The following is a 288,358-nucleotide window of genomic DNA, read 5'->3' on the forward strand; positions in this document are numbered from 1 at the left end:
ATCACAACACACTAAACAAACTACACAATCAGAAATCGTTACGTATTTCTGAAGGAGGGACTTTATAAAACAAGAAAGACATCAGCCCGTTTTGAGGACTGTGAAAACAGCACTATACAGATACTATAAATACTGTGGTTTTTTTTACAAGAAACATGCACACATGTTATATCGCGCACCATAAACACAATCAAAGCATCAAAACACTGGAAGAACAGGACCTTTAATGCAGACTGAATGTGTGATAAATGTTTAATAGATTTAAAACTACAACCATTGATAAAGAAACAATGTCTTTGTCAATCATAAAAAAAAAATATTTGCAAAAAATGTGGTACTTGTTTAAATCATTACTTATAGTAGATATGTTCAGTAAGTCAAAGTGAAAGTTGTGGTTTCATCAGTTGTGTGGTCTGATCTGTCAAATGGACAAACAGGTTGTCTATTATTTTGTGTTTGTGGTTGACTTGTGTGTGGAGTTTTCTTGTGAAATGTTCATTCTGTTCCACTCATCATCGCACAAACCCATCAGAACAGTGAGTTAAAGTAAAGTTGGATTATATTCTTGAAGTGAAACTATACCCCTAAACTGCACTGAAGTTTAGAAAAGACATGAATGTTCATCTTTGTGTCCTTTATAGAGAATTTCTCTTTGTTGATCTTTTTTAGACATCTACATTTTAAAAGTCAGAGATCTTAATATTTACTTTAACATTTATTTACTTGTTACCATTGAACTCTTTTGGTAACAACCATAGTTGCTTTTGGGAAACGCACCCCTGGCCTTTACACACTTTCAGATTTATGTACAGCTCCAAACAACACCATAAAGGCTTGGGGAGAGTGATGCGCTTAGCTGAGACTTCTTAACAATGACATGTCTGGCTCAATTCCCCATCAGTGACATTCAGCACACAGCACTGCTACTACCATAAAACAAAGCATGCATATTTGCAAAGAAAGCTGACCAGATCTATGGGTACATTTCAGTTGTATCCTGTGTATAACTGTGACAAATAAACAAATTGAATTGAATTATGAGGCGAGAGTGACCTCTGGTGGCAAGACAACATGGTTTTAAAGGGAAACTCCACTTTTTTTGAAAATATGCTAATTTTCCAGCTCCCCTGGAGTTAAATATTAGATTTTTACCGTTTTTGAATCCATTCAGCTGTTATCCAGGTCTGGCGCTACCACTTTTAGCATAGCTTAGCATAATCCATAGAATCTGATTAGACCATTAGCATTGCACTCAAAAATGGAAAAATATAAAAACTCTTTGGTCATTTTTTGTGTGCGATTGTCGATGTAAGCATCAATGGTCCCTATGTTCCCTTACCAGAAATCATGTGACCTTTTCTGAAGCTGTCCAACTGAAAATCGTGTAAACCAGCTCAATAAACTTGAAATGCAACAGAACTTTATAAAGAGAAAAGTTTTAATATTGCTAGAGGGGAAGGGACTATCTACTCAGTATTTAAATGTAATATTTTTTCAAAATGTATGCATGGATATGTAAGAGAATATTGAAAGCGTATTTGACAATTTACTTGAAATCATGAAGTTATTGATGAATAACAGCCGTGAATGATCACAACGTGGATAAGCAGCCACTTCAGAGGAAAATAAGTGAACAGTGTCCCATTGTGAAGTGCGCTAGTCCTTACCAGTGTCTAAATCTGTACATTATATAGTGATTTACAACCTTGAGAGCTTGGGAACGAATTTCGACACAGCAGCATAGTTAACGTTATAGTTATCTTTAAAGTCCTTTAGGCCTCTACTGAATACATGAAAGGAGTAATACCAGTTTTAATTTGTATGTGCCACAATTTTAACTTAGATGGGTCATTGGTTTCTAGTGTATTTGGAGAATACCTTAAGTTAAATGGAAAATACCTCATGTAGGTTTGATGAAAATGCTGTTGAACCCAGCTGGATTCAGTATTACCTTAGTACCTCCATATTTAGGTCTTTTGACGAAGCATTTTGTGTAAAATAATGTAAATTATAGTAACTATTTTCAGGTTATGAGTAAAATAATGACCACGATCAGATTAAATTTTTTATTATATGATATGGACTAAGAAACGGAGCCAATTCTGTCAGAAGTGCCAAGGAAAGGCTGAGCACATGAGATATGTTCACCAACACCATTGGATTCCTTCATCATGCCGATGGATGGCTCCTTACATGCTCAAAAGGTGTCACACCGCACTTACACCATACTTTTCTTCACCCATTTGTTCCAATTCCATCTTTTTCCTCATCAGAGGTTCCCCAGATAGCATGCAAACCATTGAAACAATGTTAAAAACAGTTGATTTGTCAATGTTAACTTCATTGAATCAATATCAGGTTTGCACCCTCCATTAATATTGAAAAAATATTGAGATTTCAACAAATCACCATTATTGTGATCAGTGTTTGCTTTAGTTGGGTCCTTGACTCTTGTTATTCACGAAGTTAAATCTTTCTTTTCTTTTTTTGTGTGTTTGTTTGTGTTTATGTAGAAACACATCTGCATCGGAAAAGAAAGATGGGTTTCAAAGTTAAGTTGAAACTGATTGCTTTTTGTGAAGAAGTCAAGATTATATAAAATTAAGCTGCTTTACATGATTATGTTGATCCATTTTTGACATTTATAATTGTTTTGGTTTGTAAATACACTGTGACAAGACATACAGAGAAATTGCTAACACATTCAGACATCATTCCTCATCCTACAAATCTCAATAATGGTGACAATCATCAAACAAATTCATATAAAACAATCAACTGCAATGCATGCTGGGAGTTATAAATTAGTTTAGTACTACGATGATACCCAGCATGCATTGCGGCATGAAGCTTTCTTTTGTTAATCGTCACCATTGATGAGATTCATAGACCTATTCATGATATCAGAGATAGATTCAGTAGTTTAACTTTTTAAATGTGTTTTTGTAATCCTCAAAATAACAGACCTGACACTGTTTCCAACTAGAACTGTAAAATAATTTTTTTGCATAACTTTAACAGTATTTCATTAATATTATTTAGGTATATCTACAAGAATTTAAAACTACTTGATAACATTAGATCTTTGTTTTCTTTGCAATAGCAGATGTATTTTAAAACACTGCTTCAGCAGCCAAAGAAAACTTACCATTAAAACACAAGAGTAAAGGGCCCAACTAAAGCAAACACTGATCACGATAATGGTGATTTGTTGAAATTTCAATATTTTTTCAATATTAATGGAGGGTGCAAACGTGATATTGATTCAATGGTATTAATATTGACAAATCAATGATTTTTAACATTGTTTCAATGGTTGCATGCTATCTGGGTCTTGTGTTGGTGTCATGGGACTTTCTGAAAAATATAATGACATCATAATATGCTTTCTTTCTCAATAGCAGCAATGTCAAAACTGTAGATTGTGTTATTGTTAGCTATTTACTGTAAGCTTGAGGTAAAAGGTACCTTTACTCTTATCTCTTTTGTGTTTGTAGAGAGCAGCGATGATCACACCAGCAAATACAACTTGAATCATAATGAACGTCCCAAAAGTAGAATCTAAAAAATAAACTGAAACAGAATAATCAGATATCAATATTCCTTAATTATTCATTCATAACAGGATCAACTTTTATGCAGGAATTCAGAGCTTGGTTGATTCTTTATAAGTGCACGCATCTTTATAAGATGTTTCTTGCTACAGAGATTTGTTTTTAATGATTTTCCTTACAATGCTAATAATCAAAACTAATAACAGAGGTCACTTCACACGCACTCCCAAAACTGTATTACACCACAGATCAATAAATCAAGGAATAATCACAGCACTCGTACCTAAACACGTCTGACAGACTGCATTGATGTTGAGGTGTTGAGTTTGGTTTGTGTTGGTATTGTTGAGTACACAGCTGTATGTGTTGTTATCTTGATAATCCACCTCCAGATGAAGAGATGCGCTTGTTTTAAGGCCAGGGACACTGATGATGGACAATAAACTGTTTCCTTTATACCAGGACAGACTCACATCTCTCACATTCAACACTGAACACAATAATGAACAGTTTGATGATGATGATGAAAATAAAGAAGAACATTGTGTTGAATATCTGGAGATGTCAGGAATAGGCAGACGAGCTGGAAAAAGTAAAGGACAATATTTCTGGATTATATATCATACTTTAATTAAAGACACAGATGTTTAAAGAACCAATTCACCACAAACTAAAGTTTTTGAATCATTCTGTTCTTTTCAATAAATACTTAACAGGAAATTATAGATCTCACTTCTAATAATTAGTTAAACAAAATACAATTAATGTATAAACAAATGTGATCTTGTGTTACCAAACCTGGTACACTGACTCTAAATCTTGTGCACAAGAGACAGTGTTTTAATCTGAAAAACTCACCATAGACAGTAACACTGAATTTCTTATTTGAGAATTCATTGTTTCTGGTAATCTTTAGTTTATAATCTCCAGAGTGTTGAGTTGTGATGTTTGTGATGATGAGATCTCCAGTCTTATTATCCAGCCTTACTCTGCCTCTAAACCTTTCATCATCAGATAACATGCTGTGATTGGTCTTTCCAGTAAATCTGGCAATAAAAGTGTTGTCAGGTCCATAATTCCACGCAATCTTCTCATCTCTCTGTTTGACAATATAAGTGCGTAGAGTAACAGATTCACCCTCCATCACTGACTTCACTTCATCTGTATTATCATACACAGCTGTAATCACAGATTCACAAAACAAACTTCATAAACGCACATAAATAAAACTAAAGTCGTGGTCACACTACAGGATTCTTATACAGGACTACTGAGAATCCTGAGACAGAAAATTGGAAAACGACTTTGATGGGTTCCAATTATCAGCTCTGATAATAGTGTGAGACATTTACAGATTGAATCTTAAGCCTCCCGATGGCCCATATTTAAATAAATATATGTCCACACTTTCACAAAAGTCAGTGAGAGATGGAGGTTAATGACAAACTTTATGTTGTACAGGTCTGCTAGACAGCAGAGAGTGAGTGTACAAACAACATGACTGCATGTTACGTGTCCGTATCACAACTTTTCAATCAGCTCAGTTTTAAATGAACTGGCCCTAGTAAGTGCAGGAATTGACTAGCGCACAAGCTAAAAATGTTAATATTACAGTAATATTATAATGTAGTTAATGTCACAACATATATTTGTTTACATTTACATTCCAGACTAGATCAAAATGTTATAACATCATTTTAAATTCAGTTTGGACAGCAATTTCTTACAGCGGAGATTGTGTAAAAATAGGAAGTTAATCTCAGACTGAAATTGGTTTAATGTAATCAATATATTTGATTCTCATTGTACATCAAATCAACGCTTTTTATTAATGTTTCTGACGTCAGTATTTGATGTAAATTGGGTTTCTTTTAATATGAGTTTAAGCAAGTCTGTCAAGATTCTCCTTATGCGTAACCTGACTTAATGCGATTTTAAAAAGTCCTCTAGGGCGAGCCCGGCTTAACAGGCTTAATGAACTACTGTAAAATCATTGTTGTCTGTAAATTATTTTGTGATGTGCTGTTTTGTGTTTCTGTTGCGTAATTAGTAGAGCATTGTGTTGATTTCAATGAAAAGATAATAGATTCCAGAAAAACATCTGGACTGATAAATTGCTTTGGATAAAGATGTTTGCCAAATGCGTAAATGTAAATGTACAAAGCTAAGCTAAAGCTTATCTCTACTACTTTGATTTTAACATTTTAAAGTACTACTTTAATAATGACTGCTCTCAAGACTATAACATCTCACACGTGAATTCGAAGTTAGCAAAACATTTAGCATTCAAACTGGACTTTATTCTAACTATATCTTTTTGTCAATTAAAAGAAAATGAACAACCTTTATAGTGTAGAAGTGTGTGTGCAAGACCATTTGTCAAATATAAAACACGACAAACTTCATAGCAAACACGTGAGTCCGGAAAGAACCGAATAAACCTGCTTGACTGGCTCTGTACATAATCTATTTAAAGACTTCAGCTTATCATGTTGTACGCATTAGTTTGTTTAAAAACATAAATTATTTATGCAAACAGATTATAAATGATTGTATCAAATAAACATTTGTGGGCCATCAAAGAAAGTAATGAGCCATAAAAAAGGAAACTCACCATTTACCATCAGCGAAGACAGAAAGAGTAACATTAAGCATTTGTTCATGATGCTGCTTCAGTCGAGTTCATTAAAACCGTAAAAAGGGGAGCTGTTTAATGAGGTTAATGTGCTGAGGATGAAGATCTCACCACAGCTCAATAATACTGACGTACAGACGGCTGCTAATAACCAGACTGGGTTGGGTTAAACCAAAGTGAAAGTACAAAGGTATTTTCTATACGCAGGTATGGGCAATGTTGTTGTGTTCATTTCCTTTCCTTCCCACAAAACAATTCACTACAGCCTTTTATTGGAGAGAAAGATCACATGACAACAAGTAGTACACAACACACATGACATAACACATGGCACACTTTAAAGTGCACACTATGTGTTCTGCCCTATACGTCTCAATGAAAGTGTACAGAAGCATCAAAGACCAAAACTGATCCTTATTAAAAACTGATATGACAAATTTTCTCACGATTTACAAGTAGTTGAAACATTACAGATATTGATAGTAATCAGCTGAACAAAATATATAACACTGGCCTAGTGGTTTTTTTTTTTTACTGCAAATATCTTACAAATCGAATCTTTAAAGGAAACGTCAAGAGATTTATATTTGTCAGTCAAGCCATGATTTTTTTGTTTGTTTTGTTGATTTGTTTACGAATCTTACATTTTAAAGTGAGTGGGAAAACAAATTGATAAACTTTATCTATTGGTAAGTTATCTTTGTTTCTATATGCGTTTCTTAAATAATTAATAATAAAACTCAATATGTCATTACTGTTAAATCACACAGCAAAATCCCCAGTGTTAAATTAACACTGCTCGGTGTTTATATAATCCACACCAAGATTGGTGTTAAAAAAAAACCTAAATCAGTGTTAAAGTTAATAAGATAATGAAGTGAATGAGTCATTAATAGTGAACACCTGCTGGTCATTCCGTGTCAAATCAACTCAATTTTGGAATTGTTCCTGTCTAAAAATTTTTATTTTGTTGACTCTTTTTCTGGAGAAAGTAATACTAAAATGAGGAAGAAATCCAAAATATTAAATGCAATAGATGAAATCACCATAGTTAAATGAACACTATCATCATCTCTGTTTGAAAACTAAAATTACAACTTGCTTGCAGAGTTACATGGATGATAGGTTTAACTTCTAAAGAACTGCTGTAAATCTGGTTAATAAAGTTAGTCACCATTGTGCCGATTAGTGTTTCCTTTAGTTGGGTACTTGGGTCTTGAAGTTTAGTGTTAGTTTACTTCTGCTCATTGTGGCAGTGTGTTTATAAAACACATCTGTTAAAGCAGAGGAAGATGAGAGAAATGAAGTCTGTAACTGTTACTATGTTAATTATTATGAAAGTATAAGTCTTGGGATTCAATGATATCATAAAAAAGTAATAACTGAATATAAGTGTTTAATTTATGTTCCGCCAACCCTGTGAAGCTCCCATGAAATCCAACAGTGCTGTAAAAGTCCACATACCCTGAAGAGTTAAATATTGTAAACCCAAATCTAATCTGTGGTTTCAGTCAGACACACTGAGACATCAACAATCAGCCTATAAAACACAATCATGGTGACAATCAACAACAAAACGTCATGCCGCAACGCATGCTGGGTACCAGGATTGTAGAAAACTCATTCATAAATCCCAGCATGCATTGCAACATGACAAAAATTTTGCAACTTTCTTACCATTAACTGTTACCATCGTTGAGATTTGTATCAGAAATCATGAAGTCTCTCTTAAGCAAAAAAACAACAACAACAAAATACACTGAAGCATGACGGAGTCTTATTCAATACAATGTCATTTGCATAGAGCTTTTTTATATGCCTGTTTCTTCATAATTAATTTGTGATCAAATGTTTCAATGATTTGTAGAGTAGAATATAATAAAAATATACAATCTGAGAAGGTCTGGAAGGGTTTCCTTCTACATGAAGCAATGAACAAGTGGTCTTACTAAAACATTTTTGCTATTGCTAAACAAGGAGAGTTAGATCAGTTAAAGTCAAGGGACAAATGCCTTACTAAAGGAAACACTAATCACAATAATGGTGACTTCAAATGAACTCATAACAAACACAAACTTAAAATTTAATGTGATACATTTTGTGATTTGACTTGTGAGACATCACGTCAGAAAGAGGATTTGTCTACTAAATCACGCGTGTGGATGCTGGAATAGTTGAGCACTTGTATTTTGTTCTGACAGCTGTTTAGAAGTTAAACTTATCCATTTAGAAAATAACTCTGCAAGTTATCATTTTATTTTTCAAACAGAGATGCTGATAGAGAGGCAAACGTGAAAGATTGCAGCTTTTGGAGGCATACACCCAACAGTATTCATCTATTGCATTTAATCATTGGTCTTTCTTTATTATTTTAGTATTTTCTCCAGAAAACAAGTCATCAAAATAAAAATTTAGAGCCAGGAAAATGTCCAAAATGTAATTGATTTGAATGACCAGCAGGTGTTCACCATTAATGTCTTAATCATCACATCATTATCTCATTAACTTTAACACTGATTCAGAGTTATATTTTTAACACCAGTCTTTTTTAACACCGATCTTGGTGTGGATTATATAAACACCAAATAGTGTTGATTTAACACTGGTAGAGTTAATTTAACACTGGGGATTTTCCTGTGCAGATTGTGAAGATTAAGCACGTTTATTTTATGTTTCAATATAATGTGTCATTTTATTGATGTGTAAGTTTTACTTTAAGAACATTACAGTTTAAACTTACAGTTTCACAATGTAGATGCACAACAGTATTGTTTTTTGTAAGGTTTGTTTGGATTAATCTAAACCCTGTCTGTCTTAGGACATTTGACTGATCTAGGTGAAAATGTCTTGTTTATTTACAGATGCTCCTGGCATTAAATTCTGCAAACAACTTTGTTTCATAAAATTGTCAACTTATGGTTGTCACTTGTGGGCATTTGAATACCAGAGACACAGAGGGCCCTATCTTGCACCCAGCGCAATTGACTTTGTCAGTGATGCATGTATCATTCGTATTTTGCAACGGCGCACAGCGGGTTTTTCCCTCCACAGACGCACGTCGACAAACTAGGGAATGAACTTGCGCTCCCTGGGCGGTTCAGCGCAAAAAAAAGAGGCGTGTTCCAGCGCAAACCATCCCTGATGCTATTTTGCAGTTTAAAAAAACAATTGCGCCACTGACCAGAAAAAAAAAGTTTAAAGTCAGTGGCGCGTTGCGCGTTGTTCATTATGCTATTTTAAGGGCGCATGCTTGACCATAATGTATAACGTGCACAACGCGCATACACTTTGCTTATCTAATCTACACAGATGCAACAGTTATTTTTGCAAATCATAAATTGTTACACTAAAAAAATATTAATACACGAGATAAGGGGAATCATAGTGGTGAGCATTGTGGTGATAGTTTTTATTTATTGTGTGGCTGCGTTAAAAAATTCTCATGCAAATAACGATTAAAATATTTTCATAAGTTTGTTGTGTGGCTGTATTACGTTTATTTTATGTAAATAATAATTTAAATGTTTTCATAAGAAACCTTAATGTATATGAACTTGATTTGTTAGTCTACTTTGGGGTTGGACCTTGCTTTTCTTGGGTCCGATTTCAAAGCCCCCAAACCCTTTCAGCGGTGAGGGTGGACGCAGCGATGTCCTCTGCTGGCGTCAGGTCCTGAGGCAGATCCACCTCCCGTTACACGGCGTGCCCGATTTATGCTGGCAAGCTTGGGATTCCCCCGTACAAGGACGTCTGTCTCCTCGGCTGTGAACCGCTCCTGGCGTGCGCCTGGTAAATCCGTCATAATAATAGCAACCCTCCACGGAACTTGCGCCCTTGCGTTTAAAGGGAATGTTGGATAGCGTTCTGATTGGTTTATTTGACGTTACCCCCAAACCACACCTATGAATAATGAACCTACTTCAGACCAACCCCTTATTGATTTGCGCCCGGCGCAAGAGTTATTTCTCACGCCGGGAAAATAGCAACAGCGCCCAAGATCCGCCCACAAACTCACTTGCGCGTTGCGCTTCGCATTTGCGTTTCAGATCGTTAAAATAGGGCCCAGAGTGTGTTGGGCCGTTTTGGATAAACTATTAATGAACTGTTTTAGCTTTAAGTTACTTACTGTAACCATAAAAATATTAAAATATCAATTCTCATATTTCTAGTTCATTAATAGCATAATTCACTACCCCTATGAAGATCCCTGCAACAAAACATGAAAGTAAACTGTGGATGTTTACCATATGATCTCACTGCTTTACTTTTTAATAAAATCTATGGTAATCAAGCTGGCAAAAACATGGGTACTACACTTTTACTATAGTAAAACCATATGTTAATTTTCTTGAGGGTGATGATAATGTCCACAATACATATTGTATACAATATGAGTTGTTAAAGCACTTGTGTGATAATCTGCTTAGTGCAAATAAAGCAAATTGTAGTATTTTTGTAGGCCAACCTGGTAGTTAGTGGGACACTGGTTTCCTTCCCAGATAGCATGCAACCATTGAAACAATGTAAAAAAATCGTTGATTTGTCAATGTTAATACCATTGAATCAATATCACGTTTGCACCCTCCATTAAAGGGGACATATTATGAGATTTTTTTAAAGATGAAAACTAAGTCTAAAATAGGTCTGAGCAAAAGTGTGCCGTTTTGGGTGTGTCATTTAAAATGCAAATGAGCGGATGAAGTGCAACCACTGATCACAATGATGGTGGTTTGTTGCAATTGAAACTCAATTGTGCTGTGAATTATTTTATCTCTCTCTTTCTCTCCATACTAAATGGTTGTGCTGTGGTTGGATAGTGCAGATAAAGGGGGCGGTATTACCTTATTCTGACATCACAATAAGGGCCAAATTACAATGACCTATTTTTCACATGCTTGCAGAAAATGGTTTACCAAAACTAAGTTATTGGGTTGATCTTTTTAACATTTTCTAGGTTGATAGAAGCACTGGGGACACAATTATAGCACTTAAACATGGAAAAAGTCAGATTTTCATAATATGTCCCCTTTAATTTTGAAAAAATATTGAAATTTCAACAAATCACCATTATCGTGATCAGTGTTTGCTTTAGTTGGGCCCTTTACTCTTGTGTTTTAAAGGTAAGTTTTCTTTGGCTGCTAAAGCAGTGTTTTAAATGTATCTGCTATTGCAAAGAAAACACAACAAAGATCTGATGTTATCTAGTAGTTTAATTCTTGTAGATATATCTAAATAATATTAATGAAATACTGTTAAAGTTATGCAAAACATGGATTTTATAGTACTAGTTGGAAACAGTGTCATGTCTGTAATTTTGAGAATTATAGAAACACATTTAAAAAGTTGAACTACTGAATCTATCTCTGACATCATGAATCGGTCTACAAATCTCATCAATGGTGACGATCAACAAATGAAAGCTTCATGTTGCAATGCATGCTGGGTATCATTGTAGTACTAAACTAATTTATAACTCCCAGCATGCATTGCAGTTGATTGTTTTATATGAATTTGTTTGATGATTGTCACCATTATTGAGATTTGTAAGATGAGTAATGATGTCTGAATGTGTTAGCAATTTTCCTGTTTGTCTTGTCACAGTGTATTTACAAACCAAAACATTTATAATTGTCAAAAATGGATCAACATAATCATGTGAAGCAGCTTAATTTTATATAATCTTGACATCTTCACAAAAAGCAATCACTTTCAACTTAACTTTGAAACACATCGTTCTTTACCAATGCAGATGTGTTTCTACATAAACACGTACAAACACAAAAAAAAAAGAAAAGAAAGATTTAACTTAGTGATAACAAGAGTCAAGGACCCAACTAAAGCAAACACTGATCACAATAATGGTGGTTTGTTTAAATCTCAATATTTTTTCAATATTAATGGAGGGTGCAAAGCTGATATTGATTCAATGCAGGTAACATTGACAAATCAACTGTTTTTAACATTGTTCAATGGTTTGCATCCTATCTGGGCTTACCCTAAAAGCAATTAATTTTTTTCATAAACCTCTGGATAAATAAAAAATATGCTGTGTTTAACAAAAGTTTATGATACTTACATGTTTTCTCCAAACAACTTTAAAGAAATTTGAAGTCTGATTGTGTTTATTAAAAATAAAAAAGCCAACCAGTCTCTTAACATCAATGTTATTGCCACCGAGCCTCTGACAACTTTATTAAACACATTTAAAAACCCTGATTCCCTGTTTTGAATTTATATTTAGTCATTTAGCAGATGCTTTTGTACAAAGTGACTTACAAATGTGGTAACAATAGAAGCAATTAGAACAACATAAAACAGCGATACATAAGTGCACTACAATAAGTCTCATCAAGTCCAAGGGTAGAAGGGCAGAAGAGCTGACCCAGTCATGGTTTTAAAGGCCAGGGGCAGAGCTTTAAATTTAATGCTGGCTACTTTAGGAAGCCGGTATAACTTGACAAAAAGAGTACTGACATATGTTAACCCAATATCTTATATGTACAATCATGGCCAAAAATATCAGAACCCTTGCTAAATATGAGAAGAGAAAGCTGTGAAAATAAATCAATGCTTTTCTTTTTGAGCTTTAATTTAAATAGAATTAAATGTTTTATTGAAGTTAAACAATTGAAAGTGTGGGTGTGTGTGGGGGGGGGTTGCATTATCAAATACATTTTTTTAATCTACTACACACCAGACACAGTTACTGGCACCCCTAGAAATGTTTATAAGTAAAATTTCTCTATCTATTATCTATATATAGCACTCTGGGGACACTAAAGATTTATTTTACATCTTTTAAAAAGTCTTGTGAAATGTTCCCTTTTAATTAAAGCTGAAAAGGAGAAACGTAGATTTATTTTCACAGCTTTCTTTGTTTATATTTACCAAGGGTGCAAAGATTTTTAGCAAAACCTCCACCTTATTTAAAGCTAGAAAAATCCTGTAACATCTTATGCAGCAGGCTAAACCAGTGCTATCACCAACATGATCAATACTAAAAATAATCCTGGACCAATCTTCACCTGGTGTGACCACGGACTGAATTCTGTAATGATAAAAGAAAGACATGAATTAGTCTAACTGACTCTTCTGATCTAAATAAAAACCTGATATGAATGTTAGTCTGTGTAAACATCATACAGATTTTAATTTAATGTTTTCAGAATTTACTTTGAAATACATCAGAAATAACTCAGAACATCTCTAATACATACATCAATGTTACATTACCTCACAATATCTGCAATTTTTATTATAAAAAGTTAGAAACACAAAAATGGCATGTTTTTAATTGGGCACATCTTTATATGCTATTAAAAATGAGTTCATGATTAAATAACCACATTTAAACAAATTATCTTGTTTAAAAGTTTACACAGTCTTTGTTCTTTTGTGTTGTCTCCTCAAGCATCAGTGAGTGTCTGGTTTGTTCTGAGCTGTAAAACTGCTTTCTGTTATAAATAAAAATCTTCCAGTGAATCGCACCGAAATAATCAGACACCACAAAATCGAAGGTCAGATGTCCCAGGACTATTGTGTCTTCCAGTTGGGCTACCAAAATGTATCATCTACCTGCCTGACAGGTTATCTTAAATAGTAGTGGTGTGACAATATACGTACTCCACAAGAGAAGACATGAGACTGGGTTTACAAGAACAATATGAGAATTAAAAAAAAATTAAGAAATCCTCAATGATGACATATATCACAAAATTTTGAAATGTTTTATGTAATCTTGGGCTGTCAACAATTATTTTTTTTAATGCTGATTATCACAGAATCTAATATTGTTGGTAATAAAATAGACCCATGCAAGCAACTGCCTTTAATATAAAAATAATTATTGGTTCAAATAAACCATCAAATCCAAGCAAACACATGGTTGAATACCAAATTTTTTTATTCTTTTATTTATAATGTAATATAAACCCACATTATGTATTTTAACTTATGCCTGCATAGGCCGCAATTGTACAGCTTTTTATCCAGATGAGAAATCTTGTTATAGGACCTGTGTTCCTGGTCCTATTCTATGTCTGTAGCTTTGCCTTTGTTTAGTTTGTCTGCCTAGATTATTTTGGATTTATAGATGTGAATTACATTTACATAAAAAATGCATTTGGATCCTCAATCAGTCTCTCTTTGCAGTTTTGTAACACAATGTTACAGCTTTATAAATAATATTCAAGGGGCCATATCTTGAAAATCAGACTTTTTCCATGTTTTTTTCCAAAAACTTTGGTTAACCATTCTCTGCAAGCATGTGAAAAATAGCTCATTGAAATTTGGCTCCCCTTGTGATATCAGAAGAGGATCTTATTATAATAATACCATTTCTTAATCTGCACTAGAGAGAGAGAGAGAGAGAAGAGAGAGAGAGAGAGAGAGAGAGAGAGAGAGAGAGAGATTGAATAATTGAAAAATAACACAATTGAGATTCAATTTTAACAAACCACCATTATGGTGATCAATGGTTGCAATGACTAATTTGCATTTTAAAGGATGCACCTAAAAACAGCACATTTTTGCTTACACCTACAAATTGTCAATTTGAACATGTTATAATAAATTATCTGAGGGGTATTTTTGAACTAAAACACTGCACATATGTTCTCTGGGGACACCAAATATTTATTTTACATCTTAAAAGTCTTGTAAATCGTCTCCTTCAAATATTACATAAAAAATTTAAAGTACCTCATATTTTGTCCTGAATATGTCTCAAATTATTTGTGAGTGACTTCAGTGATCAAGTTCAGTTTTTGTACAAGTAGAAATGTGATGTTCTGCAGTATAAATATCAGTTCTACAATTGTTTCTACTTTAGTTATTCAGATCTTTACTGGATAATATCTCAGCAATCACTGAATTCAATCATATCTGTGTTAATTTCTTATCATATAGTTCATATAGACCACTAGAGACACTGATATGACAAACAAGATACTCACCAGTAACAGTAACATCGAATCTCTTTTGAATTATGTGTTTGCTGTTAGTGATGTATACATCATAATGTCCAGAGTCCTCAATTTTGATGTGTTTAATGATGAGAGAACCAAACAAATCCACATGCAGTCTGCCTCTGAATCTCTTATCAAGAGCATCATCTGGGTGGGGATGTCCTTTTCTGTCCATTTTAGCTATGGGAGTGTTTTTAAACTTCCACTCGATCACATCATCTGCCTGTATTTGGGCTTCAGTGTTCAGAATGACAGATCCTCCCTCCATCCATGATTCTGACTTCACTTCATCTGTTACAGAGGAAAACACACAGAAAACAAAACAAAATCCACAGAGATTAAACTTTGGTATAGGGTTATTGCAGGTTTCAAGCTTAATGTAAGACCTTTTTTAAAGATCACCAATATTCCGATTCAAGATTTTAAATTTTCTTTTGTGTGTAAGTGTGTATTAGTACATGTTACGATATGCAAAATGTACAAATCACATTGTTTTATACCAAAAACACAAAATAACGTTGTTTTAGCAATGAAATAGGTGCCCTTTAAGACAATTTTGATTGAAATTTAAGACAAAGATGACATATTACTAAGCTAAGGGTGGAACGCTACATGTATTCGTATCGAACCGAATTGGTATGGGAGTCATGGTTTGGTGCACGAATTTAAACGCAGAATACACTGTATGAAAAAAAACTTGCATGCAAAATAATTAACGTGGAATTACTGTTAGATACTCAGGTTCTTTAGGGACAGCTACTCTTTTGTCAGGTCGGCAGTCATGTGAGTGAGCAGCGACAGCGTTAGAGCGGCCTCTTTAAGATTGCAAGTTTGGGAAAACTTCGGTTTTCCAGTCAGTTACAGTAGTCCAGGTGAGTGGTGGTAAAGCCGAGGACTGTGTGTCAGCGTTGTTCAGCAGTTGTTGGGTAACTTATCTGAGTGAAAATACATCAAATCAGGGCTCTCAAGTCTCACGCATTCACCGTGAGACACACGCATCAGTTCACACGCTCACACGCCACACCTTGTATTTCTCATGCTGAGAAGTAAGAGATAAATTGTCCTGCCATATACAATTAATGACGAGGTGCAGGCATGACTCCATGACAAAAAATATTTGCCTTCTGCAGTTTTGTTTAGCTTTTCCCTCCATTGTACCGAAATTGTACTGAACCGTGACGTCTGAATCGAGGTACGCACCGTACCGTGACTTCTGTGTACCATCCCACCCCTACTAGAAGCATTCAAATAATCCCCAAAAAATATTATTTTTATTGAATCAGTTAAATAAAAATATCAAATAAAATCAGTATTAAAACATTTATCCTAACCCTAGGTTGTACCCTGAGTTCAATCTTAATTTTAAGGTAGTTCAGCAGATTTTTCTTTGTGCTGCACGTTTATCAAGTGCTTATTTTCTTCTCAATGCACAACCTGCTTGTTTAAAAGTTAGACAGCCTTGCCAGGTCCTCTACCTTTTGGCTGAGTTCTTAATCGGGCTTCTTGCAGCAACTGTTTCTGCAGATTTCCCCCCTTCCGACAAGCCAAGCTATATCCTTTTCATATATTTTGTGAGATTTCCTGTGGTCACAGTCGAGACTCTGGTTAAAAATCTGTTTGTATGTGGTGTGCTGTCTTTGACACATCATGGCACACCACACACTATAGGTGCAAAACTGTTAAATCTAGGATTTTTATCCTCATGTTTGTGGTCTATCACATTTTGAAATCTTTTGTGTGTGTAACCAGCATAAGCATCTGTTTATGAATTTGCCTATTCTGAGCCTTATGTTTTTCATCTGTGTTGTAAAGTAAAAAGTAAAAAAGGATATACAAATTTGGCTCCCCTTGTGATGTCATAAGGGGATCTTATTATAATAATACCATTCCTTAATCTGCACTATCCAACCACCACAGTGAGAGAGAGAGAGAGAGAGAGAGAGAGAGAGAGAGAGAGAGAGAGAGAGAGAGAGAGAGAGAGAGAGAGAGAGAGAGAGAGAGAGAATAATTGACAGCACAATGAGATTCAATTTCAACAAACTGCCATTATGGTGATCAGTGTTTGCATTTCATCAGCTCATTTGCATTTAAACAACACACCCAAAAACTACACATTTTTGCTCACACCTACAAAGTGTCAGTTTGAACATGTTATAATAAATTATCTGAGGGGTATTTTTGAACTAAAACACTTCACATATGTGCTCTAGGGACACCAAATATTTATTTTAAGTCTTGTGAAATGTCCCTTTCAAATATTATATTGAAATTTTAAAGTACCTCATATTTTGTCCTGAATATGTTTAAAATTATTTGCGAGTGTCTTCAGTGATCAAGTTCAGTTTTTGTACAAGCAGAAATGTGATGTTCTGCAGTATAAATATCAGTTCTACAATAGTTTCTACTTTAGTTATTCAGATCTTTACTGGATAATATCTCAGCAATCACTGAATTCAATCATATCTGTGTTGATTTCTTATCATATAGTTCATATAGACCACTAGAGACACTGATATGACAAACAAGATACTCACCAATAACAGTAACTCTGAATCTCTTCTGAATGATGCGTTTGCTGTTATTGATGTATACATCATAATGTCCAGAGTCTTCAATTTTGATATGTGTAATAGTGAGAGAACCAAACAAATCCACATGCAGTCTGCCTCTGAATCTCTTATCAAGAGCATCATCTGGGTGGGGATGTCCTTTTCTGTCCATTTTAGCTATTGGAGTGTTTCTAAACTTCCACTCGATCACATCATCTGCCTGTATTTGGGCTTTAGCGTTCAGAGTGAGAGTTTCTCCCTTCATCACTAATTCTGACTCCACTTCTGTTACAGAGACAAACACACACAAATACACACAAATTAAACTAAATTTAAGACTTTTAAAGACCATTATGAGCGAAATTTAAGACCAACACGATACATTACAAGCAGCATTCGAATGATCCCAGAATTTCTCAAAAAAAAAAATACTTTGATTTATTTTTTATTAATTCAGTCATAGAAAAATATAAAATAAACTCCGTATTAAAACAGATAATCGGAAAACTCATGGATGATAGATGACAGGACTTCTGACATTCATATTCCCAACACAACACTACGTACAACCTAACCCTACATATGTCTGAGTACATCCCCTTTAGCACCAATCTGGCTTTCAGTTCATCAAGTTTTTCTTTGTGCTGACCGTTATCGGGTGCTTCTTCTCAACGCGCAACTAGCTTGGTTAAAAACTAGGCCGTGTTGCCAGGTCCTCTGCCTTTGGTGGAGTTTTGAACTGGGCTTCTTTTAAACTGTTTATGCAGGTTAATGTTTTTCTGCAGGTTAGAGATTGAAGGATATGGTTCATTAGTTGTTGGTATTTGGGCTGTGAATAGTCATTGGGATGCTTTTGGACTAATTTTGAATGGCCATTGGGCTGATTTTGTTATGCAGATCTGGCAACCCTGACACTGACTGAAGCAAAAGTGCCAACGAATGCTGATTAATAATGGGGAGTTTGTATTTGTATTTGTCAATGAACCACAGACTAATCATCGGTTTTAAAGTAATTGTGGAAATCCAGGTTTTTATTACTGTAACAAAACATGTATATCACTTTCATATCAAATGGCATATTTTCCAACTGTAAATATATCAAAACATTCTTTTTGTGAGTTGATGCAGCAAAATCATGAGAAATTTGGCCAGAAACTCACGTACAAACTGTCACTCTTTCCTTACCGCTCTTTGTAGATTTCCCATTCAAGTTTGGTTTTTATGTGAAAGCTTTCGGTCTACAAAGGCATGACAGTGTTAAGCCAGTAGAGAGCACTAAAACAAACCTTTTCCAAACCTTTTCATTAGTAAGATGCGTTGCTATGGACTTCATTTGAACTTTAAAATTGTGACTTTTTACAGGTTCAAGTTCCAGATTTTGAAATCTTTGTATCTTTGCCAAATATTGTCCTATACTAACATACAATACATTCAATGAAAATTATTTATTGTTTGGTTGTCCAGGGTCACATGTCTGTTATAAAATGTGTATAATGAATTGAGTTCAATTTTAAACATTTTTGAAGTCTAAATTTAAAATCATTCAACAAACCTCAAAAATTATGAATCATAAAGATCCTGTGATTATTTCAGACTATATAAATTGTTCACAAACATTGAATCCAGAAAATGATGAAATTAAAATACTTGAATAACTTACCATTGACAGTAACACTGAATGTCTTTAAGGGCTTGTAGTCTGGTGCACTGCTGGTCTTGATCTCCAGCTGATATTCTCCAGTGTCTTCAATTTCGATGTCGTTGATGGTGAGATCTCCAGTGTTAGGGTTCAGATAAAGTCTGTTTGTGAATCTCTCATCAGGGTATTCTGCTTGGCTAGGTTTCACTTTTAAATCAATAGTTGCAATGATCTTGTCTTCAAACTTCCACAGTAGATTTTCAGCTCCCCTTGTTTTATTGGGATTAATAAGTAGAGTAACAGAATCTTCCTTCATCATTGACACTGTAACATGAGCACCAAACACACCTGCAGACACAAACTCTTTATTTAATAAAAGATCAACTTACACACACACAACACTTTATTGTTAAATGCGTGATGTCTGCAGTCTGTTAGTTGAACAGACGTGCATTCGAGAGATTATTTCTACACACGTTCATTCTTACTTTATAGTATTCCCTTATTTAAAACAGGCAGTGTTTTGGCCTTGTGACTGTTTTTACTTATACACAGTTTGTACTTATAGTGGAGCGGCTACATGCTTATGTTTGGCAGAATCTTTCAGTTTATGATACAAGCATAAAAATTGGCATGAGCAATCTCCATGGATCACTTGACAAGAAAATTGTCCAGGCCACTTGAAATTTCAAGATGGCGGCAATTTTTCAAGATGGACAACACTTTGGTGGAGCAGTTAAGTGATATAGTGGTTTATTTGGTCATACGAGCATGAAAATTGGCATGAGCAGTCTTTGTGGGTCACTTTACAAGCCACCTACAGCTACTTGACATTTCAAGATGGCGGCCATTTTTCAAGATTACCACCACCTAAATGGAGTAGTTAAGCAATATCCCACCAAACATGAGACGTCCGCTCGACGTGCAGATCATGTCTATATTAGGTTGGTTGGTCCAGGCCCTTATCTGTACGTCTATACAACGTGCAGATCTGGTACAGTATCTGGACGTCTGACTATGACCCCTCTTGGACGTCAGGTAGACGTCCAAAAGGGGTTCGGGAAATCAATTCAAAAACATTTTATACAAATGTGGTCTATGAGTTCTGAGTCAAAAAACATAAACATCACGTGTATTTTTGTAGAAATTTTTTGTTAAACTGATAAAATAATGTAATCTTTATTCAAAGATTAGTGTTCAAAACATAGCACTGCTTATAGATAAAGTTCCACCTTAAATGCTCTCACTCTCTCTCTCTCTCTCTCTCTCTCTCTCTCTCTCTCTCTCTCTCTCTCTCTTTTTAATTAACAGAGATGTATATGCTGACGTTTTATTGAAAATGTTTCGTCACCATAATGACGATCAGTGATTCCTTTAGTTGGGTAGTTTGACTCTTCATATGAATGTTTGCTAAAGCATGTGTTATTTGTTGCAAAGAAAATTTGTTATAAACAAAACTCACATGTGGATCTTACAACTTCATTGAAAGTATACCAAGAGTAATACCACATATGTAAAGTCTGTAAATTAATTTTGTAAACCTTGTAGTATTGTCTCAATTTCTCTGTTGATTTGAGGTTTCACATCCAACTTATTATTTAGGTTCATACCACCACTGGGAAGCGCTTATATACAATTAAAAGTCCAGATTTCATTGTCACATATGCAGACATCAAGAATCAGCCCATGAATCACAACAGTGGTGACACTCTCTGGACTCATGAGTTTTATAATACGTTGGTGCAATGCATTGCAACGTGTAGAAAACTCACCATTGTTGTGATTCATGAGCTGATTCTTGATATCTGCATCTGTGTCAAAAAAATTCTAGACTTTACATTTTTGATTACAGCCATGAGGTTTCATTTTCAGTTACAGTAGGCAGCAGTATGCCCCGAAGTATGATTATTGCAGCTCCAAACAAAAATTAGACCGTAGTTTACTTTTAAACGAAATTTATGACGTTTTATCTGTGTTGTTAGTTCAGTTATATTATATCATCACTTCTGACCATCAATGTAATTAATGTGGAGCCACAAGTAAGTTGCATTGGTAACACACACTTGGTGCAATAATAATGTGTTTTAAAAACACCATCATGAAGCACACACATTACAATATAAAAACAAAGAGTCAAACTACCCAACTAAAGGAAACACTGATCACCATGATGGTGACAAAACATGTTCAATAAAACATCAGAATCTTGTAAATTCTCAAAAACGAGCAGGTAGAAATGACAAAAAATAGAGTGAATTTGGTTAGTCTAGCCAGTATGGTCCTACTTCAAAACAATGCTTTGTTAAAACAACTTTTTGTAATGGCGATGACATTGCTTTAGAGAATGTACATGTAACAATTATCCAGCGAGAGCAAGTGTGGGAGGGAGAGTGAAGTTCACGTCACTTCACTTCAATTATTGAATGATAGAGAGAGAGAGAGAGAGAGAGAGAGAGAGAGAGAGAAGAGAGAGAGAGAGAGAGAGAGAGAGAGAGAGAGAGAGAGAGAGAGAGAGAGAGAGAGAGAGAGAGAGAGAGAGAGAGAGAGAGAGAGAGAGCAAGATTGCAGACGCAGACAGTTAAGGTGGAACTTGTATATTTGGGAATTATCTATAAGCAATATTTTTTAACATTTATTCATATATAAAGATTATATATACACATATAATGTCTAAAATGGCCACATTTTAAATAGTTTACTTTGCGTGGAGGTCCCCTTGACATCAATCTTGGATGTTCAGAACAGGTCATAAAAAGACGTCATAAAAACTTTCATTCTGGCTCCTCATGGGACGTCGAAATGACGTCTTTTTAAGACGCTTTGCTCAGTGGGATATTTGTTTGTTAGTGACATAAGCATGCAAATTGGTATGAGCAGTCTCTAAGGATTGCTTGACAAGAAAACACTCTCAGCCACTTGAAATGTCTATTTTAAGATGGCCAACCCCTGGATTCTCAAAAGATTAATTTTCAGATAGAAATGTATTGTTTTTTTTCATTAAGGGCGATTTGGTGTCATTTTATTTTATATGTTTTAGATTATTCTAAAGAACAACTGTTAACGCATCAAAATACAGTTGTGTTTATTTGTTGATTATAGATAGATTAGACAAGGGTGAATATCTGCACTACCAGGGCACACTGGTGATATATCACTGCTATTAATCTCAGAGTGTTTCATCATATTTTTCGTGTCGTATAGTAAATGTAGGTTCAGTGTCAGCTATTTGTAAAGTTAGTTTCCCAAATGCTGTCTAATTTACCCCGAAACAATTAAGTAGTCGCACCTGAATTGAAAATTTTGTGCCAAATACACCCAGTGAGATTTTTTATAGAAATATTAAAAATACAGGAGAAATAGGGGGAATTATTTAAACGGGATGATAGCGGGATAGAATAGTAAAATACAGGAAAATCAAGAGGAAACGGGAAGGTTGACAGGTATGAGTTTTGCACAAGTTTTTTGGGTTTACTTTAGTCATTCATGTTTGTGAGTAGAGTTAAGATGTTTTTTTCATGTTATGAAAACTTGATTCAAATGCAAGGAAGCTAAATAGATATATTTTTGTGTGGTGAAGCCTGACTGTCCTACTTTATGACAGAATGCACATTTATCTATCTACACAGACCTATGTGAGATCAAATTTAATTCATTTTTTTTTACATTTTTAAACACAAATAACTTACCACAAACATTTTTAGATGTGATTAATTTGAACTGAAGTGTTGCATAAACAGCTCTGATCTATTAACTGAAAGAGAAAATTATAAAAAAAGCTTACCTTTCACAAACAAAAAGCAAAGACAGTAGAAAATAAAGATGCCCATGTTGCTGACTGAAGAAGAGTAGATGTTTAGATGGAGTTGTGAAGTAGATGAGAATCTGCTGGGATACAGACTGATGTACAGATTGCTTTCATCAGTAGTAAATTAAGTAGTAAAATGAAAGTATTTTGTGTGAGGACAACACTTTTGTTAAGTTGGTACTGTACCACTCCTGGTGACAACACTCCACCTCAATTCATAAATCAATCATGAATGAGGTTTACAAAAACAGCTTTTTATTGTTGTACCCTAAACTCCTTCACAGATCTTAGCAGGTCTCAGTCTGTTCAAAGTAGGCCTAGTCTGTAAGCAGTTTTTAAAGTGGTTTTGGTCACTCTACAATTAATTTGACTTATGTGTGAAACTCTTATTTATTTAAATCATGTACATGGCAAATTGAAAAAAAAAATTCCAACAAATCTCGCGGTTTGGCCATGTTTCATTGTTTAGTTGTGGGTGTGCTTCTTAAAAATTCAAGTCAGTTTAATGTGCGTGTGCTGGAGTTCTGGTTTGTGTTCATTCCTTGAATGGGTACTTGCGGCAGGTGTCCTGCATGAACTACTACACAATCATGAGATTCAAGTTCACCTTTCATTTTGTGGCTACTGGTGAAGATTGTTGGCGTTGGAATGTTTTCTCTTTCATTTTGCTAAAGGTTTTTCCTTGGAACTGTATTGTAGAAAAAAATGTGCTACATAGTTTTTCTGTGCTCACCTTTTTTGTTGCAGTTAAAAGCCGAACTGTAACACAAGTGAAATAAAATGTTATATATCAAGGGGTAAATCAGTTTGCATACAGTTGCAGTTAAGATCTTTTGGATTTTTTAGGTTCCTATGGTTGATCTGATGTACAGAGGCTATATCAGAAAGAAAATGGTTTTATTTACAAAAAGAAACATTTGTTAGGAACAATCCAAAAAGTGTTTGCATTAGTTTTGTTGTAGTTACTGTAAATCAGCTGACAGTTGTCCTTTCTAAAAAACTAAATGCTGCCCTATATTTATATAACATCATGTCTGTCAAACAGGGAGATTTATTTCAGTAAAGCAGATTCAAAGACACAAAAATTCTTGAAAGCACAGTATGGCCTGACTTAGCTAGGCATCGAGTCGCAAAGCAAAGCTAGCAACGCGGTCTGGCACAAGACGGAAAACAAAAGGGCAATTTAGGGTATGCATGTTATGTCACCTTTGGCGAAAGTGACTGTGGTTACGCCCCCTGCCAGTGGCAAAAAATCTGAGCAAAATAATCTTATTCTGTGTAATTGCAAAATTTTGTCAGTGATTCTCATTAAAAAACATTCATTATAATGAGGCTTGTGTTTTAGAGAATTGGAATGGTTTAATAGTGTATAAACTATGTCAGGAAAAGCAATGTCTGGCCATATGCCAATGTTCACAGACCACTGGTTGTTTGGGAAGTTGTTAAGGTCAACTAAACTCAATTTAAGCTGATAATAGTCAGTATTACTGGCTTTATCGAAAACCAGCCATTTTGTTGAATGTTTGCCACTTAATAGGGCAAGCTCTGGAGTGTCACATGGAAAAGTGACGTTGTTGCATATCCTCTATATAAAGGGGAAGGAATGAGGAGATAACGAGGGAGGACAGCTGAGAGGCATAAACTAATAATGAGACAATGAACAAGGAAACAAGGGGGAAGAGACACCATAATGACATCAGAGCAGGGCTGAAAAGCAATCATGCAGTTCTGAAAAACAAAAAGAAAACAAAAAAGAAGTCACAAGTAACAATTACACATTTATGCACAAGTTACATTTCTGCACTGTACATTTGCACACTTTATAATGTTAAATAATTGCTGATTTTAGAAAAAGAGTAGCATTTAGTGACTATCAAACATGATTTTTTTATATTGACAAAACACAGGATTTTAAGGCTGACATGACAGGGTGAATTGATTTCATTACATTAGTTTCTACAATACTACATTATTTTTGGTAATCCACACTGCAAAATCCCGGGAGTTAAATTAACACTGCTCAGTGTTTATATAGGTCCATCTCTAGAGTGTTAAAAAAAGTAACACCGGAGAGAGTTAAAATCTGCAATCTGTGACTTTCTCCTCTCTATCACCATCTCTGTTTGAAACCTAAAATTGCATTTTAGATCTTACTTGTAGAGTTACTTTCTTATCCTAGGATTAGATGTTGGCTGTTTCATTTAAAGTCACCATTATTGTGATCAGTGGTTGTTTTAGTTGGACTCTTGACTGTTAGCTTGTTAGTTTTTTCTAACTGTGTTTAAAACACATTGTTATAGCAAAGAAAAAACAATTGTGTAAATGAATATTGATAGTTAATGTACACTGTCAAATATAAACAATTAAATGAACAGATTTAATAATACAGTTTTTCCTCACTCATCAAAAGCATCATTTTCTGTTAAAAATGAAATACTACAGTTTAAGGTCCAGAACTCTCATAGCAGTTTGTTATTCTGAAGGATTTTGATAGTGTGCACATAAAGCATTAACCCCTGCACAATGTAGATGCACAGACATCAAGAATCAGAGTATGAATCTCAACAATGGTGACAAAGAAAATGGTAAAAAAGTTCATTATTTATTCATGCCCCAGTGCATTCTGGGAGTCCTGGATGAGATTTGTAATTTGTTAATACCCAGCATGCATTGCAGCATGAAGCTTTTCATTTTATTGTCACCATCATTGTGATTCATACTCTGATTCTTGATGTTTAAGTGTCTACATTAGACTGCAGTTAAGCTGTAAGTGTCAGTGTTTAAAAATGATTCAGAATGAAAAACTGTTATGAGGGAGCTGGATATCATACTACAGTATCATATTAACATAAATAATTACTTCTAGTAAGAAATCATTTTTAATTAAAGTGTTATTTGAAAGTATATCCTAACAACCATAGAAATGCACTAGTGTCTCCTCTTAAACCACAACAAACATGCATTAAACACATGTAATTATAATAGCCAAAAAAAGCTGAAAAGCTAAGACTAAGACTCAAGAGTCCAATTAAAACAACCACTGATCACAATAATGGTGACAGCCAACATCTAATCCTAGGATAAGAAAATAACTCTACAAGTAAGATCTAAAATGCAATTTTAGGTTTCAAACAGAGATGGTGATAGATGGGAGAAAGTCACAGATTGTAGATTTTAACTCTCTTCGGTGTTACTTTTTTTAACACTCTAGAGATGGACCTATATAAACCATGAGTAGTGTTAATTTAACTCCGGGGATTTTGCAGTGCAGGTCTTCCAGCAACACATTTTCTTGCTTGGCATTGTGGTAAATGATGCAACATGACGTCACCTCCCCGTGATGATGAGATCTTCAGTCTTTCATTGAATCTCTTATCAACAGATAACACAATGTCCCTTTGGATAAAAGCGTCTAATGTCTAAATGTAAAATGTAAAGTCCATAATTCCCTTATTTGGGTGGGAGCAAAAATGCAGTGTTTTGTGTGTGTGTGTACCTTTAAATGCAAATGATCTGTTGCTCTCATCGCTCTTACTAAAATAGATGCTTTGGTTAAAATAGATCTGATTTCACAAAGAAGGACATAAAAAATAGCAGACAAGGTCCAAGTCACTAAAGGCAGGAACTATGGTAATACAAGACTGTCAGTCAGCAGCCGTGGGCGGGGCTTTAGCAGTGTGACATCACATTGACAAGAGAAAATTAAAACAGCATGTCTAATGATACTGCCTTGGTTTTGGGATTAAAAATGAAGGACTGAATAGATTTTTTATATTGTAGGGTGGTTGTGTTCACACATTGCCAACACATATCTCCAAACACCTTGGATTTAAATGTGGATTTTGTAGAATAGGTGCCCTTTAATAACCTTTGATGGAAATATTTAAATCTCAATTCTTAATAACTGCACCCTTGATAAAAATGAAGTACAACAAAACAAGTGGCTCCAGAAGATTTTCCTCAATGACTCATTATGAACAAAAGCTCTGCAATGCTAGTAATCCAAACTAACAACATTGATAATTACTAATGAATTACTAAGAAATATGAGTTGTGAATGAATAAATGTAAATGTAAATCTCTCATCATCGGATAACATGATGCTCCCAGGCTTTCCATTGATACCTCCAACAAAAGTGTTTTCAGATCCATAATACCATCTGAACAGATCATCTTTCTGTTTGACAATATCAATGTGTATCACAGATTCATCCCTGACACTGACTCTACTTCAACTGTAAACATCTGCAGACACAAACAGATTCACAAAACAAAAAAGTTTATGAATGCACATATGTGGGGAAAGCTATAAATATAAAAAGGTATAAATATAATTGTGAGTTAAAAGTTAAACCCCATAATAGTTTTGTCATTTAATTTTTAAGTACATACATGTATATTTGTAGTATACAGCTATGCGATGGGTGTCGAAAAACCAAAAGCCTCCGGAGAAAACCCTAGAAGAAAAAACTAGTTAGTTCACACGAGGTTTTAACAGTATTATGTTGTGTTGTACTCATGGGCGTAGATTTAGGGTGGGACGCTAGGGACATGTCCCTAGCAATATTCAGGGAAGACTGAATTGTCCCTAGCAATAATTTCGACCAAACAATGAATCTGTATTTATATATAACCACTAATGTCCTTCTTATTCTTGTGTTTTCTATTTTTTACTTATTATATATTTTTTCAGGAATCATTTAAATGAGATTAGAAATCTTTTGCAATCCCGTTCTGTAAAAATGACGCTCTATGTGGTACACAAACGGTTAACAGCTTTCGTTCTCTGCAATGCCCGCCTCCGTAACTCACATCGCTAATATGATTGGCCTTGCATTTCTTTAGTCCCCCCTCTCTGATCACATTGCTAATATGATTGGATTAGCATTTCTTGAGTCCCGCCTCTCTAAATCACATCACTTTATGGGCTTGTCTTTACTCGCTACGTGTGATATAGGATGGTTTCACTTTGTACAACGCGCCAAAGTTCACTCAAAAAGACGCGCGTGATTATTCGGGCTACAGGTGAGTGAGGAAGAAAGTATTATTATACCCGCTGTAACTGTTTCATTCACAAAATACGGAACAAGTTGTGTCACATAATGATTCAAGAAAAGTGTTTTCACCAATACACGACAATCCCATGTTAACCTTGCAAACTTTTGTCAACCTTTTATAAATGGGGTAGCAAGGTTATTTAGGGGGTCCCTAATCCATGAAAGAAAATAACCCCAACATGGTAAAAACATGAATTCATGTCATGATTGCTGAATACTTTACATTACTGCACTGTGGTCATTACTTGCACAGATGTAGACATAATGTAAGGTTGCATTTTAAACTTAAAATTATTTTTTTTCACACTGATTTACTGTCTGTTAATGAAAAGAAGATTTAATGTGAACTACAGAAACGTTAATAAACGTTCAGGAAACAGCATGATATACCATCTTCAACACTGGGATTTTTTTGGCAAAATTAAATTAAGAATTAAATATTAATTGCATATTCTTCATTGTTATAAAGTAAATATGGTTATATCTTACAATGTGATTTTCTTTTTTTTGACAAAGACTTAAACAGTTACTGTTTATTAGGCTCTAGGACATAACGAATTGTTTATTATAAATTTGGGATGGCCGGGGGTGGCGAGTCAGATGTTACTGAGTAAAGTGCATACTGAGTTGTCTGTTGTTTGTGTCAAGTAAACGGTGATAAACAGTTTTTGCAATGCAACCATTTTATTTATGTCCCCACCAATGCCAGAATCAAACCTACGCCCTTGGTTGTACTGTTTGGTACGGAGTTGGAGAAAATGACGCTGGCTGAATAAAAGAACCCAACCAAATCACATGCTTGTTATTTCCTTCAAGTGTGCTATTCAATTCAAATTTATTATTTCAATTCAATATATGTTGCCAGTAGTAAATAAATAAATAAAGTTGCTTGCTTGCTAGTGCTGTGTATTGAGTTCATTGCTGCAAACATGAATGAAAGATCACTGCGAGTTTAACCACTATGATTTTTAGTAAATCTATGGTAATAGAATCAAGTTGCCAAAAACATGGTTAGTCCACTTTTACTATAATAATAATAACAACCATTTAAAATTAATTTAAGGTTATTCCTGAGAGTGATAATAATTTCTTACAGTATTGTATAAAATATGAGTTGTTTCTTACTATGACAAATGTTTCACTTATATATAATGTTTAGTATCCAGAACCACACATTAAACATCTGTTTTATAATCATAATTTTTATTAAAAATGATCAAATTTATCCCGATAATCATCAGTTTAAAATCATCTGGGATAAAATCATCAGTCAGATGCTCTTTATGTTAAATGTAATGATTGATACTACAGGTGTTAAAGCTCTTATGTGATAAACTGCTTGTATTTATCTTCATTTTTAAATCTCTTTAAATCTATATATAGCATTATCATAAATGTTATAACAAAAATTAAACTCAGTAAATCAAACAACATTAAACATTAAACTCATGATGGCACAAAGTGTTTGTGGTAATAAAATCACAGTTTAACCAAGAAAACATACTGGACCTAAACATTAAGTGTGAAACAGGACACCAGACAAGCTGTGAAAACAAAACTGACCTCAAACCTGTAGACTAAAATAAAGATGAGAAGTTGATTCATCTCAGTTCTTCATTTGATCTTTAACTCACAGCTGTTTGTCTACTGAAGCTCATGAGATTCCTGCCTTCAGATATTCTTAAGTTAATCCTTATTAAGTTAATCAAGTTAATCAAATCCAAATTTGATTAAAGTTTATTTTGTGTGTGTACTTTTACAGGCATTTATTTTATTTAATAAAAATATGTATTATATTTCAGATTAAGTTACTGCCTAATGCATTCATTTAATCTGTCCATTTTTAAAAAGTAAAAAAATATTTTTTGTTGAATCAACCACAATTAAAAAGTCATTTAACTCACTATTATTTATCTTGACTATATGAGTTGTTATAAGATGAGTTGTTATAACTTATAAATTAAGTTGACTTTTTTTAACAATATTTTATAAGTTGTAGCAACTAATCTCTTGTCAAGATAAATAATAACTAATATTATTATTAATTAATATATATATATACACATTTTTAACCGATGCATTATGTTAGAAACGATGCATCGCGATGCAAATGCTAATTTATATCCGAAGCACAGTTTTGAAACCGATGCATCACATTGTTAACCTTTTATGCAAATGCACCGAGAGAATTGGGGAATCTTCACATTTTTACAACCTATCATATAGATAATTTATTATAACATGTTAAAATTGCCACTTTATAGGTGTGAGCTTTTGTGTGTGTCCTGTTAAATGCAAATAAGTTGATCACTAAATGTCAGTGCTGTGGTTGGATGGTACAGATTAAGGGGCAGTATTATTATAATAAGATCCCCCTCTGACATCACAAGGGGAGCCAAATTTCATTGAGCTATTTTTTTCACATGTTGCTAAGAGAATGGTTTGAAAAACTAAGTTACTTGGTTGATCTTTATCACATTTTTATCACATTTTCTAGGTCTCTCCATAGCATATCATAATTGTTCACAACATCAAAGAAAACAGTAAATACACTTTATTATCTTTCTTCTGATTCCAGGCGTGTCTTAACATATCATAGCATTATGAACAACTGATCACTTCAACCATTATTAGCACAAATTCATTGTTATTCACCGTTAGCACATCTTGCTTTGTCACATTCTGTTCACATCTTTCAATATGTTTATCTCTATTTTCTTTATTTCTTGCTTTATTAACATATTTTTCCCTTGATTTCTTCACTGTTATGGTATACAGAGGGGAATGACACAGGAGTAAAAGCAGATATGGTTGTTTATTTAAAACATTGTCTGATAGGTTCATATGGCAGTGTAGGTGATTGCAGATGGTAATGTAGACAGATGATGATGATGACAAGCAAATCACGTATTGACAGAAACAGATAACAAATAAGACATTCCTTATATTCAAACAGTTGAAGACAATGGCGAAGATGAAGATGACATTACATGTGACCATGTGTTTAAAAAAGAATCTAAAGACAATCTACAAACAATAGATTTACTATTTACTATTGGTATATAGACATAATTTTAAAATAATTTAAATTCAAGTGCAAAATCTTCATCTTAAATACCTTAAAAATGTTATTATAATTCTGGATGGCTTGGACCACTGCAACAAATTTTTATGAGTTTTAATTAATGGTAAGCCAAATGAAGAAGCGAAAAAAAGTACACCCACACAGCATCACAAACAGAAGTGTGAAGTTTAGTATGCGTGACTCTGTACTATGTATGAAGGGCATCTGTTCCTGTTAACATCAATCTCACTGTCTGACTTTATCTCTGCACAAAACAATCAAATAAAAATTCTGTTGTCTGTTGTGAATTATAGTTAATAACAATATGTCAAGAAGAAATGTGAAAATACAGGAATATATTTGGGGACTGGAGACTCATTTTAATGTATTGAGTTACAGAAAACATGTTTGTGTTTTTCCTGTCTAGATATGTGACTCGACTAAATTCATTTCCACTGAATGTGATTTTATTTCATGTGTGATGTGGGTTTATGAAAGCCTGGCTCCGCCCTCCTACGTGCTTCCGCTTATTTTTCATTTCGCTTCAGCAGTACGTCTGGGACTGCTCTATAGAGTTTCGTTTTCTCCTGCAAAAATCTGCAGGACCAATCAGCGAACAGATGGGGGTGGCTAAGAACGATGACGTTGAGGTCGTGCGTCAGTTTGAGTTGTAGTTCAGTAATGGCAGTGGAGAAAGACGTGAGAAAATCTATTCGGTCCGTTTTTGCAAAACTGCCGAATATACAGAAGTTAAAGCCGGAGCAAGAACCAGGTTTGCTAACTTTTGTTTGTCTGATTATTCTGACTTGTTGTTTCCGGACGGTTTCGGTGCATGATATACGTCACGACCACACGTTAGCGATTGGCTTTGGCAGATCCTGAGTGACTCTGGGCAGATCCAATAGTTTTAAACTTCAACAATGGACCCTCCTTAACGGAAGTAACGCTTTGCAATGGAGCGTGGCCAGACTCTCTGTACAAATGAAATGAATGTACGAGAGTCTGGTTATACCAGGCTAGGTTTATGAAGGTTTTAGAAATTAACTGTTCTTAAAACCTATCTGTTTGATTTGTGTAAAACCTCCTGTGGTTGATATTGGTAAAAAATGTCTCAATATATTGGCTAAAAGGTTGCAGTTATGTAACTCTCTATATTATATCGCAGCTATATGGCTTCTGTATTATTTTAAAAGTTCAAATTGTGCGGAACACGTGACTTATCAAATCGCACGTTGGGTTAAGCAGAGTAAAGCGCATTCCCGGTCATATTTTTGCAATACAACAACAATACAATGAGAAACATGCAATTAAACAAAACTATACAATTTTTACACAGTCAACAAGCCAGAGTTGATAATAAATAAGCTTTCCGCCAACTGACATTCCCAAAAAATAGAAGTCCAAAAAAAACGAGCTGCAGAATAAACAATTCTATTAAAATTGTTTCTAATATAGCTATTTGTGACTCTGTTTTGCAATATTTTTCAATTGAATTTTAATTGAATAATTACATTTTAGCAAAAATGCAAGAAAAACACCCATTTGTATAAACAAATGATTTGGAAAACGAATGCCATATACTATCTTTATTCTTTAGATATAGAATAATCCAACTTATTTTAAATACCTTGTTTAATGTGTCATAACTCAGTACTTCTAAGCCACCGTGATCTTTGAAATTACACTGTAAAAAATTGCTGTTAAAAAACAGCCAAATTTAACAGTATGATTCTGTTTTTTAACAAAAACAGAAGTATACTGTTAAATTCTGCATTCTGTAAAAAAACAGTTTTCAGAATAATGTGAATTTACAGCCCTGAGAGTCCACCGTTAAAGACTGCGTCCCAAATCACACCCTACACCCTCATTCACTATTCCCTACATTAGTTTCCTAATGATCCACCTGAAATCAACCGTGTGTCTCAATTCGTTCCCTAGCTCCCGAGGTCGTGAATCAGTATATCGTGTACACAGGTTCGGCCACTGGTAAGGACCCTAGCTCACTTCACATTGGGACAATGTTCACTTATTTTTCTGTCACGTGGCTGCTTAGCGCGTTGTGATTATTCACAGCTGTTACTCATCAACAACCGGCAAAACCAACATCTCTCTGACTTAATTTTAAAAAACAGTACATTGTGGAAAATGCTGTCATTATTCTCTTACATATCGGTGCATAAAATTGGAGGCATATAATTACATTTTAAATGTAATAAATATATTTACAATTTTAAATAAATATTATTATTTTAAATATTGAGTAGATTGTGGTCCCTTACTGTGTAGCAATGTGTGTTTATATTTACAACTAAAACAAACGTTTGTCTTTATAAAAGTTCTGTAACATTTCATAAAGTTTATTGAGTTGGATCACATGATGTTCGGGTGGCGAGCGTCAGAAAAGGTCACGTGATTTCCGGTTAGGGAACATAGGGAACATCGATGCTCACTGGTTTTTGCGTTGCATTGTGGGAATTTTTAGGGAACGAACGTTCCAGTGCACTGAACGGATTTTGCGATTGAGACAGCCCTTAAAATGGCCGACTCCCTGATCAGTGCCCTGACTACTGAACAAGGGAGCTGATTGAGACACACGGCAAGTCAATGAGTTCAAGTACTGAAGCATTAATGATGGACACCTGCTGCTAATAAACAGAATCACTAAAGAAAAGAGAAATAAAAAGAGAAGATATGAGCATAAATACTTACAGACACAAAGACTTAAATGAACATCAACTGAAAATAACAGAACACATTAAATCTCTCCATATATCACCAGAGGAGAATTAAACATTTACACAAACACCATTACCATCTTCACTTATAAACCACTTTGACTTTATTTCTGTTATACATTTACAAAAGTTCTTACTGAGAACAAACAGGTGTTTACTAGACTTTACAAGCATTTTCTTTAAAGTCACCATTATTGTGATCACTGTTTTCATTAGTTGGGCTCTTGACCTGGTTTTCAGTTTGGTTGCTGTAACTGTGTCTTTATGATGCATGTTTGTTATGGCAAAGAAAACTAAGAGATGATAGAGTCTTGTAAGTGAAGATGTTAATATTGTTTGTGGAGTTGTTTGATGATCTTCTTGTGAGATCTTAGAAAATCTGAGTAAGTTTGAGTCTCATCTAAGTCTGTAAATTGAGTTTCTGCTTGTTTTCTCTTTAATTCGGTTCTTGTTCATCTTTCATTCAGTGATTGTGTTTGTTAACAGCAGCTGTTCATCATTAACTCAATCATCACTTCATTATCTCATTAACTTCAACATTGGCTCTGTTTCTTTTACTCTTTGTAGTGTGGACACATTAAGCAGTGTTCTTTTGACACCAAGGATTTTGCGATGGGGTTTAAAGGGTTAAATGTGTAAGATATAAAAACACAGAATGCTAATGTTTTTTAACAGTCCGAAGGAGACCGTAAAAAAACATTATCTTACTGGCAACCAAGCTGCCAGTTGATTACCGTTATTTAACAGAATGTGCTGTTAAAAAACAGAAAACTTAACAGTCAAATTTGCATACAGAAATATGTTAATTTCACACAGACATTGGAGAAAAGTCCTTGTATTTTCTTTTTTTTATTATGTTAACTTAAAAACTGATCAGGGGATTTACACAAGATGATAATGTGAGAGATTTCTTAGTGTTTAATGTTTTGTTTTGTCAGGATTTGGCTCAGTTTTTGGGTTACCATTGTGCTGAAGAGTAGTGTGGTTGTTTAGGTCAAGGATGGGCAGTAGATCATTGATGTTATGCTGCCTGTTGTTTTATTTTAAAGCAGTAACTTTGTAGTTTGCTCGTGATGAACTACATGAGATTTGTGTGAAAGTTTAAATGTTTGGAGTTTAATTTTAGGAGTAATATTTGTGTTCAATGGACTCAAATGAATTAAGTTCACAATACTAACACCACCATTTAAATATATATAAACTTGAATGGATCCTGCAATTGGTTTCCTAAATGAAATGAGTTTCTTTCAGGGCATTATAACATTAACATACTGTTAAAATAGGGGAGCTGTAAATTAACGGAAGCAGAACAGCTGTAATTTAGAATACGGTAATTAAACCGTAAAATTACGGTTCACTGCTGGAACCCCAGCTGCCAGTACTTTATCGTAAAATTACGGCGAAATTTTTTACAGTGTACATAAGATTTCTTTTTTTAGATATTGTGGTTTATTTCTCCAAATAAACTGAAAAAGCATTTGATCTAATTTTGTTACTGATCTAGAAATCCCTTCAGCTTTTGACAATAATACCCATCCCTTTGCATCCAAATATTAAACCTCTAACTAATTTTAATTGGGTTAAAATTTTAATTATTCCATAAATGTTCATCTTTACAAATCAATTCACTGCCTTAAAGATTTCATTTCTGTCTTTTAAAAAACAAAGTGGTGTCGTCTGCAAACTGGCACAATTGCTTTAAATAAAAAAACTGTGCTCTATAGTTTCTAATGCCTTGTGAAAATCGATAAATAAAATAAAACTATTATCTAAAATATATTCATTATAGTCTACCATATCTAGAACCAGTCTAATGTTTTTACTAATGTATTTAAATCCTTTTTCCATTCTTTTGGCAAATATAAACGCAAACATTTTTGCATCATTGTTTAATAAACTGATGGGTCTCCAATTCTCCAAATGAAAATAATTTTTGTTTAGCTTTGGAATTAGGGTAATGACACTTTTTTTTAAAGAAGTGGGCAATTCAGCAAAGCCTCTATGTACTGACTTTTTCCTTTTCTCAGTCGAAACCTCAGTTGACACCCTTGGACACCCAGATAATGAAACACGATTGAAGACTTCATTACATTTGTGTCTTTGATATAAATAACTGTTGAATATGATCCATGCATTTATTCTGATGTGTTTTTGTCTTCTAGTGGGTAAGTGTATAATAAATGCATTTTATTATCTATAAATAAGCATATATGATATATAATAATAAATAATGTCAATTACTGATAGCACACGTAGACATATTGAAAATGATCGACATATTAAATATGTCTGCAAGATGTCTTTGATTAAGAATGTATGTAAAACAGCTCTTTCTAAGACGTTTCTCAGACGTTTTTACACACCATATGTTTTTCGGATCTCAACATCTTACAGACGTAGCTGTGCTAATCTGTGTTCTATATCAAGTTGTATGTTCAACAAAAATGTTGTTATTGTAAGTCTATTATTGAAACTATCATGAAACTATAGCCCTATTCGCACTGGATTAGTATTACTGGTGACCTCTAGTGATTTGTAATAATTGCGGAGGTTGTCTGTGATTGTAATCCTGTGCGAATCTGCCATGTAACTGTGGGTTCACACCAGATGCAAATTCACTGATTTTTCAAACGCGTCCTCGCGTGGGGCGATGCGAATGATGCGATATGGTTGGCGCATTTGCCACAAAAACACGCACTATTCGCCTCAAATGCATCTTCACCCAAATTGAATATTTTTATATTAATATATTGACATATATTTAAAAATGTATTTCAATGGCAAACAAATGCATTTCTAATTTGACATCTCAAAAATGTATTCTTTGCCAAAACAGTCTAGTCAGTCTCTCCTCATCCATGTTTGATGATTAGCCTAATATTCAGAATGTGCAGTCCATATGGCAAGTATATTTTTAAATATATTTAAAAATATAAAAAAATAAAAAGGCTAAAACAAATATATTTTGTAATGTTAACAAAAATATACTTTTCACCTATATTTTTGAAAAAAAGTATATAGGTGAAAAAGTATATTAAAAGTAAAAACATTTTAAAGCATTAAAGAATATAATATAAGGAAATATATTCACGTTGCATTGGAAGAAAAACTTTGTTTATGTTACGAACTCTTAAAAACCCTTTATTTTTAAAAGGTTCATTAAATGTATTTTTAACTCTAAAAATATACTTCATAAAGTTATCTTGTATTTAGCATGCATTTAAATATATTAAGACTTTCCATATGGGATGTAAAATTTGAAATTTTCTTTGCCTGAAATACATTTTGACATATATTTTTTAATACATGAAGGTTAAAACTAAATATATTTCCAAATATTAAATTAAATTGAGCATTACTTTTTACAAAATGTATGCATTATTTAGCAATATATTTTTGGACAAAAAATACAAATGTACAAATGTCGTCACTGGGACAGTACCCTTTCAAAAAGATAGGCTACACCTTTGAACCCATAAAATGCATATTAGTCCTTCAAATGTACATATTGGTAGTTCAAAGATACATATTTGTACCTAAATGGTACATATTTGGAACTTTTTTGAAGGGTTCTGCCCCAGTGACAGCTTTTGTATACCTTTATTTTTGACAGTGTATGGGTGTCATTATTTGAGATCTTTGAGTTTAGGCGGAGCTCCCAGGAACCGTTACTCAAATAGAATCTACTGACACTCGACGTGGCATCGCTTCACGGCTGATTAAGACAAAACTCCTAATTAAAATGTTAAAGGTAGCTTTTACCACGTGTCCTACCGTTGCGTGTAGGACAAGGTGTTACGCAAATCTTCAATATCCAGGAGAGAAGTCCGTAAATAAAATCACATGCTTTGCTTTCCCTGTGCGAACGGGTCACATGAAACTTAAATCTGGGGGAATTTCTAAATCAGACGAGGTCCCCAGATAATACTAATCCTGTGCGAATAGTACACTAATTTGTATCATGTTGGTTATGTAATCTTGTTCTTCAGGTGTGTTTGGTGATGAAGTGAAGTCAGTCCCAGTGTTTGATGGAGGTTCTGTTACTCTAAACACTGATATTAATGACATAAAGAGAGTTGATTTGATCGAGTGGAGATTCGAAACGATCCGCATCGCCAGAATCAAGAGATCTGATGATATCAATCCAAAATATGATGATAATAATGAGACTCAAAGATTTTGGCGCAAACTGAAGCTGAACAGTCAGACAGGAGATCTCATCATCACAAACATCACATCTGAACACACTGGACTTTATCAACTACGGGTTGTAATTCTTAGCGTAGAGACAATCAAGAGATTCAATCTTACATCTTATGGTGAGGTTATTACTGAAATACTTTTCATGTCGCAAATACATAATCATTTCAAGATGCACATTATTTTTGTATTTATTTGTATATTTCTTCTGATTTCATATATTGCAGCTCCTCTCTCCGTTCCTGTCATTACCAGCGTCATGTCACAGTGTTCACGTTTACATTGTGCCTTATTGTGTTCAGTGATGAATGTGAGAGATGTGAGTCTGTCCTGGTACGAAGGAAACAGTTTATTGTCCAGAATCAGTGTATCTAATCTCAACATCAGACTCTCTCTACCTCTGGAGGTGGATTATCAGGATAACAACACATACAGCTGTGTGGTGAACAATCACATCAGCAACCAGACAAAACATTTCTGCCTTGCTGATCTCTGTCAGCCGTGTTCAGGTCAGCAGTATGATGTTTGTTTTACCTGATCAACTACACCATTCAATTTTAGTCATCGTGTTTAAAGTACAGTTGCAGTTACATTTACATTTAGTTATAAATTGTTTTAAATATATGCATTCACTAAGAATTAAACACACAATACTGTTGCTAGCTCACTGCTTTACGACTTGAGAAATTATGGGTTTAAAGGTGCAGTGTGTAATTTGTAAAAAGACCTCTTGACAGAAATGCAAAATAATATAAAAAACTACATTATCAGGGGTGTATAAAGACCTTCCATGATGAACCGTTATGTGCTTATTACCTTAGAATGAAAATTTTTTATCTAAATACACCGAGGGTCCCCTTACATGAAAGTCGCCATTTTGTGCCGCCATTTTTCTACCGAAGCCCTTAACAGACAAACTGTGGGACAAAGTTGTATCCGACGATGACGTGATTGTCCAGTGGCGGTTACCGTAGCTTCTCTATGTGTTTCGCGAGGGGTGAGCAGTGGACTGAGTTGTTGGTTGCAATTCGCAAACTCACCACTAGATGTGGCTAAAATTTACACACTGCACCTTTAAACAGAGACAGTACAGCTTTTCAAAGTACATTAAAATAGAAAACCGTTTTAAAGGATTACTCCACCTTTCATAAAAAATCCTAATAATTTACTCACCCCCATGTCATCAAAGATATTTATGTCTTTCTTTGTTCAGTCGGGAATTATTTTTTTTTCTCAATTTAATAGATTTATTAAATTATTAATATTAATTTATTGGACTTCAACAGTTCAACAGTTACAAATTGTAGTTTTAACACAGCTTCAGGGGGCTCTTAACAATCCCAATCGATTCATAAGTGTCTTACCAGCGAAACAAACGTCTTTTTCGGCAAGATCAATAAAAAATGCATTTACGTATTACGTAATCATGTAGAAAGGTCTAAAGTAGTATCATTCCACATACAACAACATCTGAACGGTCCTCTTTCTCCACACTCGTAAACACTGGAGCGGTATTTTCACATACGTCATGCGTAATCTTTTCACGTGATTACATACAGTAATAATAGTGCGAGAAGTTGTGGTTAAAAAATGCACATTTTAAATTTTCCTTGGCGAAAATACACTGTAAAAAATTAGCTGTAATTATGCAGCTGGTTGCCAGTAACTTATTGTAGAAGATAAAGACAGAAAATGTTTCATGTTCATTTAATTTTGAACAAACTCTTGCCAGTACACTGCAAAAAATATTTTCAAGAAAAACATTTCTTATTATTTGTGTCTTGTTTTCAGTAAAAATATCAAAAAATTCTTAAATTCTTAGATATTTTTACTGAAAACAAGACAAAAATACTAAAAAAATTTTTCCTTGAAAATATATTTTTTTTTTGCAGTGTAAGTAACATAAATGTAAAATCTACAGTAAGTTGCTGGCAACCAGCTACAAGTATACTATAATTTCTAAATAATTTTTTTACAGTGTGGTTTTTCTAGATAAGACCCTTATGTATTGTTTGGGATTGTTTAGAGACCTTTATGGTCCACTAAAGTCCACAATATGGAGAAAAATCCTGGAATGATTTTCTTAAATAAATATATTTCTTCTCTACTGAAGAAAGAAAGACACAAACATCTGGGATAACATGGGGGTAAATAAATTATCAGGATTTTTTATGACGTGAAATATTCCTTTATGTAAGCCTACTAATTTTGTGTCTTTCCTCAGATGTCGTCCGCGCTAGTGATAGTGCTGAAGCTGTTCTGATACTGCTGATGGTCCAGTTGGCTGTCAGTGTTTTGATGGTTGTTGGTGCTGTTGTGGTTCTGGGTTATGACATTAAATCCAGAAGAGATGAACAGAAGAGAAAATCACAAACATCACCAGCAACATCTGATGAATGAGATTCTAAAACAACAATCAACTCAACAATATCACTATTCTTACCATCAGCTAGTTTATGGATTTATAAACAGTGTCTGTTTCTTATCATCACATCATCGACTACATTTACATGTACACCAATAATGTGATTATTTCCAATACTTAATCAGATGTTTACATGACTGAAGCTCCTGTTTACATGCAGTATTTATTTTCTGGTTGTTCGCTAATGATTGTGATTATTATTTACACACAGCCCAATGCAGAGCACAAAATATGAACTCACATATACTGTACACTGTTTAAATACTACTGTTAGACCTTTCTTTATTTGTAATGTTGTTCTTTTCAATTTTATATGCTTATAAATTCTTAATTTGTTATTTTATTTCACCCTCCACAGTTTTGCTAATCCGAAAATTATTCATTCCATGATGACTCCAAAAATGTAATGTAATCCGTTTAACCACTACTATTCTGTTAAATTATGTAATTTAAGAGTTGGCATTGAGGTCCACAGTACTTCACCAAGGTCCACTTAAGTTAAAATTTCTGGCCTCGCAAATGGTAAGGGTTTGAGTTAAGGGTAATTCGGAGTCTTTTAATTAAAACCAGGATCAGATGATTGTTGATCCGGGATCACATCTTACTTTGTTAAATCACAGCGACCCTAAAATGACAAGGGTGGGACTTAGCTAGGGAACCCCCCTTAAGGTTTGACATAATTCAAGGACAGCATGATTGCAATAAATACACAACTATTAGATGACTGCAGAACACAGTGATAATAATAAAATATTGCATATTTTTGCCATCAAATGTCAAAGTGTGGAAATACAGCGGCTCTCCTGATTTTGCCAAGTGGTTGATGTCCTCAGGGAAACAATTATGTTGACCCTGGAACAACATTTCAATCAGCCAATCAGATTTCAGAAATAAGATTATAGTTTGTTTTAAGTTTAAGCTTACAACCAAGATTAGCTGTTTCTAGAACATTGTTTTTCACTTATCATGTCTCTCTGATTTTAGGGTTTGGTTATGGTTAGGGTTGGGGTTTGGGGTAGGTTTAGGTTTTATTTAGAAAAAATTTGTTCTTGGGTCGACACAATATGTTGCCCTGAGGACATCAACCACTTGGCAAAATCAGTTCGAGCGAAATACAGCCTTGAAACTCCCGGACAATCGCTAGGCTACGCTCTATGTCCTCATTATAATAGTGTTAACTATGGTGTTCATAACAAAATTCCTTCACCTATTACACTAAAAATATATTTACTCACACAACTCAAAGAAATCTTAATTAGTTTTCCTACCTTAAGAATGATGCCTTTAGGACCTTCCCTGCCGTTTAGCACCTGAAGATTTGTTTTCCTAAAAATAATGCATACAACAATAATTTTAGAGATAACACAAAAGAACACAAAAGAACAAGAAAAAATCAAAAAATTAGTTTTCACCATGACAGAGGCATTCCTCTGAGCATGCAGTACGAGTAATATCAGATTAAAAAACTATTGTGAATGCCTAAATTAAAATTATTATTTTGGGTGTCAATGTGGAGAGAAAACCATAAAGGCATAAATGGACCTTCAAACAAAAAAAAACATGATTGTAGTTACATTTCATTACAGATGATTATACAGCTCTGTGGCTATCACTATTTTTAACAACCACTGTGAATTCACAATTAGCATGAATTTTCAATACAAGTCACATCATTAACAAGTGAAATACACAATGCATGTTTTATCAGGCGTCACATATAGGCATGCAAACAGCTTGTGTCGCTCTTGGTAAAATGTTGGACAGATCACAAGTAAAAGCAATTATGTTTTGAAGTGTCAAGCTGTTACCCCTCCATGCTTACAGCAAGCTGAAGGTGTGATTGTGCTCGCAGGAGCCCTATTGTACACCATAAGTTATTAAGAAAGAAAATAAGGAGATTGCTAAAGTAATACGTCTGTTAGTAAAAGAAAATGAGCCTTTATATTTTTAAAATTAAAATGATTCATTTTCATATTTCTGGTTTTGGTTAGAATCTTTTATATGTTTTTTTAATTTTATTTGTATATTTTAATATTTAATTTATTATTTGTGAAGTTAGTTTGTGTTTGACTCACCTCATTACATCACTCCATTACCTAATACACGCACACACGCACGCACAGATGCATAGACACACACACCTCTCAACACAGCTACACTAAACATTGCTATTAATGTTTTCCAGAACTCAAAAGTAATAAAGTTATTTAATATGTTACTTACTGTTTATCATGATTATGCCCAGCTCAATCACTCCTACTACTATTAATATTATACCAGCCGTCTTCCAGTGATTCTGTTCTGTAATGGTAAAAGACATTAATTAATTTAACTGCTTGTTATTCTGATCTAAATTAGAACATGATATGAATGTTATTCTGAGCATGTATTCCAGTTTTTTTTCCACTCAATAACAAGCATTTGTCCAACCAGATGTCACATTTTTAAAACTCTAATCACAATTAGGATGAGTAAGAGTAAGGGGCCCATGGAGAAGAGCAGGCCCAGTGAGAGATGCAGTGAGATGGGCAGAAGCTGTGAGAGATGCAGTAAGATGTGCAGGAGCAGTGAGATATACAGTGGGAGGTGCGGAAGCAGAAAGAGTGGAAGTGCGAGGTGCAAGGGCAGTGAGAGAATCAGTGAGAGGTGCAGTGAGAGGTGCAGGAGCAGTGAGTGATGCAGTGAGAGGAACAGGAACAGTAAGAGGTGCAGGAGCAGTGAGAGATGCAGTGAAAGGTGCAGTGAGAAGTGCAGGAGCAGTGAGTGATGCAGTGAGAGGTACAGGAACAGTAAGAGGTGCAGGAGCAGTGAGAGATGCAGTGAAAGGTGCAGTGAGAAGTGCAGGAGCAGTGAGTGATGCAGTGAGAGGTACAAGAACAGTAAGAGGTGCAGGAGCAGTGAGAGATGCAGTGAAAGGTGCAGTGAGAAGTGCAGGAACAGTGAGTGATGCAGTGAGAGGTACAGGAACAGTAAGAGGTGCAGGAGCAGTGAGAGATGCAGTGAAAGGTGCAGTGAGAAGTGCAGGAGCAGTGAGTGATGCAGTGAGAGGTACAAGAACAGTAAGAGGTGCAGGAGCAGTGAGAGATGCAGTGAAAGGTGCAGTGAGAAGTGCAGGAACAGTGAGTGATGCAGTGAGAGGTACAGGAACAGTAAGAGGTGCAGGAGCAGTGAGAGATGCAGTGAAAGGTGCAGTGAGAAGTGCAGGAGCAGTGATTGATGCAGTGAGAGGTACAGGAGCAGTGAGAGGTGCAGTGAAAGGTGCAGTGAGAGGTGAAGGAGCAGTGAGAGTCGCAGTGAGAGGTACAGGAACAGTAAGAGGTGCAGGAGCAGTGAGATGTAGTGAGAGGCTCCGTAATGCATGTTGCACACAGCAGCCAGACATTCTTTACGGTGAACAGCACTGATGATTAATAATTTTTTTCACTGAGCAGAAAAGATTAATCCCGAGGTCCGACCTGACTCGTTTGCTTATATTTTTGAACGGAACTCAGATTGATAGGGAACTTCCAGTGTCCAAGAGTGCTTTCATTGCTAGTCCATTGACATCATGTACATACTCCCCTACGGAGTCAAAATCACAACCCCCTTCTCTAGGAACATAACAAAACTGTGTACGTTTTGCTTTCCGAGTGGGACACACCGCGGTTTTGTGGTCCGGCTGCCAGTAGTAAAAACAAATCAAGTCTTAGTCTTTGACTGGACCCTGGGTGTTGTTAGACCGTTTAGCAGAACCCATTTCAGATCTAAAATTATGAAAACCACCCCGTACAGTACCTTTAAGTGATTGATTACTAGGACCTCCCTGGTGTGCATTCTGGTACTGCTGTGCCAACCTTGCCGCTGTCACACCAGTCTTTGGCTTGTGCTCTTTCACCCAGGTACGTGCTTTGTACGGTAGTAACAGAAGAAGCTGTTCCAGGATGATGACCTCCCCAATCTTCTCTTTGGATTGTTCCAGATCGCACCCATTGTCTATACAGATTCTTCAGCTGATTGTAAGGTGATTCTCCAGCTGGAACTGTAGAGGATCGAAATCACTACCGGTAGGTCTCTGAAGAGATGTTGAACTTCTCAAGCAGTGCGTTTTTCACAAAAGCATAGACCTCAGCCTCCTCCTCATCCATTGCTAGGTATGCCTCCAATGCTTGCCCTGTCAGCAACGGAACCAGGTGGAAACTCCATTCTTCCTCAGCCCACTTCCTGGTCTTGGCCAGACATTTGAATCGGCGAAGATTACACTCAATATCTTCCCCCTACTGGAAGCTCGGCATCTTTGGGTCAGCCCTCTGCATTGGCCCTCTCGACGCTGGACTGGTTGGAGGGTCTGGGTCGTCGATTGGTATGTGCCCCTTGGATCCCTTCCCCGGCCGGTGTCGGTAGCTTCATTCGTAAGCTATCAGTCTCAGCTAATCAAATCGCCTGCAGAATGGACTCCCCAAGGCCTCTGAGCTTCCACAGATAGCGCTCCTCTTTCTGTTCTTATGTGCCAAGGATTCTGCAGATTAGGGAGACCATTCCATCCCTCACTGTAGTGGAAGGTGTACTGGGCTTGAATGATGGTGGACTGGGCCTGGTGGAGCCTCTGGGAAGACTTGTTGCTCCTTCCACATCCTCCATAGTCTCAGCTGAATTCCAGGCCTCCTATATCAGCGTTGGATTATTTTTCTACATGTATTTTTTTGTTATTTCGTTGGTACTTTGTGATAGAGTCGAGAAAGGCGCATTATACATTTTTTTATTATTATTATTATTACATGCTGAAAATATTATTATTATTACATGTGTTTTCTGCATGTTGTGGAGTATGACTGGGAAAAGAGTTCCTGAATTTTTTAAAGTGTGGTCCCTGAATGCATTTTGTCCGAAAGCAGTGAAAAATGGTTCACAGTTTGGTCTACACGGACTTCTGTTTCGCTGATTTGAAAAATGTGCTTTTAGTATTGAACAATGCTTGTTAGCAACTGAAAAAATCTCATGTAATGTTTCTTCTTTATGAATATTATTTCTACAACAGTTTCTACTTAAGTTGTTTAGATCTTTATTGGTTTAGATGATGTTTTTCTGCTGAGATCTGTGTTGATTTAATGTAATATAAATAGATTAAAAACACACACTTTAAGACACTGATGCTGTATAAAAACCACTCACCATCAGTGACAGTAAGACTGAATCTCTTGTGAATGAAGCGATTGCTGTTGCTGATGTTTACATCATAGAGTCCAGTGTCTTCAATTTTGAGGTCATTGATAATGAGAGAGCCAAATAAATCAATATTGACTCTGTCACTGAATCTCTCATCAGGCTTGTGTAATGAGAGGGGACTGATTCTTCTGTACACTTTAGCTATGAGAGTGTTTTTAAACTTCCACTCGATTACATCATCTGCCTGTGTTTCATTATCAATGTTCAGAGTGATGGATTTTTCCTCCATCCCTGATTTTGACATCACTTTATCTGTTACAGAGACAAACACACAGAAAACAAAAGCATAAGCATTGCTCCGTCGAGTAGAAGTCACCGGTATCACTGCTCAGCACACGACAGTTTGTTTTATCAAGATGGTTTGACAAAAGAAGTGTGTTTTTGGATGTAAGGAGAAGAAAACCTTATTTAGCTTTTTAAGACAACAGTGGATGCAGATCATTTTTCATAGACAGCAACGTAATTGCAAATGGGTTTATGTTGTTCCCTCTCTGCATTTCAGACAGTTTTGCTTTACAAACAAGGCTCAGTTTGATGCCAGATTCCCACCTGTTTACAACGGATGAACTTTAAAAGACACTGTCCAGGAGTCGCAACCACAGGCGTAAGTAAATTAAAATCTTGCATTTTGTTTGCAATTGGCAAGTACGAGTATATGCAGCGCATGTGTTGTCAAACTAAAGTAGATGTTTTCTTAATTTGCTGGTGTTTTTTTCTATTTGCATGTCTTTTCTTTCTTTGCAGTACAATGACTCCTGTTTGCCACTGTACATTTCTGCTGCAACAAAGTTGATGTGTTTGGTGTATATTGACTGAATATTTCCAGAATAAACACATAGTTAGTGATTGCTTATCTATGATGTTAATCTTATTGTTAGTAAATCTGCCTGTGGAAAGCACAAATAATGATAATAATGGCTGAGGTGCTGCGCAAGTGGCAATTCTCCGCTACAGGTGTCAGCGTGCGTGTATGCTTTCCTTGTATGCTTGCTTGTATGCTTGTTTGATTATGCAGATTATGCAGACATTTGCCCTATAACATTACAGAAAAATAATTTAATTGCTTTACTGACCCTGATCCAGTTTGTGTAAAACATTTTAGGATTCAGCAAGAATTCAATACTCCTGGGAGTTCTAAAATTGTGAAATGTGTTATGTGTTTGTTTTTTGTGACGAACGCGCCGTGCTGACACTCCCACCCTAAATGCTGCCCATGTCTCCCACGCTGGGTACATCCCAATTCGAAGTCTGCATCCTCCGAAGGCCTTATTTAAAAAGCAATGACGTATCTTTCATTTCCCATATTATTGCTGTAATACTGTGCATGTTGCATGATGTAATTGCAGGCTACTGTTGCGTGTTCTTTACTTTACTTTACATATTCTACTTTAAATGTTTTTTCTTCTCATAATTACACCAATGTGTTTTTTTCCATTGGCAGCAATGACATTCCTCGTTCATCTACAGGGGTATCACCAGGTGTACGTTTAGTGACTTTAGTGACGCAAAAGCATGTCACAATGCAATTTTATTGTTATTCTGCGTTAATATGATCATGTTTAGAAAGGTGGTCCTCAGAATGTTTTAAACAGTCATTGGTGGGCCGTAAGTTGCAAAAGGTTGAGAACCTAGCACTATAATTGACCGCCTATAATTATGAGCTTTTAGTGCTATTTAGCACAATTTTTGGTGTTTAGATATTCACTGTTAGCAATTGATGTAATTTTTACAATAAATTGTACAACAAAATATTGTATTCATGTTTTTATTGTAAATGCGAATGCATGATGGGAAATGTATAGACAGTCATGTAATTTTATTGTAACTACACTGTAGAAGCATTATTTTACAGCCACGGCATAGTATTGTGGGATCGCTGCTGTTTGAATTGTGAAATTGCGCGGCGAACGGTACCATCGGCCATCAATCAACATTTTTGTAAGAAGGAACACCTCAGGTAAGAACCATGACTTATTTTCTATATTTATATGTATTCATTAATACCAGTTTCACAGCAAAATCCCCGGTGTTAAATAAACACTGTGGGTGTACATATAATCCACTCCCAGATGGGTGTGTAAAAAGAGTGGTGTTAAAAATATAACACTGATGCAGTGTTGAAGTTAATGAGATAATGAAGTGATGATTAAGACATTAATGGTGAACACCTGCTGGTCATTCTGTGTCAAATCAACTAAATTTTAGAACGTTCCCTGTCTTTAATTTTTTTATTTTGATGACTCTTTTTCTGGATAAAGTAATACTAAAATAATGCAGAAAGACAAAATATTCAAATGTAATAGATGAAATCCCCACAGTTAAATAAAAACTATCATCATCTCTGTTTGAAAACTAAAATTACAACTTGCTTGCAGAGTTACATGGATGATAGGTTTAACTTCTAAAGAACTGCTGTAAATCAGGTTAATAAAGTTAGTCACCATTGCTCCGATTAGTGTTTCCTTTAGTTGGGTACTTGGGTCTTGAAGTTTAGTGTTAGTTTTCTTCTGCTCATTGTGGCAGTGTGTTTATCAAACACATCTGTTAAAGCAGAGGAAGATGAGAGAAATGAAGTCTATAACTGTTACTATGTTAATTAGTATGAAAGTATAAGTCTTGGGATTCAATGATATCATAAAAAACTAATCACTGAATATAAGTGTTTCATTTATGTTCTGCCAACCCTGTGAAGCTCCCATGAAATCCAACAGTGCTGTAAAAGTCCACATACCCTGAAGAGTTAAATATTGTTTACCCAAATCTAATCTGTGGTGTAAATCAGACACACTGAGACATCAACAATCAGCCTATAAAACACAATCATGGTGACAATCAACAACAAAACATCATGCCACAATGCATGCTGGGTACCAGGATTGTAGAAAATTCATTCATAAATCCCATCATGCATTGCAACATGACAAAAATGTTGCAACTTTCTTACCATTAACTGTCACCATTGTTGAGCTTTGTATCAGAAATCATGAAGTCTCTCTTAAGCAAAAAACAACAACAAAAACACACTAAAGCATTACGGCAGTCTTATTCAATACAATGTCATTTGCATAGAGCTTTTTTATATGCATGTTTCTTCATAATTAATTTGTGATCAAATGTTTCAATGATTTGTAGAGTAGAATATAATAAAAATAAACTAAGAAGGTCTACATTCCTCTACATGAAGCAATGAACAAGTGGTCTAACTAAAACATTGTTGCTATTGCTAAAAGAGGAGAGTTAAATCAGTGGAGGTCAATGGACAAATGCCTAACTAAAGGAAACACTAATCACAGTAATGGTAACTTCAAATGAACTCAAAACAAGCACAAACTTAAGATTTAATGTGATACATTTTGTGATAAATGTCTATTTGACTTGTGAGACATCACGTCAGAAAGAAGATTTGTCTACTAAATCACGCGTGTGGATGCTGGAATAGTTGAGCACTTGTATTTTGTTCTGACAGCTGTTTAGAAGTTAAACTTATCCATTTAGAAAATAACTCTGCAAGTTATCATTTTATTTTCAAACAGAGATGCTGATAGAGAGGCAAACGTGAAAGATTGCAGCTTTTGGAGACATACACCCAACAGTATTCATCTATTGCATTTATTAATTTGTCTTTCTTTATTATTTTAGTATTTTCTCCAGAAAACGAGTCATCAAAATAAAAATTTAGAAACAGGAAAATGTCCAAAATGTAATTGATTTGAATGACCAGCAGGTGTTCACCATTAATGTTTTAATCATCACTTCATTATCTCATTAACTTTAACACTGATTCAGAGTTATATTTTTAACACCAGTCTTTCTTAACACCGATCTTGGTGTGGATTATATAAACACCAAATAGTGTTGATTTAACACTGGTAGAGTTAATTTAACACTGGGGATTTTTCAGGGACTCTTGAATTTATACAAAGGTATGTTTACACTGTTTACACACTAATAAAGAAAATAGATCCATCATTCTCATGACCTTTTTGTCCAGTATTGTTAGGCGCTATGATATATTTTATGCATTGATGTCAATAGACAGGTTTCCATCTATTTAAAAAAATTATGGTTAAGGGATTTAGCGAATAGTTTTGTACAAAGTGAAATTCAAGATACAGCACATACATGCATAAAATTACATTGGCTTTTACATTATATTTTTAAGAAAAACAATGTAATTCTAAAAGTTATGAATATTAAAAACATAGGCGTCATTTTCTTTTATGAGCAAGTAGGAACATTTTTATTTGTCATTATTTAAAACATGAAAACTTAAAAATAATCCTCTTTTCTCAGAGCTTTTTGTGGAATCAACTCCCAGACGGGCAGCAAAGCAGAGAAGAGGCATGGGCTTAACGCACCTGTTTCCACCTTGCTTAGAAAACTCCTGGACTTTGAGTTGATGGGCTAGTACCATGAACAACTTTCCCAGTTCAAGTCTGACTGGGCACCTTTGTTTCATATCACCATGTTCCCCCTGATGATAGGCTGTCTGGACGTGTAAAAGTGAGCTTCACTGAAACGTTTGTTTTGTGTTTGAAAAAACAAATTGTATAATTTTGTAATATGTGGTGATGCCCAGTTTGTTAATAAAAACAGAAAAGATACCTGTGTTGTGTGTTTGTAATTTGCTAATATGGGAAATTACTAAAGTATTTTAATATTCACAAATAACAGGATTTTACAGGAAATTACAGGAAATTCCTGGCAACTGAGTTGCATTAAATATAGATTAAATTGTAATAAACTACAGCATTTTGCTGTAATAATGCGACTACAATCACAGTACAAATGTTGTGTAAATACATTCCTTTATTGTCAAAGTAAACAGTACAAATCCTGTATATTATTGGCTGTAAATTTACTGCAATTAGTTGCCAGGAATTTCCTGTAAAATTACAATAAATTTTTAACAGTGTTGTTATTATTATGCTATACTAAAATCTTTTATTATTTTATGTAAGCTAAAAAAATAACTTGATTACTATATTCTGAATTCTGAAAACAATGTTCATAATGTGCAGCCGCAGCAATTGTTTAATTTTTCAGTAACAACATTGTTTACATTTATTTATTCATAAATAACTCACCGTTGATGTAAACATTGAATGTCCTGTGTAAAATCAAACTTCTGCCATCGATTTTAACTTCATATTCTCCAGACTTATCAGCTCTGATGTTTGTGATGTTTAGCTCTCCGGTCTGATGATTCACATTCATGTTTGAGAATATCCCGTTAGTTAAGTCTGTGCCATTAAACGTCCACACTTTCACATCATCTGGCTGTATTTGAACATCAGTGGGTAGAGAAAAAGAATCTCCTCCCTTCATCACAGACACTTTGTACACTTGATCTGTATCAACAACAAACACACAGAGAACAAACAAAAACTATTTTAAAACAGAACACTGTAAGAGACATTGGGTTTTTTGTTTTACCCCAAACTGGGTTATATTAGTTTAACCATGACCATAGATGTTGTGGAAACAATGTTTTTTTTTTGGGGGGGGGGGGTTAAAGTGCAGTAAAACATCTTGGGTACCTCTGTAACCCCAACTTAAAAATGTATACTACTCACCATTGACAGTAACAATGAAGTTCTTCTTTTCCTCTCTGCTGCCCATAAAATGCCATGTATAAACTCCAGTGTCTTTAATGCTGATGTTTCTGATGGTGAGAGATCCAGTCTGACGGTTCAACTCCAGTCTGCCATTTAATCTTTCATCGGTGTGTTTTGAATGGCTAGATCCTGCTATAATTTTGCCTTCAAACCACCACATTTGATCATTATCATTATTAATTACATATTGACTAGGCAGAGTGACATCATCTCCCATCATCATTGACACTGTAACATCATTAGCACCAAGAACATCTGCAGACACAAACATAAACAGTTTATTTTATCAAAGATATTCATTTTCTTTGCTTCCCTTTAAAATAACAAGACAGACTTATAAATTGTGTTAATGCTTTGATTTGAAATTGAATGTGTAATGTTTTCAATATATCAGAAATAAGGAAATGTTGTGGCTTTCAGTTATTTACTTTTTATTTTATTTTCTTTTTTGAGTGTGAAAACTGTGGCAGATGGTTCCATCAGGACTGTGTTGGAAATGTGCATGCGTTCCTTTGCCCAGAATGCATTTAAACTTGCGTTAACTTTTACCTCTACCCTTTTAATCTATCATCATCATTGTAGTCCTGCAAATTTTTTATATGGTGATATAGTATACAATTTAATGTTGTGCTCAAGTCTGAATTAGTATTATATACAGTTATTTAGTGATGCTTTGTACAGGTGTAAATATATTAAATTGTCTGTAAATCTTCTTGTGATATTAAAATGAAATGTGAATTTGGGTAACATTATTGCAATTCGGAATGAAACAGAGAGAGGTCACAGATTTCGGTAAGCTACTGTCTACCAGATTGTGTGTGTGACATTAAATAGCAACAGCCCTAAGTAAAAAAAAAAAACTAAACATTTGTGATGTTCTGGTATTTTAGAAACGCGTCATTTTAATCGGCGCGTTCGTTTTTCAGGACTGCTTCATTCATACGCAAGAATAGAGCGAGCAAGGGTCAAATGACGTCATCGCTTAGTGGGCGGTCACATAAATTGTTAGAAACTCCCTTGCCGCGCTCACGATATGTGCACGGGCGCCAGGCGCGGTCTCGCGTGAGCAATTGCTAAACAGCGACCTCTAGTCACAGATTTCGGCACAACACCTGTTCAAAACGAAACCGAAAGTGTCTAATACGCTTACGTAACCGATATGATTAACGGGTAAAAGAACAACCCCCTTTTAAATGTATATTTACGGAGCTGTTGAATGCTTTATTCTGATTGGTTGAGAAATGGTGCACGGGTGTTGATTATTTTTGTAAAACACACAAATGTCTTAAAATAACCACCAAAGCAATGTTTGTGGTGGAATAAGCGGAATATTTTTCTCCTGTCTTTTGAATAGTATACTCAGCTTCGTGTCCTGCCGCATTATCACATTGGGTATTATTTTAGAATAATTCAACGGCCCGTCGTCAATGATTCCTTACATATATGAAAGTGTTTTACAATTTTGAAGTAGAGTATTAATGTATTGATCATCTCATTAGAGATGTCTTATTTGTTATGGACTCGTCTGACGAGCCACACCACACCCACACGCTGGGAATACATTCATAAACCTCTTTACACCACCACCATAGATACAGAATTACATTTTGTAGTTATTTTTTTTATTATTATTTCCTAAATTAATTTTTAAGTATTATTTTAACACACCACCAGGATAAACAAGCTGATGTCTAACAGTATCTATCATTACTGTAGGCAACAAATGAGAAATGTGCATTTGTTAAATCAAAAAAGCAATAAATAAATCTCACTTACCAGCCAGTAGCAATGAAACACAGCAGAGGAGTAAAAGACATAACATGTTTATCTGCACTCAGTTGTCTGATGATTAGAGATGCTGGACTAGCGGTCTGATCCAGTCACGTGATCTTTAGAAGAAAGGATGCTGGGAATTTTATCACACTATTTAAAGGTGTCCAAATATAAACCGATACCAAAAGTGTCGCAAATATATATGTGTCTTGTAGGCACAACAAGATACTATAGATATAGATTAACAGGATAATTCTGTTTTACAAAAGATTATTTGTTAATGGAAATTATTATCTGTATTATATAAAGGTAAGAAAGAAATGTTTTTAATACCCTGAATGGATCATATATATGAAATTGTGATTTATTAATGTACAGGCTGTGGTTTGATGTTAGTGCTGTTCTCCTGTTGCAGATGACATCACTGGAGTGCTGTTTCCAGTGGTTAAAAGCATAGTTTATTGTTATCATGACAAGTAGACTTTCATTGTTCATGCTTTTAAACAGAACAAGCAAGAAACATGCAGTGCATATCCACTATTTTACATATATACAAAGTCCAATTTACGTCTTTTAGTTTGTAAACAGAATTAAAGCGCTGTATTTGAAAACTGTGCATGTGCCCAGATCTACAAGCTTTAAGACCCTGGGAAATCCCTGGGAGAAGTGACGTAAGAGGGAAGTTGTGCATTATTTAAATATCTTGAATATAAACAACAGATAACTAAATCGCGATAACTAAATCAGTTTTCCAATGCAATATATGTTATTTACAGCAATAATCTGGCATTAAATTGATTTGAACAGATTAATTAGTATTCCACCTCCCACGTGACATCATCAACTATGTTGTTAACATTGCCGTGTTTACCATTTTGGGGGCCCTAAGCAAAGCCCAAGAACCGGGCCCCCCCATGCCCCAGCATTGCCCAAGGTTTTTCATTTGAATTGCACAACAAAATTCAGTATATAGAATTAAGTGAGATATAAACTGGGTTTATTTTGTTTTACACTGCTTAACATAACACTAAATTGTTACAGTTTGGTATGACAAAAATTCTTGGTTTAAAAAAAAAGTTTCACGCCCCTCTCAGATATATCTTTTGCTTGCAAATGTCTTATAGGATGTATTTAAAACAATGTAACTCACTGTGAGATACAACAAGGATATAGACTAGACATACACTAAAGATGAGATTTTAATGACAATGATGAGATACAGAATATGATTTATGTATTTTCGACGTGATTTAAACCCCTGTGTGGTGTCTTTTGATAAGTGTCCAAAAACTCCATCAAAAATAAACAAATAAAGTTCTTATTTAGTTACACTTCAAACCAAGTCCAGTTGTTAGCAGCTAAAGATGTTTCAACTCTGTTGTGTTTATTCATTTACATCAAAAAGCATCAATCAAAACCACCTAGTAAGATAACTAAATATTCAAAATTTTTGCTTCCTTACAGAAACGCCACAAGAAATACACAGTTTTAAACCATCTTTCTGTTAATTTTTCTTTAGTCATTTTGACATTTCTACATCTTGAACCACTGTAGTGAATCCATCCTTTCATTTATTAATTCATAACTATACTTTGTTTTTATCTCTGTGTTTTAAATGCCCATAATTCTCATAATTGAGTTTTTCTCTTTTGACTTTTCTTACATAAATCAGAAATAACAGAAGTGGTTGATTAAAATTTTCACAATTAAAACAGATCAAACTCCTCTCTTACCTTACCAATAATGTATTTTATGTGTTTTCATTTCTGTATTGTGTTGATTTTGTTGTGATCCTGTATGTTAATGTATGTTATCAATTTTGACCTTTCACCACACCAACACAACGCTTGTTGTATATTTAATATCAAATCTCTAGACATGAATCGTTCACTTTGCTGTGATTAATTGTGTGTTGTGTGATTGTGACCTCTAGTGGTGAGATGAGGAAATGAATTGCAGTAATTGTGAGACATCAGATGATATTTATTATATTGAGGCCAATATTATAGTTTTTGACTAAATTCCGCCCACATGAATATGTCAGTCGCCAGATAAGATTATGAAAAACACCTTGTTTTTTTACACGTGAAACATGAACACATGTTATATTGCACACTGTAAACAGAATCAAAGCTTCCAAAACACAGAAATAACGGGAGCTTTAAATGTAATGATTGTCAGTTTAATACTGCAGGTGTTAAAGATTTTAATGATGATCTTTATTTGTAAATCACTTTGAATAAAGGGTCAAATGAATAAAGTTGATTTAACTCTTTTACATAATAATATTTGAAAATCTGTTATATTTGATTGAACACAGATATTAGTTTAATAACAGATAAAGATTATCTAAAGTCTTCAGGATCCCAAAGTTAAAATATCATTTATATTCATGAAGTTAAACAACATTAAAGTGTTTGTGGTGATAAAGTTACAGTTCAACAGTTAAAACACGCTAGACGTCAAACATTGAGTGTGAAACAAGACGCCAGACGAGCTGTGAAGACTAAACTGACCACAACCACAAACCTAAAGACCAAAAATTAAAATGAGAAGTTCAGTCATCTCAGTTCTTCAGTTAATGTTCATCTCAGATCTTCATTTGATCTTTATATCACATCTCTTCATTCTCTTCATGAGATTCTGTTCTTCAAAAATTGTACTTTATTGACAAATCGCAAAAGTGAGCAAAAACAATAATGTGTATTTATTTCACAACACTGGAGGACACATGCAATGGATTATTTTTAACCCAGCATTGGGTGATAAAGGGATGAGCAAAGCCTGTTGGGTTATAGTTAGCAGTCAAATCTAGAATGAGTGAAGACCTTTATTGAAATTATTAGTTTTCTTCTCATTTCTTGTTTTTCTGTTTCTTCTTATATGGTCATAGTTTTAATCTGCTCATGAACTAACATGAGTCAGAAATACACCAACCAGGATAAATTCAGGTCTCTACAAGATCACTAAACATAAATGTGACACCTTAATGCTTGAATGTCAATGAAAATGCAACAATAATAACGTATAATAAAGAGATGAGGTTTGATCTGACCGTCTTTAAATGAAATGAATAAACACGAAGAAGTAGTAGAAAAAGAAAGAGGAACTATTATTATTCATGGTGTTTTCTGCTGAAATAAACATTGAGAAATCATCTTGTGAAAAACTACAGAAACCTGAAGTTAATGTGTAGAGAGAAAGCAACAGTCCATCTGAAAATTAACAAATTAATGATTTTTGCTGTTATTTATTTCATGTAAAGCTGCTTTTTAACAATGCACAATAGCACAAAATAAACAAATGTGAATTGAAATAAATGTTTTCTACTTAGTTTAGTTTAGTCATGTATAGCCTGATCACCCTTTAATAGCAGACCTTAGAGACCTATAGGGGCCTTATAGACCTAATGGAGCTCATGAGGGAATAAACCACACAGTAAAATCCCCAGTGTTAAATTAACACTGCTCGGTGTTTATATAATCCACACCAAGATTGGTGTTAAAAAAACACTAAATCAGTGTTAAAGTTAATAAGATAATGAAGTGATTGAGTCATTAATAGTGAACACCTGCTGGTCATTCCGTGTCAAATCAACAAAATTTTGGAATTGTTCCCGTCTTAAAATGTTTATTTTGTTGACTCTTTTTCTGGAGAAAGTAATACTAAAATGAGGAAGAAAGCCAAAATATTAAATGCAATAGCTAAAATCCCCATAGTTAACTAAACACTATCATCATCTCTGTTTGAAAACTAAAATTACAACTTGCTTCCAGAGTTACATGGATGATAGGTTGAACTTCTAAAGAACTGCTGAAAATCTGGTTCATAAAGTAAGTCACCATTGCTCCGATTAGTGTTTCCTTTAGTTGGGTAGTTGGGTCTTGAAGTTTGGTGTTAGTTTTCTTCTGCTCATTGTGGCAGTGTGTTTATAAAACACATCTGTTAAAGCAGAGGAAGATGAGAGAAATTCAGTCTATAACTCATACTTTGTTCATTAGTATGAAAGTATACGTCTTGGGATTCAATGATATCATAAAAGAGTAATCAATGAATATAAGTGTTTAATTTATGTTCTGCCAACCCTGTGAGGCTCCCATGAAATCCAACAGTGCTGTGAAAGTCCACATACCCTGCAGAGTTAAATATTTTTTACCCAAATCTAATCTGTGGTGTAAGTCAGACACACTGAGACATCAACAATCAGCCTATAAAACACAATCATGGTGACAATCAACAACAAAACGTCATGCCGCAATGCATGCTGGGTACCAGGATTGTAGAAAACTTATTCATAAATCCCATCATGCATTGCAACATGACAAAAAATTAGCAACTTTCTTACCATTAACTGTCACCATTGTTGAGATTTGTATCAGAAATCATGAAGTCTCTCTTAAGCAAAAAACAACAACAACAACAAAAAACACTAAAGCATTACGGCAGTCTCATTCAATACAATGTCATTTGCATAGAGCTTTTCTATATGCCTGTTTCTTCATAATTAATTTGTGATCAAATGTTTCAATGATTTGTAGAGTAGAATATAATAAAATTAAACTGAGAAGGTCTGGAAGGTTTTCCCCTTACATGAAGCAATGAACAAGTGGTTTTACTAAAACATTGTTACTATTGCAAAAAGAGGAGAGTTAGATCAGAGGAGATCAAGGGACAAATGCCTAACTAAAGGAAACACTAATCACAGTAATGGTAACTTCAAATTAACTCAAAACAAGCACAAACTTAAGATTTAATGTGATACATTTTGTGATAAATGTCTATTTGACTTGTGAGACATTGCGTCAGAAAGAAGATTTGTCTACTAAATCACGCGTGTGGATGCTGGAATAGTTGAGCACTTGTATTTTGTTCTGACAGCTGTTTAGAAGTTAAACTTATCCAATTAGAAAATAACTCAGCAAGTTATCTTTTTATTTTCAAACAGAGATGCTGATAGAGGGGCAAACGTGAAAGCTTTTGGAGGCATACACCCAACAGTATTCATTTATTGCATTTAATAATTTGTCTTTCTTTATTATTTTAGTATTTTCTCCAGAAAACGAGTCATCAAAATAAAAATGTAGAGACAGGAAAATGTCCAAAATGTAATTGATTTGAATGACCAGCAGGTGTTCACCATTAATGTCTTAATCATCACTTCATTATCTCATTAACTTTAACACTGATTCAGAGTTATATTTTTAACACCAGTCTTTTTTAACACCGATCTTGGTGTGGATTATATAAACACCAAATAGTGTTGATTTAACACTGATAGAGTTCATTTAACACTGGGGATTTTCCTGTGCATGATAAACCAAACTTAGATTTTTATAATTTTCAATTTTCACTGCACCCAAAGAGTCCAGAAAGAGAGAAAATGATCATAAAAAGTCTATCCTTTACAGATGATTTAAAGAAGTTTGGGAAACAGCAACACATAGCATACAGGTATTTATTATATTATATTATATTATATTATATTATATTTAAAACAATGGGTTTTATGTATTATATTTCTATCACATTCATTTAATCTTTTCATTTTAAAAAGTAGAATATAGTTGTCAACACAAGTGTATAAACTTACATTTATTGTGTTTACTTTCATTTATAGAATTACAGTAAGAATTTTTTGTGATGCTTTGTTGTGTCTTTGCTCAGAGCTTCTCTAATCTTTGCTTCTTGTTTTGTGCATCACGTGACAACCCATTGAAACCACCCGTCTTCAACTCAACTTTAGTCTTTAACTTTAGTCAAGATATTAACAACATTAAGTTTAAGTGATTTTGAAAATGCTTTACACATCTCTTGTATTGTGTTTGTCCTTCTGGACTCTTGGTAAGTTAATCTTCTTTTTGTTTTTGTTTTGTTTTAAATCAACAGCTTTATTTCACATTAAATGTTCAGCTCAAAACATAAAATCTTAATATTGTGAAATCAGAAATCTTTTACTATAGAGAGCACAAAACTATGAAGTTTTAATCTTAACTGTGACTAACTGAGTCAGTGACCACAAAAGCTAAACAGCCACCTTTAGTTGATATTTTGTTAGTTATAGTTTAGGTTTATATTAGTATATTAGGCAGTATATTAGTCTCTGATTGTGTTAAATGTTAGTTGTATATAATTATTTCATGTACACTCCATTGTAAATCTGTCTGTGTCATTCAAGGTCTCATAACATCAATGTTGTTTAGAGGAATTCAGCATGAAAAGTAAAAATACATGAAACATGATTATTTTTCATAAAGAAGATTAATCTTTTATCTGATAAACTCTGTGTTTGTGTTCTTCATGTGTGTTTGGTGATGGTACATGTAAAGTGAAGTCAGTGTCAGTGATGGATGGAGATTCTGTTACTCTACCCACTACTCATACTGAAATACTGAGAGGTGAATGGATCGAGTGGTGGTTTAATAAGACGCGCATCGCCAGAATCAAGAGATCAGTCAACAACACTTATAAATATGAAGTTAGTGGGACTCAGATATTTAAAGACAGACTGAAGATGAACAATCAGACTGGAGATCTCACCATCACAAACATCAGATCTGAACACACTGGACTTTATCATCTAAATATTAATATAGGAAACGAAGACAAGAAATGTTTTAATTTTACAATAACTGTTAATGGTGAGTGTAATATTACTAAGAGAGCTCACATGAAGTATTTATAGTTTTACAATAAACTTATAAACTATAACAGCACTTATTCAGAGTTGATTTATTCACATTTATTTGATTCTCTATTTTTCAGCTTCTCGTAATGTCAGTATCGGTGAGTTTCTGATGTTTGTAATGTGTGCTAGAATCAAAATTCAAGTGTCAGTATTTGTTACTCTTTTATTATTTGGGCTCTTTAGCACTGATCATTGTAAGTTGCTTTGAATAAAAGTGTCTGCTGATAAATACCTAAATGTAAATGAAGTCAAGTGCAGATGTGTTGTTGTTTTATTCATTCTCCAGCAGTAAAATCACATTCAGATATTAAACTTCTGGTTTATCGTGCTGCTGCTGTTGGATGTCTGATGATTGTAGCTTCAGTTTTGATCTTTTGGATCAACAGGAAACACAAAAACAAACATCAACGGGGTAAATATCAACTACAACTGATCAAGTAGTGATGGTCCTATGGTTAAAACATCAGTCTATCTCTTGCTTGTACAGTCTTTTAATGATATATGAGAGTTGTGTTGTTTAATGTGTAATTTGTCATTATTGTTACAGATCAGAGCGGTGAAGATGAAGACACTTACGCTAATACAACAACTCACAGCCAAATAAAAAATAATGATGATCTGTTTGTATCAATTCAGTGAATCAGATGTACATCTGTGAATAATAATCAATCACAGCAGGTCTTTATAAAATGATGTTTTTATTAGAGGAGTAAGGGTTAAAACTGTTCATGGTTCCGTTTGTACAGTATCTTCATTATTTGCTTCCTGTTGTGTTCAGATAAACATTATAATGTATATCTATCTGTTTGGTAAGTTTGTCAGTTTCATGCCATGCTTTTGTTTTGATTCACGTTTATGTCAAGTTAAGTTTTTGTTCACGTTTATGTTTTCTTCTTAATAAACTGCACTTGGGTTCAACAACGTTCACCTCTCAGTGGATTAATCATTACAAAATGTTTACTAAACCGAGGGTGAGAATCAAATCGTTTGTTAACCAACAACTGTAACACCTCAAAATGTTTAAGTGTCTCAATACTTTAGTTTGTTCTATAATGAACTCAATTTATGTCTTAATTATTCTGAAACAGGTTTTAATATTGTATAAAATGAAAACATGATAGGTTTTTTTAAACCCTAGATAGCTGACTCACTTTCTAACCAGCTTTCTTCATAGTCATCGTAAGATGAAACCTTATAAGTTCATTTTTAAAAGATCAGATATAAAAACATTGCAACTTTTACAACATTTAAACAGATCAAACTCCTCTCTTATCTTAATGTATTTTATGTGTTTTCACTTCATTTCTCTTTTATATTGTTTAGTGGTTTTGTTGAATTTGTTGTGATCCTGAATGTTAATGTATTTCATCAGTTTTGACCTTTCACCAAACCAACACAATGATTGTTATTTACAGTTTTTTACGATTGCTATGACAGATTTTTCAATACTTTTAACAAGTTTCCAAAACTCTTAACACAGTTGGCACAACATCCACCTGTGTAAGCTATACTATTTACACATTTATTGTTGCTTTAACACAAAATGCATACAATTAACACAAATTTTAAATGCTTTAACTTCTTTTACAGACAAGCTCTAACAAGACCAAAACAATAGATTTTTAATGTCAAATTTACAAATGCTTTCACACAGCATGTCAAAACAGATAACATCATGTGCTAAACCTCACTTATAGTCAAAGTAAACAGCTGTTTATATGATGAATTGAAACATAAATATATCCTCTGTATTTTATTCCATTGGGATTGAAAAACAATTTATTGTACAAATGCAAATATATAAATCACAGCTGATTTCCACCTAGGAAACACACTCAGGTTCTTTCAATTGCATGACTATATAGTATACAATAGTGTAAAGGACGGCCTCTTTAGGTCCATCTTGTGTGGAAAAGGAACAATATGAGCAACACACAAAAAAAAGATATATGTCTGCACAAGTCAATGGAAGACCACCAGGACAGTTTTCTTCAAGTCCCACCTGGATGCAATAGGTGCATTCCCAGACATTATACCTGAACACTGTCAGGGGTGGATAAGACATGGCAAAAGATAATTTCCAAGATGCCTTGACAGAGAAGATATCAGGTGTGATGTGAATGAGAACATGTGGCCAAATAGAAACGCAATTTTCAGTGGCTTTTTCTGTTTGTATTTTTTTTTTACTTTTTTACTGTAAAAGGAAGCAATATTGAATATGTTTGTTATCTTGCAGTAATGTCCTGTTGTAAATACTGTAAGTTCTTTACTGCAGCAATTATGTCTACTTTCTTTATAAAAAGTACTCTAAGATGGATGATTCATTTTTGTCTTGAATTTCTGTAGCAAAACAAACATAATACATGCATTTACCAAATCCAACTAAACAAAAATATAAACAAGTTTTCAAAAGAAACTGTAGTGCAAAACTCAGTCTATAATCAATTCAATCTACTGTCTATTGTATAAGGACAGACTTACACATAAACTGCAGTTTTTGTTTTTCCATCTTATGTTTGTGTTTTTCATGACATTGTGTTATGATTGACTAAATGTTTCTGTTGGAAGAGAGCATGTGTTGGTGATCTGGTATAACTAGTTGAGTCTGAAACATGTTTACAGTGTTTTTGTAAACAGTGTGAGAGTTTAGTTTACAATGTGTGATTTTGAAGATAAAATTAATTGTTTTGCCAGTTGTGTGTTTTAGGTGTGTTGGTGCGTTAAGAGTTTAGAAAATTTGTTAAAAGTATTGAAAAAAGTGTCATAGCAATTGTAAAAAACTGTAATATCAAACCTCTGGACATGAATAGGTTAATAGATTCACACTTTGCTGTAATTGTGTGTTGTGTTGTGTGATTGTGACCTCTAGTGGTGAGATGGTGAAACTGCAGTAAATATGAGACATCAAAGTATGATATTATTACGTATTATGTTATTTTAAATAAAAGTATAATTAAATTAATTATTGATTGTTTTATGCCATTGTGATTTTATTTAACATGGGGAAGTTGCTTTGTAAGAAAAGTTCCCTTCAGATGTCTATAGTTTCTACAAATGTAGTAATCTATAGTACAATTCCTATACTGTAGTGTTTTTAAACCTTACTATAGTAAATATTACAGTAGACTACAATACAGTTAATCAATTTACAATTAATACCACAGAAAACTATAACGCAGTACAGTATAATGCACTTTAGTACAGTTTATAGTAAAAAAATTTATTCTTCTATTCAGGTCTCTACTAGATCACAAAACATAAATGTGACACCTTAATTCTTGAATGTCAAAGAAAATGCAACAATATAAACGTATAATAAACAGATGAGGTTTGATATTTAGATGAAATGAATAAACACGAAGAAGTAGTAGAAAAGAAAGAGGAACTGTTATTATGTGTGGTGTTTTCTGCTGAAATAAACATTGAGAAATTATCGTGTGAAAAACTACAGAAACCCAAAGTGAGAAAAATGTTGATGGATCTTTTCTACTGATATAAACCTGTTCATGTGTAGAGAAAAAAATAAATTAAATTAAATTAACAATATGTAAGATGGCAGCAGCAGTGCTTTAATTTTTTTTGCTGTTTTCATTATTTCATGTAAAGCTGCTTTGTAACAATGCACAATAGCACAAAATTAACAAATGTGAATTGAAATAAATGTTTATTAGTTTAGTTTATTAAAGCCCAAACCCTAGCAAACCTTAGGGATTTATAAAGCTCTTATAGACCTGAAGGAACTCAGATAGATATGAAGGAGATAAACTATTCAGGCTCAAAGTTATCCTAATGTCTATCGCATTCATTTAATCTCTTCATTTTTAAAAAGAAGAACATAGTTCCTGGTGTTTACTGTCAGTATATTTACACAATACAGTTAATATATGTTTGCCATTTGTTGTGACGCATTGCTGTGTCTTTGCTCACTGTTTCATGTTTTTTTAAGTCTTTACTGTATTGTGAATCTCTCATCTTCTTGTTTTGTGGATCACTTGACAACAACACATTAAAACCACAACTCTTCAGCTCAACTTTAGTCTTCAACTTAAGTCAAGATATTAACAACATTAAGTTTAAGTGATTTCAATTAAATTTCAATTTAGATTACAAGGAAGTTTAATGTGAAGAAGCAGTTTATGAAACTCATGAGTATATTGAGAAGATCATGCACAGGAAGATGAGTTATTGATCTGATAAAGGGTCTGTGTTCTTGTTTAAAGATTGAACTAAAGTGTGAATGAATTGCAGACAGATGCAGGTGATGAGAAGTCAGGTGATGCTGATGAGAGAGCCTCCACATGAGCTGTCCTGCTCCAGAGGGCTGATGATTTTGTGATGGATGATCTCTTCTGTGCAGTGTAGGACACTGAGGATGCCCTTAATTTAATTCTGTCTGGATCTAGATTTTAAGTCGTTCTTCTTGTATAAGTGGTCAGGAGATATTGTTAGATAGAGGAAGTTGTCTCATATTAACTGTGATTATGTATGATTATGTATCATGTCTATATCTACAGTGAACCTGATTCCACCAACAACACCATTGCTGGTCCTGATTCAACATTTTCATTAACCAATCAGATTGCAGGATTAGGATTAGTGAGTATGTTAGATTTAGGTTTAGGATTGGGTTAGGGGCTTTTAAAAAATACCACTGAAAATATTGTTTGACACTGATTTGAGGGTTTAAAAATGGTTAGGGTTTGAGTTAAGGGTAAGTTGGTGAAATCTAAGTGAAATCACAGCAACTTAATTTTTATTGTAGGTACACCTCAACTTTGGAGTCTGCTTGCTTGAGTGTGTGGACAGGTGTCTTTTATACAGGTTTTAAACAGGTTTTACAGGTTATTAAATACTTATGTCATGCAATTAAATGCAAATTAATTATTTACAAATCATACAATAATTTTCTGGATTTTTTTTTATTCTGTCTCTCACAGTTGAAGTGTAGCTATGATCAAAATGACAGACCTCTGCTTGCTTTGTAAATAGGAAAACCTGCAAAATCGTCAGTGTATCAAATACTTTGTTCTCACTGTATCTGTGTGTTTCATTGTGTGTTTATTGTTTAGATGTGCGTGCTGTTTCTTTTATACTTCTGTTGCATCTTTTCTTTTAGCTTTATGTTTTGTATTCATTAGGCTTCTCCTGCAACTTCACTTCTTGTTTTGTGTTGTACGTGTCAACATGTTTGAATAAGCTCCACCCCCTGTTAACTTTACTCAAGATACAACATGTAGTTTTATTAGTTGATCTTAATCTAGCGTGTGGACAGTTTTAGTGTTGAATATTGAGAAAATGTTTTACACATCTCTTGTATTGTGTTGGTGGACTCTGGTTGGTAAGTTAACTTTGTTTCTTAATTTATTTAAATCAACATTTGCTACTTTTTTCCTGATTAAAGATAAATTTAAATTCATAAAATCCTAATATTAAAAAGTCAGATGTGTGATGTATTGTCTCATTGTGCATAATAGACAGATTCAGATGATCTGTTTAAACAACTTTACTATAGTTAATCACAAACTAACGGTGAAAAATTATTGAACTAATAAAGTGTTAACCTTAACTGGGACTGGAGTCAGTGACTAACAATGAGTTACTGCTGTCTTTAATGAATACTTTGTATAGTTACAGTGAAGGTTAGCAGTTTATTAGTTCATTTTAACTATTAGTTCAAGCACTAGGACACAAATAAGTGTTAAGCTTTATATTTCAATAAGATCTCATTTTAACACCCTGACTTTCTGACATTTAGTGCTGGTTACCCAGACAGGGTTTAGATTAATCCAGGACTAGGTCTTAGTTATATTAGGATATTTAAGTAAAAAACATACTTTACAAATAAACTATACTGGTGTGCATCATGACAGTAATATGTTAAGATATTTTAGTGCAAGGTGTTTTTAAATTAAGGCTCAAACATGCAGTTTATTCTGTGACTATAAACCCTGTTCAGAAAACTACCCCTTCATGCAAAGTTGGTGTCAAATAATTCAATATGTAAAGATTAAAAACCTTTTATAAATAATAAAGCTGTTAAAGAGTTATTTGATGAATCTGTTTGTGTTCTTCAGGTGTGTTTGGTGCTGAAGTAACTTTAGTGTCAGTGATGGAGGGAGATAACGTTACCCTACACACACATTTTACTGAAATACAGAGAGAAAATGAGATCAAGTGGTGGTTTTTTAAAGACATTATCATCAGAATCAAGAAAGCAGCCAACATCAATCCTGAATATGATAAAGTGCCTCCGAGATTCAGAGGCCGAGTGAAGATGAACGCTCAGAATGGAGATCTCACCATCACAGACATCACACCTCAAGACTCTGGATGTTATAAAGTAGAAAATATAACTAAAACAAATTCAGCATTCAAGACATTTAACATTACTGTTTATGGTGAGTGCAGTTTACTGAAAACTGAATTGTGCTATTGGTATGTTTATATATATATGGGCCTTTTGATACCTTATTTGCATAGCATAGCAAAAACGTTATGTGGAGAATCAAAGACGAGAATCAATGTCAGGTCAGCGTAAGCGCACTGATGTTATACTGTACTGTATTTTTACACATCCACACGGGCTACCAGCGCTGATGTATTGAGTTTATTCATTAAATACTAAACTCTTTGTCATCAACACAACTAATAATATTTCACCATGACTACATTTACTGTTCTTCACACTTTTATTAATGTTGATTAATTCACATTTCTGTTCTCTATATTTGTCAGCTGCTTCTACTGTCAGCATCGGTGAGTCTACACAAACAGCATCTCACATTAACAAATAAAACAACACTTTTATTAACTGTTGATTTGTTCATCCTTTTGTGATTTTCTTTGTTTTTTTTTTTCAGTTTCTTCTACTGTCCGTATCACTGTGCCTCCAAAAAATCCATCAGGTGCATTGTAAAAAAACATGAAGTTAACATGGTTTTGCAAGTCAATTCAACCCATTTTAAGTTTTGATTTGTGATAAGTTAACATAACTTGATGAAATTGTTTAACTTAATTTGTTAAGTTAAAATAACAAAAATATATATGTTGATTTGACAAAAGTGCTCATATTTTAAAGTGTATGTTTATGTTTTTTAACAATTAACAATCTTTTAGCATTTATAGATGTTTCAACCTTGTTGTGTTTCGTCATTTAAGCATTTTCTGCCCTAAAAATGTACTCAATAGGCTAAATGCACGTGTCAGTATTTGTGTCTTTAATGAATTAAAGGAACAGTATGTAAAAATTGTATATCAATGAATCATAAAATGGCCCTGATATGTCACTAGACATTAAGAAATCATTTTCATTTCAAATACTTTTATCACTGACAACAGCGGTCTGGCCAGGATATTGTCATTTAAAAAGTGGAGTTGCAGCCCTCAAATGATGTTTATGTTGTCATGTTGTGTATTGACCACCAGTTGTGTGATTGCAGTACCAGTTTTAGCCACAAGTTTTGTGATTGCAGTACCAGTTTTGGCCACAATCCTACATACTGTTCCTTTAAGGCTTGTTTGATTTTTTTAGTTTGAACAAACATGACATCCATCAGCATGAGTTTTCTTTTGTTCATCTTTAAACTGAATGAGCTGAACTCTTACACATGTGTTGTTGTTGTTGTTTATTCTCCATCAGGAAGACAACAGCCAGATCCTATGATTCTGATCTATTGTGTTGCTGCTGCTGTTGGATGTCTGATGATTTTAGCTTCAGTTTTGATCTTCTGGATCTACAGGAAACACAAAAACAAACATCAACAGGGTAAATGATCAAGACGGTTTAGTGATGGTCCTACAGTTAAACATCAGTCAAACTCTTGTTTGCTTAGTCTTTTAATGATGAATGAGAGTTGTGTTGTTTTATTTGTAATCTTTCATTATTGTTACAGATCAGAGTGGTGAAGATGAAGACACTTATGCTAATACAACATTTCACAAACTAAACACACAGATGAAGGTAAAATAATAATGATGATCTGTTTGTATCATCTCAGTGAATCAGATGTACATGTGTGTATAATAATCGATCACAGCAGGTCTTTATGAAAGCATTAGATGTTTTTATTAGAGGTGTAAGGGTTAAAACTGATCATGGTTCAGTTTGTATCTTGACTTTATAGTCACAGTTTCAGTATAGTTTGGTTTCGGTTGTGTTCAGATAAACATTATAATGTCAAATCAAAAGAGATTTCTCTTATTTTCTCAATAAATAAACACTTAAACATGACCGGAGCTGTGTCGGTTTATCATTTATTATAGATGCGCTGCTGAACTGTTGAACAAATGTTTATTTGTTTATTTTAAATAGTTTGTTTGTTAACCAACAACTGTTAAACCTTCAAATGATAAAGTGTGTCACTACTTTAGTTTTAATATTCAGCCGTTACTCATTCACGATAAAGCACAGCATCTCAAACCTTATTGCTTACTTACAGTATATCCCATAAGAGTTTTTTTCTTTTGTGTGTTTTCTTACAGCAATCTGAAATAACAGAGGTGGTTTACACATTTTATACCATTAACACAGATCAAAATCCTCTCTTATCTTAATAATAATGTATTTTATGTGTTTTATTTCATTTATCTTTTATATCGTTTAGTGGTTTTGTTGAATTTGTTGTGATTCTGAATGTTGATGTATTTCATCAGTTTTGACCTTTCACCACACCAACACAATGATTGTTATTTAATATCAAATCTCTGGACATGAATAGGTTAATAGATTCACACTTTGCTGTGATTAATTGTGTGTTGTGTGATTGTGACCTCTAGTGGTGAGATGATGAAACTGATATAAATATGAGACATCAGAAGATGATATTATTATGTATTATGTTATTTTAAATAAAAGTATAATTAAATTGATCATTGATTTGTTTATGCCATTGTGATTTTATTTAATAAGATGTAGCTCATTTGTAAGAAAAGTTTCACCTCAGATATCTATAGTTGCTACAAATGCAGTAAACTGTAGTTAATTTATTATACTGTAGTGTTTTTGAACTTTAATATAGTAAATATTACAGTACACTACAGTACAGTTTATTAATTTATGATTAATACCACAGAAAACTATAATGCAGAACAGTAGCCTATAATGCACTTTAGTACAGTTAATTATAGACTACAAGCTAAACCAGCACCAAACTGGCATGGACCATCATGGGAATTATGCTGATCTATGCTGTTTTTTCATCAGGTCAGTACTTGATTTTTTTCATAAGAGATCACATTGACATGCTTTTGTTGTGTTTAAACATTAATTCATGTACTGGATTGACTAAATTAAGTCAATGTTCACCACATTATAGTTTTATTTAACAAATAGGCTAACAGTTAGCATCTGAAGCTAACATGTAATTACGATGTCATGAATATATAATAAATATGACTTTAATGATCTTAAAGACTACAGTTTTGCATCTTCTTTCGCAACTTTGGCTATAAAATTAAATCTGGCTATAAAAAAATACTCACAATTTAATTGTTGAATCTTCTTGAATTAATATTGAAATGCAGTTCATTGTCAGTCATTTTAATACTGTAGATGGCGCTGTCACTATAACTGTGGCACGCAATTAATTTGATGTAATACAAACAAAATCCAATAGATGTCGCAGTAGTGCTGTGTATTGAGTTCACTGCTGCAAACATGAATGAATGATCCCTGAGAGTTTAACATTTATGATTCTTAGTTAATCTATAATAACACAAATCATAATCAAGCTGCCAAAAACATGGTTACTACACTTTAACTACAATAAAACCAGTTATTAAATCTGATATATCCCGGCGTTTGAATGTACAGATACAGGAAAGTTTGCTTTTTCTTCAAAATACAATTGTGTGAGTTAATAAACAGTGTAAAGATGGTAATGAACTGCATGTCCATGTATATCTACAGTGAGAACTGAGTGTTGAGTGTTATACCTTATAATGTTTGAGAATGTGTTAAATATGTGACTGAAGACCGTTATTAGTTTAATAGCAGATAAAGATTATCTAAAGTCTTCAGGATCCCAAAGTAAAAATAATATTTCGGTCATTTATATTTATGAAGTTTAACAACGTTAAAGTGTTTGTGGTGATAAAGTTACAGTTAAACAGTTAACACACTCTAGACCTCAAACATTGAGTGTGAAACAAGACGCCAGACGAGCTGTGAAGACTAAACTGACAATAACCACAAACCTAAAGACTCAAAATAAAACGAGAAGTTTAGTCATCTCAGTTCTTCAGTTAATGTTCATCTCAGATCTTCATTTGATCTTTATATCACATCTCTTCATTCTCTTCATGAGATTCTGCTCTTCAGATATTTTTAGTTTATTCACAAATCACAAAAGTGAGCAAAAACAATAATGTGTAATATGATCTTAAAGTCTTTAGATGAAGTGAATAAACACAGAGAAGTAGCAGAAAAGAAAGAGGAACTATCATTTTTGTGGTGTTTTCTGCTGAAATAAACATTGATAAATTATCTTGTGAAAAACTACAGAAATCCAAAGTGAGAAAAATGTTGATGGAGAGAAAATTAAATGAAATTAAATTAAATTAACAATATGTAAGATGGAAGCAGCAGTGCTTTTATTTTTATGCTTTTTTCTTTATTTCATGTAAAGCTGCTTTGTAACAATGCATAATAGCACAAAATTAACAAATGTGAATTGAAATAAATGTTTATTTACTAAGTTTAGTTCATTACTAAAGCCCAAACCCTAATAGCAAACCTTAGGTATTTATGAAGCTCTTATAGACCTGAAGGAGCTCAGATAGACATGAGGAAGATAAACTATTCAGTGCTCTTATAAACAAAACTCAATTTTACTGAACCCAAAGAGTCTAGAATGAGAGAAAATGATCATATTTGCAAAAGTCTGTACAGCATTCTGTATCATTTACAGATGATTTAAAGAAGTTTGGGAAACAGTTATATGTTGATATAGTGATTCTTTCACAGGTATTTATTATATTTAATAAAAAACATGTATTATATTTTAAATCAAAGTTATTAATTTCTATCACATTCATTTAATCTCTTCATTTTTAAAGAGTAGAACATAGTTCCTGGTGTTTACTGTCAGTATATTTATAGAATTACAGTAAGAAGTTTTTGTGACGCATTGTTGTGTCTTTGCTCAGAGCTTCTTGTTTTTTAAGTCTTTACTGTATTTTAGATCTGTCATGTTTGCTTCTTGTTTTGTGCATCACTTGACAACAACACATTAAAACCACAACTCTTCAGCTCAACTTTAGTTTGTAACTTTAGTCAAGATATTAACAACATTAAGTTTAAGTGATTTTGAAAATGCTTTACACATCTCTTGTATTCTGTTTGTGCCTCTGGACTTTTGGAAAGTTAATCTTGTTTTTGTTTTGTTTTAAATCAACAGCTTTATTTCACATGAACTGTCAAAACAAAAAATCCTAATATTGTGAAATCAGTAATCTTTTGAGAGCACAAAACTAATCTTTAAGTTTAATCTGAACTGTGACTAACTGAGTCAGTGACTACAAAAACTAAACAGACATCTTTAATTGATACTGTGTTCAGTTGCATTGACTTCACTTTCCCACATGAACATGCCGGAGCTCGCTCGGTTGAATGGCAACTAGTGGCGGCTCATGACTGCTCATCCCAGGCTCAGTCAGAGGAAGATTGACCGTCATCTTGAACTTCTTTCATTTTCTAATAACTGCATCAACAGTTGTTGCCTTCTGATCAAGCTATTTGCCTATTGTCCTGTAGATCATCCCAACCTTGTGCAGGTCTACAATTTTCTCCCTGGTGTGCTTATACAGCTCTTTGGTCTTGCCCATAGTGGAGAGGTTGGAGTCTGTTTGTTTGAGTGTGTGGAAATGTGTCTTTTATACAGGTAACACGTTTAAACAGGTCCAGTTAATACAGGGAATGAGTGAAGAACAGGAGTGCTTCTTAAAGACAAAGAGAGCCAGAATTCTTCTGTGATCAAATACTTATGTCATGCAATAAAATGCTAATTAATTATTAACAAATCATACAATAATTTTCTGGATTTTGTTTATTCCGTCTCTCACAGTTGAAGTGTAGCTATGATCAAAATGACAGACCTCTCCCAGATAGCATGCAACCATTGAAACAATGTTAAAAATCGTTGATTTGTCAATGTTAATACCATTGAATCAATAACACGTTTGCACCCTCCATTAATATTGAAAAAATATTGAAATTTCAACAAATCACCATTATCGTGATCAGTGTTTGCTTTAGTTGGGCCCTTTACTCTTGTGTTTTAATGGTAAGTTTTCTTTGGCTGCTGAAGCAGTGTTTTAAAATACATCTGCTATTGCAAAGAAAACAAAGATCTACTGTTATCAAGTAGTTTTAAATTCTTGTAGATATACCTAAATAATTTTAATGAAATACTGTTAAAGTTATGCAAAAAAATTATTTTACAGTACTAGTTGGAAACAGTGTCAGGTCTGTGGTATTGTGAGGATTACAAAAACACATTTAAAAAGTTAAACTACTGAATCTATCTCTGATATCATGAATCGGTCTATGAATCTCATCAATGGTGACGATTAACAAAAGAAAGCTTCATGCTGCAATGCATGCTGGGTATCATTGTAGTACTAAACTAATTTATAACTCCCAGCATGCATTGCAGTTGATTGTTTTATATGAATTTGTTTGATGATTGTCACCATTATCGAGATTTGTAGGATGAGTAATGATGTCTGAATGTGTTCGCAATTTCTCTGTTTGTCTTGTCACAGTGTATTTACAAACCAAAACAATTATAAATGTCAAAAATGGATCAACATAATCATGTAAAGCAGCTTAATTTTATATAATCTTGAATTCTTCACAAAAAGCAATCAGTTTCAAGTTCAACTTAAAGGGTCATGAAACCCCCCTCTTTTAGCTCAAGTCTAGCTCACAATCTTTTTGAAAAATGCAACTGAAATGGGCGTGGTGGCTGTGAGAAGGGGGAGGGGAGTGTGTGTTGTACGGCAAGGGAGAGGAGAGGGGAGGGGGGAAACTCTCATCGCCAGTAGCCCATGCATATGGACTGTCACTAAAAATAAGTGATAAAACGTGAGGAAATACTAATTAAAAAAAAAAAACCTGGAAAAGTTAAAATCTAATTAAATGACACTTTATTTTTGTCTTTTCAAGAGTTACTGAATGCCCTGCTACATATATCCTACAGTAATCATAATTCTATTTAAAACATATTAATGTACATGAGTAATTACAGTCATTATAAAATATAAAGTTGTTTATATACACACTATGAATGCATATATTTGGAAAAAAAAGAACGCTTAAAAAAACATTGCGTACATAGCAAAAAAAAAAAAATGCGTACATAGCATAGATCTACGCGCCCGCTGAACCCCAAATAAAGATGGACAGTGACATAGAAATTTGCAGTGGCAGCAGTACGCAGGGCTCTGTGGAGGTGGAGGACTTCTCTCCTCCTGATTCCCCAGGGCTAAATGGAGACATACTAGATGGCAGTGCAGGTCCTCTGCCCTATCAATTTGAGCCAATAGCCCCTGCCGTGACTGTGGACGAAAACATGGACGAACCGGAGGCTGCGCGGATGGGAGAAGTGTCAGAATGGTAGCTGGATGTGTCCGTGGTTGATGGCCAACCAACCGCCCGAAGCCAGAGTCTAGCCCTGGCAGCATCGCGGGGAAACATATGCAACCCATTTGAACTTTTGCACCACGAAAACAAACACTTGCGTCCCATGATCGCCTCACTCATCTACTGCGCGATATCACAGCTTGCTTGACAAGTCTGTCGTTGGGAAGATCCGCGTGGTGTCATGAATAATTAAGAGATTGTCTTCTCATTGGATAAAAAACTCAGTCTCGTTAATAATTATGAGACAACGATGAGTCGTCAAGTTACTATCTGTGCTCTGCCCCGTCACAGCCTGTGACGTGAACTGGATGAAGATTTTAAACCCGGAAGACGAAAATAGCGTATAAAACTAAAATTTAACCATTTCCCCCCTACTATTAAATCTAACAGCTGCTAACATTGTCTTCAGTGGTGTTCAACACACATACCTCTGTTAAAATCTCAGAAATTTTGGTTCAGGGGTTTCATGACTCTTTAACTTTGAAACACATCTTTCTTTTCCAATGCAGATGTGTTTCTACATAAACACAAACAAACACTAAAAAATAGAAAAGAAAGATTTAACTTCGTGAATAACAAGAGTCAAGGACCCAACTAAATCAAACACTGATCACAATAATGGTGATTTGTTGAAATCTCAATATTTTTTCAATATTAATGGAGGGTGCAAACCTGATATTGATTCAATGAAGTTAACATTGACAAATCAACTGTTTTTAACATTGTTTCAATGGTTTGCATGCTATCTGGGCTGCTTGCTTTGTAAGTAGGAAAACTAAAACAAAATCATCAGTGTATCAAATGTTCTCCCCACTGTATCTGTGTGTTTATTGTTTAGATGTGTGTGCTGTTTGTTCTCTTTGCTTTATGTTTTGTATTCATTAGGCTTTTTTTAGAGATCCTGCAACTTCACTTCTTGTTTTATGTTAGACGTGACATCATGTTTGAAAACGCTCCACGCCCTGTTAACTTTAGTCAAGTTTTATTAGTTGATCTTAAACTGGAGTAATACAACATCATCACTGTGTTTAGTTCAGGTCACTTTTAGTCTTAGTGTGTGGACGGTTTTTGTGTTAAATATTAAGAAAATGTTTTACACATCTCTTGTGTTGTGTTTGTGGACCCTGGTTGGTAAGTTAACTTTGTTTCTTAATTTATTTAAATCAACATTTGCTACTTTTTTCCTGATTAAAGATCAATCTCAATTCATAAAATCCTGATGTTGTAATGGTGAAAAATTATTGTTAACCTTAACTGGGACTGGAGTCAGTGACTAACAATGAGTTTCTGCTGTCTTTAATGAATACTTTGTATAGTTACAGTGAAAGTTAGCAGTTTATTAGTTCATGTTAACTATTAGTTCAAGCACTAGGACACATATAAGTGTTAAGCTTTATATTTCAATAAGATCTCATTTTAACACCCTGACTTTCTGACATTTAGGGCTGGTTTCCCAGACAGGGTTTAGATTAATTCAGGACTAGGTCTTAGTTATATTAGGATTTTTAAAGGGGACATATTATGAGATTTTTTTTAAGATGTAAACTAAGTCTAAAATAGGTCTGAGCAAAAGTGTGCCTTTTTGGGTGTGTCATTTAAAATGCAAATGAGCGGATGAAGTGCAACCACTGATCACAATGATGGTGGTTTGTTGCAATTGAAACTCAATTGTGCTGTGAAATATTTTATCTCTCTCTTTCTCTCCATACTAAATGGTTGTGCTGTGGTTGGATAGTGCAGATAAAGGGGGCGGTATTACCTTATTCTGACATCACAATAAGGGCCAAATTACAATGACCTATTTTTCACATGCTTGCAGAAAATGGTTTACCAAAACTAAGTTATTGGTTTGATCTTTTTAATATTTTCTAGGTTGATAGAAGCACTGGGGACACAATTATAGCACTTAAACATGGAAAAAGTCAGATTTTCATAATATGTCCCCTTTAAGTAAAAAGCATACTTTACAAATAAACAATACTGGTGTTCATATTGACACAAAACAATGACAGTAATATGTTAAGATATGTCAGTGCAAGGTGTTTTTAAATTAAAGCTCAAACATGCAGTTTATTCTGCGACTAAAAACCCTGTTCAGAAAACCACACCATCATATTAGTGCAAAGTTGGTGTCAAATAATTCAGTATGAAAAGATTAGGTAACACTTTATTTCGATAGTCCACTTTAGACATTTTACTAATTATAAGTAACTTTGCAACTACTTATCAACTACCAATCTTTAGAGAATTAGTAGACTGTCTGCTTAATATCTACTAACACTTTATTGTGATGATATCTCAACAGACTTTCAACTGACTATAAGTATCTTTGCAGGTGCATGTCAACTTATTCCACTAACCCAAACCTCTTCCCTAACCCCAACCCTTACAGTCTACTAATACACTAATGACAGTTAGTTGACGTATAGTTGCAAATTATTGAAAGTTAGTTGACATGTAGTTGCAAAGTTGTTTATAGTTAGTAGAATGTTTAAAGTGGACTATCAAAATAAAGTGTAACCAAAGATTAAAACCTTTTATAAATAATACAAGCGTTAAAGAGTTATTTGATTAATCTGTTTGTGTCTTCAGGTGTGTTTGGTGATGAGGTGACTTTAATGTCAGTGATGGAGGGAGGTTCTGTTACTCTATACACAAATTTTACTGAACTACAGAGAGATGATGAGATCAAATGGAAGTTTGAAAACATCTTCATCGGCAGAATAAAGAAATCAGTCAACGATAAACCTGAATATAGTAATAATGAGACTCAGATGTTTAAAGACAGACTGAAGATAAACAGTCAGACTGGAGATCTCACCATCACAAACATCACACCTCAAGACTCTGGATGTTATAGAATAACAAATGTATCTGGAAAGAATCAATTCAAGACATTTAATGTTACTGTTCATGGTGAGTGCAGTATTACTGAAAAGAACTGAATTGTGCTATTGGTATTTTTATTTTATATATATTTAATATTTTAGGGCCTTTTACCTTTATTTGCATAGCATAGCAAAAATGTTTTGTGGAGAATCAAAGACGGGAATCAATCCCAGGTCAGCGTAAGCGCACTGATGTTATACTGTACACTCTAAAAAAATAATCCGTTAAAAAACGGATAATGTCCTGGCAGAAAATTACCGGTACGTTTTTCCGTTATTTCACAGACATTTCCGTTTATTCAAAAACAGATCATTCTGTAGATTTATAGAACACTTTCCGTAGATTTACAGAACATTGTCCGTAGGCTTTACGGACACTTCAATCTGCCTATGAAACACAACAATGGTGACAATCAACAACAAAGCTTTATGCCGCAATGCATGCTGGGTACCAGGATTGTAGAAAACTCTTTCTTACCATTTACTCTCACCATTGTTGAGATTTGTATCCAAAATGTTGATGTCTCTGTAAAGCAAAATACACAAATGATACCTTACTTCAATCTTACTCAATAAAGTGTCTTATTAGATCGGCATAGCGTGTCACTCTTATACACTTCAGTTTTTTAATTCTTATTTTATCACTTCATATTTAAATGCTAAGCAGCATAACATAAAAACAATCAAGCTCAGATGACATCATAGACACTTCCCCTTACTCAAGCAACAAACAAGTTGTAATTGCTACAAGCAATAACATCGTTGCAATGTTAAAAGAGCAGAGTCAGTCCTGGAAGGTCAAGGGACAAAAGCCTAACTAAAGGGAACACTAATCACCATAGTGGTGACTTCAAATGAATCTAAAACAAACACAAACTGTATAGATTTAATGTGATAAATGTTGTGGTAAATATATATTTGACTTACACATCACGTCAGAAAGAAGATTTGTCTACTAAATCACATGTGTGGATGCTGGAATAGTTGAACACTTGTATCTTGTTCTGACAGCATTTGTTTAGAAGTTAAACATCATCCATGTTAGAAAAGAACTCTGCAAGCAAGTTGTAAATTTAGGTTTCAAACAGAGATGGTGATAGAGAGGCAAAAGTGAAAGATTGCAGCAGGAGTTGTTGCACCCATAATGCAACATGTTTTTTTTAACAAACGGATAAACGCCTGTAAAACATAAATACGGAAAATTCCTTCAGATTTACACAGTGCTTTGTCCGTTTTTTTACGAATTTTTTTTTAGAGTGTATGTTTACACATTAACCACAGGGGCTATCAGTGCTGATGTATTGAGTTTATTCATTAAATACTAAACTCTTTGTCATCACTACAACTAATAATATTTCACCATGACTACATTTATTGTTCTTCACATTCACAATGAACTCACACATTGACAAATAAAACAACACTTTTATTAATGTTGATTTATTCACATTTCTGTTCTCTGTATTTGTCAGCTGCTTCTACTGTCAGCATCGGTGAGTCTACACAAAATCCATCATCTCACCCTAACAAATAAAACAACACTTTTATTAACTGTTGATTTGTTTATCCTTTTGTGATTTTCTTTGTTTTTTTTCAGTCTCTTCTACTGTCCGTATCACTACGACTCCAAAAAATCCACCAGGTGCACTGTAAAAAAGCATGAAGTTAACATGGTTTTGCAAGTCAATTAAACCTACTTTAAGTTTTGACTTGTGATAAGTTGACATAACTTGATGAAATTGTTTAACTTAATTTGTTAAATTAAAATAACAAAAAGATATATGTTGATTTGGCAAAAGTGCTCATATTTTAAAGTGTATGTTTATGTTTTTAACAATTAATAATGCATGTGTCAGTATTTGTGTCTTTAATGAATTAAAGGAACAGTATGTAAAAAATGTATATCAATGAATCATAAAATGGCCCTGATATGTCACTAGACATTAAGAAATCATTTTCATTTCAAATACTTATATCACTGACAACAGTGGTCTGGTCAGGATATTCTCATTTAAAAAGTGGAGTTGCAGCCCTCAAATGATGTTTATGTTGTCATTTTGTGTATTGACCACCAGTTTTGTGATTGCAGTACCGGTTTTGGCCACAATCCTACATACTGTTCCTTTAAGGCTTGTTTGATTTTTTTAGTTTGAACAAACATGACATCCATCAGCATGAGTTTTCTTTTGTTCATCTTTAAACTGAATGAGCTGAACTCTTACACATGTGTTGTTGTTGTTGTTTATTCTCCATCAGGAAGACAACAGCCAGATCATATGATTCTGATCTATTGTGCTGCTGCTGATGGATGTCTGATGATTTTAGCTTCAGTTTTGATCTTCTGGATCTACAGGAAACACAAAAACAAACATCAACAAGGTAAATGATCAAGACGGTTTAGTGATGGTCCTACAGTTAAACATCAGTCAAACTCTTGTTTGCTTAGTCTTTTAATGATGAATGAGAGTTGTGTTGTTTTATTTGTAATCTTTCATTATTGTTACAGATCAGAGTGGTGAAGATGAAGACACTTACGCTAACACAACATTTCACAAACTAAACACACAGATGAAGGTAAAATAATGATGATCTGTTTGTTTCAATTCAGTAAATCAGATTTGCGTGTGTATACCGGTAATAATCGATCACAGCAGGTCTTTATAAAATTATGTTTTGATTAGAGGTGTAAGGGTTAAAACTGTTCATGGTTCAGTTTGTATCTTGACTTTATAGTCACAGTTTCAGTCTAGTTTGGTTTCTGTTGTGTTCAGATAAACATTATAATGTCACATCAAAAGAGCTTTCTCTTATTTTATCAATAAACACTTAAATATTACTGGAGCTGTGTCGGTTTATCTTTTATTATAGATATGCTGCTGAACTGTTGTACAAATGTTTATTTGTTTATTTTAAATAGTTTGTTTGTTAACCAACAACTGTTAAACCTTCAAATGTTAAAGTGTGTCACTACATTATTTTTAATATTCAGCCGTTACTTATTCACGATACAGCACAGCCTCTCAAACCTTATTGCTTACTTATATCACATAAGAGTTTTTCCTTTTGTGTGTTTCTTACAGAAATCTGAAATAACAGAGGTGGTTTACACATTTTATACCATTAAAACAGATCAAAATCCTCTCTTATCTTAATAATAATGTATTTTATGTGTTTTATTTCATTTCTCTTTTATATCATTTAATGGAGTTTGTTGAATTTGTTGTGATTCTGAATGTTGATGTATTTCATCAGTTTTGACCTTTCATCACACCAATACAACACTCTAAAAAAAATCAGTAAAAAAACGGACAAAGTACTGTGTAAATATGAAGGAATTTTCCGTATTTATGTTTTACAGGCGTTTATCCGTTTAAAAAAAAAACATGTTGCATTATGGGTGCAACAACTCCTGCTGCAATCTTTCACTTTTGCCTCTCTATCGCCATCTCTGTTTGAAACCTAAATTTACAACTTGCTTGCAGAGTTCTTTACTAACATGGATGATGTTTAACTTCTAAACAAATGCTGTCAGAACAAGATACAAGTGTTCAACTATTCCAGCATCCACACATGTGATTTAGTAGACAAATCTTCTTTCTGACGTGACGTGTAAGTCAAATATATATTTACCACAACATTTATCACATTAAATCTATACAGTTTGTGTTTGTTTTAGATTCTTTTGAAGTCACCACTATGGTGATTAGTGTTCCCTTTAGTTAGGCTTTTGTCCCTTGACCTTCCAGATCTGACTCTGCTCTTTAACATTGCAACAATGTTATTGCTTGTAGCAATTACAACTTGTTTGATGCTTGAGTGAGGGAATTTGTCTATGATGTCATCGAAGCTTAGTTTTTTTTATGTTATGCTGCCTAGCATTTAAATATGAAATGATGAAATAAGAATGAAGATCTGAAATGTATAAAAGTGACCCTCTATGCTGATCTAAAAATACACTGTATTGAGTAAGATTGCTGCAAATGTGTCAGCTGTGGTTTTTGCTTAAAGGGGACATATTATGAGATTTTTTTAAAGATGAAAACTAAGTCTAAAATAGGTCTGAGCAAAAGTGTGCCGTTTTGGGTGTGTCATTTAAAATGCAAATGAGCGGATGAAGTGCAACCACTGATCACAATGATGGTGGTTTGTTGCAATTGAAACTCAATTGTGCTGTGAAATATTTTATCTCTCTCTTTCTCTCCATACTAAATGGTTGTGCTGTGGTTGGATAGTGCAGATAAAGAGGGTGGTATTACCTTATTCTGACATCACAATAAGGGCCAAATTACAATGACCTATTTTTCACATGCTTGCAGAAAATGGTTTACCAAAACTAAGTTATTGGGTTGATCTTTTTAACATTTTCTAGGTTGATAGAAGCACTGGGGACACAATTATAGCACTTAAACATGGAAAAAGTCAGATTTTCATAATATGTCCCCTTTAAAAAAGAGTTTTCTACAATCCTGGTACCCTGCATGCATTGCGGCATGAAGCTTTGTTGTTGATTGTCACCATTGTTGCGTTTCATAGGCAGATTGAAGTGTCCCTAAAGCCTACGGACAATGTCCTGTAAATCTACGGACAGTGTTTTATAAGTCTACAGAATGTTCAGTTTTTGAATAAATGGAAATCTCTGTGAAATAACGGAAAACGTAATTTTCTGCCAGGACATTATCCGTTTTTTTTATGGATTATTTTTTTAGAGTGAATGATTGTTATTTAATATCAAATCTCTGGACATGAATAGGTTAATAGATTCACACTTTGCTGTGATTAATTGTGTACTGTGTTGTGTTGTGTGATTGTGACCTCTAGTGGTGAGATGATGAAACTGATATAAATATGAGACATCAGAAGATGAAATTATTATGTATTATGTTATTTTGTATTATGTTTCACCTCGGATATCTATAGTTGCTATAAATGTAGTAAACTGTAGTTAAATTATTATACTGTAGTGTTTTTGAACTTTAATATAGTAAATATTACAGTAGACTACAGTACAGTTTATTAATTTATGATTAATACCACTTTAAACTATAATGCAGAACAGTAGCCTATAATGCACTTTAGTAGAGTTAATTACAGTAAATACCCTGATGAAAAAAACAGCATACCAGCAAGACCAGCATATGTTGTGTTTTAATTTGCTGGTGACTATACCAGCTAAACCAGCACCAAACTGGCATGGACCATCATGGGAATTATGCTGATCTATGCTGTTTTTTCATCAGGTCAGTACTTGATATTTTCATAAGTGATCACATTGACATGCTTTTGTTGTGTTTTAAAGATTAATTCATGTGGTGGATTGACCAGATTAAGTCAATATTCACCACATTATAGTTTTATTTAACAAATAGGCTAACAGTTAGCATCTGAAGCTAACATGTAATTACGATGTCATGAATATATAATAAATATGACTTTAATTATCTTAAAGACTACAGTTTTGCATCTTCATTCGCATCTTTGGCTATAAAATTAAATCTGGCTATAAAAAATACTCACAATTTAATTGTTGAAACTTCTTGAATTAATATTGAAATGCAGTTTATTGTCAGTCATTTTAATACTGTAGATGGCGCTGTCACTATAACTGTAGCACGCAATTAATTTAATGTAATACAAACAAAATCCAATAGATGTCGCAGTAGTGCTTGAGTTCACTGCTGCAAACATGAATGAAAGATTCCTGAGAGTTTAACATTTATGATTCTTAGTTAATCTATAATAACACAAATCATAATCAAGCTGCCAAAAGCATGGTTACTACACTTTAACTATAATATAACCAGTTATTAAATCTGATATATCCAGGCGTTTGAATGTACAGATACAGAAAAGTTTGCTTTTTCTTCAAAATAGAATCGTGTGTGTTAATAAACAGTGTAAATATGGCAATGAACTGCATGTCCATGTATATCTACAGTGATAACTGAGTGTTGAGTGTTATACCTAATAATATTTGAGAATCTTTTAAATATTTGATTGAAGACATATTAGTTTAATAGCAGATAAAGATCATCTAAAGTCTTCAGGATCCTAAAGTAAAAATATTATTTCTGTCATGTATATTCATGAAGTTAAAGAACATTAAAGTGTTTATGGTGATAAAGTTACAGTTGAACAGTTAACACACTCTAGACCTCAAACATTGAGTGTGAAACAAGACGCCAGACGAGCTGTGAAGACTAAACTGACAATAACCACAAACCTAAAGACTCAAAATAAAACGAGAAGTTTAGTCATCTCAGTTCTTCAGTAAATGTTCATCTCAGATCTTCATTTGATCTTTATATCACATCTCTTCATTCTCTTCATGAGATTCTGCTCTTCAGATATTTTTAGTTTATTCACAAATCACAAAAGTGAGCAAAAACAATAATGTGTATTATGATCTTAAAGTCTTTAGATGAAGTGAATTAACATGGAGAAGTAGCAGAAAAGAAAGAGGAACTATCATTTGTGTGGTGTTTTCTGCTGAAATAAACATTGAGAAATTATCTTGTGAAAAACTACAGAAACCCAAAGTGAGAAAAATGTTGATGGATCTTTTCTACTGATATAAACCTGTTCATGTGTAGAGAGAAAATTAAATGAAATTAAATTAAATTAACAATATGTAAGATGGAAGCAGCAGTGCTTTTATTTTGATGCTTTTTTCTTTATTTCATGTAAAGCTGCTTTGTAACAATGCATAATAGCACAAAATTAACAAATGTGAATTGAAATAAATGTTTATTTACTAAGTTTAGTTCATTACTAAAGCCCAAACCCTAGCAAACCTTAGGGATTTATGAAGCTCTTATAGACCTGAAGGAGCTCAGATAGACATGAGGAAGATAAACTATTCAGTGCTCTTATAAACAAAACTCAATTTTACTGAACCCAATAAGTCCAGAATGAGAGAAAATCATCATATTTGCAAAAGTCTGTATACAGCATTCTGTATTATTAACAGATGATTTAAAAAACATGTATTATATTTTAAATCAAAGTTATTAATGTCTATCACATTCATTTAATCTCTTCATTTTTAAAGAGTAGGACATAGTTCCTGGTGTTTAGTGTCAGTATATTTATAGAATTACAGTAAGAAGTTTTTGTGACGCATTGTTGTGTCTTTGCTCAGAGCTTCTTGTTTTTTAAGTCTTTACTGTATTTTAGATCTGTCATGTTTGCTTCTTGTTTTGTGCATCACGTAACAACAACACATTCAAACCACAACTCTTCAGCTCAAATTTAGTTTTTAACTTTAGTCAAGATATTAACAACATTAAGTTTAAGTGATTTTGAAAATGCTTTACACATCTCTTGTATTCTGTTTGTGCTTCTGGACTTTTGAAAAGTTAATCTTGTTTTTGTTTTGTTTTAAATCATCATAATATGTGAAATAAATCATATTATTTCACATAAACTGTCAAAACAAAACATCCTAATATTGTGAAATCAGTAATCTTTTGAGAGCACAAAACTAATCTTTAAAGGGGCGGTGAATTTGTCGATTTTATTGTTTTATACACAGCAAAATCCCCAGTGTTAAATTAACACTGCTCGGTGTTTATATAATCCACACCAAGATTGGTGTTAAAAAAACACTAAATCGGTGTTAAAGTTAATAAGATAATGAAGTGATTGAGTCATTAATAGTGAACACCTGCTGGTCATTCCGTGTCAAATCAACAAAATTTTGGAATTGTTCCTGTCTTAAAATTTTTATTTTGTTGACTCTTTTTCTGGAGAGAGTAATGCTAAAATGAGGAAGAATCCCAAAATATTAAATGCAATAGATAAAATGCCTAGAGTTTAATGAACACTATCATCATCTCTGTTTGAAAACTAAAATTACAACTTGCTTGCAGAGTTACATGGATGATAGGTTTAACTTCTAAAGAACTGCTGTAAATCTGGTTAATAAAGTAAGTCACCATTGTGCCGATTAGTGTTTCCTTTAGTTGGGTACTTGGGTCTTGAAGTTTAGTATTAATTTTCTTCTGCTCATTGTGGCAGTGTGTTTATAAAACACATCTGTTAAAGCAGAGGAAGATGAGAGAAATGAAGTCTATAACTGCTGCTATGTTAATTATTATGAAAGTATAAATTTTGGGATTCAATGATATCATAAAAAAGTAATCACTGAATTTAAGTGTTTAATTTATGTTCCGCAAACCCTGTGAAGCTCCCATGAAATCCAACAGTGCTGTAAAAGTCCACATACCCTAAAGAGTTAAATATTGTTTACTCAAATCTAATCTGTGGTGTAAATCAGACACACTGAGACATCAACAATCAGCCTATAAAACACAATCATGGTGACAATCAACAACAAAACGTCATGCCGCAATGCATGCTGGGTACCAGGATTGTAGAAAACTCATTCATAAATCCCATCATGCATTGCAAAATTTTGCAACTTTCTTACCATTAACTGTCACCATCGTTGAGCTTTGTATCAGAAATCATGAAGTCTCTCTTAAGCAAAACACAACAACAACAAATAAACACTAAAGCATGACGGCAGTCTTATTCAATACAATGTCATTTGCATAGATCTGTTTTATATGCCTGTTTCTTCATAATTAATTTGTGATCGAACGTTTCAATGATTTGTAGAGTAGAATATAATAAAAATAAACTAAGAAGGTCTACATTCCTCTACATGAAGCAATGAACAAGTGGTCTTACTAAAACATTGTTGCTATTGCTAAAAGAGGAGAGTTAGATCAGTGAAGGTCAAGGGATAAATGCCTAACTAAATGAAACACTAATCACAGTAATGGTGACTTCAAATGAACTCATAACAAACACAAACTTAAGATTTAATGTGATACATTTTGTGATAAATGTCTATTTGACTTGTGAGACATCACGTCAAAAAGAAGATTTGTCTACTAAATCACGCGTGTGGATGCTGGAATAGTTGAGCACTTGTATTTTGTTCTGACAGCTGTTTAGAAGTTAAACTTATCCATTTAGAAAATAACTCTGCAATTTATCATTTTATCTTTCAAACAGAGATGCTGATAGAGAGGCAAACGTGAAAGATTGCAGCTTTTGGAGGCATACACCCAACAGTATTCATCTATTGCATTTAATAATTTGTCTTTCTTTATTATTTTAGTATTTTTTCCAGATAACGAGTCATCAAAATAAAAATTTAGAAACAGGAAAATGTCCAAAATGTAATTGATTTGAATGACCAGCAGGTGTTCACCATTAATGTCTTAATCATCACATCATTATCTCATCAACTTTAACACTGATTCAGAGTTATATTTTTAACACCAGTCTTTTTTAACACCGATCTTGGTGTGGATTATATAAACACCAAATAGTGTTGATTTAACACTGGTAGAGTTAATTTAACACTGGGGATTTTCCTGTGTACTGTTGCCTGATGTCTACTTCTGATGTCCGCGTGGTTTTTACATTCAAAAACATCAAAAACAATAAGTAATAGGCTATTTTGTAACATAGATTAGTGGCTGTCTGGAGAAATGGTTCGTTTGAAGGGGCGGGCCGCATTGAAGACCTGGACGTAAACACCCACTGCTATGATTGGACGTCTTCGTTCCCCGTCATTACATGTGGGGAAATGTTATAAAAACATTAATGTGATAAAAATAGCAGCCGAACACAAATATGTTTGAGCCACAAAAGATTCTGGGTGCTAAATATGATACGCATAAATGACAATACGTATATTAAAGTAGAAACAAAACTCGACGTGACTAAATTACCGTATACAACACAGTAAGCGCGCATCAGAATCTAAACTGCGGCTAATAAATCCTTATCAATAACTTTGTATAATTCGATTGTGCTTGTGAGGTTGCTTTTACATTCACGTAATGTTAAATACCACAGTTATATGATAAAAAATAAGCTTTGTTGAGTGTTTGACCTTTCAAACGTAACTCGCCTAAATTACCGTATACAACACAGTAAACGGGCATCAGAATCTAAACTGCGGCTGATAAATCCTTCTTTATAAATAACACTGTATATTTCTACCGTTAAATTACAGTCGTGTTGTTAAGTGGTGTATCTTTATTAATCGTTTAATGTTTTTAGTACATTAAAACAGTCAAACATACGTGTTTAGACACGGATGTTACAACAGACATATCAAGCGATCTCTTCTAACAAAGCAATAGTGAAACGCAGTAACTTAAATAAAGTAAAATGTCTTACTGTGTATAATGCTGTGTCATTGTTGTCAGATCCAATATAAGTGGTGCTTTTAATCACAGTCTCTCTTCAAATCCAGCATCGACTTCTTTCCAAATAAATCCGTGTACACAAAGTTAACAAACACACCCCACACGAGCTGGAACTTCTTAAAAAGCAAACTTTTTCCAGGCATTTAATGTTATGTTCCAAGCCTTCGAATTAAAGTATTTAGCTTCTGTGTTGTTCCCACGCGGTTCTTCCACAACCGAAAATGCGTTTCCAGTCTATCATAACAGATCACCGCGTCAAAATAAAAGTCTCTCAGAAAAAATGTATTTAAAAGTCATTTTGGTTACATTTGTCAATCTTTAAAGACATATTTACTTGTTGAGACACACGTGTGTCACGCGAAGCTGTGGGCGGGACTTCAAAAGTGGTCCTTGTATTTGGCTATGGGGCGGTACTTCAATTCTACTTTGACGTCATAGATTTCCGAATTCCACACTGGCTTGTTTTACTGGCTTGGTGCCAAAAACGGTTATATTTCAGTAGCACGGACGTTTTCAGTTCTGAAACTTGCAGGATGTTCATTTAAGTATGATGACCTCTTATATAACAAATTATCAAGTTAAAATTGAGTATTTGATTCACCGCTCCTTTAAGTTTAATCTGAACTGTGACTAACTGAGTCAGTGACTACAAAAACTAAACAGCCATCTTTAATTGATACTGTGTTCAGTTGCATTGACTTTCATGTCACTTTCCCACATGAACATGCCAGAGCAGTTAATACAGGTAATGAGTGGAGAACAGGAGCTCTTCTTAAAGACAAACTAACAGCTCTGTGAGAGACAGAATTCTTGCTTGTTGGTAGGCGATCAAATACTTAAGTCGTGAAATAAAGTGCAAATTAATTATTTACAAATCATACAATAATTTTTCTGGATTTTGTTTATTCTGTCTGTCACAGTTGAAGTGTAGCTATGATCAAAATGACAGACCTCTGCTTGCTTTGTAAAACCTGCAAAATCATCAGTGTATGAAATCCTTGTTCTCCCCACTGTATCTGTGTGTTTCATTGTGTGTTTATTGTTTAGATGTGTGTGCTGTTTGTTTTATATTTCTGCTGCATCTTTTCTCTTTGCTGTATGTTTTGTATTCATTAGGCTTTTTTTAGAGATCCTGCAACTTCACTTCTTGTTTTGTGTTGGACGTGACATCATGTTTGAAAACGCTCCACGCCCTGTTAACTTAAGTCAAGTTTTATTAGTTGATCTTAAACTGGAGTAATACAACATCATCATTGTGTTTAGTTCAGGTCACTTTTAGTCTTAGCGTGTGGACGGTTTTAGTGTTAAATATTAAGAAAATGTTTTACACATCTCTTGTATTGTGTTTGTGGACTCTGGTTGGTAAGTTAACGTTTCTTAATTTATTTAAATCAACATTTACTACTTTTTTCCTGATTAAATTAGTTCATAAAATCCTAATATTATAAAGTCAGATGTCTGATGTATTGTGTTGTGTGCATGATAGACAGATTCAGATGATCTGTTTAAACAACTTTACTATAGTTAATCACAAACTAAAAAATGATTAAACTAATAAAGTGTTAACCTTAACAGGAACTGGAGTCAGTGACTAACATTGAGTTACTGCTGTCTTTAATGAATACTTTGTATAGTTACAATGAAAGTTAGCAGTTTATTAGTTCATGTTAACTATTAGTTCAAGCACTAGGACACAAATAAGTGTTAAGCTTTATATTTCAATAAGATCTCATTTTTCTGACATTTAGTGCTGGTTTCCCAGATAGGGTTTAGATTAATCCAGGACTAGGTCTTAGTTATATTAGGATTTTAAGTAAAAACATACTTTACAAATAAACAATACTGGTGGGCATAATGACAGTAATATGTTAAGATATTTTAGTGCAAGGTGTTTTTAAATTAAGGCTCAAACATGCAGTTTATTCTGCAACTATAAACCTTGTTCATAAAACTACCCCTTCATGCAAAGTTGGTGTCAAATAATTAAATATGAAAAGATTAAAAACCTTTTATAAATAATAAAATGGTTAAAGAGTTATTTGATTAATCTGTTTGTGTTGTTCAGGTGTGTTTGGTGATGAAGTGACTTTAATGTCAGTGAAGGTGGGAGAATCTGTGACTCTACAGACACATTTTACTGAAATACAGTTTAAAGATGATATCAGGTGGTTTTTTAAAGACACCCTTATCATCAGAATCAAGAAAGCAGCCGACATCAATCCTGAATATGATAAAGTGCCTCCGAGATTCAGAGGCCGAGTGAAGATGAACACTCAGAATGGAGATCTCACCATCACAGACATCACACCTCAAGACTCTGGATGTTATAAAGTAGACAATGTAACTAAAACAAATTCAGCATTCAAGACATTTAACGTTACTGTTAATGGTGAGTGCAGTATTACTGAAAAAGTGAATTGTGCTATTGGTATTTTTATTTGGTATATATTTAATATTTTAGGGCCTTTTTTACCTTTACTGGTATAGTGAAGCAAAAAATGTTATGTGGAGAATCAAAGACGAGAATCAATGTCAGGTCAGCGTAAGCGCACTGATGTTATACTGTATGTTTACACATCCACAGGGGCTATCAGCGCTGATGTATTGAGTTTATTCATTAAATACTGAACTCTTTGTCATCACTACAACTAATAATATTTCACCATGACTACATTTACTGTTCTTCACAATCACAATGAACTCACATTGACAAATAAAATAAAACTTTTATTAATGTTGATTTATTCACATTTCTGTTCTGTGTATTTGTCAGCTGCTTCTACTGTCAGCATTGGTGAGTCTACACAAAATCCATCAGCATCTCTCACTAACAAATAAAACAACACTTTTATTCACTGTTGATTTATTCATCCTTTTGTGATTCTCTTTATATTTCTCAGTTTCTTCTACTGTCCGTATCACTACGACTGCAAAAAATCCACCAGGTGCACTGTAAAAAAGCATGAAGTTAACATGGTTTTGCAAGTCAATTCAACCTATTTTAAGTTTTGACTTGTGATAAATTGACATAACCTGTTGAAATTGTTTAACTTAATTTGTTAAATTAAAATAACAAAAACATATATGTTGATTTAACAAAAGTGCTTGTATTTTAAAGTGTGTTTATGTTGTTTAACACTTATACACACACACACGCACGCACGCACGCACGCACGCACGCACGCACACACACACACACACACACACACACACACACGCGCACACACACACACACACACACACACATATATATATATATATATATATAAAATATTTTATATTTTATATATATATAAAATAACTCAATACACTGAAAAAACAACTTGTAAAATTTACTTAAAAAATCCTCATAACAATTTGCACGAACTTTTTTTAAGTAAAATTTACTGCTTTTTTATAAGTAAAACTTACCTACTAAAATCAAATAAAATTTACTTAAAATTGCATGATAAAACATATGTTAAATAATTAATTAAATGTTACTTAATTATTTTATTTAGAAGTTAGATTTATTTTAATCGTTTAGGTAAAGTCTATTATGTTTTTTTTTAAATTGAAGCATTGCTGTCCTAATAATATTAAATAAATCGTATTTTCTGTTTGTTATTTTCTTTACATATTTCTATGGACCTAGTTATTTGGAGTGTTATAAATGGCATTATAACACAAAATTCATGACTGACAACAAGTCAGTCATTGAATAAACTTGATTCTGAACAGAAACGCACACAAACTGTGTTTCTGACATGTATTATCAGCACTATGGAGAGACTTACAATACAATGTTCTGAACAGGGTTCATGTAAAGAAACACTGATCACCTGAACGGTGACTTCACAAAATTATTATTTACAACAAAACAATATCAATAATATAAGAGCTTAAACCTTTATGACATTTTGCTAACAAATATTTAAGTAGTTAAAGTTCTTATCAGTTCTTATTATGTGATAAAGCTTAAAAAATAAAAATATTCAGGCACAAAGAATTGTGGGTATTCCTTACAACATGTGCAAATAAATGTAAGTAAATTTTACTTAGATTTTTTAGTTAAATGGATTTAAAATTTACTTAATTATTTTATGACTATGTGCAGTGACTATAAAACAGTTAAATAATACAAGAAAATATCTAATAAGACTTACTATTCCCACACAGTTCATTTTTTACATGAATTAATTGTGTATTTATCATCATTTTACTTAGGAAAATCTAGTTCTCAATAAATGTTAATATTATTATGTAGAAATTATGAGAGTTAATCTAATAAATATTACTACACCAAAAAGTTCGTTTTTTCAGTGTATGCTAAATGCACGTTTTCTCTTGTTCATCTTTAAACTGAATGAACTGAACTCTTACAGATGTGTTGTTGTTGTTGTTGTTGTTTATACTCTATCAGGAGGACATCAGCCAGATCCTATGATTATGATCTATTGTGCTGTTGCTGCTGGATCTCTGCTGATTGTAGTTGTAGTTCTGATTATCTGGATCTACAGGAAACACAAAAACAAACATCAACAGGGTAAATATCAACTACAACTAATCAGTGTTACTATCTCATAGAATTGTTTTCTGCTCAGTGATTTCAAATAACAGCCTTGAAGTTAAAACTTTATTCAGAATCTTTTGACATCAGTGAAAAGTTTGCAAAGCCTTCGAATGGAGAATAAGAGCTTTATTGTTTTGTGTCATTATTGTTACAGATCAGACTGGTGAAGATGAGATCACTTACGCTGATACAACATTCTACAAACGAAAAACACACTCTAAGGTAAAATAAGGATGATCGGTTCATTTCATTTTCAGCATTAAATCAGATTTACATTTGTGTGTATTCAAATTGTTCAGCGGACATTTGTTATAATCTTATTTTAAAAATTTTATTACCTTATTTCATTTTTATTTTGCCAACATTACACATTCAATTCCAAATCAAAGCATTACCAACATTTATCAAGTCTGTATTGTTTTTTTAAAGGGAAGCAAAAAACATTTTTCTCTGTAGATACTAAAAACTAAAGAAATTTCTTATTGTATTTAGTTCCTGGGGGTCGCCTGAGGTCATGTTAATAACCACTAGACCTCAAAATATTCTAGATATAATAAAAGTCTGAATCTTTGCATTCGTTACTATTCTTCCATCTGTTTTAACAGTAGCTCTTCTGTGTGTTTTGGGTTTTTATGCCATTTGAAAGCATTTCAGATCATTTTAGCTGAGCATCCTAAACTTTGCTGCATTTCTTTATACGTGTTCCCTTGTCAAATCAACTTTTTAATCAAATTGAGTTGTTCCTCAGAGCAATGTTTGGAACGGCCCATTTTACTTAGAAATTCAGCAGCAGATTTGGTTGAGCTGTTTTTACTCATTTTCTAATTAAACTTCACACTGATCACTCCACTTTCAAAAAAAGAGTCTATGGGTCCTATTTTAATGATCTGAGCGCATTGTCTAATTTTTATAGGTTTATTTGCACAGAATTTATGATAAAATAATTTATTTGATAAAATGTCATAAAACTGGGGCCCCCTGGCAACATCTCGCGGCCCCCAGTTTGAGAACCACTGGTCTAAAGCGCACAGCCTAAAAGGGTTATTCCTATTTTCCTAATGAGAAATGGGTGTGTCTTGGCATAACGTCCAATACACCAATGAGAGTCTCAGCTCTCTTCCCCTTTAAAAGCCAGTTGCGCTGGCGCCATGCAGAATCCCTATTTAGAAAGCGGAATTTGTAAAATGAAAAATAAGCGGAGGAATAAGATACACAGTTTAAGAATAATGTTAAAAAAATGTGTTTTCATTTTTATTGAAATTGTTATTTTTTTGATCAAAACCTTTAAAACCCGTTTTCTTTTAGTCATGGAAGTAAAAAAGCAGGCTTTTAATTGCTTTAAAGGTTCTCTAAGCGAATTCACGCGTTTTAGATCATAAAACATTTTTTGTTACAAACAGCACACATCTCCTCACTATCTGCTTGCTACACAGCAAAATCCCCAGTGTTGAATTAACACTGCTCGGTGTTTATATAATCCACACCAAGATTGGTGTTAAAAAAACACTAAATCAGTGTTAAAGTTAATAAGATAATGAACTGATTGAGTCATTAAAAGTGAACACCTGCTGGTCATTCCGTGTCAAATCAACACAATTTTGGAATTGTTCCTGTCTTAAATGTTTTATTTTGTTGACTCTTTTTCTGGAGAAAGTAATACTAAAATGAGGAAGAAAGCTAAATTATGAAATGCAATAGATGAAATCACCATATATAGTTAAATGAACACTAACATCATCTCTGTTAACATTACAACTTGCTTGCAGAGTTACATGGATGATAGGTTTAACTTCTAAAGAACTGCTGTAAATCTGGTTAATAAAGTAAGTCACAATTGCTCCAATTAGTGTTTCCTTTAGTTGGGTACTTGGGTCTTGAAGTTTAGTGTTAGTTTTCTTCTGCTCATTGTGGCAGTGTGTTTATAAAACACATCCGTTAAAGCAGAGGAAGATGAGAGAAATGAAGTCTATAACTAACACTATGTAAATTTGTATAAAACTTGTGAGTCAATGATATCGTAAAAAAAATTATCACTAAATATAAGTGTTTGCTTTATGTTCCGCCAAACCTGTGAAGCTGTCATGAAATCCAACAGTGCTGTAAAAGTCCACCTACCTTGAAGAGTTAAATATTGTTTACCCAAATCTAATCTGTGGTTTCAGTAAGACACACTGAGACATCAACAATCAGCCTATAAAACACAATCATGGTGACAATCAACAACAAAACGTCATGCCACAATGCATGCTGGGTACCAGGATTGTAGAAAACTCATTCATAACTCCCATCATGCATTGCAACATGACAAAAATTTAGCAACTTTCTTGCCATTAACTGTCACCATCGTTGAGATTTGTATCAGAAATCATGAAGTCTCTCTTAAGCAAAAAAACAACAACAACAAAAAACACTAAAGCATTACGGCAGTCTTATTAAATACAATGACATTTGCATAGAGCTTTTTTATATGTCTGTTTCTTCATAATTAATTTGTGATCAAATGGTTCAATGATTAGTAGAGTGGAATATAATAAAAATAAACAATCTGAGATGGTCTGGAAGGGCTTTCCTCTACATCAGTGGTTCTCAACTCCAGTCCAACTCAACTCAAGACCCACTGCTCTGCATATTGTGCATGCCTCCCTTTTTTAACACACCTGATTCAGATCATCAGCTCGTTAGGATAGATTCCATAAACTGAACTGAGTGTGTCAGATATGAGAGACATCCAAAATGTGCAGAGCAGTGGGTCCCAAGGACTGGAGTTGAGAACCACTGCTCTACATGAAGCAATGATCAAGTGGTCTTACTAAAACATTGTTGCTTTTGCTAAAAGAGGAGAGTTAGATCAATGAAAGTCAACGGACAAATGCCTAACTAAAGGAAACACTTATCACAATAATGGTGACTTCAAATGAACCCAAAACAAACACAAACTTAAGATTTAATGTGATACATTTTGTGATAAATGTCTATTTGACTTGTGAGACATCACGTCAGAAAGAAGATTTGTCTACTTAATCACACGTGTGGATGCTGGAATAGTTGAGCACTTGTATTTTGTTCTGACAGCTGTTTAGAAGTTAAACTTATCCATTTAGAAAATAACTCTGCAAGTTATCATTTTATTTTTCAAACAGAGATGCTGATAGAGAGGCAAATGTGAAAGATTGCAGCTTTTGGAGGCGAGTCATCAAAATAAAAATGTAGAGACAGGAACATTTCCAAAATGTAATTGATTTGACACGGAATGACCAGCAGGTGTTTACCATTAAGTCTTAATCATCACTTCATTATCTCATTAACTTTAACACTGATTCAGAGTTATATTTTTAACACCAGTCTTTTTTAACACCGATCTTGGTGTGGATTATATAAACACCAAATAGTGTTGATTTAACACTGGTAGAGTTCATTTAACACTGGGGATTTCCTGTGTACCTGACCGCTGATCAAACTGTAAAAAAACGTGATCTCTGTAGACAGCCCAGGCTCTACAAACTTCAATATACACACAGTGGCCAAACCTGCACCACGAAACAAAACAAAGTTTTACAGCCAATAAATGCCAAGAAGGATTTGGGGGTGGGGGTTGGTCGCGTTCACGAAAGCACAGAAGGGAGGGGGAGGGAGAGGGGGAGGAGTTAGCTACGCTCCGTTTGTTTGAAAACAGTTCAAATATCAACAACAAGTGACGTCGAACATATTCGCTTAGAGAGCCTTTAAATGTATGACTATCCAATATCATCAAAAAATAATTTACAAGTATGTAAGAAAAGGTTTGTACTCTAAAAATACTTTATTTGTAACAAACAGGAGATAATGAATTTACAAATGTGCAGAGAGCCGTTTCAGCACTCGGACAGTGTCATGTTTTTTAAAAGGTACAGAGTCATCATATACAATAAATCCGTGAGGTAGCATTTAAAAAACATTTAAAAATATATGCAATATTTGCATTTGTTTAAAGCAAAACATTACTTAGGCTGCAGGTGAAGCAGCTCTTTACAACTTCTAATGTCTCATAATCGGTCCTCATTTATGCCCAAGAGATTCAATAATAATCTTTTACATTTTAATCATTTAATTTTTCATATTATAAAAATGGTTGTGTTCTGCTCCGCATCATGTGTGCGTGATAAGCAAAGGTGCATTGTCGTCTTGTATTAAGAACGGGCTCATTAAATAACAAAACCAATATTGCGCCATAGACTTTAGACTTTAGAGCAGGTTTTTGTTGGTCAATGGCGTAGTCTATTTTAGCTGCCTCAGCAACATGCCAACAATGCGCCTGAATAAACCTCGTTTTTAGATCAGAACTGCCATGTGCGCAAAATTGGGTGCAAATGCATTTGGTATTTTAATAACGTGGCGCTAAATGTGAAAATTATCATTGCGCCAGGTTGCAACTAGCAAAAGACACTTGCATCACGCATTGCGTTGCATTGTGCCGGGTGTATGATAGAGCCCTTTAACCCAGAACAAGTAGTGAGGATATCATTACCAATGGCTTTATTGTTTTTTTTTTTACTACAACTACTGTACATCTGTAAATAATTTCCAATGCAGAAATATTACTACTAATAACAGTGGTTCATTAGGGGTAATGATGTTGTACGGCTATTTTTTTAACACCACTGTAGTTCCAGTGAGATAAATGTTATATCAATCCACATCAGGAAAGTGCATATACTATACACAGTCTGTACACAATCTCTGTGTATAGTACAAGCCGATAAGAGTACATTATACAGTACAGTAAATCAAAAGAGATGTAGGAGTGTTATCCAAACATTATTGGCAAAGATAGTCTCTTATACTTGGCAGCAGACACGAATTGAGGTGTTCTGGGAGGTTGTACTTCATACTGCATCATCTTTAAATAATAATTATGTGACTTACGTCAATTGACCTGAAAATGTCAAGTTTCCAATGCAGTTTTGCGAAATTCACCTTTTCCAAATTGCCTGATAAACCACCTTATGTGAGCATAATTCTTGTTGCGATATTTGAGAGTTTTTGCTAAATTTACGTGTTGTAAAGTAAAGTGCAATTAATTTTTTATGCAAAGTGCTTAATAATGTAAAATAAACTAAAAAGGAAAATAAAATTTAAATGCTAAGGTGAAAAAATATATTTTGGCCTTTTTTGAAAATGGTAATGGTGCAAAGTGGCTGTCTAAAGGCAACTGATTCCACAAACAGTGAAAAAGCTGTCTCACCCTTAGTTTTCAAATGGGAATGAGTAACAGATAAAGAGCTGTTACATGACAAAGGTGTGATATGATCTATAAGATGAGATGGAGATTGATTATTAAGAGCTTTAAAAACAAACAATATAATCTTAAACTGAACTCTAAAATTGACCAGATGCTTGTGAACCGACGCTAAAGCTGTATTTTGTACTAACTGAAGGCGTGAAGCAGAGGTGGGACTTTCAAGTCAAAATCAAGTCTCTCAAGTCATAAATCCCAAGTCATCAAAGAGTTAAATTTCATGAGATAATTGATTAATTATATGGTGATTGTGCATTAATGATGAACACCTGTTATTAACAATCAACATCGCTGAAGAAAAGAGAAACACAAGAACTACAACTAACTTCAGCCACAGCTGTAGAAGGAATTAACAGAAAAAAACAACAACACAATACCACCATAAGTATGGTCAAGGTTTGCTTTAGTTGGTCTCTTGACCCTTTTATTAATTTAAAGTAATTTGTTTTTAAGCAACTGCAGTATTATTTTACAGCAAACATTTGTGCATTGCTGAAGCAAACTGCACAAAGTCACCATGATTGTGATCATTGTTTTTTTCTGTTTGCATTACTTTGTGTGTATAAAACACATTTGTTGTAGTAATGTAAAATTAGTTCAATTTTGTGGTGGTTAGAACATAATAAAAAAGATCATCATCTAATTAATTGATTAACTCATAAAAAATTATTTTCTTTCAATAATGTGTTTGAGATACAGTGCTTTCGCAGCAGTTTGTCATCAAGGATTTTTAGAAACCATGGGCAAAAACTAACCGCTGTATACTTGGGACGTACAAACATCAAGAATCAGAGTACGAATCTCAACCATGGTGACAATTAAATGAAAAACTGCAATGCATGCTGGGTATTTATGAATTACACATCTCATTCAGGACTCCCAACATGCACTGCAGCATGGACAAATAATGAACTTTTTGCAATTTTCTTTGTCACCATTGTTGAGATTTGTACTCTGATTCTTGATGTTTGTGTGTACCAAATACACAGCGGTTAATTTTTGCCCATGGTTTCTAAAAATCCTTTATGACAAACTGCTGCGAAAACAATCAATAAAGTAAATCAATAAATTAGACAATGTTTTTTTATTATGTACCAACCACCACAAAATTGAACTAATTTTACATTACTATAACAAATCTGTTCTTTACACACAAAGTAATGTAACCAGGGAAAACCTTGGCAAGCAAAAACTCAAGGGTGAACAGTCCTACTAAAACAACCAATGATCACCATCATGGTGACTTTGTGCAGTTTGCTTCAGCAATGCACAAATGTTTGCTGTAAAATAATACTGCAGTTGCTTAAAAACAAATTACTTTAAATTAGTAAAAGGGTCAAGAGACCAACTAAAGCAAACCTTGACCATACTTATGGTGGTATTGTGTTGTTGTTTTTTTCTGTTAATTCCTTCTACAGCTGTGGCTGAAGTTAGTTGTAGTTCTTGTGTTTCTCTTTTCTTCAGTGATGTTGATTGTTAACAACAGGTGTTCATCATTAATGCACAATCACCATATAATTAATCAATTATCTCATGAAATTTAACTCTTTGATGACTTGGGATTTATGACTTGAGAGACTTGATTTTGACTTGAAGGTCCCACCTCTGGCGTGAAGACCAGAGTACAGTGAGTTACAGTAATACAAACGTAAGATAATAAATACATGAATAACTTTCACCAGATCTTGAAAAGACAAAAAGAATTTAAGTTTGGAGATGACACGTAGTTGATAAAACTTTTCCTTATGACAGAATTAATTTGTTTGGATAAACATAACTCAGAGTCTATAATAATGTCCAGGTTTCTACACTGCAATATCCCGGGAGTTAAATTAAAGGGGTCATATGATGAAAATGTTAGCATTGCCACTTTGTAGGTGTGAGCAAAAATAGGTCATTGAAATTTGGCTTTCATTATGATGTCATAAGGATATCTTATTAGAATAATACCGCCTCCTTAATCTGAACTCTCCAACCACTGCACTGCCGTTTAGTGCAGAGAGAAAGAAAGAGAAAGGAAGGACTTGACAGCACAATAGAGTTTGAATTACAACAAACCACCATCATTGTGATTAGTATCTGCACTTCAGCCGCTCATTTGCATTTTAAAAGTCACACCCAAAACGACACATTTTTGGACTTGACAGCACAATAGAGTTTCAATTACAACAAACCACCATCATTGTGATCAGTGTTTACACTTCATCCGCTCATTTGCATTTTAAAAAACACACCCAAAACGACACATTTTTGCTCAAACCTACAAAGTGGCAATGCTAACATTTTCATCATATGACCCCTTTAACACTGCTCAGTGTTTATATAGGTCCACTCTCCAGAGTGTTAAAAAATTAACACCGGAGAGAGTTAAAATCTGCAATCTGTGACTTTCTCCTCTCTATCACCATCTCTGTTTGAAACCTAAAATTGCATTTTACATCTTACTTGTAGAGTCATTTTCTTAACTTAGGTTTAGATGTTGGCTGTTTCATTTAAAGTCACCATTATTGTGATCAGTGGTTGTTTTAGTTGGACTTGACTCTTGACTATTAGCTTGTTAGATTTTTCTAACTGCTATATCTTAGTGTTGTTAAAACACATTGTTGTAGCAAAGAAAAGTTATTGTGTGATTGAATATTGATGGTTGAAACAAAATGTTAAACATAACCATTTAATGAACAGATTTATTAATACAGTTTTTCCTCCTCATCAGAAGCATCATTTTCTATTATTAATAAATTGTAACAGTTCAAGGTCCAGAACTCTCATAGCAGTTTGACATTCTAAAGGATTTTGATAGTGTGCACAAAAACAATAATCGTTGAACAATGTAGATACAAAGACATCAAGAATCGGAGTATGAATCTCAACAATGGTGACAAAGAATATGGTAAAAAAGTTCATTATTTATTCATGCCGCAGTGCATTCTGGGAGTTCTGGATGAGATTTGTTATTTGTTAATACCCAGCATGCATTGCAGCATGAAGCTTTTCATTTTATTGTCACCATCATTGTGATTCATACTCTGACTCTTGATGTTTAAGTGTCTACATTAGATTGCAGTTATTCTGTATTGTCAGTGTTTAAAAATGGGTCAGAATAAAGAACTGTTATGAGAGAGCTGGATATCATACTACAGTATCATATTAACATACAGAATTAATTCCAGTAAGAAATCACTAAATAAATTATTTTTAACTCTTTCACCGCCAGCGTTTTTAAAAAAAGTTGCCAGCCAGCGCCAGCGTTTTTCATAATTTTCACCAAAGTTTAATGCCTTCCAGAAAATGTTCTTCTTTAAATAAATAAACAGACAATATACCAAATGAAAGAACAGACCCTCTGCTTTCAAACAAAAAAAAACCGTTTCATCCTACCTTTAGTGGTTCTTTTGCAATCAGCTTTTGAATATGGGTAGGTTTTTGCAAAAACACCATATTTTGAGCAAAAAGCAAAAATAATTCCATATTTGTGACGGACTTTTCATAGAGATCCCATTCAGAGCGATCTTTAAAACAGACACGGACATGCAGCAGCTTGCCATAGGGCAATACTTCCGGTTTTAAAAAGTTGCGGAAGGGCGCCACCTGGTGGATAATAGCGGTATTGCGGAAAGACGGAAAATCTCGTCATTGGCGGGGAAGCGTTTTCTCTTAAAGGGGACATATTATGAAAATCTGACTTTTTCCATGTTTAAGTGCTATAATTGTGTCCCCAGTGCTTCTATCAACCTAGAAAATGTTAAAAAGATCAAACCAATAACTTAGTTTTGGTAAACCATTTTCTGCAAGCATGTGAAAAATAGGTCATTGTAATTTGGCCCTTATTGTGATGTCAGAATAAGGTAATACCGCCCCCTTTATCTGCACTATCCAACCACAGCACAACCATTTAGTATGGAGAGAAAGAGAGAGATAAAATATTTCACAGCACAATTGAGTTTCAATTGCAACAAACCACCATCATTGTGATCAGTGGTTGCACTTCATCCGCTCATTTGCATTTTAAATGACACACCCAAAACGGCACACTTTTGCTCAGACCTATTTTAGACTTAGTTTGCATCTTAAAAAAAATCTCATAATATGTCCCCTTTAATTGACGAGATATCTCGTCAATGGCGGGGAAAGAGTTAAGAGTGTTATTTGATAGTATATCCTAACAACAATTATAATCATAAAAATGCACTAGTGTCTCATCTTTGGCCACAAAAAAAGCATGTTCTTAACACATGCAATTATAACAGGCAAAAAAAGCTGAAAAGCTAAGACTAAGACTCAAGAGTCCAATTAAAACAACCACTGATCACAATAATGGTGACTTTAAATGAAACAGACAACATCTAATCCTAGGATAAGAAATTAACTCTACAAGTAAGATCTAAAATGCAATTTCAGTTTTCAAACAGAGATGGTGATAGAGAGGAGAAAGTCACAGATTATAGCTTTTAACTCTCTCCGGTGTTAATTTTTTAACTCTCTGGGGAGTGGACCTATATAAACACTGAGCAGTGTTAATTTAACTCCCGGGATTTTGCAGTGTAACCTGTAAAGAGATTGGGGGGACTGTTTTTTGAAGACTGAAAACAATAATTTCTGTTTTCTTCTCATCGAGTTGCAGAAAATTATTTGATAACCATTTTTTAATATCTAAGAAACATTCCAGCAATGGTTAAATGGAAAAAGACCTTTCTTTGAGATATGAGCTGAAACTTCGTAAGACTGTGCCCCTGACATTGATCAAATGTTTTAAACGGCAAATAAGAACATTATAGGATAAGGTTAGGACTTCTGCCCACAGTTTTTTTGCATGCCTTCGGTCATTATTTTTATTTATCTAATGCATTTATAATGGTATTAGTTAAACGTAGATTAGTCATATAGCAACTATACGACACAGAATCTGCATGACCTAAATTTATAGTCAGGAGTCACTACTGGTTAAACCGTGAATCAAACTGTAACAGACAGGTTATACTGTTAGGTTTTCTGCTAGTGAATGGTTATAATAAGCTTTTTAGTTCAACACATAAACTAGCCATCTCACACTGAAAGTGACATGCTTGTCAATTATGCAGTGCATACTCAAAATGTGAACTTTTTTAACCCATCCCAGAGAGTGGTGAACACACACACTGCAAGTCGTGAACACACACACATAAACACACCAGGAGCAGTGGGCAGCAATCATAGCACCTCGGGAGCAAATAGGGTAAGGTGCCTTGCTCAAGGGCACCACAGTCACAACCTGCCTGCCATGAGACTTAAACTGGCAACTCTCAGGTTACAAGCCCAACTCTATAACCACTAGACTAACTTCCCCTGAATCTATTTCATAAATGGTCTGTTATTATTTCTTGTCTTGTCATATATTGTGTTTTTGTGTTTCTCACAGAGAGTTAAAGATGAAGATGATGTGGTGTATGCAGGTGTTGTGACCAGACGTTGATCAACTGTGGCACTGTCTTATATACTATAAATGTTTTCATTACAGATACTATTGTTCTATTTGACTAAATATTAGCGAATTATCAATATTAATGTGTGATATTTTTGTTGTTTGTTTTTCTCTCTGAATAAGTGATTCTTCATTTATTTTTTTCCTTTCATCTACATTGTCATTTGTTGAGGCCAATGTGTTAATGTCTCTTTCCTGGCAGCATTACTTCTGTAAAAGTAGCATCATTTATTTAGAAATCATTTTGAAAATTACAAAACCAAACTTCTGGCTAAACTGTAGAGTTGTGAGATTTAAAATTGAAGTATAAATGGCATAACAGAAAAGCATCAATCAATCAATCAATCAATCAATCAATCAATCAATCAATCAAACTTTATTTATAAAGCACATTTTAAAACCACCTGAGTAAACCAAGTGCTGTACAATACCATGAAGAAATAGATAAGGTAAATAAAGCACAGCTAATAAAATAAAAAAACTACAGAATAATAAAAGATCAAATATAAGAAAGAAAAATAAGAACATATGAGACATTTAAAAAACATTAAAAGAGGAAAAAATGCTTTTGAGTTTAATTTTAAAAGTTGAAAGGGATGGCGCAGATTTTACGCAAAGTGAAAGACTGTTCCAGTTTCGGTCCAATAGTGGAAAGTAAAAACTCTTTTTAACCCGAGACTTCTAAACTATAAGTAGCCCATGATTACAATAGTTCAGACAGATACTGGGGGCTGAACTGTTGAGCACTTTGAACAGAGAAAACAAGCGTTGAGAGAATTGCAATAGCCTAGACAGGCATAAATAGCATAACAGTGATATTTAATTTACTAAACAGTAAACCATACAGTATTGTTCAGGGCCGTAATTTCCCCCGACTTTTCAAAATCCTGATCATGCCCCCCCCAGTTTCAAAATAGTTTTGTAACACAATATACACAATTTTTATGTATCCAAGAATCGAGTTAATTGTGATGAGACAGACATTTCTGTGTGCCTATTGCCAGATATGACTTTTTAACTTTTGCAACCTGTTAATAATTTTAAATAGTTCTGTATCATATTTTTTTTTTTTGCATTTTTTTATTGATGTTTGAAGCTTAAACCTGCCTGGTAAAATAAATTACTAATTTTGACATATTGTGAGCTTGTGAAAAATTATTATTACAAGTACCTTATACATTACAACACTACAAATATGCATTCAGCAGGGTTCCCACACCGTAGTTAATTTCAAATTCAAGGACCTTAAAGGACTTTCCAGGTCCAATACCCTCAAATTCAAGGACTAAATTGGGTACACATTTCAAGTGAGAGCAAGGTTACATTGTGTTACCTTGTAAGATACATTTTTACAGCTCCCTTTCGAGGGAAATCGCGCTGCGTCACTGCGGTGACACTTTGGGGATGCCTCCAGGGGTAAGTGCGTCTGAATGTGTTAACAAATTCAACCAATGGTGAGGCAGGAGCCAGGAAGTATATCGCTATCTGAAGTATTGCGTTACAGGGACGCAGCGTCTCGTTCCCTTCTCAGGTATTTTCATTTGTCAAACACAACTATGCAAAAAATAATTTTGGTATGAATCAACATTCACATACAGAAGATATAAGCATTAAAAGCAAACAGTTTAGCACGTGTGAATTTTTATGATATTATCCTACACTACACAGGGAATAATATGGATTTTTTTTTCCAGAAAACTTCTTGCATAAAATAGATTCAAGCACTTTCAATGATCCGTATCTATGTATGTATATTTTCAATAACTTCCCAGGGCCTTAAATTTTTCCCCCAGATTCACAAACTTTCAAGGATTTCAAGGAACCGTAAGAACCCTGATTCAGGATAAGACTGAAATGCTTGCACACTAAAGTTGGAATAAAGAATACATGAGTTAAAGTTAGAATGGAGAAACCTCAATTTAAGGATGAATAGTATTAACTTAAATTGTCGCCTCGGATTAAGATTAGAAATGCCTCAGTATTTCTAGATTTTGGTTATCACCTGAAAAAGCATTGTATAAACCTGAGTTTATGGTCTAAAAATGATCCACTTGTAGAGGCAAAACACTAACAAAGACAAACATGTAACTGAAATCTGGAAACAACCAGAACCTTAAGCTACTTAATGAAAAGATAAACCCCAAAAAAAAAAAAAAAAAAAAATACGCAACATGTAATAATGGCACCACAATAGGTTTGGGCGATATATCAGAGGGGATCCCTGCAAGTAAGCCTACAATGGCCCTTTATGGGCCCACTTAGGGCTAGTCTAAGGGCCCCGCGCAGGTTTGCTCATTGGCAAAACGTTGGCCCTTTAGCGCTGGCCCTGCATGGGCAGCCCTCACTTAGCCCCCAGGAAGCCCTCATACAGAAAAATCCCCAGAGTTAAATGAACACTGCTGGATGTTTATATTGTCCCATCTTACAGAGTGTTAAAAAGTAACAATGAAGCAGAATTAAAAGCTCTGTTATCCTCTTTCTCACCATCTCTGTCTGAAACCTAAAATTGCATTTCACATCTTACTTGTAGAGTCATTTTCTTAAAGGGGTCATATGATGAAAATGTTAGCATTGCCACTTTGTAGGTTTGAGCAAAAATGTGTCGTTTTGGGTATGTTTTTTAAAATGCAAATGAGCAGATGAAGTGCAAACACTGATCACAATGATGGTGGTTTGTTGTAATTGAAACTCTATTGTGCTGTCAAGTCCAAAAATTTGTCGTTTTGGGTGTGTTTTTTAAAATGCAAATGAGCGGATGAAGTGCAACCACTGATCACAATGATGGTGGTTTGTTGTAATTCAAACTCAATTGTGCTGTCAAGTCCTTCCTTTCTCTTTGCACTAAACGGCAGTGCAGTGGTTGGAGAGTTCAGATTAAGGAGGCGGTATTATTCTAATAAGATATCCTTATGACATCATAATGAAAGCCAAATTTCAATGACCTATTTTTGCTCACACCTACAAAGTGGCAATGCTAACATTTTCATCATATGACCCCTTTAACTTATGTTAAGATGTTGGCTGTTTCATTTAAAGTCACCATTATTGTGATCAGTGGTTGTTTTAATTGGACTTTGACTCTTGACCGTTGGCTTGTTAGTGTTTTCTGGCTGCTATATCTAAATGTGTTTAAAACGCATGTTATAGCAAAGAAAAGGCAATAGTAATTGAATATTGATGGTTGATACATAAACAACATTAACATAATCATTTAATGAACAGATTAATTAATATAGTTTTCCCCCCTTATCAGAAGTATCATTTTCTGTTAATAATGAAATACTACAGTTTAAGGTCCAGAACTCTCATAGCAGTTTATTATTCTGAAGGATTTTGATAGTTTGCACATAAACATTAACCGCTGAACAATGTAGATGCACAGACATCAAGAATCAGAGTATGAATCTCAACAATGGTGACAAAGAAAATGGTAAATAAAGGTCATTATTTATTCATGCCGCAGTGCATTCTGGGAGTTCTGGATGAGATTTGTAATTTGTTGATACCCAGCATGCATTGCAGCATGAAGCTTTTCATTTTATTGTCACCATCATTGTGATTCATACTCTGATTCTTGATATTTGTGTGTCTACGTTAAAGCAGTTAATTTTGAGTGTCAGTGTTTCAAAATTCTTCAGAACGACAAATGGCTATGAGAGAGCTGGATCTCATACTATAGTATCACATTTTTAGAGAAAGATCCTTCTGATAAGTGTGCAAACAATAATGTGATGATGTTTAGACCTTATTTACTGAATTGACCAACACCAAAGGATCACACGCTGCCATAACAAACATGTTTTAAACACACAAAGTTATAGCAATCAAAAGACTGAACAAGGCAAGAGTCAAGAGTCAAGTTTAACTAAATCAAACACTGATCACAATAGTGGTGACTTTAAATGAAACAAAATCTCAACCTAAAGTAAGAAAATGACTCTACAAGTAAGATGTAAAAATGCAATTTTAGGTTTCAGACAGAGATGGTGAGAGAGGATAACAGCGCTTTTAATTCTGCTTCATTGTTACTTTTTAACACTCTGTAAGATTGGGACAATATATACATCCAGCAGTGTTCATTAAACTCTGGGGATTTCTCTATGTGATGGCTTCCTGGGGGCTAAGTGAGGGCTGCCCATGCAGGGCCAGCGCTAAGGGGCCAACGTTTCGCCAGTGAGCAAACCTGTGCGGGGCCCTTAGGCTATGCCCATACAGGCCATGCCCATACAGGCCCATTGTAAGCTTACTTGCAGGGGATTATATCATGTGTATCTCGTCAGTAAAGCCGATTCCTTGATTAGTAGTAAATCATCATCATCTGCTTTTAGATGGAGCAGCATTTACTACACAGAGCCATAGTTCACTAAACAGCAAGGCAATATTACATTCATAATGGTGGACAAATCGCCTGCGATAATGAATGCAATATTATAGTAAAAGCAGGTGATGGTGATTTACTACTAATCACAGAACCGGCTTTACTGATAAGATGCGCATGAGAATTGCATCCGATTAATCATGCAGTCCTGGTATATGCCATATTCAGTTATGGCGGGCTGCTTCATAGGCCATTCATTTCATTTTTCCATGCTCCTGTAAAAAACAGAGAGAATAACAGTTGTTAGGTCATGTGATCAGGTCAACGTGAACTCAATTTCCTAAAACTAACATGTATATGCAATGGTACAGAAAACACACTCTTTTGTAATAAGACTCAAAATATCAAGCATAGCATTAGTTGTGACCTGGCAGGTCACATTAGCCAAGCTACCATGAGGTGCAGCTGATTAATGTTAACCAATAGAGATTTAACACAGACCAGACAGCATTTTATTGGGGCCCGAGCACAGAGGGGCAGGCCAGAATGGGTACCGTGGGTGCAAAGCCCTTTTGTTTTTGCTCAGTTTCTTTTTCTTCTTCTTCTCCAAAATGAATCGCATTTTTGAGGGCCTAAACATGCTCAAAAACTCATGAAACTTTGCACACATGTCAGAAGTGACGAAAATATACATGTGGTATAGGCATCAGAAGTGGCCGTGTAGAAATGACTCTATAGCGCCACCTACAAAATTTCAAGAGAAGAGCTCTCCCGCTATGAAAAACGTACAGATACGAAATTTGGTAGGGACATCTTTCACCTCAAGATCTACAAAAAAGTCCCTTAGAACCAAGATATAAACTCTACAGGAAGTCGGCCATTTTGAATTTTCTTGTGTTTTTATTGAAAACACCCATTAAACATTCACATTGCTGGAGAAAAATGTAAGTGAACCCTTGGATTTAATAGCTTGTTGAACCTTCTTTGGCAGCAATAACTTCAAGCTAGCACTTTCAGTACACTGCAAAATCCCAGGAGTTAAATTAACACTGCTCAGTGTTTATATAGGTCCACTCCCCAGAGAGTTAAAAAATTAACACCGGAGAGAGTTAAAATCTGCAATCTGTGACTTTCTCCTCTCTATCACCATCTCTGTTTGAAAACTGAAATTGCATTTTAGATCTTACTTGTAGAGCAGGGGTGGGCATCGAGGGCCACAGTCCTGCAGAGTTTAGCTTTAACCTTAATCGAACACACCTGAATGTCATTTCCAAACAGTCCTGAAGGCTTGATTTTTTGTCCCAAACCAGTTCAGATAGGAGTTTTACTTAAACATGAGCTCAGGGGCAGAAAGAAATTTGATTGGTTCACAAAAATGACCAATGAAAGTCCTCAACCGGAGCCTTCAAGGAAGCTTCTGCAGTGAAGCAGTTCGAGCTCACCGTTGGTCAGGTGAGTAGCGCAGATGGTTAGATAGGAATGTGACTGGTTTTGTAATTCATCTCAAAATGTTTCGAGCGTTTAAGTTACGTGTTACCACGTTTTCACGTGTCCATGGCACGACTTTCATTTTAGTGCCAGTTTCACGAAATGGTTACTCAATTTTTTTCAAACCATTGTCGATTGGGGTTAGATTTGTGGGTTTTTTTCATTTTTTAAACTGTTTTCGCACGAGGATGAAGTTGGGTTTGGGTTAGAATGGCAGTGGTTTATACATTTATTTGTCAGAAATTTAAACTGCTTTCACTTGATGTTGAGGTTAGAGTTGGGTTAGGATGTCATTTTACATAACAGAAAGTTGTTCTAACCCCAATCATAAACGACAATGGTAAGAAAATAGGAAAAACAATTGAGTAAACATTACGTGAAACTGGCACAAAAAATAAAGTCGTGCCACGGACACGTGAAAACATGGTAACACGTAACGTAAACGCTCGAAACATTTCAAGCTGAATTCAAAACAGTCACATTCCTATCTAACCATCTGCGCTACTCACCTGACCAACGGTGAGCTCGAACTGCTTCACTGCAGAAGCTGCCTTGAAGGCTCCGGTTGAGCACTTTCATTGGTCATTTTTGTGAACCAATCAAATTTCTTTCTGCCCCTGAGCTCATGTTTAAGTAAAACTCCTATCTGAACTGGTTTGGGAAAAAAATCACGCGTCCTGAAGACTTCAATTAGATTTTTCAGCTGTGTTTGATTAGGGTTGGAGCTAAACTCTGCAGGGCTGTGGCCCTCAGGACCAGGAATTGCCCACCCCTGCTCTGGAGAGTGGACCTATATAAACACTGAGCAGTGTTAATTTAACTCCCGGCATTTTGCAGTGTAGTTCTGAATCAAACCTGTACATCATTCAGAAGGAATTTTTGCCCATTCGCCTTTACAAAACTGAACTCACACACATTTGAAGGATGTCTGGTAGAGGTCGACCGATTCATCAGATTTACCGATAAATCGACGCCGAAAACGATAAAAATAACTATCGGCAAAAATTCTGACCAATAGTTTAGGAAGACCGCAGGGAAGCTCTGCTACTGATGAGCATTACAAAGTAGTAGAGCCCAGTCTACTGGTGAAAACTAACACCATTAACACCTCATGCTGGTTTTTTGACACATGATGTGATCCTACGCAGTGGAGCTTTAGGGGATACATCGCATGAGATTCATGTGGCAGAGAAAAAAGAACAAACAGTTAAGGTCGGTTTCAGCGGATATGTATCATCACTGAAATACATCATTTTCGATTAGATTAATGAGATCATGAGGCACTATGAGAAATCACAGGACTCTAGAGTGTGATAGTTTTTTGTCATAGGCTTGCGCGGCATCTATTTTATACATTCATAAAGTCAGACGTGTTTGCACGAACTGTGTGTCCTCCCTTTCCACAGCGCAAGCTCCTGTAAGTCAGGCCAGTCTGATCTGTAAACTGCGAGGTTTTATGATTGCTGTACAAAGCGCAGTATAGTCAGACCTAACATGCTGTAGTTTTATGAAAGTTTTATAAACTTCTATTATAACTTAGTTATAATAAACAAACATACAACAATTGTATACTGACATTGTTTAATTTGTAATTTTTTTCAACAGTTAATGATATACTGTTTATATATTTTGAATCTGTTTTTATTGTTCTTTGGTGTGTTACACAGCAAAATCCCCAGTGTTAATTTAACACTGCTCTGTGTTTATATAATCCACACCAAGATTGGTGTTAAAAAAACACTAAATCAGTGTTAAAGTTAATAAGATAATGAAGTGATTGAGTCATTAATAGTGAACACCTGCTGGTCATTCCGTGTCAAATCAACTCAATTTTGGAATTGTTCCTGTCTTAAAATTTTTTATTTTGTTGACTCTTTTCTGAAGAAAGTAATACTAAAATGAGGAAGAAAGCCAAAATATTAAATGCAATAGATAAAATGCCTAGAGTTTAATGAACACTATCATCATCTCTGTTTGAAAACTAAAATTACAACTTGCTTGCAGAGTTACATGGATGATAGGTTTAACTTCTAAAAAACTGCTGTAAATCTGGTTAATAAAGTAAGTCACCATTGTGCCGATTAGTGTTTCCTTTAGTTGGGTACTTGGGTCTTGAAGTTTAGTGTTAGTTTTCTTCTGCTCATTGTGGCAGTGTGTTTATAAAACACATCAGTTAAAGCAGAGGAAGACGAGAGAAATGAAGTCTATAACTGTTACTATGTTAATTTGTATGAAAGTATAAGTCTTGGGATTCAATGATATCATAAAAAAGTCATCACTGAATGTAAGTGTTTAATTTATGTTGCGCCAACCCTGTGAAGCTCCCATGAAATCCAACAGTGCTGTAAAAGTCCACATACACTGAAGAGTTAAATATTGTTTACCCAAATCTAAACTGTGGTTTCAGTCAGACACACTGAGACATCAACAATCAGCCTATAAAACACAATCATGGTGACAATCAACAACAAAACCGTCATGCCGCAATGCATGCTGGGTACCAGGATTGTAGAAAACTCATTCATAAATCCCATCATGCATTGCAACATGACAAAAATTTTGCAACTTTCAAAATTGTTGAGATTTGTATCAGAAATCATAAAGTCTCTCTTAAGGAAAAAACAACAACAAAAAACACTGAAGCATGACGGCAGTCTTATTCAATACAATGTCATTTGCATAGAGCTTTTTTATATGCCTGTTTCTTCATAATTAATTTGTGATCAAATGTTTCAATGATTTGTAGAGTAGAATATAATAAAAATAAACAATCTGAGAAGGACTGGAAGGGCTTCCCTCTACATGAAGCAATGAACAAGCAATCTTACTAAAACATTGTTACTATTGCTAATCGAGGAGAGTTAACACAGTGAAGGTCAAGGGACAAATGCCTTACTAAAGGAAACACTAATCACAATAATGGTGACTTCAAATGAAATAACAAACACAAACTTAAGATTTAATGTGATACATTTTGTGATAAATGTCTATTTGACTTGTGAGACATCACGTCAGAAAGAAGATTTGTCTACTAAATCACGCGTGTGGATGCTGGAATAGTTGAGCACTTGTATTTTGTTCTCACAGCTGTTTAGAAGTTAAACTTATCCATTTAGACAATAACTCTGCAAGTTATCATTTTATTTTTCAAACAGAGATGATGATAGAGAGGCAAACGTGAAAGATTGCAGCTTTTGGAGGCATACACCCAACAGTATTCATCTATTGCATTTAATAATTTGTCTTTATTCATTATTTTAGTATTATTTTCTCCAGAAAACGAGTCATTAAAATAAAAATTTAGAGACAGGAAAATGTCTAAAATGTAATTGATTTGAATGACCACCAGGTGTTCACCATTAATGTCTTAATCATCACTTCATTATCTCATTAACTTTAACACTGATTCAGAGTTATAATTTTAACACCAGTCTTTTTTAACACCGATCTTGGTGTGGATTATATAAACACCAAATAGTGTTGATTTAACACTGGTAGAGTTAATTTAACACTGGGGATTTTCCTGTGTACTTTGGTTTAGTATTATTTTAGTTTGTGTTGATAATTAATATATATTTACTATTTACTTAAAAGTACAAACTATTTTGTCAGTTCTGTATTCTAATTTGGTAATAAAGTTGAACACTACTTTATTGTGTTACGTTTGAGCTCAGTGAATGAGTAATGAGTGTTGCGTTTGAATTTAGAAAATACTAAAATAGTAAAAACTATCAGTTATCGGCAGTTAGTGCCCACCTTGGTTAACGTTATCGCCAAAATCCAATATCGGTCGACCTCTAAAGTCTGGTGTGTGAACCGATGTCATTTCATAGGTTAAAGGATAATTCCGGTATTTAACACTTTGAGTCTCATTTCTGGTTTGTTTTGGATGAACTACAGTGATGGACACTGAAATTTTGACAATGGGTCGTGTCTTGAGTTTTTGACTCGTTTAGAAGCGTCTCTTGACTGCTTCAGAATGGAAGTCAATGACCATGCACAAACATGTCATTAAAACAACACTTAACTTTCATTTTCAAAACTGTGCTACTCACCGAGTGGTGCGTGGTGTTTGTTGATGATTAAAAACAAGTTGTGTAGCGAAATACAGTTTCTGTCGTGTTTTATTTGGCATTTTGTAAAATTCCATTGACTTCTCTTGGAAGACTCATTGCTTGCTGATATATCACTCCGCAACTGGGAAACAGAAAAGGGTCTGTTTACATGTGGTTGTAGTTTTTTCGCTCGGTTTCTCTCAGAAGAAATTTTTCCCATATTTATAGGGCTGGACTAGAATATTCGAGTATTCGTTCCGTGGGTTGACATTCGATTTTCAGTTTTGAGATTCGAATATATAAATAAATATTTTACAGCATTAACCCTCTGGGGTCTAAGGGGTTTTTAGGGCCCTGGGGAAGTTTTGACATGCACTGACATTTGTGCTTTTTTCAGTTGCTTAAAAACATATTAATGGCAAAAGTCTCATAACACTGTGTTCATCACAAACTGGGCTACAATATCATATAATCAACATGTATGTACATGTTTGTATTTTTGAGAGAAAAATGTTTATGCGTGGTTTTGAAAAAGCAACATTTTTAAGTCACTGATATAACTCCACAAAACTCATTCTAAACATGTTTTCCCAAGACTTTTCAAAACAGGATCTAGTAGTCTAGAGTTTTTTCTTCAAAATGATGTGAAAATCATATGGCCTACTTATTCACATAAAGCAAGATATTGATTTACAATTTCTAAGACACTTTTGCTTGGGAAAGGCTGTATGCGTGGAGGCGGGAAAGCTCCTGAATAATCAGTGATTGACAGCTGAGAGACAAAAGAGTTGAATAATGAGCCACATAATGAGCCTTGTGGGGATGTTCAACAGGAATGTAACTTTCTCTGTAGTTAAACCATGATAAGGTTTACTTTTCAATATAATGTAAATACACACACACACACACACATTATATATATTTATATATATTTCTATTGAAATATTTTCTATTAATTTCACAAGTATAAGTTACCTTTTAAAAACCATACACAGGAAAATCCCCAGTGTTAAATTAACTCTATCAGTGTTAAATCAACACTATTTGGTGTTTATATAATCCACACCAAGATCGGTGTTAAAAAAGACTGGTGTTAAAAATATAACTCTGAATCAGTGTTAAAGTTAATGAGATAATGAAGTGATGATTAAGACATTAATGGTGAACACCTGCTGGTCATTCAAATCAATTACATTTTGGACATTTTCCTGTCTCTACATTTTTATTTTGATGACTCGTTTTCTGGAGAAAATACTAAAATAATAAAGAAAGACAAATTATTAAATGCAATAAATGAATACTGTTGGGTGTATCCCTCCAAAAGCTTTCACGTTTGCCCCTCTATCAGCATCTCTGTTTGAAAATAAAAAGATAACTTGCTGAGTTATTTTCTAATTGGATAAGTTTAACTTCTAAACAGCTGTCAGAACAAAATACAAGTGCTCAAGTATTCCAGCATCCACACGCGTGATTTAGTAGACAAATCTTCTTTCTGACGTGATGTCTCACAAGTCAAATAGACATTTATCACAAAATGTGTCACATTAAATCTTAAGTTTGTGTTTGTTATGAGTTCATTTGAAGTCACCATTACTGTGATTAGTGTTTCCTTTAGTTAGGCATTTGTCCCTTGATCTCCTCTGATCTAACTCTCCTCTTTAACAATAGCAACAATGTTTTAGTAAAACCACTTGTTCATTGCTTCATGTAAGGGGAAAACCTTCCAGACCTTCTCAGATTGTTTATTTTTATTATATTCTACTCTACAAATCATTGAAACATTTGATCACAAATTAATTATTAAGAAACAGGCATATAGAAAAGCTCTATGCAAATGACATTGTATTGAATGAGACTGCCGTAATGCTTTAGTGTTTTTTGTTGTTGTTGTTGTTTTTTGCTTAAGAGAGACTTCATGATTTCTGATACAAATCTCAACAATGGTGACAGTTAATGGTAAGAAAGTTGCTAATTTTTTGTCATGTTGCAATGCATGATGGGATTTATGAATGAGTTTTCTACAATCCTGGTACCCAGCATGCATTGCGGCATGACGTTTTGTTGTTGATTGTCACCATGATTGTGTTTTATAGGCTGATTGTTGATGTCTCAGTGTGTCTGACTTACACCACAGATTAGATTTGGGTAAACAATATTTAACTCTTCAGGGTATGTGGACTTTCACAGCACTGTTGGATTTCATGGGAGCCTCACAGGATTGGCAGAACATAAATTAAACACTTATATTCATTGATTACTCTTTTATGATATCATTGAATCCCAAGACTTATACTTTCATACTAATGAACAAAGTATGAGTTATAGACTTCATTTCTCTCATCTTCCTCTGCTTTAACAGATGTGTTTTATAAACACACTGCCACAATGAGCAGAAGAAAATGAACACCAAACTTCAAGACCCAACTACCCAACTAAAGGAAACACTAATCGGAGCAATGGTGACTTACTTTATGAACCAGATTTTCAGCAGTTCTTTAGAAGTTCAACCTATCATCCATGTAACTCTGGAAGCAAGTTGTAATTTTAGTTTTCAAACAGAGATGATGATAGTGTTCATTTAACTATGGTGATTTCATCTATTGCATTTAATAATTTGGCTTTCTTCCTCATTTTAGTATTACTTTCTCCAGAAAAAGAGTCAACAAAATAAACATTTTAAGACGGGAACATTCCAAAATTTAGTTGATTTGACACAGAATGACCAGCAGGTGTTCACTATTAATGACTCAATCACTTCATTATCTTATTAACTTTAACACTGATTTAGTGTTTTTTTAACACCAATCTTGGTGTGGATTATATAAACACCGAGCAGTGTTAATTTAACACTGGGGATTTTACTGTGTAGTAGCCTAATCATGGTAAACATACTGTTTGGCCATCGTAAAATGAACACACTTCAACACAGGGTTAGTGTTTGGTTGGCCAGCGAGAGGTTTACTTTTGTGCAGTAAAAAGCTCAAAAGAACAACTGCCTATCGTTGTCTGGACTCTTATTTGTGTTTTGTAATCATTATAGTAGAAACACAACAAGGGACACGCGTGGTAAACTTATCAATGTTTGTTTACAGCCGCCGCCATTACCTCACGTGTTGATCATGAAAGCAGTGAATGTGTGCACATGCGAGTGATACTGTGTTTAATAAACTTGCTGTGCGGAGATATGTGCTTAGACGCAACTAAATAAGGATTGTACTGTTTGCAATCGCGTATTTTATAAGAATACCAAAAAGTGCGTCGAGTTTCCTGACTCGCGTGTTTGTGTATGTGCGTTCCAATCGCGTGAACTGTTTGACGGAAGAACAAAGAAAACACTCGCGTCTGGAGATACTGACACACATACGCAAGTAAATAAGGATTTAGATGTCATGTTTGGTACAATCGGATGGAACAACAAGGAATGGAGAGACTGGATTGTGGATTGCATATCCATTGACTGCAGGAGGCACGAGTTATGCATATGGATGTTTCTGCTCGTTCACTTCAATGGCGCGGGGGTGTGGCGATCCAATCTCATTACAGATAATGAGGTAACTGGAGAAATACGGTACTTCTCCTCCTTCTCATACAGTTTACACCGAATGACAATATCTGTTTTCAATATCACTTACATCATTTAAAAGGAGACATTCCAAGCATTATGTAGACATTTATCTTTTGTTTCTACGACAAGTATTCGTTAAGTTACAGTTTATTTTTCTGACGCGTTTCTGAAAGGACTTCACTGAAGGAGAGAGAACAGAACGTGCATCATGTTTATTTTCTTAATTTTGCGAAAAGCACAACATTCTGTTTTTATTGGGAGTGGACAGAAAAAAAACATGACACTTTAACGTTTTAAATGATGTATAAATCATATCTGTATGCCAAAAATCAGCAGAGTAATTTAAGTCTCTTTGCGGAGTGATTGAAAAATAAAGAGTTTGCGGCGCCCACGCCACCGTCGACCCCAGAGTGTTAATGCAAAGCTTTTGCCAAGCAGTAGTGTTGTAAATAACGTTCAGTTTCTTGCAAAAACTGATTGATTTGCTTCACAAGACGTCAATATGTCACACGGAGTTATGGGGGATTACTGTTGTATTGGATATATATGCTTTAACTCTTAAAGTGTGCGGATCGGTTGACTTGAATGACGGAGCACTGGGGTTTCTGCAAAATATCTTCTTTATTGTTCTGCTGATGAAACAAACATATTGGATGGTGTAAGTGTTACAAATAAACTTGATTTTGAAAGTATGCTATCGTTTTATTACAGTTTGTTGAACTTCTTTAATTTATTTTCGTTGTTTTATTTAAATAGCATACCCTTTACGTTGTCAGTAATTACTGTGCTGCTTATTTCTGATACGGGAATGTTTGTTTGTTAGAAAAATGTTAGGCTACCTTATTAAAAGTATTGCTCTTGTGTTTTGTTTCACTAATGCTGTTCTCGCAGGACGTGTGACAGGCACGCCGCTTCCCGCTTGCGCTGTTCTGTAGTATTTTTAAAGTTTATTAATTCTAAATGTGTCGCATGTCCATATTGCACAAAATAAGGCACTACACTCCCTTGGGTCCGCAGCAACACATCCGCCACATAATAAAACTGTAGACAGACAGACACACACAGAGAATCCTGCTTTTATTAAAGAGAAAAATATGTTCAGCCCCTCCTTCCAAACTTCGAATATTCAATTAGATTTTTTACTACAGCTTCGAAGCTCAAAAAATGTTATTCGGAACAGCCCTACATATTTGATTGCTCAGTGACCAGCTTTAGGTTTGAAGTTGAGCTTGATTGTGTCTATACCAGTGTTCTTCACTCCCAATCCTGGAGAGCCAGTGCCCTGCAGAGTTTAGCTCCAACCTTAATCAAACACACCTACCTGTGATTTTCTAGTGATCATGAAGACATTGATTAGCTTGCAGGTGTGTTTGATTAAGGTTTTAGCTAAACTCTGCAGGGCACCGCTCTCCAGGATTGGGAGTGAAGAACACTGGTCTATACGCTAGACACCGAGTGTACTTGTATGGCAAAGTGGTTGTCGCCATCAAGTGGTCGGGAGTGTGCTAACGCTTCAGACTCAAATATAGAGCGGAAGTATATACGCGGTTGTGAGGTATCTGAAAAAATAGTTCCACTATAGCAAATAACACGGATTGAAATCATACATTGCGCCGATATATTTGTTTTTAATCATCAACAAACACCACAAACCACTCGGTGAGTAGCACAGTTTTGAAAATGAACGTTAAGTGAGTGTTGTTTTAATGACATGTTTGTGCATGGTCTTTGACTTCCATTCTGAAGGAGTCAAGAGACGCTTCTAAACAAGTCAAAAACTCAAGACACGACCCATTGTCAAAATTTCAGTGTCCATCACTGTAGTTCATCCAAAACAAACCAGAAATGAGACTCAAAGTGTTAAATACCGGAATTATCCTTTAAGTTCTGGGCTTTGACAAGGCCACTTCAAATGATGCATTTAGTTTTTCTTAAGCCAGTCTGTGGTGGATGCTTAAGGTCATTGTCCTGCTGCATCAACCAACTTCTACTGAACTGGTAGACAGCCACACTGACATTATCACGTAGGAAATTTTGTTAAACTTGGGAATTCATTTTACCCTCGATGATGGCAAGTCCCCCTGTTAGTTATGGTCTGGCGCCGGCTCTGTAACGTGCTCTTTTGCAAGCTCTGGCTCACAGCAATGTTTTTCAGGGGAGCAGCAGCTTACTCCATAGTGTTCTGCCATAGACACCATGCCTGTTCAAAGACTTACATATGGTGGAGAAGTGACTGTCTCCACTTATAGACAATTTATCTAACTGTCAATTGATGGATGTCTAAACATTTTGGGATTGTTTTGTATCCTTTTTAGCCTTATGGAGTGCAACAACCCTTGATAGGATATCTTTAGAGAGCTGCTTCTTGCAAGGCATGGTTCACACTGTTATTTTTTTCAGAACTCTGTAATAAAGTAATTTAATATGTTACTTACGTTTCTTGATGTATATTATATATGACAACAGGCCTATCACAGTTATCACCAGCAAGCTCACTAGTACTGGACCAGCTGTCTCCCAACGTGACCTCGAAGTGGATTCAATGGCTAAAAGAGAGACATGGATTAGTTTAACTCCTCTTGTTAATTTCATCTAAATCAGAACATGAAATGAATTTTGTTCTGTGTCAAACTCAATGTAATATAGACCTTAATTTACAAAATTTGTTTGCAAAAATTTACAAAATATATTGTTAATAACTAATCTCTTTCTAATACACACATTACTCTCACAGAATCTGCAAGGTTTATGATAAAAAAAGAGAGATCATAAAACTTGCAAGCTGCCCATGTAGGCTATTTTCTACCTTTTTCTATTTAGTATTTTTGCATATATTTCACCTGACAAAATAACCAAAATTACACAAATGAGCTTGTTTAAATGTTTCTAGACTCTTTAATTGCCTCAAGCATCACTTGAATGTTTGTTGGTTTTGTGAATCTCTGGTTTGTTCTGAGAAGCTGTTTACAGTTATCAATGAAAATCTTCCAGGTTTAAAGGACAAGTTCGGTATTTTACACTTAAAGCCCTGTTATAAGATTGTTTTTTGTGAAATAGAACGGTTTTGACTGAAATTTCGACACATGCGGCTGCCCTGAGAATTTTCGGATGTTTGTGTTTCACCTCACACCTCTACAATGAGTGTATAGGTGCACTCACAGCAAAATCCACGGTGTTAAATTAACACCGGCTCGGTGTTTATATGGGAACCACCAGCAGGGTGTTAAAAGTAACACCGAAGCAGTGTTAGAGTTAATTAGATACTTTAGCAATCATTTGAGTAATTATTTGATTATTGAAGACACCTGGTGATAATGAGCCGAACTACAACTACAACTTCCAGTCACTGCCTTGGATAAAATCAACTGAAAAGACATCTCTCTTATCACAAACCAGACTGACTTTTGTCTACTTTGAAATTGTTTGGTCACCATTATGGTGATCTGTGGTTCCTTTAGTTGGGCAGTTTGACTCTTATTTTCCTTTTGAGGTCTTGGCAACAGTGTTTATTAAACATGTTATTCATTTCAAACGTTGTTAAAACAAAGTTTATATAGATTTATAACAGAGATTATAGATTTAAGAAAATAGTTTACACAGTCAAAAAAAATCAGTATTTATTGAAAATTAGATGTTGACAGACACATATTATTCTGCATTGGATATCAGTAAGACAGCTTTCCTCAGATCAAGCTTTTTAAATTTTATTGTTAAATACTTGCTGGAAATTCTTTTTTGCCTCACGTGCAGATATCATGAATCACCCCATTAATCGGAATCATGGTGACAAACATCATGTTGCAAAGCATACTGGGATCCACAATAGTATAAAACTCATGACTCCCATCATGCATTGCAACATAAACTATGTCACCATTGTTAAAGGGGTCATATGATGAAAATGTTAGCATTGCCACTTTGTAGGTTTGAGCAAAAATGTGTCGTTTTGGGTGTGTTTTTTAAAATGCAAATGAGCGGATGAAGTGCAAACACTGATCACAATGATGGTGGTTTGTTGTAATTGAAACTCTATTGTGCTGTCAAGTCCAAAAATGTGTCGTTTTGGGTGTGTTTTTTAAAATGCAAATGAGCAGATAAAGTGCAAACACTGATCACAATGATGGTGGTTTGTTGTAATCCAAACTCAATTGTGCTGTCAAGTCCTTCCTTTCTCTTTCTTTCTCTCTGCACTAAACGGCAGTGCAGTGGTTGGAGAGTTCAGATTAAGGAGGCGGTATTATTCTAATAAGATATCCTTATGACATCATAATGAAAGCCAAATTTCAATGACCTATTTTTGCTCACACCTACAAAGTGGCAATGCTAACATTTTCATCATATGACCCCTTTAAAAAATTAAATTTCCAGCAAGTATTTAACAATAACATTTGAAAAGCTTGACCTGAGGAAAGTTCTGTAAGTTAAAACCAATAGAGAATCTATATTTGATTAACAATTTATTTTCTATGAACACTGAATTTTTTGACTGTGTAAACAATTTACTTAAATCTACGATCGCTGTTATAAAAACTACATAAACTTTGCTTTAACAACCTTTGCAACAAATAATGTGTTCAGTAAACACTGTTGCAAAGACCTCAAAAGGAAAATAAGAGTCAAACTGCCCAACTAAAGGAACCACAGATCACCATAATGGTGACCAAACAATTTCAAAGTAGCCAAAAGTCAGTCTGGTTTGTAATAAGAGAGATGTCTTTTCAGGTGATTTTATCTAAGGCAGTGACTGGAAGTTGTAGTTGTAGTTCGGCTCATTATCACCAGGTGTCTTCAATAATCAAATAATCACTCAAATGATTGCTTAATTATCTTATTAACTCTAACACTGCTTCGGTGTTACTTTTAACACCCTGCTGGTGGTACCCATATAAACACCGAGCCGGTGTTAATTTAACACTGGGGATTTTGCTGTGCTGGAACAATCCTTCCTAATATGCATTAAACTTTCGTTTACAAAGACGTGAAACTCACAGAGTGGTCAGGGGTGTTCACTGATTTGCTCACACAAAAATCGCTGCAAAAGATGCTTTCCAACAGGTGTTTTAGCATTCGTTGTTAACTTGTGGACCTATTTTTCCAAACGCCTCACACCCGTACATTCTTCTGTTGAGAGCTTGAATAATAGACACTCCAGCCCAGGAGGTGGGGCTAATCCGCCTTTGCCTATTGCAAGAATAGAAACAAAGTTCCCGGCGCGGAGTAATACCGTACCTCACAGCACATCTAATACAAGTCAATGGAGTTGGTAAAAACTACGATAAAACCTGTTGGAATGCGTCTTTTGGAGCGATTTTTGTGTGAGCATACCAGTTAACACCCCTGACCACTCAGTGAGTTTCACGTCTTTGTAAACGCAAGTTTAATGCATTTTAGGAAGGATTATTCCAGTGCACCATTAAACCCATTGTAAAGGTAGGAGCTGAAACACAAACACCCAAAAATTCTCGGGGCAGCCACATATGTCGAAATTTCAGTCAAAACCGTTCTATTTCATCATAAACAATCTGAAAACAGGGCTTTAAGTGTAAAATACCGAACTTGTCCTTTGAACCCAACAGCTCAACAATATTAAGATCTTCTTCAGCTTTATCTCTCACAATAATTGAGAAGGTCACACAGAGATAATCAGACATTGATCTGATTCAGATGTACAGATACTAGGGGTGTAACGGTACGCAAAAAAAAAAAAATCACGCTGCGGTACATAGCTCGGTTTTAAACCCACAGTTTGGTTCATTTTCGGTACAGGTTGTTTATTACTATAAACTTTTTTTAACAATTTGTTTACACTTTTTAAACACTTTTTAATAAAATATAATAAATAAAAGATATATAAAATAAAAAAGAATAAGAAATAAAATACTTCTGCAAAGTTCTGGCTTGTCCATACTGTCTATGTGCTTGTCTGCATTGGCCATGACGCTAGCTAGCAAGCATGCTGTGTATGTTGTTGTACAGCGCGTGGTGTGTGGGCGTTTCTCAATGTCAAGGATACTTTCTTGGCAGGACTAGTCTTTCCAAGTCACTTCCTTCAGAGGCTAGGCGAGGCTCCTCTTAAGCATTCGGAGAACACGTTAAATGGAACAGGCTAGCAAGTGCACGTCATTGCGTCATTAAGTCAATGAAAAGGTGTGCTTTCAGTGCTGAGCGTATAGGATTGTGGGTGATTTCAGCGCGTGAAGAGCGGGAAGGATACACATATGCATCCTTTCCTGTATATGGGATATTTTTCGAACGAAGGACTCAGTCCTTGGTTAAAATTCCGAGGATCCTCAACAGTGGAACCGTCCTTCGAGGGATGTCAATGACATATCGTCCTCGAAATCCTGGCTTCCCAAAGATCCTTCCTTGACATTGAGAAACACCCTGTGATTATTTTCCCCCAAACCACTTCAGCGGAAATCCCGTCCTGCAGTCGATTTCATTGGTTTAGGTAACAGTGACGGCGGGTAGGTTTAGAGATCAGTGTTTGGTGTAGGCAATCTGTACAGTGATTGACATATAGACTAGGGCTGGGCGGTATGACTGTATATTCCGTTACCGCAGAATAAAATGTCGGATGTAACAGATTTTTCTATTCCGTCTATTCCGCGGAATGCAAATAAGTGGGCGTGGCTAAATCTGCCCTCCAGCATGTTAGACTGAGTGTGATGGAGAAACATGTAAAATAGTTCACTTATAAAAAATGAACTAGTTATTTGTGTAATTTTTATAAGTGCCAGTGAATCCACCACGGGTCACGCAGCGAGACTCTTGTCTTGCTCGCTCTCGCGCTCTCTCTCGCGCGCGCGCTCTCTCTCGCGCGCGCTCTCTCTCCTCATGCAGCAGCCGGCCGGTCTCTCGCGTGAGGTCTCTCTAGGCAAGCGCAAGGATCTGCGCCTGCGATGCCTAAAAAAAAAAGAGTTCTTCTCGCACATAATGCTAATAGTTGTAAAGTTTTCTGAACTTTAAGCAAGCTAAGACAAAACTCGCGTTTATATCAGTGATACGCGTGCTGCTGAAGCGACGTAGTTTGACGCGCCATTTGCTTATACAAACATATTTGATCGGAAAGACAAGAAAGAGACGAAATGTTAAGGTCTAATATAAAGTAAAGGGCGTCAAGACCTATCTAGAGCTTCGTCTCTCATATAAGCTATACTGTAGGTATTTATCCTGTCTGTAGGTTTTTGCATATATTTATACCTGTTCATTTTACATATTGCATATGTTTAATGTAATGTATGCATAAATACAAAATACAATGAAGCCATACTATAGCTTCAATAGTCTATAAAATTAATAACTCAATTAAAAACAAGATTCTGTCTAATCAAGACTTAGCTGTTGTTATCTTCTGGGCATTTTCACTGTAACGTTATTAACTTTAAATTGCTCATATTTTAAAACTGGTGAGTATTTAGTTAAAAGCTATAGTGAGTGGTGTATTTCTGTACATTTTTATTATCAAAAAACAATATAAACTGAAAAACATGTATACCGTCAAATATTCCGTTCCGTGAAATAAAATGACTCATTCCGTGAAATAGATTTTTAGTCATTCCGCCCACCCCTAATATAGACCATTTGCGTGTTTGCAAACAAAGATGAGATTTTTGTGGGCAGAGGCCAACTGGTGGCAGAAGTGACAGCTCAGCAGTAGCGGTATGAAGTGTTTTAGCGTTTAACTGTGGATCCAGTGGTCTGTCAAAGTATGTTTCCCCTGTTTCTCTTTATTGTAATGTTTCTTATAGCATTTTCATCCTGTTACGTTTATTTTTTAGATAAATTAAAATTTGAAATGGCTTGCCAACTGATATATGTGCATGTATGTAATGTATATCTATTGTTCTTTAATGGTAAATAAAAAAAATATTTTTACAGTAATTAAAGGCGTTCTAAGCGAATCTGCGAGACGTTAGTTTTTGTTGACGTTTGAACTGTTTTCAAGAAGACGGAGCATAGTTAACTCCTCCCCCTCCCCCTCCCTTCCGTGCTTCCATGAACGCGCCCAACCCCCAGCCCCAAATCCTTCTTGTCGTTTATTGGCAGGAACACTTTGTTATTTTGTTTCGGTTTTCTTTGTTTTTATTGCAGTTTGTGAAGCCTGGGCTGTCTACAGAGATCGCGTTTTTTTACAGTTTGATCAGCGGACAGGCAGCAAGCAGATAGTGAGGAGATGTTTGCTGTATGTAACAAAAAATGTTTTATGGTCTAAAACGCTTCAATTCGCTTAGAGCACCTTTAATATGCATTGGCTTCTTTATATATTAATAACATTTTACATCATGTGTGTTATATTTATATATTTATTAAGTATGTAAACATAATAATTTTAGAACAAACAGGAAGAAGAAATAGGATATAATTTAAATAATATATAAGGTAAAAAGAAATAATAGAAAACTGAAAAATGATGAAATATTTAATAAATGGTGATATTATGAACTCATTCAAATCTTTCTAAATAAATTATAAACGTAACGTGATGAAAACGCTATAAGAGACACATAGAGGGATCAGACTTCAACAGAACACCGGATATCTTCTCTAATTATTTTCTATTTTATTTATTAATAGATTTCCAGATGATTTCATTACTCCAGTCTTTCCATTTAAGGGCTTATTGTAAACATAAACACCTACATTTATCTTCCGTATAGGTTCGGGTCTATATTTTAAATTCAATTCAATTTTATTTATATAGCGCTTTTCACAATTAGTAATTGTATCAAAGCAGCTTTACATTAATAGAAGCAGTGAAAACACTGAAAAATCGATAGACAATATAAGTAGCAAAATACAGCAGCTAAGATTAAGCAATCATAGTAATATATAACATATAGAACGGGGTGCTACATTAAACCAAAGTCAGCTGACTCCCAAGGGTGGAAAAACTGCCTAGGAGAAAAACCCAATGGGAAAAGTCCTAGGAGGAAAAATAAGGAGATTAAACAGGTTCCGCCAGCGGTCATGGTCAGGCATCGGCTGGGCATCATGTTTGAAAGACGGCCAGTAGATTAGTGGCCTGTGGACCTTTACGGCTGGAATGATTGGCTGGGCCCGGGTCGGGTCCCAATTTATTACTTCAGGTCCCGGTCTGTTTAACATTGTGGGAAATACCCGAGTCGATGGGATTTAGAGCAGTGGTTCTCAAACTTTTTCACCGTGCGGCCCCCCTTATGTATGGTGCATTCCTTCGCTGCCCCCCCAAAGCTGTGCTGTTGGTTAGTAGCCTTATTTTTTTCGTGATAATGAAAATAAATTAAGATACATTTTAGATGAGAATTCATGATAAATTAATGTATTTTATAAAATGTCATAAAACTGGGGCCCCCCTGGCACCATCTCGTGGCCCCCCAGGGGGCCCTGGCCCCCAGTTTGAGAACCACTGACTTAGAGAACATGCCCCCCCATTTAAATAAAATATTTCAAAAACAGCAACAAAATCTTAGATGAACTGTCGCATACATTTTGACACTCAAATAATTTCTAATTTTAAAGAAATTTGTCTTTTTACATCATTCTCCCCAAAACACTCAAGATGTGTTTAGTGCCAAGAGAGGTCACACTAAACACTGTCTGATGCCTGAAGAAGACATTTAGTTTTCAAAATAGTTTTTTTTGTATTTTGTGTTCATATTTTCTGTATTTTTTGTTTGCATCTTAATAAAATAGATTTCTAAAAAAACTTTTAAAACAACAAGTCTGATGGTGGTGGCCTGAAGATTTTTGCACATTACTGTAGTTCAGATGTACAGCACAGATTTAGAGAAAATTATATGAAAAATAAACTACTCACCAGTGACAGTAAGAGTGAATCTCTTGTGAATGATACGATTGCTGTTAGTGATGTGTACATCATAAGTTCCAGAGTCTTCAGTTGTGATCTGTGTAATGATGAGAGAACCAAACAAATCCACATGCAGCCTGCCTTTGAATCCCTCATCAAGGACAGGATCTGGGATGGGACTGATTCTTCTGTCCAATTTAGCTATGAGTGTGTTTTTAAACTTCACTTCTATCACATCATATGCCTGTGTTTTGGTTTTGGTGTCCAGATAGACAGATCCGCCCTCCATCACTGATACTGACTCCACTTCTGTTACAGAGACAAACACATACAGAACACAACAGATCCATAGAAATTAACATCATGCAAGTCATTTTACTAAACTGAACTAAAGAATTCTACTAAAACAGAGCATTACAGTGTTTCCCATTGAATTTTTTGATACTATGGCGATGATGACGTCACACACTAATTAACATATTTGTGACTTCATCACGACATGTTTGCGGTTGGTCTAGTGTTGATACTTAAAAATTAGTTTTTCTTCTCTTACTGATCTGACTTTCATTGTTTATTATAATGTATTTTAACACAACTGAATGCTATTTTCACATGTTATCTGTTCTGTTGTCAGACATAAAGAAAGAGTATAAAATAGTGACTAAACACGACCCAATAACACCTCGTGTTTAATACAACCGGCTGTTATGGGGCGGCAGTGGCCTAGTGGTTCATGTAGATTGTCTACAAACCGGAAGGTTGGTGGTTCAATCCCCCGCTCCACCGGACCAAGTGTCGAGGTGTCCTTGAGCAAGACACCTAACCCCAGCTGCTCATGACGAGCTGGCTGGTGCCTTGCATGGCTGACACCGCCATTATTGTATGAATGGGTGAATGTGAGGCTAATTGTAATGCGCTTTGGATGGCCATAGGTCTGTTAAAAGCGCTATATAAATGCAGTCCATTTTAAGTGAATGCTTGTTAAAGAGTGGGTTAGGGTTTAGACTTAAACTGATCGAGTGTGCCTAATTTGTGCATAGTTGTCTAGCCACTGCTTTTTATGGTATTTAAAGTGCCCATCTTATGACTGCTTTTCCACAAGTTATATAGGTGTATGAGTTCCATCAAGCATGTTTCAAAAGTTGTTTGCTCGAAATAGCTTGTAGGAAAAGATTGTTACCCATCTCTAGTAGCCTCTGTTTCAGGGCAGTTCAGATTGTGCCGTTTTGAGCTAGTCTTACATATTTATGAGCTACTGCTCCTTTGATCACGCCCCACTACTAACGTCATGTGCCCGTGCGCATGCTCAGTGGTCTCGTGAGCAGTACAGACCATACTGTGTTATTATTTTATATATTATTATTATTAACGGTTTATGTTGCCAACAGACAAATCATGCAGAAAAGTATCACTAATAAGTACACTACAGGAAAAGAAACTCATGACACACAATGATTCCAGAGTAAATTGTGATGTTACGTTAGCAGTCACAACAATAAACTCGTTTTCCCTGGACAATGCTAACATATTCCCATTATAAAACATTTTCAAACGCATTATTTTCGCAAATTAAAGAAATTAAGACCCGGCGGGGGATGTATACTGCTTGTGGACCGCGTGCTAATTGCTAGAAGCTAGCGGGAGGTCCGGACCGTTCGGGGGTTAGCCTCGTCAGAAAAGCCGGGGCGGTAAGGCCCGGTCTCGGTGTGTCAAACTCATCATGACACACAAAGATTTCAGCGTAAATTGTGATGTAGCAGTCTGAACAATACACTCGTTTTCCCTGGACAATACTAACATATTCCCGTTATAAACATTTTCAAACGCATTATTTTCGCAAATTACAGAAATTAAGACCCGGCGGGGGATGTATACTGCTTGTGGACCGCGTGCTAATTGCTAGAAGCTAGCGGGAGGTCCGGACCGTGTATATATCTATGCGGACCGTAAAGTTAGAGGCTCGCCTCGTCAGAAAAGCCGGGGCGTACGGTCTCGGTTAGTTTGGCAAAAAGCTTTTAGCTCTAGCATCATAAATGTAACGTTAGTATTTTGTGACAGAAGATGACAACATACAAAATATAACGTGACTTAACGTACCTTTTGTGATGATACAACGCGATCGCGAATCGAATCCAGTCTGTTTCAGATGTGTGAATGATCCATGAAAGTCCAATAAAATACATCCAATTACCATTTTTTTCCACAAATGCGTATAATCCGTGAAATATAGATACATAGTCTGTTGTTTACATCAGATTTCGCATGAAGGTCTTATCGCCTACAATCTGAGGACTCTTTGCGTCGTAACACACTGTATATAAGATACTCCGGGTTCCAATAATCACGCGTTAAAACTTTGTTTTTAAAAGTAGGCAGGAGTATAATCCATAATATCCAAATAGCGCTGTTATTTCCGTGAGACATGATAACAGCACAGAGGGTCTCATTCAAGTGACTGCTCTATGCTCTCTAGCTACCTGGTGGGTGGAGACCTGCGAGTGGGGTGGTGGGCGGGAAAATTCAAACTGAATGTGACGAAACTTTTTGTTACGTCACAACGGAGCTGAGTTTTAACTGGCGCAATCTGAGACTCAAGGCAGAGGACATTCAGAAACCTGTATCTCACTCAAAACAGCATGGATGGATTTTTTTCCAAGTTTGTATGCGTGTGGGAGCATCAGAGACACAAAATAACACCCCAAAACCCAGAAAAAGTGAGTTTTTCATAATACGGGCACTTTAAGAGAGAAATGGAAATTGGTCTAACAAAACTCTAAACTGCGACCAAAATGGTTGCAAATGTGATTCTTTTTTGAAAAACGTGTAAGGTAAAATTTCACACAGTCTCATTGGTGTGAGTGTGTAATGTTTAGGTTGTTTTGGCATCTGGCTGGCAAATGTGCCCTGTTAAAGGAACACTTCACCGATTTGCATTGAGCTTTGTATCGTTAGAACCCCACACAGGAAAATCCCCAGTGTTAAATTAACTCTACCAGTGTTAAATCAACACTATTTGGTGTTTATATAATCCACACCAAGATCGGTGTTAAAAAAGACTGGTGTTAAAAATATAACTCTGAATCAGTGTTAAAGTTAATGAGATAATGAAGTGATGATTAAGACATTAATGGTGAGCACCTGCTGGTCATTCAAATCAATTACATTTTGGACATTTTCCTGTCTCTAAATTTTTATTTTGATGACTCGTTTTCTGGAGAAAATACTAAAATAATAAAGATAGACAAATTATTAAATGCAATAGATGAATACGGTTGGGTGTATGCCTCCAAAAGCTGCAATCTTTCACGTTTGCCTCTCTATCAGCATCTCTGTTTGAAAAATAAAATGATAACTTGCAGAATTATTTTCTAAATGGATAAGTTTAACTTCTAAACAGCTGTCAGAACAAAATACAAAAAAAAGTGCTCAACTATTCCAGCATCCACACGCGTGATTTAGTAGACAAATCTTCTTTCTGACGTGATGTCTCACAAGTCAAATAGACATTTATCACAAAATGTATCACATTAAATCTTAAGTTTGTTTTTGTTATGAGTTCATTTGAAGTCACCATTATTGTGATTAGTGTTTCCTTTAGTTAGGCATTTGTCCCTTGACCTTCATTAATCTAACTCTCCTCTTTTAGCAATAGCAACAATGTTTTAGTCAGACCACTTGTTCATTGCTTCATGTAGAGGGAAGCCCTTCCAGACCTTCTGAGATTGTTTATTTTTATTATTTTCTACTCTACAAATTATTGAAATATTTGGTCACAAATTTATTATGAAGAAACAGACATATAAAAAGCTCTATGCAAATGACAGTGTATTGAATGAGACTGCTGTAACGCTTTAGTGTGTTTTTTGTTGTTGTTGTCTTTTGCTTAAGAGAGACTTCATGATTTCTGATACAAATCTCAACGATGGTGACAGTTAATGGTAAGAAAGTTGCTAAATTTTTGTCATGTTGCAATGCATGATGGGATTTATGAATGAGTTTTCTACAATCCTGGTACCCAGCATGCATTGCGGCATGAAGCTTTGTTGTTAATTGTCACCATGATTGTGTTTTATAGGCTGATTGTTGATGTCTCAGTGTGTCTGTCTTACACCACAGATTAGATTTGGGTAAACAATATTTAACTCTTCAGGGTATGTGGACTTTTACAGCACTGTTGGATTTCATGGGAGCTTCACAGGTTTGGCAGAACATAAATTAGACACTTACATTCAGTGATAATTTTTTTTTACGATATCATTGACTCCCAAGTTTTATACTAATTAACATAGTGTTAGTTATAGACTTCACTTCTCTCATCTTCCTCTGCTTTAACAGATGTGTTTTATAAACACACTGCCACAATTAGCAGAAGAAATCTAACACTAAATTTCAAGACCCAAGTACCCAACTAAAGGAAACACTAATCGGAGCAATGGTGACTTACTTTATTAACCAGATTAACAGCAGTTCTTTAGAAGTTAAACCTATCATCCATGTAACTCTGCAAGCAAGTTTTCAAACAGAGATGATGTTAGTGTTCATTTAACTATGGTGATTTCATCTATTGCATTTAATAATTTGGCTTTCTTCCTCATTTTAGTATTACTTTCTCCAGAAAAAGAGTCAACAAAATAAAATTTTTAAGACAGGAACAATTCCAAAATTGAGTTGATTTGACACAAAATGACCAGCAGGTGTTCACTATTAATGACTCAATCACTTCATTATCTTATTAACTTTAACACTGATTTAGTGTTTTTTTAACACCAATCTTGGTGTGGATTATATAAACACCGAGCAGTGTTAATTTAACACTGGGGATTTTACTGTGCAGTCATGTTTTTGAATGGTCGTTCATCATTCCCTCAGTTTCCTCTGAGACAGGAAAAATACTGATTTCAGTGAGGCAACAAAATAATTTCTTCTATTTGACCAGATGTGCTTCAACTGATATGTTTCTTAGTCATTGATAAATTGAAGGTTTATCTTCTTTAACTCTGTGGACCCTGTACCGGGTCCAGAATTATTTTATTTTGACTTAATATAAAATATTCATGTAATTTGTAATGGTCTGTCATGGACCCAGTACCACATATCAGATACTGTTTGAAAGCTTAGACTCTCTACTTTCTGCAGATATGCATCACTTTGACATATCTTTTACTGTAAGAAAGTTATTTACAATTAATTTACACCATCACCCCCCCGATATTTTTTTATATCTTTTAATATTCATATATTTCATGTTTTTCAAGTATGACAAACATGGGCAAGTCTTATATCAAATGAAAGCTCTCAGTCTCAGGAATAAGTCTGCAGCGTTATTTTTGTCCTATTATCATCACCTATCTAACAATCATCGAATGAATAATAAGGTAAAAAATTGTCTTTTGTAAACATATGGGAAACTTGAGTGTGGACTGCCTCAGATAGCACAGATAGCCACAAATGATACACCATCTTTTATTTTAGGTCCTACTCTAAACAATGAGTCCATTCACAGCATTTTCTTTGGTTGTGTGCATAATTAATCCCTTGCTATTTATTATATGTGCAAAACAAAAAATTAATATTTTTATGAAAAATGTATTTTCGCACACTTCAGTAAAATGAGAATAACTTTTGAATGCAACATGCTAAAGAGTTCATTCTTTTTTTGGGTGTTTACTGTCTGCTGCTAGTAACAACCAGAACTGTCAGCAGTCTGCTAGAGCACCCAGAACCAGAGTTATACACTATCAAAGACAGTGTTTACAACATAAAAAAAGAAAATTTGGTGTTTTAGCATATGAAAAACCACATAAATAACACTATTTGTCACAAACAACAGCTTTTTATGTAACTTCAAAGGGATTTTTGCAAAATGATATAAAGATATTGCATTTATTCCACTGTATGTGGTTATGGGAGCACTTCAAATGTTTTTAGGCAGAAATTGTATACCAAAAGCGTATTAGTCCTCCCATCAGTTGGAGTAAAATAACTTTTGCATTTATTATGATAGAGAAAAAATTCCTTTTTCCTCTGTAAGCTGGCAATTGCTGGAATCAAACAAAACTGTCTGGAGGTTTCGTTACCACTCAGGGCCAGAGTTATACACTTTTAAATACAGACTTTGGAAAAAAAACATCAAAAAGCGCCTATTTATTTTTGTGCTTATTAGAGAACTGACAACACATACAACCATGTTTAGCACTTTTAACAGTGTTTTATGTAATTTCAAAGGGTTTCCTGTAAAATGATACCAAACTTTTGTATGTGCACCTCTGCATGTGGGTATGGGAAGCTTTTGAAATTGGGTAGGCCAAATCCAGGCAAAAATCCCCAAAATAGCCTCAGAGTGTAAGAAGTTATTTTCTAAGTGACGCTGGAACTAAGATGAGATCTTTGGATCATGGGCGGAGATGGGATGACTGTGTTTTTCAGTATCTTACTATAAATATGTGCTCAACCTTGTAAACGGGGCTCTCATTTTTAACTTCTGACACCAGGGAGTGGGAGCCTTTTCTGCAGAATATATTAAATTCAGACAAAGAAAATTCTGTTTACAGTGTGTCTGTGTGATCCTTGACTTTCACTCTCAGACCTGCCAACCTTGGAAATTGTTTTTGAGTACAGTAGCATCGGCCGAAAGGACAGAACACAGGTTTTAACATATAATTTAACACATGCACGCGCACATGCACGCACACACACCTCTTGGTAACTTTCAAGGTAACATGCTGCACATTGCACTCACTTTTTTCCCCATCCTGCCATAATCTGCTTTAAAAATAATTATAAATGTGAATAAAATCATGTTTAACTAAATTTGCCTTACATGGTGATTAATAACATTATTAATGTTAAATACTGTATTCTCCAAAGTTAAGCATGTCTGCACAAACACTGTTAAAAGTGATATTACTGTTAAATAGTGGGAGATGGTTTACCCACAAATGACAATCTGTTATCATTTACTCAACCTCATATTGTGTCTAATGAATGTACATGATTTCTTTCTTGAGTGAAACACACACAAAAAAAATTGAGGAAAAAAATTGTTGTTTTTCCCTGACTAGCAAAAAATACAATGGAGTCGGGACCAGACACTGAATTTATCAACACTCTTTAAAATAACTTGTGTTCCACACAATAAAGAAACTCATAAATGTTTGGATGGTCTGTTCTGTTATGTAAACTATGACTGAATTACATGTTTTAAGTTAACTATACCTTTAAAACAGTATTTTAGAGTTAACACTGCTTTAAATTCAACCATAACTGTGACAGTAGTGCTGTTATTATTATTATTATTTTTATATTATAGTGCTGTTAACTGTATGTCTGTCTGTAATTTATTGTAGCTTTGTTTACAGTGCAGTACAGTACGGCATAGGCACCTATCACGTGGGCGCTCGAGACACGAGATTTTCTCCATTTATAAAACTTTATTTGATGTGGTTAGTATATGACGTTTTATTTTATTGACAATTATCAAGAGCGCGTTATTTCAGAACGCATTTAATCCGCTTCACTCGGATGTCAGGTGGATTCCCTTCACTGAGAGTGAACTTTCCGTTTTTATTTGACTATAACCAGTGTTGGGGAAGTTACTTTAAAAAAGTAGTGTTTGCTCGTTACTCGTTACTTTTAAAAAAAGTAATCCATTACTTTACTTAGCTACCGCCTTTGGAAAGTAACTTTTTACGTTACTCGTTACTTTTAAGTTACTTTTATGTTGCCTGTATTTTGAAAATATTTTGGAAACACACACAAACACACGAACACATACACACAATACCCTGTTACTCAGGCATTTGATCTTGATATTGTTAAAATCTTGTCTTTTTTACATGTTTTAACACTGTACATTTAACTTAAAATATTTAATTGTGTACAAGAAAACAGCTCTTATTAATGAATTATTAGTAGCATGTTGTAGTGTCTCGGGAGATTGTGCTCATTGTTAAATAGCTTTGTGGCTATACTGCACTAGAGCGGCAGTTTAAAATATAAACCCAGAATTCAGCGAACGTCAAGAACAAGAAAAAAACAATAAGGCCAAGACGCGGGATTTAAATTACGTTACACGGACCATGTATAAATTTCAATGTTTCTGGACAGAAATAACAACTTTGTCTGGTATTAAAAAGCAGCACATTGGAGTGCTGGCTGCTCCCCGCGGTGCTGAAGACGCGTGATGGCACATATACACAGATATCTACGTGCAATCTATTGGAAAGCGGAGGAGTCATTAGCTGGGTTAGTAAAATAACGAAATTACAGCTTTTAAATAGAAGAAAAAAAGTTTTTTTTTGTAAAGAGATATATTTTTTTAAGTTTAAAAGTGCAGAACTCTTCTCAAGGGGAAGAAAGCTATACTTTTCCCTTTACGTGCAACCTATCAGAAAGCCCAGATGAGTTAGTTGGGTTAGTAAAATAATGAAATTATAGATTTAAGTACAAAATAGTATTTATATAAAGAGAAATATTGAAATAAAAAGTGCAGAACTCTTCTTAAGTGGAAGTAATAAAGTAAAATAACGAATAATAATTATATAATAACGAATAATAGTTTCCAATAGGTTGTACGTAAATATCTGTGCTGCCACCAGTACTCCGTCCGAGCGCGTCTTCAGCACCACGGCCAGCACTCCAATGCGCAGCTTATTAATACCAAACAAAGTGAACAAGTTGGTATTTCTGTCCAGAAACATTGAAATTTAAACATGGTCTGTGTAACATTATGTAAATTCCACGTCTCTGTCTGATTGTTGTTTCCGTTTTCTTGTTCTTGACGTTCGCTGAATTCTGGGTTTATATTTTAAACTGCCGCTTCAGTGCAGTATAGCCACAGAGCTATTTAACAAGCACAATCTTCCGAGATACTATGCTAAGATACAATTAATACAAAACGAAATTCACTTCAAACGGAGTGGGTAGACATGATTTTGACCACTTTATTAGGGGTCAAGCACCGAAGGTGCTGAGACACCTATTGTAATTGTTAGTATTATTATTAGGGGCCAAGCACCTATGGTGCTGTGGCACCTATTGCTTCTGTTAGTATTATTCTTCTTCTTAATCTTCTTAATCTTCCCCAATGGGAGTCTATGGCAGCCCTATGAACCGTATATAGGAAAATGATGAAATTTGGCACAGTTGTAGTGGTGGTCATAAATAGTCATTTGGCCAAAAATGGGGTCTCTAGCAGTAACTCTATAGCGCCACCATCATCTCAAAAATTCAATGTTCAAAGGGTTATAACTCATGATCCATTTGCTCTATGAAAATTCTACTTAGTACACGTGATTGCTCTCCTCATGCTTATTGTTTTTAATACCTTACAGTAAGACTCCACCCATTACAGTAGCGGCCATTTTGAAATGTACAGTATTTCGTTTTTTCGCTACTCCTCCTTCAAATTTGGTTCAATTCTTATGAGATTTGGCACATGTGATCTTTGGAGTGAGCCGCATAGAAATGACTGAACAGAATTTTGATATTTTTCTTTATTTAAAAGTAATTAATGCGTGAACTTAACGAGATTGACGCAAAATTGGTTCTGAAGCTGTATCTCGGTCATTCTTTGATCAATCGAGATTAAATTTGGTACGCTTCATGTCGACCATGAACTGGGGGTCCATGCCAAATTTGGTGACAGCGCCACCTATGGGTCATGAGATAGGAAAAAAGGCTTTTTTTGCGCATAACTTCTGAATCGTTTGTCAGAAAATTATGATCTTGGTGTCTACGGATTCCTTGGCTCATGCCGCATCTGTCAATGTGTATTATGCCGGGATTGACCGAATCGTCTGTCGCCATTTTGAAATTTGTGATAATTTGCTATAACTTTTGAAGTATCGGATATATCGGCGCAAACATCGGTAGGGAGCTTCGGCATGATGTCCTGAGGAAATCAGAGTACAGCGCCACCTAGGGGTTATAAACTATAACAGTTCTTATCGAATTGCTTATAACTTCTGAATTCTTTGGCATGTAAGCTCTTTTCTGCTGACCCTTGAGCTGTGTCTACTGAGTGGCGCATCTGTTAAGTCGTATGCATAGAGATCCTGAGTTCATGGGTTCGAATCCAGCCTGAGGCAGGTGTTAATTTCTTCTATTAAAGTTTTGTTCTTTCCCACCTATTCTTCCTGACCTGTCTGTAGTTCACATATGTTCTATTTTTGTCATGTTTTCTGTTGCTGCTCTGCACTGCAGTGGTTCTGATCTGTGATTGCTACGTTTTGGGTACTTGCTGCGCCTTGTGTTTTTGATTGGGTGCTCAATGCGCATTGGGTGATTGATACCTTCTATGTTGTTTGCTGTGCTTTGGGTGCTCATTTCGCTAAATCTGCTTGGCCCCAAATCGCTGCTTGCAGCTATATTTAGGGGCCAAGCACCTATGGTGCTGTGGCACCTATTGTTTCTGTTAGTATTATTATTCTTCTTAATCTTAATCTTAATCTTAATCTTCCCCAATGGGAGTCTATGGCAGCCATATGAACCGTACATAGGAAAATGATGAAATTTGGCACAGTTGTAGTGGTGGTCTTAAAAAGTCATGTGACCAAAAATGGGGTCTCTAGTACTAACTCTATAGCGCCACCAGCAGTGCAAAAATTCAATGTTCAAAGGGTTATAACTTCTGATCCGCTTGATCTATGAAAATTCTACTTAGTACACGTGATTGCTCTCCTCATGCTTGTTGCTTTTAATACCTTACAGTAAAACTCCACCCATTACAGTAGCGGCCATTTTGAAATGTACAGTATTCCATTTTTTCGCTACTCCTCCTTCAAATGTTGTTCAATTCTTATGAGATTTGGCACAGATGATCTTTGGAGTAAGCTGCATAGAAATGACTGAACAGAATTTTGATATTTATCTTTGTTCAAAAGTAATAAATGCGCAAACTTAACGAGGTTGACGCAAAAATGGTTCTGAAGCTGTAGCTCAGTCATTCTTTGATCAATTGAAATGAAATTCGGTACACTTCATGTGGACCATGAACTTGGGGTCCATGCCAAATTTGGTGACAGCGCCACCTATGGGTCATGAGATAATAAAATAGGCTATTTTTGCCCATAACTTCTGAACTGTTTGTCAGAAAATTATGATCTTGATGTCTATGGATTGCTTACCTCATGCCGCATCTGTCGATGTGTATTTTGCCGGGTTTGAACGAACCGCCTGTCCGCCATTTTAAAATTTCACATAATTTGTTATATTTTTTTAACTATTGGACATATCCGCACAAAAATTAGTAAGGAGCTTCGACATGATGTTCTGAAGGTACCTGGGAAGTCAGAGTACAGCGCCACCTAGGGGTTATAAACTATAACAGTTCTTATGGAACTGCTTATAACTTCTGAATACTTTGTCTGATATTAATTTCTTTGTGAAATTGTATTCACTGGTTTATGCCGATTGCAACGATACCTCGTTTGTTATTTTCCAACATTCTGTTCATGTGTTATTGTAAAGCATATGGTAGATGATTTTTTCGCTACTCCTTTTACAAATTTTGTTTATTTTATGCCAGGTACTGCTCGTATAATGTTTGGAGCAATCCGCACAGAAATGACCAAACAGATTTTTGATATTCTGTTCTCTTTCTTAGAAATACCACTTCAAAGTTGACCGTGCCTGTGACGTTGTCTATTTGTCATAGTAAATTAATGTGACTGTATATTACATTGTATAGCATTACTATACAGAATGATCTTCTTGTCTTCAATCTCACTTGAGCTTTTTGATTCTCTTATACATTGTATTTCTGTTCTGTTCTGTTCTGCTCTGCACTGTCAGTTCTGCATCTGTGATGATTGGCATATGTCAATCCTTGCAGCACCTAATCTGTTTTTATGCTGCCCTTTGAGCTGTGTTAACTGAGTTGCGCATCTAGTTAACCACAGGCCATGAGATTCTGAGGACATGGGTTCGAATCCCATGTGCAGTGATATTTTGTACTATACATTGTATTTCAGTCATTTGTGCTCTCTGTTGTCATTTCTGCACTTTTGGTAATTGCTGGATATCAATGTTTACAGCTCTAAATCTCTATTCTATAGCTTGGACACACCAACTCAGTGGTTAAATCGTTTACTCAGTGGCGCATGCGGTAAGTTCCGGGCTTTGGGAACCTGAGTTCATGGGTCCAAATCCCATGTGCAGTGGTTTTTTGTCTTAACTTTTTTTCTCACTTAAGTTTTGTGATTTTCATACTATACATTGTATTTCAGTTATTTGTGCTCTCTGTTGTCATTTCTGCACTTTTGGTAATTGCTGGATATCAATGTTTACAGCTCTAAATCTCTATTCTATAGCTTGGACACCAACTCAGTGGTTAAATCGTTTACTCAGTGGCGCATGCGGTAAGTTCCGGGCTTTGGGAACCTGAGGTCATGGGTTCGAATCCCAGCTCTTACTTTCACTTATTGAGATTTCCTTTTGTGTTCACTTTAACACGGTCTTCTCGACCTGTCTGGTTTTCCACACGTGTTATATTTTTGCCATCTTTACCTTTGTCGCTCCGCACTGCAGTGGTTCTGCTCTGCATTTGCTTTGCTATGGGTTCGGGCTCTGTATTGCGCGCTTTCTGCGCTTTGCGCATTTGCTGCGTCATGTGGTTTTTGCTGTGCTTTGGGTGCTATTTGCGCTGAAGGTGCTTGACCCCGCAATTGCTGCTTGCAGCTATATTTAAGTATGTTTTCGTAGAAACCTTTCTCTTAGGTGAATTTCTTTTGCATTAATTGTATCTTAATTTCAATCAATGTTTGAATTTAATAAATATGAAATAAATAAAAGAAAACGATTTAGTTTTATATTTATGTTTAAAAAAAATTATTTCATTTAAACATAAATATGAAGCTGAATCGTTTTCTTTAATTTATTTCTTATTTATTAAAATCAGGCAATTGGTTGATAAAACATTGATTAAAATTAAAGGCAGGATAGGCAGGAATTATCTAAAAAAACATTTTTACAAATTTGTTTAAACTGTCTTTATATATCAATACATAAGTAAAATGTAAGTACTCTGAAAAAGAGAGTATAAAAATCGAGTGTCTGTAGACCTCTCACCACTGTTTTAAACACAGCTCATTTTTCCATTCACTCCACCCCCTCCTTTCTGGGTTTCTTCTAAAGCCACGCCCCCAAAACACATGAACGCGCGACACCGACAGCTTTGCTGGGAGAAGGATTTACCTCAGACAAGCGGAGAGGAAGGAGCGCGGTGCATGTAATAACATCATGTCACAATCACATGTATTAATACACCTAACTTTATCAGTAGGAAATATAAACAGATAGGATGCCTTCTAGTACTCACTATTAAGCCAGTGTTTTGCATGGAAGAGTTTCTGTGATGAAAGCATTGTTGACATCGTAGACTCGAGGAAAAGCCACGTGATATTTACTCTCGTTTGATTGCTTCGTTTATTCCCTTTTTGCCTTGTTTGCCTTCGCTGACTGGATATGCAGGTACTGTGACTTCTGAATTCACTTTCTGGGAGTTCTGAATGCAATTTCTCTGCCATGCTTGTGCTCTTTCTAGAGTGCCTCGTGCACGTTCAAATCAATCGGGTGTGCGCATGTCTGGGCAGATCCCATAGCAACGGGTGGTGCCATGGTAGCGAGAGAGAGTGATATTCGCGCAAGCTAATCATTTGTTTCGTCCCGAATGGAAATAATTAGCTGTGTTTAAAACAGTCGTGAGAGGTCTACAGACACTTGAGTTTTATACTCTCTTTTTCAGAGTACTTACATTTTAATTATGTATTTGTATATAAAGACAGTTTAAACAAATTTGTAAAAAAGTTTTTTAGATAATTCCTGCCTACCCTGCCTTTAAGATGCCTCCATCCCTCAAAAGTTAGCGTCAGCTGCTTCTTGCTTGCCATGATTTCTTTGCAGACTGATACGAGCCTCTGTCATGTCTTGTAACTATTGCGCAAGCGCGCAGATGGCAGTGTCGCTGTCAAATCTAACCAAAAGTAACGTTGCGCTGAATTGGAAAATGAACTACGTTACGTTACCAAATTTTCAGTAACGTGTTACACACAACACTGCTAATTTATAGTTAGTTTCATTATTACAAATGGTGCAAACTCTGCTAGATTATAGATAAAATATTCCCATTCCACTGCCATTCTGTGATCGGCACTAATCGGCGATCGGCAGATCATGATCTTGGTGATCGGCCCCAAAAATGCTGATCGGAGCATCTCTAATAAAAACAATTAATGTGCGTATGCATGTTTTGTGAATTACACTGAAAGATTCATGAGAACTTAAAATGTGCATATATAAATATGAAAAACGTATAATTGCATTTATAAAAAGTTATAAACGCAATTATAACCTAATGAGACCAGTAATTTACTGGTAAGCGCTGTGTGGGAGCAAAATATAGATTACCGGCATTTAGAACGGATGACGTCAAAGCGTGTTGACAGCTTCGGGCCAATCCTAAAGTTTTGATACAGATGACGCGTTTACCCCCACACTGTTTACAGACATTTCCACAAACACGCTGCTTAAAAGTCAAGCACATTTCTTCACCAAAGTTGTTTAAAACAGCTTACCATCTATTTTCTCGAATTGCCAACATTCTTGGCACACCCTCTGTGAAGCCTAATGTGCAAACAGTACTGTTGTTTAAGACGCAGGTTCCGTTCATAACCCACCATTGTTTACAAATACAAGACTGAGCTTGCCACGCAACACAGGTGACTTCTGCTTTCTCACAGAGTTTAGCAGTATTTTGGTACTCACGTGTACATTCCCAGCTAACAGAAAAAAGTTCTAAGAACGTTCCCTGAAAGTTTTTAACGTTCCCAAAAACGTTCTGCCAACGTTAAAAGTGTCCAGTTTTCTTGACGTTTTAAGAACGTTTTTGTGTTGTCTCAACGTTAGATGAATGTTACATTTTACCATTTTTAAATGTTATGACAATGTCATGTTTTAATGTTCACAGTCACACAATGTTTAAAACAACAACTGTTTATTATATTGACTTCTTTGATTGTTATGTAAATGGTAGAGAAACATTGCATTTTATTATATTTATTTTTTATATTTATATTATTTTATTATATTTATTATATATTATATATTTATTATATATTATATATCTATTATATGTAAGTTTAGATGTTGATGTTTTGTTTCATTTTAAGTCACCATTATTGTGATTAGTGTTCGTTTTAGTTGGGCTCTTGAGCCTTGTCTTTTGCTTGCTAGTTTTTTCCCTGGTTGTGTTAACTTTTTGTTAATACACCACATTTGTTATGAACATGTTAAGTTAGTAGTGTAATTCTGTGGTGTGGTGGTTGGTACATAATGGTAAAAAATCATTCCTAATTAATTTACTAATCAAAAGTTTATTTTCTGTCAATAATGTAAATGAGATCCAGCACTTTCACAGCAGTTTGTCATTAAGGAGTTTAAGAAACTTTGGACAAAAAAATCTGCTGTATAATTGGGACGCACAAACATCAAGAATCAGACTATGAATCTCAACCATGGTGACAAATAAAATTGGAAAAAATCCTTATTTATCCATGCTGCAGTGCATGCTGGGAGTCCTGAATGAGATTTGTAATTTGTTAATACCCAGCATGCATTGCAGCATGAAGTTTTTCATTTAATTGTCACCATGGTTGAGATTCATAGTCTGATTCTTGATGTTTGTAAGTCCCAATTAAATAGCGGATATTTTTTGTCCGAAGTTGCTAAAACTCTTTAATGACATACTGCTGTGAAAGTGCTGGATCTCATTTGCATTATTGACAGAAAATACACTTTTGATTAGTAAATTAATTAGGAATGATTTTTTTACCATTATGTACCAACCACCACACCACAGAATTACACTACTAACTTAACATGTTCATAACAAATGTGGTGTATTAACAAAAAGTTAACACAACCAGGGAAAAAACTAGCAAGCAAAAGACAAGGCTCAAGTGCCCAACTAAAACGAACACTAATCACAATAATGGTGACTTAAAATTAAACAAAACATCAACATCTAAACTTACATATAATAGATATATAATATATAATAAATATAATAAAATAATATAAATATAAAAAATAAATATAATAAAATGCAATGTTTCTCTATCATTTACATAACAATCAAAGAAGTCAATATAATAAACAGTTGTTGTTTTAAACATTGTGTGACTGTGAACATTAAAACATGACATTGTCATAACGTTTAAAAATGGTAAAATGTAACATTCCTCTAACGTTGAGACAACACAAAAACGTTCTTAGAACGTCAAGAAAACTGGACACTTTTAACGTTGGCAGAACGTTTTTGGGAACGTTAAAAACTTCCAGGGAACGTTCTTAGAACTTTTTTCTGTTAGCTGGGTTATGTCTTACTGGTAAAAAGACGGATCCTTACTGCGTGTGTGAACAGCACATTTTTGTATTTACTGGTAAAGTCATTCTGGTAAATTCATGGTAATTTACTGAAATTACTGTGTGAAAGAGGCTTATGCATACAGATATTAATGACATTAAAATACTTGAAATACTTACCAGTGACAGTAACACTGAATGTCTTTAATGTCTTGAAGTCTTTATCTCTGATGCCCCTGATCTTCAGCTGATATTCTCCACTGTCTTCAGTTCTGATGTTGTTGATGGTGAGAGATCCAGTCTGAGGGTCCAGATTTAGTCTGTCTGTGAATCTCTTATCAGGGTACTCCGGTGGATCAGTTTTCACTTCTAAATCAAAGAGTGCTATATCCTTGTTTTCAAACTTCCACTGTAGCATTTCATTTCCCTCTATTTCACCAGCATTAATGGACAGAGTGACATCATCTCCCTTCATCACTGACACTGTAAAATTAGCACCAAACACACCTGCAGACACAAACACAAATACTTTATTTAATTAAAGATCAACTTAAATATAAAAACTGTTAAATGTAGTGATGGACGATTTTAAAATAGTGCTTCATGAAGCCCTGAAACATTTACAAATCTTTTGTTTCGAATCATTGGTTCGGAGCGTGCTTCAAACTGGCCATTTCACGTGATTTTTGCAAACGTGGCTTCATTACGTCATAACTGTTTCAAAACGTTTCATATAATCGATGGTTCATCACTAGGGGGAGTTGATCACAAATGACCAGTGTCCAATATGGTTAGGTGAACTCGGGTCAGTTTTTTATGCAAGTTCATATCATAAAACATTCATCCTTTAGACTAATAATACCATTATGCCAACTTTTGTTTATAGACAGATTTAATGACAAACGTGCATAATTAACTCTTTGTTTTAATCATTGTTCTGAATCTGATCTCTATCAAATGTCCTTCACAAAAATCTTAGCTTTTTTTTTAAACCTACCCATATTTGAGAGATGATAAAAAGAGAACAAATGAAGGTAGGATAAAACTTTTGTATGTTTATATATTGAAAAAAGAAGATTTTCTGGAAGGCATTAAACTTTTGTGAAAATCATAAAAAATGCTGGTGCTGGCTGACAACTTAAAAAATAAAAAAATGGTCGGGGAAAGAGTTAAAAGAGGAGTTAGAGTGTTAATGATCTGTTTGCCCTAAATAAAAACACATACACTAATTTATTTTTCATAAAAGAATATTTAAAAAAACCTTTGCAATTATTGTGTTTAAAGTGTAAAATTTTTGGACTCAGATCTTGTTGCTTTTATAATGTTAAACAATTCTCAACTTTTCAAGCGGCAACGTGTGTGTCAGCCAATCAGATCGCCTTATGCAAATGACCTAGGCAGAGCCAGCCAATTACGTTTATGGAAGACCGAAGCATGTGTATTGGCCACTGTGATTGGCAGTTGGCCACGCTTCAGACAAGACTTCCGTTAAGCGTTAATGCACCATTATGGCCATGTTTTATAGATCTTATATTGAACCTGTACTTTGTTTCTCTATATGATGTTGGTATGTCTTGGAAATCTTAAAAACGCTCTACTGTCGTGTTCCCGTCTAAAGGGTAAAAACGCAAAAGTCTGCCCACTGTGCCATAGCAGCTCTGATAAATATACAAGAGTCTTTCCAGCAGTTGTACGAAATATTCACAGCTAGAACAGGGCTCAAAATTAACTTTTTTATTTGGTAGCACTGGTGCTCCCAACTTTAAAGAGTTAGGAGCACCAGCAAAAATTTAGGCGCATCCATCCAAAAATTAAAAGGCACCAAAACTACAATGTATATGTTAATAGATTTATTTTATTAAAAATAAAACGCCACCATGGCCAGCATTTAAAATTTGGTCTCCTATTTATTTTATTTTATTTTTTGCTGCATAGATTCCAAAATTAATACCCAAATGCTGTTGAAATAGTATAGCAATAATAATTTAACAATTACAGGTAAAATGATTAAGATTACAATAGAAAATCTAGCAAACACGTAAAACACTGATTAACTGGGACATTACAAAAGTGACCTTAATATAGAAGACTAATATATATATATATATTGGTATTGATAACTGCATTAACCAGGATGCTATTACTACTAAATAGGCAATGTTTTAAAAAATACTATAAAAACATACCATCATTGTCGTGTTCCACATCAACGTGGACCACAAGGATGTTTGTCAGATGTCCATTCACCAGCGCATGCGCACATACACTATTAAACACTCTTTGACAGACAGGTCGGTGTCTCCATCAATAATGAACACATTTATCATGACACTACTTGTGTTTTTGGCACTTTCGCCATGTTTAAGCAAGGTCTGGCACTTAAAATGTTTTGATTCCGCCACAACGCCATTTTACAGGATTTACAGTAAACACAGTGAGTTACATTGAGCCATTTTCATAGCGGAGACACTCGTAATCTTTAAGCCACTCTCTCTGAAAGGTTTAACGTCAAGTCTTACTTTCCGGTGGTGGAGTCGCATTTGAATCCGGATCGTCGTCATTAATTACAGTAGTAACATTGGCTGTAATCGGCTCAATTCTCGTCATGCTCGCGGTTCGTCTTTCACATTTTCGCGCTTCACGTACCAACGTAGCACGGTAACAAGGAATGACTGACGCTCATATTAGCCAATCTGCGGTCTTCATTAAACGTAAGAACTTAATGGTGAAATTTGATTGGTTATGTAACGTTGGAGAGAACACTGAACCTGGGACAGCAGCACGCAGCATCACAATCTAAATCAAGTCACACCACACAACAAAATGGGCAGTCGCACAAATGCTCCCAAATATATTTTAAGGTCGCACAGATTAAATTTCGTTCGCATATGTGACCAAAATAGTCGCAATTTCGAGCCCTGTAGAATTACTGATCAGAGAAGGCGCATTAATTACCTCAGTCAAATTGTTTGGTAACAATTTTTGTTTGGCAAACCAGACTGCTTTGGGCGAGACCTGGGAGAACAAGAAAGAAGGTTGTACGCAGGCGCGCGGACTTGGTGTTGTTGTGTGTCAGTGCTTCACATTGCCCCTAGCTGCCTGGAGTGCACACTACATCGAATATCACACAACGCGGAATAAAAAGTGATAATGCAACGCAACTTTTGGGTATTCTCTTCAGGTAATTTCTGTGTAAACTGAGCTTTACAGAAATCTTTGTAGATCATACTCATCTGCTGTTTCATGAGTTTTAAATGCTTCCTTCAGGTTTAGGTTATAGTATGCCTAAACCTTAAAATAACCAGATTTTCTTTTCTTCCTACTGTACAAAAAGCCTCACTTGTCTTTGAGTTGTGAATGATTCTATAGCACTGTTTTTTCTCTCTTTTATTATTCTTTAAGCCATTCCAGCACCTATGGCTATATTCATGATGAAAACCGGTTAATCCACAAATGTTTATCTAGACACAGGCTGGGGGAGGGACAATGTTTTTGGCCTGTTGGAGGAAACCCAGAGTAAACCCACGCTGACACAAAGAGAACACTCGGTGTCATGTCTGGACATATACTATTCAGTGTATTCACGGATATTGAATATTTTTGTTGTTTGATATTCAGAAATATATATTGTACATTTATGTAAGAACAAATCGCAAATTCTACGGAGTAAGACCACCTGACCCAGCCAGGACTCGAACCTGCAACCTTCTTGCTGTGAGGCAACAATGCTACCCACTGAGCCACTGTGTCATCCCACTTTATATTCTACTTACATGATTCAGTGTATTTCCGGATATTGATTTTTTTTGTTGTAAGATATTTTGAAATATATATTGTACATTATGTTATTATTGCAATTTAGTATTTATTATGATGGGTGCACGTTATACGATGATTCTCATTTGCACGTTGCATTCATATCTTTAGTATATGTCCAGACATGTTAGCTGACTTTATGGATTAATGTTGCCCTCTTGTGGGCATTCGAGCATAAGCACTCGTGCTTTAGTAATATATGTTTTTGTTACGTTTATATTGTGTGTTGATTAGTTTTAATGTTTATTATAAAACATTTGTATATTTATCTCACTAAGTTTATTACTTAATTCATTTAAAAAACCACACACATATGCATATCCAAACAGTCTTCAGTGAATCAGACATCAACCAAACCCATTAAGTGCTTTTCTTTAATAAAGACATCATCTCAGACTGCCTACTGTGGTTTACACCAGTCAAATTTAACAATATCCAACTTTAACTTTATCCAACATAACAACTATCCATTTTACCTACTGCTGTAAGACTTTTAAACATGTGAAAGTGTTGTGTGTATTGTTTATGGTCTGGTGTTAGTGTGATGTTTGTGTCATGATTACAGAATTTATGCTGCATCAAAAAATACATTAAATTTAAAACTTTGAACCTTACACCACCGTTGCAAACAATTATCGGTGTTCCCGCTTTGTGTGCAGTAAGAAACCGAAAGTAATGAATTAATAACCCGGAACATATGACTCATTATGTACAGTTATAAACAACAAGTTATTGATATATGATATATGTGTTTATAGCCTGCATATATTGATGTTGAGTTTATTATCTGACTGAAAAACAAAGATATGCAAATAATTCAAACTTGAGAACAAAACTGAACCGCCGCCCACGAACACACAGACTGCGTAAGTTAAACACATACAAAATAACTAACCATAATGTTGAAACGCATTTTTTTTTACTTCTACACGGAACTTAATGTAATATCCTACAAGAAGAGCGCCTTATAAGTTTGTGTTGCTAATTTTGTACAATAGACATAAAGAGCTGCACTTTTGCGCGCCTATTTATCAGGCTCTGAGTAGAGTACAACAAAAACACGTTTGTAATTGTAACACATTCAAACATCATTAAATTCTTATCTCCTAACTCATATCTTACTCACCGTCCATGATCAGTACAAAGCAGAAGACGATTAAACGATCCATTGGGTTAATACGGAAAAACAGCACGATATATTGATGTGTGTGTGCATAAACTACACATTACGGTAATATGTTTTTTCAAAATAAAAGCCATTCCATCGAATTCAGTGTCAACAATGAACTAATAAATTATTAAATAATTATTGCATATATAAAAACAAAACGAGATCAGACAACAAATATAGACAAAAATCTCTCTATATTTGTACTATATGCTTAGTACAAACAAAGTCTGTCTTCAGGAACTATGCTAAGTACAAACAAAGTCTGATTTTCAACAGGTATTCTATCAAGTATTCTGGTAAGCATCTAGTTTGCAACACGTTAGCTTTGCATAACCGTTTACAAAGTATTTTCTCTGGCTCAATAATGTAACTTAAAATTAGTTCCTTGATTTGTGGGTCATTCCACCGAATCAGTGCCATTTCTGTTCCCAGGTCATTATAAAATATAAAAATGCAAGGAAACTAACTCTAAAATACACTTTATTATTAAGCAAAGTGTCCTGCATGTTAATCTAACACCAAATTTAAACGAAATATTTTAAAACATTAATTAAAACTACACAGAACAATAAAACACAGCATTTTTTATCTGTCCCAACTCTCTATCTCTATACTTTAACTTTAATTATAAGGCAAACATTTCTGTGTGGGTCCATATCCCATGTTTGCTTTAAATATTTTTTTACCATTGAAAAGTCATAATATTTTAAATAAAATCACATTTTAGTTATGTCCCCAGGATTTCACATGGTCCTGTTACCCATCAGGTACCCCCTCTGAAAATGTAGGAATATCCAGCAAGTCACATTTTGTGACATCATCTGGATCTTCTGAAGGCCATATTGAGATCAAAAATTACTTTTCTGATTTTCTTTTCTGTATATTTTATGATATTGATGCCACTGTGGATATTAAAGTTCAATCCTGTTACCTATATTATTTTTTTGATGTTATCATATTATTTTAAAATAAAACATTTTGGTAAATCACTAGAATTTGCTACTGCAGCTATAGGCCATTTCATGTGTTTGCTAAATCTATGCTAAAAACTCAGTCCTGTTACTTTCAGTCTTTTTATCAGATGCCTCCATCCTCCATTAAGAAACCATGTTAAAAATCAACTAGTTACCTGAGATTGACCAATATTAATTTTGAAAAGTAAAACATGTGTTATTAGATCAGTCAGCAGTAAAAAATGTGACATCCTAATGCTGAATGTCAAATAGAAATTAAGCGTGAATTTATATTCTGAACAAACTAAACTACATTAAAAACAGAGATAAATTTCGATCTCTTTGTATACATTCAACACACAACCGGTCTGTATCCAGTCTTTAGATTAAACAAAGCAGCAGAAAGAAGAACTTTTGTTAATTTGTGTCTAATGTTTTTTAACGTCTGTAAATAAACACTGAGAATTGAGCTCACGGAGAACTGAGACATATCAATGCGACACAAACTTAAATAGATCATATCTATTGATATAAATGTGTGAATGTGTAGAGAGAAAATGTGTGAAACAACAGTGCATCTGAAAATGAACTTTAAAATGCAGGAAGAGCAATGGTAAGAGAAAATTGGGGGTAGGGGGTGCTTAAATACGCCTTGAGCTGATCAGGCCTCTCACGAATTTAGAAATCATTTATTTTTTACTTGTTCTGCGAGATGTTGAAGAAAATGTCTGATGTGATTTTGATCTGTTTGTGCAGTCTGTTCGGTAAGTTATACTTACAACTGAATTTGATTGTTTCAATCACTATCATATGTAATTATTCATTTCTGGTGGGACTACACAAACAATTTGTAATGCATTTATTGAAACGGCATGCATGGATTTTACTTCAAGCACTGAGTGACTTGCAAAATGCTAAAAATTCTGATAATTAATGGTGTTTAAAATGGCTTTAAAATATAAAAGATTTACCTTGTTAGAAATGTAAGATTTCTCTCTTAATCTAGTATAACAGATAAGAGTGAAGTGATATGAGTTTATCTAACATTAATAATAAGCTCATTGTAGCTTAATGTCTCATCCATATAAATCATTATTATTCATGGTTTCTTTGGCTAGGACTTGCAGTTGCTAAAAGGAATTAAGTTACTATTACACTAAAACAGTTCAAATTAGCAGAAAAAAGTGAAAGGCAATATTTGTACTGTCACACTGATAGTTTCTGAAGTGGATTGCTGAACAATGCGTTCTTTTGTTCCACTTTGACTTCTCTTTTGTCAGCACAAAAGGCTGCAGTTTAAATTCAATTGCTAAAAAAACAAGATTATTTTGTGTATTGCGTGCAATACAATGTGTTTGCGTGGTTTATGGTTAAAAACACAATATTTTCTACAAACCATACATTTCCGTAGCTCCAGATTTCCCTCTCTTCCTGAAACACATTGATTTTGTACAAAACTCATCGATTTGAAAAGCTCTGTGTCCCTGATTGGCCAGCTAATGTTTATGTTGTGATTGGCCTGAATACCTCTGATGTCAGCCGGAAATGTGACGCTACTTACCATGTTTAAAAGATTCGCTCACAATGCAATGCTAACAGGAGTTAACTTGCAGACTGTGAGTCAAAGTGGGAGGAATTATGATAATGTCGCTCTTGTGTAGGAAGTGAACTGTTACCTACAATCCATATATTTGTTGTAATCCAAGAAAAGAGATTTACGTTGGAGACGATAACTCAAGTCATAGTTTACTTTGGGGTTTGTACCTTTTGTATATCTTTAACATGAACTAATACACACTTAACGCACCAAAGGAAATGTAAAAATGTGAATCAGACAATATTTGCTAAAGGACTGCAGTTGTAACACCCTGGTGACATCGCCATCTATTGGATGGGTGAAAAATTGCAACCAATGCAATATTCCCACCAAATACTAACTTACAGTTTTAAATGTTTATTCCAATAGTACATTATGTGCTCCATGTTGAACTATGTATCAACTTTTTAATAATTAGAAATCGATTTCCCCTCATTGCAACATCCATTTCTGTAACACCACAGGGACACAACTTTAACATTCAATGTATTTGTAAAACTGTTTAATTCAGTTGTACATGTTAAATACAATCTCTTTTTACAATAGAACCACGTGTTTTGTGTAAGAAATGCAGACTACAATCACAGAATACAATCATGCAAACAAGTTTATTTCAGCAACATGCAGTTTTCTATGACACAATTGATGATATATAATGCAAAATGTTTCAAAAACATTGTTGTTTCTTGACATACTAATGAGTCCGATAATAAATATCTAATAAATAAGATAATAAATATCTTGTGATGTTTTTCTCATTTGAAAGTTGATTTAAATTAAAAGTGGTTGCTTATTGCTAAATAAATACTTTACATACATGTAGCACGTGACTGTTGGTTCTTTTCTCACATCATAACAGATCAGATCATTTTTATTAGACAAGACTCAATATTCTCAGTTAGATCTGTTTACTAACATTACAAGCAGTCTGATAGATTTAATCTCTGAATTATTGTCTCTGTTTGTGTGTTCAGGTGTGTTTGGTGCTGAAGTGAAGTCAGTGTCAGTGTATGAGGGAGATTCTGTTATTCTACACACTGATACTGAAATACAGAAAGATGACAAGATACTGTGGAGGTTAAGAGACGAAGACAGAGCTATTCTTCTAGTTGAGATGATTGAATATAAGGTCACATATTACGGTTTTAAGTATGAGAGATTTAAAGACAGACTGCAGATATCAGACACTTTAACTGGAGATCTCACCATCAAGAACATCAGAATCAAACACACTGGACTCTATGATGCAGAGATCAACACTGGCACTGGAACATCACACAAGAGATTTAATGTAACTGTCAAATGTAAGATATTTTGAGTAAAATTTGTGATGTTGTGAAGTAAAATGTACTGAATGAAATATTTGTCAGTAAATATTAGTTATGTGTCTGACCAAATTTCCTCCTCGCCGTGCATCAGTGTGTTTTTAAGTGATAAACGTTTTTGAGATAAAAATAGCTCACCAATGAGATTCACATATAGTTTTTGAAGCGAGGGGATCTGTGAGCATAGTGTTAGGACAGGGTCATGATAAATTAAATAATTAGAACCTGACATCATCTGGCATTGTTTTTTACTAATCGCTGTGATTCCAGGGATGGAATTTAGAGAAAAACACACTCTAAATTTTTTTTTTTTAACCAATAATGGGAAAATATTGGACAGAACACATGCTGAGTTAAAATTGACCCAATGTTGGGTTATGTTATGCAACCATGGGGTATAATGGCAGTGGGCGGAGCCAACGATATTTTGCTGTAGGCGGGTCATATGAAATTCAATCTGCATTTGCGATATCACAGCAATTTTCTCTGATCACAATTATATAAATGCCTTTTTAAAGATGAGGTAGATATATTAAGCTTTAAAAGTTGTAGGATATTTTATGATGCAAAAAAATAATGGAAATTTGATTCATGATGTCATCATCCATTTATTTGGATATATATATTTTCCTAGTGGCACTTTATATGTTTACTCTCTGTTTATTTGTTTTATCTTTTGTAGTATGTCCTCGTGTTGATGATGCTGGATCAAGTGGATTATTTTCAGTAACTGAGGGTGAATCTGTTACTCTACTCACTGATGTACAAACACAGAGAGATGATCTGATACTGTGGAGATTTGGAGATAAAAGTGTTCTCATAGCTAAATGTGACATGGAGGACAATACGATCTCATATGATGATGATGGGAGATTCAGTGGCAGACTGAAGCTGAACAATCAGACTGGAGATCTCATCATCACAAACATCAGAACCTCAAACGCTGGGGTTTACAAACTGAAGATCAGTAGCAACAGCAGAGAAACAAAATACAAGACATTCACTGTTTCTGTCAGTGGCAGTGGTGAGTATCTCAAATCTCTTATAAGTAATGATTTTTAATATAAGTGTGTAAATAATTCAGATCACATCATAAAATTCCATTAAACTGTAACTGTCCAAACATAAAACGTTCTCTTGCTAAAGATGTTGTGATACAGCTGTGGCTTCAATTGGCTGTCCTTGCTGCAACGTGCGTGGCTTCTGTGGCTGCTGTGATTGTTCTGGGTTATGACATCAAATCTAGAAGAGATGAACAGAAGAGGAAACAAACAACAACAACATCTGATGGATGAGATTCTTAAATAACAATTAACTGTATTTAAGTTTATTAGTTTCCTTCTGTTTTTAGATGCATACACTATATAGTCCTGGCCTAAAATGTTGCCAAACTTTAGCAATTGATGTCTGTACTATTATTTAATTAAATATATATTTTTAAAAAGATGTATTTTTTTGCATTCATGTTGCATCGTTGGGTTTGCATTGGAAACTAAAGCTCAACATTTGGGAAGAATTTAAAAAGCTTTGGCAAAAAAATTACACATGTGCATAGCTTACTGCAAATACAAAAATGACTACTAAAAGGATTAACAAATAACTAACCAATTTTTTTTTACTAAATTTCCTTTAAGATTTTTGTTTTTGTTTGCATGTTTGTATATTCCAATAAAACCATATTTGCTGTAGTTTGCTTTTTGCCAAATAATTGTTATGTTGTATACTTTTTATGTTCTGTCCATTTTTTACTATACATATATTCATATCCATGTATTTTTTATAATGGGCAGTTAAAGCAAATAAATAAATATGCCCCAGCATCACTTTTAGCACTGTACAGATTTTGTTTTAGCCTCAGTCAAAGCCTACTCGAAGTATGTTTTATACTTTGGTATATAATAATCTGTAGCACATTTTAGTACATTGTAGCAAAGTTTAATATTTTTTCTTACCCAATTTGCTGATTTTTTTGCTTGTTTAATGCACAAATTCACTTGAATTTGAATTATTATTTGCTTATCAAGAAAATGCATTGTGATTTAAGAATTTTAGATATTTTTACTTAAAACAAGACAAAAATACCAAATAAGAAAGTAATTTTTGCAGTGTTAAAGCAGCAGACCTGTTCTTGTCTTTTATAAAAGTATAATTTTTATTAATACAATTTGGTAGTATTACAATTGGATCTCTTCCAAATCAAGTAAAAAAATAAATACCTTTAGTTTGCATAAGGGTGGCCATTCGTGCCAGTTCCGCCGGACACGTCCCGAACATGTTTTCGGGTTCGTTCTCCGGAAGTTGCGTTGGTCGACCGCATACGTCATCAAGGTTTAATATTTCGGTTTTAATTTCAGAAAAGCAACCGTTACATTTCAAGGAAAGAATGAAACTACAATGATTGTATGTCTTAAAAGAAATACATCTTAATTTTCTAATGTATTTTAACTGAAATGTGAGAACCTCGATGACGTATGCAGTCGAGCAACGCAACTTCCGGAGAACGAACCCAAAAACATGTTCAGGATGTGTCCGCCGGAACTGGCACGAATGGACACCCTAGTCTGCATGCCTTCCCTTCTGTCACTGTGTTGCTCCAACCCCTTGTCTGTTGCTATGGACATTATTTCATACTTTACCCACTGTTCCCATAGATTCATTGTTTCTGCATTGTGATTGGTTGTCATCAAGTATAAACACTCTATCTGTTCATTGCCTGTTTGTTGGTTGTTGTTTGTGTTACCCTGTCTATGTTACCCTGTAGTCTTGTTCAACTTCCAAGGATTCCTTGGTTATTTTCTGGTTTTGGATGAATTACCTGTGTTTTGACCTCTGCCTGTTTTTGGATTATGCCCCTGTTAAGGATTACCTTTGAATAAATAACTGCATTTGGATCCGCCACCTTGTCTTGCCCTGACTTGCTTCAACCGTAACAAATGGGAGACACCTGGCGAATCTCCATATCCCATGTAATGCAGTTTTCTCAGAGCCCTCACTACATTTGCATTCTAAGCTATGATAACATCTTTAGCACACAACCCTTGATAGGGCTGCCAAATATTGCAATATTTCATCACCTTCTACTATAACAAGTTGTGTTTCTGGTTTCATGTGTTACAGTAATGATCAATCTACAGCACTATTCTTAACCTTTTTTCTGCCACACAGTTTTGATGGGTAAAAAAACATACGGCACATCACTTTCACAATAAGCATTAACGGAACTGCACAAACCTGTATTGCAATGCCTAAATTAGTTGTTAAACTGGAAAATTATACTGTATTACATGTAGTACTCACATTTAATGTGAAACTTGATCATTGACTCATTGCTCCGCTCTAGAAACATGTGGGTCACAAAATTTGAAGAGGGTGGTAGGCTCTGTACGAAAATGTTTATGTTGTAGCCCTGGGGTGTAAGAGGCGGCTGAAATTTCCCTCACAAATTAATAGGGTAAAAATCCCATAGATTTAACATTGCGAAAAACTTTAACGGGTCATAGCTACGAGCAAGGATTTTATAGAAACGTGTGTTACTAAATTTGAAGAGGGTGCTAGACTCTGTCAGGACATACCCCACAATGGGGTGTAAGTTCACCCTAGCAACCATTTTGGGCACCCTAGAGACCTATCCCACAGACTGCCATTATAAAATGCCTAGATGGATATCTTAGCACCACAGTGTCATAGAGACATGGGGGAGGGGGCTCATTTTACTCAGGCACCCAAGCAGTCTCTTATAGGATCCTTATAGAGGTGTTAAGCCACACCCCTAACAACCAAATATGACCACCCTAGCAACACAAAATTCAAACAGTTGCGACATGGGTATTGGTTTATATCATTCATGCTGGCAAATAACCTATGGAGTATGATCATTGGCCACTGCTAAACCACTCCCTAGCAACCAAATACAGTACCCTAGCAACATAATAAACAAAGCCTTATATCTCTGCATCAGAACATCGTAGATACACAGGGGTTGAACCATAGACTGTAAAAAAGATGGACGACGCGACGTCGCCTCCCTCCATTGTAATGAATTGAAGCCAAAAATGTCCGTCCACGGTCGCCGCCATGTTACGTAAAAACGTCAGTTTGGAGCCAGGGCATGCGCAGAAGGAATCGTCCGTGGAGCCAGAGGCGGAGCTGCGGTATCAAACTTCCGCCCAAACGCTCACGCGACCAATTAAACCACGCCAATCTTAACGACACGCCCCGTTTCTATAGCATCAAATAACTAGCTAAAATGAAAGTTATCACAAAAATGAACACTTGAACATATATCAATGTGATAACAACTACTTAAAAGGACTAAAACTATCTTTCGGAAACGTTTATTGGAAGTGTAAATAATTTTTTTATTTAGAGCAGAGTCCCATTTGTTTGAATGGAGAGGGCGGGGTTATGACTTGTACTGCAGCCAGCCACCAGGGGGCGATCAAAGAGCCAGAGGCTTCACTTTTCAAGACTTATGAGGCACACCCGGGTTGAACCATTAAAGGCCCTGTCCCAAATGGCGCACTTCATGTGGACTTTCGGTCTCGTGGCCTTAAATTGCGCGTTCTCGCTTAGTCTACGAGTCCGTAGGGTGTCCCATCTGTCATTTTTACGCTTTGAAGTGTGCTCATCAGCGCCTCCTTTGCCCCCTTGATGCGGTCTTCAGCGAAGCCCGCACTGCAGCAGGCTTCGCGCACTTTGCCAACCCAGAAGTCCTTGCGAAAGGGCAATCGAACCAATCAGACGACGGAAGGGAGGAGTTCACACTGACGGGCAACTTCTCTACCTATTTTCCGGTGTGATGCTCGAGTCTGTCCCAAAATACGACTCCGGTGCACCCACGTGGACTCGCATCAAGGGTCCCTAAAGTCTGGACTACGTGATGTCATCAAAGTGTGGACTCTGAGGAGGACCACAAGTCCGGAGTGTGCCATTTGGGACAGGGCCTTACTTGTGGCTTGCAGTATGTGGATGCCAATTTTCTCCCTAGCAACCAAGGGGCAGATATTGGGGTGGGCTCTTTTGACTCATTTTCAATTTTGTTGCAACATTTTGTCACCCAATGGCCATGGCAAGCACCACTTCACTTTTACTTCAGGAATGTACCTACACTCAAAAATGGCTGGGTTATTTTTTAACCCAAAATGCTGGGTTGAGTCTTGGTTCTAGTTGTTGGGTTAAACCTGCTGGGTTATTATACTGGGTTGTTTGAAGAGGCTCAAGTGCTTCGCGCCCTTAGATTTGAATGTGCTTAGGCAAGGCAAGGCAAGGCAAGTTATAGCACATTTCATACAAAGTGCTTTACATAGAAATGAGAAAACAAAAAATCAAATATACAATAAAAACTGTTTAAATGTGTGAAAAAGAATAAAACAGGAATACAAGTATAAAACTGTTAAAAATAAAAATAAGAATAAAAACAAGAGAAATAAAAAGAATTAAAATAGTGCATATAAAATATAGTGCTTAGCAACGGTCGTCGTGAAAGGACAGAGACACTGGAAGCAGTTGTTTCAATGTAAGTTTATATGTTTTGGTGAACCTTTCATATGAATATAAGCAAGATTTTAACATTTTGCGAGACAGCAACGTGTTTACTTATACAGACTAAGATGACGGGTGTAATTTAGAGGAATGACAACGTCAGATCCCCATTTACACAAATTGACTCAAATAGTCATCCCAAGATGTGTGATATGGCATATTAATACCTTTAATATAAATAGACTTTAATAAAGCGAGTCAAACCAGTACTGCGTCAGAGCTCCGCAACCCCACTTCAGCTCCTGTGTCACACGCGTAATGTAATGTAAGAAAGCTTAATATTCTTCAAACCCTTTACTTATTGCCATGTTTTTAGGTAATAAATTAAACTTGAATTTAACTCTAAATGTAATGACTGTAACACAAGAAGTGAACCAGAGTGAACCGATTGAACCGATCAATCTTAAGCCCACAAAGATCAAGCGTGTTGAGTTCATGATCCAGAATATGACTCATTGTGCAGAGGTAAAAAGAGCAAAGAATTAAAGAGTCATCAATATAATTGTGTCTATAGCCTATTTTTCATCTATGCCTACATAAATACAGTTTTACATTCTACGGCACCTTTAAATTTTACTTTATCAACTTATCTTTTAAGACACTTCTGTCATCTTCCCCTGCTCTTTTTATAGACAGCTTTAACCTGAAAAACCAAACACATCTGAGATTTAAAGGAAAGTTAATTGTGTTAATGATTAAATAAAGCATAAAACAGTGAATACACTTTTTTAACCATTAAACCTTTGCAGACGTTTTGTCAAATGAGTAAAATGTTTGTAGTAACATCTCTGGCCTTTTACAATGTTTTCACCAGCAGGTGTCGCCACCGTTATGTGTTTCCAATGCTTCAAAACAGTGAATCATTTTGCAAAGCAATTGATTCGGTTGATTCAAAGCTTTGTTTCTCCCATTACTATCAGACAGAGGAAAGTCTGTACTGTAAACTACTGGTTTAGACACTTTTACAAAAAAAGTATAAACGGAAATCACAAAATATGTTGGACATGATCCTTATGTTATGAGGATTGATTTTGTTACTGATTAGAAATACTTTCCTGCCATTTTTGTGGTAGATTATAAGCAACCCCTTCAGACATCGAATTACCTATCTGCCCAAATGTGGCAAAAGGTATATGGATCCCCTCGAAACATGTTGGAGTTTGCTAGGCTTAGATTACAGAAATATAAAAGAGAAGCAAAGAAAGATGAACTTTTGCTGCTTATTTGTGGTTAATGTGTTCAACGTCTGTATGCTGAAATAAAACAGCAAACTGAATGGGACTACATGAAACTACATGGGACCCGCTGATTTCACCCAGCCAAAGCCCATGCCCACACAGTAACCATGGAACCCGTACTTAACCCATCTGGGCCCCATGTGTCATTGCTGGCTGGGATATAACACTGATCTCTTGTACTGCTGGATCTCTGATGAATGTAGCTTCAGTTCTGATCTTCTGGATCTACAGGAAACACAAAAACAAACATCAATAGGGTAAATTTAAACTACAACTGATCACAACTGTTTAATGACAGTACTGCATTTAAAAAATCTGATCTGTCAAACTATTTTAATGAGAGTTGTGTTGTTTTATTTGTAATTTGACATTATTGTTACAGATCAGAACGGTGAAGATGAAGACGCTAACGCTAATACAATATTTTAAAAACTAAACACACAGACAAAGGGGAAATAATGATGATCTGTTTGTTTAATTTCAATGAATAAGATTTACATCTGTGCCACATTACCACATTGCATTATTTTCAATAGTAAAATGGCCCGTCTTTAATTATTCCTTTATTATTGTAATACATTATTGATCATTTCATAAATTTATAGTAAAAATATTTTATTTGTAACTTTAAGTCAGTACTGTTATTACACATTTTCATTTATAAATCTGTTGTTTAGTTTTGATTTAGTGTTAATACTTAAACGTTACATATTGCAATACAATATATTTATATTCTAGCAATGCTCTCCTATTTTGCTATAATAACTGTGCCTCTGTCAGTGTTTGCAATAGAGGGTATGCATTGACGTCACTTTTCCACATGACCACGTGAGAGCTCGCCTGGTTGAGTGGCAAACGTTCAACAAAATGGCTGGTTTTCATAGTGGCTGCTGCAGAAATGGCAGTAAAACTGACTATTATAAGCTTAAATTAAATTTAGTTGGACTTGATAGCAGATGTCGACAATACTAAGTTACATTAGTTACATTTTCCAAGCATCTGTGCTTTATTATTTCTAATTAATTATTATATGTACTTAAATATTAAATGTAAAACAAAAACTTATTATTTATGAAATGTAATAGAGTAAAAATTATGATAATATGCTTTGGAATGTATGTTTTCCAAAGAAAAACACGGTAAAAATACAAATACTTGAAAAATACTTTTAAGTAAAAAGTAAAACCTCTGCTTGATAGTGACCCTAGAAACTTGTCAACCCACCTGTGGTCTGTGGACGTTGGCATGAACGATCAATTTACTTCTCCTTTCAGTGTTTCTTGCACTAGCACCAGCATCCCATGCTGGTCATACCAGCCACACCAGCATGTTGTGTTTTGGTGCTGGTATGCTGGTGACCACCAGCTAAACCAGCATCCAACCAGCATAGACCAGCATAATTCCCATGCTGGTTTGATGCTGTTTTTTAGCAGGGTTTGCCGATCCCGTACCTCTCCTCCACCCTGTACTTTCCTGTTTTCTACTGACATACTGTATATTAAAAATGGGCAAAAAAGCTCACATTTAGGTGATTTTGTTTCCCGCAGCTGTGTTTGAAAATGGATGTCAAAATGGCGGACGCTGCATCGGCCCCAACAGTTGTGCATGTGTCTATGGGTTTACTGGGCCGCAATGCGAGAGAGGTAAGATAACCACAATCCTTCCCTCTTTTTTTATTGTTTTGTGGCACATTTTAAAGATGTCTGTAAACTATGAGAGGTTTGTTTCTCGCAGTTGGTTTAAAATGTGGAAAATGCCACACAGGGTGTTGATGTGACGCCGTGACCCAGAATCACTAAGTAGAACACTGTAGCTTACTTCACTTTTGATGCAGGGTTAAAAATGTGCTGTTGCCTTCACTGTAGTCAGCTCTCCCAGAGCTCGAACAATGACTAAATCGAGGTGAAAGGATGACAAACTCCCTCATGCCTGCCAAGACACTCTAGAGGTTTTGCACAGTACTCGTGAGAAATAGTCCAAAATCCCGGTAATTCTCGCCTACTCGTTTTATGTATGCTGAGGTTTTGGACATATTATTTGTTCGCCTACTGCTTTTTGCCTACTATATAGTATGGTAGTAAGCGGTTTTGGACGCAGCCACTGTGTGTGTGTGTGCGCACGTGCGTGCGTGCGTGCGTGCGTGCGTGGCCAATGGAGGCCGGTGCCCTTTCATCTTCAACTGAGCAGCCGGCACTCTTAACAAACAATATACCCATAAAAAATCAAGTCCTCTGTGATTGTTCACCATTACTGTTGGCATGCTCAGTTCACAGTCAGTGGGCAGAAATGATGTACAGTCGGGTCAACACAGGCCCAGTTCAAACAATAACATAAGTATTTACTGTGCTGTTGAGGTGTGAAGATGCATGAGTTTCAAACATAGCTTTCTTCTATTTGATCTGTTAACTCATTAGCTAGAGATTTAATGTTTAAATATGTAATGGTCAAATTGGACAAAATCATTATTTTATGCATATCAGTGGAACTTGACAATCAGTTGTGCTAGGATTATCTTTTACATGCAACCCAAGAGTAATGTTCATGTCTGCAGTAGATTTGCATTGCACTTTACACCTCACAGACACATCGTGACTTGATCTTTTTTTAAAAGAGGATATGGTTTGGTTTCAAAAAGGAAATGAAAAGTTAGCGATAAGATGGTCGCTTTGGGTTGTAAACAGATTCAGTTCATTGAAACAGAGTAAGGTTGTATAAAATTAATTTCCTCATGTTTTCTTTTAAAAAATAATGCCCCATGAAGTTAAAACATCTTGTTTTGCAAGTCAGTTCAATGTTCAATTTTGAAGAAACAATTCAATACCACTCCCATCTTCCCCAATGACTTGACTTGACCAGAGGTGGCGTATTTGGCTCCACATTGGTCTAAATCCCAGGACTGAACAGTCTCACCATCTTGACTTCATATTTTGAGTGATTTAATCAGTTATTAATCCGTTATGTTCTGTACATGGGAATATATTTGTGTTTTTTAATTATTTATTATTTATAATAATTTTGGTTGAAAGTGCTGAGAAGTACATGTCCTTATTTATCTGTCATTTTATTTTTTTTTATTTTTTTTTTTTTTGTATGTATGTATACACAGTATAAATACTTTATTATTATATATATGTATATTTTTGTATTTTTATTACATGTTCAAATAAACTTATTATAATAATAATCACAATCATTTTAATATTTGTGAGATCAAAGTAATAATAATATAATTATTTGCTAGTAATATTCTGTTTCTTTTGTGGAGCTGAATAAAAATCAGCAGCACTTCTAAAACAAAACGACCAGGGCCTTTAGTTTAGTAAGGAAGTAGTTGGTAGCAAATTGTGAAAGTAACTTTCTGAACTTTCTGTCAGCAACAGAGAAGTGCTCATGGGTGTTTTTGTATTTACATTTATGCATTTGACAGACGCTTAAGTCGCTTTGATATCCAAAGTGACTTATAGTGCAAAAATAGTAATGGTTTATGCTTTGGCCCTAACTTTGGCCCAAGGATGTTTAGTGTTAGCAAAATGGTTTCAAAAAGGAAATGGATGGTTAGAGCTAAGATGGATGCCATGGGTTAAACAGATTCTGTTCATTTAAACAAAGAGCAGAGTGAGATATTAAATTAATTTCCCTGTGTTTATCTGTGTAAAGTGGACAGTGGTCATTGGGAAGATTTGGCCCTATTATTTGTTAAATGCATGCTGACCTCTTATTATTGTGAGGAAGAGAGCGTTGAGAGTTTATCTGTTTACTGCATTAAAATTGATCAACCAGTCACGTTAACCATCCATACAGGATGAGAGACAGGCCGACCATGAACAAATACGTTGTACTGATGGTTTAATTATTATTTTTTTGGGTTTTAAAATGAGATGTATGTCTTATTTCTTAGTACATACATTTTAGGGATGTCACAGTTAAAATCTAAACTGTGCCGTTCACCTCCATCGGGTCATGTTGGCCAGCTTGGCAAAAAAAGTATCTCTGTGTCCAGTTCTCTTCTATACCTCAGATCGAGTGTTCTCTACAGCAGGGGACACAGTGAGGGTGGAGCGGGCACGGCTTTAACCTGAGAAAGTTGACATGCTGATTTAAAAAAAAAACTAAAAAAAAAACTGCTAGTATTGTTTTCTACATAAAATTTTACTTTTATGTTGCTTTTATGATGTTTTTGTTAATTGATCATTTGTTTTACTTATATATTTTATTTATATGCAAGACATATGCCCTGGATGTTGTAGGGATTTTTTTTTTTTTTTGTAAAGATTGTGTGTATTATTGAACATTTTGAAATAAATAACAAAATGTTGAAAATGAGAGGTTTGGGTTTATTATGTCCACTGAAAGTCATTTAAGTGAAAGTAAAGTACCGAAAAGGTACCGCTGGGTACCGGTATCAAATTCCAGGTACCGGTATTGGAACCGGTACCTGTGATTCGATACCGGTACCCAGCGGACCCTTTTCGGTATTGGACCCTGTACCGGTAAAAATGTGAACGGTACCCAACCCTAGAGGTATTTCCATTACCTGTTAAGCTTCATGTGGGGGCTATCTTCTATTCTTCGCTTCCCTTAGAGGATGAACCTGAGGTTCTGTCTGGACTGAAGAGTCGGTCAAAAGGGAGGTTCCCACGCCCAAACCTTGAGTTACCTGATGCCACCGCGATGGACAAACCTGCCACAGAAGGACCAAGCAGACAATGATCAGTGCCAGTGGTGTAGTCTACGTGATACGCAGGTATACGCCGTATACCCACTAGAAATGGTCAAGGATTTCCGTATACCCACTAAAAATAGCGCGAGGATGCGTAACAGCATGGTTTTGTGACATATTTTTAAACTTTTAGTCATAATATAGATGTGAAGCACTGATCATTAGCATGCTACACTTGCCACTTTAGCGGGTTGAAATACATATTAGGCTAAATACTTCCTGTCGAACTGCGCGATCCGATCGGCGTATGAATTTCTATGAAATCAAATTACTATAGTGACGCGAAAGTGACTGGGGAGCAGACTGGTGTGACGCCACAGGGAAGTGACAGCAAAGCACCGCGAGAGCGACTCCAGTTATCACATGGAGAAATCTGCTTTGAATCGCTCTCGCGGTACTTTGACATCACCAAGAGGTCTGCTTAGCGCCAAATGAAGTCGACCCTGCAGTGTAGCTGCTCACGCGACACTGAGAAGTGAACGAGTGAAGCAGTGCTGCAACATAAAATACAAAGAGCTTACAACGCACATGTGAGTACAACATTTAAATCATCAGTCCAGTTTATTACTTTATCTGGAGGTAAGGCTCCAAGTGCAATAAAATAAGCCCGTGATAATATCCTGATGGTTTTTAGCTGCCTTCAGTTCCTCTGCATGTGTTTGCTTGTGCTTCACAGTGTTAAACTTTCCTTCTCTGTGTTCATTTATATATCTGCGTTCAAGATCATCTTGACAAGATGTATATGATCTTAAACTTCTGTGAGGAAATTCATGTCTGCGTTGATGTTCAGTTTAGACTTGCAAATTTTAGGCTACAGGATGGTCTTGTAATAATAATTAAGTATAAGCCTATTTTCATTTTTAGACAATGCTTATATTATATGCAAAAAATAAGCTTTAATATCAATGACTATGCAAATTATAGTTAATTCATGGTCATCTTAAATGTGTATTAATTAAAAACATATAGTTGTCAGATAATATCTATTGAAAGAGTGAATATTTTTTTCTCCTTCAATGCATGTGTTTGCCACAGATTGAAGATTTATTTAATTTTAATTAATAGTTAAGTAACTTTTGTTCCTGAGTTAGATGTTGATTAACACTAAACCAGTCTAAAAATCAGTCCAGTTTCCTCAGCTGTAAACCCATTGGCTCTAAAGTCTTTTTTTCTTATAATAAACTGACATGTTGAGAACACATTCAGTTTATGTGTTTATGAGTACACTTTCAGAATGCTCTAAGTTACATGAATATCTTTACTGTATGCATCTGTGAGTGTGGTGGTGCTTATGAGGTGTCGCGCTAGGACGAGTGAGAGGGAAAATCACAGTATACTCACTACAAAAATCTAGACTACACCACTGATCAGTGCTGGCAATTGGCTGCCGCCGACATGAAGGTGGGAAAGGCTCTGTTTCCTCCCCAGGGGGAGAAGTCCCTGAGGAACTACACCTATGTTCTGGAGGAGAGGAGGGCTTTCTTACCGGATCTCTGCCGGATCCACCCTGGCCTCCTGATCTGCCGGATTCGTCCCGGCCTCCTGATCTGAAATACTGAAATATCACATGGTCATAAGTATTTAGACCCTTTGCTGTGGCACTCATATTTAACTCACATACTGTCCATTTCTTCTGATTCTCCTTGAGATGGTTCTACTCCTTCATTGGAGTGTTTAATTAAACTGATTGGACTTGATTAGTAAGGCACACACCTGTCTATATAAGACCTTACAGCTCACAGTGCATGTCAGAGCAAATGAGAATCATGAGGTCGTAGGAACGGCCCAAGGAGCTCAGAGACAGAATTGTGGCAAGGTACAGATCTGGCCAAAAAAAATTCTGCGACTGTTTTTCCCACCTGTTTGGATTCTGGTGTAGTGTTTATTTGATAAATCATCTTTTCTGAAACTTGTTTGCATCGTATTCCTAACATAACAGTAAGCTTCAACTGAAAGAGAATAAAAAAAAAATTCAAACAGTAATAATAATGAACAGCACTGACTGCATTTTTCATTGAGTAGATTCTTTCATTGTAAACTGAAGTGTTTCTCATAAACATAAAGACTGTTTGTACAGTAACGGTCATGTACAGTCATGCCTGTTTTTGTTGTCGATCTTCTGTTAATCTTTACTATTTTTCTCTATTCATGTACAGTTGTGTTCAGATCTGTGATGTCATGGACCTGCTGTCAATCAAACGTGAGACAAGTAAATATTTCCCACAGCAAATACAGTACAGGATAATACTTGGGTAAAATAAATTAAATCAACTAAGTGTCTGTTATTTTATATTGTCATTATTAAAAATATGTAATAAAATTATGGTCTTTTTTTCCATATGAAAGAAAAATTGAGATTCAGTTCCTCTACACACCGGTGTTACTAATATACAAACAGATGATCTGATGACACTGGGTGGTTTGAAGGTAAAATTCCTCCTTGGTATTAAACTCTTATCAAACTCTGTCTACGGAGAAAACAGCTTATAAAACTGTTTAGCCTCACGCTGTAAGGAAAACATCAGGATTGCAAACAACCCAGTCTGAAAGACCAATACAAAAACCTGAGTGTGAATGTGTTACTTGTGTCACGAGGGGGCTTCAGTGACGTCATCTTCAACAGTAAAACAGTCAGTCATCAGCACCAACATCATTACATCATCTACTGCCAGCCACACAGATAAAATACATACATTGTTGTGAGTGTGCTTGATTGTGAGACTTTAAGCCCTTAATTAATAAAACAGAAACAATGAACAAACTTTAAGATACTGATTAAAAGTAATATTTTGTGTTTGGTCTTTATCTTTTATCATTTAATATAACAGTGAGGCACACTATTAAAAATAAACGTCCTACAAAAGGTTGTGAAGCATCGTGAATGTCATGTTTAAAACGATCACATTAGCGACACCTTATGATGAGATTTTGGTATCGGGGTTCATTTGGGGTCACTTTCAAATAGTGTGACGCAACTCAGCATCCTACAGAGACGTCACGTGACTGCTTGATCTGTACAGTGCAGCATTATCATCACTAATCCTCAGACAAACTGCGTACAGAATAGACAAACATCAACATGTTGGATTATTTGTTACTCGTCAGTTTTTCTTTGCTTCTGGCTGGTGAGTAAGATTTATTTTATTGCTTACAGGTTACACATCCACGTTTCTCTTTTATCACCATGCGTATCGCCAAACTATTATTATTATTATTATTTGCAAACAGTGATGATAAGAGTAATATTATGCAGCATGTTTATCCTGTAAGAGTGTTGTTTTGCAAGCTGTGCATGTATTTTCACAGCAGGTTGAGTCTCTTGCGTCTGAAGGAAAACGTTGCGCATCTCTTTTATTGTCTCTCGTGTGCGCATTTAAACACACGTGTCGCTGTTTTAGCAGTATATAATCATAATTAATAATAACCACTAAACGGTATTCTGTTTAAAAGTCTATGATGGTGTAAAGAGTGAGTGTTTTTCAGTGTCTGTGTGTTTTGGGTGCGGCTCATATAACGGAGTTCTCTCATCTTTTCATTTATCAGACATTGATCAACTCTACAATAATATAATTACAAATATACTGATAACTTTAAAACGTATTTTGTTCTTTACCTCGTTCTTTACCCATGTTTAAAACACTTTCGGTTTCATTGATCTGCACCGGAAAAAAAGTCGGCGCCGATAGCCCTGTGGTTAGTGCGCCGACACATAGCACCAGTGTGCTCACGGCGACCCGAGTTCGATTCCCGTCTCTGCCGATCCCGCTCCCCTATCTCTTCCCAACACTTTCCTGTCTACACTCCACTATACTCTCTAAATAAAAAGCCTGAAAAAAAAGATGCTAAAAAAACGCTTTTACAGGAAACACTCAATTCCTGGATGTCTTAAAATGCTGACATCCTTATATTAAAAAACTTTCACTAACCGCACTCCAGACATTGCATAATCGGACACTCACTGCAACATAAACTTTTAAAGGGAACATTTCACAAGACTTTCTTAGGTATTACGACCCGCAATGCACTGCGTAATTATACAGAATTTACATCGTAACTATTTGTAACAAGTACCTCTACAGAATGTCCATATATGTATAAGGGAACAATATGTTAAGGTGGGGTAATAAAGGGGTGAGAACATGGACAATTATAAATTAAATTATACTCTTAGTATTTCATAACTACAGGTTAGCCTACCTATTGTCCCAGCCAACATTGCAACGTGAGGCCTATGTGGGCCCAATATGGGCTTCCTATGTGGGCCTATATGGGTTTGTCCATGGGTTCCACTATTCTCGGTCAAACTGTTCTCGGTCAAATAGGCACCAAATTCAAAATTTATGTTACATTTCGACTACAAATATGATCCACTTTTAATAAAGATTAATGTTTCTACAGGTGAAATGCTACTTTAAATGTTAATCTTTATAGTTTGTATGAAAGTGAAAAGGTGCCGTTTAAATTGTATGGCAACCGCTGCAGAATGTTCAGACAGAACAATAAATCACTCGGTCCATGTCCTTATAAAACAACTTTACTGTTTCCAATTCCAATACCCAGCTAACAGAAAAAAGTTCTAAGAACGTTCCCTGAAAGTTTTTAACGTTCCCAAAAATGTTCTGCCAACGTTAAAAGTGTCCAGTTTTCTTGACGTTCTAAGAACGTTTTTGTGTTGTCTCAACGTTAGAGGAATGTTACATTTTACCATTTTTAAACGTTATGACAATGTCATGTTTTAATGTTCACAGTCACACAATGTTTAAAACAACAACTGTTTATTATATTGACTTCTTTGATTGTTATGTAAATGATAGATAAACATTGCATTTTATTATATTTATTTTTTATATTTATATTATTTTATTATATTTATTATATATTATATATTTATTATATATTATATATCTATTATATGTAAGTTTAGATGTTGATGTTTTGTTTCATTTTAAGTCACCATTATTGTGATTAGTGTTCGTTTTAGTTGGGCTCTTGAGCCTTGTCCTTTGCTTGCTAGTTTTTCCCTGGTTGTGTTAACTTTTTGTTAATACACCACATTTGTTATGAACATGTTAAGTTAGTAGTGTAATTCTGTGGTGTGGTGGTTGGTACATAATGGTAAAAAATCATTCCTAATTAATTTACTAATCAAAAGTTTATTTTCTGTCAATAATGTAAATGAGATCCAGCACTTTCACAGCAGTTTGTCATTAAAGAGTTTTAGAAACTTTGGACAAAAAATATCCGCTATTTAATTGGGACGTACAAACATCAAGAATCAGACTATGAATCTCAACCATGGTGACAATTAAATGAAAAACTTCATGCTGCAATGCATGCTGGGTATTAACAAATTACAAATCTCATTCAGGACTCCCAGCATGCACTGCAGCATGGATAAATAAAGAGTTTTTTTTTTCAATTTTCTTTGTCACCATGGTTGAGATTCATAGTCTGATTCTTGATGTTTGTGCGTCCCAATTATACAGCAGATATTTTTTGTCCAAAGTTTCTTAAACTCCTTAATGACAAACTGCTCTGAAAGTGCTGGATCTCATTTACATCACTGACTAGTGATGGCGAAGTGAAGCTTTCTTGAAGCAGTGAAGCTTTCAACCCAATTGTATCGGAAAAAGGTTCATTACTCGAAGCTTTTCAAATCAGAGCTCAATGAGGACCTCTGCTGGTGAAAGTGCTGTTTCACAACATGTTCCACAACCAAACAACGTATTAATTTAATTATAAAAGCAAAACTTAATGGATTGACAAATTAAGGATAGATTCATAAATAAATGTAACACTATATTAAATACACGACCAAAGCATGTTCCATTTCATGCGAATGGTACTTCAAACAAAAATAACAAATTAAGGATAGACCTTGTCTCAAAAGTATAAAGTGTGAACCAATTAAAAAATATATCATGGTATTAAGTGGTCCAGAAAAGGCTTTTTACTACTAATATATTCTATATATATCATAAACTCACTATACAGTAATCGATTCCGTGTAATGCAATACTCCAATACAACCCATGAGGGCGCGCCGCGCATCGCACAATTCTAAACCTTTGAATCAGATAACGAAGCAGTCACGTGGGTGTGTGTGAAACGAAGCTTCGGACGTCATTGGTCACGTGATTTTGCCAGAACGAATCAAGCTTCGATACAAAGCTTCAATGAAAATCGGTTCGTTTTTTTGACACACGCTTCGGAGCTTCGGTGTCACTGGTAACATCACTATCATTGACCGAAAATACACTTTTGATTAGTAAATAAATTAGGAATGATTTTTTACCATTATGTACCAACCACCACACCACAGAATTACACTACTAACTTAACATGTTCATAACAAATGTGGTGTATTAACACAAAGTTAACACAACCAGGGAAAAATCTAGCAAGCAAAAGACAAGGCTCAAGAGCCCAACTAAAACGAACACTAATCACAATAATGGTGACTTAAAATGAAACAAAACATCAACATCTAAACTTACATATAATAAATATATAATATATAATAAATATAATAAAATTATATAAATATAAAAAATAAATATAATAAAATGCAATATTTCTCTATTATTTACATAACAATCAAAGAAGTCAATATAATAAACAGTTGTTGTTTTAAACATTGTGTGACTGTGAACATTAAAACATGACATTGTCATAACGTTTAAAAATGGTAAAATGTAACATTCCTCTAACGTTGAGACAACACAAAAACGTTCTTAGAACGTCAAGAAAACTGGACACTTTTAACGTTGGCAGAACGTTTTTGGGAACGTTAAAAACTTTCAGGGAACGTTCTTAGAACTTTTTTCTGTTAGCTGGGTAGGTACAGTTGCAAATGTATATATGTGTGTGGTTCTGCAAAAGCATAATAAAGAAAATTGTGAGCACAATAAGAATAATAAACAGTAATAATTAAACATTATACAATGACTTAGAACATAGAAAGTATTTATATTGGTAAATATTCACTTTAAATCAATCATTTAATAAGCAAAACAAACATCTCTAAGTAATAATCAGAATAATTGCTGTCAAAGTCTTATCTAACATGTTTACATTGATATTAACTTACAATCAAGATTATGTGTGCACCGAGTAATACTTAAATAGTATAAATAAACATTTAGTAGCACTAATATCACAATGGAATCAAATCTAATAGATTAAAGAAATATTAATCTACTTACTTTTTGAATGTACGTACACAATACTAACAAACTGTTAGGAATGGACCAGATTGCAGCCAGCCACGATAGACAGCGAACTTTCTAGCTTTGAAACATGTCCGAACATGAACGATATAGTTTAGTTAACGTCTACCAATGAAATAACGTGTTTAAGTAATGTAGTTAACACATATTAGAACACATGATAAGTAGCGTAAAATGTCCGGCAGAGGGCGCCATTGTCATTGAAGTGTGGCCTTTCGTACATAGTTGGAATTTTAAAAGTCCACCTATTTTAGCAAACTTTATATAAAATATGATATTAAATTATGTGAAATTCTTGCTAGGTACCAGTCGGGGTCCTAGGGGGGCAGAATTGCTCATGAGGCACAGTTGAAATAGCATGCGGACTCAAAGGCTGCGTCCGAAAACTTAGGTAGCTCACTTGTTGCCTCGCTGCCTCATGAGGCAATGACTTCGGTGGCATGAAGGCAGCTCAGAGAAACGCTTTCGGAAACACTCCATAGGCAGTGTGTTTGAAATATAAACAGAGAGCCCCTTTGTGATAACTAATCACATATTTGATTAGTGTGTGTGTTGTACATGTTGTCATACCTAGCGCATTCGAAACTTTATACAAAGCCATAAACAATAAAGTTGTAAATCAACCTGCATACATTTGTGGAGAAAACTGCTGATTGCAGCTTTTAATATTCCACAGATGTGAAGCTTTCACTGAAAAGGATGATTGACCCCCAGTAGTTTTGCATCTCCAAACTCCTTTGCCACTTACTACCCCTCTGGTCTTTGCCCCATCACTACTGAGTTTTTGTATCAACTGACAGACTACATTGGGTGCAAGGCCATGTATACATTTAACTACAGTTTTTAAAAATGAAAACTTTAAAAGATTATCAAAACTTAACAAATTATGTTTTTGAAGAATTTGACAATGATGCCATTTAATTGGTTTCTGATCCCATATTCCAGAACCAAGATCAGAGTCAGCACGATTACCAAAACATACATGCAGTTTATAATTAATTAAATAATAAAATGTATAATATTATAATACAATGATTGTTTGTTTCAGTTTTTTTATAAATTGGGTAAGAGCGCCATCTAGTGGATTATAACTTACCATAAAAACTTGAAAGCGTCTTTATCAGGTAAATATTAACTCGTAATTGACGAGATAACTCGTCAATGGCAGGGAAAGAATTTTTTTTTTTTTTTTTTTTTTTATTAATGCTTTAAAACATTTAACAATACACGAAACATACAGAATACACATAAACCTCTACAGGAATGAAAAATTAACAAATTATACATGTAAAGTTTCACAAATAAGATACAATAACACGATAACAGAAAGATGAATTAGTACAATAAAAATAAATAAATAAATTAAATAAATAAATAAAAATAAACTAACATAGGAAAACATTATGAATCAGTGGTAATACAGAAAAAGTCATCATAATATTTCAAAAATCTTTCATTTTTCTTGTTTTTAACAAAATTAAGGGATTTTAGAAAAGTTTCAATTTCGATTAGGAAATGTGGAAAGTTAAGCTGCGATTTAGAGAATTTTTGTTTGTGAATAAAATATTTTCCAAATAAAATAAAAAAATTGACAATGTAATCAATTGGAATATTAGATGTGCCTTCATAGTAGCAAATTATTTCTTTTAACTGGAAGGACTTGGAAGAATCAAGGTGTTTACTTAAATGAGAATATACATTTTTCCAAAAATGTTGAGTTGTGTCACAATGAAAAAATAAATGGGTCAGTGTTTCTTCTTCATTTCCACAAAATGAGCAAGAGTTGTCAACATCCATATATTTCGCCACAACATCATTCACAGGATATATTTTATGCAAGATCTTAAAATGAATTTCTTTGGACTTATTTGGGATGCAATACTTATGAGGTAACAGCCAGGCCTTCTTCCAATCTATGAATTCAATAAAAGATGCCCAATAAAATTTACCTCTAGGACTATTATGCGTTTTGCTCTGGAGAATTTGTCGAATATGTTTATTATTACACTTTTTGTTAAATATGCTTATCCCATCTAAAACCAAATCAGGTTCTTTAGTATCATTATTACTAAAACTTAGATGACATTTAACAAGTTGATGTAAACCTGAAGGAATCGCTTTAAGCACTGCATTATATTCTTTAAATGGTAAGGGGAAATTATGAACAGACATAAACTCTTCATAAGACAAAAAATTGCCAAATTTATCAAAAACTGAAAAAATTCCAATTATATTTCTGTTAAACCATGCAGAGAGAAAAACAGATTTATTCCTAATCATTATATTATAATTGTTCCATAGAAAGGTTTTATGTGGTGAAAAATTGTGGGTGTAGCATAACTTCCAAGCAAGGAGAGCCTGCTGGTGAAATTTAGACAGTGCAACTGGCAATCTATTAGGTAAAAAGTTACATTTTAATAGAAAGGGAAGGCCACCAATTTTTGCAAAGATATGATTTGGTATAAAAAACCATATAGAATTAGGATTTGTTAAGCATCTCTTAATCCAATTTATTCTAAAGGTGTTCACTGTATCACTAAAATCTAACACTTCAAGTCCACCTTTTTTGCGACTATTCAAAAGGACTGTTTTTTTGAGCTTATGAGGTTTATTTTTCCATATAAAATCTAGAAAAATTTTGTTTATTTCTTTAGCAGTAGAGTCATTAACGAAAAGAGAAAGAGAAGGGTACACAAAACGAGATAACCCTTCTGCTTTAGACAAGAGAACCCTTCCATACAGGGAGAGGTCTCTTTGTAGCCAAAGATTAAATATATTTTTAGTTTTTTTGACCCTGCTAGAAAAATTAAGCTGTTGTCTGGCTGTAACATTTTTTGTTAAATAAATACCCAGATACTTTACAGTCTCTTTAACTGCGATACCATCTATTAAGGAATCATCATTTTTATAAAGCGTCATTATTTCACACTTGGACATATTCAGTTTCAAACCAGAAGCACATGAAAACTGCTCAATTACATTTATAGCCTTTGTTATTTGACTTTTATCTCTTAAAAAAATAGTTGTGTCATCAGCCAACTGGGAGATTTTAATTTCTCTATCAAAGATGGATATGCCCACCAAGCTTTGCTCATGGATAATACTTAAAGATAATAGTTCTGTAACTAAAATAAATAAGAAGGGAGAAATTGGACAGCCCTGTCTGACACCACGGGTAATAAAAAATCTCTTAGAAGTATTAAAGCCAAGTAAGACAGAGCTGCTAATATCTCTATAAAACATATCTATAACATTAACAAAAGAGTCTCCAAAACCGAATGATCTGAGAGTTTGCAAAAGAAATCCATGCTCAAGGGTGTCAAAAGCTTTATAAAAGTCCAGGAAAAGAATCATAGCTTTGGAATGTATAAAATCTGCATAATCCAAGAGATCTAAAATAAGTCTTATGTTGTTGCTGATGTGTCTTTCTTTAATAAAGCCTGACTGTGTCTCAGCAATTAACTGATCAAGTTTAACCTTTAATCTTTTAGCAAATACTAAGGCTAGTATTTTGTAATCAATCGTGAGGAGCGTGATTGGGCGCCAATTATCAATTAAAAGAGGGTCCTTGTCCGGTTTGGGAACAAGGGTGATAACACCCTGTTTCATTGAAGCAGTCATATCCTTTGAATTGATACAGTCCTTATACATGCAAAGCAATGGTTGTTTGATTGATTCCCAAAAATGAATATAAAACTCAACAGTTAATCCATCATTGCCTGGGGATTTACCCTTCTTCATAGAGTGCAGCGCTATTCAAACTTCCTCAATTGTCAAATCAGAATCACAGAAGGCTTTGAAGTCAGTATCAATTGTTGGAACCTGCGCTTGAATTTTCTTTATAAAATTGTCACAACTGGGTTTATTAAAAGCAGATGTGTAAATATTTTTATAGAAGGTTGTGACAAAACTAGAAATCAGGTTAGGATCTGTGCAATTGACACCATTGATATTAAGTGCAGTCAAAGAATTTCGTTTGCAATTTCTTTTCTCCAATGCAAAAAAGTAACTAGAATTTACTTCTCCTTCCTCTAGCCATTTAGCCCTGGACCTAACGAAAGCACCTTTAGCAATATCAAGATAAGCTTGATTTATTTGTAAATGTAACTCCTTTAATTCTAGCTCTTCATCCTGAGACAGATTACTTATTAATAAAGAATTTATTCTTTCCATTTGTTCAGTTAGTTTTTTATTTTTTGATTTTTTTAAATCTTTACCTCTTCTTATGGCTATTTGTCTGACTCGGTATTTAAAAAATTCCCAATTGGGTCTATAATCGTCATAAGTTTTATCAGAAAACATATCATTAATTAATTTTTTAATATCGTCATTGAAAATGTTATCATTTAAGAGATTATTATTAAACTTCCAATAACCACGTAATTTGGGACTCTCATTCTCACAACTTAATTTTAGAATTATTTGTTTGTGATCAGAAAGAGGAGCAAATGAATGAGATACTTTTTTAACAAATTGTAGGGCTGATGAGGAAACTAAAAAGAAATCAATTCTAGACTTCAAAGTCATTTTACTATTTGACCAAGTAAAGTCCTGTCTGACAGGATGAAAAAAACGCCATGGATCTGTGAGAGAGTGAGCAGAACATATCGATGAAACATTAGAATTCGGATTAATAATGAGACTTTCATTGCTTCTAGGAGGGAATCTGTCCAGTGAGTTATCTAAACATTCATTAAAATCGCCGCCTAAGATTAGAATAGAACCTGGGTATTTATTATGTAATTCGGTCAATTTACAACTAATTTGAGAAAATAATACTTTGTTAGCAGAGGGGGAATTACAGCCATAGAGATTACAAATAATAAAGGTTGAGTTATCCTGCTTTAGTGACATTATAACCCATCTGCCTTCACTTGAAGTTATTGTCTCCAGAATTTGTCCCTTAAATCTATGAACAAGAATTGATACCCCAGCAGAGTGATTAGAACCATGACTACAATAAAGTGAATTTCCCCATTGACTCTTCCAGAATTTAACATCTAACTCACAAGAATGTGTTTCCTGAAGAAAAATTAAGTCAGTTTCGCAGCTTTTACAAAATAAGAAAATAGCTTTCCTTTTTACCACATCACGAATACCCCTTACATTTAATGACATAACAGAAAATGAACTAAACTTGAAATCCATAAAGTCAAAAACAAAACAAACAAACAAACAAACAAACAAAAAAACCCAGGTAAGTATACCAGTAGCACCTGATGAAACTGTACGGAAACTTTACTTGAAGGAAAGGAATGATATACAACCAACCATGGTCATAGAACAATTTACATATGATTTTGAACCTAAATAATCACTTCTTAACATACCAAAAAACAATAATTCTTTATAAGAAATGCCAAAAATAACAGGCAAACTGTATAAAGACATATACCAATGCTAACGTCGTAAACCAAATATTGGGCTTAACAAAAGAGTCAAGATTAGCAATAAACACTGATGATTAGATCCATGAAACTTACGTTGTCTCTGGTCAAATACACAGCACATATTTACCTGTAACTGCAACCCAGGTAAAACAAAAAAAGCTGTGTACCACCTGAATCAAGGAAGGAGTGATGAACGCATGGGTTTAATAAACCTGCTTACTTTACACTGACGAAGTCAAATCTTTTCCCGTCAATCAGAGCAAACGATCCACGGAAAGAAGCCTTTTTCCCTTCATCTCTGGCCTTCTTGACCAACGGCCAAAGTTTTTCTCTTGCCACTCTGTCCTCCGGGGATAGGGCCTCTGTGAGTCGCAGCTTATTGTCGCGCAGGAACTTGCAACCTCTGGCAGCTTGCCAGACAGTATCCCGGTAACGACGAAGAGCGAACAAGATAATTATAGATCTGCATGTACCATCCTTTCTCCGCGGGCCGAGACGATGCGCGATGTCCACTGCATCCTCCATTCTTTCACTAATACCGGGAACCACGTTGCTAAGGATATCGATTGCAACGCGACGGACATCTTCTCCATCCTTTTCTTGCACCCCGTGCAGCTTCAGTGTCCACCTCCAGCTATATCGCTTGCAGTCTCCAACTTCTTCTTTTAAAGTTTTGTTCACCAGTTTAAGATCCTGGATCTCAGCAGATACGACTTTCAACGCCTCTTTCTGAGTGGCCACCTCAGTAACAAGCTGATGTACGGTCGAAGACAAACTTTCAACTTGCTGTGCTGTAACGGCAGTAGTTTTGTCAATTGTTGAAATTTTTTGAAACATTTCTTCGCGAAATTCGCGTATGGCAGCCAAGATTTCAACAGACGCGTCATCACGCCCGCTGTACTCTCGCTTAGACTTTTTCAGACTAGGTTTTACAGGAGTGTCGGGAAGCGGTACAGCTAAGAGATCAGAGATTACGGGTTGAGAGTCAAACCATTTCGTTGCCTCGCCCTCTCCACTCTTCAACGTGTTTCGGTTCTCGGATGAAGTGGTACCTGCCGTTTGAACGGGATTCATCTTTGACTCAGGTTCAGGCATTGACACGGTAGCAACTGGAGCTTGTTTATTTTTCCTTCTGCCCATAAATTCGGCTCAAAATGAGAGATTAATTATCAATTTCGTTTATTTGTTCATTTATATATATTTGTTAGCTATATTGGTTGTAATATCACCCAGCCTAGAAACTTTCCCGACGACGCTTCAAAAACACCTCCTCCTATCTAGCCGCCATCTTGGCCCCCCGGCAGGGAAAGAATTATGGGGCTGTATTATCCCCTTCTGACATCACAAGGGGAACCAAATTTCAATTACCTATTTCTCACATGTTTGCAGAATATGGTTTACTAAAACTAAGTTACTGGGTTGATCTTTATCACCTTTTCTAGGTTGATAGAAGCACTGGGACCCAATTATAGCACTTAAACATGGAAAAAGTCAGATTTTCATGCTATGACCCCTTTAATAAAGGGCCAATATTTTCACGTTTAAATGAAGTTATCTGCCTTCACAGTCAGTCTGAGTTTAACTTTAACATAGAGATTAGTTGCTGACAACTGTGTTACAATACCATTACAATCTAAAAATAATTACAGCAATGCAAATTGCAAACACAGTTTATTATTCTACACTATAATGCTGTTCTCTCTTGATATCTTTATACATAATGCTACAATAAGTTAAACGATTACTGAATATATATATATATATATATAGAGAGAGAGAGAGAGAGAGAGAGAGAGAGAGAGAGAGAGAGAGAGAGAGAGAGAGAGAGATTTTTTTTTTGAATTTTGAATCTACTTTATTCTACAAGTTTTACACAACAAACATACCTCATACTACAAAACACCTAAAACCCACACAGCAAAAATAACAAGATCATCATCTATAACAGTACACACAGCATCATTATAACTCCATACATCATTAAAACCTTCAATATTCTTCATTAATTTATAGAACAATCTCTTTAACTAAATAAACCGTTTGTGTTTGTGTCTGCAGGTGTGTTTGGTGATGATGTTACAGTGTCAGTGATGAAGGGTGATGACGTTACCCTTAATCCTAATGTCAAACATGAAATGCTGCGTTGGAAGTTTAAAGACACTGACATTACAACTATTGAACAGTTCAGAAACAGACTGAATGTGAATAGTCAAACTGGATCTCTCACCATTCAGAACATCAGAACTGAAGACACTGGAGAATATCAGCTGGAGATCAAGACAAGCACAGATAAAATATTTAAGCCATTCAAAACATTCAATGTTACTCTCAATGGTAAGCAATTCAAGACGTTATATTGTGTAAATTCTTTGTGGTGTTTACAATATATATTTATATATTAAGATACAGATTGTTTTGTGTTGTCTTTCTTAGGTGTTGGACTTTACAGTATATGCATATTTAGTTAAAGGTCATGAAAATTACTGACAGCATTTGTTTGTTCTCTGTTTGTTTGTTTGTTGTTGAAATAGACCACGTGTTCACAGTTTCTGTGATGATTGGAGATTCTTTCACTCTACCCACTGGTGTTCAAACACAGCCAGTTGATGTGAAGTGGACGTTTAAGGGCACTGAATTAAACGACCCGACGATCACAAACATCAGACCCGAACAGTTTGGAGAATATAAAGTGGAAATCAACTGCAAAGATTTTATTTTACACAGGACATTAAGCGTTAAACTCAACGGTGAGTGACAAAAATGTGTTGTTCATGCGGGGGGGGGGGGGATGGTCATTTGTTAACTCCGCCCCTTCAGCTGTCAATCTGCTGCCAGGTCTATTTCTGAATGAAACGCCTACTTTTCTATATCCAATCAAAGCACAGTGGAAAACACAAGCCATGCAAGCAAAGTCGATCGTGACTTCTGATTCTGTGATAGTTTACCCAAAAATGAAAATGACCCCATGATTTACTCACCCTCAAGCCATCTGAGATACACATGTCCATCATCTTTCAGACAAACATAATTTGAGTTATTTTAGTGAATGTCCTGTGTCTTCCACGCTTTACAACAGTAGAAAACAGAGTCCGTCACTTTTAAGGCCAAAAAAGTCCATTGATCCTTCACAGAAGTAATCCACATGGCAGCAAGGGGTTAATAAAAGCTTTCTGATGGTAATCAATGTGATTTGTAAGAAAAATATCCATATTTTATGTTTCCCACAGATTTGAAATATACTTGTAGCAGGTGAAAAAGGCAATCATTACCCACCGACAAAAAATGGTTTACTATACGTGTTGTGTGACCTAACCTAATACTTTGATTTATTGAACATTTATATTTCATAAATCCAACCACCACAAACTCTTTGTAATAAACAAACCTGACACTGTTTGTCAAAACACAAGGTCTTAATATGTCTATGATTAAATCAGCCATTGCGTGTGATGTTTAGGGAGCTGTTATGATCCATTAATTTTTTAAGGACTTTCTAGTAATGCACACAGCAGAACCTAAGGGAACACTTCAGCATTTAAGGGTAAATACTTATTGACAGCCTTATTTTTTTATTAGGTGAACCCTTGGGTTTTTCTTGCAACCCATGTTTCATTAAGGGTACCCTTTACCTTATATCTATGGGATTTCTTAGCTTAAGGCTGTCATGCAACTGGGCACAGGAAGACATAAAACATCTAGAGATTTTTATTATTGTTAAGATAAACACAGTTTTGTAGATTTTTTTATACTCTGTAAAGAAAGTGTATTAGTGATTAAGAGTGAAATCATCTGCTATCAATACTTTACATATTCACTGAAATCCCTGTATTTTTAATATTTAGATTTCTGACATGATGATAATTTTCAGTTTAGAAAGTTTGAATCTGAACTGCTGTAAATACAGTTATTCAAGTAATAAACACATTCGCATATGATCTTTATATTTGCTTTCTACAGACAGATTTGCTAATGATGAGAATACAAATCAATCTTCATCATATATGTTTATTTATTCTGGAAAATTCACTTAGACTAGAAATGTGACTTTGAAGCAGAACAGAGAGAAATGCAGTAAAAATTAGAGATGTAGAAATGAAAATGAATCACCAAAAACATTTGTAAAGTTTAATCTCTGTGGTTTTGTTTTGTTCTCTGTGTGTTTGTTCTCTGTAACAGATAAAGTGAAGTCAGTATCAGGGGTCGAGGGAGAAACTGTCACTCTGAACACTGATACACAACCGCAGAAAGATGATGTGATCGAGTGGAAGTTTAAAAACGCTCTCATAGCTAAAATGGACAGAAGAATCCCCTCAGATTATTTCAGTAATGAGAGATTCAGAGACAGACTGGATGTGAATTCACGTGGTTCTCTTATCATCAAAAAGCTCACAACTGAAGACTTTGGACTTTATGATGTAAACATCAAAAGCAGCAAACACATCATTCACAAGAGATTCAGAGTTACTGTCAGTGGTGAGTATCTTGTTTTTCATATATCAGTGTCTTTAATCTACATGTGATCTACATCTGAAAAACATGATATGAAATCAACACAGATGTGTATTTGATTCATGGGTGAAAGATTAAACTGAGGTTCTGTATTTCAGATGAATGTTACATGTGGGTTGATGTTTTTTACATCTTCTAGGTTGATAGAAGCACTGGGGCCCAATTATAGCACTTAAACATGGAAATATTCAGGGAGTGTATTCATGAAAAATTGTAGTGCAAAGGGTTGCTCCTAATGACAAAATAGTAAGAAATGTGGGCGTTTATCCTTAAAATGAAAGAAAAGATCCTAGTAAAGAAGGAAGTAATTCAGAAAGCATCTTAACCTTTAAAAAAGGTCAAATATTAGGAGTATCGGACGAGGACTTTTAAGAGTCTTAAGAGTTTCTTTAACAGCAGGGAAAGTGGACAAAATGCAAAGAGGGAGACCAAAAGTGTTGCACACAATGCATGACAGTAAGTTAATAAGACACAACACATTAGATCATGTTTGTGAGTGATCTTATTAGAGACATGTTGACATCTCTGACACAGTGCAGAATTGCCATAGTGCCAGAAATAGAAGTACATTAACTACAGTAACAGATTTGGTAACTGGAAAAATGCCACTACACAGCAAAATCCCCGGTGTTAAATAAACACTGTGGGTGTATATATAATCCACACCCAGATGGGTGTGTACAGTATAAAGACTGGTGTTAAAATGTAACACTGAAGCAGTGTTGAAGTTAATGAGATAATGAAGTGATGATTAAGACATTAATGGTGAACACCTGCTGGTCATTCTGTGTCAAATCAACTAAATTTGCCTGGATTTTTTTTGGAGAAAGTAATACTAAAATGATGAAGAAAGACAAAATGCAATAGATGAATACAGCGAAATCCCTAGTATTAAATGAACATTGTTGGGTGTATGACTCCAAAATCTGCAATCTTTCACGTTTACTTCTCTATCCGCATCTCTGTTAAAAAAACTAAAATTATAACTTGCAGCGTTATTTTCTAAACCGGGATGTAAGTTTAACTTCTAAACAGCTGTCAGAACAAAATACAAGCATCCACACACATGATTTAGTAGACAAATCTTCTTTCTGACGTGATGAAATCACAGAATGTATCACATTACCTGTAAATCTTAAGTTTGTGTTTGTTATGGGTTCATTTGAAGTCACTATTATTGTGATTAACATTTCCTTTAGTTAGACATTCGTCCTTTGACCTTCACTAAACTCATTTTCCTCTTTTAGCAATTGTAACATTGTTTTATTAAGACTGTTTGTTCATTGCTTGATGTAGAGAGAAAACTTTTCATAGCATCTGAGATTGGTTATTTATTTTATTCTTTACCAATCATTAAAAAATGTGAGCATAAATAAATGATAAAGACAATAATGCAAATACAAACATGCTCTATGAAAGACACTGTTCTGTAAGACTGCTGTAATGCTTTAGTTTTTTTTTTTTGCTTAAGAGAGACATCATAACTTCTGATACAAATCTCAACAAGGGTGACAGTAAATGGTAAGAAATTTGCACAATTTTGTCATGTCACAATGCATAATGGGATTTATGAATGAGTTTTATACAATCCTGCTACCCAGCATGCATTGCGGCATGAAGCTTTGTTGTTGATTGTCACCATGATTGTGTTTTATAGGCTGATTGTTGATGTCTCAGTGTGTCTGACTGAAACCACAGATTAGATTTCGATGAAAAATATCAACTTTTAAGGCTATATGGATTTCATGGGGTGGGCCAAATATAAAATTATACAGTGATTACTTTTTTGTATGAGAACATTGAATCCCAATACTTATGTTTTCATAATAATTAACATAGTAACAGTTCTAGACTTAATTTATCTCATCTTCCTCTGCTCTAACAGAAGTGTTTTATAAACACACTGCCACAATGAGCAGAATAAACTAACAGTAAACTTCAAGACCCAAGTACCCAACTAAAGGAAACACTAATCGGAGCAATGGTGACTTACTTTATTAACCAGATTTACAGCAGTTGTATCGAAGTTATCCATGTAACTCTGCAAGCAAGTTGTAATTTTAGTTTTCAAACAGATGATGATAATAGTGTTCATTTAACTGTGGGGATTTCATCTATTACATTTAAATATTTTGTCTTTCTGCACAGCAAAATCATCAGTGTTAAATGTACACTGCTGGTGTATATGGGTACCACCAGGTCTGGTGGTACTCATATAAACACCAGCAGTGTTAATTTAACACTGGTGATTTTGCTGTGTGCATTATTTTAGTATTACTTTATCCAGAAAAAGAGTCATCAAAATAAAAAAATTAAAGAAAGGGAAAATTCTAAAATTTAGTTAATTTGACATAGAATGACCAGCAGGTGTTCACCATTAATGTCTTAATCATCACTTCATTATCTCATTAACTTCAACACTGCTTCAGTGTTAAATTTCAACACCAGTCTTTATACACACCCATCTGGGTGTGGATTATATATACACCCACAGTGTTTATTTAACACCGGGGATTTTGCTGTGTAGCAAACCAGCACCAAAACACAAGATATGCTGGTCTTGCTGGTATGCTGGTTTTTTCAGCAGGGGTGACTGGTCGGTGTATGTCTGGAGCTCGTTGAACTGACGCCTCACCGGATCAGATGTGTGAAAATACGCACATACATAACAGCGCACCAGACAATTTTAGTGTTTGAAATGTAAACAATGCATGCAAATCTCATCCACACGTCAGTTCGTACCGTCTAAATTGTTCACTGTTCAGATAATGCACAGAGGGTAGATGCCAGGCGCACATTTCACCGTGACAGCAAGACCCGGCACTTGTGGGCCAGTACAAACAACACAGTAGCCTATATGTAAAGATATGAAGCTAAGATTCATCCAAACTGTCGCTAAGTTTGGCTAAATGGATCTAAAAGTCACTAGATGTAGCAATAAGGCCGCTAAGTTGGCAACACTGCTTCAGCCAATCCCCCTTTTTTAAGCAAGTAAACCCCACCCACTGATTAACATTTAATTTGCATACAAGTTGAAAATTAAAATGAAAACGAATATGAAAAAGAAAACCAATAAATAAAATCAAGATTAAGGACATAAAATTAAAACAGAACTTTACTTATTAATTGTGTCCCTATTATTGCTTGGGCATGAATAAAAAGCCTTTTAAAAAATCTATTTACAGATTCCTTTTCAAGTTTGCCTTTTTATTTTAATATTGTCAGTCTTGACTCAAGATTATATGGAAAATGAAATGTCATCAATTTAATTTTATTTTTCCATTTGGCCGGAATGGTGCTTCATCACTTTGAAAATGAAATAAATAAAAATTTAAACATTAAATTAAATTTAGCATTTAATTTTCAAATTTGGGACATATTTCACGATTTTATTTTTATTTAATCATTTAATTAATTAATTTAAAAAAGTCCAAAATAGCTTCCATACATATTGGGATAGGCAGAAGCCCAGTTTAACAACAATTAGTTAAATAATAATATGTCATTATATTTTTATATTTTCTACTTATATATTTTCTACTTTTATATTAATATATATTTTGTAAATAAACATTTAAATGATGTAAGAAATAACTGTTAATTAGTGCCAAAAGTCATTTAGTTAACTATTAATAAATATTAATATTAATTATACAATATAAGTTAATAGATTGTTTTCTATTTGTTAAAACATTAACATACAGATTTTTTGCCAACAACTAATATTTAATTAATGATAAAAAACTATTAACTTGTGGCAAATGGATATTTTAGTAACAATTTACAAATATTAACAAAGGGTTAGGTAATGACTAGTTTGCTATTTATTATGACACCTTATGAAGTGTTACTATTAAAAAATAGGGATGCACCGATAGGATTTTTTTGGGCCGATACCGATTTAAACAGACAACTTCTGGCCGATACCGATGCCGATACCGATATTAAATACTTGTATACAATACTATACAGCTGGTCTATGAGCTAGTTTATTTCTGCATCAAATTATTTTTACTGAACATGGATTTGATCTAATTAACATTCAACTGACCAACATAATAAGAGAGACACAAATTAAGCTTAAACAAATATAATAAGACAGCATGACAACCTTCAAATGTGGTTTTTGCTATTCAGCATTTATTTTATTAACAACATTAACTCGTTTTTTTTACATATAATGGATTTCTTTATGCAGTTAATTAATAGGCCGATACCGATTGTTTTTCTCATGCTATTGCCGATATGCCGATGGTTTCAAATTCATCAAAAATCGGCCGATAAATATCGGCGGCCGATACATCGGTGCATCACTATTAAAAAATACAGTAAACACTTTAACAACACAATGATAGAGCTGTAAACAAATTAAACATTTTTAGTACAATCAAGTATAATCAACTCAACACTAGTCAAGATAAAAAATAAAATTTGAAATGACTTGTAAATCCTGTGAATATACTTAAACATGTACAGCCTAAGTGCAAAAAATATATTTTACAGTGTGGAGAAACTGCATTTATTAATAGAATGTATTGTGGATCACACATTTAATAACAGAGTGTTTATCTAAGTTGATCTGTTATTAAATAAAGTGTTTGTGTTTGTGTCTACAGGTGTGTTTTCTGCTTATGTTACAGTGTCAGTGATAAAGGGAGATGATGTTACCCTTAATCCTGATGTCATAAATGAAATGGTGCGTTGGAAGTTTAAAAACACTGACATTACAACTAACGATCAATCCAGAGACAGACTGATTCTGGAAAATCAAACTGGATCTCTCACCATCCAGAACATCAGAACTGAAGACACTGGAGAATATCAGCTGGAGATCAAGACAAGCACAGATAAAATATTAAAGCCATTCAAAACATTCAATATTACTCTCAATGGTAAGCAGTTCAAGTTGTGTTAATTCTTGGTGTTTACAATATAAATTTATATATTAAGATACAGATTGTTTTGTGTTGTCTTTCTTAGGTGTTGGACTTCACAATATATGCATATTTAGTTAAAGGTCATGAAAATTACTGACAGCATTATAAGTTTAATTTCTGTTTTGAAACTATTTTGTTTGTTCTCTGTTTGTTTGTTTGTTATTGAAATAGACCAAGTGTTCACAGTTTCTGTGATGATTGGAGATTCTTTCACTCTACCCACTGGTGTTCAAACACAGACAGTTGATGTGAAGTGGACGTTTAATGGCACAGACTTAACCTGTTAAACTCCGATAAACTCGGCTGGACCCTGTGTCGGGTCCATTGATATGTTCCTTTAATTATTAAATGTCCACGTCACTCTATAACGTCATATGTGGTCTCGTTTAAAAGCGTAGAATGTCTACTTTCAGGAGAAGAGTGCACCACTTTGGCATTTATTTGACCTAAAATAACTTATTTAGGCTGAAATTACTCATTTTACCAAACAATAACCATGTTATGATCATGTATTCACGAATATAATTATTATCCATAACGCTCAAGTATACCGAATATGTGCAAGTTATATGTCAAATGAAAGCTCTCATTCTACAAAATAAAGTTACATCGTTTATTTTAGTAAAACATTACCACAGACTGAACAATTGACAAATAAACAACAACGTATGAACATATAGTTCTGACGAAACAAACACAAACCTCGCATTCCCGATCTGATAACTGCTTCATGTCGTAACAAATAGCCACAAATGCTAAACATTTTGTTTCGTTAGGTTGTTCTCTTCTAAAATGAACACATTTTACCTCTCTATTTGCTTGCGTGTGAGAATAATCCACAGTTATGGCTATCTTTGCCATACAAAACTTGCACCGTAAATAAAAGGTATGGATAGTCAAACATTCTGCAGAACACCTAAACCTCCGTCTATCCAGATTAAATATAATCGCCCTTTAAGATGAAACTCTGACCTTTACGTAGACGCGTCATTTGACCAGATCAGCAAATCAGAGGCTGAGATACGGCTGTGCGCAACAGGAGGGCGTGTATACCAAAACAACTTTAAAATATTAGCAGCATTATTTTAAACAAGCAAACACCGCGTGATAGACAAAGATTTAGGACGAACCGTGTTGAATTTTCACTAAAACGATGGCGTCAAAGGGAAAGGTATTGCGTTTATTCAGACCCAAAACCGAGAGATGCGAGCGGCGCAGATCAGAACACTGTTCGCGCGAGGCAGGGATGAGGGCTCTCTCGACTCTATGCGCTCACAGCTGCACAGCACGCGTCCGCTCGATCAGGATGACTTTTAGTTTTGAGACTTTGGGGGCAGGACAATGACTAAAGCTCTGTAATGCTCTGTAACAATACTGACAAACAAAATTAACCATATTATGGCAAATGAAATAGAAACCACTTATTGAATACTCAAATACAACAACAAAGTAAAATGCAATGCTTTTTTGACCCTAAAAGATACATAATGGATGTAGCCTAAACAGAAACAGACAAAACCCAAGCTCATTGTAGAGAAAACATGGACTGCTGTGTGTATGTATATTTCTGTTAATCTTTATAGAGGACTATACTAAAGTTTGCTAATGCTAACTAGTCTGGACCAACTCTGTGATCTACACTGGCAATGTCAATATATAGCCTACAGTATTATTGTAAGATGATATGTAAACAAAATATATAAAACCTTAAAATTGGTGTTATTGTTTGGTTTGCATCTTATTGCATGGATCAAACAAGACTTGTTTTGTGGTTTTCATGCGCGTGAGTTTTGGGTCCGAATTAACTTCATAAATTAGATCGCCTCTCTGATGTGGACTTGTCGCTGGGGCAGCTTTCCTTGAAGTAGTTCGACTCTGCACTTCATAAGTCAGTCAATATTACCACATTTACCTCACCCAAATATGTTTCTAGGAATAGTTGTTTTGCTTTCGATACCGCTGTAACTTTAGTCACAAACGCATTGTTCAATTCTGCACTGTTTTAGGAATTAATTTCTTTGTTTAGGCCTACATGCGCGATACATGCTACTCGGGCATAGATGTTGTTATTGTTTGTTATTTTGGATATGTTGTAAATGACAATGATAACATTATTTGCTAGACTGCTGTAATATGTTTTTAGAAGCGCAATGAAAGAATGAAAACTGCTTTTGTGGTTTAGTTAATGGGTTGGGTTCCGAGTGCAAAGAGGCCACACCTCCAACCCCCTATAAATAAATGACAAAACATATTATTGGGTTTTTCTGATGTTACTATGTTATTGATAAAGAAAAAGTAAGATTATTTTGGTGGTAATGTGCGTTTTAATAGCTTGTTTTTGCACCTTTGATAGGTGGGCATCTTAGGGATTTGGATGACAAAATGGATCCCTTGAGGTGCATTAGAATAACTCTTGAATGCAACATAATAGAGTATAAAATCTTGTTTTCAGTGTTTTCTGACATCTGCTAGAATCAAACAGAACTGTCTCCAGGTCGCTGGTACACACAGGACCTTAGTTATACACTTTCAAAGACATAATTTAGAACAAAAAATCAAAAAGCGCCTAAGATTTTTGTATTTACCATTAGATGAACAACACATACAGCAACGTTTATTACTTTCAGCAGCGTATTATGAAATTATGAGCGGTTCCCTGTAAAATAAAACCATAATAATGCATTTACACCACTGTATGTGAGTATGGGGAGCTTTCAAATTTGGGTATGACAAATACAGGCGGAATTTACAAAAAAAGGACACCTTACTTCCTTTGAGATGAATTAGAATATCTCTTCAAAAAAATAAACTAGCAAAAAGTCTTTTTTTTCCACAATTTCCTGACAACCCATGGAATCAAACAAAACTATCTGCAGGTTTCTGGAGCACACAGGGCCAGAGTTATACACTTTCATATACAGACTTTAGGGAAAAAAATCAAAAAGCGCCTATTTATTTTTGTGTTTATTAGAGGACTGACAACACATACAACCCTGTTTAGCACTTTTAACAGTGTTTCATAAAATTTGGAAGGGTTTCCTGTAAAATGACAGCGAAATTTTACATTTACTCCACTCTATGTGTTTATGATGGGCTTTTAAATTTGGGCATGACACATTCATGTGGAAATTCAAAAAATGCCCCATAGTGTAACAAGTTAACCGATTCGACGATCACAAACATCAGACCCGAACAGTTTGGAGAATATAAAGGGGAAATCAACGGCAGAGATTTTATTTTACACAGGACATTAAGCGTAAAACTCAACGGTGAGTGACAAAAATGTTTAGTGTGTTGTTCATGCGGGGGGGGGGGAGGGGGGTCATTCGTTATCTCCGCCCCCTTCAGCTGTCAATCTGCTGCCAGGTCTATTTCTGAATGAAACGCCTACTTTTCTATATCCAATCAAAGCACAGTGGAAAACACAAGCCATGCAAGCAAAGTCGATCGTGACTTCTGATTCTGTGATAGTTTACCCAAAAATGAAAATGACCCCATGATTTACTCACCCTCAAGCCATCTGAGATACACATGTCCATCATCTTTCAGACAAACATAATTTGAGTTATTTTAGTGAATGTCCTGTGTCTTCCACGCTTTACAACAGTAGAAAACAGAGTCCGTCACTTTTAAGGCCAAAAAAGTCCATTGATCCTTCACAGAAGTAATCCACATGGCAGCAAGGGGTTAATAAAAGCTTTCTGATGGTAATCAATGTGATTTGTAAGAAAAATATCCATATTTTATGTTTCCCACAGATTTGAAATATACTTGTAGCAGGTGAAAAAGGCAATCATTACCCACCGACAAAAAATGGTTTACTATACGTGTTGTGTGACCTAACCTAATACTTTGATTTATTGAACATTTATATTTCATAAATCCAACCACCACAAACTCTTTGTAATAAACAAACCTGACACTGTTTGTCAAAACACAAGGTCTTAATATGTCTATGATTAAATCAGCCATTGCGTGTGATGTTTAGGGAGCTGTTATGATCCATTAATTTTTTAAGGACTTTCTAGTAATGCACACAGCAGAACCTAAGGGAACACTTCAGCATTTAAGGGTAAATACTTATTGACAGCCTTATTTTTTTATTAGGTGAACCCTTGGGTTTTTCTTGCAACCCATGTTTCATTAAGGGTACCCTTTACCTTATATCTATGGGATTTCTTAGCTTAAGGCTGTCATGCAACTGGGCACAGGAAGACATAAAACATCTAGAGATTTTTATTATTGTTAAGATAAACACAGTTTTGTACATTTTTTAAAACTCTGTTAAGAAAGTGTATTAGTGATTAAGAGTAAAATCATCTGCTATCAATACTTTACATATTCACTGAAATCCCTGTATTTTTAATATTTAGATTTCTGACATGATGATAATTTTCAGTTTAGAAAGTTTGAATCTGAACTGCTGTAAATACAGTTGTTCAAGTAATAAACACATTAGCATATGATCTTTATATTTGCTTACAGATTTGCTAATGATGAGAATACAAATCAATCTTCATCATATATGTTTATTTATTCTGGAAAATTCACTTAGACTAGAAATGTGACTTTGAAGCAGAACAGAGAGAGATGCAGTAAAAATTGATGTAGAAATGAAAATGAATCACCAGAAACATTTGTAAAGTTTAATCTCTGTTGTTGTGTTTTGTTCTCTGTAACAGATAAAGTGAAGTCAGTATCAGTGACGGCGGGAGAAACTGTCACTCTGAACACTGATACACAACCGCAGAAAGATGATGTGATCGAGTGGAAGTTTAAAAACACTATCATAGCTCAAGTGGACGGAAGAATCCGCTCAGATTATTTCCGTAATAAGACATTAAGAGACAGACTGAATGTGGATTGGCTTGGTTCTCTCATCATCAAAAAGCTCACAACTGAAGACTTTGGACTTTATGATGTAAACATCAAAAGCAGCAAACACATCATTCACAAGAGATTCAGTCTTACTGTCAGTGGTGAGTATCTTGTTTTTCATATATCAGTCTCTTTAAATCTGTGATCTACATCTGAAAAACATGATATGAAATCAACACAGATGTGTATTTGATTCATGGGTGAGATATTAAACTGAGGTTCTGTATTTCAGATGAATGTTACATGTAAAGATGTATACACTGTTTTTTGAAGTGACACATCACATCATCTGAACCAGTAAACACTGCAAAATCCCGGGATATAAATTAACACTGCTCAGTGTTTATATAGGTCCACTCTCCAGAGTGTTAAAAAAGTAACACCGGAGAGAGTTAAAATCTGCAATCTGTGACTTTCTCCTCTCTATCACCATCTCTGTTTGAAACCTAAAATTGCATTTCACATCTTACTTGTAGAGTCATTTTCTTATCTTAGGATTAGATGTTGGCTGTTTCATTTAAAGTCACCATTATTGTGATCAGTGGTTGTTTTAGTTGGACTCTTGACTCTTAGCTTGTTAGTTTTTGCAATTGTGTAAATGAATATTGATAGTTAATGTACACTGTCAATTATAAACATTAAAATGAACAGATTTAATAATACAGTTTCTCCTCACTCATCAAAAGCATATTTTTCTGTTAATAATGAAATACTACAGTTTAAGGTCCAGAACTCTCATATCAGTTTATTATTCTGAAGGATTTTGATAGTGTGCACATAAAGCATTAACCCCTGCACAATGTAGATGCACAGACATCAAGAATCAGAGTATGAATCTCAACAATGGTGACAAAGAATATGGTAAAAAAGTTCATTATTTATTCATGCCGCAGTACATTCTGGGAGTCCTGGATGAGATTTGTAATTTGTTGATACCCAGCATTCATTGCAGCATGAAGCTTTTCATTTTATTGTCACCATCATTGTGATTCATACTCTGATTCTTGATGTTTAAGTGTCTACATTATATGGCAGTTAATCTGTAAGTGTCAGTGTTTAAAAATGATTCAGAATGAAAAACTGTTATGAGGGAGCTGGATATCATACTACAGTATCATATCATTAACATAAATAATTACTTCTAGTAAGCAATCATTTTTAAACAAAGTGCCATTTGAAAGTATATCCTAACAACCATAGAAATGCACTAGTGTCTCCTCTTCAACCACAACAAACATGCGTTAAACACATGTAATTATAATAGCCTGAAAAGCTAAGACTAAGACTCAAGAGTCCAATTAAAACAACCACTGATCACAATAATGGTGACTTTAAATGAAACAGCCAACATCTAATCCTAAGATAAGAAAATAGCTCTACAAGTAAGATGTAAAATGCAATATTAGGTTTCAAACAGAGATGGTGATAGAGAGGAGAAAGTCACAGATTGCAGATTTTAACTCTCTCCGGTGTTAATTTTTTAACTTTCTAGAGATGGACCTATATAAACACTGAGCAGTGTTAATTTAACTCCCGGGATATTGCAGTGAAGATTTGTATAACTGAAGTAAAAACTATTTAAAAATTTTTTTTTTTACTTGCATTTATAAGCAGTTTTATAGTTCAGAACAAATCAGATACTTACTAAACCAATAGAGAGATGCTTGAGATACAATACACAATGTTAAAAACCTTTAACAAAATGATTTATCATTTATTTGTATTATTATTTATTTAAATTTATTTTGGTCCTGTGAAATATTTACTTAAACAGGGCAACACTAAATTAATAACTAAACTCACTTTATTTCTATAGCACTTTCAAAAACCACAATGGGCACCAAAGTGCTGTACATAAAAGAAGATAGGATACAATCCATAAAAATACATAATTCATTAAAATACAACAATCCTAGCCTGACTACGTCAGACTTTGTACTTCCGCTAAATTTCATTCGCTCCTGTACTATGAAGCGAAGCAAAATAGTATAGGATGGTATTACCAGGCACAATCCATTAAAATACAAATTATAACACACTATTAAAAGCCAAGGAGAATAAATACGTTTGTAATATCCTCTGAAAAGTCGCTACACTGTAAAAAGTAATACCTGAATCTACTTGAAAAAAGCTTGTAAGTATAACTAATTTGGACAAAATTGTTGATATTACTTGATAATGCTGCGCTGTATGAACTTTTAGGTGAATGCAATAGTTAAACTAAGCAACTTTAGTAAACAGAAAACATTTTTACTACAAAAAATACATAAACAATACTAACAGATTAAACCTAGCTCCAAAACATCTTATTAACAACGATTTAAGTGTCCCATCAGTTCTTATTCTTTGACCAAACATTAATCATTTAAATATTCAGGTGCAAGGGATTATGGGTATTCCTCACAGTACTGTGTACTTGTCATTTTAAATTCATAGCAAATCTCCTGTGTTAAATTAACACTGCTTGGTGTTTATCTAATCCACACCCATGCTATGTTTACACGTGGGCTGTTATTTTCGTAAACGGACATTTCAACCTCTCCGGTTTCAAAAATAATATCGTGCACACATGTCAGTTTTCAGAAAAGTGTTTATTTACACGTACCCGTGCATATATGCCGTCAAGAGAAGCTAAAGCCCACGTAAGCCAATCACCGGCAGCGCTGGTGGTGACGCGAACTGGTTTTTCATGTTGGAGGGAGGAGTTGTTGCAGTAGGTGATCGATGACGTCAAAGTACCGCGAGAGCGAGTTGAGGAATCATACGTAGATGTCTAATTTCGAATCTCTCTCGCGGTACTTTGACATCATCCGTTTGTCGGTTCTTGCAGCGCCGCATGAAGTCAAACACGCGCAAGATTGCTGACCTCCGAGCACTCGTCTCTGCTCCTCGACATAATGGAGCAGCAAATACAAACACACGAAACGAGTTTGCACGAACAGAAATGTGATCTTGGAAGCGTTCAGAGTAGCAGTCACATGTAAACATGGGTCGCACTTTTGACGTAGGTGCGAGCTCTGGCGCATACTCTGTGACGTTGCCTGCTTAAACATCCGTTTGTCTCACTTTACATGCAACCGTGCAACCGAAGATTTTCAAGATCTCCACTCTGGCCGGAGTTCTTAGAAACAATCGGTTTCACAGGCGAGTTCTCCGTTTGCGTGTAAACGAGGGGCACAAACGAAGGTAAATCTCTCAGTTTTTAAAAATAACCATGTACGTGTAAACAGAGCCCCAGATGGGTGTTAAAAACACTGAATCAATGTTGAAGTTAATGAGATAATGAAGTGATTGAGTCATTAACATGGATGATAAGTTTAACTTCTAAAGAACTGCTGTAAATCTGGTTAATAAAGTAAGTCACCATTGTGCCGATTAGTGTTTCCTTTAGTTGGGTACTTGGGTCTTAAAATTTAGTGTTAGTTTCCTTCTGTTCATTGTGGCGGTGTGTTTATTAAACACATCTGTTAGAGCAGAGGACGATAAGAGAAATGAGGTCTTAAACTGTTTATTACTATATGGATGTAAGTATTGTGATTCAATGAGCTCAAACAAAAAAATAATCATTGAATTTAAGTATATAAATTAATGTCCTGTCCACACTGGGAAGTCCAACAGTGCTGTAAAAAAAAAAAAAATTCACATTAATCAAATCTATGGTGTGAAACAGACACACTGAAACATCAACAATCAGCGTATAAAACACAATCATGGTGACAATCAACAACAAACCTTCATACCGCAATGCATGCTGGGTACCAGGATTGTATAAAACTCATTCATAACTCCCATCATGCATTGTGACATGACAAAATTGTGCAACTTTCTTACCATTACCTCTCACCATTGTTGAGATTTGTATCAGAAGTCATGATGTCTCTCTTAAGCAAAAAGTATTATTCAGAACAGTGATGTATGCATAAAGCATTATTTTTATATGCTTCATTTTCTTTGTTTATAATCAAATGCTTTAATATGTAATGTACAAACACATATATTTATTTAAATTAACTAAATAAATAATCAATCTCACATGCTCTGTAAAGGTTTATCCTCTACATCAAGCAATGAACAAATGGTGTTATTAAAACACTGCTGTAATTGCTAAAAGAGGAGACTTGGTTCAGTGAAAGTCAAGGGACAAATGCCTAACTAAAGGAAACGTTAATCACAATAATGGTGACTTCAAATGAACCCATGCAAACAAACACAAACTGGAGATTTAATGTGATACATTTTGTGGTAAATGTCTATTTGACTTGTGATTGCATCACGTCTGTAAACAGAAAGAAGATTTGTCTAAATCACGCGTGTGGATGCTGGAATAGTTGAGCACTTGTATTTTGTTCTTACAGCTGTTAAAAAGTTAAACTTATCCCTTTAGAAAATAACTCAAGTTATGATTTTAGTTTTCAAACAGAGATGATGATAAAGAGGCAAACATGATAGATTGCAGCTTTTGGAGGCATACACACAACCATGGGCGTAGATTTAGGGTGGGACGCTAGGGACATGTCCCTAGCAATATTCAGGGAAGACTGAATTGTCCCTAGCAATAATTTCGACCAAACAATTAATCTGTATTTATATATAACCACTAATGTCCTTCTTATTCTTGTGTTTTCTATTTTTTACTTATTATATTTTTTTTCAGGAATCATTTAAATGAGACTAGAAATCTTTTGCAATCCCGTTCTGTAAAAACGACGCTCTATGTGGTACACAGACGGTTAACAACTTTCGTTCTCTGCAATGCCCGCCTCCGTAACTCACATCGCTAATATGATTGGCTTTGCATTTCTTTAGTCCCGCCTCTCTAATTTTATTGCTAATATGATTGGATTAGCATTTCTTGAGTCCCGCCTCTCTAATTCACATCACTTTATGGGTTTGTCTTTACTCGCTACGTGTGATAGGATGGTTTCACTTTGTACAACGCGCCAAAGTTCACTCAACAAGACGCGCGTGATTATTCGGGCTACAGGTAAGTGAGGAAGAAAGTATTATTATACCCACTGTAACTGTTTCATTCACAAAATACGGAACAAGTTGTGTCACATAATGATTCAAGGACAGTGTTTTCACCAATACACGACAATCCCATGTTAATCTGAGGAGTTGCAAACTTTTGTCAACCTTTTATAAATGGGGTAGCAAGGTTATTTAGGGGGTCCCTAATCCCTGAAACATCCCCAACATGGTAAAAACATGAATTCATGTCATGATTGCTGAATACTTTACATTACTGCACTGTGGTCATTACTTGCACAGATGTAGACATAATGTAAGGTTGCATTTTAAACTTAAAATTATTTTTTTTCACACTGATTAACTGTCTGTTAATGAAAAGAAGATTTAATATGAACTACAGAAACGTTAATAAAGGTTGTTCAGGAAACAGCATGATATACATACCAACTTCAACACTGGGACTTTTTTGGCAAATTTAAATTAAGAATTAAATATTAATTGCATATTCTTCAATGTTATAAAGTAAATATGGTTATATCTTACAATGTGATTTTCTTTTTTTTTTTTTGACAAAGACTTAAACAGTTACTGTTTATTAGGCTCTAGGACATAACGAATTGTTTATTATAAAATTTGGGATGGCACCGGGGGTGGCGAGTCAGATGTTACTGAGTAAAGTGCATACTGAGTTGTCTGTTGTTTGTGTCAAGTAAACGGTGATAAACAGTTTTTGCAATGCAACCATTTTATTTATGTCCCCACCAATGCCAGAATCAAACCTACGCCCTTGCACACAACAGTGTTAATTTAACACTGGGAATTTTGCTGTATTCATCTATTGCATTTAATATTTTGGCTTTCTTTATCATTTTAGTATTACTTTCTCCAGAAAAAGAGCCATCAAAATAAAAATGTAGTTGATTTGACACAGAATTAACCAGCAGGTGTTCACCATTAATGTCTTAATCATCACTTCATTATCTCATTAACTTCAACACTGATGTGTGTGTGCGCGTGCGTGCGTGTGTGTGCATGTGCATGTGTGTGCGTGTGCATGTGTGTGCGTGTGCATGTGTGTGCATGTGTGTGCGTGCGCGTGTGTGTGTGTGTGTGTGTGTGTGTGTGTGTGTGTGTGTGTGTGTGTGTGTGTGTGTGTGTGTGTGTGTGTGTGTGTGTGTGTGTGTGTGTGTGTGTGTGTGTGTGTTATTTCTTTGCACTATTTGAACAGTGAACAGTCATTTAGTACAACACACTCGATGCTTTAGAGTACTGCTTACTAAAGTTGCTTAGTTTAACTATTGCATTCACCTAAAAGTTCATACAGCGCAGCATTATCAAGTAATATCAACAATTCTGTCCAAATTAGTTTTACTTACAAGCTTTTTTCAAGTAGATTCAGATATTACTTTTTACAGTGGGTGTCGAGCTATGGAGTGATTTAACAATAACAAAACTTTATATTGAATTCTGTATCAAATTGGTAAACAACATGCTATTTATATATATATATATATTTGTATTGTAAAAACATTGCAGATTATATGTGTATTGTGAATTCTGAAAAATGTTTAGTAAATTAAGATCTGTATTGCAGTAAAACAAAACAAAATAACATACATATCCTGATTTGATTTATAAAATGGTTAGTTAGTTCTTCTGTAATGCAGTGTAAACAGTAACACATGTAAAGAAACTTTACTCATTGTGCTTAATAAAACCCTCAGTCTTACATGTCTTATTGCTTATATTACAGGAGCAGTTAGACTAATTTATGTCTTTATTTTATCATTACAGGTTCACATCGGGAGAAGATTTGTACATTATTATTTGTACCAGTGATGATGTTGGTGAAAGTCCTGGTTTAGCCGCTACAGCAAACGCAAGTAACATATTGAATGACTTTATTACATGACAGCAGTTTAATAACAGTGTCTAGTTGAGTTTTGTCTGATAGAGTTTGTTTTCTTACAGGATTGACAGCAGCCCTTCAACAGCAATGGTCCATATCACTGAATGCAGTAGCAAAGTAATGACTTTAAACACAGCTATGTAAAATTCAACAGCTAAAAATAAATTGAACTGTGAAACTTAACCATAACAAGTGCAAGTGCAAACATGTTTATCTATTATAATAAAATGTATATAGCAAAGTCACCACACTGTTAAAAATTTATTGTAATTTTACAGGAAATTCCTGGCAACTAATTGCAGTAAATTTACAGCCAATAATATACAGGATTTGTACTGTTTACTTTGACAATAAAGGAATGTATTTACACAACATTTGTACTGTGATTGTAGTCGCATTATTACAGCAAAATGCTGTAGTTTATTACAATTTAATGCAACTCAGTTGCCAGGAATTTCCTGTAATTTCCTGTAAAATCCTGTTATTTGTGAATATTAAAATACTTTAGTAATTTCCCATATTTGCAAATTACAAACACACAACACAGGTATCTTTTCTGTTTTTATTAACAAACTGGGCATCACCACATATTACAAAATTATACAATTTGTTTTTTCAAACACAAAACAAACGTTTCAGTGAAGCTCACTTTTACACGTCCAGACAGCCTATCATCAGGGGGAACATGGTGATATGAAACAAAGGTGCCCAGTCAGACTTGAACTGGGAAAGTTGTTCATGGTACTAGCCCATCAACTCAAAGTCCAGGAGTTTTCTAAGCAAGGTGGAAACAGGTGCGTTAAGCCCATGCCTCTTCTCTGCTTTGCTGCCCGTCTGGGAGTTGATTCCACAAAAAGCTCTGAGAAAAGAGGATTATTTTTAAGTTTTCATGTTTTAAATAATGACAAATAAAAATGTTCCTACTTGCTCATAAAAGAAAATGACGCCTATGTTTTTAATATTCATAACTTTTAGAATTACATTGTTTTTCTTAAAAATATAATGTAAAAGCCAATGTAATTTTATGCATGTATGTGCTGTATCTTGAATTTCACTTTGTACAAAACTATTCGCTAAATCCCTTAACCATAATTTTTTTAAATAGATGGAAACCTGTCTATTGACATCAATGCATAAAATATATCATAGCGCCTAACAATACTGGACAAAAAGGTCATGAGAATGATGGATCTATTTTCTTTATTAGTGTGTAAACAGTGTAAACATACCTTTGTATAAATTCAAGAGTCCCTGAGGCGTCTTTAGGGTACTGCATGTGAAACACGTACACAGGAAAATCCCCAGTGTTAAATTAACTCTACCAGTGTTAAATCAACACTATTTGGTGTTTATATAATCCACACCAAGATCGGTGTTAAGAAAGACTGGTGTTAAAAATATAACTCTGAATCAGTGTTAAAGTTAATGAGATAATGAAGTGCTGATTAAAACATTAATGGTGAACACCTGCTGGTCATTCAAATTAATTACATTTTGGACATTTTCCTGTTTCTAAATTTTTATTTTGATGACTCGTTTTCTGGATAAAATACTAAAATAATAAAGAAAGACAAATTATTAAATGCAAAAGATGAATACTGTTGGGTGTGTGCCTCCAAAAGCTGCAATCTTTCACGTTTGCCTCTCTATCAGCATCTCTGTTTGAAAAATAAAATGATAACTTGCAGAGTTATTTTCTAAATGGATAAGTTTAACTTCTAAACAGCTGTCAGAACAAAATACAAGTGCTCAACTATTCCAGCATCCACACGCGTGTTTTAGTAGACAAATCTTCTTTCTGACGTGATGTCTCACAAGTCAAATAGACATTTATCACAAAATGTATCACATTAAATCATAAGTTTGTGTTTGTTATGAGGTCATTTGAAGTCACCATTACTGTGATTAGTGTTTCCTTTAGTTAGGCATTTGTCCATTGACCTTCGCTGATCTAACTCTCCTCTTTTAGCAATAGCAACAATGTTTTAGTAAAACCACTTGTTCATTGCTTCATGTAGAGGAATGTAGACCTTCTTAGTTTATTTTTATTATATTCTACTCTACAAATCATTGAAACATTTGATCACAAATTAATTATGAAGAAACATGCATATAAAAAAGCTCTATGCAAATGACATTGTATTGAATGAGACTGCCGTAATGCTTTAGTGTGTTTTTGTTGTTGTTTTTTGCTTAAGAGAGACTTCATGATTTCTGATACAAAGCTCAACGATGGTGACAGTTAATGGTAAGAAAGTTGCAACATTTTTGTCATGTTGCAATGCATGATGGGATTTATGAATGAATTTTCTACAATCCTGGTACCCAGCATGCATTGTGGCATGATGTTTTGTTGTTGATTGTCACCATGATTGTGTTTTATAGGCTGATTGTTGATGTCTCAGTCTGCTTAACACCACAGATTAGATTTGGGTAAACAATATTTAACTCTTCAGGGTATGTGGACTTTTACAGCACTGTTGGATTTCATGGGAGCTTCACAGGGTTGGCAGAACATAAATTAAACACTTATGTTCAGTGATTAGTTTTTTATGATATCATTGAATCCCAAGACTTATACTTTCATACTAATTAACATAGTAACAGTTATAGACTTCATTTCTCTCATCTTCCTCTGCTTTAACAGATGTGTTTGATAAACACACTGCCACAATGAGCAGAAGAAAACTAACATTAAACTTCAAGACCCAAGTACCCAACTAAAGGAAACACTAATCGGAGCAATGGTGACTAACTTTATTAACCTGATTTACAGCAGTTCTTTAGAAGTTAAACCTATCATCCATGTAACTTTGCAAGAAAGTTGTAATTTTAGTTTTCAAACAGAGATGATGATAGTTTTTATTTAACTGTGGGGATTTCATCTATTACATTTGAATATTTTGTCTTTCTGCATTATTTTAGTATTACTTTATCCAGAAAAAGAGTCATCAAAATAAAAAAATTAAAGACAGGGAACGTTCTAAAATTTAGTTGATTTGACACAGAATGACCAGCAGGTGTTCACCATTAATGTCTTAATCATCACTTCATTATCTCATTAACTTCAACACTGCATCAGTGTTATATTTTTAACACCACTCTTTTTACACACCCATCTGGGAGTGGATTATATGTACACCCACAGTGTTTATTTAACACCGGGGATTTTGCTGTGAAACTGGTATTAATGAATACATATAAATATAGAAAATAAGTCATGGTTCTTACCTGAGGTGTTCCTTCTTACAAAAATGTTGATTGATGGCCGATGGTACCGTTCGCCGCGCAATTTCACAATTCAAACAGCAGCGATCCCACAATACTATGCCGTGGCTGTAAAATAATGCTTCTACAGTGTAGTTACAATAAAATTACATGACTGTCTATACATTTCCCATCATGCATTCGCATTTACAATAAAAACATGAATACAATATTTTGTTGTACAATTTATTGTAAAAATTACATCAATTGCTAACAGTGCACTTAAAGCAATGTTAACCTGCTTGCTTTTCAATTATAAGTCTAACATTTCATGTGCAAATTATGTTTTTATTATTGCTTAATAAAATTATTATGTATGATGAATCGACTAATCGGATAAAAACGTAAATGTTTTTATAGCTAAATAATTACTAAATTGGGGTATTCACGTGTAGAAGTACAAAAGCCACACACTACTAGTTATAATAATAAAATCCTCTTGATTTTAATATTTTAAGCCTTAAATAAAATGTTTGTGCAGCTTTTAAATAGTAAAACATCTTTAAATATCAAAATATAAATAAACAAAACGATTTGAGTCTTCACTTGACATTTTGTTTATGGAAAATTCGAACACAATTTATACAAAAAAATACAAACTCACTTATATTAAAGGACACAAAATTAAACCTTTATTAACCAGGGCTGCGTTCAGCCCCGACAAAACATTGCACAACGTTTATTAAACAGAAACGGTGATGCATTGAACACCCTGTTGTGATGACGCAAGAGTTGCAACTAGGGTAGCTAAGAGGCCATTCTTTGTGTTCTTTTTAAAATGTTTCTGATGAAATCGTTATAAATGTGTGTTTAATACTGTAAAATACCCTCAATGTTACAGTCACTGACCTTGCCGTCCAGAATGAAAGACAACATTCCAACTTGAACCCATTGAGCGAGCTGTCTCTTTACTACCGCATGGTTTATTTACATCTTGCCGCTGATTGGGCCGACATTTCTGACACACCCACCAAACAAGAGAAATCTTCTCTAAAACCTGGGCTGCGTTCAGCCCCGACAAAATGTTGCACAACGTTTATTAAACTGAAACGGTGATGCATTGAACACCCTGTTGTGATGACGCAAGAGTTGCAACTACGGTAGCTGAGAGGCCATTCTTTGTGTTCTTTTTTAAATGTTTCTGAAGCCTGATGAAATCGTTATAAATGTGTGTTTAATACTGTAAAATACCCTCGATGTTACAGTCACTGACCTTGCCGTCCAGAATGAAAGATAACATCCAACTTGAACCCATTGAGCGAGCTGTCTCTTTACTATCGCGTGGTTTTATACATCTTGCCGCTGATTGGGCGGACATTTCTGACACACCCACCAAACAAGAGAAAACGCTTCTAAAACCTGTTGCATTCCGTTGCACACCGTTTCCAGGAAACATGTCGTTCAACCCGGAAACTGTAGCAAAACGTTGCGCACCGGTGTGAGATTGAACGTGCCCCTGTTGCACGCCGTAGCACACCATTTCCAGGAAACATGTCGTTCAACCCAGAAACCCTAGCAAAACGTTGCACACCGGTGTGAGATTGAACGCGCCCCAGAATTCGTTTATGTTTTTGCTTCCGTCATTGTCCTGTCAGGGTTGCCAGATCCGCGTAACAAAACCAGCCCATTCAAAATTAGTCCAAAGCATCCCAATGATTATTCACAGCCCAAATACCAATAACTAATGAACCAAATCATTTCATCTCTAACCCGCAGAAAAACATCAACCTGCTGAAACAGTTTAAAAGTAGCCTAAGGACCTGGCAATGCTGCCTTGCTTTTAACAATTGGCTGCGCCTGACTTTGAGCACGCAGTTTCCCTTTTATGAAGAAACAGCACCTGACTTTAATTATAAGCACACCGTTCGCGCTGTCCGATGGTGGTGCAGGAGCCTGTGATGTCACAGACCAACTAATCCACAATAAAATTGGTTGACATTGATTAGTTGTTGCTAGGGCTGTGACGATAACCGCATCACCAAAGTCAGATGCCTACCGCGGTGCTGAGGTCATCACCGCAATTTTTTTAATATGTTCATTATTTATTTATTTTGCTGGGTTTATTATGTGCACATGTCAGATTATTGTTATTTAATTACTAAGTTTTAGTACTTGGTGTCTACCGAAAAGTTTCAATTAAATGCACACAAATACTGTCACAGCTGCAACCTTCTTAAACATGAAGCCATTAATTTAAGCGCTTCATGCCCAGGTGCTCTGATATTTCTAGCATGCCATGGAACGGTACCAACTCACTCACTGCGCGCGAATAACAAAAGTTCAAGTGCAAGAAAATCTTTGAGCCACGCGCATTACAAGTTCAGGTGCAAGAAGCTGTCTGGGCATCACAAATGCGCGTTGGTGATGATAATAATAGAATAATAATTATATAAAACTATAATGGGCAAAACATGCCAACTATCGTTATGAAGGCTAGCGCAATCGGCTAGACATGTCTGACTATCGTAGCGAGGAAATGCTACTATCTAAAATCAAATCTTAAAATCAAATATTATGTTGCATTGGTCGGACTTTGAAACACCACACATACCTTAGTAAAGCATAAAACTTCAGCCCAGCAGCGAAAGTTGGGAGTCTCCAAGGCTTTTGCGAGGGAAGAGAAGTAAAGTGACAGCAGTCAGGCAGGTGAGCGCATACTGACAGCGTGACTCGCTAATGCTAATTCGCTAATTTCTCCAGCTCCGGATCAAAAAAGTCTTATTATCTTCTTGATTTTGTAATTGGACAATTTGAAAAATTCTAAATAAACATATTAACTATTTAACATGAAATTGTATTTATTTTCGATGTCTTTTGAGTTTAATATGGATTATGATATAAAACAAAAAAAATTGCATATGGAAATACATATTATTTCATGTTGTTATTGTTAATATAATTTGTTGTTTTAATAATAAAGAAGAATACAGTTTTCTGATGCTTTCCGGCGGGGGTTGGGGCATTGGGGGTTACTGTTGTGCGGTTAACAACATAACCGCGTGATTTGTTGATGCTTCACCGTGGTAAGAAAAAAATCCTAACCGTCACAGCCCTATCGTTGCGCACGTAGGAGTTTTCCTTACTCAAACATGTTCTGAGGGCAGAAAGAATGTGATTGGTTCACAAAACGACCAATCAAAATGCTCGTTACTGGTTTAAGCCCTCGGCGGAGCCTTCAAGGCAGCTTCTGCAGTGAAGCAGTTCGAGCTCACCGTCGGTCAGATGAGTAGCGCAGATATGTTAAGACAGAAACGAGTAGTGATGGTCGTTTTCGAAGCACTGCTTCATGAGGCTTCGAAACATTTACGAATCTTTAGTTTCGAATCAGTGGTTCGGAGCTTGTTTCAAACTGGCCAAAGTCACGTGATTTTAGCAAACGAGGCTTCATTACGTCATAACTGTTTCGAAACGTTTCGAAAATCCGATGGTTCGCCACTAGGGGGAGTTGATCACATGACCAGTGTCTAATAAGTTTAGGTGAACTCGGGTCAGTTTTATTATGAGAGTTCATAAAACATTTATCCTTCTGACTAATAACACTGCCATGTTGTCTACTTTTAGTTTATAGACAGATTTAATGACAAAAATGTGCATAATTAAAAGGGTAGTTAGTTTTATTCATTTGTTTGCCCTAAATAAAACTAAAAACACATAATACACTTTTAACTATGTCTTAATTAAGTTAAATAATTTTTTTAAACATATTTTAATAAAAATCTTGCCCATCATTTTGTAAAAAAAAGTTTAAAATGTGTGGACAGATCTGCTTTTACACTGTTTTGACCAGCAGGGGTCGCCAGCGTGTGTGGGTTTCGAACTGCTTCGAAAAACTGAATCAATTTTCGAAGCAATTGGTTCAATTGATTCGAAGCTTCGAAAAGCTTTGTTTCTCCCATCACTAGGAACGAGACTGTTTTTGAATTCAGCTCGAAACGTTTCGAGCATTTAAGTGACGCGTTTTCATGTGTCCGTGGCACGACTTTCTTTTTCGTGCCAGATTCACATATTAGTTATTCAATTGTTTTTCCTATATTCTTACCATTGTCGCTTGGGATTGGGGTTAGAACAACTTTCTGTTACATAAAGTGACATCCTCACCCTAACCCAACTCTAACCCCAACTCCAAGCAAGAACAATTTAAATTTCTGACAAATAAATGTATAAACAATGCCATTCTAACCCAAACCCAACTTTATCCTCGCGCGAAAACAGTATAAAACCACAAATCTAACCCCAATCCCAAGTGACAATGGTTTGAAAAAAAGGAAAAAAATTGAAAAACTAATATGTGAAACTGGCACAAAAAAGAAAGTCGTGCTATGGACACGTGAAAACGCGTCACTTAAATGCTCGAAACGTTTCGAGCTGAATTCAAAAACAGTCTCGTTCCTATCTTACCATATCTGCGCTACTCATCTGAGCGACGGTGAGCTCGAACTGCTTCACTGCAGAAGCTGCCTTGGAGGCTCTGCCGAGGGCTTAAACCAGTAACAAGCATTTTGATTGGTCGTTTTTGTGAACCAATCACATTCTTTCTGCCCTCAGAACATGTTTGAGTAAGGAAAACTCCTATCTACTATTGGCGCAGCCCTACATGTTTTTAAAGTTTTTAATCTGTCAAATCTCAGGCTTAAATATGGACAATATAGGTCAGTTTCCTGAACCGGGCTTAAGTAAGGACTAGGCTTTAGTTATATCAGGACATTTAAATAGCTTTTACTATTTTTAACATACCATACAAAAACATGTGTACTAGTGTTCATCTTGAGACAAAACAATAGCACTGATATACACTAGTCAACATTTGAAGTGGATCAAAACCTTTCCTAAAAGTTGTCTTAAAACCAATACCCAGTACCCGTTCTTGTCTTAGGACAAGTTTGATGAATGTTTTTGATCCACTTCAAATGTTGACTACTATATTTTAAGATATGTGAGTGCAAGCTGTCTTCCCTTAAGACAGTTCAAACATGTATTTTAGCCTGAGACTAAACTTGAGAAAGTGATGAAAGTAAATTCTTCAGATAACCGCAGTCATTCATCTACAGTGTTGTCTTTCAGTGTTAATCACTCTTAGGCCAAAAACATACTTCAGTGTTAAATAGAGTTTGTTTTTTCTCTCTGTTTTCTCGGTGTACAGTATGTGTACTGCTATTTTCTTTTTGTGTGTTTTGATTCTGATTTTTAGTTTTGCATATGTTGTTTTGTACTTTATTTTTCAATTTTGTACTTTGCTAAACATTTCTTAACATTTTATGCCTCATACTTGACTATTGAAAAACAAATGGCAAAAATATCAGTATGAACTGAGCTCAGTGATTTACACTTGTACTGTACAATATATAAGGATTAAAACTTAACTTCAGCCAAAATGCAATCTAGGGTGTTTTTGTGGTTGTAAACGAGTCAATTGTTCATTTAAAAGCATAATTACGACGAAAGAGACACTTTTAAGAATGACAATTTTCTGGTAGAATGGTCTTTGAGTGGGAGTGCTAGGGGCAGTAATTTGAGCACATCAAAACCGCTATTTTTACAACACTAAAAAGGCTCGACACAACATGATACTTAATGATGTACAGTACCACTTGATGATGATGTGTAGGTGATACTTCAAGCAAAGTTTTATGTTGTGTCTAGTCTTCTTATAGTGTTTTAAAAATAGCGGTTTTGATGTGCTCAAAGTAGTGCCCTGCGCGCTCGCATTCAAAGGCCATATGAAAACTAAATCACAGTTAAACTTAAAAGTGGCTCAATTATGCTTTTAAATGAAAGTTTGACTCGTTTACAACCAAAAACACCCTAGACTGCATTTTTGGAGTTATGCTTTAAGTTCTGATGTTCTGCTGTATATGTGATGCTGTTCAGTATTATTTAATGATGGTTCAGTTGTATATGATCTTGCTGTTACACATCCAGTGGAAAAATACTGACATAAGCGGCATGAACATTTGAAAGGTTCAAATAACAACATTTATTTTAGCATTAATGAAGTCCACATGCTGAATGCCTTATCTGAAATAAAAAAAATCTTGTGCTGTAACTTTGTCTGCATTGAATTTATAAACACTTTTGCCATCTTTTTTTCTTGATTAACAAAATCTGAATAGCTTGTGAAGTTCTCATTTATAAAGTTAGAAAAGTGAAATGCTCATCTCACAGAGTCTGAATATTTTTATCTTCGTGTTCTTACTCACATTTGACTTTAAACTGTACAGCAATAATGAAAATGTAATACATACGTAAACGTAAAACATGTTTTGTTACACATCCTAGAAAATGATGTGAGTTTTGTATTTAAATTTTAGAGGTAATCAAGTAATCCATAGAGGGCACAGTAAAATCCCCAGTGTTAAATTAACACTGCTCGGTGTTTATATAATCCACACCAAGATTGGTGTTAAAAAAACACTAAATCAGTGTTAAAGTTAATAAGATAATGAAGTGATTGAGTCATTAATAGTGAACACCTGCTGGTCATTCCGTGTCAAATCAACTAAATTTTGGAACGTTCCCGTCTTAAAATGTTTATTTTGTTGACTCTTTTTCTGGAGAAAGTAATACTAAAATGAGGAAGAAAGCCAAATTATTAAATGCAATAGATGAAATCACCATAGTTAAATGAACACTATCATCATCTCTGTTTGAAAACTAAAATTACAACTTGCTTCCAGAGTTACATGGATTATAGGTTTAACTTCTAAAGAACTGCTGATAATCTGGTTCATAAAGTAAGTCACCATTGCTCCGATTAGTGTTTCCTTTAGTTGGGTAGTTGGGTCTTGAAGTTTGGTGTTAATTTTCTTCTGCTCATTGTGGCAGTGTGTTTATGAAACACATCTGTTAAAGCAGAGGAAGATGAGAGAAATGAAGTCTATAACTCATACTTTGTTCATTAGTATGAAAGTATAAGTCTTGGGATTCAATGATATCATAAAAGAGTAATCAATGAATATAAGTGTTTAATTTATGTTCTGCCAATCCTGTGAGGCTCCCATGAAATCCAACAGTGCTGTAAAAGTCCACATACCCTGAAGAGTTAAATATTTTTTACCCAAATCTAATCTGTGGTGTAAGTCAGACACACTGAGACATCAACAATCAGCCTATAAAACACAATCATGGTGACAATCAACAACAAAACGTCATGCCGCAATGCATGCTGGGTACCAGGATTGTAGAAAACTCATTCATAAATCCCATCATGCATTGCAACATGACAAAAAATTAGCAACTTTCTTACCATTAACTGTCACCATTGTTGAGATTTGTATCAGAAATCATGAAGTCTCTCTTAAGCAAAAAACAACAACAACAACAAAAAACACTAAAGCATTACGGCAGTCTTATTCAATACAATGTCATTTGCATAGAGCTTTTCTATATGCCTGTTTCTTAATAATTAATTTGTGATCAAATGTTTCAATGATTTGTAGAGTAGAATATAATAAAAAATAAACTGAGAAGGTCTGGAAGGTTTTCCCCTTACATGAAGCAATGAACAAGTGGTTTTACTAAAACATTGTTGCTATTGCTAAAAGAGGAGAGTTAGATCAGAGGAGATCAAGGGACAAATGCCTAACTAAAGGAAACACTAATCACAGTAATGGTGACTTCAAATGAACTCATAACAAACACAAACTTAAGATTTAATGTGACACATTTTGTGATAAATGTCTATTTGACTTGTGATTACTTCACGTCAGAAAGAAGATTTGTCTACTAAATCACGCGTGTGGATGCTGGAATAGTTGAGCACTTGTATTTTGTTCTGACAGCTGTTTAGAAGTTAAACTTATCCAATTAGAAAATAACTCAGCAAGTTATCTTTTTATTTTCAAACAGAGATGCTGATAGAGGGGCAAACGTGAAAGCTTTTGGAGGGATACACCCAACAGTATTCATTTATTGCATTTAATAATTTGTCTTTCTTTATTATTTTAGTATTTTCTCCAGAAAACGAGTCATCAAAATAAAAATGTAGAGACAGGAATATGTCCAAAATGTAATTGATTTGAATGACCAGCAGGTGTTCACCATTAATGTCTTAATCATCACTTCATTATCTCATTAACTTTAACACTGATTCAGAGTTATATTTTTAACACCAGTCTTTTTTAACACCGATCTTGGTGTGGATTATATAAACACCAAATAGTGTTGATTTAACACTGATAGAGTTAATTTAACACTGGGGATTTTCCTGTGTGTGATTATGAGAGATTGAGAAACCAGTTTTTGTGCCTGTTGGTTATTTGTATTACTGTATGATTGTATTATGAGATTAAAAGTCTCTTAAAGTCATAATTTCGATTGATTTACCAGAGCACGTTTCTGGTAGGTCCCAGAAACACCTAGTTTGTTTCTGGGACCTACCGTTATCGTACACTCTAAAAAAACAAACGGTGCTATATAGCACCAAAACAATTGCTTTGGATCGTAACGATAGAAGAACCATTTTAGTGCCATATAGCACCGGTGAAGAACCAGTGAAGCACCAGTGAAGCACCAGTGAAGCACCAGTGTAGAACCATATAGGGGCCATATAGCACCACATATGGTTCTACATAGCACTATATGGTTCTACACAGGTGCTTCACTGGTGCTTCACTGGTGCTTCACTGGTTCTTCACCGGTGCTATATGGCACTAAAAATGGTTCTTCTATCGTTACGATCCAAAGCAACTGTTTTGGTGCTATATAGCACCGTTTGTTTTTTAGAGTGTAAAATTACACTGAAAGTGACAGGAGTGCAAACGTTACCCCAAACGTGGGGTCAGGGACATGCACGGGGGGTTGCTAGGGCAACTGCCCATATGCCCTTCTCGACCCAAGTTGCCCCTCCGAGGTGGAAACAAATAAATTGTACTTTTACTTCGTTACACTGTGTGGCATTCATTCGTTACTGTATTTTAATTAATTATGAAATGTGTTTTATTTTTAAAGTGCCGTCTTGTGTTTCTGGGGCATTGGCGTATTAATGACTCGTTGGAGTCAATTCCTTACAAAGCGTTGCAAATAAATTAGTCTTTAGAGTCTATTCTTTACAAAGCAAATGGGCCAAACGTTTTGAATTGGTTTGCGAATCAATTTCAATGATTTGTTCAGATCGCTGCAAAAACTGAATCGTCTGATGCTGTTTTACTCGTCATTATGTTAAAAAATATGCTTTCCTCGCAAAATTTCACAAAGAAATTTCTTAATTTCAGTATGAAATTTCTTGACTCTGACATTCATCTATGAAGAAGTGTTGTGACAAGTGCTGTTGATTGACACTCTGACATCTAATGGATTTTTTTGGCATAACATACATCAACCAGATGATAGAGATGAGTCAATCAGTTAGGTTCTCCCCTCAATAAAATATAGTGACTCAAACTATGCTTAACCATTTGGTCAAAATGAAGTTAGAGGGTTAAGACAAAAAAAATCATAAAAGTGAGTTATTTCCCCTGATATTGTATTAACAGCTATCGTTTTGATGAACAGTATTTACATTGTTTTCATTTTATTATCATTGTATATCTGAGGCTTCATTGTAACACTGTGTGACAACTAACCCCGCTGTGTAAAAATGTTTTTAGTCCCAGCTATCAGTTACAAGGAGCTGACATGTTTTAAAATGCTTTATGTTTTAGGTAACAAGACAGTGATTAAAATAATATAAGGTTGGATTTGGTGACTTACACACACAACTCAGAAATTGAAAAAAAAAAAAACAAGATGAAGAAATTTACTGCCATGCCTCTAAAACACCCTTTGTTCATTATCTTAACAAAAACACATCAAAATGTTTAACAAATTCACAGGAGATCCTCTGGCAGTAAGAGAAAAAGACCAAAAACACAAATTGCTCGGCCTTGTAGAAATATGTAAAGTAGCCGTGTTACAATTAACCCCGCGTTAGTTTGTGCCCGCTGCCCCGCTCACCCCTATACTTTAAGGCAGGATTCCTCAAATCTTACTCTGGAGGGCCAGAGCATTACAGAGTTTAGGTCCAACCCTTATCAAACTAACCCACCTGTGATTTTCTAGTGATCATGAAGACCTTGATTAGCTTGCCCAGTTGTGTTTGATCAGGGTTGGAGCTAATCTCTGTAATGCTTTGGCCCTCCAGGGAAAGATTTGAGGAACCCTTCCATAAAGTATTTTTAAAGCCCCACTGTGTAGGATCTACTCCCATCTAGCGGTAAAGCTCTATATGACAACCAACTGATTATTAGTTTCTAGCCCCCCCCATTCGGAACGCGTTTTAACTAGTACGGTGGCCCTGTCATGCCAAGGTTAACATGGCTTCCAGTAGCTAAAGCAAAAGCAATGAAAAAAAATGAACAATTTGCATTGTCCTTTGCCTGTGATCCGTCAAAGCACACAGATTTATGTTAAACATGTAAAAAGTCTGATTGTCATGATATGTCCGCTTAAAATCACATAAGTTACAAAAAGCAATCATAAACGTAGCTTAGACACTCCTTTTTCATCCACGCGAGGAAAAATATCACAGGGGCTGTTAAACTTGGTATTAAGATGTGTTTTCATCGATCAGATCACAAGTGGACGAGAGAGAGACATTACGTTTACACTTGGTGTTTAAATCGGTCTCTTTTTGTCCATTTTCGACCGCTTCTCTTCAGATTACTGAGGAGATGGTCTGTGGACCAGTTCCTCTCCTGTCATTTACTCATGAGCTAGAGTAATGACGGGTTTAAATGGACGCGAACTAATATGTCAGAGTCCAATGCTTATGTTTAAGTAAACGTTACATGTCCGTGTATATGTAAGAGCTTTCTCTGATATTGGTAATAAGATCGCTCAACTTTCACACGCTTGTAAAATGAAACGAAAGACGCGCAGATCAGACGCTTTTATCAATGAAAGGCTAAAAATAGCGCTGTACACCGTGTGTTTGTGTTAGAGTTCAGAAAAGATGAAAAACATTTATCTCAGTACCTCAGATTACATAAATGGGCGGAGAGACGGCGTGTGGCTGTTCCAAGACATTAAACCACATGAACGTTTACACTAACAAGTGTTACGCATACCCATGCTATAGTTAGCCAAGGAACTATAAAACTTCAAGTTTACAACATAAACTGTATAGATGTAAACGAATATGCTGAATTACCTGTGGTGAAGATAGAAAGTAACTTGAGTCCAATGAGCCCCATCTTGGAAAACTAACTCCAATATTGACTTTGGTCTTGATGTTTTTCCTGTCGCGTTGTCGTTTAAAATCCCCGTTTCGCTTCCTTGGCGACTTGTTTTAATGTCCTCGAGAATAGTTCTTCAACAGGCTTTCAAAGCATTAGATCGCAGGTTTATCACGGCGTGCGGCCGAAGGATTCAGTCTAACGCAGGTCGCATATCCGGGCTGCATACGTCATCAAGCCTGGTTTATTTAAATTAACTGAGCATTACATTCGCAAGTCATAAGCATATTACATCAATTTACAATTAACTAAGAATAAATGTCAGCTTTATAATTGTTAATATTCTGAAATAAGACTGTCTTGATGACGTATACCGCCTACACATGCAACCTCCGTAGGCTTCAGCTCGCGGCCAGCTTGAGTGTGCTCTGAAAGCGCGAAAGGCGGAGCTTGAATTTCAGGAATGTCCCTCGTCGGCGAATGTATTTCAAAGATGGAGGCACAACATGGATTCAGCCAGAGAGCGCTACGGCGGTATGTATTTTAAATAGCAGATTCTACACTTACGAGAATACTTTGATTAGTGGGGTGGAAGTAATTACACATGAATGAGCACATACTTTTGGAAGAAAACATGGGTTTTTGCTAAGAATTAACTAAAAAAAGTACACACTGGAGCTTTAAGAATTGGGGAAAAAGGAAACTTTTGATTTTAAAAGTCACAACTTCATGCTCAGAATTTGTTTTTATAACATTAAAAACTCTTTATAACAAACTTTATAATGAATGTTATACAGTGCCATTATTCAAATAAAAAATAATATTTTACTCAGTTTATTTTAATATGCCTATCTGTAACTTGGACATTTAGTATTAAGCAGCAGATTCTGTTTCAGACCAATCTAACCCCAACCAATGCAAAGACTTCAAATGCAACAACTTTTTTATTTATATTCACATTTCTTTAATAGGTAGCACAACTAGAAACAAACTTGATGCAGGATTTATTTATAACAAAACTAAAACTGTATAAACACAAAAATCCAACAAAAGTTAAAAAAACAAAGTAGCTGTTGAGGACGGGAGGATTAGGATGATTCTGGGTAAAACAGCGTAATGCACACATAAGTGATAAGAGAGTAATGATTACATTGAGATTTTGATGATGTGATAATAAAAAACAGCAAACAGGTGATCAGTTTGTAAGAATGATGGTCATAATGGTGATGGAGAAGAGTCACTGACCTGGCAACTCCAAAAACTAAAACTCTGAGAAAATAGAGAAAGAAGCTAATAAAGTTGATTGTTGTTTTGAAATCTCATTCATCAGATTTTGCCGTTTGTGATTTTCTCTTCGGTTTGGATTTGCTGGGTTTGATGTCATAAACCAGAATAGTCACGCCACCGACAACCATCAAAGCACTGACAGCCAACTGGATCTTCAGCCATATAACAGCAAAATCACAAGAAGGGACGACAACTGAAGAAAGAAATACAATTAATACTTAAAACATGTACTTTGAAAGCTGTACTGTCTACTTTAAACCTATCATAGCTCAGCTGGTAAAGCAGAACACCAAGCAACACTAGGGTTATGAGTAGATGCTTTTCAGGAAATGCACATATTTATATTATAACTATGCCCTATTCCCTTCGAAAATCACAACTCTTGATGTGTAAACTCTAGAGGGAGTTTTGCCTCATACTGTGGCTGATTAAATTGGTGAACAGAGCAATGAAAAACGTATTTTTCTCTTCAAAGGGGTGCATAATTGCTGTTTAGTAAATCCCCGTGATCACGCACAATGTACTGTAAGCAGCATGTGAACTAAACTTGCGTAGCACATTTTACTGAGGTAAAACAAACAATACACTGCTGACCTGAACACGGCTGACAGAGATTAGAAAGGCAGTAATGTTGAGTTTGGTTTGTGATGGGATTGTTCACCACACATCTGTATGTGTTGTTATCCTGATAATCCACCTCCAGAGGCAGAAAGAGTCTGATGTAGGGATCAGACACACTGATGCTGGACAATAAACTGTTTCCTTTATACCAGGAAAGAGTCACATCTCTCACATTCATCACTGAACACAATAATGAACATTTTGAGATTGCGCAGTGTGATTTGTCGCTGGTGATGATAGGAACCGGCAAAGGAGCTGTAAAATAAGTAAACAAGAAATATATAAATCAATAACAATACCAAACAATAACAAACATAATAAGAAAATAAACCATCTTGAAATGGTTCTGTACTGTTTACATAAAATATATAAAAAAATATATTTATAAATACTCTACTTACCATAAGCTGTAAGTGTGAATTTCTTGACTGTTGTTTCTGCATTTATAATAAATTCATAATTTCCAGTGTGTTCAGATCTGATGTTTATGATGGTGAGATCTGCATTCTGATTGTTTATCTCCAGTCTGTCTCTGAATCTCTTATCATTATCATTATGTATATTATTGGTATCTGAACTCTTGAATTTGGCGATGGAGGTTTCTTCAAACCACCACTCGAGATAATCAGTTCCCTTTAGTTTAGTAATATTTGTATGTAGAGTAACAGATTCACCCTCCATCACTGACAATGTCTCAGACTTAACTTCATCACCAAACACACCTGCAGACACAAAATTACATAACCTATATGCTTAAAATCTCAATGAAATCAAAAGTGGCAATTCCTATTTTTTTAATGCAATAATGCAGTGTTTATTATGAACAATTTATCTGTTTGGGTCATTAAAAAAAATGATGTGCCCTCATACGAAAATTAACCATGGTTTTAGTTAATACAAAAAAAAACCATGGTTAGTGTAGTAAAACCATGGTTTTGCTCATAGTAATCAATTGACCAAAAAAACATGGTAACTACACTTTTACCACAATAAAATCATGGTTAATTTTCGTAAGGGAAACTTCAATCAAAATGTACTTCTGCACCCTTGTGGCTATCATTCTCTGATGACGTCAGTTAGAGGGCATGGGCGGGAGCATCCGTTAACTCCGCCCCCTCCAACTGTCAGTCTGCTGTCAGTTACATTTTTGATTTTTTTCCCTCAGGTTTTTTCTCCTAGGGTTTTTTTCAACCCCTGGGGAGTCAGCTGACATTGGCTTGATTTAGCATCATCTTAAATGCGTTACATTACTACTATGCTCGCTAGTACAGTTTAATGTTAGCCGCTGTATTCTGCTGCTTATGTTGTCCATCGATTTATCTGTGTTTTCTCCTGCTTCTATTAATGTAAAGCTGCTTTGAAACAATTAAAAATTGTGAAAAGTGCTATATAAATAAAATAGGAAAAAAATTATATCAAAATCCTCTGCCATTTTCTTTAAAATCCTGGGTTTGACTCTTTAGTCATGACTGCCATTTTCTCTGATCTCTCCTCTGTCTATGCGTTCGTCAACACCTCACTACACATAATACGCTACATATGAGTGTCGGCTTATGCGTCACCACGCATCACTCGATGATAACGGAAAATGGGTTAAAAGGTGGGGTGTAGGTGAAACTGATGCGCCTGGTTGCTGAAACCACGCCCACCTAGCTCGACGGTAGTGAACGCAGTGGCAGTTAACCCGTCACTCAAGTGACCATGCCCTTAATTATGCAGAACTTTGAGGCTAAATGGATGAGTTACAAAACATTCATGTCAAATGGTATATAGACCAAAAGAAAATTTGTACCAGGCTGTAAACGTCTCCATTAAGTATCTAACCCTCGTTCCCTAAAGATAAGGAATGGATACATCACGTCGTGACCGACGTATTGGGAACGCGCTTCGTGGTGCCAATCTGCTTCAAGAAACTTACAAAGTTCATACGGAAGCCAGGTCTCTACACAGGTTCTCAAGGATTCATCTGATGCAGAGACTAGCAGCAAATGCTTCACAACATCTAACTGCTAAGGGGCATTGGAGGAAAGCACCATAGTCTACTTAAGAAAGGATGTATGGCACTCTTAGGGCGCTGTTTGACACTATAGGGTGCTATTAGGGCACCATATGGCGCTGCAAGCCGACACTCAAGTGGGTGCTCAGTGTTTCACCGGTATGAGGAGAGAACACAAGAGAAAACCCGCTCGACACGCACACTACAGAATCTAGTGAACATGTTAGGTGTCGCCCAGCCTGCAGCTCTACAAATATCTGTCAGCAAGGAACCGCGAGCCAAAGCCCAAGAGGACACTATGCTCCTGGTGGAGTGCGCTCTCAATTTAAGCGGCCATGGCATGCCATTCATCTGATAGGCAAGTGCAGCAGTGTACTATCCAGTGATACATCCTTTTCTTGGAGACAGCTTTCCCTTTCTGCTGATGTCCGTAACAGACAAATAGCTGGTCTGAGGTCCTGAACGTAGCATGTGTACTGAACACAACGAGTTCAAGCCTGGGTCTGCCTCCTCTGGGGGCAGCGGTTGCAGGCTCACCACCTGGTCCCGGAAGGTAGTGGCTCAGGGTCTCAGCGTTACACTGGAGTCAGTGGGGCCAAACCGTAGGCACGAATCGTCAACCAAAAATGCGTGTAGGTCTCCTACCCTTTTGATGGAGGTTAGAGCAACCAGGATCAGAGTTTTCATAGACAGAAACTTAATACGAACTGGATGCAATGGCTCAAAGGGGGTGCCCTGTAGCCATTTAAGCACCATGGACAGGTCCCATGCGGGTATAGAGGGAGTGCGAGATGGATTTAATCTCCTAGGTCCTCTCAGAAACCTAACTACCACACTGTAAAAAATTGCTGTTAAAAAACAGCCAAATTTAACAGTATGATTCTGTTTTTTAACAAAAACAGAAGTATACTGTTAAATTCTGCATTCTGTAAAAAAACAGTTTTCAGAATAATGTGAATTTACAGCCCTGAGAGTCCACCGTTAAAGACTGCGTCCCAAATCACACCATACACCCTCATTCACTATTCCCTACATTAGTGTCCTAATGATCCACCTGAAATCAAGTCAATGAGTTCAGATACTGAAGCATTAATGATGGACACCTGCTGCTAATAAACAGAATCACTGAAGAAAAGATAAATAAAAAAAGAGAAGAGATGAGCAGAAACACTTACAGACACAAAGACTTAGATGAACATCAACTGAAAATAACACAACACATTAAATCTCTCCATATATCACCAGAGGAGAATTAAACATTTCCCCAAACACCATTACCATCTTCACTTTTAAACCACTTTTAATTTTAAGACTTTATTTCTGTCATACATCTACAACAGTTCTTACTGAGAACAAACAGGTGTTTACTAGACTTTACAAGCATTTTCTTTAAAGTCACCATTATGGTGATCACTGTTTTCATTAGTTGGGCTCTTGACTTGGTTTACAGTCTGGTTGCTGTAACTGTGTCTTTATGATGCATGTTTGTTATGGCAAAGAAAACCAAGAGATGATAGACTCTTGTGAGGTTGGATGTCTGATTATTGATCAGTAGTTCGTCTTTCCAGCCTTATGAAGCTGAAACATAACAATTAGTAGTTCTTAGGAATGTTTATGAATAAGTATTTACATATTTGAATCAGAATCAATACATGAATTATTAGTGTAACAGTAATCTGATAGCTTGATAGAGTTTCCTACCAATGTATTTTTGCAAACTTGAAACCAGTCTTCAGATGACACTCACAGACATCAAGAATCAGCCTACGATTCTCAACTAGGGTGACAAAAGAAAATGGAAAAACAGTTCATCGGCCTAATGAGTTTTGTACTATGCTGATACCCAGCATGCATTGCAGCATGAAGCTTTTCATTTGATAGTCACCATTGTTGAGATTCATAGCCTGATTCTTGATGTCTGTGTGTGTAGTTTGTTGTGTTTTTTAATTTAATATAATCCCAATGCTTTTAAGATTCCTCTGGCTACCTCAACACTCAGTTTCTGTCACATTATAAGACTACTATAAGGGGTTGCCACCCATCTAATCACTTATGAGCTTCTGTATAAATCAGTAAACTACTTTTGACTCATGAGACTTACACCATAATAGTCATTAGTTAGTGATAATACTTTATATATACTTTTTTGCCGTTTTCAATGTCTTTCAAATCACATTGATAAGCATGAATAAATATAACACCAGAAGGCAAACCCAAGGATCAAGAGACCTACTAAAGTAAACACTGATCACGAGAATGGTAACTATTATTTAGGGATTAGACTATTAGACTAGAGCTGTCCAAACTCAAAACAACTTGCACTGACATATCTTAAAATACATCAGTGCCCTTTGTTTCGCCTGAAAATGCAGAAGTAATGTTTTTATTTAGGCATGTTTGTTAAAACTTGTTATATTTCCTAATTAAACTATTCCTGGTTTTAGATAATACCTGTTTAGGAAACCACACCGTATGATTTATTTCTCAGTAAGAGCTAATGTACATATAAAATAAAATCTAACTGGTTTGTAATAAGTGAAGATGGTAATGCTGTTTGTGGAGTTGTTTGATGATCTTCTTGTGAGATCTTAGAAAATCTGAGTAAGTTTGATTCTCATCTAAGTCTGTAAATTGAGTTTCTGCTTGTTTTCTCTTTTATTCGGTTCTTGTTCATCTTTCATTCAGTGATTGTGTTTGTTAATAGCAGCTGTTCATCATTAACTCAATCATCATTTCATTATCTCATTAACTTCAACATCGGGTCTGTTTCTTTTACTCTTTGTAGTGTGGACACATTAAGCAGTGTTCTTTTGACACCAAGGATTTTGCGATGGGGTTTAAAGGGTTAAATATGTAAGATATAAAAACACAGAATGCTAATGTTTTTTAACAGTCCGAAGGAGACCGTAAAAAAACATTATCTTACTGGCAACCAAGCTGCCAGTTGATTACTGTTATTTAACAGAATGTGCTGTTAAAAAACAGAAAACCTAACAGTCAAATTTGCATACAGAAATATGTTAATTTCACACAGACATTAGAGAAAAGTCCTTGTATTTTGTTTTTTAAATCATATGAACTTAAAAACTGATCAGGGGATTTACACAAGATGATAATGTGAGAGATCTCTTAGTGTTTAATGTTTTGTTTTGTTAGGATTTGGCTCAGTTTTTGGGTTACCATTGTGCTGAAGAGTAGTGTGGTTGTTTAGATCAAGGATGGGCAGTAGATCATTGATGTTATGCTGCCTGTTGTTTTATTTGAAAGCAGTAACTGTGTAGTTTGCTCATGGTGAACTACATGAGATTTGTGTGAAAGTTTAAATGTTTGCAGTTCAATTTTAGAAGTAATATTTGTTTTCAGTGGACTCAAATTAATTAAGTTCACAATACTAACACCACCATATAAATATATATATTATTAAACTTGAATGGATCAGGCAATTGGTTTCCTAAATGAAATGAGTTTCTTTCAGGGCATTATAACATTAACATACTGTTAAAATAGGGGAGCTGTAAATTAACGGAAGTAGAACTGTATTTTAACAGAGGCAGAACCGTAAAATAACATTATCTTGCTGGCAACCAAGCTGCCAGTTGATTACTGTTATTTAACGGCACAATTTTTTAGAGTGGGCAGGTTGTGCTGTCCGATTGACTTGCCATTTATATGGTCATGGTGATCGGAGATCACAGCGATGTATACTTTAACGGTGGAGGGGGACAGCCTCCTCTCCAATTCTGCACGACACTGTTGGGGCATTTTTGGGAATTCTTTCAAATTGTGCACCCGCCTATAGGCGCATATTGGTAACATGCCTTTTAAATAAATTGCTATTTAAACCATGTGGCCCTGGACACAGTGGTGAGGCCAGAAATGTTCAAGTGGATGGGCCTTTATAAAACAGGGTGGGCAAAGCATAGAATGTACATAAACTGGGGGCATGCACACCAAAGCTTCACAGGGGCCGTAAGCGTTAACGCTTCCCATTCATTTTTAACGCGTGACGTCATGTGTTGCCGAACTGAATTGTGGATCCATCGGCACCGCGTCACTGCCGTTGCTCGTGGCAGAAGTTGAACATTTCTCTACTTTTCACGTGGCAATGCGTGCGTCAGCCAATCAGATCGCTTTATGCAAATAACCTAGGCAGAGCCAGCCAATTACATTTATGAAAGACCAGAGCATGTCTAGCGGCCACTGTGATTGGCTGTTGGCCACTCTTCAGACTAATCTTCCGTCAAGCGTTAACGCTTCTGTGAATGTATAGTTATGCCCGCGGCCAGCGTATGTTTTCATGTTTTCGTACCGCGAGCGCGAGACGAAATTAGACTTCGTCTGATTTCTCCAATCGTTCTCGCGTTACTTTGACGTCACCCGGCTGTCAGTTCTTACGCCGCCGCATGAAGTCGAACAAAGCCTATTTATAGGCACCTCTTTGCACTGATTGGTTGGATCAGATTACCATGCTCCTCCCGAACTTAGTTAAATAAACTTCATTTATTTTAAATGAATAGGTATGTCGGTCAAAAATGTAACTGAACAAAGTCAAATCTAAAGAGAGAACTTAAGCAGTAAAAGCCCACACACAAAAAAATAAAAATAGGAATTGTATATCCTGTCACATTGACATCAGTTAAATATCGTAAAAAAACACCTGTACATCTCATATTTTATATATATATATATATATATATATATACATATAACTTTGAAGGGATGGTTCACTTTGGAATGGGGGCTCTGTCATCGTTTTCTCGTCCTCGTGTTGTTCTGGACCTGTGTGGGTTTCTTTTTTTTCTGGTGGGCATGGGGGAGGATGTTTTGGGGGGTGGTGGTGGGCGCGCAGCGGTGGGTGGCCGTGGGCTTCCATGGTGGGAATAAAAAAAATATGATGGAACTTCTTACCATCATTTAACAAAATATTTTCTTAGTCATTTATCCAAATACTTACAAAATATTTTTTTTCCTACTATTGAGGTCTATGATTGCTTGCTGCTGTGTGTTTGCCATCATTTCTCGGGGTATCTTCTTTTGTGTTCGTCGGAGGGGGGGGGGATGTGTGCAGGTTTGGAGCAGCGTGGGGATGGGTGGATGGTGGCAGGGTTTTTCATTTTGAAGTGAATTATCTTTAACTCAAGTCACTTTTACTCCTGTTTTATTCTTTTTAACATTTTAAACTGTTTTTATTAAAATCACATTTATCTTTTTTAATTGTTATTTTAAATTCTCATATATCTTTGTTTTTATTGTGATTTTATCGTGTATCTCTTATTTTTACATTTTCTTTTTTATATATTGTTTTCTCATTTCTGTTTAAAGCACTTTGAATGACCTCTGTGTATGAAATGTGCTATACAAATAAACTTGCCTTGCCTTGCCTATATATATATATATATATATATATATATATATATATATATATATATAATAGTATATATAGTACAGGTCAAAAGTTTTGACACACTTAAAATGTTAACGATGATCTTTAAAATCTTTTAATCTGAAGGTGTATGGTTAAATGCTTCAAAAATTACGTTTGTCGACAAAATATACCTGTGCCAAACAGATTCATTTCTTTTATAAGACAGTGAAACTTCAAGAAGCTTTTTGATAAAATGACACGAGTATGGTTTTGCAATTTCTAGGCAAAGAGAGACTGCACTTCAGATGATAAAATATAACAGTCTGATTTATTTTGAATGATTTTAGTCACCAACATAATTCCCACAGTTGCATTTGTGTTATGCCATAGTTTGGACGAGTTTATTATTATTCTGTTATGTAGAAAAATATATAAATTAAAAAACAAGTGAATGTCCAAACTTTTGATCTGTACTGTGTAGATATATAAAGCCTAATTGAGGTCAATGAAATACTTGCAATGCATACTCACCCACCAGAAGACAAAAACACGTCAGAATTAACGCGTGAATCATATTCGATAGATGTAAAATAAAAAAGAGAAGAAAAGGAAGAACGAAAGTAATTTAGTTGTATCGGAAAGAGGCGGAAAAGGTTATACCGCCTGCGCGCTTCCGTGACTGTGAACGCGCCCTGCGCTCAGAGTCAGGTGTTAGAACAAAATACTTCGCTAACATTCATATTCCTTTTAGTGACATTGTCTTCATTTTAGAGAATTCGTTTATATAAGAAAATAATCGAACGTTGCAAAAAATATAACCAATATAAAAAGTAAGCGAACAGCAACATTGAGAGGTTTTATAAAGAGCTGATGTAAAGATAAATTTAATGAGGAATGAGGAAGCATGTGTGGGCTAAGGATAATGAATACGATTACGAGATGGGAGGGGAATAACACGCGGACAACGCGCACATGGTGAGCTGTCAAAACAACAGCACGCGCTCAACGTGACAACAACAAACACAGATACATACGATCTGTATTTTCCATTTTCTTATACCAATGGACATCTTGTGATTGACTAGGCTATAATTTACAATAGATAAGACTGGAGAGGAAATCTGTGATGTTAACAGGAACCGATGCCCTTCATACACAAACTTCACACATAGGTTACTAAACTTCACACTATCTACTGGTGCATGCTCGGTAATTTTCACTTCTTCATTTGGCTTCCATTTCAAGCTCGTTAAATGTATTTATTTATTAGTTTGAGTGCTAACCAGGGACGTTGTTAGACCTATTTTAGGGGGGCTGAAGCTACCCGAAAATGTTCCTAAGCCCCCCTAATAATAAGAATAACAATTTGATTTATCAGTAACCGTATCCGCATTCATATTTAGACGCAACAAATGATATATATCCAGCAAAAAATGCAAATAAAGCTGCAAGCAGCGATCACCGAGGTTCAAGCGATTTGGACCACAAGACCTTTAAGGACATGCCCGTGTAGATATTCTGCATTGTACAAAATACATGATGAAAAGCTACCAGACAAACACGTTTTAAAAGTTATCGGCAAAAAAGCTTCTCTCATTCAGTGAAATGTCTCCCTCTCTTCTCACGGAGCATTGACAAATAGAACTACCCAGTCTCACGTAGATGCCTATAAATAGCACAAAGTGCGTGCAATACATATGGCAAATTCCACTTTGGCGTGCATATGATACGCCAGTCCTTCCCATTCACGTAAACGTGTAACTTTTTTTTGTGATTTTATTTATTGGTTTCTCATTTTTTTTCTGTTTTTAAACCATTTTCTCTTGGGTTTAGATTTTAGATGTGCTTAATGAGGTAGGTTTTTCCATGCTTTTGTCCATATTTAAGCCATTGTCGCATGGAGTTGGGGTTAGAGTTGGGGTTTGGGTTAGGATGTCATTTTTATATAACAAAAAGTTGTTCTAACCCTAAACCCAAGCGAAAATGGTAAAAAAAGAGCAAAAAAAAGAGAAATCAATAAATAAAACGACAAAAAAAGATGCACCGTTTAAGTGAATGGGAAGGACTGGCGTATCGAATGCACTCCAAAGTGGAATTTGGCGTATGTATTGCACGATTTTTACTCTTCGAGTTTGCGTACCCCCAAAACCACGGTGACTTTGAGTTTATCAATATTTACGTTGGCGTACAGCACGCTCAAATCCTACGCCAACTAAGAAGGTGGTGTACGCCCGTTTTGAATGCGCAGAAACACAATTCCTAAAACCCCAAAACTCGCTGACAAACTTAAAGAAATGATATGACCCACTGTAAAAAAAAACATACACTCTAAAAAAATACTCCGTAAAAAAGCGGATAATGTCCTGGCAGAAAATTACCGGCACTTTTTCCGTTATGTTTACAGACATTTTTGTTTATTAAAAAACTAAACATTCTGTAGATTTAAAGAACACTGTCCATAGATTTAGAGAACATTGTCTGTAGCCTTTATGGACACTTCAATCTGCCCATGAAACGCAACAATGGTGACAATCAACAACACAGCTTCATGCCGCAATGCATGCTGGGTACAAAGATTGTGGAAAACTCTTTCTTAACATTTATTCATTTACTCTCACCATTGTTGAGATTTGTATCCAAAGTGTTGATGTCTCTGAAGCAAACACCACAGCTGACATATTTGCAACAATCTTATTCAATACCGTGTCTTATTACATCAGCATAGAGTGTCACTCTTAAACATTTCAGTTCCTTTTTCTTATTTTATCATTTCATATGTAAATGCTAGGCAGCATAACATGAAAACAACCAAGTTTAGATGACATCATAGACACTTCCTCTTACTCAAAAAACAAACAAGTTGTAATTGCTACAAGAAAAAACATTGTTGCAATGTTAAAAGAACAGAGTCAATTCTGGAAAGTCAAGGGACAAAAGCCTAACTAAAGGGAACACTAATCACCATAGTGGTGACTTCAAATGAATCTAAAACAAACACAAACTGTAGATTTAATGTGATAAATGTTGTGGTAAATATCCATTTGACTTACACGTCACGTCAGAAAGAAGATTTGTCTACTAAATCACATGTGTGGATGCTGGAATAGTTGAACACTTGTATCTTGTTCTGACAGCATTTGTTTAGAAGTTAAACATCATCCATGTTAGTAAAGAACTCTGCAAGCAAGTTGTAATTTTAGGTTTCAAACAGAGATGGTGATAGAGAGGCAAAAGTGAAAGATTGCAGTAGGGGTTATTGCACCCATAATGCAACATGTTATTAAAAAAACAGATAAACGCCTGTAAAACATAAATACGGAAAATTCCTTCATATTTACACAGTACTTTGTCCGTTTTTTTACAGATTTTGTTTAGAGTGTATCTCTGTAGACAGCCAAAAGAACTACAAAGACTTCAACAGGAAGTGACATCATAAACATAATACAAAATACAAATAAAAGACATAACAACCACAAAACACATGGTTCGTTAGTTTAGGCATATTTGAACATGACAGTCTTGCTTTGATCTGCACCAAAACAACCGAATCGAGACCACTTGGATGAAGTGATCTCGGCTTGATTATTAATGAACTGATGATTATTCACATACTTATCTGTGATGTGATATATCATTGTTACTAATATGGCAAAAACATGTTTACTACACCATGGTTACTGTAATGACACCATGGCTAATTTTCATGAAGGAGACAGAAGCAAACATCTGCATGAGGAGCACAGTGACCCCTATCTGTACAAACAAATATAACAGTCACTGTGTTCAACATTGTGCTGCTCATCATACATTTATTCTGATATTTATGAATATTGGTATAACATTTTTATATTGAAAAAAGTGGTATATGTTTATGTAACTGTTCTTACAGGGTTTCATGACTGTTATTGAGTTTAGGACTCAGTTTTACTGTGACTTTCACCTATAAGTGATATAATAAACAGATTTTTTTGATGCACTGCTGTTTTCATCTTAAATTTGTCAAACGTTTCCAACCCATCATTTTTAAGTTGATTTTTTTCAGTCTGGTGCATCTTTCTTTGTATAAGAAAAGTTTTACCTCAGATATCTACAGAAGTTATGGTTGTGAAGACCTTCGGAGGTTTAACATGAGACAGGAGTGAGACAGACTGATCTTGTTTTGTAGAGAAGCAGAATCATTACACCTCTGAACCTAACCCTAAAACCTACATTTTGTGAGAAAACTTGATGAACACTTTTTAAAAAACACAAACTCTGTCTTATGATTTATTGTGTTTCATGTGTTCCTGTGGAATAAAGCATTGTGTTAGCAAAGGTCATGGGTTTGATTCACAGGAAACGCACAAAGTCTACATACAAAAAAAATGTAAAGCTTTAACTGCAAGTTACTTTCTGTCAAATGTATTCGATGTAAATGATTGACAGTGTGGAAGCTCTTGTACGGTAAACTACCAAAGTACAATTGATTAAACAAACTTACAAAAATACTTGTGAACTGTAGCTGACTATCAGAGGTGTAAAAAGTACTTAAAAATGTTACTCAAGTGAAAGTACAAGTACTCAGTGTAAATTTTACTCAATTAAAAGTAAAAGTATCTGGCCAGAACCATACTTGAGTAAAAGTAAAAATACCACATTAAAATTGTACTTGAGTATTAAAAAAGTAAAAGTAACAGAATGAAAACTAGAGATTCTTGTTTAAGCTTTTTTTAATTGTATAAAATTTTGAGACTCCCTTATTTCTGTATGCCAGTGGTTTTCAAACTGGGGGGTCGTGAGATGGTGCCAGGGGGCCCCAGTTTAATGACATTTTATGAAATACATTAATTTATCATGAATTCTGTGTAATTAAACCTAAAAAAATAAGGCTACTAACTAACAGCACTACTTTTTGTATAATTTAATGGTTTTTTTTATTAAAATGTTGAGTTTTAGAATAGTTTTTGTCACAAATTTTCTTTGGGGGGCCGCAAAGGAATGCACCATACACAAGGGGGGCCGCACGCTGAAAAAGTTTGGGAACCACTGCTGTATGCAACATGCTACTCAAAGTTGTAAAACCTCAATTATAAAACGGCCCGTTCTGGTTCTTCATTCTGATTGGTTGAAACGCGTTCTAAGGCGTGATAAAATACCTCAGTAACCCCACGGTTCAGACCGCATTACAGGAGTATCACTGCGCCACTGTTGCTGCGTACTGATTTATGAAAATAAACACCACAGTCTTTAATTATATTTTTAATTTGTATACAATTACACAATTATGGCGATATCTAGATCAATTTCAATAAATATTGTTATTGTTGTTCAATAAATAAGTCATCTCATTAATGAAGAGAAAACTCTCCCTGAGTTTCTAACTCAAATTCATATTTCCGCTATCCACTGGGTGGCGATCTTACCCAACTTAAACCAACACATTCTCATCCCATGGCGTCAATATTTGACGCCACTTGACCATGCGTCAATATGTTACGCGGAGGGTATACCTTTCGCGTCATTTTTTGACGAACTGGGGACTTCAATACTATTACGTCCGTTGCATTCTCTTTCCTATTTTCTTACCATTTTCGCGTCGGTTTAGGGTTAGATTACGCAAAATTAAACAGTGTACGCGAAATTAAACAGTTGTCACCTGGCGTTGGGGTTAGAGTTAGGTACGACAGTTGTCACCTGGCGTTGGGGTTAGAGTTAGGTTTGGGTAGGGATGTCATTATGTAAATCTAACCCTAAACCGACGCGAAAATGGTAAGAAAATAGGAAAGAGAATGCAACGGACGTAATAGTATTGAAGTCCCCAGTTCGTAAAAAAATGACGCGAAAGGTATACCCTCCGCGTAACATATTGACGCATGGTCAAGTGGCGTCCAATATTGACGCCATGGGGTGAGAATGGGTTGACTTAAACACTGACGCATTTACTCAACACTAAAAACTGCGTGTTTTGATCAGGCTCTGAATCTGATCTCTTACAAAAGTTATTCACATAAATGGAATTATTTCTGCTTTTAGCTGAAAATTTGAGAGGTGATAAGAGAACAAATAAAGGTAGGATGAAACTTTTTTTTTTTTTTTGAAAACAGGTGGTATGTTCTTTCATTTGATATTTTATGTTTATTTAAAGAAGATAATTTTTCTGTAAGGCATTAAACTAAAACTGGGTGGCAACTAAAAAAAAAATCCGCTGACGGGGAAAGAGTTAAAGTTAAGCATGCTTACATGCATATTTGATCATCACATCAACAATCAGTTGCACAATATAAATGTTAATGTATATTTTAGATCTTAAATCATATTTTCATTCTGTCTTTGCTGCGTCTGTGTTGGTTGGTAACTGCGCTCTGTTTCAGTCACACTTGATTCTGAGGAACTACGTACTTTGTTTGGCAGAAGAGTAATATTTGTACTAATATAATTACAACTTATTTGTGTTTTACTTTATAAAATCCTGCTAACGTTATGCATATGAAGTAACCGGTTTATAAACGCAATAACCCTCGCGAAGCAGTGGGGTTACAGTGCATTTTATAACTTTGCGTCGTGCCTAACAACGCCCATTGGCTGTTATAAAATGCACTGGTAACCCACTGCTTCTTGGGGCTTATTGCTTTAATTTAACTTAAGCAGGAGTTGATTTTCAAAATTGTGAGTATCAAGCCTAGATGTTTTGTGGCTGAAAATTAAAAAAACAACAACAAATATAAAGAAGTCTTTATATTGTATGCAATATAAATGTAACATTTACACATTTATGCACAAATTACATTTATGCACTGTACATTTGCACACTTTATAATGTTAAATAATTGCTGATTATAGAAAAAGAGTAGCATTTAGTGACTATCAAACATGATTTTTTGAAATGATGACATGCAGAGCCGGTGCCAGACCATAACTAACAGGGGGGCATTTGGCTTCCAATGGGGGGGGGGCACGCAATAGCAACAATAACTTGCAAAAACAAGACATTAAAACAAAAAATACAGTGCAAGCACACACTCATACAACTGGTAAAGACTGTCAGCTCATTTCCCGTATAAAGTGCAAAAGACCACAAACTATGCGCAAAACTATTGAACTTTGACCGCGGCGTGAGTGCAAGCGGCAATACATCCAATCAGAGAAACTGGTCTATTTGAATTAAAGAAAACATATATCAACTATATTTTCCTCATTTGATTACATTACAAGTCATGAAACATTCAATGTTTAATTTATTTGAATTATTCTTGATATATATTAAATTAATAAAAAACTTTGTAGGGGGGCACAACAACCTGTTTGGGGGGGGCACTGCCCGCGAATGCCCCCCCTTGACGCCGGCCCTGATGACATGACAGGGTGAATTGTTTTCATTACATTAATTTTGACAATACAACATGATATTTGGTAATCCAAGTCTTGTAGCAGAAACACATTTTCTCGCTTGGCATTCTGGTATTGATGCAACATGATGTCACCTCCAAGGTAGGACCAATGAACTGATCAGTTTCATGGAATGTGAAAACAAATCTCATTGGCATAATAAATAACATTTAAATTAAACTGGCCATTGGTGCAATTCAATTGGTTTGGAAAGAGCAAGGGAAAATAGAATGAAGTGATCTCTAAAAAAGAAGTACTTTGTGACTGTAAATAAAATTGTAAGGAGTAAAAAGTACTTTTTTTCTTAAAAAACGTAATTAAGTAAAAGTATTGACTTTTAATTGTACTCAAAAAAAGTAAAAATACCCAAAAATAATCAAGTTAAATTACTCAAGTACTTTACACCTCGACTGACTATATAATATCTGAACACAACTGTAAGTTTAATTGCAGATAAAGATCCTCTATAAGTCTTCAGGATCCCAAAGACAAAATATTATTTTTATTTTCCTGTCATTTATATTTAATGATTCAAACAACATTAAACTCATGGTGGCACAAAGTGTTTATAGTGATAAAAGTCACAGTTCAAAAGTTACTGAGAAAACATGCAGGACTTCAGAGTGATAAAATATTCAGTGAGAAATGACAAGAGCTGTGGAGATTCAAAAAACTGATTGTGACCACAAACCTATAAACTAAAATAAATATGAGAACTTTAGTCACCTCAGTTCTTCAGTTAATGTTCCATTAATATCTTCATCTGACCTTTATCTCACACTTCTTCACCTTTATTTCAACATCTACTGTGGTTCGTTAGGTTTCTGGTTCAGTTTTTTTGGTGCATTCGTTTTTTGTGTGTTTTCTTAAGCTGTCAAAAGCAGATTGGGGACTGGGGTTAGTGATCTAGCTGTAACAGGTTTCAAGGCATGCTGTTGTACACACAGATGCCTCCAACATGAGGTGGGGTACCACGTACGATGGCCTTGCAGTTTCGGGAGTGTGGACAGCACCCCAGCTGCACTTGCACATCAACTGCCGCAAGCTGTGGGCTGTATATCTAGCACTCATTTGTCTCGCCTCGTCTTATTACTCTCTATCTATGTCAACCCTTTGGTTGTTCATATCATGTACCACCCATTTAACCACCCATTTAACCTCACCAGGGGTGGCTTCCGCAGCGTTCCTACTCTGCTCAGTCAGGTTACTTCTCAGTTTGCTAGTTCACTATCGTGGGTCAAGGAACAAGTGGTGACCGGCCTTATGCCTTATACCTTATTTTCCGTTTCCTTAGTGGAATCGGAGGGTTTACACAGACACTGGAAAGGTCAGCTTCAGTGGCGCTTTGGTAGGGATTCCCAATTCATCGGTCAACGTGACGTCGTAGTGACTGACTAAAAGGGAACGTCTCTGTAACGTATGTAACCATCGTTCCCTGAAGGAAGGGAACGGAGACATCCCGTCGCCACTGTTTGCTGTTCCACTGCTGATTACGGCCGTGCTCTGTGCTTGGCTTTCCAAGCGAATATAGCTGCGAATGTGCACCTGCTGCTTATATACTCGCACTGCAGAGCGGCGCCGGCAGAGGCAAATACCAACATGCCAAGTTCATTGGCATTTTAGAAGTTTCACGAAGTAGATTGGTCTCTCTAAGCGATATCCCAATTCGTTGGTCACGACTTGACATCTTCGTTCCCTTCCTAAAGGGATGGTTACATCTGTAACTAAGATGTTGATGTTATTTTGAATAAAATTGAGGTTTATACCCCGCACATCTTTGTCAGACATTTTTTGTCAGTGTTTCCATCTCACTGCCCAAACCCTGTGTGTGTGGTTTGTGGTTTTGTCTTTCATTTTGTATTTTGATTTGTATTTTGGCACTTCCTGTTGTGTGTTTGCAGTTCTTTGTCTTGTTAATGTTTGTTTCTGTTATCAATTACTGTTTAGGTTTATATGCCATCTGTATATGTCCCTAGCAATATTCAGGGAAGACTGAATTGTCCCTAGCAATAATTTCGACCAAACAATTAATCTGTATTTATATATAACCACTAATGTCCTTCTTATTCTTGTGTTTTCTATTTTTTACTTATTTTTTTTTCAGGAATCATTTAAATGAGATTAGAAATCTTTTGCAATCCCGTTCTGTAAAAATGACGCTCTATGTGGTACACAAACGGTTAACAGCTTTCGTTCTCTGCAATGCCCGCCTCCGTAACTCACATCGCTAATATGATTGGCTTTGCATTTCTTTAGTCCCGCCTCTCTACTCACATTGCTAATATGATTGGATTAGCATTTCTTTAGTCCCGCCTCTCTAAGTCACATCACTTTTATGATGGGCTTGTCTTTACTCGCTACGTGTGATAGGATCGTTTCACTTTGTACAACGCGCCAAAGTTCACTCAACAAGACGCGCGTGATTATTCGGGCGACAGGTAAGTGAGGAAGAAAGTATTATTATACCCACTGTAACTGTTTCATTCACAAAAAAAGTTGTGTCACATAATGATTCAAGGACAGTGTTTTCACCAATACACGACAATCCCATGTTAACCTGAGGAGTTGCAAACTTTTGTCAACCTTTTATAAATGGGGTAGCAAGGTTATTTAGGGGGTCCCTAATCCATGAAAGAAAATAACCCCAACATGGTAAAAACATGAATTCATGTCATGATTGCTGAATACTTTACATTACTGCACTGTGGTCATTACTTGCACAGATGTAGACATAATGTAAGGTTGCATTTTAAACTTAAAATTATTTTTTTCACACTGATTAACTGTCTGTTAATGAAAAGAAGATTTAATGTGAACTACAGAAACGTTAATAAAGGTTGTTCAGGAAACAGCATGATATACATACCAACTTCAACACTGGGACTTTTTTGGCAAATTTAAATTAAGAATTAAATATTAATTGCATATTCTTCATTGTTATAAAGTAAATATGGTTATATCTTACAATGTGATTTTCTTTTTTTTGACAAAGACTTAAACAGTTACTGTTTATTAGGCTCTAGGACATAACAAATTGTTTATTATAAATTTGGGATGGCACCGGGGGTGGCGAGTCAGATGTTACTGAGTAAAGTGCATACTGAGTTGTCTGTTGTTTATGTCAAGTAAACGGTGATAAACAGTTTTTGCAATGCAACCATTTTATTTATGTCCCCACCAATGCCAGAATCAAACCTACGCCCTTGTGTTTGTGTCACACTCCTGTATTTTTGCTCATTGCTTTATGTTTTAAATTCATTAAAAGCTGTCATATAGATTGTGTCTCTTCACTACATGTTTTTTATTTGTGGGGGATGTGACAGCCTCTTTGAAACCACGCCTTTCCAACTCCAGTCAACTTTAGACACGATATACAACATTAAGTTTCAACACTGAGTTTTTTGAAGTCACATTTTAGCAATATTCAGAAAATGTTTTACACATTTCTTGTATTGTGTTTGTGGACTCTGGTTGGTAAGTTAACTTTGTATTTGTATTTATTTAAATAACAATCAATTTCCTTTACAAAAATTAAACATGGTTTAATTTTAGTAAAAAAGTAGTAATTTTTTTTTTGGTGTATTGATTACAATTAGCAAAACCATGGTTTTACTACACTAACCATGTTTTTATTTTATTTTAACTGTAGTAAAACCATGGTTAATTTTCGTAAGGGACAGCATCCTGATATTGTAAAACCAGCAACCTGTTTTTAAGTTTCAGTAAGATCTCTTTTAACTAACAATGTTACGATTTAAGCAAGGTTGCTTTATAAAATTCCTATAAAAAAATGTAAACAAGTATTATAAATTTCTGTTATGGAGATGAATCTTTCTCTGCAGGTGTGTTTGGTGATAAAGTGAAGTCAGTGTCAGTGTATGAGGGTGAATCTGTTACTCTACACACTGATATTACTGAACTACAGAGAGATGATCTGATAGAGTGGTGGTTTAAAGAAATCCGCATCGCCAGAATCAAGAGTTCAGATATCAATCCTATAAATGCAGCAAATGATAAGACTAAGAGATTCAGAGACAGACTGAAGATAAACAATCAGACTGCAGATCTCACCATCACAAACATCACACCTGAACACACTGGAAATTATGAACTTATTAAGAATGGAGAAAAAATAGTCAAGAAATTTTATCTCACAGTTTATGGTGAGTAGTTAAGTAATTTTATTTGTATTGCACTTTTTTACAATGTTGCATTGTTTCAAGCAGTTTTACATGAATCAAAACCACACAAAATGGGAGAATTGTTAAATATAAACAGTAGTATAGAACTGAATTTATAATATAATTTCAAATTGTATTGTTCTTATAAATAAAGAAAATATAATTTATGGTACTTTCCATTGACTATAAGACTATAAGCAATTAATTTGTCAAATAACATGCGTCATATTAAACTAGACATGAATTTCCATCTTACATGAAAATGGCCCTTAAAATAATAATAATAACACGATAGCAATAATACAATGAACAGCAAAAAAGGCATGTAAAAACATCAATGCAATGACAGCAACAAGAAACCAAAACTTCACATGTGGAGAAAAACTGAGAACAAGAACCAGAACTGGGATGAACATTAGGCCAAACTGGTACCCGTAGAGGCCGTTCACATGTTTAAGGCCATGCAGTACAATAGATAGCCTATGTGTGATATCTGTGTAGAGTATTTGTAAAAAATCTTACCTGCAGTATTCAGGCTTTGAATCTCTTTGTCATAGTTACAACTAATAATATTTGACCATGACTTAATTTTTGTTTTTCACAATCACAATAAACTTTTACACTGAAAAATAAAACAACACAGTTAATATTTTTCATAGGCTACTTCTGTGATTCTCTGATATTTCTCTCTTTATATTTTCCAGCTTCTCCTACAACCACGAATGGTGAGTGTCCACAAACTCCATCATAAAGTTCTTGTTAAGTAACACTTCAAACCCAATATGAGTTGTTAACAGCTAAAGATGTTTCAGCTCTGTTGTGTTTATTCATTTAGGCCATTTCTGCCTTTGATTGCCCGAAATATCAAAAAGCACCAATCAAAAATCCTAAAAGAAAAAGAGCTAAATATTTTAGTGTGTGCTCTCTAACAGAAATACCAAACAAATGTCAAGTTTTCCACATGTGAAACATGCGTATAATGTGGTGACAAGGTTTTCACTTGTGAAGGATCCTACCTTAGATCCTCACGTGGAGAATGTTTTTATTATTTTGTTTTTTTAGTTTATTCCTAATCATTTATTTACATAATCATTTTATACTCATTAGTTATCCATATAATTGTTTATTTGATTATTTAATATTATTTTATCATTATCAATTTCATTATTATCATATTTATCATTAAATTATTCATTTATTCATTATAATTCTATATTTTATTATATTATTCATTCATTCATTATATTTCTTTGTTGCATATGTCTTATTGATTTCATTGTTGTTCAGTCTTATAGTTGTCTCACATAAAGAGAATGTTTATGGAAGCTCAAGGTTTGTGGGATGTTGCTATTAAGTTTTGGTATAACAGAGCATGTTGAATTCATGCTGGTTAGACGAGGGTTGAACGAGGTTTGAACATTGAGACGTATGCAACTGAAGCTGTCCATAAATAAAACTCTGTTCTATTTTTATCAACTAAACCTTTGTCTCATGTCCTGCTTGTGCTCTCCTCTAGCAACGATTGATAAACCTTTTAACTGACAGAAGCCTGTTAAACAACTAAACGTATATTTTCTGACGTGATCTGGTGTCTGGGGCTGGATCGTTTTTTATTTTGTCTGTGGTGTGGAGAACTGATCTAACATGCGAGATTCACACAAAAATTTTCAGATGTGCATTTGATGTAGAAAACCTGTGACATTCATGTGGCTTGTCTATAACTTTAAAATTCATGTGTAAGTATTTGAACTTAATATAAAGCTTTTTGTGCTGTTTGGATTTTGACAAATGTGAGAGACATTTCTCTTGTTTAGCTGAATGAGCTAAACTCTTACAAATATGTTGTTGTTGCAGCAAACAATCTAACTCAGGAGAATATCCCAGATTATAAACTTCTGATCTCCTGTACTGCTGCTGCTGCTGCTGTTGGATTTATTACATCAGTTTTGATCTTCTGGATCTACAGTAAACACACAAAAACACATCAACAGGGTAAATATCAACTACAGATGATCGGTGTTGTTGTCTCATAAATTTTTTTTTAGTCTCAGTGATTTCAAGTGACGGCCCTGCAGCTAAAACATCAGTCAAACTATTTTTGATGAATGAGAGTTGTGTTGTTTTATTTGTAATCTGTCATTATTGTTACAGATCAGACATGTGAAGATGAGATTGCATATGCTGATCCAAAATTCCGCAAACGAAACACACAGGTAAGTTAAAATAAAAAAGATTACTAAAGATAATAACTTAAGATTCAATGAGGTGAAAATAATCCACACGCAGAGACATTAACTCGTCTGTCAATTTCTTCAGAAAACTGCATATTGCGCACTTGAGAGTTTACATTTATTTTAGATAGAAATCTTTTTGATTAGTTTATTGCGAAATTAGGACAAATAATGGACAGTATCACTTTGTGGAAGCGCAGCATGAGAATTAATTCATCAGTATTTACATTTTAATAAAAACCAGGGACCCCCGCTAATTTATATTTTTGAGCTTTAAGGGGGTCCTTCAATTCTTATAGGAGTTCAAGCCTCCCCTCAATTCAAAAACTGAATATAATTGTGTGTGTGTGTTATAATCTTATATCAGCAGATATTTATTAAAGCACTAGATGTTTTTATTAGGTGTGTAATGTTAAAAAAAGCTCATGCTTGACAAGTGGCCGCCGGTAACTTCTTTTTTGAGGGTGCATGATGTGAAGCTCGTCACAACATGTATGTAGCCTGTCATAGTCATGTGTGTGGCTCGTCATGTCAAAAAAGTGTTCGGTGCATCACGTGTCATGTCAAAATACGAGCCTGCTGCAGATGCTTCAAAGGGTTTTTGAATAAAGAAACGCTCACGTTTGCCAGACTACTTATTCACTTAATCTCATATGTAATAAGAGCTTGTAAAGTTAGTGTCTTGCTAGTACGTGAATGTGAGCGTCTCTTTTGACATAAACCCTTTTGACAGGTGTGCACCAGGCACATATTTTGACATGACGTATGATGCACATATATTCTAATGCCAAATCAAAAGAGCACTCTTAATTTTTTCTCACCAATGAATAAAATCTGAACATTAGTGGAGCTGTGTTTGTTTTCTTTACCAAATCATTTTTTATAGATGTGCTGATGAACTGTGGTGCAAATGTGAATGTATAGGCCTGAAGTTTGTTTACAAAAAGTCATTACATCTCCAAATATTTATAGTCTCTTCTGTTTGATGCAACATAAACTGTTTGTAGTACTTTTATACCCTTGTTTATATTGGTCAATTGATGTGATAAATACCTGTGACTCTACTTGCTCTACTTGCTAGGTGCTCCAAAATATATTGTTTATGAAACTATTTGTACATTTATAAATTCATAAAATTAAATGCGTGTAATCTGATATATAAGGCAAAAACCTTACAGGCACTGATCCCTTACACGTAACTTTAGAAAGTGAAAGTCCCAAGCTTGTCAAGTATGCAATGTATACTCAAAATGTGACCTCTGCATTTAATCCATCCTAGTGAGTCATGAACGCACACCCGGAGCGGTGGGCAGCTCTTTGCTTGCACAAACAAACTATGACGCATGACGCGACACAAATCAAAATGTGATTGGTTGATTTATGTGTGTTAGTCTTGTGATCTCTTGGGTGGTCCTTGGCCATTCAAAGTGGCCATGGATCCCAGTCCTTAAGTTTTGCTATGCAAGACTACAAGTAGAGTTACACCATGTTACTTTGTTGCAACAGTTTTGGAACAGATTTTTTCTCTTCTGAATTGACCCCTGTGAACAAGTCATGGATGGGTTTGGGTGATGAGTGTTTGACTTAAAGCCTCCAAGTCAAATTAAAGATGTTCAGCTGGATTGAGGTCTAGGGGTTATCAAGTTCATCCACACTAGACAGAATCAATCATTTCTTTATTACTCTTGCTTTGTGCACACCCAGGAAGCATTAACCATCATTTCACCATCTAGGTTATCTATAGACCGGATAGAGTCTAGTTATGAGTAACCCACTTCTAGCCAAAATAAACCTGAATTTGGCTATGTGTCATTTTGCAAAAAAAATAAACTTGTGTAATTATCTGTAAATACTGTATTGTGTAAATACTACACTGTATAACATGCAGCATTTACTTAAAACCTATGTGTAATATTCTTACAAAACTTTTTTAAGGCTTATTTTTAACACAATCTATTTTAATAAACCATATAAAATTACCAAAAAAATAAAACGATTCATTTCATTTGGATATTGCATCTAATCTAAACACTCTGTTGCTAATTCTAAAACGTAATTTTACAGCAAGCAAGAGAAAAATAGAGAGCAAGGGAGGGAGACAATAATATTTATAGGACTATATATAAATTTTTTCTTTAGTATTTATGTGCAATTTGTTTTAGTTTTATATTTTCAGGAATGAAGTAAAAACAAAACTGAACAGTTTATTGTATTCATTTGTTTCTTTTTAATTATTTTCTTCTTTCTTTTCATGTTTTTATTAAGCTACCACACATATATTTATATGCTTTATGCTTTAAATCCATTATTTCAGTCAAACTTGGTGTAGTGATATGGAACTGCAATGCAGTCAACAGACCTGGAACTACTTCATAGGTGTGCAATGACCAGTGGCGGAGCTAGACTTTTAAAACTGGGGTGGCAAAGGGGTGGCAAGGTATTATTTTGGGGGGTCAATATACAAAGTGTTCAATTACACTAAAAATAAATTATTTTCCACAAAATGTATATAGATTAAATTAAAGTTGTTTATTTTCCTAAATGTAGACAATTATAGCCTATATGTATTAAGTATACAGCAAAAATATAACAACTGGGATCTGTTTGGCCCTGATCTGTACCTGACTTTTGCTTCTTTAGAAAGAAGTTGGTAATATTGCTTTTTCTCTTCATTCTGCTGTCCCTAAAGGAAAACTTGGTTACACACCTCATGAAGAAACCAAAATTTGGAACAATTTGCTTGTTTTTATTTACCATAAGTACACCGGTACTAATAATACAAATACTAAAGTAATACATTACGACAAGATCTGAGTATATTGAGGTCTAGCCTATTTGACAACACAAGGAAAATTGCTTAAAGACATCTAGACATGTTATGTTAAGGGAGGAGGGAACTAGTTTCCGTTAACTTTAATGTACTTATGTAAATAGACTTCTGTCCCTCACATTAAGCTATGGAATGGCTTCAGATGACTTTGTGAAATTATAATCCAACCCTCTCAGACCCAAGTCACCCAAACTGACGTGAGAAAAGCGTGAGGCACCGAAAAGCACGCTGTTACATCGCTGTACTATATCCACGGTGGTTTAATTAAGTTCAATATGCTGCATTACATGTGCCAATATGAATAAGCCTACCTAATGCCTGTGATTGTTGCTGGACATTTGCTAACTACATGTTTTAAGCATCTTCACGCAGGCGTGACAGTATTAGTCAGTTTCACAAGACTAGTAATGCTCATTGAAGTATTAATGCTAAGCACTACAGTGCAACGTCTCCCTTACTCGCCGTTAAAACAGTACTATGTTTAATTTAATACCAATAAAAGCCGTACATACCAGCAAAACGCTCTTCATTGATCCTGTGTTATGTTTTGGAGCATGAAGGAGCTGCATGTCAGCTTAACCAATAGGCTTGTCCGACTTTAAGCGGCGCCTCAAGAATCGACAGCCGGATTACGTCAAAGTACTGTGAGAGCGATTCGCGAAATCATACAGAGGAGTTTGCTTTTTAGTCACTCTCGTGGAACTTTGACGTCACCGGCTGTCAGTTCTTGCGGCGCCGCATGAAGTAGAACAAGCCTAATGAAAAGTGTAGCAGCGCATTCACGTCCGCTGGGAGATTTGAGAAATGTTCGTAAAAATCAAACAGTGTAACGTTTTCAGCGGGGTGGCAACAGGGGTGGCAAGGACTTCGTCTGGGGTGGCAATTGCCACCCCAATTAGCCCTCTGGCTCCGCCACTGGCAATGACTGAAAATAATGCACGACCTTTGAGCGTTTCTCAATGAAAACAAATAATTTATAAGCCCTGTTGTATAACTATAGATTTACATAATTTCTTATTCTTTTTTATCTTCTGTTTTTATGTTTCACACAGAATGTCAAAGATGAAAGTGAGGTGATATATGCCACTGTCAACCCCAGATCCTGATCAACTCTCTCTGATTCTGTTTAATATAAATGATGTTTTAATCACAGTCATTTTCATTCTGTTTTACTAAGTGTTATTGTTCTATAACATATGATTTTATTTGAGTTTTAATATAATGTTACATTTTAATATAATATTACCTTTTCATATACATTCTGTTTATTGTGTTTCTCTAAATGTGTGATTTCTCCTATATCAATAAAGTCACATTTTTTATTTAGAAACTCATAGAAAATACTCCTCTGTCTGTCATGGTCCTGTCAGCCCAGTATGTCTTTTATGTGTTTCATGTGACAGGGTCATGGCAGCCCTCACTGTTGTCTTGTTTTGTGTGGAGAGTCATGTGGTCTGTGTTTATGTTTTGTGTACCACATGCTCTCCTGTCTTTAGTCTTGACCCTGCCCCCTCGTTTCCTTGTTAATTATTCATGATTGGTTTATTCCCTTCACCTGTTTGTTATTGTTCCCTAGTTTAGTTTTCCCTATTTAATGCCATTGTGTCTTATGTCTTGTGCCGGTTCATTGTGTATCTATGATACCATGTCATGTGTGCTTTGTCTTGTCGTGGTTATTTTTTAGTTATTGTCATTGTTATTTTTTAGTTATTGTCATTGTTTGCCCCCTTGAGGGTATTTATGTTTTAATAAACATCTTTAAGTTACAAGCTGTTGCGATTGGGTTCTATCCACCACCACACCCTGACAGTGTCTCGACACATATGTTTGTACAATAATGTTTGCTAGCAACCCACGGTCGGTCCGTGGTTCATAATCGTTTAATCATGCTAACCAAAATGTCTTTCCACACAATAAAAACTATTTACAACAGCAACTGCAAATTTATTGTCAGTAAACAGAATAAATATCAAAATGCATATACATTTATCAGATGCATTTTACCAACGTGACTTACAAATAAAAACAACCAGTTTACACTTTTCTGTACCCATGCAAAGTTATCTATGATTTTACCATCATTTGCAGTAAAACAAAGTAAATATAAATCAACCACGGTTTTACCACAATAAACAAAAAACAATCATGCTCTTACAACAGCATAGGTCCATAGTCCTACATTTTAGTAACCACAAACTTAACCAAGATTTAAAAAAATATGGTTTTACTCAAGCATTACTATAATACTACTCTAGTAGAACCATGGTAACAAAACATTAGTTTGAAAAATTATCTGCAGCTTTACCGAAGTAAAACCATGATAGGGTATATTGTTCTTCAAAATACATGTCATATTTAGAAAATGCATATTTCAAGGTTACAAAAGATCTCTTAATCAGCCCGAGGTAAGTGTGACACACTGAGGAGCATATTTTGGAAACAAATCAATATTCATATCACAACAGCTCTAATATAATACAAGTCATGTGTTAAAGCCATGTTTAGTTAAAAAACTCTTTTACTAATAATATTACACAATGACTCTATTTTTGTTTTTCACAATCATAATAAACTCTAACATCTCAAACTGACAAACATAATACTTTTATTAACTGTAGATGGATTTACATTTCTGGGTTTCTCTATATATTTCTCAGCTGCTTCTACTGTCAGCATCGGTGAGTCTCCACAAAATCCATCAGCATCTCATACTGATTAATAAAACAACACTTTTATTTACTGTTGATTTATTTACATTTCTGTGATTCTCTTTATATTTCTCAGTTTCTTCTTCTGTCTGCATCACTGAGTCAACAAAAAATCCATCAGGTATAAATGTGTTCATGTTGTTTAACACTTCAGACTAAATATGACCAGTAGCTAAAGATGTTTCAGCTCTGCTGTGTTTCTTTACATTTTCTGCTTTTATTGAAAGATGCATCAAAAAGAATATAAATCAAAAACACCTAAAAGAAAAAACGACTTAGCATATTATATTGTGAGCTAAAATCAAAATTCATGTGTCAGTATTTGTGCAGTTCAGATTTTCTGAACAAAAATGAAAACATGACAAAGATGAGAGAGTTGTCTCTTGTTCATCTTTAAACTGAATGAACTCTTACAGATGTGTTGTTGTTGTTGTAGTTACATCAGAAGATCTTCAGTCTCCATCAGGAGGACTACAGTCAAATCATATAGTTTTGATCTGTTGTTGTGTTTCTGGTGGATTTCTGATGATTGTAGCTTCAGTTGTGATCTACAGGAAACACAAAAACACACAACAACGGGGTAAATGTCTACTACAACTGATCAGACTGTTTAGTGATGGTCCTGCATTAAATATCAGTTAAACTCTTGCTTGTATAGTCTTTCAATGATGAATGAGAGTTGTGTTGTTTTATGTGTAATTTGTCATTATTGTTACAGATCAGAGCGGTGAAGATGAAGACACTTACGCTAATACAACAACTCACAAACTAAACACAAAGACAAAGGTAAAATAATGATGATCTATTTGTTTCATTTCAGTGAATCAGATTTGTGTGTGTATACAGTTTTTATAGATATAAAAACATTGTTTATATTCAATTGAATTAATATCTGTATTCATCTGTTTTTATCTCTGTGTTTTAAATGCTCAATCCACATGGTTGAGTTTTTCTCTTTTGTGTTTTCTTACAGAAACCTTACTAATAATAATGTATTGTATGTATTGTACATATTGCGTTAAGTTTGTTGTGATCCTGAATGTTAATGTATATAATCAGTTTTGTCCTTTCATCACACCTATATGTGCTAGTTGTGTATCTTATTTTTAAATCTGTGGTCATAAATTGGTTTCTTACTTTGCTGTTTTTACTCTTTTAGTAACTTTCAGTAGATGTTTATAGAGACAGTAAATTATATACAGTAAAGCTGAAGCATGACTGCAGAGATTTACTCTCATTCAGAGCATCAGTGAATATACAGAAATAATTTAACCAATTTAAGAACAAAGACATCAATGGCATCTGTTTTTTATTTTATATTAATTAATTACATTTAATATTATAAAACTTTACAGTTGATATTAGTGTAATTTCAGTATAACCAGTCACGTGATAAATTGTGTGATTGTGACCTCTAGTGGTGAGATATGGAAACTGCATTGAATGTGAGACATCAGAAGATTATATTCATTATATTAAAGTGGAGAATTGCGATATTTTTAATAAAGCTATAATATAATTGATTTCATTGTGTTTTTATTGAATTCAGTGCAGTTTTTTGTATAAGAAGTTTTTGTAGGATTAAAAATATAGGAATTTATTACTTCGTCACAATTTGTCACAACCCCCATTTCCATACTGTACCATCTGCATTCCTGTGCTTACAAAGACTATTGTTACAGCTGTTTGTTCAATACAGTGGGGGTTAAAGGTGTGGTCTTCTGATTGGTCAGTTTGAATGTATCATGTTAGGTTTAGTCACATGGTCAAGGGATAGAGAATAAAGGTCTTGGTTTTCATGAGTTCTGGGCTTTTGCCTTTTGGCATTTGCCATTTGCTTTCTGCCCTCTGCTTTTCTTCTTTACCTGAGTTCTTGAGTTTAGGCCATTAGGCCGAGATTCCAGTTCTTAATGGTGATTCTCTTTCTTCTAAACTTTATTTCTTTCTCTGTTCTCTATCTTATCAGGTAATATCTCACATACATTGGAAACAGTTAATTGTTATTAAGTACCATTTTAATGCATTTATAGTGTAACCATTTCAATTGTAACTTTAAGTCAGTGCTGTTATTAAACCTTTTCATTTACAAATCTGTTGTTTATTTTGGATTTAGTGTTAATACTTAAACGCTACATATTGCAATTCAATATATTTATATTCTAGCAATGCTCTCCCACATATTTTGCTATTATAACTGCACTTATTTCCGTCGTTGGTATAGGTTGCAGAAGGGTGATAATTGACCAGAAATACACAGTTTTATAATATCTTGCTGTTAACATTTCTCAGTCATTTCGGTGTTCCTACAGACTGAACCACTGTAGTGAATCCACCCTTACAGTTTCATCTCAGATATCTACAGTAGTTAGGGTTGTGAAGACCTTCAGAGGTTTTACATGAGACAGGAGTGAGACAGAGAAGCAAACCTGTGTCCTCTAAAGGGAATTGTGTTACTGTGATATTCAGTATATTTTATCATTAGATATCTGATCAAACCTTTTTTTTATGTATAAGTAGACAAACTCTTAAAAAAGCACCAGCTGAACTTGATAAAGTTAATAAAACAAATGTAGGTCTAATGTGGGTTGGGCGCTGTCAATAAAAAACAGGGTCCTGAAGCCGCCCAACTCCCAAAATGACCAATTTGTTAATACAAACACAATCCAGTAGATGGCGGTAAGTCCAGTAGTGCGGTTTCACTTCACTGATGCTTTGACACAATTAATATTTAAATGAACTATGGCTGTTTCTCAATCCGAAGACTGCAGCCTCTGGAGGTCACATTTTTAGGTCACATACGTCATCAAGACTGTTTTATTTCAGAATATTAACAAATATAAAGTTAACTATTACTCTAAGTTAATCGTAAATTGTTATATGCTTATGACTTGCTAATGTAATACTCAGTCAACTTAAATAAACCAGGCGTGATGACGTATGCAGCCTTCATATGCGACCTCCGGACGATGCAGCCTTCGGATTGACCTTTCTGGCAAATGTATTCATGTAAATGATTGACAGTGTGCTATTTCAGGTGTTAAAGCTCTTGTATGATAAACTACTAAAATACAACAAACTTATAAAAATACCTGAGAATTAAACATATATGACTATATTATAACTGAACACAATTATTAGTTTCATTAAAGATAAAGATGCTGTTAAAGTCTTTATGATCACAAAGACAAAATTTTATTTTTTATTTTCCTGTCATTTATATTTAATGATTCAAACAACATTAAACTCATGATGGCACAAAGTGTTTATAGTGATAAAAGTCACAGTTTAACAGTTATTGAGAAAACATGCAGAACTTCAAAGTGATAAAATATTCAGTGAGAAACAACATGACAAGAGCTGTGGAGATTAAAAAAACTGAGCAAGACCACAAACATATAAACTAAAATCAAGGTGAGAGGTTCAGTCATCTCAGTTCTTCAGTTAATGTTCCACTAATATCTTCATCTGATGTTTATCTCACATCTCTTCATTTTTATTTTAACACCTACTGTGGTACGTTTGACTTATGGTTCAGTTTTTGGGTGCAATAGTTTTTTGTTGTGTTTTCTTCAACAGTCAAAAGCAGATTGAGGTCTGTGGTTTAGTGATCAGTGTTTCTCTGAGGTCTACACCACATAGCAGATGGACTCGGCCCGATTGTGGGCTAATGATGGCACTGCTGGCGTGCTTCCGGCAACGTCATGCAACATGTCAGCCAAGTATGGGCCAGGTGTGGCAATGATGGCACTGGATTCATGATGGCAGATAACATTTGGGCCAGTTGTGGGTGGGAGATATGTGGCCCAGATCAGTTTAGTGATTGTTAGCCATATTTAAAATACTGTGATTTATAATGAATAATTATAAGAATTATTTGTAGGGATTTTTAGGCTTTCTAAATCTTAATGTTAATTTAACCTTTATTAAATAAAATGTTAGTTTTGTATTAAAAGCAGCTAATATATTTGGACAATAATGTTTGTCTACATTTCTGTCACATAAACATGCCTTCAGATCATGGTCAAGATAATTTTGTTCAAGTTACCCTAAACTTCTTGGATTTTAAAGTTTTGATAACGTTGCTTTGAGAAGGACAATGGATGGTTTCTATTTAAACTTGCTTTTGTGTTATTTTCATTGTAGCAGGGGTTTATTTGAAAAAATGATTTCACAAATCTTTGACATGACCTTATTCAACCATTATTAAAGATACCAAGATTAAATTTTCACAAACTGGGTTGCACATTGACAATAAACTAATTCAAAAGGAATATGATAAATGCTTTAATCTGCTCATGAACAAACACGAGACATAAAGAGATGAACAAACCAAACCAAGACATCTGCATCCCTACAAGAACACTAAAGGTAATAAATGTGACACCCTGATGCTAAATGTCAAATAGTATTTGAACATAAATTTGTATTCTGTACAAACTAAACTGCATAAAAAACACAGAGAGAAGATTTACTCTATTTTAATGCATTCTCCACACAATTGATCTGTATCCAGTCTTTAGATTCAAGAAATACAAACGCAGCAAAGAAAGATGAACTTTTGCTTACTTGTGGTTAATGTGTTCAAAGTCTGTCTGCTAAAATAAACACTGAAAAATGAGTTCACGGAAAACTAAGACGTACAGAAACTCAACGTGACAAAAACTTTGACAGATCTTTACTACTGATATCAATGTGTGAATGTGTAGAGATAAACAACAGTCTATCTAAAAATGAATCTTAAAATTAAAGGTTCAAAACTATTTAACAATTGAAAGATGAAAACAGCAGTGCGTCTTAATAAATTTAAAAATTGTCATGTTGATTTTTTTACACAATGACTCTCGTGAACCCCTGTAAGAACATTGACATGAAAATATAACCACATTATTGTACATTTCAGTAAATATGTTATAATAATATTTCTGAAATCAAATGAAATGTATGATGAGTAGCACACTGTTAAACACAGTGACTGTTATATCTGTTTGTAAAGATAGGGGTCACTGTGCTCCCCTGGGAAAATTAACTATGATTTTACTACAATAACCATACGAATTGTAATCAATATACCAAAACCATGTTTTTTTTTTCAGGGGCCAAGGATGTTGTGATGGATGACCTCTTCTGTGTAGTGCAGGACACTGAGGATGCTGTTAATCAGGGGTGTCACGGGGTGAGGTGGGGGTTCTCATAATCTTTCATAGGGCCCAAACTTGCTAGTGATGCCCCTGTCATTAATGTCATTCTGTCAAAAGAGTTGGATCTAGATTTTGAGTCGTTCTTCTTGTATAACAGTGGTCAGGTGATGCTAAGTTGAGGAAGTTCATATTCTCATATCAAGTTCTCATATTAACTGTGATTATCATGTGTATGTATGTCTATGTGTTTTATTGTTTGTTTATTGTTTAGATGTGCGTGGTGTTTGTTTCATACTTCTGCTGCATCTTTTCTCTTTACTTTATGTTTTGTATTCATTAGGCTTCTTTATACAGATCCTGCAACTTCACTTCTTGTTTTGTGTTGGACGTGACAACATGTTTAAAAACGCTCCACCCCCTGTTAACTTTAGTCACACAACATGAAGTTTTATTAGATTTTAAACTAGAGTAACAACAACATCATCATTGTGTTTACACTTTTAGGCTTTTAAAGTGTGTGGAGGATTTTTCTGTCAAATATTGAGAAAATGTTTTACACATCTCTTGTATTGTGTTTGGGACTGTTTTTTTATTTCTGGTTCAGTTTTTTTATTTATTCATTTTTTGTTTTGTTTTCTTGAACACAGATTGATGTCTGTGGTTTAGTGATCAGTGTTTTCTGAGATCACAGTCACCTGATCTCAGTCCAACATCTCTACAACATAATTTCACACTTATCTTATACATGGCTTCATACTCCAATAATATCAAGTTAATTGTGTAAAGTGTGTTGCTATGCAGTTACCGGCTGTTCTAGGTGCTAGCTAAGTTTTTTTGCGTTGTCACCAAGTGGTTGCTTTCTGGTTCAGAACCAAGATGATCACAACTAATTCTCTGTGATTATATTACAAACATCACAGTCACCTGATCTCAGTCCAACATCTCCATATAAACAACATGTATTTACACTTATAACAAATAGGACAAATTCATCTCTATGGATGCACACAGGTTACTAGACTTTATTCTATAATTAAAACCATTGGTCATTTTTAGGGGCTATGAGAGTTTAAGGGGCTTTCACCTCACCACAGGCTGCATCCCAAATGGCACACTATTGCCCTATGCCCTTTTCTCAAAGAAGATCAGAAGTCTGCATGTGCAAACTATGGAAAGAGTTGCACAATTGTCTCATACTTTGGCCGAAATACACTTGGCGAAAAGAACTATAAAAAACGTCATTTTCTCTTTATATGAAGCGACTGAAGAGCCCTTCAAGTGTGCATAAATGGTGTTTGGAAAAGTGCCATTTAAATAAAATGTAATTGAACTTTAGGTTTAAAAAAGGTGCTCATACCAAACTCTCATCAGCCTGCATGAAGTCAAACACACGTTTTTAAATTTCATTGGCCAAACCCTGTGTGTATGGTTTGTGGTTTTGTCTTTCATTTTGTATTTTGATGACACTTCCTGTTGTGTCTTTTGAATTCTGCAAATGTGTCCAGTTGTGTCTTGTTAATGTTTGTTTCTTTTAGTTTGGTATATATACAATCTGTTTATGTGAAATGTAGTTGCATTAAGCAAGCAGAGGCAGAATTGTAAACAGAGTGCAGTATTTAATATATAAAAGTAAATCCAAATTAACCAAAACAAAACATAACCCAAAAACAGGTACGGGGAACACAGACGGGGAAAACATTACATATAACAATCACTGACATTAGACAAGGCAAACACTGGGGTTAAATACGTTGGGAAATGAGAAACACCTGGGGGAACAATCAGCACGCAGACCAATGAAACAAAAGGACTACAAAACATGGCAGAAACAGACAGAACTTCAAAATAAGAGACATACACAGGGGGGAACACTGAACAGAGTTCATTACAATATGTTTGTTACGTATATTTGCTCATTACTTTTTGTTTTACATTCATTAAAAGCTGTCATATACTGTAGATTGTGTCTCTTCACTTCATGTTTTTTATTTTTATTTTTTTAGTTGGATGTGACAACCCGTTTGAAACCACGCCTCTCCAACTCCAGTTAACGTTAGTCAAGATATACAACATTAAGTTTCAACTTTATGCTTTTTGAAAACATGTTTCATGTTTGAAGTCAACAATTTTCATAAAATGTTTTACACATCTCTTGTGTTGTGTTTGTGGACGCTGCTTGGTAAGTTGTTTCTGTATTTATATAAATCATTATTAATTGCTTTATTTCATGTAAAATATTAATCTCAAAACATAAAATCCTAATATTGTAAAATCAGCAACCTTTTACTACGGAGAGCACAAATAATAATCATGTAGATGTTCAAACAGTTGTTGACCAAAGTAAAAAAACAACTTATAAAATTATAGTCAGTGCAAACAAGTGCAAACAAACAAACATATGGTGAATAGAATAATTGTAAAGAAAAACATAAGTAATAAGATGTTCACTTTATCGGTGAGTCAGAAAAAAAACTCATGAGAAAACAGATAATGTTTTAACTATTAGTTCAGATATGATTATATTGTTAATCATTAGTAAATGAATTAGTTAACATGAATCCCAGTAAAAGTTAAAAAACAAAAAAGTATATTTAAAATTTGTTATTTCCTATACAATGAACATTAATGTTTCTCTATTAAACTCTATTTGTGTTGTTCAGGTGTGTTTGGTGATGAAGTGAAGTCAGTGAAGCAGGGAGATTCTGTTACTCTACACACTGATATAACTGAAATACAGACAGAAGATGAGATCGAGTGGTGGTTTGAAATGATCCGCATCGCCAGAATCAAGAGATCACGCAACATCAATCCTACATATGAAGATAAAAATAACAAGACTCAGATATTTAAAGACAGACTAAAGATGAACAATCAGACTGGAGATCTCACCATCATAAACATCACAACTCAACACACTGGACTTTATCAACTATATATTAATATAGGAAATCAAGAGACAGTCAAGAGATTCAATGTTACTGTTTATGGTGAGTACAAAATTACTGAATCATTTGACCTCCAGTATTTGTATTCAGTTTTTGAATGACCAAACTCTTTATCATAACTACAACTAATAATATTTCACCATGACTTTATTTATTGATTTTCACCAATCATGATCACAAAAAAACTCTCACATCTCATCTGACAAACAAAACAACACTTTTATTTACTGTAATTCTCTTTATATTTGTCAGTTTCTTCTACTGTCAGCATCACTGAGTCAACACAAAATCCATCAAATCCATCAGGTATAAACAATGTCTTTATGTTGTGTAACACTTCACACCAAATATAACCAATATAACCAGCTGTTAGCAACTAAAGATGTTTCAGCTCTGACGTGTTTCTTTACATTTTCTTAAAATGTTTGGGGTTCAAAAATCTAAATCTAAAACAGTGTTTGTATTTTTTTGTATTTTTTAATAATTTTAATAATTTAATAATTTTTGTAATCTTTAGATATTCTGAGCAAATATGAAATCTGTCAACCTGATAAATGTAAGAGAGTTTTCTCTTGTTCATGTTTAAACTGAAGAAACTGAACTCTTACAGATGTGTTGTTGTTGTTGTAGTTACATCAGAAGATCTTTATACTTCATCAGGAGGACTACAGTCAGATCATATAGTTGTAATCTCTATCTCTTGTTGTGTTGCTGTTGGATGTCTGATGATTGTAGCTTCAGTTGTGATCTTCTGGATCTACAGGAAACACAAAAACAAACATCAACAGGGTAAATGATCAAGACGGTTTAGTGATGGTCCTGCAGTTCAAACATGAGTCAAACTCTTGCTTTGTCTTTTAATGATGAATGAGAGTTGTGTTGTTTTATGTGTATTTTGTCATTATTGTTACAGATCGGACCAGAAAAGATGAAGACACTTACGCTGATACAACAACTCACAAACTAATCACACAGACAAAGGTAAAAAAATGTTGATCTGTTTGTTTCATTTCAGTGAATCAGATTTACATCTGTGCTACATTATCACCTTGTGTGTGTATTATTTTTAAATAATTCAATGACCCGTCATCAATTATTCCATAAACCATATATTGACTATTTGTACCCTACTGAAAAATCCAGCTAAAACCAGCATAAGCTGGTAGCTGGTTTTAGCTGGTTTACGCTGGTCCTCCAAGCCTGACAAAGATGGTCATACTGGTGGGCCAGCTGGTCTTCCAGCCTGACCAGCTAAGTCCAGATAGACCAGCTTAAAATGTGACCAAAACTGTAAAAAATTTCCCTGTAAAAAAACGGTATTATGCTGGAAGCTGTGGTTGCCAGCATTGCACTGTTAATTTACAGCGGGATACTGTTATTAGGAAAAACAGCACGATACTGTTTTGTTAAACAGCATGATACTGTTTTGTTACCTACAGCAGTCAACTGTTATTTTAACAGCATGGTACTGTTTGTGTTATCTATAGAATACAGCTGTAGATAATGTTAATTTACGGTTCTGCCTCTGTTAAAATACAGTTCTACTTCCGTTAATTTACAGCTCCCCTATTTTAACAGTATGTTAATGTTATAATGCCCTGAAAGCAACTCATTTCATTTAGGAAACCAATTGACCCATTCAAGTTTATAAATATATATATTTATATGGTGGTGTTAATATTATTAACTTAATTCATTTGAGTCCATTGAACACAAAAATTACTTCTAAAATTGAACTGCAAACATTTAAACTTTCACACAAATCTCATGTAGTTCATCATGAGCAAACTACACAGTTACTGCTTTAAAATAAAACAACAGGCAGCATAACATCAATGATCTACTGCCCATCCTTGACCTAAACAACCACACTACTCTTCAGCACAATGGTAACCCAAAAACTGAGTCAAATCCTAACAAAACAAAACATTAAACACTAAGAGATATCTCACATTATCATCTTGTGTAAATCCCCTGAACAGTTTTTAAGTTCACATAATAAAAAAAAAAAAAATACAAGGACTTTTCTCTAATGTCTGTGTGAAATTAACATATTTCTGTATGCAAATTTGACTGTTAAGTTTTCTGTATTTTAACAGCACATTCTGTTAAATAACAGTAATCAACTGGCAGCTTGGTTGCCAGCAAGATAATGTTTTTTTACGGTCTCCTTCGGACTGTTAAAAAACATTAGCATTCTGTGTTTTTATATCTTACATATTTAACCCTTTAAACCCCATCGCAAAATCCTTGGTGTCAAAAGAACACTGCTTAATGTGTCCACACTACAAAGAGTAAAAGAAACAGAGCCAATGTTGAAGTGAATGAGATAATGAAGTGATGATTGAGTGATTAATGATGAACAGCTGCTGTTAACAAACACAATCACTGAATGAAAGATGAACAAGAACCGAATTAAAGAGAAAACTCAACTTACCGACTTAGATGAGACTCAGATTTACTCAGATTTTCTAAGATCTCACAAGAAGATCATCAAACAACTCCACAAACAGCATTAACATCTTCATTTATTACAAACCAGTTAGATTTTATTTTAAATGTACATTAGCTCTTACTGAGAAGTAAATCATAAGGTGTGGTTTCCTGGACAGGGATTATGTTAAACCAGGAATAGTTTAATTAGAAAATATAACTAGTTTTAACAAACATGCCTAACATTACTTCTGTGCATTTTCAGGCAAACAAAGGGCACTGATGTATTTTAAGATATGTCAGTGCAAGTTGTTTTGAGTTTGGACAGCTCTAGTCTAATAGTCTAATCACTAAATAATAGTTACCATTCTCGTGATCAGTGTTTACTTTAGTAGGACTCTTGATCCTTGGGTTGGCCCTTTGGTGTTATATTTATTCATGCCTCTTCAATGTGATTTGAAAGACATTGAATATGGCAAAAAAGTATAAATAAAGTATTATCACTGACTAATGATCATTATGGTGTTAGTGTCATGAGTTAAAAGTAATTTACTGACTTTAAACAGAAGCTCATAAGTGGTTAGATGGTACGAAACTCCTTATAGTAGTCTTATAATGTGACAGAAACTGAGTGTTGAGGTAGCCATAGGAAAGTTAAAAACATTGGGAATAAATGAAATAAAAAACACAAGCAAATTACACACACAGACATCAAGAATCAGGCTATGAATCTCAACAATGGTGACTATCAAATGAAAAGCTTCATGCTGCAATGCATGCTGGGTATCAGCATAGTACAAAACTCATTCATGACTCCCAGCATGCATTGCAACATGAATAAATTATGCAGATGAACTGTTTTCCCATTTTCTTTTGTCACCATAGTTGAGAATCATAGGCTGATTCTTGATGTCTGTGAGTGTCAGCTGAGGGCTAGGGTTTTTACGTTCACCAAAGTCCATATGTATACAGTTCTGTCAAGATATCAGATTACTGTTATACTAACAATTGTTGTAATGATTCTGTTTCAAATATATAAATACTTAGTCATAAACATCCCTAAGTACTAATAATTGTTATGATTAAGCTTCATAAGGCTGGTTAGACAAACTACTGATCAATAATCAGACATTCAACCTCACAAGTGTCTATCATCTCTTGGTTTTCTTTGCCATCACAAACATGCATCATAAAGACACAGTTATAGCAACCCGACTGTGAACCAAGTCAAGAGCCCAACTAATGAAAACAGTGATCACCATAATGGTGACTTTAAAGAAAATGCTTGTAAAGTTTAGTAAACACCTGTTTGTTCTCAGTAAGAACTGTTGTAGATGTATAACAGAAATAAAGTCAAAGTGGTTTATAAGTGAAGATGGTAATGGTGTTTGTGTAAATGTTTAATTCTCCTCTGGTGATATATGGAGAGATTTAATGTGTTCTGTTATTTTCAGTTGATGTTCATCTAAGTCTTTGTGTCTGTAAGTGTTTCTGCTCATCTCTTCTCTTTTTTTATTTATCTTTTCTTCAGTGATTCTGTTTATTAGCAGCAGGTGTCCATCATTAATGCTTCAGTATCTGAACTCATTGACTTGATTTCAGGTGGATCATAAGGAAACTAATGTAGGGAATAGTGAATGAGGGTGTAGGGTGTGATTTGGGACGCAGTCTTTAACGGTGGACTCTCAGGGCTGTAAATTCACATTATTCTGAAAACTGTTTTTTTACAGAATGCAGAATTTAACAGTATACTTCTGTTTTTGTTAAAAAACAGAATCATACTGTTTAATTTGGCTGTTTTTTAACAGCAATTTTTTACAGTGTAGACCAGCTTCCTACACCAGCAAAACCAGCTAAAACCAAGCTGGAGACCAGCTTAAACCACACTGTAAAAAATTGCTGTTAAAAAACAGCCAAATTTAACAGTATGATTCTGTTTTTTTAACAAAAACAGAAGTATTCTGTTAAATTCTGCATTCTGTAAAAAAACAGTTTTCAGAATAATGTGAATTTACAGCCCTGAGAGTCCACCGTTAAAGACTGCGTCCCAAATCACACCCTACACCCTCATTCACTATTCCCTACATTAGTTTCCTTATGATCCACCTGAAATCAAGTCAATGAGTTCAGATACTGAAGCATTAATGATGGACACCTGCTGCTAATAAACAGAATCACTGAAGAAAAGAGAAATACAAAGATAAGACATGAGCAGAAACACTTACAGACACAAAGACTTAGATGAACATCAACTGAAAATAACACAACACATTAAATCTCTCCATATATCACCAGAGGAGAATTAAACATTTCCACAAACACCATTACCATCTTCACTTATAAACCACTTTGACTTTATTTCTGTTATACATCTACAACAGTTCTTACTGAGAACAAACAGGTGTTTACTAGACTTTACAAGCATTTTCTTTAAAGTCACCATTATGGTGATCACTGGTTTCATTAGTTGGGCTCTTGACTTGGTTTTCAGTCTGGTTGCAATAACTGTGTCTTTAACAATTTGTAGTATGTAGGGTTATTCATGACTAAGTATTAACATGTTTGAATGAGAATCATTACAACAATTATTATTATTACAGTAATCTGATATCTTGATAGAATTACAAACATATGGACTTTTGCAAACTTGAAAACAGTCCTCAGCTGACACTCACAGACATCAAGAATCAGCCTATGATTCTCAACCAGGGTGAAAAAAGAAAATGGGAAAACAGTTCATCGGCCTAATGAGTTTTGTACTATGCTGATACCCAGCATGCATTGCAGCATGAAGCTTTTCATTTGATAGTCACCATTGTTGAGATTCATAGCCTGATTCTTGATGTCTGTGTATGTATTTCGCTTCTGTTTTTATTTTCATTTATTCCCAATGTTTTTAAGATTTCTCTGGCTATATCAACACTGTCACATTATTAGACTACTATAAGGGGTTGCCTACCATCTTACCACTTATGAGCTTCTTTATGAAGTCAATAAATTACTTTTAACTCATGACACTAGCACCATAACAATCGTAAGTCAGTGAAAATAAATTATTTATACTTTTTTGCCATAATCATTGTCTTTCAAATCACATTGAAAAGCATGAATAAATATAACACCAAAAGGTAAACCCAAGGATCAAGAGACCTACTAAAGCAACCGCTGATCACGAGAATGGTAACTATTATTTAGGGATTACACTATTAAACTATAGACTAGAGCAGTCCAAACTCAAAACAACTTGCACTGACATATCTAAAAAAACATCAGTGTCCTTCGTTTTGCCTGAAAATGCACAAGTAATGTTTTTAGCTAGGCATTTTTGTTAAAACTGGTTATATTTCCTAATTAAAGCTAGGGTAGGTAATCCTGTTCAGATACATTTTTTTTTATACTGGGTGAAATGGTCCTTCTATCCTGAGAGTAGTCAATACATTATGTGTTCAGAAAAAGGAACGAAAACAATCAGACCTCTGTAGCAGCTGCAGGACAGTACAAACTCCGACCAATCACTGCCATGCGGTGCGAATGTAAAGAACCAATCAGATGCCTTCATGTCTCGTGCCCGAGCCCCACTGCGCGCGCTGCCCTGCGTGCACTAATCACGTCACCGTTCCCTGAAATATGTGACCCGTCACGGAAACCAGGGACTCAAGTCGGCAGCACAAGTTTCGAGAAAATGAGAAACAAAGTTTTTTTTTCGAAATTTGTGATTTTCGTTTTATTGCAGAATCTGTTAGTTGAGATCACGAAGAAGCCTCTCCATGTTTGAGATAGCAGTTTTTGTATATTTAAAAGCGTACATTTTGCTGTTAAAATAGGCTTGTTTTTCCGGAGATTCTAGCGTGCAGCGGGGGGGGGGGGGGGCGTCATTGTCTGTGTGTATATTTACATACTGTATAAGCTTGTGTTTTCGCCTCCGCCCCCAAAGGGAACAGCGTGACTACTAAATAAGGATAGTTCGCCCAAAAATGAAAATAATGTAATTAATGACTCACCCTTATGTCGTTCTAAACTCGGAAGACCTCCGTTCATCTTCGGAACACAGTTTAAGATGTTTTATCGTTAGATTTAGTCCGAGAGCTTTCCCCTTCATTGAAAATCTATGTATGGTTTCCATGTCCAGAAAGTTAATAAAAACATCATCAAAGTAGTCCATGTGACATCAGTGGGTCAGTAAGATTGTGTTGATGCATCGAAAATACAGTTTGGTCCAAAAATAGCAGAATTACGACTTTATTCAGCATTGTCTTCTCTTCCGGCTCGAGCGTGAAGTCACGTGACTGTAGTGACGCGCTGCCCTGTTCCTCAGACATGTTTGCTAAGTTTTTTTTTTTTTTTCAAACTTATAGCCTGCGTCTCCCCAGACTGTAAAGCTCGGGCGCACAAAACAAAAGAAAAATAAAAGAAGCTGGGGCGGAACAAATAACAGTCAGCCGCATCGTACATCAGCCGCGTCACTGACTTTATGCGGCGCCGCAGTCGGATGACGTCAAAGTACCGCGAGAGCTCTTCAAGAAATCTTACGGAGTAGTTTAATTTCGACTCGCTCTCGCGGTACTTTGACGTCATCTCTATGTCAGTTCTTGCAGCGCAGCATGAGTCCAGACACACAGAAGTTACACAGATATAGTTGTATTCTTCATATAATTGGCTACATGTTTTGTCTATCAATATTTTCCATGAAGTCATTGGCTGATGGAGGAACGAGCGAGCCATTGGTAACCTCTCTAAAGGATGTCACGTTTTCGACGGCGCTGTTTGGATGATCTATTATACTACTTCCCTATTTTAAATACAAACTTTGAAGGCGGGTTCATGTGTTTAACGGAATGTAAGCTCATATACCCTTACATGTTACGATTTAAATAGTCTTCAGATTATATATTATATTGTATTACCAGACATTCATGCGAAATCTGATGTAAACAATCTATATTTCACGGATTATACGTATTTGTGGACAAATATGGACATTGGATAATCTGAAACAGACTGGATTCGACTTGTGATCCCCACAAAGGTAAAAGAGTCATGTTTATTTTTGCGGGTTGTCATTTGGTCATAAAATACTACATATGATGCTAGAACATCTCAAAAAGGGTTTTACAGGGGGCATGGCTTAGCTAAATGAGATGTAAATGAGCCCTATTGTCTCCCCCAGCTGAAAAGAAGAGTCCCTTTCGTCTCGATTTTCTCGGTTTGAGTATTTCTGAGTTCCTATATTCAAATGGCCACAACTTCTCCAAATCTTATCAGATTTCCATGTGTTACACATCGCTGGAAAGCTTAGAAACTGCACTTTCAGAATCTGTGAATAACTCAAAATGCCCAGATCCGACTTGTGTCCCTACTTTCCGTGACTGGTCACATATTCAGTCTCACTACACGGAGTAAGCAGGAGTTTGCGGCACCGGCACAATGGAAGATAAAAAGCAGCCAAAACTTCCACTGCCAGCTTTGCTGGTAACTGCTCGCCCTAATAAAAAACCTATGTAGCCGGGTTAAGAGTACCTTTGTTTAAAATAAAGGAAACCAAAACAGTGGCTTAACATTAAACTGGGGTTCTTTTATTCCTGACCACACTCAAAAGGAGTGCAGCATTAAGTATTTTCTTGCTTTCTTTTAATGTTGGTTTTGACAATTTTTAAAGTGGACAAAAAAACATATAACACTGAAATAACACAAGTTACTTCAATTGGCATAACATAGAAATAAAAGAAAATAAAAAAATGAAATTGTTTCTTTGGCTGTAATACTCTGTAATGCACACAAGCCCCTTAGTTACACAAGAAAACACTATTTTTCACCTAAGCAAACAACGGTAGTGGCCCAACTGTGCTCTGAAAGATAATAAAAATACAAAAAGATACAAATAGGGCCAATTAGAATTCACTCATCACTTACATTACATAATAACATAAGCAACATTTAGTATTTTAACCCCAATCATAACAAAAACACAATTATCACATCAATAGCAATTATAAACACATTCAACACGCATCCATTACATTTTATGAAATCAAAGACACATCAGTAAAGAAATTAATAAACAAAACTTACTTTGCAACAGTCTCCTTTAGCTCACGTGACATACAGCTTTGCGTGTGAACTCACATTTAACCTCTCCCCTCTAATACAACAAAGAGAGAGAGTTTCCAAACCCTTTTACAACACTTTTTGAACATTAGCTGCATTACAGTCATAATTTATCACTCAGTATCATAATACAGCACTTACGCTCAATATGAGAAATCTCCAACCAGCACAAACAACGTGACGAAAACCGCTCGCTCGAGAAGATCAAAACACAGCACAAACCAACAACACGAAGCCATCCACTGACCAATCTTTAAAAGATGCAATCATTACACGGTCACAAGTTGATATTTTAGGTTTTGTCCTTAGTTTATAAACTTTATCAACGCTTTCTCACCGCATGGAGCTCTGTTTACTTCCCAGTCTCTTGCGTTCTGCGCTCAAGCTCACGTGCTCATTGTATACTCGTGCACTCTTAAAGGGGCCACAACACTTTTTTTATTAAAGCACATTACTGCTCATTATTTATTCACACAAGCAAGAACGCTGTTTTAAGTGCATTAAAATAATGGTTTATCACATGCTTTGTTTTATTAAAGTGCAATTAAATTATTTTACCCGGTCATACCTATAAAAAGAAAATCTGAGGCAGAAAAGGCTGCAACTAAACAGGCACTGGATAAAGCCAGAGGACAAACTCGCGTAAACATCGGTGGAGCATTTGAACGGTGGAGACAACTGAGGGAGTTGAAGGGCCTGAAAAGCGATGCCGAGGTTGCGGTCTTTCTGCTGAACAGGTAATAATTTGTTTTGCTTCGGGGGGATTTGTTATTTCCATGATAAATGTTACGTTAGGCAACGTAGCTATTTTTGTAGCCAGTATTAGCCCAATGCTAACATTAGCTTCTCTGTCGGTGTAAATCAGTTGAGTTACAGGTCGTAGCTAACGTTACTGCTTATCTGAGTTTTAGGACATGACATTATGATAATATTGCACAGCCATAGTCGCAAGTGTCTGCATCATAATTGTGATAAAATTACGTTAATATATTGCTTATAAACTGGACATCTGTGGTGATGTGGCATATGTGTTTTGTTAGCTACGAGATGGATCTATCAACTTCCACGCCGGCGAAACACAGATTGATGAGACCCCCTCCCCCACCTGTCTCATCTATTGTTGCTGAGTCTCTGTCCGACCGGTGAGTTTTACTTGATGCTGCTCTGAACATGGCTTAGGCCACCGTTGTCTTGGTGGAATATATCCATGTTTACACGTATATATTTTAGGTATTCACTGAATATATTTTCCAAAAAAAGTATGTTCTTGTATATCCAGTGGGAAAATGAAGCCTATTAGCTGGTGTGGTGGGGGCAGGGAAACTTGATTAGATCTTTTGAAAAGTATGATGGCCTGAGCACAATACCTGTATTTGTAGAGGATAGGGCAAACTGAGTATCTTCTAAATAGTTTTTATCACTCTTCATGCTTTTTCGGTCTGTCACAACATGTTCTCATGAACTTGAAAACACAAGATTTCTATTTATAAATATCAACAGTCCTGTGTTGCACTTTGATAAATGGAAATCTTTTTTTATGTTGATGCTGATAGTATTATGTTTTTGTAACATTCACAGAGATGATGACTTCTCAGTAGCTGGCGTTGAGGAGTTAAACATTAGCTGCCCAGAGGAAACAGCTCTCCAGCAATTGGATGCAAGGTATGTTATGGTAGTAAGATGATTTTTTCCAATTATTTCCAAAATTCAATTTAGAGTATAATCATGTTCTGTGCATTATTTTAACGACATGTGGTAATGTAATACTTCCTCCCTTTGTGTGTGTTTTTCTATCTTTTTAGTATGTCGTCGCTGGACATAAGCATTGATGTTGTTGATGCAGATGAATTTAATGACATTCGAAACTCCGTGTAAGTTGCAGTGTGTAGTGCAGAGAAGTTTTTACTTTTCTGTTTGTGTAAAATGTTGTGTATTTATGGTGTGAATTATTCTGGGTTTATTTTACAATTTTCTTCGTCTTTTTGTTTTATAGCATTGACTGGGAAGATGAAGACGTCACCTGGAATCCTGATATGGACACACAGTCTGTGTCATCATTAGAAGATGTAACCAGGGAACTGGACTCAGATGATGATGACAGTGATGATGCAGATTTTAGGCCTCGTATTTGCGTTAGGTGGGTTCAATACACTCTGGCTCCACTTACTGTCAAGTTATTGTGTTTAGTTTTTTGTTTCTCATACCTTTTCTTATTACAACAGGACTGGTGGTGCTCTGAAAACTCCAATTTGCTTGGAATCACTGCCAGAAATCAACATGGAGGACACTGTGCATGATGCTACAGACAATGCCCCAGATAAAACTATGGCTGACATGCCAACACTCCCAGAAGCAGCAAAAGTCATGGTCGATGATGATATTATTGGCCATCCTGCATCCATTGCTTATCACGACAGCCTGAAGCAGCTTGCCGAGTATCTCCTTCTCCCTGTCAGCATGTGTTCTGCCAAGGACCCAAACAGTAAGGCTGAATGCCGGGCACCTGCACCGTTTGAAATCAATGTCAGGTCCAGGGGAACAGCTGCTGTCGTTGAATGGGTGAGTCTTTATTTAGCATCAAAGATTATTACATATTTTGGGACTTTTTTTACACTGTAACACCAACCCTTTTTTCTGGATCAATTCAAACATACACTAACGGAAAAACTGATAACAAAAGTGCTGTGTGGCGAATGATGTTAAAAGTATGTGTATTAGTCATTTTAGTTACTGTAATGTGCTGTATTTCTCTGTCTGCTTTTTTTTAAGATGTGTCCTCGTGGTCACACAGTTTGGAAGTGGGCTTCCCAGCCCATTTTAAAATATGGGATGCTAGCTGGAGACTTCATGCTTTCCACTAATATCCTGCTGTCGGGCAACAACTACACCAAGATCTCACTATTGTTTAAGTTTATGAACATGGGGATGGTGGAGAGGTCAACATTCTTTAGGATCCAGGACTCCTACTGTGTGGACACTATAAAGGAGTTCTGGGATGAGAAGAGAGCTGCAGTCATCACCCAGCTCAAGTCAAAAGGGCCAGTTGTAGCCATGGGTGAGTTTGGCACACATGCTTACTTCATAATATGCACCATTTATTCTAAATGTGTTTATTCTCAAATCGATGGTATTGAAAAGGCAGATGCATGGTGATAATAAGACAAAAAAAATGGTCTAGAGTCTAGACATAAAAGAGTAGGATAAAGTATATAATATTTTATTGTAGTTGTAAGATATGAAGTGCTGGATAGACATTGCACAGTGGTTTGTAATGCAATTGGATCAGGAAAAAATGAACAATTACGGACAAAGTTCTTATCATAATTTCTCTTTTTTTGTTCTAATTAATTTTCAAAGGAGATGCTCGCATGGATAGTCCAGGATTCTGTGCACAGTATTGCACATACAGTGTCATGGACAATGGATCCAAACAGATAATATGCATGGTCAACATCGACAAGCGTGAGACCATGCGGAATTCTGTTATCATGGAGAAGGAGGGCTTCATGCGGGCATTTGATAAACTATGTGAAGAACTCAACATTGAAGAATTCTGCACGGATGCTCATTCTCAGATATCAGCCCTCTTTTCAATAAGTTTATTGGTTTATTTTGCTTTAGGAGATTGTTTCAGCAATAAAACTCTGTGCATATAGCCCCATGCAACAAACTACACTTACATTATTAGGACTGGAAAATGATTTGGATTACTACTTAGCATATATCATCAATTACTTTTTTGTCTTTTAGATAACAAAGGGAAATATAAAGACTGCGGCGTACGACACACCCTGGACATGTGGCATGGGTCCAAAAGTTTGGGGAAAAGAATTCATGCGGTAAGTTAATGATTTCTCTGTAGATATAAATAGCTGGAAAAAAATCATCTACATAAATTCTCTTCTCATAAACCTATTTGACATCCCCAAAATGTATTTTTGCTACAATGTCAAGGCAGGACAGCAAAGGGGGTGCACCATCCTTCAGGAGTAAGGACATCTGCAACCACTTCTGGTATTACTGCAAGACTGCAGATACACAGGAAAATCCCCAGTGTTAAATTAACTCTATCAGTGTTAAATCAACACTATTTGGTGTTTATATAATCCACACCAAGATCGGTGTTAAAAAAGACTGGTGTTAAAAATATAACTCTGAATCAGTGTTAAAGTTAATGAGATAATGAAGTGATGATTAAGACATTAATGGTAAACACCTGCTGGACATTCAAATCAATTACATTTTGGACATTTTCCTGTCTCTAAATTTTTATTTTGATGACTCGTTTTCTGGAGAAAATACTAAAATAATAAAGAAAGACAAATTAGTAAATGCAATAGATGAATACTGTTGGGTGTATGCCTCCGAAAGCAGCAATCTTTCACGTTTGCCTCTCTATCAGCATCTCTGTTTGAAAAATAAAATGATAACTTGCAGAGTTATTTTCTAAATGGATAAGTTTAACTTCTAAACAGCTGTCAGAACAAAATACAAGTGCTCAACTATTCCAGCATCCACACACGTGATTTAGTAGACAAATCTTCTTTCTGACGTGATGTCTCACAATCAAATAGACATTTATCACAAAATGTATCACATTAAATCTTAAGTTTGTGTTTGTTATGAGTTCATTTGAAGTCACCATTATTGTGATTAGTGTTTCCTTTAGTTAGGCATTTGTCCCTTAACCTTCACTGATCTAACTCTCCACTTTTAGCAATAGCAACAATGTTTTAGTAAGACCACTTGTTCATTGCTTCATGTAGAGGGAAGCCCATCCAGACCTTCTCAGATTGTTTATTTTTATTACATTCTACTCTACAAGTCATTAAAACATTTGATCACAAATTAATTATGATGAAACAGGCATATAAAAAAGCTCTATGCAAATGACATTGTATTGAATAAGACTGCCGTCATGCTTTAGTGTTTTTATTTTTTTTTTTGTTGTTTTTTGCTTATGAGAGACTTCATGATTTCTGATACAAATCTCAACGATGGTGACAGTTAATGGTAAGAAAGTTGCAAAATTTTTGTCATGTTGCAATGCATGATGGGATTTATGAATGAGTTTTCTACAATCCTGGTACCCAGCATGCATTGCGGCATGACATTTTGTTGTTGATTGTTACCATGATTGTGTTTTATAGGCTGATTGTTGATGTCTTAGTGTGTCTGACTTAAACCACAGATTAGATTTGGGTAAACAATATTTAACTCTTCAGGGTATGTGGACTTTTACAGCACTGTTGGATTTCATGGGAGCTTCACAGGGTTGGGGGAAAATAAATGAAACACTTATATTCAGTGATTACTTTTGTTTTTTTTTATGATATCATTGAATCCCAAGACTTATACTTTCATACTAATTAACATAGTAACAGTTATAGACTTCATTTCTCTCACCTTCCTCTGCTTTAACAGATGTGTTTTATAAACACACTGCCACAATGAGCAGAAGAAAACTAACACTAAACTTCAAGACCCAAGTACCCAACTAAAGGAAACACTAATCGGCACAATGGTGACTAACTTTATTAACCAGATTTACAGCAGTTCTTTAGAAGTTAAACCTATCATCCATGTAACTCTGCAAGCAAGTTGTAATTTTAGTTTTCAAACAGAGATGATGATAGTGTTCATTAAACTCTAGGCATTTTATCTATTGCATTTAATATTTTGGCTTTCTTCCTCATTTTAGTATTACTTTGTCCAGAAAAAGAGTCAACAAAATAAAATTTTTAAGACAGGAACAATTACAAAATTTAGTTGATTTGACACGGAATGACCAGCAGGTGTTCACTATTAATGACTCAATCACTTCATTATCTTATTAACTTTAACACTGATTTAGTGTTTTTTTAACACCAATCTTGGTGTGGATTATATAAACACCGAGCAGTGTTAATTTAACACTGGGGATTTTGCTGTGTACATATGAAGATTTTTTTGTAAGTATAATCAAAATTCATCTGTCTAGGCCAGTATCTATTGCGGTGTAGTTATTGTGCAAAATTGACTTCTATTCTTATTTGTCACATTATTCACATCACGTGTAATTTTTTTTGTAATAGGACATGTGGGCTGGACTACTTCACCATGTGACAGGAGAACATGCGTGGGCCCTTGGAGCCTGTCAGCATGGTCCCTTGGTGGAGGACAGAGAGAAGGAGTGGATCCAGAAGGGTTCTGTGGCACACCAGAGACTGACAGAAGTGGTGCTTGATGCACGCTGGCTAAAGAGCATACACAAATATCTACATTTTAGGTATGTCAGCATAGGTCTATGTTCAATTTCTAGTTTTGCCCTATGCAATTAATCCACTGTACTTCAGAATTTCTCCTGCTATTTCTTCATTTTTATTATCACAGTATAAAGCAATTGTATCTTTCCTCTGTGCTCTCAGGTCAACTGCAGAGTTGGAGTCATTCCACAATCATATTTTAATGTATGCAAGCAAACGCTTCTGCTTTTCGCCACCCGTGTACGCTGCTCGCGTCATGCTGGCTGGCCTGGACCACAACCACCACGTTGACCAACCAGCAAAGAGAAGGGCTGATGGCTCTATTCAGTATGTTTAATTTTATGATGAAAAACGAAATACTGTACATTTTAAGGTACAATGAATGTATCACTGAGCTCATAATCTTTTCTCTGATGGCAGATACGGTAAGGTGTACAATAAAAAGTCCAGGAAGTGGAGCCTTTACACACTAAAGGTTGAAAAGGACTACAGTTACATTGTGGACCTCCAAAGTGCGATTCTGCAGCGCAGAATGTCTGCTACTGGGGGTTTGCCACGGACTAAAAAAAAGAGGCCCGATGATCCCCGTCAACATGGGGTTCTGTCAGGTGTCCCTGCCCCATCAACACAGGAGCTTTTGCAGAATCAACTCAGCAGAGGGCTAGGTGAGTTTCCTTACTATATTTTTTGCTTGATCATGAAGTGCTAATATACTTGGGTGCCAAGGGTAATTTAAAAAATCCATATAATAACTTATGATCTAAAATATTTTTCTTAACAAAGCTACGGATAAACTAATTCAAAGAATCACATAAATGTTTGTCACTGTGTGAAATGGAAAAAAAATGTGTTGTCATTCATTGTGTGTCTTAGAGATACAGTAATTATTGTCAGATGTGTAATTGTGATATTCTTCCTAAAGGTAAATCACTGCCAAAGGAGTAGATCACCACAGCAGAATACGCATCATGCAAAGCCTGACCTGTCAGCCATCCATGGACACTCATTTTCTAACATATATATATATTTCTAATTTATTATATGTAAATACAGATTGTTTATGACAATCAAAAGCAACAAAAGGACAGATAGTTGTTTAAAAAAGTATTCCTCTTAGGTCTCTCTTGTTGTTGTTGTTGGTGTTGTTTTTTAATAAAACAAAAAGTGTTATACCACATTCATTGTCATTATTCATTTAGCATGTAAGGAGGTAAGAAAAGTAATAGCTTGTTTATGCTGAAATGATAAAGGAAAGGCATTTATCAACTCAAAATATTTATTCAAACATGACAAAATTTAAATAATATGAATGTACATACTGTATACATTAGTGCAAATTTTACAGAACAATATATAAACCAGTACAAAGTAAATAAAAAGCAGGGCACAAAAATAAATACTATTTATTGTACTGTGCCTACACCCTACTTGGGATGAAACCTGTATACTGTCCATGTGTATCTGGGTAGCGGTCTCTAATTTTCCAAACACAGCAACTAGGAATTACTACTCTGTGCCCAGCTCCCAGTGCCCCATATTGCCACACAACATATTGCCGGTATGCAGCGTAGCGGAATTGTTTATTGCTCTCCCCTGGGTCTGGAAGATCCTCCACAGCCCGGACATCATTCCAGATCCTTCTGGCAAGTCGCAACACCCCCTCCTGCAAAATGTACAATTCCATGTGGGGCAGCATGGAAATACAGGAGTCGTCTTGTTGCCCACAGCACTTTCTTTCTATATCTGTGGGCATCTCTCTGCAGTTTCGGCACACACACCAAGTGGGTTGACTCGGAGCTGGAGGGCCTGGTGGAGGAGCATCTCCTGATGTTGACATATGGAGGAGATCAAAGATGAGGCTTGGGTCCCTTGTCAGGCAGATCTGCAGCAACTGATGGGATTCTTCCAAGCTCAGTCTATGAATTCTGGCCTGTAAAACAATAGTTCATCAAAAAGATTCAACTTTATTTTTAGAACTCTTTTTTTCTGTCCTCTAAGAGAAATGTTGTGTCCACAGTAAATGCCAGGTAATTATTTATTGGCAGACAGTGCCAAGGACTCAATTTGATATATATTGTTTATATTGTATATATTGTTGATATTATATTGTTATTAAAATTCTTTACTCGTTTCAAAAAATCTACTGGGCTGCTGCAGCACTGATAATTTCACTATTGTGGGACAATAAATGTTTATCTTATTTGATCTTATCCTATTGTTTTTGCTGATGTTGAGGTCGAAAAAATATCAACTAAGAACAAAAATGATATTATAGACTGGCTACCTGCTCATCTGAAATTCGTTGAGCTTGCAGATTCTCCACTCGCAGAATATCTTCATGTCTCAGGTGTTCTCCGGTTGCAGTCTGACTTGCTCCGCGTCCTCTACCTCGACTTCCTCGGCTTCTACCCCGTGCACCTCCTCTTCCTCGAGCACGACCTCGGGTCTGTCCCCTTTGACCTGAAGACATGCTCGGATGCGGACTGTATGTAGGATCAGATCCAATGCTCTCGTCGTGGAAACTCTAACAACCAAAATAACGAAGATATATCAAAATAGAAAATTCACGTTTGCCAGTGATAGTAACAAAACAAAACGTTTTTTTTTTTGTTAAATTTGATTTAGCAGACGCTTTTATCAAAAGACACGTAGCTACATTTCAGAGTTCATACAACAACAAACGTGTAACGTTTGCTTTGAACGCTGCAAGTAACATTACTAATAGCATTTTTTTATTTATTTTTTTAGCATTCATTGTAATAAAAATATAGTTTACTTACAGGTGAATGAGACATGAAGTCGTTTGGTTGATGCCTATAATGCGTTGAAATACTCGGCTTTCCTGTGACCTGCAGCTGACTCTGACTGTGGATGCGCGTTCATGTTTGTGGGGGCGTAGCTTTGGACGGAGTGCTAACGAGAGGGGGTGGAGCTTAGAAGAGGTGCCTTTTTCAAATTTTGCTAGCTCTCAAACATTACCTACCCTAGCTTTAAACTATTCCTGGTTTAAGATAATCCCTGTTCAGGAAACCACACCTTATGATTTACTTCTGAGCTAATGTACATATAATATAAAATCTAACTGGTTTGTAATAAGTGAAGATGTTAATATTGTTTGTGGAGTTGTTTGATGATCTTCTTGTGAGATCTTAGAAAATCTGAGTAAGTCTTGAGTCTCATCTAAGTCTGTAAATTGAGTTTCTGCTTGTTTTCTCTTTAATTCGGTTCTTGTTCATCTTTCATTCAGTGATTGTGTTTGTTAACAGCAGCTGTTCATAATTAACTCAATCATCACTTCATTATCTCATTAACTTCAACATTGGGTCTGTTTCTTTTACTCTTTGTAGTGTGGACACATTAAGCAGTGTTCTTAAGCAGTACTGCACATGAAAAGAACTTGCAGAAAAGCTGAACGTATGTGGCGGAAAACAAAACTTGAAGTACATTATAGCATCTATAAGGACAGTCTTCATGCTTTCAATGTAGAACTAGGCACAGCTAGACAGACCTTCTTCTCCAATATTATAAATAACAACATAAACCACACTCGCACTCTTTTTGCTACTGTAGAGAGACTAACAAACCCCCCAAATCAAGTTCCTAGTGAAATGCTCTCTGACAACAAATGCAATGAGTTTGCTAAGTTTTTCTCTGAGAAGATCAGTAATATCAGAATGGCAATCAATACGACCTCAAATTGTACTGTGGTCAGTCAGATATCATTGCAACAACCTCAGAAATTAGCCATTCTCTCAGAATTTGACATAATTGATATAAAAACCTTGGAAGAAACAGTACAACATCTTAAAGCATCAACTTGCAGCCTTGACACACTCCCCACATCTTTTCTCAAAAAGGTGCTTAACTGCTTAGAAACTGACCTCTTAAAAATAGTAAACACCTCTCTGATCACAGGCACTTTTCCAGAGTCATTAAAAACAGCAGTTGTTAAGCCTCTCCTAAAAAAGAGTAACCTAGACAAAACCATACTTAGCAACTACAGACCTATCTCAAATCTTCCGTTTATAAGCAAGATCGTTGAAAAGGTTGTTTTCAATCAGCTGAACAAATTCTTAAACTCAAATGGTTATCTGGACAACTTTCAATCTGGTTTCCGTCAGCATCACAGCACAGAGACAGTGCTCATAAAGATAATAAATGATATTCGCTTAAACTCTGATTCAGGTAAAATATCAGTGCTGGTGCTACTAGATCTTAGTGCTGCCTTTGACACAGTAGATCACACCATACTCTTACATAGACTGGAAAACTGGGTAGGGCTCTCTGGGATGGTTCTCAAATGGTTTAAAACATACCTACAAGGAAGAGGTTACTATGTGAACATAGGTAACCATAAATCTGAGTGGACATCCATGACATGTGGAGTCCCACAGGGTTCAATTCTTGCACCGCTTCTGTTTAATTTGTATATGCTCCCACTTGGTCAAATAATGAAAAAGAACCAAATTGCTTACCACAGCTATGCAGATGACACCCAGATATACTTAGCCCTGTCACCCAATGACTACAGCCCCATTGACTCTCTATGTAAATGCATTGATGAAATTAACTGTTGGATGCGTCAAAACTTCCTCCAGTTAAACAAAGACAAAATCGAAGTCATTGTATTTGGAAATAAAGATGAAACTCTCAAAGTTAACACATACCTTGACTCTAGGGGTCTAAAGACACAAAATAAAGTCAGAAATCTTGATGTAATTTTAGAGTCTGACCTTAATTTCAGTAGTCACGTGAAAGCGATAAGCAAATCAGCTTACTACCATCTCAGAAATATTGCCAGAATTAGATGTTTTGTCTCAAAACAGGACTTAGAGAAACTTGTTCATGCTTTCATCACCAGCAGGGTGGATTACTGCAATGGACTCCTTACGGGGATCCCCAAAAAGAACATTAGACAGCTGCAGCTCATACAGAACGCTGCTGCCAGAATTCTGACCAGAACCAAAAAATCTGAGCACATCACTCCAGTCCTCAGGTCCTTACACTGGCTTCCTGTTACATTTAGAATAGATTTTAAAGTATTGTTACTGGTTTATAAATCACTTCATGGCTTAGGACCCAAATATATGACAGATATGCTAACTGAATATAAACCTAAAAGATTACTCAGATCATTAGGATCAGGTCAGTTAGAAATACCAAGGGTTCACTCAAAACAAGGGGTGTCAGCATTTAGCTTTTATGCCACCTCTAGCTGGAATCAACTTCCAGAAGAGATCAGATGTGCTTCAACAGTAAACACTTTTAAATCTAGATTAAAAACACATCTGTTTAACTCTGCATTTACTGAATGAGCACTGTGCTGCTTCACACTGACTGCACCTTTAACTCAAGTCACTTTTACTCCTGTTTTATTCTTTTTAACATTTTAAACTGTTTTATTAAAATCACATTTATTTTCTTTAATTGTTATTTTAAATTCTCATGTATCTTTGTCTTTATTGTGATCTTATCGTGTAAATCTTATTTTTACTTTTTCTTTTTCTTTTTTATATATTGTTTTCTCATTTCTGTGTAAAGCACTTTGAATGACCTCTGTGTATGAAATGTGCTATACAAATAAACTTGCCTTGCCTTGCCTTGCCTTCTTTTGACACCAAGGATTTTGCAATGGGGTTTAAAGGGTTAAATGTGTAAGATATAAAATCACAGAATGCTAATGTTTTTTAACAGTCCGAAGGAGACCGTAAAAAAATATTATCTCACTGGCAACCAAGCTGCCAGTTGATTACTGTTATTTAACACAATGTGCTGTTAAAAAACAGAAACCTTAAGAGTCAAATTTGCATACAGAAATATGTTAATTTCACACAGACATTAGAGAAAAGTCCTTGTATTTTTTTTTTTTTTATTATGTGAACTTAAAAACTGTTCAGGGGATTTACACAAGATGATAATGTGAGATATCTCTTAGTGTTTAATGTTTTGTTTTGTTAGGATTTGGCTCAGTTTTTTGGGTTACCATTGTGCTGAAGAGTAGTGTGGTTGTTTAGGTCAAGGATGGGCAGTAGATCATTGATGTTATGCTGCCTGTTGTTTTATTTTAAAGCAGTAACTGTGTAGTTTGCTCGTGATGAACTACATGAGATTTGTGTGAAAGTTTAAATGTTTGGAGTTCAATTTTAGAAGTAATATTTGTGTTCAATGGACTCAAATGAATTAAGTTCACAATACTAACACCACCATGTAAATATATATAAACTTGAATGGATCCTGCAATTGGTTTCCTAAATGAAATGAGTTTCTTTCAGGGCATTATAACATTAAAGGGGTCATATGATGAAAATGTTAGCATTGCCACTTTGTTGGTGTGAGCAAAAATAGGTCATTGAAATTTGGCTTTCATTATGATGTCATAAGGATATCTTATTAGAATAATACCGCCTCCTTAATCTGAACTCTCCAACCACTGCACCAACATTATCTGTCTGCACAAGCGGAGGCTGCAGTTTCAGGACCGCAGTTTCAGGACCGCAGTTTTAGGACCCTCGTTTTTTTTTAACAGCGCCATCTAGCGAAACTGTAGCCTCTGGGTGTGCAGGCAGATGCTACTCGAAAAAAGTGCCACAAATGCATATTTTCACCCAATTTAAACTACTTTTAAAGTTTTAGATGTTTTTAAAGGTTTATTACACCCAAATACTGCTTTCTTTATTTAAATTAAATCAGATTTTTAGGAATGTTAAGTAATTATTGACTCTACGTTGCATTATTTAATAACTCATCGAGTAAAATAAACAAGGAATCGTGTACTTTAGCCTTTTTAGTCAATCACATATTCAAGAACAGAGGGAATACACAAGGATGACTCTGGGGTAGATTTAAAATTTTTGTATTTATAAAATTATATATTGCAACAGTTGAATTTTAACACACACACAAAAAAATAGTGTAACACTTTACAATAAGGTTCATTAGTTAACATTAGTTAATGTATTAACTAACATGAACAAACCATAAGCAAAACATTTGTTACAGTATTTATTAACCTTAATCTTTAATTAAGCTAAATAAAGCATTTAATTGTTTTTTCATGTTAGTTCACAATTCATTAACCAACTATCAAGTATTACTAATTGTTGAAATTAACATTAACAAATATTAATAAATGCTGTATAAGTGCAGTTTATTATTAGTCCATGCAATTAATGTAGTTAACTAATGTTAACTAATTAACCTTATTGTAAAGTGTTGCCCAAATTTGTTAATGATGTGAACAACATAAGAACTGCATGGACAACGTCTTCACTGACTCCTAAGTGAGAGAAAGATAAAGAAATGAATGAAACCAGGAACATTTAGTTGAACATGTTCAACAACTCTTTAATTTTTGATTTCAAACTTTATATCAATCTTCATACCAAGTAATGTTCATATTAGTATTGCATAGTGTTCATTACAGGATCAAAGGTTCTTGAAACATTCATGTCAATAAAGCACATCTGAGCAGATAAAAAATAATAATAGAGAGAGATAGATAAATATAAATATTAAATATTTAAAGCACACATTGTGATGTATGCAGCAGCAACTGGATGCTCTCCCCTCTTTTTTTCAATTGTTTGTCTATGATTCGATTAAATTCCTCCACTTCACTGAAATAGTACATAAAGAACATAATCACTGATTAACAAAAATGCTGTTAAAAAGTGGTACACAGTACAGTACAGTACAGTAAACAGTACATGACACAATCTAACACATGGTATTTTAACAGTCAATTATTATGATGGCCTACTGTTATGTCTGACTATAAAAATGTCACATGTCTCAATCAACATTAAAACCACATCTAAATGAAGAGACATATTCATAACATGTATTGTGTGGTAACGTCAAAAAGGCTGACTGTGATCATGTGACAGTTAAAACATATTTATATTATTTTAACTAAAAAAAAAAAAAAACGAGTAACTAACTAACAAGTTTTTACAACCAGAGTAATACAGTTTTCTTGTACTGTCACTAAGTCAACACAAGCTTTTATGCAACAGTTTAATTAAACGAATGTGCTAACAAGTTATTTACAGCATTATTCTATAAAAAGCACGTTGAATGACCTCTGTGTATGAAATGTGCTACACAAATAAACGTGCCTTGTGTGGGATTTTTATGTTGTTTTATCAATCTTGCTAATTGCTAAAAGTGTTAAAGTTACAAAGATGTCCAAATAAGGACTGTGGAAATTGATTTTGTTCCATTTTTATATTTCTTTAATTGATCATTTTATTCTATAAACATTGTGTGTTTCATATATGCACTGAGCTATTATGAAGAAATTAGGTGTTTATGTTTGAGAGTGGAGAGTTACCAGCTTTTGTGTGTGTGCTGCAAGGAGGAATTTAGGAATTTAGGAATTTACGCCTGGCATTGATCAAGATAAGAGAGAGGCCTGAGGGGGAAAGCAAACAGGCGACTATGTCATTAACTAATGCTTTAATATTCACAGGATAAAATATGCCATGTATTTCTTACTTAATCAGTATTAATCATTGAATAATTGATGTAATAAATATAAGATGTTGTCTTTGATAAATTTGTATTAACCAATGAAATGAAGGTTGCATATAGAATAACCTAATGGGGGCAGGGCAGCTCAACCTTGAAGAAACAGAATCTCCTGTATGTATGTATGTGTGTGTGTGTGTGTGTGTGTGTGTGTGTGTGTGTGTGTGTGTGTGTGTGTGTGTGTGTGTGTGTGTGTGTATGTGTGTGTGTGTTTTCTTTCCTAACAGATGGTTTTTAATAATGATTAAAGTGTTTGCTTAGAAGTAGTATTGCAGTAAAAGATTTAATATGTGTTTATCTATCTAAAGAAGTTAATGTGTGCCTTATTCATATAACCAATTTTACAAATAATGAAATGATGTCATGGTATTGAAATATGTTTTACATAATAATCACTTTCATCTTACAGCTTATGTTTTTTTATAAATGAATGTTTTATTAATGATTTGTTTTTAAGAAAGCATTATAAAATGCTATGTGAATTGGAGGAGTACTAGAGGGGAACTGTAGGGCTCCCAGGGATGAGAGGAGAACAGTTTGTTTTTTCTTTGTCTATGTGTGTCCATCTTTGCCTACAGGCTGAAATTGGGTGTGGTAAAGGAGTCAGATTCACGAGGGAGAGCAGCCTTTGTGGGTGGAGACTTTAAGAAGAAAGACGACGTCATATACTCTTTAAATAAATGTTTTCTAAAATGCTGTGCATTCGTTGCTTGCCGCTTGTGGCCTTGAAACGATCCAGCGCTGTTAAACTTTTTCAATCTGATCAATAAATATTTGAACTTAGATATTCGTATCTTGTGCCTTTCCTCTAAATTATGAACATGCAAATGGACGCCTTAAAGTCCAACAATTGGTGACCGCCGACGTTTTGTGGAGGGAAAGGAGAGAGTGAGAGGAAGGAGGGTTTCACATTGAAGAAACCAGAGTAAGGGAGGGCTCCATTTCAACACAAAAGACCGGTCTTCTAAAATAAAGGTAAGCAGAAACCTGTTGTATCGAATTCTGCTATTTGGATATACCAAATTAATTGTGTTGATAAGGAGCTCCGAACTGAAATTAATTATTTAAACAATAAGAATTGATCAGAGTGAAAAACTTTTTGAAATCTTTGAATTTTTTTGTTAAATTTAAGGGTTGGGAGACCTTTAGGTGAAAGTCCTAGAAATTATCTAATTGAGTACAGTATTAAATTTAAGGGTTGGGAGACCTTTAGGTGAAAGTCCTAGAAATTATCTAATTGAGTACAGTATTAAATTTAAGGGTTGGGAGACCTTTAGGTGAAAGTCCTAGAAATTATCTAATTGAGTACAGTATTAAATTTAAGGGTTGGGAGACCTTTAGGTGAAAGTCCTAGAAATTATCTAATTGAGTACAGTATTAAATTTATGGGTTGAGAGACCTTTAGGTGAAAGTCCTAGAAATCATCTAATTGAGTACAGTAGTAAATTAAGGGTGTGGAAACGTTTGGGTTACAGGCCCAGGAAATTCCATTGTGCACTTGATTCTGCAGTTGTATTTGGGTATATTTCATTTTGACATTGTATATATATAGAGGAATTGTATTTACAGTTGTATAAAGAATGGTTGAATTTCAGAAAGAGTGTGATGAATATGTGTGTTCACCGGTGTATGTGCCATGGAAAAAATGTTAATAGTTTGGAGAGGGACCAACTGTAAAAGACTAAGAGAAAGAGTTGAGAATTTGGACAAGATTGGCTCTGGTTGCTGCTGCCATGCAGGCTATTAAATCAAATAGAAAAGGGGAAGTTTACAGTGGTGCAGCTGCAAAGCAACAGGAAGTTAAACAAGGAAACAGTCAGCCAGACTAAAGTGTGACACCTACGGCTCCTCCTCCAGCTCCAACCCCAGTGAAATCGATCTACCCCTCCTTGCACACACCTACTCCTTATGAGAAAGCCAAAGCCCCAATGAAACAGCCTGTTTTTCAAATCAATAGCGATGAATTGAATGTAGATGTAGATTTTATTTGTGTGAAAATGTAGTGTGTCTGTGATATAATGAGTCTGTTAAAACCATAAATGGGATTAAGCAAAATCTAGCAGAACGACAGAAGCGAAGCTTTGAAAGAAAAACAACAAATTACAGAAAAGAGTAGAGACCAAGTTATTAAATGTGGAAATGAAGATGAACAATTGAAAAAGGACAGAAAAATTGTTAAAAGGTGAATGACACAGATAAATTGTATAAAGGACAAAAAGATTTAACAAAATGAAGAGGAGTCTTCATCTGATGATGGAAGGTGGTCACAAGATAAATTTTATTTTAAATTGAAAGGCAATATTTTGCAATGGGTTAAGTTAAACCTTGAAAGGCTGAAAGCTCTCATCCTTTGACATTCAAGAAAGTGAATAAAAGCTGGCAAGAAACAGACAATGAAAAACTGTGTGTGATATCAAAGTGCTGGAGTTGCAAAGAGAGGAGTAACTCATAAACTGGACTGAAAGCACATTCTATTTGAATGGGACTATACTTGAACTAAAGCAGTGAAGGGGGCACTGCATATGGTCAGAGACATTTACAAGGATGAAACACCAAAAAGACTGAGTGGAATCCAGAAAGAGACTAACAAAGACAATAATGTTCTTGGAGGCAAGAGAAACTGGACAATATTTCACTGGACACTGAACTTTTTCATCTTCATACGAGCCTTTGAATGAAAAAGGGGAAAGAGTAAACAGCCGTTCAATGTTTAGTAAAGACCTTGTTACTATAGGGACACAGACAATCTTTATGAGAAAATCAGCTAGACACATTTAAAGGCTGATCAAGAACTTTGTTGTTAGGTGTGACTACCTGTTCTGAAATCAAATCAGACTCCTATTAATCTGACAGGAAGAAATGCATAATTGAATTTGGTATCTACAGAGGAAGTCAGAATTCCACTGATGGTATTAGGCTAAAAAGCAAATATATATGGCATAGAACAGCTATGGCAGAAAGGAAATTAAAATAGATATAAGAAATAAATTGAAAAAGAAAAAAGAACACCATAGAACACTATAAAAGGTAAACAAGAAAAGCTGTGACAATAGAAAAATAACTGATTGTTGTAACAAACTTTGTATTTAAGGAAATCGCCAGCCCAGACATCATATATGTGCATGAAGGTGTTCACATGGCAGATCTGATCACTGAGGGTGAGCCGCAGGATTGTATACCATTGACTGATATACAAATTATTATTATTGTAGTTAATTATAATTGTTATACCATTGACTGGAAAAGCAAATAAATTGAGAGATGGTTTGTTCGCGGTACCACTGACAACTACCCCACCGTTAATCACAATGTTTACATATGGTTGTTGTTTCAGAGCAGCAGATGACAAATTCAAGGCAGGCTTTGCTGTGGTTGAGCAAGTTGTGGGTGATTTTGTAACACGACTGAGTGGTAGATTGAAAGGTAAACGGTCAGCACAGAGAGCTGAAATGACAGCTGTAATCAAAGCCTTGCACTACACTGGTGAAGAGAGGGTGATTGTTTATAGTGAATCTGCATATGTGATTGGTGCAGTATATATGGAACTGCCATATGGCAGATAGGTGGGTTTGAAACCAGGAAAGGCCGGCCTATAGTAAATGCTAGCAAAGCCTGACACATACTACAGGCTGTGAAGGTACCTAATGACGTGGCTGTTGTCAACTGCCTAATAAACCACTTATATCCCCAACCATGGTTTCCAAAGACAAAGTTAGATCTGACAAAATGTACAAACACGTACTGGAATTGACATATAGTTTCGGGGCTGCTTATCACCCCAATGTTAGAGCAAAGATGAAATACTGAACCTGACTTTGACATTAAAACTTGACTTGACAAACTATGTGCACAGACAAAAATAACATGGCTTGACGCATTACCAATTGCATTAATGTCTATTCGCTCTTCTGTTAACAGGATTTCTGGTTTCACACCCTTTGAATTGCTTACAGGTCGACAGTTTCCAGGTCCAAGGCATGACGTGGTGTAGGATCCAATCCTGCCACTAACTAATGCTGTTTATTTCTACAAACTAACTGCTATGATTGAAAATTTTTCGTGACAGGCTACCACACAACGACATTGTGGGAACAACCCAGCAGTTATATATGATGATTGGGTTTCTAACAGACACAGGTGTGGACCTGAGGACTCAGGTCCAAGAGAGGGAGAGTGTTGAAAGTGAAAGTGAATCAGCTGGAATACAGAGAAGACAAACAGGAAGTGGTAACACATCAGTGGTAACACTCACACAACACCAACAACAAAGTCAACAAACACTCTGTAAAATTGTGCATAAAAAAGGTGACATTTTTTCCAGCCCAGCAACAGAACCCCTAGCACACTGTGTGAGTGCAGATTGTGCCTATGGAGCAGGTATAGCCGTACAATTCAAAGCGAAGTACGGTACACAAAAGGTTGTAAGACAGAACAAACACACAGGTGAATGTGCAGTTACCCACGAGGACGACGGCAGATTGATTTTTTCATTTAATAATAAAACAAAATTGTACTGATTTACCAACATATGAGAATTTTACCTACAGCCTCAGACGTATGAGAGAGTGGTGTGAGAAAGAAAACATAACAAGTGTATCCACTCCCCGGCTGGGGTGTGGCCTGGATAAATTGGATTTCCACAAAGTGCTGGAAATCCTTACAGAAGGGTTTAGAGACCCGAATATCACAATTGCCATATATTCAGTATAACCTGTTTAACAAGAGTTTTGAGTTTTCTATAATTATTACATTTTACATTACTGTTGATTTTCTTAAAGTTTCGTATAATATTATAGTTTACGTTTCCTGTGTGGATTTGAGTCCACAAGAATGAAGTTGTACAAAACCTGGATGAGGAGGAGGAAGAAAATGTGTGACCTCTTTCAGAGGTCAAGAGAGGGAATTGTGGGATTTTTATGTTGTTTTATCAATCTTGCTAATTGCTAAAAGTGTTAAAGTTACAAAGATGTCCAAATAAGGACTGTGGAAATTGATTTTGTTCCATTTTTATATTTCTTTAATTGATCATTTTATTCTATAAACATTGTGTGTTTCATATATGCACTGAGCTATTATGAAGAAATGAGGTGTTTATGTTTGAGAGTGGAGAGTTACCAGCTTTTGTGTGTGTGCTGCAAGGAGGAATTTAGGAATTTAGGAATTTACGCCTGGCATTGATCAAGATAAGAGAGAGGCCTGAGGGGGAAAGCAAACAGGCGACTATGTCATTAACTAATGCTTTAATATTCACAGGATAAAATATGCCATGTATTTCTTACTTAATCAGTATTAATCATTGAATAATTGATGTAATAAATATAAGATGTTGTCTTTGATAAATTTGTATTAACCAATGAAATGAAGGTTGCATATAGAATAACCTAATGGGGGCAGGGCAGCTCAACCTTGAAGAAACAGAATCTCGTGTGTGTGTGTGTGTGTGTGTGTGTGTGTGTGTGTGTGTGTGTGTGTGTGTGTGTGTGTGTGTGTGTGTGTGTGTGTGTGTGTGTGTGTTTTCTTTCCTAACAGATGGTTTTTAATAATGATTAAAGTGTTTGCTTAGAAGTAGTATTGCAGTAAAAGATTTAATGTGTTTATCTATCTAAAGAAGTTAATGTGTGCCTTATTCATATAACCAATTTTACAAATAATGAAATGATGTCATGGTATTGAAATATGTTTTACATAATAATCACTTTCATCTTACAGCTTATGTTTTTTTATAAATGAATGTTTTATTAATGATTTGTTTTTAAGAAAGCATTATAAAATGCTATGTGAATTGGAGGAGTACTAGAGGGGAACTGTAGGGCTCCCAGGGATGAGAGGAGAACAGTTTGTTTTTTCTTTGTCTATGTGTGTCCATCTTTGCCTACAGGCTGAAATTGGGTGTGGTAAAGGAGTCAGATTCACGAGGGAGAGCAGCCTTTGTGGGTGGAGACTTTAAGAAGAAAGACGACGTCATATACTCTTTAAATAAATGTTTTCTAAAATGCTGTGCATTCGTTGCTTGCCGCTTGTGGCCTTGAAACGATCCAGCGCTGTTAAACTTTTTCAATCTGATCAATAAATATTTGAACTTAGATATTCGTATCTTGTGCCTTTCCTCTAAATTATGAACATGCAAATGGACGCCTTAAAGTCCAACACTTGCCATATTACGTATGATGGATATGCAAGACTATTTAGCAAATCACAATCACTATGTTAATCGGCTATGTTAACTTTCCAATGAAATGCATCACGATTGTATTTAAAGTTCAAATAAAAATTGATTCAAACTTGATACTCACACTCTGCTTGTCATCCATCTTTGTTGGTCCTCTAGTTCGCTAGGTGGCGTTGTCACTAAAAACCTAGGGTCCTATAACTGCGGTCCTATAACTGCGGTCCTATGACTGCGGTCCCGAAACTGCAGCCTCCGCTTGTGCAGGCAAATGCTACTCACACATCTGCCAAAATTACCAATTTGTTTTAATACAAACACAATCCAGCAGATGGCGGTAAATCCAGTAGTGCGGTTTCACTTCACTGATGATTTAACACAAATTAATATTTAAATGAACTATGGCTGTTTCTCAATCCGAAGACTGCAGCCTCTGGAGGTCACATTTTTAGGTCACATACGTCATCAAGACGTATTTCAGAATATCAACAATTATAAAGTTAACTATAATTCTTAGTTAATCGTAAATTGTTGTAAAATGCTTATAACTTGTGAATGTAATCAGTTAACTTAAATAAACCAGGCGTGATGACGTATGCAGCCTTCATATGTGACCTCCGGAGGATGCAGCCTTCAGACTGACCTTTCTGTCAAATGTATTCATGTAAATGATTGACAGTGTGATATTGCACGTGTTGAAGCTCTTGTATGATAAACTACTAAACTACAACAAACTTGAGAATCTGTTCAACATATCTGACTATATTATAACTCAACACAATTATTAGTTTCATTAAAGATAAAGATGCTGTAAAAGTCTTTAGGACCACAAAGAAAAAATATTATTTTTATATTCCTGTCATTTATATTTAATGATTCAAACAACATTAAACTAATGGTGGCACAAAGTGTTTATAGTGATAAAAGTCACAGTTTAACAGTTACTGAGAAAACATGCAGAACTTCAAAGTGATAAAATATTCAGTGAGAAACAAGACGACAAGGGCTGTTTGGATTTAAAAAAAACTGACCGTGACCACAAACATATAAACTAAAATCAAGGTAAGAGGTTCAGTCATCTCAGTTCTTCAGTTAATGTTCCACTAATATCTTCATCTGACCTTTATATCACATCTCTCTTCATCCTCATTTTAACATCTACTTTGGTTCGTTTGACCTTTGGTTCAGTTTTTTGGTTCATTAGTTTTTTGTTGTGTTTTCTTTAACAGTCAAAAGCAGATTGAAGTCTGTGGTTTAGGCCAGTGATTCCCAAATCCAGTCCTCGGGACCCCCCTCCCAGCATGTTTTAGATGTCTCCTTATATGAAACACCTGAATCCACTCATCAGGCTAGGCTGGAAGGCTTGATTTTTTTCCCAAACCAGTTCAGATAGGAGTTTTACACAGCAAAATCCCCGGTGTTTATATGGTTACCACCAGCAGGGTGTTAAAAGTAACACCGAAGCAGTATTAGAGTTAATTAGATACTTTAGCAATCATTTGAGTGATTATTTGATTATTGAAGACACCTGGTGATAATGAGCCGAACTACAACTACAACTTCCAGTCACTGCCTTAGATAAAATCACCTGAAAAGACATCTCTCTTATTACAAACCAGACTGACTTTTGACTACTTTGAAATAGTTTGGTCACCATTATGGTGATCAGTGGTTCCTTTAGTTGGGCAGTTTGACTCTTATTTTCCTTTTGAGGTCTTTGCAACAGTGTTTATTGAACACATTATTTGTTGTAAAGGTTGTTAAAACAAAGGTAAGTAGTTTTTATAACAGCGATTGTAGATTTAAGTAAATTGTTTACACAGTCAAAAAATTCAGTATTTATAGAAAATAAGTTGTTAATCAAATATATATTCTCTATTGGTTTTAACTTACAGTGCTTTCCCCAGATTAAGCTTTTCAAATTTTATTGTTAAATGCTTCCTGGAAAGTAAATTTTTTGCCTCACGTGCAGATATCATGAATGACCCCATTAATCGCAAGAAGGGTGACATAATTTATGTTGCAATGCATGATGGGAGTCATGAGTTTTATACTATGGTGGATCCCAGCATGCTTTGCAACATGATGTTTGACACCATGATTCCGATTAGTGGGGTGATTCATCATATCTGCACGTGAGGCAAAAAAGTATTTCACAATAAAATATAAAAAGCTTGATCTGAGGAAAGCTATCTTACTGATATCCAATGCAGAATAATATGTTCTGTATCTGTCAACATCTAATTTTTGATGAATACTGAATTTTTTTACTGTGTTAACAATTTACTTAAATCTACAATCTCTGTTATAAAAACTACTTACCTTTGCTTTAACAAACACTGCAACAAATAATGTGTTCAATAAACACTGTTGCAAAGACCTCAAAAGGAAAATAAGAGTCAAACTGCCCAACTAAAGGAACCACAGATCACCATAATGGTGACCAAACAATTTCAAAGTAGCCAAAAGTCAGTCTGGTTTGTTATGAGAGAGATGTCTTTTCAGTTGATTTTATCTAAGGCAGTGACTGGAAGTTGTAGTTGTAGTTCGGCTCATTATCACCAGGTGTCTTCAATAATCAAATAATCACTCAAATGATTGCTAAAGTATCTAATTATGTTGGCTTGAGAAAGCCAACATACTGTTGTTGCACTTAAACTTATTATTATTAGTGGTGCTTGCATTTATGCAAAGCATCACTATTACTATTCCTCAAAGATATTATTATTATTATTCTTCTTTTTCTGGACACTTTTTCGGCGCGTAACTCGTCTCGCACGGTTTGGCTTAGTGCCATGAAAGAGGGCTCAAATCGACCGGATTATTGAGGAGAGGTGTGCTATGACTTTTATAAGCGATCGGGTGCAGGATTTCCGAAAGGGGCGCGAAAAACCTCCCGAAAACGTCCCATTGACTTTACATTGCGTCGAACTTTGGCAGGTCATAGCTCCACTCTAGGATTTTGTAGAAACATGTGGGTTACAGCATTTGAAGAGGGTGGTAGGCTCTGTAAGAACATGGATCACATTGGGGTGTAAGTTGTACCCCTGGGGTGTAAGAGGTGCCCAAAAGTGCCCTAATGGAAAGTCAATGGGGCGAAAATCCCATAGACTAACATTGCCAAAAAAATTTGACAGGTCACAGGTCCAAGTGAGGATTTCATAGAAACATGTGGGTTACTAAAATTGAAGAGGGTGCTAGACTCTGTCAGGACGTACCCCACAATGGGGTGTAAGGTTACCCTAGCAACCGTTTTGGGCACCCTAGCAACATCTCCCATAGACTGCCATTATAAAATGCCCAGGTGGATATCTTTGCAGCACAGTGTCATAGAGACATGGGGGTGGGCTCATTTTACTTAGGCATCCAATCAGTATCTTAGGATCCTTAAAGACTAACTAAGCCACGCCCCTAGCAACCACTTTTGAGCACCCTAGCAACATAAAATTCAAACAGTTATATCTCGGCATCAGAACATCGTAGAGACACGGGGGTTGGACCGTTTTACTTGTGACTAGGGGTGTAACAATTGGGTACATCATTGGCCACTCCCAAGCCACGCCCCTAGCAACCAAATTTGAGCACCCTAGCAACCGAACAAACAAAGCCTTATATATCCGCATCAGAACATCGTAGAGACACGGGGTTTGGACCGTTTTACTTGTGACTCGGAGTGTAATCACTGGGCACATCATTGGCCACTCCCAAGCCACGCCCCTAGCAACCAAATACAGTACCCTAGCAACAGAGTAAACAAAGCCTTATATCTCCGCATCAGAACATCGTAGAGACATGGGGGTTGGACCGTTTTACTTGTGACTCGGAGTGTAATCACTGGGCGCATCATTGGCCACTCCCAAGCCACGCCCCTAGCAACCAAATACAGTACCCTAGCAACAGAGTAAACAAAGCCTTATATCTCCGCATCAGAACATCGTAGAGACATGGGGTTTGGACCGTTTGACTCGTGACTCGGAGGGTAATCACTAGTGGATGCCATTTTTTTCCCTAGCAACCAAATACAGTACCCTAGCAACAGAGTAAACAAAGCCTTATATCTCTGCATCAGAACATCGTAGAGACACGGGGGTTGGACCGTTTGACTCGTGAATCAGAGTGTAATCATTATGGGATGCCATTTTTTTCCCTAGCAACCAAATACAGTACCCTAGCAACAGAGTAAACAAAGCCTTTTATCTCTGCATCAGAACATCGTAGAGACACAGGGGTTGGACCGTTTGACTCGTGACTCGAAGGGTAATCACTAGTGGATGCCAAGAGGTGTTAAGCCACGCCCCTAGCAACCAAATATGAACACCCTAGCAATGGAATAAACAAAGCCTTATATCTCTGCATCAGAACATCGTAGGGACACGGGGGTTGGACCGTTTGACTTGTGACTCGAAGTGTAATCACTAGTGGATGACATTTTTTCCCCTAGCAACCAAATACAGTACCCTAGCAACAGAATAAACAAAGCCTAATATCTCCACATCAGAACATCGTAGAGACACGGGGGTTGGAGCGTTTGACTCGTGACTCGAAGTGTAATCACTAGTGGATGCCAATTTTTTCCCTAGCAACCAAATACAGTACCCTAGCAACCAAATAAACAAAGCCTTATATCTCTGCATCAGAACATCGTAGAGACACGGGGGTTGGACCATTCTACTTTTGGCTTGGAGTATAATCATAAATTGTCCCCGAAACTTGCCACGGCAAGCACCACTCACATTTTCTTCAGGAAATGTACCTATCTAGTTATTATTATTCTTCTTTTTCTGGACACTTTTTCGGCGCGTAACTAGTCCCGCACGGTTTGCCGTAGTCCCATGAAAGAGGGCTCAAATCGACCGGATTATTGAGGAGAGGTGTGCTATGACTTTTATAAGCGATCGGGTGCAGGATTTCCGAAAGGGGGGCAAAAAACCTCCCGAAAACGTCCCATTGACTTTACATTGCGCCGAACTTTGGCAGGTCATAGCTCCGCTCGAGGATTTGGTAGAAACATGTGGGTTACAACATTTGAAGAGGGTGGTACGCTCTGTAAGAACATACATCACATTGGGGTGTAAGCTGTACCCCTGGGGTGTAAGAGGCTCCCAAAAGTGCCCTAATGAAAAGTCAATGGGGCGAAAATCCCATAGACTAACATTGCGAAAAAACTTTCATGGGTCATAGGTCCGAGCGAGGATTTTGTAGAAACATGTGGGTTACTAAAATTGAAGAGGGTGCTAGACTCTGTCAGGACGTACCCCACAATGGGGTGTAAGGTTACCCTAGCAACCGTTTTGGGCACCCTAGCAACATCTCCCATAGACTGCCATTATAAAATGCCCAGGTGGATATCTTTGCACCACAGTGTCATAGAGACATGGGGGTGGGCTCATTTTACTCAGGCATCCAATCAGTCTCTCAGCATCCTTACAGAGTTCGTATGCCACGCCCCTAGCAACCACTTTTGAGCACCCTAGCAACATAAAATTCAAACAGTTATATCTCGGGATCAGAACATCGTAGAGACACGGGGGTTGGATCGTTTTACTTGTGACTAGGGGTGTAACAATTGGGCACATCATTGGCCACTCCCAAGCCACGCCCCTAGCAACCAAATTTGAGCACCCTAGCAACCGAATAAACAAAGCCTTATATCTCCGCAGCAGAACATCGTAGAGACACGGGGTTTGGACCGTTTTACTTGTGACTCGGAGTGTAATCACTGGGCACATCATTGGCCACTCCCAAGCCACGCCCCTAGCAACCAAATACAGTACCCTAGCAACAGAGTAAACAAAGCCTTATATCTCCGCATCAGAAGCTCGTAAAGACACGGGGGTTGGACCGTTTTACTTGTGACTCGAAGTGTAATCACTGGGCACATCATTGGCCACTCCCAAGCCACGCCCCTAGCAACCAAATACAGTACCCTAGCAACAGAGTAAACAAAGCCTTATATCTCCGCATCAGAACATCGTAGAGACACGGGGGTTGGACCGTTTTACTTGTGACTCGGAGTGTAATCACTGGGCACATCATTGGCCACTCTCAAGCCACGCCCCTAGCAACCAAATACAGTACCCTAGCAACAGAGTAAACAAAGCCTTATATCTCCGCATCAGAACATCGTAGAGACATGGGGGTTGGACCGTTTAACTCATGACTCGGAGGGTAATCACTAGTGGATGCCATTTTTTTCCCTAGCAACCAAATACAGTACCCTAGCAACAGAGTAAACAAAGCCTTATATCTCCGCATCAGAACATCGTAGAGACATGGGGTTTGGACCGTTTGACTCGTGACTCGGAGGGTAATCACTAGTGGATGCCATTTTTTTCCCTAGCAACCAAATACAGTACCCTAGCAACAGAGTAAACAAAGCCTTATATCTCCGCATCAGAACATCGTAGAGACACGGGGGTTGGACCGTTTGACTCATGACTCGGAGGGTAATCACTAGTGGATGCCATTTTTTTCCCTAGCAACCAAATACAGTACCCTAGCAACAGAGTAAACAAAGCCTTATATCTCCGCATCAGAACATCGTAGAGACATGGGGTTTGGACCGTTTGACTCGTGACTCGGAGGGTAATCACTAGTGGATGCCATTTTTTTCCCTAGCAACCAAATACAGTACCCTAGCAACAGAGTAAACAAAGCCTTATATCTCCGCATCAGAACATCGTAGAGACACGGGGGTTGGACCGTTTGACTCATGACTCGGAGGGTAATCACTAGTGGATGCAATTTTTTTCCCTAGCAACCAAATACAGTACCCTAGCAACAGAGTAAACAAAGCCTTATATCTCCGCATCAGAACATCGTAGAGACACGGGGGTTGGACCGTTTGACTCGTGACTCGGAGGGTAATCACTAGTGGATGCCATTTTTTTCCCTAGCAACCAAATACAGTACCCTAGCAACAGAGTAAACAAAGCCTTATATCTCCGCATCAGAACATCGTAGAGACACGGGGGTTGGACCGTTTGACTCATGACTCGGAGGGTAATCACTAGTGGATGCAATTTTTTTCCCTAGCAACCAAATACAGTACCCTAGCAACAGAGTAAACACAGCCTTATATCTCCACATCAGAACATCGTACAGACACGGGAGTTGGATCGTTTAACTTTTGGCTTGGAGTATAATCATATATGGTCCCCAGAATTTTGCCACGGCAAGCACCACTCACATTTTCTTCAGGAAATGTACCTATCTAGTTATTATTATTATTATTCTTTTTCTTCTGAGACTAAAATTTCTAACTCTAACTCGTCCTAGAGCTTTCAAGCTACAGCCATCAAACTTTGGACATACCTTCGGTGTGATCTGACTCGAGTTGCTATATCTTTTCTAACTGATGGGACCTTCCGAATTCCTAAACGGGGCGCTGAAACACCCCAAAATTTCCATTGACTTAACATTGAGACAAACTTTGACGGGTCATAGCTGCGAGTGAGAAACTTGTAGAAACTTGTGGCTTACCACATTTAAGGAGGCTGACAGGCTCTGTAAGAACATACCTCACAATGGGGTGTAAGCTGTACCCCTGGGGTGTAAGGGGCCCCCAAAATTTCCCATTGACTTATAATGGGGCAGGAAACATGCCCATAAAAGGGAATAAAAGCGTCCCAGATGGAATATCTTCACTTTAGAGTGTCTTAGAGACATGGGGGTGGGCTAATTTTACTCAAGCATCCAATCAGTCTCTTAGGATCACCCCAGAGCTATTAAGCCACGCCCCTAGCAACAATTTTGGGTACCCTAGCAACATCTCCCATAGACTACCATTATAAAAAGCCCAGATGGATATCTTTGCACCAGAGTGTCATAGAGACATAGGGGTGGGCTCATTTTACTCAGGCATCCAATCAGTCTCTTGGGATTCTTATTGAGGTATTAAGCCACGCCCCTAGCAACAAAATATGAAGACCCTAGCAACATAATAAACAAAGCCTTATATCTCTGGATCTGAACATCGTAGAGACACAGGGGTTGGACCGTTTTACTTGTGGCTTGAAGTGTAATCATTATGGGATACCAATTTTCTCCCTAGCAACCAAACTTAGTACCCTAGTAACGGAATAAACAAAGCCTTATATCTCCGCATCAGAACATTGTAGAGTCACGGGGGTTGGACCGTTTTACTTGTGGCTTGAAGGGTGATCATTATGGGATGGCAATTTTCTCCCTAGCAACCAAACTTAGTACCCTAGCAACGCAATAAATGTTAGCTTCATGCTAGCTTCCTGCTAATCATGCTAGCTTCATGCTAATCATGCTAGCTTCATGCTAATCATGCTAGCATCATGCTAACTTCATGCTAATCATGCTAACATCATGCTAGCTTCATGCTAATCATGCTAACATCATGCTAGCTTCATGCTAATCATACTAGCTTCATGCTAATCATGCTAACATCATGTTAGCTTCATGCTAATCATACTAGCTTCATGCTAATCATGCTAACATCATGTTAGCTTCATGCTAACATCATGCTAGCTTCATGCTAATCATGCTATCTTCATGCTAGCTTCATGCTAATCATGCTAGCATCATGCTAATCATGCTAACATCATGTTAGCTTCAGGCTAATCATGCTAGCATCATGCTAGCTTCATGCTAGCTTCATGCTAATCATGCTAACTTCATGCTAGCTTCATGCTAATCATGCTAGCATCATGCTAGCTTCATGCTAATCATGCTAACTTCATGCTAGCTTCATGCTAGCTTCATGCTAATTATGCTAACATCATGCTAGCTTCATGCTAATCATACTAGCTTCATGCTAATCATGCTAACATCATGTTAGCTTCATGCTAACATCATGCTAGCTTCATGCTAATCATGCTATCTTCATGCTAGCTTCATGCTAATCATGCTAGCATCATGCTAATCATGCTAACATCATGTTAGCTTCAGGCTAATCATGCTAGCATCATGCTAGCTTCATGCTAGCTTCATGCTAATCATGCTAACTTCATGCTAGCTTCATGCTAATCATGCTAGCATCATGCTAGCTTCATGCTAATCATGCTAACTTCATGCTAGCTTCATGCTAGCTTCATGCTAATCATGCTAGCATCATGCTAGCTTCATGCTAATCATACTAGCTTCATGTTAATCATGTTAACATCATGCTAGCTTCATGCTAATCATGCTAGCTTCATGCTAATCATGCTAGCTTCATGCTAATCATGCTAGCTTCATGCTAATCATGCTAGCATCATGCTAGCTTCATGCTAATCATGCTAGCATCATGCTAATCATGCTAGCATCATACTAGCTTCATGCTAATCATGCTAGCATCATACTAGCTTCATGCTAATCATGCTAGCATCATGCTAGCTTTATGCTAATCATGCTATCATCATGCTAGCCTCATGTTAAATTATGCTAGCTTCATGCTAGCTTCATGCTAAATCATGCTAGCTTCATGCTAAATCATGTTCGCTTCATGTTAAATCATGCTAGCTTTATCTTAAATCATGATAGCTTCATGCTAAGTTGTCAAACTCTACTCTCAGACTAGGCTTTCTCAAGCCAACATAAAGTTTGTTCCGACGAACTTTTCTATCTAGTTAACTCTAACACTGCTTCGGTGTTACTTTTAACACCCTGCTGGTGGTACCCATATAAACACCGAGCCGGTGTTAATTTAACACCGGGGATTTTGCTGTGTAGTATCCGTTTTTTCTTTGGGGGGCTACTGTTGGGATTCTGTCTTTGTGTTTTTGATGTTTATTATTTCCTTGTCATGCTTTGTTTTATTTTGCTTATTGTTAACTGTGTTCTTTGTTTATTGTATTGTACCTGTCCTGCCTTGTGTTTCTAATATTATTTTTTTGAGTTATGTTTAGATTTAGTCTTGCTTGTGTTTTCCCTGTGTTTGATCTTTGTTACGACTAGTCCTTTGTCACCCTGGTTACTCATTGTCTTCATGCTCCTCCCCTTGTTTGTTGTCATAGTGTTTTATTGTTCTGGTATTTTCATTGGTCAGTATTGTGTATTTATTCACTTCCTGTTCACCCCCTTGTCACGGTCCATTGTGTGTTGTTACGATGTCTTGTGCCAGAGTGTTTTTGTTTTGCTTACCTGTTTAATTAAATTCACTAAACTGCATTTGGATCCGTTTTCGTCTCATCTGTGTGCCCTTCGTGACAAAACATGATTGGTCGTTCTATGCCGACGTCACCCTTTCATGTGCACACGCTGGTGGTCTAATCATAAGTTTAAGATCAAAACCTAAGTTTACAGAGAAAGTTGATAATCTGCTTCATGGTACCAACAAGGCCTGATCGCACTGGTTTAGTTTTGTCAACTTAAAACTTATCAACTGTGAGTTTGTTTAATCATCTTCATGGTGCAGGCCCAAGATCTTTGACCCTGAAAATAAGAACATTTTCATATTGAAGAACAAATGTTGTTTTTATCTCAATCTTAGAAACTTTTAGTTTGGACCACTGAAACTCAATATTAAACTAAATATTTAATGAATAGTAAATGGTGGCAAAACGAAGAAGATGAAAAATAGTGAGCATGCACACATGCAGCATCACAAATAGATGTGTGAGGTTTAGTACGTGTGACTCTGTCTATGTGTTTACTGTGTATAAAGGGCATTTGTTCCTGTTAACATCAATCTCACAGGCTGATTTTATCTCTACACAAAACAGTCAAATAAAAACTGGGCTGTTGTCAGTTAAAGTTAATAACATGATGTCTATTGCTACACAGTAAAACTCCCAGTGTTAAATTAACACTGCTGGGAGCATATATGGTCCCACTCTACAGGGTGTTAAATTTACACTGAATCAGTGTTAAAGTTAATGAGATAATGAAGTGATGATTAAGACATTAATGGTGAACACCTGCTGGTCATTTCATGTCAAATCAACTTAATTTTAGAATTGTTCCTGTCTCTAAGTTTTTATTTTATTTTTCTGGAGAAAGTAATACTAAAATAATGAAAAAGGTCAACATATTAAATGCAATAGATATATAAAAACTGCTGTGTGTATATATGATTCTATCTTACAGAGTTTTAAAAAGTTACACTGAAGCAGAGTAAAAAGCTGCCATCTTTAACTTTTGCCTCTCTATCATCATCTGTGTTTGAAACTTAAAGTTACAACTTGCTTGTAGAGTTACATGGATGATAAGTTTAATCTCTATACAACAGCTGTATTTCTGGTTAATAAAGTGAGTCACCATTGTCCCGATTAGTGTTTCCATTAGTTGGGCACTTGAGTCTTGAAGATTAGAGTTGGCCTTCTTTTGTTCATTGTGTTTATTAAACACATCTGTTGGAGCAGATGGAGGTGACACAGATGAAGTTATAAACTGTTGGTGTGCTACAGTAGTTGTTAAATATTGTGATTCACTGATCTCAAACTAAAAAAAACACTAAATGTAAGTTACATTTTTTTATGTTCAGTCAAACCTGTGATGTTCCTATGCTGTAAATCCATACCCTTAAAAGTTAATTCTTTTACACAAATCTAATCTGTGGTTTCAGTCGGACACCCTGAGACATCAACAATCACCCTATAAAACACAATCATGGTGACAATCAACAACAAAGCTTCATGACATCAACAATCACCCTATAAAACTCAACCATGGTGACAATCAACAACAAAGCTTCATGCCGCAATGCATGCTGGGTACCAGGATTGTAGAAAACTCTTTCATAACTCCCATTGAGTTGCATTGCAACATGACACAGTTGTGCAACTTTCTTACCATTTACTGTCACCATTGTTGAGATTTGTATCCGAAGTCATGAAGTCTCTCTAAAAAAAAAACAAAAAAACTATAGAATCAAAGCACCCTTATCCAAAACTGTGTCATTTGCATAGAGAAATATTTTTTATGCTTTTTTATTTACCTTTTTCATATCATATCATATCATAATATTTTTAAAACAAGCAATTTTAGGTGGGTTGATAAGATTTTTTTCTACATCAAGCAACAAACAAGTGCTTTTATTGAAACACTGTTGCAATTGCTAATATTGGAGAGTTAGTTTAGTGAAGGTCAAGGGACAAACACCTAACTAAAGGAAACACTAATCACAATAATGG

The 288,358-nt window shown here is 35.3% G+C and overlaps 13 protein-coding genes and 1 long non-coding RNA gene across 27 annotated transcripts; 8 read left to right on the forward strand and 6 right to left on the reverse strand.

The window, feature by feature from the left end:
• Positions 1–3,246: 3,246 nt before the first annotated feature.
• On the reverse strand, positions 3,247–6,344 carry LOC135721099 (sodium channel regulatory subunit beta-1-like). The gene is made up of 5 exons (XM_065243244.1): positions 6,169–6,344; positions 4,413–4,733; positions 3,838–4,137; positions 3,469–3,573; positions 3,247–3,357 (listed from the first exon to the last, which is right to left on the reverse strand). Exons 1-5 carry the CDS (start codon positions 6,215–6,217, stop codon positions 3,299–3,301), a joined length of 834 nt encoding a protein of 277 aa, XP_065099316.1. The 5' UTR covers positions 6,218–6,344; the 3' UTR covers positions 3,247–3,298.
• A 5,945-nt stretch (positions 6,345–12,289) lies between these two features.
• LOC135721098 (contactin-3-like) lies at positions 12,290–23,493 on the reverse strand. Its single transcript, XM_065243243.2, has 5 exons — positions 23,125–23,493; positions 19,365–19,691; positions 17,690–17,989; positions 15,144–15,446; positions 12,290–13,237 (listed from the first exon to the last, which is right to left on the reverse strand). The coding sequence occupies exons 1-5, from the start codon at positions 23,168–23,170 to the stop codon at positions 13,155–13,157; spliced, it is 1,059 nt and encodes a 352-aa protein (XP_065099315.1). The 5' UTR covers positions 23,171–23,493; the 3' UTR covers positions 12,290–13,154.
• A 2,918-nt stretch (positions 23,494–26,411) lies between these two features.
• LOC135721100 (uncharacterized) lies at positions 26,412–53,333 on the reverse strand. 3 transcript variants are annotated; one of them, XR_010521414.1, is made up of 9 exons: positions 53,226–53,333; positions 51,408–51,704; positions 50,919–51,182; positions 45,778–46,083; positions 42,853–42,930; positions 41,898–41,955; positions 40,408–40,526; positions 27,541–27,605; positions 26,412–27,393 (listed from the first exon to the last, which is right to left on the reverse strand). XR_010521414.1 is itself a non-coding variant. In XM_065243245.1 (7 exons), the coding sequence occupies exons 1-6, from the start codon at positions 53,269–53,271 to the stop codon at positions 41,933–41,935; spliced, it is 1,014 nt and encodes a 337-aa protein (XP_065099317.1). In that variant the 5' UTR covers positions 53,272–53,333; the 3' UTR covers positions 38,729–40,526; positions 41,898–41,932. The 3 variants fall into 3 exon arrangements, 1 of the variants encoding a protein (XP_065099317.1); XR_012335943.1 differs by having other exon boundaries at positions 26,412–27,605; XM_065243245.1 differs by lacking the exons at positions 26,412–27,393; positions 27,541–27,605 and having other exon boundaries at positions 38,729–40,526.
• Positions 28,107–237,263, forward strand: LOC135721114 (uncharacterized). Its single transcript, XM_073813628.1, has 6 exons — positions 28,107–28,173; positions 230,607–230,927; positions 231,650–231,670; positions 232,800–232,937; positions 233,097–233,158; positions 237,059–237,263. The coding sequence occupies exons 1-6, from the start codon at positions 28,107–28,109 to the stop codon at positions 237,110–237,112; spliced, it is 663 nt and encodes a 220-aa protein (XP_073669729.1). The 3' UTR covers positions 237,113–237,263.
• On the forward strand, positions 30,410–40,972 carry LOC135721101 (uncharacterized). Its single transcript, XM_065243247.2, has 5 exons — positions 30,410–31,756; positions 32,290–36,169; positions 37,994–38,323; positions 38,432–38,713; positions 40,429–40,972. Exons 2-5 carry the CDS (start codon positions 36,127–36,129, stop codon positions 40,602–40,604), a joined length of 831 nt encoding a protein of 276 aa, XP_065099319.1. The 5' UTR covers positions 30,410–31,756; positions 32,290–36,126; the 3' UTR covers positions 40,605–40,972.
• LOC135721111 (uncharacterized) lies at positions 65,121–69,055 on the forward strand. Of its 2 annotated transcripts, XM_065243262.1 has the most exons (7): positions 65,121–65,245; positions 65,982–66,305; positions 66,643–66,663; positions 66,768–66,812; positions 67,547–67,672; positions 67,800–67,867; positions 68,389–69,055. In XM_065243262.1, exons 1-7 carry the CDS (start codon positions 65,203–65,205, stop codon positions 68,458–68,460), a joined length of 699 nt encoding a protein of 232 aa, XP_065099334.1. In that variant the 5' UTR covers positions 65,121–65,202; the 3' UTR covers positions 68,461–69,055. The 2 variants fall into 2 exon arrangements, with proteins under 2 accessions (XP_065099334.1, XP_065099335.1); XM_065243263.1 differs by lacking the exons at positions 66,643–66,663; positions 66,768–66,812.
• LOC135721112 (uncharacterized) lies at positions 74,489–79,696 on the forward strand. Of its 3 annotated transcripts, XM_065243264.1 has the most exons (7): positions 74,489–74,680; positions 76,142–76,465; positions 77,910–77,930; positions 78,035–78,079; positions 78,694–78,816; positions 78,944–79,011; positions 79,518–79,696. In XM_065243264.1, exons 1-7 carry the CDS (start codon positions 74,638–74,640, stop codon positions 79,587–79,589), a joined length of 696 nt encoding a protein of 231 aa, XP_065099336.1. In that variant the 5' UTR covers positions 74,489–74,637; the 3' UTR covers positions 79,590–79,696. The 3 variants fall into 3 exon arrangements, with proteins under 3 accessions (XP_065099336.1, XP_065099337.1, XP_065099338.1); XM_065243265.1 differs by lacking the exon at positions 78,035–78,079; XM_065243266.1 differs by lacking the exons at positions 77,910–77,930; positions 78,035–78,079.
• Positions 89,373–146,589, reverse strand: LOC135721110 (uncharacterized). Of its 2 annotated transcripts, XM_065243260.2 has the most exons (6): positions 146,472–146,589; positions 141,710–142,036; positions 125,177–125,476; positions 117,813–117,923; positions 91,029–91,159; positions 89,373–89,616 (listed from the first exon to the last, which is right to left on the reverse strand). In XM_065243260.2, the coding sequence occupies exons 1-5, from the start codon at positions 146,512–146,514 to the stop codon at positions 91,065–91,067; spliced, it is 876 nt and encodes a 291-aa protein (XP_065099332.1). In that variant the 5' UTR covers positions 146,515–146,589; the 3' UTR covers positions 89,373–89,616; positions 91,029–91,064. The 2 variants fall into 2 exon arrangements, with proteins under 2 accessions (XP_065099332.1, XP_065099333.1); XM_065243261.2 differs by lacking the exons at positions 89,373–89,616; positions 91,029–91,159 and adding an exon at positions 106,192–106,544.
• LOC135748185 (uncharacterized) lies at positions 148,110–152,542 on the forward strand. 2 transcript variants are annotated; one of them, XM_073813509.1, is made up of 4 exons: positions 148,110–148,233; positions 150,041–150,370; positions 151,074–151,415; positions 151,538–152,542. In XM_073813509.1, exons 1-4 carry the CDS (start codon positions 148,182–148,184, stop codon positions 151,684–151,686), a joined length of 873 nt encoding a protein of 290 aa, XP_073669610.1. In that variant the 5' UTR covers positions 148,110–148,181; the 3' UTR covers positions 151,687–152,542. The 2 variants fall into 2 exon arrangements, with proteins under 2 accessions (XP_073669610.1, XP_073669611.1); XM_073813510.1 differs by having other exon boundaries at positions 151,552–151,670.
• On the forward strand, positions 164,865–195,958 carry LOC135721108 (muscle M-line assembly protein unc-89-like). Of its 3 annotated transcripts, none has more exons than XM_073813507.1 (8): positions 164,866–165,015; positions 176,568–176,843; positions 177,041–177,256; positions 178,686–178,982; positions 183,635–183,910; positions 188,638–188,934; positions 195,599–195,687; positions 195,776–195,958. In XM_073813507.1, exons 1-7 carry the CDS (start codon positions 164,970–164,972, stop codon positions 195,667–195,669), a joined length of 1,479 nt encoding a protein of 492 aa, XP_073669608.1. In that variant the 5' UTR covers positions 164,866–164,969; the 3' UTR covers positions 195,670–195,687; positions 195,776–195,958. The 3 variants fall into 3 exon arrangements, with proteins under 3 accessions (XP_073669609.1, XP_073669608.1, XP_065099328.1); XM_065243256.2 differs by having other exon boundaries at positions 195,599–195,683; XM_073813508.1 differs by lacking the exon at positions 177,041–177,256 and having other exon boundaries at positions 164,865–165,015; positions 195,599–195,683.
• Positions 211,117–220,090, reverse strand: LOC135721304 (CD48 antigen-like). Its single transcript, XM_065243491.2, has 4 exons — positions 219,931–220,090; positions 212,440–212,760; positions 212,012–212,293; positions 211,117–211,610 (listed from the first exon to the last, which is right to left on the reverse strand). The coding sequence occupies exons 1-4, from the start codon at positions 219,971–219,973 to the stop codon at positions 211,450–211,452; spliced, it is 807 nt and encodes a 268-aa protein (XP_065099563.1). The 5' UTR covers positions 219,974–220,090; the 3' UTR covers positions 211,117–211,449.
• An 8,635-nt stretch (positions 237,264–245,898) lies between the features above and the next one.
• On the forward strand, positions 245,899–256,048 carry LOC135721103 (uncharacterized). Its single transcript, XM_065243251.1, has 6 exons — positions 245,899–246,031; positions 246,513–246,839; positions 247,050–247,103; positions 247,428–247,586; positions 247,711–247,778; positions 255,914–256,048. Exons 1-6 carry the CDS (start codon positions 245,962–245,964, stop codon positions 255,920–255,922), a joined length of 687 nt encoding a protein of 228 aa, XP_065099323.1. The 5' UTR covers positions 245,899–245,961; the 3' UTR covers positions 255,923–256,048.
• LOC135721104 (uncharacterized) lies at positions 246,028–255,756 on the reverse strand. Of its 3 annotated transcripts, XR_010521416.2 has the most exons (4): positions 255,477–255,734; positions 255,300–255,369; positions 247,406–247,554; positions 246,028–246,662 (listed from the first exon to the last, which is right to left on the reverse strand). It is a non-coding gene; the product is annotated as an uncharacterized lncRNA (long non-coding RNA). The 3 variants fall into 3 exon arrangements; XR_010521415.2 differs by lacking the exons at positions 246,028–246,662; positions 247,406–247,554 and having other exon boundaries at positions 251,761–255,369; positions 255,477–255,586; positions 255,673–255,756; XR_012335946.1 differs by lacking the exons at positions 246,028–246,662; positions 247,406–247,554 and adding an exon at positions 251,761–255,076 and having other exon boundaries at positions 255,477–255,728.
• LOC135721102 (uncharacterized) lies at positions 255,796–261,586 on the forward strand. Of its 3 annotated transcripts, none has more exons than XM_065243248.2 (10): positions 255,796–256,072; positions 256,376–256,477; positions 256,914–256,997; positions 257,138–257,206; positions 257,329–257,472; positions 257,558–257,894; positions 258,105–258,390; positions 258,693–259,174; positions 259,290–259,349; positions 261,410–261,586. In XM_065243248.2, exons 2-8 carry the CDS (start codon positions 256,383–256,385, stop codon positions 258,989–258,991), a joined length of 1,314 nt encoding a protein of 437 aa, XP_065099320.1. In that variant the 5' UTR covers positions 255,796–256,072; positions 256,376–256,382; the 3' UTR covers positions 258,992–259,174; positions 259,290–259,349; positions 261,410–261,586. The 3 variants fall into 3 exon arrangements, with proteins under 3 accessions (XP_065099320.1, XP_065099322.1, XP_065099321.1); XM_065243250.2 differs by having other exon boundaries at positions 259,290–259,324; XM_065243249.2 differs by having other exon boundaries at positions 261,444–261,580.
• The last annotated feature ends 26,772 nt before the right edge of the window (positions 261,587–288,358 follow it).

The sequence above is a fragment of the Paramisgurnus dabryanus genome, chromosome 24 (genome assembly GCF_030506205.2).
Source record: "Paramisgurnus dabryanus chromosome 24, PD_genome_1.1, whole genome shotgun sequence".
NCBI classification, from domain to species: Eukaryota; Metazoa; Chordata; class Actinopteri; order Cypriniformes; family Cobitidae; genus Paramisgurnus; species Paramisgurnus dabryanus.

Coding starts and splice junctions, on each gene's coding strand:
- LOC135721112 (XM_065243264.1), top strand. CDS start 74,638: ATGTTTTACACATCTCTTGTGTTGTGTTTGTGGACCCTGGTTG. Junction 74,681..76,141: donor GTGTTTGTGGACCCTGGTTG/GTAAGTTAACTT, acceptor TTGTGTCTTCAG/GTGTGTTTGGTGATGAGGTG. Junction 78,817..78,943: donor CAAAAACAAACATCAACAAG/GTAAATGATCAA, acceptor TTATTGTTACAG/ATCAGAGTGGTGAAGATGAA.
- LOC135721101 (XM_065243247.2), top strand. CDS start 36,127: ATGATCCATGCATTTATTCTGATGTGTTTTTGTCTTCTAGTGG. Junction 36,170..37,993: donor GTGTTTTTGTCTTCTAGTGG/GTAAGTGTATAA, acceptor CTTGTTCTTCAG/GTGTGTTTGGTGATGAAGTG. Junction 38,714..40,428: donor TCTCTGTCAGCCGTGTTCAG/GTCAGCAGTATG, acceptor GTCTTTCCTCAG/ATGTCGTCCGCGCTAGTGAT.
- LOC135721102 (XM_065243248.2), top strand. CDS start 256,383: ATGGATCTATCAACTTCCACGCCGGCGAAACACAGATTGATGAGACCC. Junction 256,998..257,137: donor CTCCAGCAATTGGATGCAAG/GTATGTTATGGT, acceptor CTATCTTTTTAG/TATGTCGTCGCTGGACATAA. Junction 257,895..258,104: donor CAGCTGCTGTCGTTGAATGG/GTGAGTCTTTAT, acceptor CTTTTTTTTAAG/ATGTGTCCTCGTGGTCACAC.
- LOC135721103 (XM_065243251.1), top strand. CDS start 245,962: ATGTTTGAAGTCAACAATTTTCATAAAATGTTTTACACATCTCTTGTG. Junction 246,032..246,512: donor GTGTTTGTGGACGCTGCTTG/GTAAGTTGTTTC, acceptor TGTGTTGTTCAG/GTGTGTTTGGTGATGAAGTG. Junction 247,587..247,710: donor CAAAAACAAACATCAACAGG/GTAAATGATCAA, acceptor TTATTGTTACAG/ATCGGACCAGAAAAGATGAA.
- LOC135721110 (XM_065243260.2), bottom strand. CDS start 146,514: ATGGATCGTTTAATCGTCTTCTGCTTTGTACTGATCATGGACG. Junction 125,477..141,709: donor ATTCAGTGTTACTGTCACTG/GTAAGTATTTCA, acceptor TCTCTGTAACAG/AAGTGGAGTCAGTATCAGTG. Junction 117,924..125,176: donor ATTCACTCTTACTGTCACTG/GTGAGTAGTTTA, acceptor TCTCTCTTTTAG/CCATTGAATCCACTTCGAGG.
- LOC135721099 (XM_065243244.1), bottom strand. CDS start 6,217: ATGAACAAATGCTTAATGTTACTCTTTCTGTCTTCGCTGATGGTAAAT. Junction 4,734..6,168: donor GTCTTCGCTGATGGTAAATG/GTGAGTTTCCTT, acceptor CTGTGATTACAG/CTGTGTATGATAATACAGAT. Junction 3,574..3,837: donor AGTCTGTCAGACGTGTTTAG/GTACGAGTGCTG, acceptor ATTCTGTTTCAG/TTTATTTTTTAGATTCTACT.
- LOC135721114 (XM_073813628.1), top strand. CDS start 28,107: ATGGTTTCACTTTGTACAACGCGCCAAAGTTCACTCAAAAAGACGCGC. Junction 231,671..232,799: donor TTCTCCTACAACCACGAATG/GTGAGTGTCCAC, acceptor TTGTTGTTGCAG/CAAACAATCTAACTCAGGAG. Junction 233,159..237,058: donor TCCGCAAACGAAACACACAG/GTAAGTTAAAAT, acceptor TGTTTCACACAG/AATGTCAAAGATGAAAGTGA.
- LOC135721108 (XM_073813507.1), top strand. CDS start 164,970: ATGTTGGATTATTTGTTACTCGTCAGTTTTTCTTTGCTTCTGGCTG. Junction 178,983..183,634: donor ATTCAGAGTTACTGTCAGTG/GTGAGTATCTTG, acceptor TTGTGTCTACAG/GTGTGTTTTCTGCTTATGTT. Junction 188,935..195,598: donor ATTCAGTCTTACTGTCAGTG/GTGAGTATCTTG, acceptor TTATCATTACAG/GTTCACATCGGGAGAAGATT.
- LOC135721100 (XM_065243245.1), bottom strand. CDS start 53,271: ATGTTATGTCTTTTACTCCTCTGCTGTGTTTCATTGCTACTGGCTG. Junction 51,705..53,225: donor TGTTTCATTGCTACTGGCTG/GTAAGTGAGATT, acceptor TTGTGTCTGCAG/ATGTTCTTGGTGCTAATGAT. Junction 42,931..45,777: donor CAGTCTTACTGTCACTGATG/GTGAGTGGTTTT, acceptor TTACCATTACAG/AACAGAATCACTGGAAGACG.
- LOC135748185 (XM_073813509.1), top strand. CDS start 148,182: ATGTTGAAGAAAATGTCTGATGTGATTTTGATCTGTTTGTGCAGTCTG. Junction 148,234..150,040: donor CTGTTTGTGCAGTCTGTTCG/GTAAGTTATACT, acceptor TTGTGTGTTCAG/GTGTGTTTGGTGCTGAAGTG. Junction 151,416..151,537: donor TGTTTCTGTCAGTGGCAGTG/GTGAGTATCTCA, acceptor CTCTTGCTAAAG/ATGTTGTGATACAGCTGTGG.
- LOC135721304 (XM_065243491.2), bottom strand. CDS start 219,973: ATGATTCACGCGTTAATTCTGACGTGTTTTTGTCTTCTGGTGG. Junction 212,294..212,439: donor ATTCACACTTACAGCTTATG/GTAAGTAGAGTA, acceptor CTTATTTTACAG/CTCCTTTGCCGGTTCCTATC. Junction 211,611..212,011: donor TCTCTGTCAGCCGTGTTCAG/GTCAGCAGTGTA, acceptor TTCTTTCTTCAG/TTGTCGTCCCTTCTTGTGAT.
- LOC135721098 (XM_065243243.2), bottom strand. CDS start 23,170: ATGGGCATCTTTATTTTCTACTGTCTTTGCTTTTTGTTTGTGAAAG. Junction 17,990..19,364: donor ATTCAGTGTTACTGTCAATG/GTAAGTTATTCA, acceptor TCTCTGTAACAG/AAGTGGAGTCAGAATTAGTG. Junction 13,238..15,143: donor ATTCGATGTTACTGTTACTG/GTGAGTATCTTG, acceptor TTATCATTACAG/AATTCAGTCCGTGGTCACAC.
- LOC135721111 (XM_065243262.1), top strand. CDS start 65,203: ATGTTTTACACATCTCTTGTATTGTGTTGGTGGACTCTGGTTG. Junction 65,246..65,981: donor GTGTTGGTGGACTCTGGTTG/GTAAGTTAACTT, acceptor TGTGTTCTTCAG/GTGTGTTTGGTGCTGAAGTA. Junction 66,813..67,546: donor GCCTCCAAAAAATCCATCAG/GTGCATTGTAAA, acceptor ATTCTCCATCAG/GAAGACAACAGCCAGATCCT.